This window comes from Nomascus leucogenys, chromosome 3 (genome assembly GCF_006542625.1).
Source record: "Nomascus leucogenys isolate Asia chromosome 3, Asia_NLE_v1, whole genome shotgun sequence".
Lineage (NCBI taxonomy): Eukaryota > Metazoa > Chordata > Mammalia > Primates > Hylobatidae > Nomascus > Nomascus leucogenys.
In genome coordinates, this window is record NC_044383.1 from 71,868,833 (window position 1) to 72,130,116 (window position 261,284).

General features: G+C 39.3%; 3 protein-coding genes and 1 long non-coding RNA gene across 10 annotated transcripts in view; 1 reads left to right on the top strand and 3 right to left on the bottom strand.

Moving 5' to 3' along the window:
- Nucleotides 1-31,015: 31,015 nt before the first annotated feature.
- LOC105739586 lies at nucleotides 31,016-48,853 on the bottom strand. Its single transcript, XR_004027827.1, has 4 exons — nucleotides 48,728-48,853; nucleotides 48,303-48,422; nucleotides 47,212-47,313; nucleotides 31,016-33,352 (listed from the first exon to the last, which is right to left on the bottom strand). It is a non-coding gene; the product is annotated as an uncharacterized LOC105739586 (long non-coding RNA).
- A 52,799-nt stretch (nucleotides 48,854-101,652) lies between these two features.
- NT5E (5'-nucleotidase ecto) lies at nucleotides 101,653-144,363 on the top strand. The gene is made up of 9 exons (XM_003258300.4): nucleotides 101,653-102,109; nucleotides 118,306-118,528; nucleotides 122,469-122,657; nucleotides 136,518-136,715; nucleotides 137,723-137,877; nucleotides 139,853-139,958; nucleotides 140,866-141,015; nucleotides 142,338-142,538; nucleotides 144,177-144,363. The coding sequence occupies exons 1-9, from the start codon at nucleotides 101,771-101,773 to the stop codon at nucleotides 144,338-144,340; spliced, it is 1,725 nt and encodes a 574-aa protein (XP_003258348.1). The 5' UTR covers nucleotides 101,653-101,770; the 3' UTR covers nucleotides 144,341-144,363.
- Nucleotides 144,364-155,162: 10,799 nt separating this feature from the next.
- SNX14 (sorting nexin 14) lies at nucleotides 155,163-242,651 on the bottom strand. 4 transcript variants are annotated; one of them, XM_030809444.1, is made up of 29 exons: nucleotides 242,458-242,634; nucleotides 227,239-227,359; nucleotides 225,307-225,383; nucleotides 225,146-225,224; nucleotides 220,557-220,600; nucleotides 218,348-218,435; nucleotides 211,001-211,085; nucleotides 202,928-203,084; nucleotides 201,509-201,584; nucleotides 200,714-200,758; nucleotides 200,525-200,605; nucleotides 200,320-200,434; nucleotides 196,798-196,953; nucleotides 196,375-196,499; nucleotides 195,185-195,243; nucleotides 192,042-192,068; nucleotides 189,318-189,450; nucleotides 185,961-186,162; nucleotides 182,572-182,655; nucleotides 180,536-180,636; nucleotides 178,320-178,431; nucleotides 170,496-170,536; nucleotides 170,244-170,363; nucleotides 164,651-164,774; nucleotides 164,210-164,374; nucleotides 163,939-164,034; nucleotides 157,642-157,733; nucleotides 156,904-156,960; nucleotides 155,163-155,676 (listed from the first exon to the last, which is right to left on the bottom strand). In XM_030809444.1, exons 2-29 carry the CDS (start codon nucleotides 227,341-227,343, stop codon nucleotides 155,638-155,640), a joined length of 2,685 nt encoding a protein of 894 aa, XP_030665304.1. In that variant the 5' UTR covers nucleotides 227,344-227,359; nucleotides 242,458-242,634; the 3' UTR covers nucleotides 155,163-155,637. The 4 variants fall into 4 exon arrangements, with proteins under 4 accessions (XP_030665304.1, XP_030665303.1, XP_030665305.1 ...); XM_030809443.1 differs by having other exon boundaries at nucleotides 155,467-155,676; nucleotides 225,307-225,380; nucleotides 242,074-242,651; XM_030809445.1 differs by having other exon boundaries at nucleotides 155,467-155,676; nucleotides 200,324-200,434; nucleotides 242,074-242,651.
- A 14,090-nt stretch (nucleotides 242,652-256,741) lies between these two features.
- Nucleotides 256,742-261,284, bottom strand: part of SYNCRIP (synaptotagmin binding cytoplasmic RNA interacting protein) — a 35,404-nt gene continuing 30,861 nt past the window's right edge. For 3 of the 4 annotated variants that reach the window (XM_003258302.4, XM_003258303.3, XM_004087614.2), the window contains one exon: nucleotides 256,744-261,284. This exon is cut by the window's right edge and continues 21 nt beyond it. In XM_003258302.4, coding sequence (XP_003258350.1) covers nucleotides 261,264-261,284 — 21 coding nt within the window. In that variant the 3' untranslated portion in view covers nucleotides 256,744-261,263. The other variant, XM_030809448.1, reaches the window with a different exon arrangement.

Sequence of the window (261,284 nt, forward strand, 5' to 3'; positions counted from 1 at the left end):
GGGCACATAGCAAAACCCTGTCTCTACAAAAAAAATTTTTTAATTAATACGGTGTGGTGGTACATGTCTATAGTCTCAGCTACTCAGGAGGCTAAGATGGGAGGATTGCTTGAGTCCAGAAGGTCAAGGCTGCAGTGAGCTATGGCCATGTCACTGCACTCCAGCCTGTCTCAAAAAAAGAGAAACACTGTCCCCCCAACAAAATTATTATAAATCATTTCACAGACAGTTAATTCTTGTTATATTCAGTAGTTTTATTCTGTAAAGTCTCACAAACACTGAATGAGTAAATACTGAACCATTGCTCCTAGGGGAAATACAAGTTTAGATTCCTGAGAGCGACTGGTCACAACATTTTCATTAACTGGTCAATCCATGCCCTTCTTTTATTTATATTTCTGTTTAAAGACACCTTATTTAATATATATATATAGTTGATCCACGAACACTGAACTCACAGCCAACAGTGCTATAGCTCATGCCTGAATGAAGCTTATCTAACATGTGTACATTTCCATAAGGCACATCACAGCCTTCCTGCACTTAGAAACTCTAGACAGCACTTTGGCACTGTACTTGCAGGCCATCTTAAACAGCCAAGTCACCAAGAAAAAGCACAAAATATGGAAAACATGGTACTAAATAGACCTCAAAAAAGACATTTTTATAGCATAAGAACTGAAATAAGAAGGCAGAGTGTCAGCTTGTTTGACCTCAGTGGAAACATGAACATCAGATGACTCAGATGTTTCACATATGGAGGCACATGTTCATGAATGACAGCCAATGCACCACGAATATTGATTTGAGGGTTAAATAAATTTTAGTGAGTAGGCAGATTTTGCAAATTTCAAATCCATGAGTAGTAAGGATCAACTACAGCTGGAGCAAAGAGTAGGTGCTAGTGTGCACAACTGCTTTAGGCTATAAAGCCAGACAGGCCAGCAAACAAGTTATCAAGGGCCTGTGTGTCAAGCTCTTGAGCACACCCTCCCTCAGGGTGCTTGTTTGGAAGGAGCAGCTTGGAGGCAAGGACAGTGAAGTGAGTCACTAACTTCAATGATTCAATTCCCTGGTATGAGGAACATGGACGCTGCTGGTGACCAGTAGGGGGACATTATTTTGAGTTTACCTAATTAATACCATTCAAACATACTCTGATTTCATCAAAATGCTAGGGGAGAAAACCAAAAGAAGGGTCAATATCCCTTTATATGTGGCCATTACATAACTAGCACATTCTGCATTTATGAAGAAAATACTGTGTCCAGCAGCACAAGCAGAAGACGCAACTGCCCATGTGGGCCACAGTACTGAACAGCTTTAACAGTGAAGGCAGTAGTAAAGCTGGCAGCTGCCCAGGGTGGACCACTCAGGAAGCCTGCCAGAGGACCAGAGATGGTGTGTGGCCCCACAGATTCTTTGGGTAGGACTTCAGGGGTTTCTGATATTCCTGTGATTGTTACCCTGTCCTGATTGTCCTCCCCAGACTCAAACCTGGGGAAGGAAAGGATACCCTGTAAAGCATCACAAATCAGTTAGCAACTTCTGCAGGACTTTTTAGGGGTTGCCATTTAGCACTTCACATCTCAGTAAATACATTTTAAGGCTTTTTAATTCCTGGAAAAAGTTATTTTTTTCCTGGAAAACAACTGTTTTCTACAAGGTTCATTATGCTTTAATTATAAGCTTAAAAAAAATGCCAGCTAAAGCTGTATCATTTTTGGAAATTGCTTTCCATTTTCAAATCTTAGGTATGTAATCTTAACAACTCTAGATTTCAAATTATTTATCTGTAACCTAAAAAGGTTGTTGTAGGTGCTATCTTAAGTCTCTTTGTTTCTGGAATTCTAGAATTTCTACTCTTTGAAGCTTAGAACTTTTGACAAAGTCCACATCACATTTGAAACAACCATTCAAATCCTGAGTCTATAATTTTCATTGACAGATGAGAATGGATTCTCATATGAAGCCTTATAGAATTTAGATTGACCTTTGTAATGGCTGGAAGCTATTGAAAAATGTATTGCTGGACTTTGGAAGAGATAGATATAGAAAATCGCCAAACTGGCTGAGAGAAATTTGTATTAATAGGTAGGAAGTGATGACAGCCTAGGGAAAAAATGGAAAAGAGGGATGGAAAGCCCTTCCCAAAGCATCCACTCAAATGAAATAGGCTCTGACTGCAGAAAATTCAGAACTCCTGGCTGATTTGATTCAGCATGTTAACATCGGAGCCCACCCCTTCTCACTGCAGGACATATTCCCTGAGGATGGAGCAGAGGGAGTGGCCAAGCCTGGACTCTGTCTTTGGCTAAACTGGAAGACAGACAAGAAGGGCTGGTTTAAGTGCTACTCATTTAGTTGAGAACATAGTAACTAGAGATGGTAGGAAAGAGGCCAATCGAAATAATCTTTGCTTAGATTCATGAATGAATAACCTAATCTGTTTTTTATCAACACAAAGCAAAAGCTAGACATGGTAGTTAAAGAATTGTACACAAGAGTTCAAAACGTAGTTGGGAGGTTCTTGAGCTACCTGCTGTCTTGAAAGAAAATGACCAAGAAATTGGCCTTTTGGACAGATCACACAGCAGCATCACTGACACAGCCACACCCCAGTGAAGGGGCTCGAGGTGGCCTTCCTCTGTAGAGTGGAGCAAAGATGGGTATATCAGGCCCCTGTCCTACTGCTGGAACACACTTGGCAGATAAAGTTATGCAAGTAAAAGCAGCAATTACAAACATTATGGGAAAAAAAAATAACAGCTAATGCCTGAAAGTCTATGGAACATAGAATAGAAACCATAGCCTGCTTCAGATAATATGTGTCGTATATTATCGCAGCTGAATTTTCAAAAGGATTTTAATGTGTATTTTATAAGTGAGAACCTAGAATCAGCCTTACAAAAATTCCAGTTAGACAACTACATCCCTGAGACCATCTCATTTTGAAGGGGCAAGGAAGGGTTTGAATTAATGAAATAAACCATATAGTAATGCAATTTTATTCTTTTTTGACATAGACTTAACAAAAAAATTAATTTCATAGGCAGTTTTCAGTAAAGGTTTATAATAAGTCCCTGAATTTTTTTAATTTTGAATTGACACATAATTATACATATTTGTGGGGTACATGTGATATTTAAATACATGTATATAATGTGTAATGATCAAATCAGGATAATTGGCATATCTATCACCTCAGATGTTTTTTGTGTCGGGAACATTCAAAATCCTCTCTTCTTGCAATTTTGAAATGTATAATAAATTATTGTAATTAATTCACCCTATGATACTATCAAATACTAGAACTTATTTCTTTTATCTAACTATAGTTTTATACACATTAACCAACCCTTTCCTGTAGAAATCCCTGAAATATAAAAATTACTGGAATAAGCACATATATATACCTTTTTGTTATGAAGATATTTCATAGATATCAACAGATTCTTTCAAAGGCGCTCAGAATGCAAAAGGGTAACAATCTTTCATGATAGTGGCAGTGAACCATCATCTCCAAAAAATATTAATAATAAAATATTAATAAAATATTGTAAATAATAAAATATTAATAAGGGGAGTCAGTGTTTTCAAGAATTGAGATAACCAGAGAGAGATGATCCTGTGAATGTGAGAAAACAGTGTTTGGTGGCTCATTTGTAGCATTTTATCAACTAGTTATCCAGTGTTGAACTACCCAGAGTGGGATCTCAGCTAATCCAGAGAGGTCTACTGACAGCAGAGATTTGGGTAAGGACCACATTAGGGACCCAGTTCATGAAGATAAGATCTGTACAAATTAAGGTGCTGATAAGTAGAATCTCGAGATCCCCATTGTAGAAAAGAATGAAAGCCCTGACAGTGATTTAAACCAGCTGAATTTTCAAAAGGATTCTAATGTGCACTTTATAAGTGAGAATCTGGATTCAGCCTTACAAAAAAATCCAGTTAGACAACCACACCCCTCAGGCCATCTCACTTTGAAGGGGAAGGAAGGATTTGAATTAAAGGAATGAATCATATAGTGATGCGTCATTGCTCCGCTCTACAGAGGAGAGGCCACCTCAAGCCCCCACACTGGGGTGTGGCTGTGTCTGTGATGCTGCCATGTGATCTGTCCAAAAGGCCAATTTCTTGGTCATTTTCTTTCAAGATATCAGGTACCTCAAGAAGATTGGCTTTTTTCTGCAGCCACATGGACGTAAATGAAAACATCTTTTCTTGTCAGGAAGACAGGCACCTTATAGGTAATCAATAAGTGATGAGATGATGGTGGTGGTGGTGTCATTTATTTAAAGAAGGATAAAAGTGGATGGCTCAATTATTTTCACCTATTACAAGTCCTCCTCACCCCATCCAAATCTTATTCACATCAAATACTTTCTTCACAAGGACCTCTCACAGAATAATAGAATTAAATATCATCAACACTGAAAGGAATGTTAGACGTTATTGACTCCAATGCCCTTGTTTTAACAGATGTGGAAAGAGTTAAAATGAACCTTCTCAGAGTTAAAGGCAGGGCTGGACTTCCACATAACTTTCCTTCCTCTGCATTCTTCTAAATCTGTGGTCTTTACAGTTCACTAGGAAATTGCTCACATTCTGCTTTGTGACACCTTTTCTAACAAGCAGGTGTTTAGGTCTTCTGCTTTCATGTCATCCTGTGTGGTTAAGTCTTATTCTCAACATCTAGGTTAGGTTTTCTAACAGCTTTGTTCAGAGCATCAAATAACTTTGTACTAACCTGATTTAATTCCCAGCTCCTGAGGGACACCACCAAGCTTATGAAGCATTTGATTTTTATCAAGAATGTTTATTCAGAATTCCAGATCCTCAGATATATTCCTATCAGTATGAGTCACTAAACTACTTTGCAATTATGTGTAATGTAAATGTAAATTTGGATGCATCGTATTTGATTTTAATAAGACTAAACATCTAATAAGACCAAACATTTTTTAAATCTTTATGACACTATTAGTAGTTGCTAAAATTACAAATTTTGTTCATACATGGGGGTTGCTTTCCACCTCACTTCTGTAGCACACAAAATTCTTCCCTTTATTCAAGCAAGGCTAGGATGTGTCTCAACTGGAAGGGAATTATAACACATGTCAATGCTAACACTTTTTTGTTTTTCTGTGATGGAGTCTCACTCTGTTCACCCAGGCTGGAGTGCAGTGGCACTATCTCGACCCACTGCAACTCCCCCCTCCCAGGTTCAAGCAATTCTCCTGCCTCAGCCTCCCAAGTAGCTGGGATTACAGGCATGAGCCACCATGCCCGGCTAATTTTTTTGTATTTTTAGTAGAGACAGGGTTTCACCATGTTGGTCAGGCTGATCTTGAACTCCTAACCTCAAATGATCTGCCTGCCTTGGCCTCCCAAAGAGCTGAAATTTCAGACCTGAGCCACCACACCCAACCCCAAATGCTAACACTTTTTAAAGACTTTGTTTATTGCTTTTTTCCCCCATTATGAATGCAATTGCTGCCTTCTAACAACATGGATTGCTGGGCCAGACACCTAGTGAGTACTCTGGCTCTAAAAAGGACCAAAGTCTCCATGTTCCCAGACACCAACAGTCCTCTTTGCCTGATACCTTCACTTTTTGACTGAAAGCTCATTATTTTCATTCATTCATTCAGTCCGTTTTTCAACAAATAATTACTTTGCAGAATGCTCATTTTAGAGTTAAAAGTAGCATCAGCAGGTAAAAATGACACAAAATTTTACCTCTATAGAAATAAGAACTTCCCAGAATTCAAAGGTATCAAAAAAATCAAATGGTCATATTCAGACACAATCAAATAGAGGATTATTCTGCAAACCACCAATCTGACCCTTCAAAAAGATCAGTGTCAGCCAGGTGCGGTGGCTCAGGCCTGCAATCCCAGCACTTTGGAAGCCAAGGCAGGCGGATCACAAGGTCAGGAGATCGAGATCATCCCGGCTAACATGGTGAAACCCCGTCTCTACTAAAAATACAAAAAATTAGCCGGCTGTGGTGGGGGGGCTCCTGTAGTCCCAGCTACTTCGGAGGCTGAGGCAGGAGAATGACGTGAACCCGGGAGGTGGAGCTTGCAGTGAGCTGAGATGGCGCCACTGCACTCCAGCCTGGGCAAGAGTGCGAGACTCTGTCTCAAAAAACAAACAAACAAACAAAAAAGATCAATGTCAGCAAAGAAAAAAGCAGAGAAAATGTTCTATAGTAAAGGAAACTACAATAGCTAGATTAACTACAGACTAGATTAAAGGAACTACAGCACAAAATATTTTACTGAATCCTGGCTTTTTAAAAAAATGCTATAAAGGGCATTATTGAGACAATTACAGAAATTTGAACGTAGACTTACAGTTCACATTAGATAACAGAAATATATCAATGTTATATTTTCTAAGATTGATAATGAGTAATTGGGTCACCCAAGGTCTCTGGTGGGAGATAGGATTAGAACACAGCAGTTTGTCTCCAGAGCCATCTTAATAGTTTCCAGTCACAAAAGGTGTTTAAACAAAGACTAGCATCACCTGCTAATGATTGTAAGGTAAGATTCAAACAACGAATAGGATGGAAGTGAAGGGATAAGCTCTTCAAAAATGTTAATATTGTAAAAGACACTCCCCCACCTCAAAAAAAAAAAAAAAAAAAAAAAAACCACGGGAAACAGTTCTACCTTAAGGAAAAATAAGAAGGCTGGGCATGGTGGCTCATGCCTGTAATCCCAGCACTTTGGGAGGCCGAAGTGGGTGGATCACCTGAGGTCAGAAGTTCAAAACCAGCCTGGCCAACATGATGAAATCCCGTCTCTACCAAAAATACAAAAATTAGCCAGGCATGGTGGTAGACCCTGTAATCCCAGCTACTAGGGAGGCTGAGGCAGGAGAACTGCTTGAACCTGGGAGGTGGAGGTTGCAGTGAGCCAAGATCACACTATTGCACTCCAGCCTGGGAAATAAAAGTGAAACTCTGTCTCAAAAAAAAAAAAAAAAAAAGGAAAGGAAGGAAAAGAAAAATAAGAAACAAGACAAACACTCAAGCAGTGAATCAAATGATCTTTATGGCCCTGTAACAGGGACCCCACTAGAGGAAAGTGATCACACAGCCTTCTGGGTTGGCTAGGACATACTCCCACGTACCTCAATTCAAATATTTGCATCAAAATCACAAGGTAAAAGAGTTGCTCTAGCAGTCAAGAAAAAGTACTGACACTTGAAATAACTCCCTTAAGATATATGTTACTTTCTTTGACCAAAACGACTAATGGGTCCTTCATTTTATTCCAAATTCTTCTGATTAGATAAGAGCTACACAGACAACACCAGGCACAAGTCTCAAGACAAAGGCATTTCCCACCCCACCTTTGGGCACCCCTCTTTGCTGTTCTAAGTACTCCTAAGTAAAGTTTATGGGAGACCATTGATTTGGACTGAGCTCCTGCCTTACGCCTCAACAGATCAACCCAAAATGGAGTCACTCATGCTAAAGTTCCCAGCCACCATACTGAAACTAAGTTGCTTATCTGGCCTTCAAAAAATCAGGAGAAAGATAATAGCCAAATCTTCAAACAGTCCAGTTTTAGCCAACATGATAAGGAAGTCCCCTCTGCTTTAACTCTTACAAGAACAGTAACCTGAAAGAACTTGTAAACCAATCCTCTTTCTATTATGCTGATTCTTTGCTGCTACTCAAGCTAACTGATGAAATTCAATTGTTCTGCCATCCGATGGCATGCTCATCTGTTCTTTAGATGAGATGCTGCCCGATTCATGAATCAGTAATAAAGGCCAACTAGATCTTTAAACTAAATGTGTTAAAATTTTGTTTCTTAACAGTACTAAGCTGCAGTTCTCAGCAAACATTAATTATGCTGCCTCTGAGAGCCAGACACTGTTCCAGGCTCTGAGGAAGCACAGGTAAGAGTATTGGTGTGAGCTTTCATATCCTTGAGACCAGCTTTTTTCATTTATCTTCAAAGAAATAGAAATCTATTTTATTTATTTTTTTCCTTATTTTCTTTCTTTCAACTTTTATTTTAGAATAAGGCCAGCTTTTGAGCACATGAAATATTTTTCTAGGCCAGGTGTGGTGGCTCAAGCCTGTAATCCCAGCATTTTGGGAGGCTGAGGCTGGTGGATCACCTGAGATCAGGAGTTCAAGACCAGCCTGGACATCATGGTGAAATCCCATCTCTACTAAAAATACAAAAATTAGCCAGGTGTGGTGGTGGGCGCCTGTAATCCCAGCTACTCAGGAGGCTGAGGCAGGAGAATCACTTGAACCTTGGAGGCAGAGGTTGCAGTGAGCCAAGATTGCGCCATTGCACACCAGCCTGGGCAAGAAGAGTAAATTCTGTCTCAAAAAAAAAAAAAAAAAAAAAAAAGACTTTTCTAGAGTCTACCATTTTTAAGAATTAAGTTTACTAAAACTACAAATTCAAAAAGTTTTTTCTTAAGCTTTCAAATTAAAACCCTATTATTCTATTTATAATTTGGTAAATTTTAATTTTCACAAAAAGAAACTTTGATCTACATTTGGTCCCATTTGTAAACACAATTGATTAACTCCCTTTAATATTTTAAACTGAATTTACAAAAGAAATATATTCAAATTTCTGCGTTCTTCAAATGTCTACCAAGCAAATGCTTCTCAAGTATTCAATTTTAGTAAAGTCTAATAAAATTAAATGTATGAATGTAGTTAATCTTATGTTCTTTTAAACATTGCCATGCTATTTGTAAACAGTAAAATTCTGAATGAAAAATTATAAATCCAGCCAGGCACAGAAAGGCAAACATCACATATTCTCACTCGTCTGTGAGGGATAAAAATTAAAACAATTGAACTCATGGAAATAGAGAATAGAAAGATGGTTACCAGAGGCTGGGAAGGGTATTGGGGGAGAGGGGGAGTAGGGAGGAGGGATGGTTAATGGGTACAAAATAATGTCAGAAGGAATAAATAAGACTTATTATTTGCTAGCACAACACGGTGACTATAGTAAAAAATAATTTAATTGTTCATTTAAAAATAACTAAAAGAGTACAATTCAATTGTTAGAAATACAAAGGATAAATGCTTGAGGTGATGACTACCCCATTTACCCTGATGTGATTATTATGCACTGCATGCCTATCTCAAAACATCTTAAGTAACTAATAAATATATACACCTATGATGTACCCAAAAAGTTAAAATAAAACATTTTTCTAGAAAAATTATAAATCCAAAACCAACTAATGTTTAAAATTTGGATTAGAAAGTTAATCGGATAGATACACTTGTATACTAAATTATTGTAAACATTAACACATTTTAAATACCAAACATACACAGATTTTTATTTTTCTTTCTTAGTTTTTAAAGGTGGGGTATAATTCTGTTGCCCAGGCTGGAGTGCAATGGTGCAATCATAGCTCAGTGCAGCCTCAGACTCCTGGGCTCAAGCAATCCTCCTGCCTCAGCCTCTCATGTAGCTAGGACTCCACGCCCAGCTAATTTTTTTAAATTTTTTGTAGAGATGAAGGGGTTCTCACTATGTTGCCCAGGTTGGTCTTGAACTCTTGACCTCAAGCAATCCTCTCACCTTGGCCTCCCAAAGTGCTGCAATTACATGCGTGAGCCACCACCGCCTGGCCCAGATTTTTCTACTAATTTTTCTGTAGCCAGACGGACAGACTGAGACCCTTTTGCAACTCTTTAACAAGGGGAATTTTATGCTGGTATCTGACAACTCCCCATCCAGATTGCTCATCTACTTGATTCAATATTCATAATAATACGTTTCCCATCTATCAGGCTGTCTTAGGTTTGGAAAAGTTATCTGATGGATTCTGCAAATCTGTGCTGGAGGACCACAACACTGAAATCATGCCGATAACAGAAGGACCTACTCCCTGCATGCTCCAAAGGTCCCTAATTACTTGCTTTTCCACACCCAGAGCCCAGGCCCTCCATTCACTAGCACCCCTGCCTTTTGCTTCCAAGCTGTCCTGTCCACATACAAATGGGAATGGTCCTCTCATAATCTCATAATGTTGACATTGCCAAAAAAGTGTTAATACGTGGTCACTCTCAAGGGTTTGAGCATTGTCTTGGTCAGTTCAGAATGCTATAACAAATATACCATAGACAGCTGGGCCTAGTGGCTCACACCTCTGGTCCCAGCTACTCAGGAGGCTGTGGCAGAGGATGGCTTGAGCCTGGGAATTTGAGTCCAGTATGAGCAACATAGTGAGACCCTATCTCTTAAAAATTTTACTATCTATAGTGTGTAGTGTGTTTAACACTGCATTGCATGTAACACTTCACACTACAGATATATAATTTTTATGAGATGGAGTCTCACTCTGTTGCCCAGGCTGGAGTGAAGTGGCATTATCATGGCTCACCACAACCTCTGCCTCCCGGGTTCAAGTGATTCTCTTGCCTCAGCCTCCCAACTAGCTGGGATTACAGGCATGCGCCACCACACCTGGCTAATTTTGTATTTTTAGTAGAGATGGGGTTTCACCATGTTGCCTAGGCTGGTCTCAAACTCCTAACCTCAGGTGATCCACCCACCTTGGCCTCCCAAAGTGCTGGGATTATGGGCATAAGCCATCCCACCCAGCCTAGATATATAATTTTTAAGAGACACGGTCTCACTATGTGTATGTGTATAAGTGTATATAGGTATACACACGTACCATAGATTGGGTGGTTTAGACAACAATTATTTCTAACAATTCTAGAGACTGGGAAGTCCCGACTGAGGTGCTCGCAGATCCCATGTCTGCTGAGGGTCCACTTCCGAGTGTGGCAATGACAACCTTCTCCTAGTATCCTCACTTAAGGGATAACAGAGAGAGAGGGGAAGAAAGCTTTTATCTGTTTCTGGTAACGGTGCTAATCCCATTTGTGAGGACCTCACCTTTATGACCTAATCACCTCCCAAAGGCCCTACTACCTCTAAATACCATCATGCTGGAGATTAGCCTTTAAAAAATGAATTTTGGGGGACACAAACTTTCAGTCCGTAGCTAGTATCTTAACTGATTACTCCTAAATAGACATGGCAAACTGACAGTCCATGAGACAACTTAAGTTGAAGACATATTTATTGGCCCAAGTAATGTTGATCTAATGCTTTAAAATTAGGATATTTTGCAGAGAATCAGGACATCTCACATCTCTTGAAAACTTAGACCATTGAAATCTGTAAACCACTATTTCTGCATGGCAAAAACCGGATAGAAGTGAGCAGCAATTTTCTTCTTGGAAAGACACTGCCCTCCTCTATTTATCTAGGCCCATCACCTGCTTCACTCCAACTCTCCTCTCTATTTACACTGCCCTACTGGAACAGGGTTTGAGTTTTTCCATGTTTCTTAATGAAGGCAAGGTCAATAGTAGAAATTTCAGACATCATAGATATTTTTGATAAAGTTCTCAAAGCTGTTAATAATCACACCATCACTGTCTATTAATGCTTATGGGTGAGATCAGCCTGCATCATAGTTTCAAAAGCCATGCAGTTCTGACCATCACTTTAAGAATGACACATATTCATGCCTGTAATCCCAGCACTTTGGGAGGATGAGGTGGGCGGATCACAAGGTCAGGAGTTTGAGACCATCTGGCTAACACAATGAAACCCCATCTCTACTAAAAACAGAAAAAAAAAATTAGCTGGGCATGGTGGAGGGCACCTGTAGTCCCAGCTACTCGGGAGGCTGAGGCAGGAGGATGGCATGAACCCAGGAGGCGGAGCTTGCAGTGAGCCTAGATAGAGCTGCTGCACTCCAGCCTGGGCGACAGAGCAAGACTCTGTCTCGAAAAAAAAAAAAAAAGAACGACACATATCATTACTCAAAATATTATATTGACTGCAAATATTCTTTGAAGCAGAAGATTAAAGATGAACGAACCAGAGCCAAACAGGAACAGCTCCAGTCTCCAGCTCCCAGTGCAAGCAACACAGAAAATGGGTGATTTCTGAATTTCCCACTGAGGTACCGGGTTCATCTCACTGGGGCTTGTCGGAGAGTGGGTGCAGGACAGTGGGTGCAGCCCACCGAGCATAAGCTGAAGCAGGGTGAAGCATCACCTCACCTGGGAAGCGCAAGGGGTCAGGGAATTCCCTTTTCTAGCCAAGGGAAGCTGTGACAGACGGTACCTGGAAAATCGGGTCACTCCCACCCTAATACTGCGCTTTTCCAATGGTCTTAGCAAACGGCACACCAGGAGATTATATCCCACGCCTAGCTCGGAGGGTCCCACGCCCACGGAGCCTCGCTCATTGCTAGCACAGCAGTCTGAGATAGAACTGCAAGGTGGCAGCGAGGCTGGGGAATGGGTGCCTGCCATTGCTGAGGCTTGAGTAGGCAAACAAAGCAGCCGGGAAGCTCAAACTGGATGGAGCCCACCACAGCTCAAGGAGGCCTGCCTGCCACTGTAGACTCCATCTCTGGGGTCTGGGGGCAGGGCATAGCCAAACAAAAGGCAGCAGAAACCTCTGCAGACTTAAATGTCCCTGTCTGACAGCTTTGAAGAGAGTAATGGTTCTCCAAGCACGGAGTTTGAGAACTGAGAATAGACAGACTGCCTCCTCAAGTGGGTCCCTTACCCCCAAGTAGCCTAACTGGGAAGCACCCCCAGTAGAGGCAGACAGACACCTCATATAGCTAGGTACCCCTCTGAGACGAAGATTCCAGAGGAACGATCAGGCAGCAACATTTGCTGTTCAGGAATATTCGCTATTCTGCAGCCTCTGCTGCTGATACCTAGGCAAACAGGGTCTGGAATGGACCTCCAGCAAACTCCAACAGACCTGCAGCTGAGGGTACTGACTGTTAGAAGGAAAACCAACAAACAGAAAGGACATCCACACCAAAACCCCATCTGTACATCACCATCATCAAAGACCAAAGGAAGATAAAACCACAAAGATGGGGAAAAAACAGAGCAGAAAAGCTGAAAATTCTAAAAATCAGAGCGCCTCTCCCCCTCCAAAGGAATGCAGCTCCTCACCAGCAATGGAACAAAGCTGGACAGAGAATGACTTTGATGAGTTGAAAGAAGAAGGCTTCAGATGATCAGACTTCTCCAAGCTAAAGGAGAAAGTTCAAACCCATCGCAAAGGAGCTAAAAACCTTGAAAAAAGATTAGAAGAATGGCTAACTAGAATAATCAGTGTAGAGAAGTTCTTAAAGGACCTGATGAAGCTGAAAACCATGGCACAAGAACTACATGATAAATGCACAAGCTTCAGTAGCCAATTCGATCAATTAGAAGAAAGGGTATCAGTGATTGAAGATCAAATTAATGAAATGAAATGAGAAGAGAAGTTTAGAGAAAAAGAGTAAAAAGAAACAAATAAAGCCTCCAAGAAATATGGGACTGTGTGAAAAGACCAAATCTACATCTGATTGGCATACCTGAAAGTGACGGGGAGAATAGAACCAAGTTGGAAAACACTCTTCAGGAGATTATCCAGGAGAACTTCCCCAAACTAGCAAGGCAGGCCAGCATTCAAATTCAGGAAATACAGAGAACACCACAAAGATACTCCTCGAGAAGAGCAACTCCACGACACATAATTGTCAGATTCACCAAAGTTGAAATGAAGGAAAAAATGTTAAGGGCAGCCAGAGAGAAAGGTCAGGTTACCCACAAAGGGAAGCCCATCAGACTAACAGCTGATCTCTCGGCAAAACTCTACAAGCCAGAAGAGTAGGGGCCAATATTCAACATTCTTAAAGAAAATAATTTTCTTTTGTTTTTTTCTTTTTTTTTTTTTTTTTATTATACTTTAGGGTTTTAGGGTACATGTGCACAATGTGCAGGTTTGTTACATATGTATCCATGTGCCATGTTGATTTCCTGCACCCATTAACTCGTCATTTAGCATTAGGTGTATCTCCTAATGCTGTCCCTCCCCCCTCCCCCCACCCCACAACAGTCCCTGGAGTGTGATGTTCCCCTTCCTGTGTCCATGAGTTCTCATTGTTCAATTCCCACCTATGAGTGAGAACATGCGGTGTTTGGTTTTTTGTCCTTGCGATAGTTTACTGAGAATGATGTTTTCCAGTTTCATCCATGTCCCTACAAAGGACACGAACTCATCATTTTTTATGGCTGCATAGTATTCCATGGTGTATATGTGCCACATTTTCTTAATCCAGTCTATCGTTGTTGGACATTTGGGTTGGTTCCAACTCTTTGCTATTGTGAATAGTGCCGCAATAAACATACGTGTGCCTGTGTCTTTATAGCAGCATGATTTATAGTCCTTTGGGTATATACCCAGTAATGGGATGGCTGGGTCAAATGGTATTTCTAGTTCGAGATCCCTGAGGAATCACCACACTGACTTCCACAATGGTTGAACTAGTTTACAGTCCCACCAACAGTGTAAAAGTGTTCCTATTTCTCCACATCCTCTCCAGCACCTGTTGTTTCCTGATTTTTTAATGATGGCCATTCTAACTGGTGTGAGATGGTATCTCACTGTGGTTTTGATTTGCATTTCTCTGATGGCCAGTGATGATGAGCATTTCTTCATGTGTTTTCTGGCTGCATAAATGTCTTCTTTTGAGAAGTGTCTGTTCATGTCCTCTGCCCACTTTTTGATGGGGTTGTTTGTTTTTTTCTTGTAAATTTGTTTGAGTTCATTGTAGATTCTGGATATTAGCCCTTTGTCAGATGAGTAGGTTGCAAAAATTTTCTCCCATTCTGTAGGTTGCCTGTTCATTCTGATGATAGTTTCTTTTGCTGTGCAGAAGCTCTTTAGTTTAATGAGATCCCATTTGTCGATTTTGGCTTTTGTTGCCATTGCTTTTGGTGTTTTAGACATGAAGTCCTTGCCCACGCCTATGTCCTGAATGGTATTGCCTAGGTTTTCTTGTAGGATTTTAATGGTTTTAGGTCTAACATATAAGTCTTTAATCCATCTTGAATTAATTTTTGTATAAGGTGTAAGGAAGGGATCCAGTTGCAGCTTTCTACATATGGCTAGCCAGTTTTCCCAGCACCATTTATTAAATAGGGAATCCTTTCCCCATTTCTTGTTTTTGTCAGGTTTGTCAAAGATCAGATAGTTGTAGCTATGCGGCATGATTTCTGAGGGCTCTGTTCTGTTCCATTGATCTATGTCTCTGTTGTGGTACCAGTACCATGCTGTTTTGGTTACCGTAGCCTTGTAGTATAGTTTAAAGTCAGGTAGCGTGATGCCTCCAGCTTTGTTCTTTTGGCTTAGGATTGACTTGGCGATGCGGGCTCTTTTTTGGTTCCATATGAACTTTAAAGTAGTTTTTTCCAATTCTGTGAAGAAAGTCATTGGTAGCTTGATGGGGATGGCATTGAATCTATAAATTACCTTGGGCAGTATGGCCATTTTCACGATATTGATTCTTCCAACCCATGAGCATGGAATGTTCTTCCATTTGTTTGTAGCCTCTTTTATTTCATTGAGCAGTGGTTTGTAGTTCTCCTTGAAGAGGTCCTTCACATCCCTTGTAAGTTGGATTCCTAGGTATTTTATTCTCTTTGAAGCAATTGTGAATGGGAGTTCACTCATGATTTGGCTCTCTGTTTGTCTGTTATTGGTGTACAAGAACGCTTGTGATTTTTGTACATTAATTTTGTATCCTGAGACTTCGCTGAAGTTGCTAATCAGCTTAAGGAGATTTTGGGCTGAGACAATGGGGTTTTCTAGATATACAATCATGTCATCTGCAAACAGGGACAATTTGACTTCCTCTTTTCCTAATTGAATACCTTTTATTTCCTTCTCCTGCCTGATTGCTCTGGCCAGAACTTCCAGCACTATGTTGAACAGGAGCGGTGAGAGAGGGCATCCCTGTCTTGTGCCAGTTTTCAGAGGGAATGCTTCCAGTTTTTGCCCATTCAGTATGATATTGGCTGTGGGTTTGTCATAAATAGCTCTTATTATTTTGAGATACGTCCCATCAATACCTAATTTATTGAGAGTTTTTAGCATGAAGGGTTGTTGAATTTTGTCAAAGGCCTTTTCTGCATCTATTGAGATAATCATGTGGTTTTTGTCTTTGGTTCTGTTTATATGCTGGATTACATTTATTGATTTGCGTATGTTGAACCAGCCTTGCATCCCAGGGATGAAGCCCACTTGATCATGGTGGATAAGCTTTTTGATGTGCTGCTGGATTCGGTTTGCCAGTATTTTATTGAGGATTTTTGCATCAATGTTCATCAAGGATATTGGTCTGAAATTCTCTTTTTTGGTTATGTCTCTGCCAGGTTTTGGCATCAGGAAGATGCTGGCTTCATAAAATGTGTTAGGGAGGATTCCCTCTTTTCCTATCGATTGGAATAGTTTCAGAAGGAATGGTACCAGTTCCTCCTTGTACCTCTGGTAGAATTCAGCTGTGAATCCATCAGGTCCTGGACTCTTTTTGGTTGGTAAGCTATTGATTATTGCCACAATTTCAGAACCTGTTATTGGTCTATTCAGAGATTCAACTTCTTCCTGGTTTAGTCTTGGGAGGGTGTATTTGTCGAGGAATTTATCCATTTCTTCTAGATTTTCTAGTTTATTTGCATAGAGGTGTTTGTAGTATTCTCTGATGGTAGATTGTATTTCTGTGGGATCGGTGGTGATATCCCCTTTTTCGTTTTTTATTGCATCTATTTGATTCTTCTCTCTTTTCTTCTTTATTAGTCTTGCTAGCGGTCCATCAATTTTGTTGATCTTTTCAAAAAACCAGCTCCTGGATTCATTAATTTTTTGAAGGGTTTTTTTTTGTGTCTCTATTTCCTTCAGTTCTGCTCTGATTTTAGTTATTTCTAGCCTTCTGCTAGCTTTTGAATGTGTTTGCTCTTGCTTTTCTAGTTCTTTTAATTGTGATGTTAGGGTGTCAGCTTTGGATCTTTCCTGCTTTCTCTTGTGGGCATTTAGTGCTATAAATTTCCCTCTACACACGGCTTTGAATGTGTCCCAGAGATTCTGGTATGTTGTGTCTTTGTTCTCGTTGGTTTCAAAGAACATCTTTATTTCTGCCTTCATTTCATTATGTACCCAATAGCCATTCAGGAGCAGGTTGTTCAGTTTCCATGTAGTAGAGCGGTTTTGAGTGAGTTTCTTAATCCTGAGTTCTAGTTTGATTGCACTGTGGTCTGAGAGACAGTTTGTTATAATTTCTGTTCTTTTACATTTGCTGAGGAGAGCTTTACTTCCAACTATGTGGTCAATTTTGGAATAGGTGTGGTGTGGTGCTGAAAAAAATGTATATTCTGTTGACTTGGGGTGGAGAGTTCTGTAGATGTCTATTAGGTCCACTTTATGTAGAGCTGAGTTCAATTCCTGGATATCCTTGTTAACTTTCTGTCTCGTTGATCTGTCTAATGCTGACAGTGGGGTGTTAAAATCTCCCATTATTATTGTGTGGGAGTTTAAGTCCCTTTGTATGTCACTCAGGACTTGCTTTATGAATCTGGGTGCTCCTGTGTTGGGTGCATATATATTTAGGATAGTTAGCTCTTCTTGTTGAATTGATCCCTTTACCATTATGTAATGGCCTTCTTTGTCTCTTTTGATCTTTGTTGGTTTAAAGTCTATTTTATCAGAGACTAGGATTGCAACCCCTGCCTTTTTTTGTTTTCCAGTTGCTTGATAGATCTTCCTCCATCCCTTTATTTTGAGTCTATGTGTGTCTCTGCACGTGAGATGGGTTTCCTGAATACAGCACACTGATGGGTCCTGACTCCTTATCCAGTTTGCCAGTCTGTGTCTTTTGATTGGAGCATTTAGCCCATTTACATTTAACGTTAATATTGTTATGTGTGAATCTGATCCTGTCATTATGATGTTAGTTGGTTATTTTGCTCGTTAGTTGCTATAGTTTCTTCCTAGTCTCGATGGTCTTTACAATTTGGCATGTTTTTGTAGTGGCTGGTACCGGTTGTTCCTTTCCATGTTTAGTGCTTCCTTCAGGAGCTCTTTTAGGGCAGGCCTGGTGGTGACAAAATCACTCAGCGTTTGCTTGTCTGTAAAGTGTTTTATTTCTCCTTCACTTATGAAGCTTAATTTGGCGGGATAGGAGATTCTGGGTTGAAAATTCTTTTCTTTAAGAATGTTGAATATCGGCCCCCACTCTCTTCTGGCTTGTAGAGTTTCTGCTGAGAGATCAGCTGTTAGTCTGATGGGCTTCCCTTTGTGGGTAACCCGACCTTTCTCTCTGGCTGCCCTTAACATTTTTTCTTTCATTTCAACTTTGGTGAATCTGACAATAATGTGTCTTGGAGTTGCCCTTCTCGAGGAGTATCTTTGTGGCGTTCTCTGTATTTCCTGAATCTGAATGCTGGCCTGCCTTGCTAGATTGGGGTAGTTCTCCTGGATAATATCTTGCAGAGTGTTTTCCAACTTGGTTCCATTCTCCCCATCATTTTCAGGTACACCAATCAGACGTAGGTTTGGTCTTTTCACATAGTCCCAAATTTCTTGGAGGCTTTGTTCATTTCTTTCTATCCTTTTTTCTCTAAACTTCCCTTCTCTCTTCATTTCATTCATTTCATCTTCCATCAGCGATACCCTTTCTTCCAGTTGATCGCATCTGCTACTGAGGCTTCTGCAATCTTCGCGTAGTTCTCGAAACTTGGCTTTCAGCTCCATCGGCTCCTTGAAGCCCTTCTCTCCATTGGTTATTCTAGTTATCCATTCTTCTAATTTTTTTTCAAAGTTTTTAACTTCTTTGCTGTTGTTTTGAATTTCCTCTCGTAGCTCAGAGTAGTTTGATCGTCTGATGCCTTCTTCTCTCAACTCATCAAAGTCATCCTCCATCCAGCTTTGTTCCGTTGCTGGTGAGGAACTGCGTTCCTTTGGAGGAGGAGAGGTGCTCTGTTTTTTAGAGTTTCCAGTTTTTTTGGTCTGTTTTTTCCCCATCTTTGTGGTTTTATCTACTTTTTGTCTTTGATGATGGTGATGTACAGATGGGTTTTTGGTGTGGATGTCCTTTCTGTTTGTTAGTTTTCCTTCTACCAGACAGGCCCCTCAGCTGCAGGTCTGTTGGAGTTTACTAGAGGTGCACTCCAGACCCTGTTTGGCTGGGTGTCAGCAGCGGTGGCTGCAGAACAGCGGATTTTCGTGAGACCACAAATTCAGCTGTCTGATAGTTCCTCTGAAAGTTTTGTCTCAGAGAAGTACCGGGTTGAATGAGGTGTCAGTCTGTCCCTACTGGGGGGGTGCCTCCCAGTTAGGCTGCTCAGGGGTGAGGGACCCACTTTAGGAGGCAGTCTGACCGTTCTCAGATCTCCAGCTGCATGCTGGGAGAACCACTACTCTCTTCAAAGCTGTCAGTCAGACAGGGACATTTAAGTCTGTGGAAGTTCTTGCAGAGTTTTTGTTTGTCTGTGCCCTGCCCCCAGAGGTGGAGCCTACAGAGGCAGGCAGGCCTCCTTGAGCTGTGGTGGGCTCCACCCAGTTCGAGCTTCCTGGCTGCTTTGTTTACCTAAACAAGCCTGGGCAATGGCGGGCGCCCCTCCCCCAGCCTCGCTGCCGCCTCGCAGCTTGATCTCAGACTGCTGTGCTAGCAATTAGCAAGACTCTGTGGGCATAGGACCCTCCGAGCCAGGTGCGGGACACAATCTCCTAGTGTGCCGTTTTCCAGGCCCGTTGGAAAAGCGCAGTATTAGGATGGGACTGACCCGATATTCCAGGTGCCGTCTGCTTCCCCTTTCTTTGACTAGGAAAGAGAACTCCCTGACCCCTTGCGCTTCCCGAGTGAGGCAATGCCTCGCCCTGCTTCGGCTCACGCACAGTGCGCTTCACCGACTGTCCTGCACCCACTGTTAGGCACTACCTAGTGAGATGAAACCAGTACCTCAAGGAGAAATGCAGAAATCACCCGTCTTCTGTGTCGCTGGGGCTGGGAGCTGGAGACCGGAGCTGTTCCTATTCGGCCATCTTGGCTCCACCCCAAAGAAAATAATTTTCAATCCAGAATTTCATATCCAGCCAAACTAAGCTTCATAAGTGAAGGAGAAATAAAATCATTTACAGACAAGCCAATGCTGAGAGATTTTGTCACCACCAGGTCTGCCCTACAAGAACTCCTGAAGGAAGCACTAAACATGGAAAGGAACAACCAATACCAGCCCCTGCAAAAATATGCCAAATTGTAAAGACCATCAAGGCTAGGAAGAAACTGCATCAACTAACGACCAAAATAACCAACTAACATCATAATGACAGGATCAACTTCACACATAACAATATTAACTTTAAATGTAAATGGGCTAAATGCTCCAAATAAAAGACACAGACTGGCAAATTGGATAAAGAGTCAAGACCCTTCTGTGTGCTGTATTCAGGAGACACATCTCACGTGCAGAGACACACATAGACTCAAAATAAAGGGATAGAGGAAGATCTACCAAGCAAACGGAAAACAAAAAAAAGGCAGGGGTTGCAATCCTAGTCTCTGATAAAACAGACTTTAAACCAACAAAGATCAAAAGAGACAAAGAAGGCCATTACATAATGGGAAAGGGATCAATTCAACAAGAAGAGCTAACTATCCTAAATATATATGCACCCAATACAGGACCACCCAGATTCATAAAGCAAGTCCTTAGAGACTTACAAAGAGACTTAGACTCCCACACAATAATAATGGGAAACTTTAACACCCCACTGTCAACGTTAGACAAGTCAACGAGACAGAAAGTTAAAAAGGATATCCAGGAATTGAACTCAGCTCTGCACCAAGTGGACCTAATAGACATCTACAGAACTCACCAACCCAAATCAACAGAATATACATTCTTCCCCACACCGCATCACACTTATTCCAAAATTGACCACATAGTTGGAAGTAAGCACTCCTCAGCAAATGTAAAAGAACAGAAATTATAACAAACTGTCTCTCAGACCACAGTGCAATAAAACTAGAACTCAGGTTTAAGAAACTCACTCAAAACTGCTCCAGTTTTTATATCCAGATATAATATCCAGAATCTACAAAGAACTCACACTTCTCAAAAGAAGACATTTATGCAGCCAACAGACACATGAAAAAATGCTCATCGTCACTGGCCACCAGAGAAATGCAAATCAAAACCACAGTGAGATACCATCTCACACCAGTTAGAATGGCGATCATTAAAAAGTCAGGAAACAACAGGTGCTGGAGAGGATGTGGAGAAATAGGAACACTTTTACACTGTTGGTGGGACTGTAAACTAGTTCAACCATTGTGGCGATTCCTCAAGGATCTAGAACTAGAAATACCATTTGACCCAGCCATCCCATTTCTGGGTATATACCCAAAGGATTATAAATCATGCTGCTATAAAGACACATGCACACGTATGTTTATCGCGGCACTATTCACAATAGCAAGGACTTGGAACCAACCCAAATGTCCATCAATGATAGACTGGATTAGGAAAATGTGGCACATATACACCATGGAATACTATGCAGCCATAATAAAGGATGAGTTCATGTCCTTTGTAGGGACATGGATGAAGCTGGAAACCATCATTCTCGGCAAACTATTGCAAGGACAGAAAACCAAACACCGCATGTTCTCACTCATAGATGGGAATTGAACAATGAGAACACTTGGACACAGGAAGGGGAACATCACACACTGGGGCCTGTCATGGGGTGGGGTGAGGGGGGAGGGATAGCATTAGGAGACACACGTAATGTAAATGATGAGTTAACGGGTGCAGCACACCAACATGGCACATTTATACATATGTAACAAACCTGAAATTGTGCACATGTACCCTAGAACTTAAAGTATAAAAAAAAAAAAGAAAACCACAGGAACAGAAAACCAAACACAGCATGTTCTCACTCATAAGTGGGAGCTGAACAATGATAATTTATGGACACAGGGAAGGGAACAACACACACCAGGGCCTGTCGGGGGGTTGGGAGTAAGGGGAGGGAGAACATTAGGACAAACACATAATGCATGTGGGGCTTAAAACCTAGATGATGGGTTGATAGGTGCAGCAAACCACCATGGCACATCTATACCTATGTAACAAACCTGCATGTTCTGCATGTGTATCCCAAAACTTAAAAAAAAAAAAAAAAAAAAGAAGTGTGTTTGGAAAAAAAAAAAAATAAATAGTTAAAAAAAAAAAAAAAAAAAAAAAAAGAATGAAACTTGGGTATCGTCTAATCCAATCTCTTCTTTTTATCAATGTTTGAATCAAGGCCCAGAAAGACAAAGTAACTTGACTGAAGTAACTTATTTTTGTACTTCTTGTATTTTACTGGGTTCATTCATTTATTCTTAGATTGCTTCAAACAATTCAAGATAACTGGTACTTGAGAAATTAAAATATGTTGAAAAAATGATTTTTTGCCTGAATTTAGAATAAAAGAAAAGGAAGAGGAAACTCATCAAAGGTAGACACTCATTAGACCTCTAGTTCTGGCCTACCTAAAAATATTTTTATGTAAGTGAGAACTGACATCAAAGAAAAAAAATTAAAAGAGCAACATTACCATTATTTTGGGCATGACCTTGAAATATCAGTAAATGAATTCTCTACATTTAAGCCTCCAAGCTCCAATTTACATACTCAGTCAACAGACATGTTTAAAGGTAAGATTTTATTTTAATTGGTTCAATCTCAGTGACAAACTTGTAGCCTAAAAGCATCCTAGCCTGATTTTCACATAATCTAGCCATTAACTTAATTCACTGGCTTTAAACTTATGCCATAGTCCTCATGTGATTGATGTTTATAAATTTACACTAGTTGGCCAGGCGCAGTGGTTCACACCCGTAATCCCAGTACTTTGGGAAGCCAAGACGGGCAGATTGCTTGAGTCCAGGAGTTCGAGACCATCCTTGGCAATATGGCAAAACCCTGTCTCCACAAAAATTAGCCAGGTGTGGTGGCTAGCACCTTTAGTCCCAGCTACTCAGGAGGCTGAGGTGGGAGGATTGCCTGAGCCCAGGAGGTCAAGGCTGCAGTGAGCCATGACCACACTACTGCACTCCAGCCTCAGCGATAGAGCATGAACCTGTCTCAAAACAAACAAACAAACAAAATTGCACTAGTTTACTGATCAGTTTGCCAGTTAGTTATTTGCATGCCAAACTCTCTTTCTTCCTGCTACTTGACCCTCAGTTCTACCGCCTCTCCGTTCTGGGTTTCAACCTTTCTCTCTCTCTTGGAATGTAGACATCAACTCAACTCATCTACCCAGGAAATTCCTTGCTATGGGCCACCAGTTGTAGTGACCTCATTTTTGAAAGAATGTAAAGAAAGGAGGTTTCAGAGACATGAACGAATATACACTAAAGATATATTATGTGCCAGACAGGAGGCCATGCACTTCCACGTATTATCTCAAACTCTCAGTAGATAATTAAAGAAATGAAAAACATATCCTTGTAGGATGGGGCATTAAGCTTAGCGCTATGCAATGTAGAAAAGAAAATAGTGTCTCATTTCAAGGCAGAAGAAATGTATGACTCCCAAGGTGATAAAATCCATAACACTATCTGAAATACTTGGCTTTTAACCACAAGCAGCCTTGCAGCTTCTCTTGTATTGCTACTCTGTGCTTGTCATAATGTATACCTTTTCATCTTGCTTCTGCCTGTGGCTTATCTCCAGACTACCTTATAAGTCTTTGAGGGCTGGAATTGAGCTCTGCTCTCATCCTCCCCTTCCATAGCACTGGATAGATGCAGTTCTCTGTTAAGGGTTGAATAGCTGCCCAATTGATGCTTATTGAGAGAAACTGCAGTCAAAGAAGGTAAAAGGGCATTTTAGTAGAGAAGGTGGGAATAGAAGTCCTGAAGGTTCACTCCAATTACCTCAGCAAAATTGCTTAATTGGAGCAATGGGTATTTAACAACCTAATTAGACAACTCAAGTATATCCCAGGAGATGGTTGCAGCATCTTTCCTTGCTACAAAGCTAAAATAAATTTTTATGACTCCATGTAAAACGTGTTTGTCAACTCGGGTTGCTTTTGTGCAACTCTAAATCTAAATTTCTTTTTTTTTTATTATTATACTTTAGGTTTTAGGGTACATGTGCACAATGTGCAGGTTTGTTACATATGTATCCATGTGCCATGTTGATTTCCTGCACCCATTAACTCGTCATTTAGCATTAGGTATATCTCCTAATGCTGTCCCTACCCCTCCCCCCACCCCACAACAGTCCCCGGAGTGTGATGTTCCCCTTCCTGTGTCCATGAGTTCTCATTGTTCAATTCCCACCTATGAGTGAGAACATGCGGTGTTTGGTTTTTTGTCCTTGCGATAGTTTACTGAGAATGATGTTTTCCAGTTTTATCCATGTCCTTACAAAGGACACGAACTCATCATTTTTTATGGCTGCATAGTATTCCATGGTGTATATGTGCCACATTTTCTTAATCCAGTCTATTGTTGTTGGACATTTGGGTTGGTTCCAACTCTTTGCTATTGTGAATAGTGCCGCAATAAACATACGTGTGCATGTGTCTTTATAGCAGCATGATTTATAGTCCTTTGGGTATATACCCAGTAATGGGATGGCTGGGTCAAATGGTATTTCTAGTTCGAGATCCCTGAGGAATCGCCACACTGACTTCCACAATGGTTGAACTAGTTTACAGTCCCACCAACAGTGTAGAAGTGTTCCTATTTCTCCACATCCTCTCCAGCACCTGTTGTTTCCTGATTTTTTAATGATGGCCATTCTACCTGGTGTGAGATGGTATCTCACTGTGGTTTTGATTTGCATTTCTCTGATGGCCAGTGATGATGAGCATTTCTTCATGTGTTTTTTGGCTGCATAAATGTCTTCTTTTGAGAAGTGTCTGTTCATGTCCTTCACCCACTTTTTGATGGGGTTGTTTGTTTTTTTCTTGCAAATTTGTTTGAGTTCATTGTAGATTCTGGATATTAGCCCTTTGTCAGAAAAGTAGGTTGCAAAAATTTTCTCCCATTCTGTAGGTTGCCTGTTCACTCTGATGGTAGTTGCTTTTGCTGTGCAGAAGCTCTTTAGTTTAATTAGATCCCATTTGTCAATTTTGGCTTTTGTTGCCATTGCTTTTGGTGTTTTAGACATGAAGTCCTTGCCCACGCCTATGTCCTGAATGGTATTGCCTAGGTTTTCTTGTAGGATTTTAATGGTTTTAGGTCTAACATATAAGTCTTTAATCCATCTTGAATTAATTTTTGTATAAGATGTAAGGAAGGGATCCAGTTGCAGCTGTCTACATATGGCTAGCCAGTTTTCCCAGCACCATTTATTAAATAGGGAATCCTTTCCCCATTTCTTGTTTTTGTCAGGTTTGTCAAAGATCAGATAGTTGTAGATATGCAGCATCATTTCTGAGGGCTCTGTTCTGTTCCATTGATCTATGTCTCTGTTGTGGTACCAGTACCATGCTGTTTTGGTTACTGTAGCCTTGTAGTATAGTTTAAAGTCAGGTAGCGTGATGCCTCCAGCTTTGTTCTTTTGGCTTAGGATTGACTTGGCGATGCGGGCTCTTTTTTGGTTCCATATGAACTTTAAAGTAGTTTTTTCCAATTCTGTGAAGAAAGTCATTGGTAGCTTGATGGGGATGGCATTGAATCTATAAATTACCTTGGGCAGTATGGCCATTTTCACGATATTGATTCTTCCAACCCATGAGCATGGAATGTTCTTCCATTTGTTTGTATCCTCTTTTATTTCATTGAGCAGTGGTTTGTAGTTCTCCTTGAAGAGGTCCTTCACATCCCTTGTAAGTTGGATTCCTAGGTATTTTATTCTCTTTGAAGCAACTGTGAATGGGAGTTCACTCATGATTTGGCTCTCTGTTTGACTGTGATTGGTGTACAAGAATGCTTGTGATTTTTGTACATTGATTTTGTATCCTGAGACTTTGCTGAAGTTGCTAATCAGCTTAAGGAGATTTTGGGCTGACACAATGGGGTTTTCTAGATATACAATCATGTCATCTGCAAACAGGGACACTTTGACTTCCTCTTTTCCTAATTGAATACCCTTTATTTCCTTCTCCTGCCTGATTGCTCTGGCCAGAACTTCCAGCGCTATGTTGAATAGGAGCGGTGAGAGAGGGCATCCCTGTCTTGTGCCAGTTTTCAGAGGGAATGCTTCCAGTTTTTGCCCATTCAGTATGATATTGGCTGTGGGTTTGTCGTATATAGCTCTTATTATTTTGAGATACGTCCCATCAATACCTAATTTATTGAGAGTTTTTAGCATGAAGGGTTGTTGAATTTTGTCAAAGGCCTTTTCTGCATCTATTGAGATAATCATGTGGTTTTTGTCTTTGGTTCTGTTTATATGCTGGATTACATTTATTGATTTGTGTATGTTGAATCAGCCTTGCATCCCAGGGATGAAGCCCACTTGATTATGGTGGATAAGCTTTTTGATGTGCTGCTGGATTCGGTTTGCCAGTATTTTATTGAGGATTTTTGCATCAATGTTCATCAAGGATATTGGTCTGAAATTCTCTTTTTTGGTTGTGTCTCTGCCAGGTTTTGGTATCAGGACGATGCTGGCTTCATAAAATGTGTTAGGGAGGATTCCCTCTTTTCCTATCGATTGGAATAGTTTCAGAAGGAATGGTACCAGTTCCTCCTTGTACCTCTGGTAGAATTCAGCTGTGAATCCATCAGGTCCTGGACTCTTTTTGGTTGGTAAGCTATTGATTATTGCCACAATTTCAGAACCTGTTATTGGTCTATTCGGAGATTCAACTTCTTCCTGATTTAGTCTTGGAAGGGTGTATTTGTTGAGGAATTTATCCATTTCTTCTAGATTTTCTAGTTTATTTGCATAGAGGTGTTTGTAGTATTCTCTGATGGTAGATTGTATTTCTGTGGGATCCGTGGTGATATCCCCTGTTTCATTTTTTATTGCATCTATTTGATTCTTCTGTCTTTTCTTCTTTATTAGTCTTGCTAGCGGTCTATCAATTTTGTTGATCTTTTCAAAAAACCAGCTCCTGGATTCATTAATTTTTTGAAGGGTTTTTTGTGTCTCTATTTCCTTCAGTTCTGCTCTGATTTTAGTTATTTCTAGCCTTCTGCTAGCTTTTGAATGTGTTTGCTCTTGCTTTTCTAGTTCTTTTAATTGTGATGTTAGGGTGTCAATTTTGGATCTTTCCTGCTTTCTCTTGTGGGCATTTAGTGCTATAAATTTCCCTCTACACACTGCTTGGAACGTGTCCCAGAGATTCTGGTATGTTGTGTCTTTGTTCTCATTGGTTTCAAAGAACATCTAAATCTAAATTTCAACTAATCAACTCTACCAGTGCCTTATCTAGGCCCGTTGACCCTGCTGTTTAATTTTTAAAAAGGCTTTTGGAACCACGTAAGAATGTTCATAGACTTGTTAATGTTTTTATTATATGAGCTAGATCTGGACTAATCCCTCTTCCCTCATTCTTTCACATTTCCTCGTGGGCACCTAGCTTCAAGCTAGAATGGGCTTCCACTCTTTGATTTCAGGTTTGAGAGCTAGAAACTGTAAGATTTGAATTACATGTAATTCTCCTAAGTACCACAATTAAATCTAATTATAAAAATATGTTGATAACACCATGTCATAAACATTACATAGTTATTTTATAGTTGTAAAGATTTAAAAACAAAAACTCTAAATGGGGGCTTAGATTTACTGACATTGAGTTTTATTCGTTTATCTCAGCCCTTGACATTTGGACTATTTCTTCTCCTAGGAGTTGTATGTAGGAACATACAACAAGAAGTAGGACTGTGATAAATTAGAACTGAATTTTTTCTATATGCATTTTCTTCTGATTACAATAGCAAAATACTCATTTGTTCATTGATTCACTCAACAAATATTTTTTGAGCACCTACTGTGTGAACCATTCTGATAGTAGTAGGATGCTATGGTGAACAACTGACACATCTCTGATCTTATGGAGCCTGGAGGCAGTTTTGTTTGAATTGAAATCACAAGAAGAGAGATAATTGGGGAATGGTTATATAGAAAGGACAAGAAGGAAATTTCAGGTAAACTAAACAGTATAAACAAAGGTCCCATGGCACTTCTTTCAAGAAGGCAGCTGATTAGGTGCGAGAATCTCCACTCCCATGGAAATACATACATTTTTCCACATTAAGGCACAGATGCGCTCAAAAAAAAAAAGGACATCTCTACATGCCAAACATTAACAGGGTCTCAAAATTACAAAGATAAGCAGCTTTCGAAACCACCTGGATCTTGAGAGAAATTGGACCAGACATATATTTTAAGGGCTGGTGTGTTCATACCTTTGTGAAAAAGGAAGTGACTCCTCAGGCCCCAAATACATCCAAGAGTAGAAAAGGGGAATCCTGCTCAGCACTAATTGCCCAAAAATGTGCTGAAAACCTTATGAACATTACCTGGAAATTTTCTCCAGCAGGCCAAGAGTTATAGGAAATAGTAAGCTGATTTCCTGGGGCTCTCAGAAGCAGAGATTCCAACAGCTGTCCTACCACACACTGAGAAGTTTGAATCTTGAACCCGCATCATGCACCATTGCAAAATCAACCACCTTTTTATTGCCCATGCACTATGGGAATCAGGAGCTGAGAGCCTAGTATAAACAATGGTTTGGAATCAGTGAACTCAGTAGGACTTGGGCAAGGGCAATGGTGAACCTCTGTCATGAAGAGGCCTCCACAATCTCTGGGACATGGACAAGACTCTCTCTAAAGGTAACTCCTCCTGAAGATAAGCTTGTAGGCCTAAACTATGAAACACATGAAGAAATACAAAACAAAAAGGGAAATTTGGACAAAGAATTTGTGTCTGGGAAACCAAAAATATAAGTATTGTTAAATAGATTTTTAAATGAATATTTTAACTGTACAAAAAGAAAAGAAAATGTAGAATCTAATTCTTTATAAGATACAAAATAAATAAGAACAGATTGATTTCAAAATGAACCAAGTGGAAACTTCCAGAAGTGAAACATGTAGCCAAAATAGATAGAACAATAAACAGGTTAAACAATAGACTCAGATAAAAAAATAATTCATGAATGGGAATATGGATCTGAGGAAATCACTCAGAACACAGCTCAGATCAGTAAAGAAGCAGAAAATACGAAAGAGAAGTTAGATGCATGGCAGCTGGAATGAAAGGCTCTGACATGTTTAGTAGGTGCCCTAGAAGAAAAAACTGAAGAGAATTGGGAAGATGGAACTTTGAGGTAATAGTAGAGAATTTTTCAGATTTGAAGAAAGCTATGATATGTCATATGAAAATACACAAAATTGGCCAGGCATGGTGACTCATGCCTGTTAATCCTAGCATTTTGGGAGGCCGAGGTGGGTGGATCACAAGGTCAGGAGTTCAAGACTAGCCTGGCTAAGATGGTGAAACCCCGCCTCTACTAAAAATACAAAAATTATCTGGGAGCGGTGGCAGGCATCTGTAATCCCAGCTACTCAGGAGTCTGAGGCAGGAGAATTGCTTGAACCTGGGCGGCAGAGGTTGCAGTGAATCGAGATCATGCCACTGCACCCCAGGCTGGGCAATAGAGTGAGATCCCATCTCAAAAACAGAAGAAAAGAAAATACGAAAAATTAAACGACATAGTAACAGAGTAACAAAGGCTTGCCTATACACCTCATTATGAAACTAAAACTACAGAACCATCCAGAATAAACAGGAAGCCTTGGACGCTATCAGTGAGGAAAGGCAGGTTACCTAAAGAGGAGCAACAATAAGACTGACAGAATGCTTCTCATCATCAAAAGTATATGCCAGAGACAACAGGTGAGTATCTTAAAGGAAGGAGGAAAAATAATTGACAGTCTAGAATTCTATATCTAGCTTAATTATACTCCAAGAAGTTAGGGGAAAAAGGCATTTTAGGACATACAAAGACAATGACATAACTGTCCAGAGACCCTCACTGAACAAAACCTACTGAAGGACATACTTCCATGAAAAGGAAATGAGTAAGGCACAGGCAACAAAAAACAAAAATAGGCAAATGAGACTCAAACTCAAAAGCTTTTGCACAGCAAATGATCAATAGGATGAACAGACAACCTGCTGAATGGGATAAAATATTTGCAAACTATCTATTTGACAGGGGACTAATATTCAGAGTATTCAAGGAACTCAACTCAATAACAATAATAATAATAATAATCCTATTAAAAAGTGAGCAAAGAACACAAATAGACATTTTTCAAGAGAAAACTTACAAACGGCCAACAGGTATATAAAAAAAATGTTCAATATCACTAATCAGAGAAATGAAAATTAAAACCACAATGAGGTATCATCTTACTCCAGTCAGAATGTCAATTACTAAAGAGTCAAATAGTAACAGATTTTGGTGACAATGTAAAGAAAAAGGAACTCTTATGCACTGTTTATGGGAATGTAACCCTTATGGAAAACAGAATGGAGATTTCTCAAAAAACGCCAATCACGAAGCTATTATGGCTATATTACAATGGAACACAATAGACTTCAAAGCAAAAACTATCATTAGAGATAAGCAGGGACATTTCTTAATGATAAGAGAGAATGAAAAAATGGGAATAACAAAAGAGAAATAAAAAAAGAAAGTATAAAAATTATGAATGTTATTAATCTAATAATAGCTTCAAAATACATAAAACAAAATACAAAAACAAAAACAGATAAAACTAAAGGAAAAATTAGACATGTCCACAATCAAAAGTAGAGATTTTAACATTTTTCACTCAGTAGCTGATAGACCATCTAGAAAAACCATCAATACAGATATAAAATATTTGAAAAAAATTATCAAGCAACTTGGCCTAATTGACATTTGTAGAAAACTATACCCAGTAGCTTCAGAATTCCTTTCATGAACACACAGAACATTCACCAACTATACTATATGCTAGGCTATAAAGTATATATATAAATTTCAAAAGATTAAAATCTTTCAGAGTATATTCTCTGAAAACCATGAAATTAAATTAGAAACCAACAACACCAGATACAAAAGCACCAGACATTAGTAAATCAAATAATACAGTTTCACTAAATGCATTATAATACACTTTTAAAAATTTGTTATAATAATTCATGAGTCAAAGGAGAAATCACAAGAGAAAATATAAAATATTACAAACCAAATAATAATGTAAATAGAACATATCATAATTTGTGAGATGCTATTAAAATAGTCCTTAAAACACTACTTAAAAGTAAAAAAAAAATAAACTACTGATGCATACAACAGCATGAATGAATACCACAGACATTATCCTTTGTGAAAAAGTCAGACACTACTAGTGAGTACATTCTGTATGTTCTCAGTTATATGAAATTCTAGAACAGGCAAAACTAGCCTAAGATGAAAAACAAAAGCAGAGCAATGACTGCCTCAGAAATAAAGAGACATTAACTAGGAAAAGACACATGGATCTTGCTAGGGAGATGAAACGCTCTATGTTGTGATACAGTCATTGGTTACACAGGTGTATCCATATGTCAAAAGTGTACAGCTAAGATTTGTGCATTTCAATTATGTAAATGTTATCTTAAAAACTGTAAAAAAAAGGATGAGAATATTCAAGTGGGGGATGGGAAGGAGGTGAGGCATAAATGAAACAAGAACAGCAGAGTGTCGATAGTTGTTGAAGCTAGGTAATGGTACTTCAGGGTTTATTACATAATTCTGCCATTCCTTCTGCTTTAAGGATACATGTCTTTAGTTGCAAAAGGAGAAACTGCTCTAATATCTCAAATATTGTACTACCACTAGATTATGAGCACTTTGAGAACATAAACTTTTTTTTTTGAGGCAGGATCTCACACTGTTGCCCAGGCTATAGTACCATAGTGTGATCACCTCATTGCAGCCTCAGCCTCCCACACTAAAACAATCCTCCCACCTCAACCTCTCAAATAGCTGGGCCTACAGGTGTGTGCCACCATGCCCTGCCAATTCTTAAGAAATTATTATTTGTAGAGACAAGGTCTTGCAATATTGCCCAGGCTAGTCTCGAATCCCTGGGCTCAAGCTATCCTCCAGCCTTGGCCTCCTAAAATGCTGGGGCTATAGGCATGAGCCACCACAACCAGCCCTGAACCATCTTACCCATGTTTTGTGCTTAGTACCAAGAACACTAAAGGACTGTGCAACCAACTAATGACCCTTTAGTGGTAGGAATATACCTGTACCTGCCCCAATTTCAGATATGAAGCACCTAGGTTCCAAAGCATTTTTTTGTCTTTAACGCCTTTCTGGTGACTCCAAAATTATACATTGAAGTAATTAATTAGACTCTCCCCTTGCTCAAAACACCATTTAAATTTAAACTGTCCTATTGTATGCTCAACTTGCATGCTGAAAGCATTTTAGGTTAGTAGTTAGAAGATTGGGATCCTTGTTCTGACTGTGCCACTACAGAGCTGTGAGAACTTCAGCAAGTTCTTTCATCTCTGTGGTCTGAATGGAAAATGAGGGAGTGAGACTAAATGATTTCCCAGATCCCTTTCAGCTCTCAGTCTGGATGCCTCTATGTAGGGCGCTTTTTATTTCACTGTCTGTGATGGACTCCTGTTCCTGTTCCTGAAGAGCTTTAGAATAATTCTGTCCTGAAGAACAGAGCTCCTTTTAGTCCAAATGCAAATAATGAACATGAGCATGAGCATAAATGAGCAGCTGCTGTCTATTCACCCCACTGGACTGTGGCAAAGTGCTAAGAAGGCAAGGACATTCTGGTGTGATTACAGAATAAGACACTGAAGATTTCACAATGAAAAATAATTAGTGTAACAGTTATGTATTGAGGTGTGGCAAAACACCCCAAAAGTTAGCATCTTTAAACAACAACCATTTTATTTGCTTACAATTCTATGAGTTGGCATTTGGTTTAGATTTAGCTAGAAGGTTCTTCTGGTCTTGCCTAGAGTCACTCACAAATTGCAGTCGTCTAAAAGCTCACCTAGGCAGCGTGGTCTAAGACAGCCTAACTTGCATATCTGTATGTTGGTATTGCCTGTCATGTCGTCTGTGTGTCTTCAACAGGCTAATCGAAGCTCCCTCATTTGACAACAGCATACCCACAGGGTTAGACTCCTTGAGCATAGCCTTGAATGTTGAAGGCTGCATTTCATTTCTCTGCATTCTATTGGTCAAGCAAGTTACAAGCCCAGCCCAGATTCAAGGGGGAGGAGAAACAGTCTCCATCAATCGACAGGAGAAGTTGGCAGAGTCACACTGTAAGGAGAAGTGAGTTAGGGGACAGGAGGGATTTTGCAAACATCTTTGTGAGCAATCGGCCACACTCAATTACAGCATGAAGAAGTTGCCCAGTAAACACTTGTCCAAAGGATACATGTCCTTAGTTGCAAAGGCTTCGGGGGTTATTTCCTTTCCTAGAAGAGAGGAACAATGACACAGATCAAATGTCTTACTAATGGAAAATCAATTGAGTCACCATTGAGTAGAAATTCTGGTATACACCAGGGAGGGTGTGGGCAGGGGGCAGGCTTTGGTTTTGGTTTGCAGTAGCTTTTTCATTCTCCCTTGCTCCATGGATATAAAACATAATGACATGGAATGTCGACCCCATAATAACATCTTTAAAATAACAGTTACGTTTCTATAAGAGAAATACTAGAGGTGAGATTGTTACTTTCTTATCTTCATAAGTAAACAAAAAAATCTGTCAAATCAATTCAATAAATATGTATATAATGTCTATTTGGTGCCAGGAACATAGTCCCTGAAAATAAAAATTACACTGAAAAAAGGTGTGTACCTCTTTCCCCGTGTCTGGCCCAGCCCAACCCAGGAGCCTTCATTAGACTGTTGACATGCAGAATATTTCTTACCATTCTTACTGTTGCATCCTCAAGAATTACAACCACCAGCATTGGCTGCTTCAGCTACTCCATTTTTCAGATGAAAAGTTGTGAGCAAGACTTAAGCAGCAACTTGCTTTGAATGGTTGTGGCACATTTGCACATACTGTTTCTTCTGAGCAAAATGACTTTGTCCTCTTTTCCGCCTGATTTGCTCTTCCAATGCATTCTTCAAGTCTTAGTCCAGTGCTTCCTCTCTGAAACTACACCCTAACCCAGCCTGCTAGTTGGTCATCTATTTTCCAGGCTCTTTGTAACCCTGGGCATATCTCCATATACAACCATCACACCTGCTATTACTATTGGTTGATGTGTCCATCTCTCCCAGGACTTTGAGCTCCTTCAACTGAGAACAGATACAGCTTCGTATTTATCTCTATAACTCTAGATAAATTCTCCATAAATGTTTGATAAATGATTTAAGGAATGACTGGAAGAAAAAGCAAATGAATAACAAGCCAAAGAGCAGCAGACAGCTTATGCTAACACTTTGAAACTTACAGTGCAAATTGAACTCTGCCTCTCCTCTCAACGACTGAATCTATTCCACTTTGTTTCCGCCTCCCTCACTTTCTTATTCTAACAGATCTGAAGCAAATTTTAAAATCTATAATTAACTTTTTTTATATTACCCTCCAGGGATCATAGATCAATGACTTTCTAGAAAAAGAAAGATCCCCATTCTTACCTTTGCATAATCTCTTTTTTAAAAAAACAAGAGATTACATTTCATGTTCAAATGCCTAAATTATCTCTTCTTAGGCCACACAGCAATATTATCTCCCATTTTGACAATTGCCATTGGGTTTACTTCAATTGAAACGAAACATACTTTCATTGTAATTCTGCAAGCACACTGATGAAGGTGTTTTCAATCAAGTACTAAAACTTATCTAGGGACAGTTATGCTTAGCTAAACCTTTGGAATGTGCTAAGTCATGGTTAAGTTGTGCTAAGGGAAAGAATGCTGGGGAACTTATGCCAGTCTCTCAAGATGGCAGCCACAAGGCAGGCATTAGAGCCATAGAACTGAGGTAACTGACCCTGAGTTCAGTTATCACTAGTAAATGGGTCAAAACAGTCAAAACAACCAAAAAATTGATAAATTTCCATGGAGCAAAGGGGAACAACAATCCCACTACAAATTTCCAATGATCAGATTTTCTTTCAAATAATAATATGGTAGCATGAAGAGGTAATGCCTTTGACAATCTAACAAAGAAAGTCCCTGAACTCCTTGGGGGATACCTTATTGCACTCTTCTTTATGTCATCATCATCAAACATGACAGCTACACTCACTCATACAACATTCAATGCCTGATAAATATTTGTATTTCATATAGGAGCATGTGTGTCAGAAATTATTTGGAACCTAAGTCCAATAGACACAGCTCATTAAATTATAAAATGTGGAGCAAAGTGTGTTGGATGCTTTAAGAGCTTACATATACATGCAGAAATGAAAAGCAATGAAGAAGACAGAAAACCATATGGAACCAAATAAAAGGAAACAGTAAAGTTTCAAAGTGGTGCTTACTAGGTGTAATCTTTCTGAGGTTCCTCTGAGCAACTACCAGTTTCATTCAATTTGATCTTCCCTGGTACAGTAATAAATAATGCCAGGAGTTCCTTACAAGGGTGGTTCTCAAACCTCACTAATTATCTCAACTAACTAAGGTTTTTATTTTGACATGGTCTTACTCTGTTGCCCAGGTTGGAGTACAGTGGTGTGATCATAGCTCACTGCAGCCTCCAACCCCTGGGCTCAAGTGACCCTCCCATCTCAGTCTCCCAAATCACTGGGACTATTGGTGTGAACTACCATACCCGGGTCTTAAAATATTTTTTAAATGTAAAGATTTCCAGCCCCATTTCAGACCCACTAAATGAGAGTCTCCTAAGGATGGGCCAGGAATCTGTATTTTTAAATATCTCCACGTAATTCTAGTGATCAGCCACTCAGCTAATACCAGTGATTTTTAAAAAGAAAAAAAATTGTAAGATATACTGCTAGGGGCTGAATTGTGTTCCCCTAAAATTCACATGTTGAAATTCTAACCTCCAATACCTTAGAATGTGACTGTTTGGAGACAGGGTTCTAAAGAGCTAATTAAGTTAAAATGAGGCGATTAAAGTGGGCCCTAATCCAATATGACTGGTGACCTTATAAGCAGAGAAAATTAGGACACAGAGCGATACAGTGGGAAGGTTGTATGAAAACAGGGAGAAGGTAGCCATCTGCAAGCCAAGAAGAAACGCCTCAGAAGAAACCAACTCTGTCGGAATCTTGATAATGGGCTTCCAACCTCCAGAACTCAGAAAGTAAAATTCTGTTGTTTAAGCCATTCAGTCTGCAGTACTTGGTTATGGCAGTCCTGGCAGACTAATACATGTACCTCCATGGTTAATGATATGGTTTTGTTCTGTGTCCCTACCCAAATCTCATCATGAATTGTAATCCCCATAATCCCCACATGTCAATGGCGGGACCACGTGGAGGTGATTGGATCATAGGGGAGGTTTCTCCCATGCTGTTCTCCTGATAGTAAGTGAATTATCACGAGATCTGATGGTTTTATAAGCATCTGGCATTTTCCCTGCTTGCACTCACTCCATCCTGATGCCCTGTGAAGAAGGTGCCTGTTTCTCCTTTGCCTTCCGCCATAATCGTAAGTTTCCTGAGGCCTGTCCAGCAATGCAGAACTGTGAGTCAATCAAACCTCTTTCTTTTACAGATTACCCAGTCTATGGTATTTCTTCATAGCAATGTGAGAACAGACTAATACAGTTAACTGGCACATCTGAAAAGCAAGGAAACATTGTGAAGATAAAGAGACATTATCTTATATCCCAAAGGGAAAATAGTCCCTAAATGAATGGGTGATTGTTACATTTTACTTCTAACGTCAATGGGGAGAAAAGTTGCTGAAGGAGAAGGGAAAGAGAGAAAAGAGTCTGAAAGTGAAAGGAAGTAACAAGTTGCTGGCAAAATGAGAGAAAGGAGCAACATTCAGGAAAATGGAAACCACAGCCCTTAAGGAATGAACTATAATACAATGACATTCTGAGGAAACAGCCTCCCCAGGAAAACAATGAAAAGTAATGCCCAGGAGCACGTTCAGAAGTCCTGGGAAATTTTGTCTGAGTCTTTCCTTGCCAGAGGGAAAAGTTTTCTTTCTTTCACTTATTTCATCAACAACCATTTATAGGCTGCCTCCTACATCTTAGACACTAGGCTACAGCCTGGCTGGGCAAAGATGATCAACACAGGAGCTGTGCTATCTAAGAATGTCAGTCTAGAAAAAGGAGTTCTCTTTAAAAGCCTCTCTAAAGGTCCAATCCCAAGACACACTTAAACCTCCTTTAGAGATCTTAGGTTCTTCAATTCTTTATCTCTTTATACAGCCCCCAGGTTCCCAGGCAGGAAATCCACAGCCAATTCCTGTTCCTAAGCACCCAGGAGGCGGGTGTGTTTCCAATTACTATGCTCTCTTCGGGCTATAATTAGGAAAAGTACCTCTCTGATATTTTGACTCCAGCACAGGGCCAGGCACATAGTAAGTACTCAATAAATATTTTTGGAATTAATTAATGCCTTAATCAAATCTATCAATCCCAGAAGCCCTCCTGGTGAGTCTGGTACACCTTCCCCTTCCCTGCTCCCTAGATCTTTCCCAGAATCAGCTTTGCGTTTTTGGAATCTCCCAGAAGAAGCTTCCTAAGGTAGTGTTGAGGAAATATAATTAAAAGCAAAATCCCCTCCCAGCCCAGAAAACCTCTCCACAAACATAATCGAGAAAGAAAACAATTTTAGTATTGAATAAACATTAAACCAGAATGTAACGCGTATCACAAACAATTCACTGGAGAGATTGCAATGGTGAAAAGAAATCTTTCATAGAGCAAAGTGGATATAATCCATTACACTCATGTTTTCAAGAAAAAATCCCGAAGTTTATTGTATCATTATAACTAGAGGTAGGGGTTTGCTATTTCAAGTCAGGGGAGAGTTGAAATTAGGCCCATTTTCTCCCAGGAAACTGAGAGATGAGGCCTTATCTTTTTGCTGATTACATTTCAAGAAGATGAGGAAACATGAGGAAGTGTGTCAACCAATGTTGCCACAAGTCCATGAGGAAATATTCTTGAGTTGTGTCAACCAAAGAATCATGAGGTTTCCACATTTGGACAGAACTTTATTTCTTATAAAAGGTTGGCCCGGCACAGTGGCTCACGCTTGTAATCCCAGCACTTTGGGAGGCCGAGGCAGGCGGATCACGAGGTCAGGAGATCGAGACCACAGTGAAACCCCGTCTCTACTAAAAATACAAAAAAATTAGCTGGGCGTAGTGGCGGGCGCCTGTAGTTCCAGCTACTCGGAGAGGCTGAGGCAGGAGAATGGCGTGAACCCGGGTGGCGGAGCTTGCAGTGAGCTGAGATTGCGCCACTGCACTCCAGCCTGGGTGACAGAGTGAGACTCCGTCTCAAAAAATAAAAAAAATTAAAAAAAAAAAAAAATAAATAAATAATAAAAGGTTGCAGCCTCCAGGGTAACAATCCACAGCCTGGGAAGCATAACCTCCAGTAGAAGCAGAGAGGAAATGGTGACACAGGAATTTAGGCCAAATGGGTTGGCTAAGCATACCTATTCATCAGATTGTAGGAGGAGCAATAAATATTCATGAAAGAGGGCATGCATGCATGCATGCATAGTAAACTAACATGCATGTCCCATACATCCCAGGTTCAGTTTATGGTGGACACTTAACATTTAAATGCATTAAAATTAGGCTATACACATTATAAGGTGAAATGGAGGACACAGAAGCATCTAGTTCATAGACTCCATAAACTGGCCAAAACCAGTTCATGGTTAGTGGTCTCTTATCAGGAAAAAATGCTGGTTGATTGTTGGGTCAAAACTGCAAAAATGGAGGGGAGTCCACTGAGTCTTTTGAAATGGCTGGTTTCTGTTAAATCCTTAGGAAAGAAGGTTTAACGTCAGCTACTGAGGGAGAAAGTATAATGAAGCATATCCAACCTCCCCCATAATTGGCCAAAACTCAGTTTTTAAGGCTTCTCTGGGGTCTCCTTGGCTAAGAGGGGGTGGATTCAGTCAGTTGGAGGGTTTAGGATTTTATTTGTATTTCTCAGGTGTAAAACTCACAAGATGTTTATTTAGCACTTGACCTTAATAGTGGCAAGGCAATCCAGTCCTCCTGGAACACCATACTCATCAGCATCTCTTTGAGACTGGCCTACCCTCTGAACAGGAATGCACAGAAGCTGCCCACTGGGACTGCAGGTGCTCTGTTAGCCAGGTCTCCTGGCCATGACACTGTGCTCTAAGGCCAACTCTTGGGACAGAAAGGTGAAACCTCTTTCTGTAAACCTATTTGGTAAACCCTTTGACCTTGAACATTAAGCATCAAGACACTCAAAGCACAGACTTTGAAATTACACAGACCTCTGCTAAAATCCAGACTACTTCATCTGTGTTGTCTGATCTTGAGCTAATTGGTTGGTTAATTTCTCCAAGACTCAATGTCCTTGTCTATAATAGGGAGATAATATCTTCCACAGAGAGCACAGCTGAAGAGTTGTTAAGTGCTCTTATTACTATAATTGAAGCGAGAAAGTAAAGCAGTTTGGTGCATACACTCTGAACCCAAATGCCTGGCTTTCATCCCAGATCCACTTTTGGCAAAATCACTTTTCCTGTTCCTTAGCTTCCTCTAAGTAAAGTTGTTTAAAAGAATTGCTAGCCCACATAAGAATTTAATAAATGTTGGCTATTATTTTATTTTTTTCGCCTTCATCTCCATTTTGCCAATGGAGATCGGAGAATTGTTTCAAGTCTCTTTCATTTTTTAAACTAAGTAGAATCCTTTGAATTGCAAGGTCCGTAGGCAAATTATTATCCAGATTAAATTCATTTAAAAGCAAAGGGAAATAATTTGAAAACCTAAAGAAGCATGAAATTCCAAATTGCAGTGGAGAGAAGGCCTCTGGTTATTATCCCTGTTTAATACTTATTGTCTTCCCTCTTTATCTTTTTCTTTTCTTGGCAGTTTCTGAATTAAAAGAGAAAGGTTTAGCCTTTCGTGTCTATTTAATACTTATTTAACAATTTACATGGCTTTTAAGAACCAACTACATCCTCAGCAGGAGAGTTACTCTAATTGCTCTCCAAATGTGTAACAGTCATCATTGTTTTCTGTTACTAGGCTAATATCAGATCTGGGGGCAAAGTTCAGTTAAATAAATCACCCTAATCAAATCAACTCTAACAACTGATAAACTAGCATATTAGGTAGAGTATTTTTAAAGATCTACATTGATTGATCAAATGCAAACTATTTATCTTTGTTTAAGCTAAATATAAATCAAAGTTCTAAAGCCCTTTATAGTGTCTACTGAGACAGAAATGAACTGTCTTTCCATCTCAAAATAATGCAGCATCCTAGACTTAATCATGATTAAAATTGTCTCCAGATTTGATGTGGGTAAATAGTAAGTCAGATCACGGCAAAAGGGTGCAGCAGATGAATAATGAATATCATTTTTGTCACTATAGTCCAACAGAAGACTGTTTAATCTTTCACTTTTCAGCCAGCTATGTTTACATTCACTTTCCAGGATTGGCCCCATATAGATTTGGATCCTATATCTGCCATTTACTAGCTATGTCAATTTGAGCCAACCAATTAAGCTCTCTGGCCTCAGATTTCTATTCTACAAACTATGGATGATGATACCTTTCTCAGATGGTTATTATTTGGGGGATTAAATATGATAGTGTGTGTAAACTGTGTTCCCAATCATTGTGCCCACTTTAGTCCTATATAACCTGTATGACTCATAGCCCCACTTCAGCAAACATTGTTTCCCTTCCCTCTACCTCCCCCTCCAGATAAAGGCTCTATTTGTCAGCCCCAGACCACAGATCCAATGCTATCTCCCCAACTCTGTAGAAAAGTAATTTAATTCCAACTCACTCTTCGGATCCTCACTTTATCCTACTTCCTCCTGTCAATCTAAAAGGAAGAAGCTAAGGCAAAATTAATACAGAGAGTTTAAAATCAGTAGAATTTCTATACACCAACAACATCCAAGCTGAGAGCCAAATCAAGAATACAATCACATTCACAATAGCCACAAAAAGAATAAAATACCTAGGAATACAGCTAACCAGGGAGATGAAAGATCTCTACAAGAATTACAAAACACTTCTCAAAGAAATCAGAGAGGTCACAAACAAATGAAAAAACATGCCATGCTCATGAATAGAAAGAATCAACATTGTTAAAATGGCCAGACTACCCAAAGCAATTTATAGATTCAATGTGATTCCTATCAAACTACCAATGACATTCTTCACAGAATTAGCAAAAGCAATATTTTTTGGGACAGGCTCTCACTGTGTCACCTAGGCTGAAGTACAGTGGTGCAATTGGCTCACTACAGCCTCGACCTCCCAAGCACAATCGATCCTCCCACCTCAGCCTCCTGAATAGCTTAGACTACAAGCACACACCACTATGCCCAGCTAATTTTTGTATTTTTTTGTAGAGATGGGGTTTTACCATGTTGCCCAGTCTGGTCTCGAACTCCTGGGTTCAAGTGATCCACCCACCTCAGCCTCCCAAAGTGTTAGGATTAAGGGCATGAGCCACCATACTCAGCCAGAAAAAGCAATTTTAAAATTTGTATGGAACCAAAAAAGGGCCCAAATAGCCAAAGCAATCTTCAGCAAAAAGAACAAAGTTGGAAGCATCACGTTATCCAACTTCAAACTATACTACAAGACTATAATCAAAACAGCATGGTACTGGTACAAAAACAGACACATAGACCAATGGAACAGAATAGAGACTGCAAAAATAATGCTACACACCTACAACCATCTTATCTTCAACAGTCAACAAAAACAAGCAATGGGGAAAGCAGTCCCTATTCAATAAATGGTGCTGGGATAACTGGGTAGTCATATGCAGAAGATTAAAACTGGACCCCCTTCCTTACATGAGATACAAATATCAACTCAAGATGGATTAAAGACTTATATGTAAAACCCAAAACTATCAAAACCCTAGAAGATAACCTAGGCAATATCATTCTGGACATAGGCCCTGGCAAAGATTTCATAACAAAGATACAAAAAGCAATTCCAACAGAAACAAAAATTGAAAAATGAGGCCTAACTAAAGAGCTTCTACACAGCAAAAGAAACTATCAATGGAGTAAACAGACAACCTACAGAGTGGAAGAAAATATTTGCAAACTATGCATTTGACAAAGGTCTAATATCCGGAATACATAAGGAATATAAATGAATTTACAAGCAGAAAACAACCCCATTAAAAAGTGGGCAAAGAATATGAACGGTTTTCAAAGAAAGACATATATGCAGCCATGAAAAAGATGCTCAAAATAACTAAATATTGGAGAATGCAAATCAAAACTACAATGAGATACCATCTCACACTAGTCAGAATGGCTATTTTTAAAAAGTAAAAAAATAACAGGTACTGGCAATGTTGTAGAGAAGAGGGAATTCTTATACACTGCTGGTGGGAATGTAAATTGGTTCAGCCATTGTGGAAAGCAGTGTGGCAATTTCTCAAAGAACTTAAAACAGAAGTACCATTCAACTCAGCAATTCCATTACTGAGTATATACCCAAAGGAATATAAATAATTCTACCATAAAGATACATGCATGCAAATGTTCATCACAGCAATATTCACAATAGCAAAGATGTGAAATCAACCTAAGTGCCTATCAATGGCAGATTAGATAAAGAAAATGTGGTACAAATAAACTATGGAATACTATACAGCCATAAATAGGGACAAGATCATGTCCTTTAGAGCAACATGAATAGAGCTGCAAGCTGTTATCCTAAGCAAACTAATGCAGGAACAGAAAGCCAAATACCACATGTTTTCACTTATAAGTGGGATCTAAACATTGAGAACATGGACACAAAGAAGAGCACAACAGACACTGAGGCCTACCTGAGGGTGGAGGGTGAAGGGTGAGAGGAGGGAGAAGATTAAAAAACCACTTATCAGGTACTATGCTTATCACCTGAGTGATGAAATACTCTGTACACCAAACCCCTGTGACACACAATTTACCCATATAACAAACCCGCACATGTACCCCTAAACAGAAATAAAAGTTAAAAAAAAAAGAAAGAAAGAAAAGGAAAGGAAAGGGAAAAAAAAATGTAGAGAGTTTATCTGGGCCAAGCTTGAGGACTGCAATCCAGGAGCACAGTTTCAAATTGCCCTGAGTATACACTCTGATTAGCAGCAGTTACAAGTGGATTTTTAAAGGGAAAGAAGGGGCAGTTCCAGAGTTGTTTACCAAGGATTCACATTATAATGACGTTATTGACTGGCTACGCATTGTTAAGCTGTAGAGTGTCGGTTATAGTGTCCTGGGTGGCATTATTAGGTTAATTTGTAGTTACTTGTGGCAATAACAAGCAGTTTCAAAAGCTGAAAACATAGCTCAAAAAAAGAGGAGAGTAGGACGTGATTGCTGTTTTATTTTAGTGCCTCTCTGGGCCTGATAATTTCAATGAACTCACATAATTTTCTTATTCCATTGTCCTGTTTTTTCCAAACTGAACCTATCTCCCCTTTCTTTGAATCCCTCTATAGCTGTCATTTTTGTACGATTCATAATACAGGCCATGTTCTGCTAGTGGTCCATTTTTCCTAGTCTCTTCTGTCTCTATTACTAGATCTTTGAGAGTTTCACTGGTCTAGCATGGTGCCTTAGTCACAGTTTGTCTGCCTCTGAGTTCCTCTGAAAGCAAACCCCAAGGCAACCCTGGGTTAGGTAGTTTATTGGGAACATGATCCCAGGAAGTGCAAGTGGGGAGATCAAGGCAAAGAAGGGAGGAATGCCAATAGTGTGTGCATCAGTGAGTCGATGGCCACTGTGGGCAGATGAGGACCCTATGGGAAGCATCCTTCAGAACTGTTCCACCAAGGGATACAGAAGCTGCAGTATTTATTCACAAACTCTCATACCTCATTGATTAAGTGTTGCCCCTGGAGCATCCATTTCCACCATGCCCTGCGCATGGCTGAGGGAGCTCTTTTTGTTGCAGGGAGAGAAACAGAGAGCCGTGCGCAGGTAAGAGGGGAATCTACCAGTGCACCCTAGAGCTCTCTGCTGTAGCTGCAGGGGAACTCAGGGTTGGTTATCCATGCCATCTACTGTAGAGTTCAATAAAAATCTAGTTAGCATTGAATGATTGGAAAAAATAAATATTTCAGAAACACTGCTTATTTCTCAACACAAAGTCACATATCTGGAAGAGTTACACCTATTTCTTTTTGTACCACTATTCTATTTAACCCGTTTACTACATAGTGTTTAAGGACCAATTCTGGAATGTTCTAGAGTACAGATCATGGCTATTTTGCTCCCTGGTTCTGTTTGGGAGACTGTCGAAGTCCCTGGGTATTGCTGTAAAAGACAAAAGGCAACGTAGCAAATAGCTATCAAGAAGCTTTCTCAAACATTTCTCAAATATTCTTTACAAAACATGCAGTGACTTGTCCAGGTTTAAATAGTAAGTCAGTCCTCAGGCTGGAAAAACAACTTGGAATTTGTCAAGTTTTCCAAAAGCCCAATCAAGAAAGGCAGGTAATTAAACACTCACACAGCCCACATCCGGGACCCTCCACCTAACTAACCATTCCATCTGTGCTTCTATCGTGTTTTCTTTACTCCTACAAATACCATGACTTTATGTTTCCACAGAGCTGTTATTCCAGGAGAACCACGGGTAGTACAAACAACTCTGTGATTCTAAATAACTTCTCTTTGTCCCTCACTGCTTTTCCCAAACACTGTGGGTGGTAAAAGTAAAGGCCCATAATTTTAATGCCAACATGTAATATTTTTAATCAGGCTACAGAATTCACACAGGAATTTCTTGGGGGAATGGCGACATTTGAATCTTACATTTTTCCACATTAATAATGATAAGATTAGCCTAAAATCAACTAATAAAAAAGGTAAGAGCAGTAATAGAAGCCAGAATTGCTTATTAATTCTTATCAATTCCAGTCATGTTGTTTTGCAATGTCTTTAACACCTTAAATTAGAGCAAACTTTCCCAGATCAGGCTCAGAGTCTTCAATGAAGCATTAAAATTTGGCCAGAGCTTAGTGCAGAGCCCTACTGAGAAAGAGGCCTTAATAAACAGGAACAACTCTGGGAAGATTGTGTATATTCTCAAGACTGACAACTAAACCAAAAATGACAATCTCCATGAGCAACTGTTCCAGGACAAAATAAAGGTCTGAAAAGTTTCCTTGGGATTAAAATTTTTCATTGTTCCTGTCTGAAATGTTTCTTTCAAAAAAAAAAAAAAAAACCTGGATTAGGGCACTAAGCTTTATTTAGGTAAACTGTGATCTCCTACGAATTTTATTCACAAATATAAAACTGCCTGAGTAGCGCCAAATATTCTCAGTACCCAAGTTTTACAACTACCTTCCAAGAACAGAATTTTCAAAGCCACATGAAAACCAGGAAGCTCAGGCCTTTTTGTTGTGTACATTTTTAAGAAGCAGAAGAGAGAGGGAGGAGGACCTGAGAGCACAAAGAGAGAAAAACAAAAACAAAGTTTAGTACCAGATGCAGACTCAGCAAGGCCTGAGCGCTATCCAAGTGGGAGTTTTGAGTGATCCTCGGCAACTGTGAGGACCTTTGAAAGGTTTAAAAATATAAATTGTGGCCACTAAAAAGAAATACATTCACAGCTGCTTCAGGAAGAAAATAGTATATATTGCACTGAATAGAGTCAGACCCTTACACACAGCAGACTTTCACCTTGTGGGTCCTTTTCCATTTCCTCGGGGGCAAACAGGAAGTCATTTCTGTCCTTGCTCTCAAAGTGGTTGCAGCCTAGCTGGGGACTGAACTGAAACATACAGGAAAAGAAAGTGAACCTCTCCAAACAATCCCAGCCTGGAGGACTGCCAGACTAGACACACCTAGAGGGAAGGGGCCGAGTCAGTTGCTCACCCAGACTTTCCAGTGTCTGAGGGAGCCTGGCTCCCCTTAATTGCCAGTTAACAGAGAACCATTTCCCTACCAATGAGGACCCTAGTGTGCATGTCATGAGAATTTTCTTTTGACAGTGCAGTGTAAGTGCTAAATAAGCAACTACTTTTATTCATTCTTATTACTAATTGTATTTGCTTCCTTCGTTAGCAGTATCTTCCTAGAGGAAGAACTTCCTGGAGGTTAGGAAAATGCCCTGTGACTCCCACCTGGAACTGAAATCCACTTTCCTACTGTTGTAAATAGAACTTAGGAGATACTGAATACTAATTAAATGTTATTATTTGCCATCAGACTACAACTATAACAGATAACGTTCTTTGAGACACTGAAACCAGAATTCGTGACAAGGTCAATGTTACAGCTGGTTGGCAGACAAACAGGAAACATTTGGAGCCACGTCCTTGATTATTAGTGTCTACCAATGGTTAATAGGAACCAGATTGGTGAAATAGGCAACATGTGCTCAAAGTCACCCAGAGGAGGGGACAACACAGAGGCTGAAACCCAGGCCCCACCCTGCCCCAGGACAAAACCCTGCTTCTGTGACTACAACCACAGCCTTAGTTTTCTTTACATGAAAAAGCCTCTAGGGGCCAAGGCCATGATCCATGGGGCTGTGCTGCTTACAGGAGGAAACTTTCTCTAGTTCGTCTGTCCTGAGAAGGCACAGAAAATTAGGTGAACCTGGCTCAAGCCTCCCAATTGCACCATCTTGAATGAGCCTTGTATCCTCTCTGTGAAAGATGTAACATCCTCAAGATACCTTCATTTGCTCTAGCTTCTGTACAGGGGTTCCACTGTAGGCCAATCCAGAAGCAAGATCTATCCCTCTTATTTTCCACAAGAAGAAAGCCAGTCTCATGAGCACATCATGATCATGGTTGTTGGGTTGAAGATGAGTGACCTTGGGGGTGAGGGTACTTCCCACAGGACAACCCAGGGCCCAGCTCTCCTGTTTTTCTTGCAGAGCCAGCCCCATACCTGGGCCTTGGTCTCCAAAAGCCCTAGCCCAGCCATCGCCCTGTCCACTGCACACAGCAACCTTGGGAAGGCCTGTCCAGCCCTGTCCTCCTCGGCCTGCTTCTCTCCCGTGGGCCAGCCCTTGTCCTTTCCAGTCCTTTCCAGAATTCTAGTGAATAAGATGTCTCCACAAAATGAATAATTCAGTAAGCACCTGGCGCACAGCTGGCACTTACTAAATATTGGTGGAATATGCAAGGGAGGGAATGAATACATGAACAATTGGAGCCTCGTCATGTGTATTACCTAAGAAAGCTGAATTCCAGGTTGAGGTGGAATCGAGTGTTTCTGCAGCCTGTTTCAAAATGGACAAGTCAGCACAAGGCGTCTGGCTCCTCAGCAAACTTCCTAATCATAGGAAATAAAAGGTTATATGGCACAGAGGTTACCTACAGGCTGGAATGTTTTCTAAACAAAAGAATAAAACACCATGCCTGTGAAGGAAAAGCAAACTAGAGCCAGGAGCCAGGGAAGGGTCCTTGGTAAAGAAGACTAAAGCGTCATGCCTTTGACAAGGAAAGAGATGGCCAGCAGACCAGATGCCTGTCACTGAAGCAAGTCCCCTTCCTGCTTCACTAGACCCCCATGGTCAGCCTTGTAACAAGGCACAGAGACGTGGCTTTAGCTGTGAATCATCACATTCAAGGAATGTACATCTCCAACTCCAAAAAGAGCCTGCCTCCCTGACTTCACTGAACAGCAAGTCTCAGCCTGGGCAGGAACAAGCTATTCTCACACCTCCAATTGCAGCCCCTAAAACATCATCTCTAACTCTTGGCCCAAAGAGAAATGGTAAAAATATCCACTTCACACCGTAAAACTGTTTGCCAGAAAGAATAGAGTTTTACCCACCCTTCATTATGTTTTCAAATGTTACTCTTTCCCTCTCTGCTGGGTATGAGTGAATCACATCCTCAGGAAATACGACTGGGTATGTAAATTAGCACTCTGGAATGTCTTAAGACATGAAGTTAGTTCAGCTGACTCCCTGGTTTTATGTGGCTTTGAAATGAACATTTAAAGCCTTTAAACAGGTATGACCTGTTACTAATTCAAGGTGGGTAATGTTGGTGCTCAGGTGTTTGTCCAGATAAAAGACAAATCAGCTTAATGTAAAGCCCTTACTCCACGGTTTTGACACACATGCTGTTGCCTAAATAAATGAATCTTGCAGACCACTTCTAAGGCTGGTGAATGAAGTCAAAGCAGGTGGGGACCCAGCTTTAGGAAATAGCATGGCTTATGTTACTCTTAAACAACTTTTGTTTTAAAAGAAAGATAATAGGGACCTAACAAAGAAAGGCTGTGTGTCCTTAGAGCACCTTTTATCAATGTACCAGGAAAAAGAGGTTAAGAACTCTGAATCTGGAGGTTGTCAGGCCTCTGAGCCCAAGCTAAGCCATCATATCCCCTGTGACCTGACGTGTACATCCAGATGGCCTGAAGCAACTGAAGATCTACAAAAGAAGTGAAAATAGCCTTAACTGATGACATTCCACCATCCTGATTTGTTTCTGCCCCACCCTAACTGATCAATATACTTTTTAATCTCCCCCACCCTTAAGAAAGTTCTTTGTAATTCTCCCCACGCTTGAGAATGTACTTTGTGAGATCCACCCCCTGCCCACAAAACAGTGCTCCTAACTCCACCGCCTGTCCCAAAACATGTAAGAACTAATGATAATCCCACCACCCTTGGCTGACTCTCTTTTCGGACTCAGACCGCCTGCACCCAAGTGAAATAAACAGTCTTGTTGCTCACACAAAACCTGTTTGGTGGTCTCTTCACACAGACGTGCATGACAGAGGTAACTTTAAGAGAAGGAACAATATAATCCTTGTATGTTCAAGCTATTTGCTCCTGTGTTCCAGCCTTGATGGAAGAATCGGGCATCACTGTGGGGGCAGTGAGTCAAGCTGGCTGGCAGTGCTTCAGGAAATCGGGTGTGAGGCCTGTCTATGCTATGCAAATAAATAATACTCCCAGACAGAGGCAGGATTTTTATTCAAACTTCCGGAATTTGTATGAATCTTAGACTTAAAAATGATGGGCAATGAAGCTGAGTCGCAGTATAATTTGAGTGGATCCTATAAACTCAGTTACTTCACTCTGTCTTTTGTTTGTATCAGCCCAGAGAGATCTTACTGCAAACCTAGCTGAAGGGCTCTCAGAAACCAGAACACAGGAGCTCGTTTGTGCTTCCAAGTTGATGGAAGGGAATCACAGGTGTCAGTCCTGATTGGACACAGAGAAAACTCACACCAAGTTACAGAGAGGAAATTTCATTTGTTTCTCTAAGATAAAACAATACATCCCTCCAGACGCTAATTTATAAAATGTCATTGTACTCAATGTTTTTTCAGTCCAGTTCAAGCTTGTGGCTATGAATTCAAAATAAACAGAGCTGATCTGGGGAGCCACAAAGCTTTGCAGAGAAAAACAAACATCAGTTATTGTTAAGGGAAAAACCACACACATCTTTGCCTCAAATCAGAAGAAAGGTGAGGCTAAAAGCCAAGTGGTTTAACATTTGAAAACTTCCTTTTTCTAAGGGTGCGTTTGTCTTAATAAGTTAATGCTTAATATGCCTGGGCAAAGTCTAGGATGGACAGCTGCCCCAACTCTAACCAGACAATGTCTCCTCTGTGGCCCAACCCTGATACTGAGTTGGGGAAATCTGAGAGCTGGGGAAGCCCTGCGCTGTGCAGACAACCTCCAAAATCCCTCCTGCTTTCTGGCCTTTCTCCACCTGAACTGCCCACTCCAACACAACTTTATCGACTTGTTCTCTTCAGCAAGAAATTCCTTCACAGAGAAACCACCAGCCCGTTCAGCCCCTTTGTAGGAAATATGAAAATGCACCTCACAGCACCACTGACCCAGGGTGACTCTGAGAGGCAGGGAACACCCTGTAGTGAGCCAGGTAGGGTTCCTCTCTCCTCAGAGGGTTACAGGCTACACACACATGACCCATGCCCCGTCCTCATTCTTGCCCTACTCTAGATCAAAACCCAGCCTAGGAACCACCTTCAGCATGTCCCATGTCATCTGGAGCATCATCACTTCCAAAGAGCCCGGTGACAACTTCCTAATCTCATCCTGGCTAGAATGCTGATAAAAATGTGCTAAGGGGAAAACCCAAGCCCGGACCCTTCTTGCTCAGACCGTTTTTTCTATGTTATTCCTTTATAATTCTAAAACAATACCTGTTTATTGTGCCTAGCCTACCTCTTTTTAATTTGGGATCAAAATTAAATAGAAGCTTTGGGCTTTTTTGTGTAATAGATCATACTTATTTTCCCATGACATTAAAAACTTTTTTGAAACATAATGACAGCATAATATTCCCTTGCATAGAAATACCTTGAGTCCCCCTGACCCTGACTGTGATATGTTCATTTATTCATTACCCATTATTGCCTGTGATTTGGGGTTTTAGCCATTGTAGGAAAAGGCAAGGAGTGATTAAACCCTTCTTAAGTTATCCTATTCTGTTTCTGTCTGGGGCCCTGACTGACACAGCAAAAATGTGCAAATGCAAATGCCCTTTAATTATAGCAGGACTGTGTGATACACCTACAAGCAGAGCAAGCCCCAGGTTTCACAGACCATTTTGCTTTTCTCCAGTCCTTTGAGTCCTAGAAAAACAAGTTAGAGAATGCGTCAGCCCATGATACACGCTGTGTGGATGGGACAAATGATGTGCTCTACAAACACATGGGAAGGACAGGGGCAACTGATGGATTCCACAGGAGATGGACCCCCTGAGGCCACATCCCTGAGGGTAGGAACCATTTCAGTGGCATGAGACAGCCCCCACCTGGATCAGAGAGCCTCACTGCCCATATTAAACAAGATAAGACACAGCCTGCGACTTGCAGACTGTTCTGGCAACACAACAACTTCTACCAAAGGTAGGTATATGAGATCCAGCACTTCATTTATTCATTTGACAAATGTTTGTGGAATATTTGTTAATTTACTATCCTCTATGTGCCAGATCATGTTCTAAGTGATGATCTCATTTTCCAGCATGCCTTTCGTCTTGGTGGTACTAAAAGCAAGTGTCTCTCTCTCACACACAGACACACACATCATCATCATCATCATCATCATCATCATCATCTTTGGTTCCCACCTTGAAAACCACATCTTTCATCTTCCACTACTCAGGACTCTTCCTCCTCATGAGTTTTCTGTAAAATACCCAATATCCCACTCTGGCAAACTCCTAACTTTCATCTGTCTCATTTCCTTACTCCCATAGGACCTTCCCTTCCACCCCATAGAGACATGGGGACTTCAATCCTCCATTTATTTCCATTCATCTTTTCCCCCCTGGATCTCCTCCATTCCTTGCTACTGCCCCAGTTTCCTAATTAGTCTCCCTGTTTTCAGTGTCTCTGAAATTCAAATCATTCTCCACCCTGCCATTGGAGGGTGTATCTAAAATTACCTCTGCTCATACTGCTCCCCAAAACCTTAGCGAAGCATAACCATCTTGAACTCGCTCCCCTTCTTCAAACTTGACATGATCCCTGAGGCCTCAGCAACTGTGGCTCCTGTGTTCTCCTGTCCATGGTGTTCTTTTCTCTCCCTGCCATGGTGACCTCCCATTTGACCATACAATTCCAGTCTGTCATCACCTCATCCTGGTGGGTGAGGCTGAGGAAGAACTTAGAAGAAATGTTTATAGAGGGAGGATTTCATGTTTCTCTTGCAAGTTGAGCCCTCTCCTACAGATAACCTACATTGGCTAATGCTGCTCTTGTGGGCACGGAGTCTTCCAGAAATAACCATGATAGGTGTGAGGTTTTGCCTCTAGCCAGCACAGGTTGACATGGCATGTTCCCAGGGCAGAAGACAAGTGACCCAGTTGGCTCTGCTGCATCGCTACAACCAGCACCCTGGTTCTCAAGCCCACTGTCATTTGCTACATACTAGGGCAACTCCTCTCTACCTGAAAATGCTTCATGGATTTGTTTGCTTGTTTATTGTATGCTTTCCCCACTAGAGCAGGGTCTATCATTTATTTATTTATAGCACTTAGAACACTTTCAGAAACATAGTGGTTCAATGAATGTTGCCTAAATGAAGGCAGAAGGAAAGTCTCCTAACTCTTCATACAATCACTAAGTCATCTGTGCTCCAGGCTGGAGAGGCCAGGGAAATTTGGATTAGATACTCAAGCTCAAATCAGACCACATCATTTTGCTTCTCAGAAGTTTCAAATGCTCTAGGGCTTCTAACTGGCAATGGTGGAAATGCTATAAAATGCAAACCTCTTAACAGGGCAGGGGAAGGTCCTTGCTCTGGCCCCTGCTTGCCATGCTGGTGTCATCTTTCACCACTTCTGGACTCACATTTTATCCTCCAGAGCACTGAAGAGCTGTTGCTTCTCCCACATATCCTGTGTCCCCCATTCCCTGATACTGCTCACTCAGTCCCCTTCCCACCCTTCCCTGTTCTTTTCATCTCTCTCAGATCCACTTATTCTTTGAGGATTCACTCAACTCATATCTCTTATACCAATTATCCCCTCTCATCCCTAGTCCCCAACAAGTTTGGGAACTTGCTCCGGGTCTTGGGAGAGGCTTTAGGGAACTTACGAGGCAGGCTTTTTTTGTTTTTATTTTTGTTTTGTTTTGTTTTTGTTTTTGTTTTTGTTTTGAGACAGAGTTTTGCTCTTGTTGCCCAGGCTGGAGTGCATAATCATGGCTCACTGCAACCTCCGTTGAGGCAGGTTTTAAGGGGAGAGATGCAGGTATGAGAATGCCTCAGCATCTGTGGCTACACTGAGGGAACGAGGGTTTTATTTTTTCCTTAGAAAAAATAATTTTCAGGAGAATATTCTTCTGATAACTGTCATCATTGAACTTAATAAACTGACTTTACAAGGTTTTTTCCTTGCAAATGATTATAACAAAAGCAAAAAAAAAAAAACCGTCTCCTTCCCTACCCTTCCATATTCCAAGTAGATTCATGTTGCCACCATCTCAATCACTATACAAGACAGTTCCATTATCACCAAAATGCCCTCATACTATCTTTTTATAGTCACACCCTTTCCCAACCTTTTTCCCTTAACAATCATGAATCTATTCTCCATCACCATGGTTTTCTCTTTTCTTTTCTCATCTTTTTTTGAGACAGGGTCTCCTTCTGTCACCCAGGCTGTCATGCAGTGGTACAATCACGGCTCACTACAACCTCGACCTCTCTCAGGCTCAGGTGATCCTCCCATCTCAGCCTCCCCAGTAAATGAGAATACAGGCACATGCCACCAGGCCTGGCTAATTTTTTTGTGTTTTTTAGTAGAAATGGGGTTTCACCATGTTCCCCAGGCTGGTCTCAAACTCCTGAGCTCAAGCAATCTGCCTGCCTTGGCCTCCCAAAGTGCTGGGATTACAGGCGTGAGCCACCACGTCCAGCCAGCTTTGTCATTTTGAGAATGTCCTATAAATGGAACCATCTGGTATGTAACTTTTTTTTTTTTTTGAGGTGGAGTCTCGCTGTGTTGCTCAGGCTGGAGTGCAGTGGCACGATCTCCGCTCACTGCAAGCTCCGCCTCCTGGGTTCACGCCATTCTCCTGCCTCAGCCTCCCGAGTAGCTGGGACTACAGGCGCCCACCACTGCACCCGGCTAATTTTTTGTATTTTTAGTAGAGACAGGGTTTCACCGTGGTCTCGATCTCCTGACCTCGTGATCCACCCGCCTTGGCCTCCCAAAGTGTGATATGTAACATTTTTGAGACCAGTACCTTTGACTCAGTGTAATGCCTTTGAGCAGAGCCACCCAAATCATTCATTGCATCAATAGTCTATTCTTTAATATTGCTGGGTAGTTTCCATTGTATAAATGTACTGAAGTTTATCCATTCACCCATTGAAGGACATCTGAGTTGTTTTCAGATTTTAGCAATTATGAGTAGAGCTGCCATTTATATTTGTGTACTTTTCTCTAGAGTAGATAAGCAGGAAAGGAACTGTTGAATTGTAAGTGTATGCTTAACTTTATAAGAAATTGTGAAATCCATTTTCTTCCCACAACATATGAGTTCTTTTTTTTTTTTTTTTTTTTCACTTGCCACCACACCCAGCTAATTTTTGTATTTTTAGTAGAGACGGGGTTTCACCATGTGGACCAGGCTGGTCTTGAACTCCTGACCTCAGGTGATCCACCCACCTTGGCCTCCCGAAGTGCTGGGATTACAAGCATGAGACACTGAGCCCAGCCCCACAGCGTATGAGTACTAATTGTTCCACATTTTTGACGGCACTTGCTATTATCAGTATTTTTAATTTTAGCCATTCTAATAGGTGTATAGTGGTATCTATCGTAGTTTAGTTTGCATTTCCCAAGGGCTAATGAGGCAGGACATCTTTCCATGTGCTTATTTCTATCTTTTTACTCTCTTTGGTGTAGTGCCTATAGATCAATTAGGAGAGAATTGATATCTTTTCTATGTTGAGTCTTCCAATCCATGAGCACAGTATGTCTCTCCACTTTTTTTTTTTTTTTTTTTTTTGAGATAGAGTCTCACTCTGTTGCCTAGGCTAGAGTACAGTGGCATGATCTTGGCTCACTACACCCTCCGCCTCCTGGGTTCAAGTGATTCTCCTGTCTCAGCCTCCCTAGTAGCTGGGCTTACAGGCGCCTGCCACTGCACCTGGCTAATTTTTGTATTTTTAGTAGAGATGGGGTTTCACCATCTTGACCAGACTGGCCTCGAACTCCTGACTTTGTGATCCACCCCCCTTGGCCTCCCAAAGTGCTGGGATTACAGGCGTGAGCCACCGCACCCAGCCTCCACTTTATTTTGTAAAAGAATATGTTTAGTATAATTTTAATTAAATTGTTAATATTTATGACCCAGAATACGGTCTTCCTTGCAGAATATTCTATATGCACTTAAAAATAATCCATATTCTGCTGTTGGATAGAGTGTTTATAAATGTCAATTAGATTCAGTTGATTGATGGTGATATTTAGTTCTATATTCTTGCTGATTCTCTACCTATTGGTTCAATCTATTCCTGAATGAGGAATGTTCATCTCTTCAACTGTAATTTCAGATTTGTCTGTTTCTGCTTCTTTTCTTTACCTCTGTCCATTTTTGTTTCAGGTATTTTGAAGCCCTGCTATTAGGACATACACATTTAGAATTTTTATGTCTTCTAGGTGAATTGATCTTTTTATCTTTATGTAATCAATATGTAATGTCCCTTTTCATCTCTTTCCTCTGAAGTATACTTTGACAATAATAAAATCACTCCAGCTTCCTTTTTATTAGTTTTTGCATGACATATCTTTTCTCATTCTTTAACTTTTAACTATTTTATTACATTTGAAGTAAATTTCTTGCAAACAGCATATGGTTAAGACATGTTTTTTATTCCTTCTAACAATCTCTGTTTATTAATTGGTGTATTAAAATGACTTACATTTAGTAAAATTTTTATATGTTTGGATTTATGTTTACCATTTTATTATTGCTTTCTGTTTGTTTCTTCTGTTTTTCATTTCTCTCATTCTCTTCACCCTTTCCTGCCTTTTTGAAGGGATTATTGGGTATCTCTTGTCATCCTATTCTTTTTACATGTATGTGTTGTTTTAACTTTTTTGGGTTGGAGAGCGGGGGTTGGAAACAGGATCTTGCTCTGTAACCCATGCTGGAGTATGGTGGTGTGATCATGGATCACTGCAGCCTCTAACTCCTGGGCTCAAGTGATCCTCCCACCTCAGCCTCCTGAGTAGCTGGGACTACACGTGCACGCCAACACCTAGCTAATTTATTTTATTTTATTTTTTGTAGAGATGGAGCCTCACTATGTTGCCCAGGCTGATCTCAAACTTCTGGGCTCTAGCGATCCTCCCACCTTGGCTTCCCAAAGTGCTAGGATTACAGGCTTGAGCCACCATGCCTATCCTATTCTAATATATCTATTGTGATTTTAACAGTATATGTTCACATAATTTTTTTAGTGGTTGCTCTAGGGATTACAAAATATTTACTTAACTTTTCACATCTATCTAGAAACAGAAACCTTAACACCATAAAGTCTCACCTTTCCCTCTTTATGTTAGAGTTGTCTTAAATATCACATCTATATGTACTGAAAACTTCATCAATGTTATACTTTTGCTTTCAACCATAAAACATTTTAAAGCACTAGAGAGGAAACGAATAGTCTGTTATATTTACTTGAACATTCCCCATTCTGTCACTCTCTTCATTCTTGAAGTTCCCATTTCTTTCTAGAATTATTTCACTTCTGTCTAAAGATCTCCCTTTAGCTATTCTTTTCTTTTTTTCTTTTAATAACATTGGTACCAACTTTAGCACTTCTTTTAGAGCAGGACTCCTGGGTTAAAATTGGGTCTTCATGTTTCTTTATCCATATTTAATTTAACTTTCATTTCTGAAAGCTATTTTCCCTTATATGAAATTCTGAGGTAACAGTTCTTTTTTTTTCAACACTTGAAAATGTTGTGTTACTTGTCATTAAATCATTGTTCTCCTGTAGATTTTGTATGGTTTCTCTCTGGATGTGTCAAGAATTTTTCTTTGTCTTTAATGTTTCAGAAACTTGAGTATGGTGTGTTGGGCATGCATTTCCTTGATTTTATCCTATTTGGAGTTTGCTCCACTTCTTGAATATGTACATATATGTCTTTCTCAAAATGAATGAAGTTTTCAGCCACTATTTCTTCAAATCTTCTTTTCAGTACCACATTCTTTCTTCTTTCCTTTCAGAAAACTCATGACACAAATATTAGACCTTTTGTTGTTATTCCACAGGACCACGAGATTCTGTTCTTTTTTTACACACTTTTTTTCTCTCTGTTGTTGAGATTGGATGACCTTTCATTGATCTATCAGGTTCACTATTTCTTTCCTATGTTATCTTCATCCTGCTAGTGAGTCTTTCCAGTGAATTTTTAATTTTAGATACTGTGTTTTTCAGTTCTAAACTTTCCATTTGATTATTTTTATATCTTCTATTTCTATTGTAACTTCATTCCAAAAGTGTTCACAATTGCTTCTTTGGCCATTTGTATGATAGTCATTTTAAACTCTTTGTCAAATAAGTCCAGCATTTGTATTGTCTCATCATTAGCATCCATTCTTGCGCAAGTTGAGAATTTCATGGTTCTTTGTATGCCAAGTAATTTTGGATTGTATCCTGGATCTTTTGTAAAAAGCAAAAGATTTATACAATTGAAAGAGAAACAAGAGTATGTATCCTGGATATTTTGAATATTACTTTATAAGACTGTGAATCATGTTTAAATCCCAGAAAAGAATGTTGATATTTGGGTTTTAGCAGGCACTTGCCTGTTTAGGTTCCAGCCCACTTTCTGGGTGCTGTGATTACAACGTCAGTTCAGGTTTCAAAGGCTTTAAGTGCTATTGAGATCAATTTTGTGGAGAATGTTACCGAGGGATCTGTCTGGGCCCTAGGAAGAAGTCTATCTGGTGGCTCAGTTCTCATCATTTTTGGAATGCTAATTAGAAGCAGATCCACCTATAGGCAGGTTGGAGATAAGTACAGACGTTAATAAACAGTTTTATGTGATCCATTTCCTGTGCACTTCCCTCTCCGCTATCTTCCTAATAGTTTCTAGTTCCCTGGGTCTTCTTGTGTTCAGTCCATTAGCCAAAATCCACCCACTTCTGTGGTTGAGCTACATCTGGGGACCAAATGACAAGGGAGAGAGGGGACATTATAAAGTGAGTTGGGGGTTGGAACTGCAGCTCCACCAAATGAAAAATGAAGGCTCCCCTCCCTTAGAGTTTTAATTCATGTAGTTTTCCATGATGAACACTGCCATCCCCATAAGGTTGTGTAGGGCTGGGATAAAAGAGAATGGAGAAAAAGGAGAGGGGGTAAAAAAACTCAGGTAAATCCCTCTCTACTCTTTCTGATCTTTAGAATTCTTTTTTTTTTCTTTTGAGACAGAGTCTTGCTCTGTTGCCCAGGCTGGAGTGCAGTGGCACAATCTTGGCTCACCGCAACCTCCACATCCTGAGTTCAAGCAATTCTCTTGCCTCAGCCTCCCAACTAGCTTGGAATATAGGCATGTGCCACCACCAGACCCAGCTAAGTTTTTGTATTTTTAGTATAGACAGGGTTTTACCATGTTGCCCAGGCTGGTCTTGAACTCCTGGCTTCAAGTGATGCACCCACCTTGACTTCCCAAAATGCTGAGATTACAGGCATGAACCACCGTGCCCAACCAAGAGTTCTCTTTTAAGAGTTCCTCAAGCCAGAACTAAATGTATTTCCTTGGCTTTCTTTCTGTTCCACAGTGGTACTTCTAGATTTTGACCATGTTGAGAGCCAGCTGGAGATCCTGGAGGAAAAATATTGTAAACTAACTGCTAGTTTGGTGTTACTTGAAATTTTTCTATTCTTCCGCATCTGCCTATGACTGCAGGTAGAGGGGCAGTAGCACCATCCTCTGAAGACATGAACCAGCCCCTTGGTAGCAGGTTGACTTTATTTCATCCTTCAACCCTCATAGAGGCAGTCATTCATCCTGACTGCTAACCTTACTTTTGTAAGCTCCAGGAACACAGATCACTAAAAATTCTAGAGGAGCTATTCCCAGAAAACATACAAAGACTGCAGATCCAAATGACTCAAGAGGTGAAATGTAACATATGCTGTCGTGTACTTCTCAGATGCCTTCACCTTAGGTCTGAAATACTCATTCCCCAACAATGCCTCCATGCTAAAAGTGTTGGTAACTAATGGGTCTCAGCTGAGCCCCTCTCTAGGCATTACCCTGGAGAGGCAAGCCAAAGGCTACATTACCCAAAACCACACCGTATCCCGGGAGTCAGCTCACATTCAGCGACTGTTCAAAGCGGAGCATAAAGCTGGGGCAGCATTAATGCAAGGAAGGACAACTCTGAAAGGCCAGGATTCCCTGTGGAGCTGGCTAAGTCTTTTGTTAAACGCCTTCCTTTGTCCAGTCCCACTTCCTTTATTCCTCCACAAGTGTTGATAGGAGGGTACTCGCCAATTAACCTCCTGCACACAAATTGTCCCGAGTTTGCTTCCTGGGGACAACCTTATATACTAGGTCTAAGCATGGTATTTATGACAGGAATGGGTTCAGTAATGGGCAAGTAACTTGATTTAGGTAAATACAGTATGAGGAGGTTTGTTCTGGGATCTTCTGGGAAATTTTCCTGACACTAGAGAAAATCATAGAAGAGATTATCTCTCTTTGAAGTTAAATCTGAACAAGAACTCCTGCAGCTTCCATTGCTGCTGACAAACATATTTTGACCCCCAAAACAACCAGTCTTAGAACAAAGATTATACTATGATTACAGAATGGAGAGATGGAAAAATCCTGAGTTCTTAATGATGCTGAGTTGCAAGATCAATGCACCCTGAAGGCCACCCCATTTTTAGACTTCTCGTTATGTAGACCAATAAATTTCTTTATTATTTGAAGCAAACTAGGGGTCTCTTTTTTGTCCGTTTCTGCTACTTACAGCCAAAACATCTGACTGATACAGGTGTGCATCTCACTGACTCTTCCTTCCTATACTGCTTCTGGAGATTTTTATAAACATTCAAAAAATATTGAGAAATTCATAACCCAGACAAAAAAACTGAACTGTAACTAAGAGAAGGTGGTGGCTTATTGTAATTTTTCTTTTCCTTTCTTCTTCCTTTCTTTATTTTCTTTCTTCTATGGGGCACCAATAATACATTTTCTTAAAAAGGGGACCTAGCTAAACAAATATATTTTATGTACAAAATAATAATTAAGACCACAATGATTTGTGTAACTGTTTGACACAAATTATCTTAAATTATACTTTTAGAATCAAAGTACCATCTAGGCCATGAATTTGATATATAATTGGAACTTCTGAAAGCTCCCTCTGTAATAAACAGGTAAAGTCAGACACCTGGTAATTGCAAAGGGTATTTATATGCCTGTGGAGGAGGAAGAAAGAGATTTTTGCAAAATTACTTCAGAAGGAAAATGCCAGTAAAACAGATATAGTTCAAAAAATGAACTATTTGCAACTTAAAAGATAAACAATCCATTATGAAAAACCAAGAAAATGTTACTCATCCCCACACATGGTATCTTGACTCAAACTCTGAAGGTCGGAATAAACTGATTTTTGTCAGGCCAGAAAGGAAAGAGTGTTCAAGAAGCAAAGTGTTCTGCCCTTTCACAGAGAACAGCACATTGCCATTCCTTCAGATTCAAGAATATGACAATGGAACACTCTTTGTTCTGATTTTAACTGTTCTAAGAGTCTCTTGTATCTGCTGGATTGATTGTGTTCTTTTCTTCCTCAGCACTAGTCATTTCAAAACTGTTTCTTTAGGCATTTACATACAAAATCTAAAGATTCCATCATTGTGGATCATAGACAAATCGCTGGGCTGGATTTAGGACACAGGCTTTAATGTCATGCCCACCAATGAACTGGGTAGCATTGGACAAATCTCTCTCTCTCGCTGAGCCTCCATTTCGTCATCTCCAAAATGATCTCTTCTGGCTCCATGATTATAGATTTCTTGAGAAATGAGAGGAGCTGTCTGAGTGCTGGGTGGCTTGTAGCAATGATGGCCCATTTTTCTGTCTACTCAACCCCCAACATTTCACATTTCAAAGTCTTAGCCCAATTTATAGGCTGGTCAGTCTGTTATGTGGAAGCTGGAGGCTGAGGAGATTTCTTCACAAATACTCAAGACAGAAAAAACAAATCCTCTTCTTCCAAGTCTACAATCAACCTCTTTTATTTTGGTGCCTTGAGAGTTAGCCCACATCATCAGTGCAGAAGAAAAATGAATCAAACACTTCTGTTCCTTTTCTGCTGTGAATTTTAGAAATGATCTCAGAGGTCATTCTGTAGTGATTCCGACTGATTTTGTATAAGTTAAGGTGATGGTGAGTAGGGACTGAATAAACCTGGAGTCCTTCAGAGGCGTATTATAAGTTTGAGTCTTCAAATCTATACAAAATTTGCTCTTTGTTCTCTAAGTCTAACCCCAAATACCTAGCAAGGTCCTCAGGCCACAGCATCAAAGCCAACCCCATGACCCACAGGACCATGGATAGAAAAGCCAGCTCAGAAATGCAATCTAACAAGGAAACAGTGACTGGAATCCATGGAGTGCTTTGCAAGATACCTGGCATGGACACTTCAAAGGTTCCATGAGAAAGAACAGAGGGAGAAGGGAAAGCTGCTTTAGACTAAAGGCTATGAAAGAAATATAGCAGGCAAATGTGATGCATTAACCTTGACTCTAATGACATTCTGAAAACAATTTAGGAAATTTAGTTATTGACTATGTGTTAGGTATTACTGAATTAATGTTCTTTAGATGTGAAATGTCCCTATTCAATTGTGATTACTGAATAGGAAAATTATATGGGAGTGATGTGTCATGATGCCTGCATACTTTCAGATGGCTTACGAAAGGAAGTGTGTGAGTGTGTGAGTGTGTGTGTGTGTGTGTGTGAAGATGCTGATAGCTTTAAATCTAGGAGAGCAGTATATGGGTGTTAATTTTTCTGGGTGTTTTTTTTTCCAATTATTTTTCAAGCATTTAAAAACTTTTTTTAATTTAAAAAATTTAAGAAAGATATACAATTCAGCCAGGCTTGGTCAGACAGCATGTGGGGTTCCAGGATATCTCATGGCTATACGCCCTTAGGATGTTTCTTTTTCCCAGGAGCCACTTTATTTCTAGTTCTCCCAGCAAAAATCATTACTGACATTTGACATTTGTCAGGGCCAACTACAGAGATTTAAATTGAAAAAAAAAAAAAAAGGAAGCGGGGGTGGGGGAGGTACTGCAGTAGGGACATATTTTATTCTCCATTTACAGAGGAGAAAACCAAAGCACACTTAAGTTAGCTAACTTGCTGGAGGCCCCTGCAGGAGCCAGACTGATTGTCAACTCAGATTCCCCTGAGTCCCTTTGACCAGTTCTCTGTAACCTTGTAGCTACTGTATCCTTCACTTCCAACAGGCCTCACAGGCAGAGGACTAACCCCTGGCCTGCTGGAGCCACTTCACCCAGACTCCAAATTCAGAAGAACTAGAAGTGCTAAGGACTTAGGTCCTTCCAGAGGAACCCATAGTAATGACTGCCTCATCAGTCTCAGGAATTCCTGCCATTTCAATGCAGTCCCAGAAAATAAATCCTCCCTTCACTGTTGTCATACTTTCAAAGACCAACTGCTTATTCCCCAAATCAAACCACTTCCCTCCCAAACATCCTGATATCCCACATGCATGCTTGTCATTGCCTCCCATGCCATCTTCCATTGCCGTGGATGAGCAGTGCTTCAAGATAAAATTTCATAATTACAGGTTTATGTTGTATTTGGTCTCCTTCAGAAAAAAGAATTTTGTCTCTAAGTTGTCCCAGTGTCTTTCCTTATGAGGAACATGTATGAGCACAATGCCTAGACTTTGTGAAATCTATTCTGATGGTTCTGGGATTTCTTCTGTTTTCTTCCCGAATCTTGGCTGAATTCCAGAACTAAGATTGGCTAAATAGCCGTACAGTCTGGGTTAATATTGTTATTAACAGGAGGTGAAGATCAAAATATGTGATAACTAGTACAGCATAGAGGGCACCACCTAAGAGTGGGTGGATGCAGGCAGATGGTGCGCCAAAGCAGGATCCTGGAGGACACCCCTCACTATGCTGCATATGAGCCCTTCAGAAGCTGGACTGTGAGGAGGGCTAGGGGATCCCTTGGCATCAGAGGAGCACTCAGGTGGGTCTTGTGGCAACAGTTACTTGCCGTCAGGTACAGAAGTACTTCTATATTTAACAGTCATGATAGCTGTGCCACTGAGGACCACCTGACCATCAGTTCTGATTGTGTTTTAATGATGAAAATAACAGGAAAAATTATTTTGAAGCCATGTAAAAGAGAGAGGATGAGAATGAATGAGTAAATGAATACAAATAGAGGATAAAAGATACTAAACACAGATACATTAGACTCTCTCACACACACACACACACACACTCGGGAAAACAAGTGAAGTGCCACACCTACAGCAACAAGAATTTTGTGGTCAATCTCTATTTGCACTCAGCTTTAAAACTTCAGTTCCCCTTTCAATAAAAGTTTTCCCTTTTAGTGAAAGGGCTGTTTTGGTGCTTTCTGCAGTTGAGGTTCCTGGCCATTCAGCCAAGAGCTGACCTCAGGAAAATGTGAAACATTTTCACATTTGAAAGTGGGGAGGAGCTGGTCAAAGTGGGGAGGAGTGCACTAATGAAAAGCAATAATATTATTCAGGAAAACTTAAAAGGGGAAAAGCAACACTAGGCATGATAAGCACGGAGGAACAAAGGCCTGGGAGAGCAGAACGTTCGCTTCTGAGCTATCTAAAAAAATTTTCCAAGTTCTTGGGCCCTAAAAATGTCCTGGGTCAGCAGAGGTTACACTGACCAACCCTGGCACCTCAGCCCTTGTCAGCAGGTGCCATGAGCACAGCAGCACTGTAGGACCTAAAGGAAAAAGAGGCTTGATTTTGAGAGACGGGTTTAATCATGTTTTCCAATTAGAATTAACAAGGATTTTTCCTTTGTTACTCACTAATGAGTAAATTAAAATCCAGACATAGTGAGAGAATAGGTAAACTAAACAGAGAATGATCTACCTGGCCAAGAGTTGAAAATGTTGCTGCAAATTCTAGGTGGGGACAATGAACCACAGGGTCACCACACAGAATACAAACCTACATAAGCAGAGAGCTCCAAAACTGCACAAGTGAAAAAGTTAACTTTTGTGACTATCTTAGTCCATTCCTGCTACCATTATCAAATACCACAGACTGGGCAAGTTATAAATAATAGAAATTTATTTCTCATGGTTCTGGAGGCTAGGATGTCCATCCAAGATCAAGGCACCAGAAGATTTGGTGCGTGGTGAGGACTCACTCTTTACTTCACATACGGCACCTTCTCTATGCATCCTCACATAGAGGAAGAGGCAAATAAGCTCCCTCAGACCTCTTTTACATGAGCACGAATCCCTTGTGGAGCCCTCCTGACCAAATCACCTCCTAAAGGCCCTACCTCTTGATGCTATTGCATTGGAGATTAGATTTTAACATATGACTTTGGAGGTGGGGAAGGACACAAGGATTCAGATGACAGCAGTGATGCTTCATCGCACCATCTATTCCATGGCTCTAAGATTTATCTCCAACCGAACTTGTCATCAGAAAGGATTTTCCTGATTTTATTATGTTGCCAGTAAAATAAGAAAAATGAAATGACTTACAAAAGATTGTTTGTTCTCTTGATGACCTCAGAGACAGAAAGAATACTAAATGCAATCAAAATAGTTAGAGTGATGGTATTAGTAGACATTAACCTAAACAACCACATCCAACTGTGTCAGTAGTGAGACAACCTGAGCAGAGGACAACGATAGGAAAAACAGCTGTGAACCTAAGACAAAAGCCAGAGGGTTGGAACTTCTGGACTTCTTCTCTTGGGAAAGTGAAGTGAGGTCTGTACATGCAGAAGTAAATCAATTGACAAAGAAGAAGCCATAAAAGCAAGAGTCAAAAGAAGCAAGGACAAGAAGGAAGGCTTTCCAACTTGACTCCAATTTCTAGGATACAGAGGCTGTGCCAAGACTTATGCAGAAAGGCCAAAACTGACTTTTGGAAAAACTCTTTCCAGCTCCTACTGATAATGAAATCATTGGCTAATGTTGCACTGGTTCCTCTACAATATTCACTCTTGTTTCTGGAGGGTCCTTAGGGAAGAACGTAACGGCTCTAATTTGACACTAGTTCCAGGTCCTAATAAGATATTCAACTAAAACATAGTCCTTTACCTCCAATATTTTGATGTAGCAAACAGCTCACAACTTCAGTATACTTTATTTAGATAAGAGGAAACAGTAGGGTCAATTACACATCTGGAATTTTAAAGAGGATGCTTTCTTTGTGATCCAATATGAGAAGTTCAAATGAATTAATACATGCTTGGAAATTTAAGTTTAGATCTTCAATTTGCAGTGAAAATTACTAATACTTGAAAGAATGTTCATAACTATTTATTCTATATATATTATATTGAGAAAATTCTAAATATAATCAAAATCTGTTTTACAAATCTAATATTTCACTTTGGACTAGAAAGACTGTAAAAGAAGGAGGAACGATAAGTCCAGGAGGAATTAGTCCAGGCCTCAGCAACATTTGTTTGTTTTGCTTCAAGAAACATCAGTAAGACTATCTTAGCTTATTATTGTTCAAGTTTCACCTGCCTTGGAAAGTTTTTTCCTCTGACCATCCAAGATAACGGTGATCCAGCATTATGTCTGATACATAATAGATGTCTACTGGATAACTGATGCAATGCTCTGGGGATCCCAAACATAAGCCTGTGGGGGTAATGAAATGGAGAGAGAGGTAGAAGAGAAAAGAGGAAAGGAACAGAAGAAGGGGAGAGAGGAAGAGGAGAGCTATATACAATGGGGCCTGATCCAGGATCTGAAATGTCGTCTCAGGGAGTCCATTTAGTGGCATCTGTGATACAGGAGATCTAATCCAGACCAAAGCAATCCCCTGATTCCAGAAAGGTCTGATCATAAAGCAACCTAAAAAACACCTAGTTGGTAAGAACTTAAAGAAGTTAAGTTAGTCAAAACCTGCTCTCAAAATTTTTCAGATGTTTGTGGAACAGGCATTGCCAATTTCTCACACACATGCCAATTGAGTAGATTGTTTGTGTCAAGTTTCACCAATATGAGGATTCAGTCTCATCCAGGGTATTGGCTGGACCAAGGATCAGCATTTTTTTCTGAGCTAAGTGAGCTACACATTTGCTGAAGGTAGTCCTCATCCTGGAAAATGATGAAATTGCCTGCCTGGGTAACTTGATAGGCCCTACAAGAATGAGCTGCCTTGGTTTATCCACTTCTTGCTTGTTTGGAAATTCTCCTCTGCCAGAGATATTTCCAGAGTTATTATGCACAAAAATGAAACGCAACAGCCAGGAAATCCAGAACACTTACCATGTTTTTAGATGTAAGACAATTTCCTTGAGAAGGATCATTGGTCTGGCATGATGAGAATGTAATATATTTTTATGAATTACTTCTGCAAAGCCCTAATTCCTGAGATGCATACACTAGCTTGACTTGTGCCCAATCCTAACCTTTCAAGCTCCTGTGTGGCTACCAGCTTGCTGGTCTTTCCCTGCCCTCCTTTCCTCTGGTTTCCTGGAGTTGCTGTGCTGCGAGGAAGAAAGAATGCACTGCTTGTTTCTTGCCGTTGATGTTCAGCACAAGGGCTGGCATCACTGCCTGGTGGCTTGAGCTCAATCCAGAGCATCACAGAAAAACATACGGACAAAAACATTGTTATTACCTTGATTTTGCAGTTCAGTGTAGGGGGCGGGGGCGGTGTGACCATGTCTGCCTAGTCTGCAGAGCCAAAATCCTTGGGTCCTAATTCTAAAAGTTAGCAAGCAGTAGAAGGGAGGGTATATGGAAGAAAGGATGACATCAGAATGTGGTTAGGAGCCAGTCCCAGCTGTAATTAGGTCCTCAGAAAAGTGGTGGCAATTTTACACTGTATTCAGTGTCATAACTTTAAAAACCTTCTTTTTGCTAGATTATAATGAAAGATGGATTTCATTTTAAAAATGCAACATTAAGAAATAACATGTGATGTGGAAGACATTCACAATAGAATTAAATGTTATGATTTAAAGTATGAAATTCTCCAGAATTTTAATATACACATGGATCACTAGCAGATCTTGCTAAATATGTAGGTTGTGACTGTAAGTCTGGGGTGGGACCTGAAATTCTACATCTCTAACAAGCTCCCTGGCCAGGTCAGTGCTGGTGGTCTTGGGATCACATTTTCAAGCAAGCCTCTAGACTGCATTGGTTAAGAAAGGGTACATACTTGAAAGAACATGGCCTGCTTTCCAAGCCATTCAGCTGACTTAATGTCAAAAAGGAACATCTTGGGCCAGGTGTGGTGACTCGCGCTTGTAATCTCAATACTTTGGGAGGCTGAGGAGGGTGGATCTCTTGAGCTCGAGAATTCAAGACCCATGTGGGCAACATGACGAAACCCCGGCTCTACCAAATATGTAACAAATTAGCTGGGTGTTGTGGCGCAAGCCTGTAGTCCCAGCTACCTGGGAGGCTGAAGTGGGAGGATCCCTTGAGCCCAGGAAGTGGAGGTTGCAGTGACCCGAAATTGCGCCACTGCACTCCAGCCTGAGAAACAGAGGGAGACTGTCTCAAAAAAAAAAAAAGAAATAAAAAAAGAAATAAAAGAAGAAGAAAAGAAAAAGAAAGGAACATCCTACAGCAAATAGTTTAAATCACATTCTTTGATATCACTGTGATAAAATTGTAAAATAAAAGAACAATTAAGAATGAGAAAGTAAAAAGGATTACCAATAGTGAGGTAATTTAAACTCCTTGTTAATAAGTTTGAAAATCCAGAAAAAAAATTTTTTATAGCTTTTGAGAAAGATACAAATTAAAAAAAAACAAACGAGTAGGCAGACAATCTACAGAAATTTATAACTCTGGAAAATATTTTTCAAGTTACCTAAGACTAAATATCCTCCGAAGTACAAGGATTCATTTTCCAGATGAAGTCTTTCAAATCTTCACGTAATAAATATTTAAATGTTTGTTAAATTTTCCAGAGGAAAAAGGTGGAAAGATTTCCAATTATTTGTATAAAACCATGTAACACTGATTCTAAAACTTAACAGAAAACTATATCCCAGGTTCACTCATAAATATTGATACAAAAATCCTAAATAAAATATTGGAAAATAAAGTCAAACAATATTTTAAAATACCACAATCCCATGATTAAAGACACTTTAGTCTGGGAATGCAAAGTTTGTTCAATATTAGCAAAACATGAAGTTAAAATGTCAAAAAGGAAAAATAGTTAATCACTTCAATAAATGGTTTTCTTAAAAAATCAAACATCAGTTATTTTGAGGGTGAGGGGAGGGGACAGGGTCTCACTCTGTTGTCCACACTGGAATGCAGTGACAGGATCAAAGCTCACTGCAGCCTCCCATCTCAGCTGGGACCTTGTAGTCCCAGCTACTCAGGAGAAGTACTCAAGAGAAGCTGCGTAGCTGGGACTATAAGCAGGCACCACCACAGGCAGTTAATTTTTTTTTTCTTTTTTAGACATAGAGTGTTACTATGTTACCCAGGCTGGTCTCAAACTCCTGAGTTCAAGTACTCCTCCTACCTCGGCCTCCCAAAGCACTAGGATTACACACCTGAGCCACAGTGCCCAGCCAATTCTTTTTTAATTAAAAAAACAGGAATCAAAGGGTACTCACTTATCATAATCAACCTATAACCAGCTGATATTCATCAAAGTTAACAAAAATAGGCAATGGGGAAAGGACGTCTATTCAATCAGTGGTCCTGGGAAAACTGGCTAACCATATGCAGAAAAAGTAGGCCCATACCTATCACCATACACAAAAATTAACTCAAGATGGTTGAAATAATTAAATGTTAGATCTCAAATTATAAAAGTCCTAGAAGAAAACCTAGGAAATGCCCTTCTCAACATCAGTCATGGCAAATAATGTATGACTAAATCCTCAAAAGCAATTACAAGAAAAACAAAAACTGGTGGATGGGAACAAATTAAACCAAAGAGCTTCTGCACAGCAAATGGAACACAAAACAGAGTAAACAGACAACCTACAGAATGGGAGAAAATATTTGTAAACTATGTATCCAGCAAAGGTCTAATATCCATAATCTACAAGAAACTTAAATAAATCAAGAAAAAAACCAAATAACCCCATTAAAAAGTGAGCAAAGGACAGACACTTCTCAAAAAAGACATAAAAGTGGCCAACAAACATATGAAAAAATCCTTAACATTGCTAATCATCAGAGAAATGCAAACCAAAACCACAATAAGATACCATCTCATACTAGTCAGAATGGCTATTATTAAAAATACAAAAAATAACAGACATTGGTGAGGCTGTGAAGAAACAAGAACACTTATACACTGTTGCTGAGAATGTAAATTAGTTCAGCCACTATGGAAAGCACCCTGGGAATTTCTCAAAGAGATAAAACAGTGACCATTTGACCTAGAAATCCCATTCCTGTGTATATACCCAAATTGTTCTACCAAAAGGTCACATATACTTCTATGTTCCTTACAGCACTATTCAAAATAGCAAAAACAGGAAAACAACCTAGGTGCCCACCAACTGTGGATTGGACAAAGAAAGTATTGTGCATATACACTATAGAATACCATGTAACCATAAAAAAGAGTGAAATCATGTTCTTTGCAGCAACGTGAATGCAGCTGGAGGTCATCGTACTAAGCAAATTAATGCAGGAGCAGAAAACCAAATATCATGTGTTCTCACTCATAAGTGGGAGATACATCCAGACATAGAGTTTGGAACAATAAACACCAGGGACTACTATAAGGGAGAGAGAGGGAGAGGGGTGAAAAACTTCCTATTGGAAATTGGGATCACTATCTGAGTGTTGGGATCAGTAGAAGCCCAAGCCTCAGCATCATACAATATACCCTTGTAACAAACCCGCACATGTACCTCTTGAATCTAAAATAAAATGGAAATAAAAATAAATAATAAATGAAATAAAAATATGACCACATAAAGTAATAATTAGATGAACCTATAATGTATAAAGATGTAATTTATATAACAATGGTAACACAAAAATGGGGTGATAGAACAAACATATAGTGGCAAAGTTTTTGTGTATTATTGACATTAAATTGGTATTAATCCAAAGTGCTTGTTATAATTGTTAATTATAATCTCCAGGGCACCCACTAAGAAAATAAGTAAAAAATATAGTGAAATAAAAAAAGAAGGGGAATTAAAATGATACAATTAAAAAAATATGTAACAGAAAAGAAGGCAATAATGAAGGGCTACAGGAGCAAAAAAGGGCATAAGAGAAATATATAACACAAATTGTAAAGTGGCAGATATAAATATTTTCATATCAGTTATGACATTAAATGTAAATGGATTAAAATTCCAATCAAAAGGCAGAGATTGGAAAATAGATTAAAAAACATATTCCAGCCACATGCTGTCTACAAAATATATACTTTTTTTAAGCAAAAATTCTTTATTTTATTTTATTTTTTTATTTTTATTTTTTATTTTTTATTATTATAGTTTAGGTTTTAGGGTACACATGAACAACGTGCAGGTTAGTTACATATGTATACATGTGCCATGTATATCCTAGCACTTTGGGAGGTCAAGTTGGACAGATCACGAGGTCAGGGGATCGAGACCATCCTGGCTAACACGGTGAAACCTCATCTCTACTAAAAATACAAAAAATTAGCCGGGTGTGGTGGTGGGCACCTGTAGTTCCAGCTACTCGGGAGGCTGAGGCAGGAGAATGGCGTGAACCCGGGAGGCGGAGCTTGCAGTGAGGCAAGATTGCACCACTGCACTCCAGCCTGAGCGACAGAGCAAGAGTCTTGCTCAAAAAAAAAAAAAGTCAGGAAACAACAGGTGCTGGAGAGGATGTGAAGAAATAGGAACACTTTTACACTGTTGGTGGGACTGTAAACTAGTTCAACCATTGGGGAAGTCAGTGTGGCGATTCCTCAGGGATCTAGAACTAGAAATACCATTTGATCCAGCCATCCCATTACTGGGTATATACCCAAAGGATTATAAATCATGCTGCTATAAAGATACATGCACACGTATGTTTATTGCGACACTATTCACAATAGCAAAGACTTGGAACCAACCCAAATGTCCAACAACGATAGACTGGATTAAGAAAATGTGGCACATATATACCATGGAATATTATGCAGCCATAAAAAATGATGAGTTCATGTCCTTTGTAGGGACATGGATGAAACTGGAAACCATCATTCTCAGCAAACTGTCGCAAGGACAAAAAGCCAAACACTGCATGTTCTCACTCATAGGTGGGAATTGAACAATGAAAACACGTGGACACAGGGAGGGGAACATCACACACCGGGGACTGTTGTGGGTTGGGGGGAGGGGGGAGAGATAGCATTAGGAGATATACCTAATGCTAAATGACAAGTTAATGGGTGCAGCACACCAACATGGCACATGTACACATATGTAACAAACCTGCACATTGTGCACATGTACCCTAAAACTTAAAGTATAATAATAATAAAATTTAAAAAAAAAGAAAAACAAATTTCAAGAACCAAAGCAAGAAAATAAAAGGATGGTAAAGGGAATACAATGCATAAAGTAACCAAAAGAGAGCTGGAGTTACTATATTAATATCAGACAAAGTAGACTTTAAAAAGAACATTTTATAATGATAAAAGAATAAATTAATCAGAAATAAGAAAAACAATTATAAACATGTATACATATAAGAACAAAATCTAAAAATACACGAAATAAGAACTGACAGAATTGCAAATAAAAATATTCAATTCAATAACAACAATCGGAAACTTCAATACCTCACTTTTAATAATGGACTGAACATGGAGACAGAAGATCAAAAAGAAAATAAAAGGCTTAAACAACACTTTAAGTAAACCCAGCAGACATCTAAATAACACTCCACTCAACAACAGACTATACAGTCTTTCCAAGTGCACATGGAACATTCTTGAGGATAGACAACATGTTGGGCCACAAAACCAGCCTCCATAAATTAAAAAGGATTTACATCATGTAAAGAATGTCCTCCAACTACAATGGAATAAAATTAGAAATTAGCCAATGAACAAAATTTAGGAAATTCACAAATATGTGGAAATTAAGCAACACACTGCAAAAAAAAAAAACAAAAACCAACAAAACCACCCCCCCAATGGATTAAAGAAGAAATCACAAGGGAAATTAGCAAGTACTTTAAGATGAATGAAAATTAAGAAAAAAACCCACCATGACTCATGGGATACATTGAAGGCAGTGTTTAGAGGGAAATTTATTACTCAAAATGCCCATATTTTAAAAAACAGCAAGCTCAATAGCAAAACATAGAAATAACCCTATTTAAAATGGGCAAAGAATTAAAATAGAGATTTCTCAAAAGAAGATATACAGCCAACAGGAATACGAAAAAATGTTCAATATCAGAGAAATACAAACTAAAACCACAAAGATACATCATCTCATACATATTAGAATGGCTATTACCAAACACATGAAAAATAACAAGTGTTGATGAAATTCTAGAAGAAAATATAGGAGTAAATATTTATGTCTTAGGACAAAACAATGGTTTCCTGGATATGACACCATTTTTATAATATTAAAAGGTTTTGTGCTTAAGAGACACTATCAAGAAAGTGAAAAGATAATCCACATAATGAGAGAAAATATTTGCAAATCATGTATCTTATAAGGAGTTTGTATCCAGAATACATAAACAACTCTTACAACTCAACAACAAAAACATAAATAACTCAGTTTTAGAAATACAAAAAGGATTTAGTAGCCATTTCTCCAACTAAGATATACAAATGGCTAATAAGTACATAAAAAGATGCTCAAAATAATTAGCTGTTAGAGAAATGCAAATTATAACCAATGAGACATCACTTCGTAACTACTAGTACTTTGCAAAACAATTTGTCAATTCCTTAAGATGTAGAAACATCAAATTTCTACATAAATCAGTCATTCCACTCCTAGAGAGAATTGAAAACATATGTTCACACAGAAACCTTTCCTAGAATTTCATAACAGCATTATTCATAACAGGCAAGAAGTGAAAATAATCCAAATGTCAATCAATTGATGGATGAATAAATACAATGTTTTATATTCATACAATGGAATATTATGCACCCATAAGAAGGAATGCAGTACTGATACACACTATAACCTGGATGAACCATGAAAATATTATGCTAAGTGAAAGGAGTTAGTCACAAAGAACTGCATATAGTATGAATCTACTTATATTCAATTTCCAGAATGGGGAAATTCATAAAGACAGAAAATAGATTGGTGATTTCCTAGGTCTGGAGAAGACGAGGAGAAATGGAGAGTGACCACTAATGGGGGTTTCTTTAGGGGGTGACAAAAATGTTATAAAATTGACTTGGTGATAGTTGTACATCCTTGTGGATATATTAAAAACAACTGAATTGTACACTTAAAAAAGGTAAATTTTATAGTATTTGAATTACATCTCAATAAAGCTATTATTTAAAAATAGAATTACCGTTGAGTGCTGAGTAACATTTCTGTCTCTTTTGAAGGCCCACGTTCTCAGGCACAATGGTCTGGGACAGGTTGAAGGTTACGGGGCTGAGACAATAAAATCAGGTTAATCTTATATTAGTAATTCCCATGAAAATGGGATTATGTTGCTGACCTATTTTAAAGCTTGTCCTTTAGCTTCTCTCAGCTAAGGGAAATCAAGGGCTCCACAATTTTGTAAAAATACACAGAAGCCTATGGAAGTGCTACAGATGGGTTCATAATTAAAGCAAGGTGATTTATTCAAATCTTTGATTGTACCTTCTGTAATATAGAGATTTAAAAAGTACTTACTCTACTTCATAGGATTGTTGAGATAATTAAATGAGATTTAATAGTTATACAATGCCAGGCACATGGAAAAGATATGATTGATGATGGCTGCCCTTAAAGGTATATGTTAATTCAGGCACACATATGTTTATTGCAGCACTATTCACAATAGCAAAGACTTGGAACCAACCCAAATGTCCATCAGTGATAGACTGGATTAAGAAAATGTGGCACATATACACCATGGAATACTATGCAGCCATAAAAAAGGATGAGTTCATGTCCTTTCCAGGGACATGGATGAAGCTGGAAACCGTCATTCTCAGCAAACTATCACGAGATCAAAAAACCAAACACAGTATGTTCTCGCTCATAAGTAGGAGTTGAACAATGAGAACACATGGACACAGGGAGGGGAACATCACACGCTGGGGCTGGTCGGTGGGCGGGGGACTAGGGGAGGAATAACATTAGAAGAAATACGTAACGTATGTGATGGGTTGATGGGTACAGCAAACCACAAGGGCACGTGTATACCTATGTAACAAAATTGCACGTTCTGCACGTGTAACCCAGAACTTAAAGTATTAAAAAAAAAGATACATGTGAATTATTCTGCAAAGGGAAGGGGGAAACTCAGGCATGGTAATGTCAGTCTTCCTTACATATCAGCTGGGTTCCCTTTAATGGGAGTGAACAGGCTGCTCAGCTCCCCACAAAAATGTTCCTTGCATGCAATTAGTACCTACCACTACTTCCAGTACTTCCCAGTCCATCATTCTATGGACAGGGGCATCTGCGTACCCAGCTCCTGCCCACTGTCGTTCGACGAAGCATCTTTTCCAGGCCTGCCCAATCCATCATTGTATCACCAGAAAGCAATCTCTTTGGAAACTGTTTTGCAAGTTTGGGAGAGTAGATTATTATATTGTCTCTTCTGACACAGAATGAGGAATTATGCCACAGAGGAACCAAGACTCTTGCCCAAGGTCTCAGATAGTGTGCTGTTTCTAATACATGCTTCCTCCCAGTCAAAAGAGATAAAAATGTGTTAAAGTTTGACCCAACAAGATTAGAGAGCCAGACAGATCCAGGCATGCTGAACTAGGCAAAGGATTTTCTCCTCTGTGCATCCTCAACTTTGAAAAGGCTGCTGTGAGAATTAAATAAAACAATGAAAGTAAAGTGTTGACCATAGGGCTTACTTCTCCTCATATTTTCTATAGCTTAAAAAAGTATGTGTTACATGTATAGTTTTTGAAACTGCCTTTGCAAAAATTATAACAGTGAGAAAATTATGACAGTGAAAGAGATCTGATCTAACCAACCCCCATCTTGTCTTTAACCTCCAAACTGCTCTTGGTCATTCTTGGGCTTAGACCAAGCTAATTTTGGTAGACCTTTATAGTTTAGATGATAATAGCTCTTCCCCAAAACTAAACTGCCTTTGTAAAGCTAATGAAAGGCCACCAGGTTAGAGTGTGAGGGGCCTGAATTCTGCTAAGGAGTAGTTATAAACAATTACTAGCCATTATCCCAGAGGTCACAAGACTTGCAACTCCCCCAATTACTCTTGCAGATAGCATCACTATTGTAGACCCTAAGATTGGCCTATTGCGATGTCTTTTCAGGTGTTTGCATTTCTGATGACCTATGTGTCCACTCGGACCCACCAACTCCTGCCAGCTGGTTCTGTGGCCTCACCCAGAAGCCGACTCCCTGGCCCACTAAACTATTCTTGAAAAACCTAGCCTCCAAATTTTCTGGGAGATTGATTTGGGTAACAACTCTGTCTCCCATGTGGTATGGCTGGCCTCATGTCAATTAAACTCTATTGCAATGCCATGGTCTCAGTGAATTTATTTTGTTTTTGCAGTGGGCAGGAAGAACTCACAGGGCAGTTACCTTTTCTTCAAAATGTAGTAGATACAAATATATAGCTATGTTTTTTCCACAAGTGGTTATATTCTTTCAAATTTCTAGTTCTCTGGTGGAAAAAAGGGGGGTGTTACAGAATAAAAGGTAGCTTGCTTAAAATGGGAATTGGACTGTTAATGATTATTAATATAGAAATATGAGAAAAAAAGCTTCATCTTTGAAGCTCTGTACTTCTGATAATTGTTTCCAGAACAAATGGAATCCTCATTTTTCTGCAACAGCTTTAGGGCAGGCTAACCTATAAATTTCTTTAAAAATAACTGTTGAGTCTATTACAAAGAGTTCTAAATTTACTAGGCAGTGCGGCCCACATATCCTCGGGATAGCAAAGCACACTGTGATTCTCTGGCCTCTAACCTCTTCTACAACATACCAGAAAGATGATGTACGGTTTCTGAAATCCCCCTATTTCTATCGGGAAAAAGGCTAGAAATGGCTCTTTGCCAATTATGTGATACATTTAAGAAATATTTTTTTTAAACTTTTATTTTAGGTTCAGGGATACATGTGAAGGTTTGCTATATAGGTAAACTCATGTCATGGGGGTGTGTTATACATGTTATTTCATCACCCAGGTATTAAGCCTAGCACCTGTTAATTCTCTTTCCTGATCATCTCCCTCCTCCCACCTTCCACCCTCAAGTAGACCCTAGTGTATGTTGTTCCCTTCTTTGTGTTCATGGGTTCCTCATTTATCTCCCACTTATAAGTGAGGACATGTGGTATTTGGTTTCCTGTTCCTGCATTAGTTTGCTAAGGATATGGCCTCAAGCTCCATCCACGTTCCCACAAAAGACATGATTGCATTCTTTTTTATGGCTGCATTGTATTCCATGATATATATGTACCACATTTTCTTCATCCAGTCTGTCATTGATGGACATTTAGTTTGATTCCATGTCTTTGCTAGTGGGAATGGTGCTGCAATGAACATTTCCCTACATGAGTCTTTATGATAGAATGATTTATATTCCTCTGGGTATATACCCAGTAATGGAATTGCTGGGTCGAATGGTAGTTCTGCTTTTAGCTCTTTGAGGAATCACCATACTGCTTTCCACAATGTTAAAACTAATTTACACTCCCACCAACAGTGTATAAGTGTTTCATTTTCTCCACAACCTTGCCAGCATCTGTTAGTTTTTTGACTTTTTAATAATGGCCATTCTGACTGGTGTGAGATGGTATCTCATTGTGGTTTTGATTTCCATTTCTCTAATGAACAGTGATATTGAGCTTTTATTCATACATTTGTTGGCTTCTTTTGAAAAGTGTCTGTTCATGTCCCTTGCCCACCTTTTAATAGGGTTGTTTGTTTTTATCTTGTAAATTTGTTTAAGTTCCTTATAAATGCTGGATATTAGATCTTTGTCAGATGCATAGTTTGCAAATATTTTCTCTCATTCTCTAGGTTCCTGTTTACTCTGTTAATATTTTATTTTTCTGTGCAGATGCTCTTAAGTTTAATTAGACCTCATTTGTCAATGTTTACTTTTGTTTCAATTGCTTTTGGTGTCTTTGTCATGAAATCTTTGCCTGTTCCTATGTTCAGGATGGTATTGCCTATGTTGTCTTCTGGGGTTTTTATAGTTTTAGGTTTTACATTTGAATCTTTACTCCATCTTGAGTTGATTTTTATATATTGTGTAAGGAATGGGTCCCACTTCAATCTTCTGCATATGGGTAGCCAGTAATCCCAGCATCATTTATTGAAAAGGGAGTCTTTTCCCCATTGCTTGTTTTTGTCAGTTTTGTTGAATATCAGATGTGTGGCCTTATTTTTGGGCTCTCTATTCTGTTCCATTGATTGATATGCCTGTTTTTGTAATAGTACCATCCTGTTTCAGTTACTGTAACCTTGTAACATAATTTGAAGTTGAGTAACATGATGACTCCAGCTTTGTTATTTTTTGCTTATGGTTGCTTTGTCTATCTGAGCCCTTTTTTTTGGTTCCATATGAATTTTAAAATAGTTTTTTCTAGTTCTGTGAAGAATGTAGTTGGTAGTTTGATAAGAATAGCATTGAATCTGTAAATTGCTTTGGACAGTATTTTAATGATATTGATTCTTCCTATCCATGAGCATGGGATATTCTTCCATTTGTGTGTGTCTTCTCTGAAGAAATGATATCTCTTTTTAACATTTTGAAGCATATCATTGAAAAATTGGCAACATAGAGGTTCCCCTTTACTACACAACTGATTGAAATTGCAGGCCATCTCCTTAAATAGCCAACTCCTTGTTTTGTTCACTACGTTCTTGCTGTTGACATCAAAAAATAACACTTATGTTTTTTAGTCCTTTTTAGAAATTACAAATGCTGTCAATATTTTGAAATTTTATTTCCTTTTTTATTGATATATACATATTTGGGGGGCACATGTCATAGTTTGATACTTGTGTACAGTGTGTAATGATCAAATCAGGGTAACTGGAATATCCATTACCTCAAACATTGTACCTGTGTTTAGAACACTTAAATCTTTTCCTCTGGCTTTTTTGAAATATACAATAAATTATTAACTACAATTTCCCTACTGTACTATAGAATACTATAACTTATAGCTTCTGTTGAGGCATTTGAACCAAAGCAACTCCATTTTAACAGGAGCTGGGTAAAATGAGGCTGAAACTACTGGGATGCATTCCCAGATGGTTAGGGCATTCTAAGTCATAGGATGAGATAGGAGGTCAGCACAAAATGCAGGTCCCAAAGACCTTGCTGATAAAACAGGTTGCAGTAAAGGAGCAAGCCAAAATCCACCAAAATCAAAATGGCAATGAGAGTGACCTCTGGTCGTCCTCACTGCTACACTCCCACCAGCGCCATGACAGTTTACAAATGCTGTGGCAACGTCAGGAAGTTATCCTATATGGACTCAAAAGTGGAGGCATGAATAATCCACCCCTGTTCAGCATATCATCAAAAAATAACCATAAAAATGGGTAACCAGCAGCCCTGGGGGCTGCTCTGTCTATGGAGGAGCCATTTATTTACTCCTTTACTTTCTTAATAAACTTGCTTTCTCTTTGCACTGCGGGCTTGCCCTGAATTCTTTCTTGCACAAGATCCAAGAAGCCTCTCTTGGGGTCTGGATTGGGAACCCTGTCCTGTACCAGTTCTATCTAACTGTATGTTTGTGCCCCTTAATTAAGTTGAAAATGGTTTTTAAGAAAGAAAGAAGAAATAAAATGACAAACACAATTTTGCCTGGAAAGAAACACTTTGTACTCTATGCAAATGGAGCACTTGTGAGATTTGTCACATATCCTGTTTTCTTACTTTCACACACACACAAAAAAAACCCTCCTCAGGTCATTATCATTCATTGCTCCCTATACAGACAAGCCCTGATAAGGAAGACTCCTGGTAACCTGAAGTTTTTCCATAGCCATAGCGTCAATACCCTTATCAGAAGCAGATCTCTGAATTACTGCATTTTGAAAAAATTTTGTCAGAAAATGAGAACATCATAGAGAGTGCTTCTCTACCACTAAGAGAGAAAACCTTAAAAGAGAGAAAAACTATAAGTAGAAGTTATACTTTTTCTAAGAGAAAAAGAAAACTCATTCTTGTTTCACTCTGAAATAAAAATGATCCTTTGGTTGTATTACCTGTCAGTTTTTTATAATTACATGAAAAAATTACTCTTTGATATTTTTTAAACAAGTATAATAATCTACCCCTTGTTTAGCATATCATCAAGAAATAACCATAAAAATAGGCAAATAGCAGCCCTCGGGACTGCTCTGTCTGTGGAATAGCCATTCTTTTATTCCTTTACTTTCCTTAAAAACTTGCTTTCACTTTACAGACTCTCCTTGGATTCTTTCTTGTGTGAAATCCAAGAACCCTCTTTTGGGATCTGGGTCAGGCCTCATTTCCTGTAACAGTGTCATACAAGTAGTTTCACAGCTCTAAAAATCATCTATGCTCCACATGTTCATTCCTTCTTTGCTCCAAACCCCTGGCAACCACTTATCCTTTTACTGTCTCCAAGTTTGCCTTTTCCAAAATGTCATATGTATCATAGAGTAGGTAGCCTTTTCAGATTAGCTTCTTTCACTAGTAATATGCATTTAAGTTTCTTCCATGTCTTTTCGCTTCTTATAGCTCATTTCTTTTTAGCACTAAATAATATTTCAATATACCATTGTCTGGATGGACCACAGTTTATTCATTTACCTAATAAAGGACATCTTGTTTGCTTCCAAGTTTTGGCAATTATGAATAAAACTGCTCTAAACAGTTCATCCACAGGTTTTTGTGTGGACATAGGTTTTTAACATATTTGAGTAAATACCAAGGTGAGCAGTTGCTGGATTCTATGGTAAGGATATGTTTATTTTTGTAAGAAATGCCAAACTGTCCTCCAGAATGGCTATATCATTTTTTATTCCCACCAGTAGTGAATGAGAGTACCTGTTGCTCTACATCCTCACCAGCACTTGGTGTTGTCAGTGTTCTGGATTTTGACCATTCTAAAAGGTGTGTAGTGGTATTGCCAGAGGCGTTTGAACCAGAGCAACTCCATCGTGAATAGGGGCTGTGTAAAATAAGGGTAAGATCCGCTGGGCTGCATTCCCAGACAGTTAGGCATTCTAAGTCACAGTCTGAGATAGGAGGTTGGCACAAGATACAGGTCATAAAAACCTTTCTGATAAAACAGGTGCAGTAAAGAAGCCGGCAAATCCCACCAAAACTAAGATGGCAATGAGAGTGACTTCTCTCACTTCTACACTTCTCACTACTACACTCCCACCAGCACTAGGACAGTTTACAAATGCCATGGCAACATCAGGAAGTTACCCTATATGGTCTAAAAAGGCGAGGCATGAATAATCCACCCCTTGTTCAGCATAAAATCAAGAAATATCCATAAAAATGGGCAACCAGCCGCCCTCCTGGCTGCCCTGCCTATGGAGTAGCCATTCTTTATTCTTTTACTTTCTTAATAAACTTGCTTTCACTTTACTCTGTGGACTCGCCCTGAATTCTTTCTTGTGCGAGATCCAACAACCCTCTCTTGGGGTCTGGATTGGGACTGCTTTCCCTTAACAGTATCTCATTGTTTTAATTTGCATTTCCCTGATGACATGTGATGTGGAGTGTCTTTTCATATGCTTATTTGCAATGTGGATGTCTTCTTTAGTAAGGTATCTGTTAGATCTTTTGCCCATTTTTTATTATTTTATTTTATTATTATTATACTTTAAGTTTTAGGGTACATGTGAACAACGTGCAGGTTAGTTACATATGTGTACATGTGCCATGTTGGTGTGCTGCACCCATTAACTCGTCATTTAGCATTAGGTATATCTCCTAATGCTATCCCTCCCCCCCACACCCCCCACCCCACAACAGTCCCCAATGTGTGATGTTCCCCTCCCTGTGTCCATGTGTTCTCATTGTTCAATTCCCACCTATGAGCAAGAGCATGTGGTGTTTGGTTTTTTGCCCTTGTGATAGTTTGATGAGAATGATGGTTTCCAGCTTCATCCATGTCCCTACAAAGAACATGAACTCATCATTTTTTATGGCTGCATAGTATTCCATGGTATATATGTGCCACATTTTCTTAATCCAGTCTATTGTTGTTGGACATTTGGCTTGGTTCCAAGTCTTTGCTGTTGTGAATAGTGCCGCAGTAAACATACGTGTGCATGTGTCTTTATAGCAGCATGATTTATAATCCTTTGGGTATATACCCAGTAATGGGATGGCTGGGTCGAATGGTATTTCTAGTTCTAGATCCCTGAGGAATCGCCACACTGACTTCCACAATGGTTGAACTAGTTTACAGTCCCACCAACAGTGTAAAAGTTCCTATTTTTTTTGTTCCTATTTCTCCACATCCTCTCCAGCACCTGTTGTTTCCTGACTTTTTAATGATGGCCATTCTAACTGGTGTGAGATGGTATCTCATTGTGGTTTTGATTTGCATTTCTCTGATGGCCAGTGATAATGAGCATTTTTTCATGTGTTTTTTGGCTGCATAAATGTCTTCTTTTGAGAAGTGTCTGTTCATATCCTTTGCTCACTTTTTGATGGAGTTGTTTGTTTTTTTCTTGTAAACTTGTTTGAGTTCATTGTAGATTCTGGATATTAGCCCTTTGTCAGATGAGGACGTTGCAAAAATTTTCTCCCATTCTGTAGGTTGCCTGTTCACTCTGATGGTAGTTTCTTTTGCTGTGCAAAAGCTCTTTAGTTTAATGAGATCCCATTTGTCAATTTTGGCTTTTGTTGCCATTGCTTTTGGTGTTTTAGACATGAAGTCCTTGCCCATGCCTATGTCCTCAATGGTATTGCCTAGGTTTTCTTCTAGGGTTTTTATGGTTTTAGGTCTAACATTTAAGTCTTTAATCCATCTTGAATTAATTTTTGTATAAGGTGTAAGGAAGGGATCCAGTTTCAGCTTTCTACATATGGCTAGCCAGTTTTCCCAGTACCATTTATTAAATAGGGAATCCTTTCCCCATTTCTTGTTTTTGTCAGGTTTGTCAAAGATCAGACAGTTGTAGATATGTGGCATTAGTTCTGAGGGCTCTGTTCTGTTCCATTGATCTATATCTCTGTTTTGGTACCAGTACCATGCTGTTTTGGTTACTGTAGCCTTGTAGTATAGTTTGAAGTCAGGTAGCATGATGCCTCCGGCTTTGTTCTTTTGGCTTAGGATTGATTTGGCAATGCGGCTCTTTTTTGGTTCCATATGAACTTTAAAGTAGTTTTTTCCAATTCTGTGAAGAAAGTCATTGGTAGCTTGATGGGGATGGCATTGAATCTGTAAATTACCTTGGATCTTTTGCCCATTTTTTAATCAGGTTGTTTGTTTTCTTACTGTTGAGTTTCAAGAGTTCTTTGGATATTTGGGGTAATAGTCCTTTATCAGATATGTCATTCAGAAATATTTTCTCCCAGTCTGTTTCTTGTCTACTCACTGTCTTGACAATGTACTTGGAAGAGCAGTAGTTTTAACTTTAATGAAGTCCAGTTTTCCAATCCTTTATTTAACGGTTCATGCCTTTGGCATTGTATCTAAAATGTCATCATTATACTCAAGATCATATTCTCCTATATTATTTTCTAGGAGCTGTATAGTATTATTTTTATAGTTAGGTCTATGATCAATTTTGAGTTAATTGTTGGGAAAGGTATAAAATCTGTAAGATCTGTGTCTAGATTGTTTTTATTTTTTAATTTTTTATTTTGCATGTGGATGTTCTAGCACCATTTGCTGAAAAGACTACCTTTTCTCCATTGTACTGCCTTTGCTCATTTGTCAAGAATCAGTTGACTATACTTATGTTGGTTTATTTCTGGACTCCCTATTTAATTGCATTGATCTATTTGTCTTTTCTCTTTTCAGTACCATGTTGTCTTGACTACTGCAGTTTATAGTAACTCTTGAAGTCAAGTAGTATCAGTTCTCTAACTTTGTTCTCATTCAATATTGCATTGGCTATTCTGGATCTTTTTGCCCCTCCATATAACCTTTAGAATCAGTTTGTTAATCTCCACAAAATAACTTGCTGAGAATTTGGGAGGATTGTGTTGAATTTTGGGAAGAGTGGAGAAGAACTGACATCCGGACAATATTGTCTTCATATCCATGAATATGACATATCTATTTACTTAGTTCTTTGTTGATTTCTTTTTTTTTTTTTTTCATCCTTTTCATCTTTTTTTTTTTTTTTTTTTATTATACTTTAGGGTTGTAGGGTACATGTGCACAATGTGCAGGTTTGTTACATATGTATCCATGTGCCATGTTGATTTCCTGCACCCATTAACTCGTCATTTAGCATTAGGTGTATCTCCTAATGCTGTCCCTCCCCCCTCCCCCAACCCCACAACAGTCCCCGGAGTGTGATGTTCCCCTTCCTGTGTCCATGAGTTCTCATTGTTCAATTCCCACCTATGAGTGAGAACATGCGGTGTTTGGTTTTTTGTCCTTGCGATAGTTTACTGAGAATGATGTTTTCCAGTTTCATCCATGTCCCTACAAAGGACACGAACTCATCATTTTTTATGGCTGCATAGTATTCCATGGTGTATATGTGCCACATTTTCTTAATCCAGTCTATCGTTGTTGGACATTTGGGTTGGTTCCAGCTCTTTGCTATTGTGAATAGTGCCGCAATAAACATACGTGTGCATGTGTCTTTATAGCAGCATGATTTATAGTCCTTTGGGTATATACCCAGTAATGGGATGGCTGGGTCAAATGGTATTTCTAGTTCGAGATCCCTGAGGAATCGCCACACTGACTTCCACAATGGTTGAACTAGTTTACAGTCCCACCAACAGTGTAAAAGTGTTCCTATTTCTCCACATCCTCTCCAGCACCTGTTGTTTCCTGATTTTTTAATGATGGCCATTCTAACTGGTGTGAGATGGTATCTCACTGTGGTTTTGATTTGCATTTCTCTGATGGCCAGTGATGATGAGCATTTCTTCATGTGTTTTCTGGCTGCATAAATGTCTTCTTTTGAGAAGTGTCTGTTCATGTCCTCTGTCCACTTTTTGATGGGGTTGTTTGTTTTTTTCTTGTAAATTTGTTTGAGTTCATTGTAGATTCTGGATATTAGCCCTTTGTCAGATGAGTAGGTTGCAAAAATTTTCTCCCATTCTGTAGGTTGCCTGTTCATTCTGATGATAGTTTCTTTTGCTGTGCAGAAGCTCTTTAGTTTAATGAGATCCCATTTGTCGATTTTGGCTTTTGTTGCCATTGCTTTTGGTGTTTTAGACATGAAGTCCTTGCCCACGCCTATGTCCTGAATGGTATTGCCTAGGTTTTCTTGTAGGATTTTAATGGTTTTAGGTCTAACATATAAGTCTTTAATCCATCTTGAATTAATTTTTGTATAAGGTGTAAGGAAGGGATCCAGTTGCAGCTTTCTACATATGGCTAGCCAGTTTTCCCAGCACCATTTATTAAATAGGGAATCCTTTCCCCATTTCTTGTTTTTGTCAGGTTTGTCAAAGATCAGATAGTTGTAGCTACGCGGCATCATTTCTGAGGGCTCTGTTCTGTTCCATTGATCTATGTCTCTGTTTTGGTACCAGTACCATGCTGTTTTGGTTACTGTAGCCTTGTAGTATAGTTTAAAGTCAGGTAGCGTGATGCCTCCAGCTTTGTTCTTTTGGCTTAGGATTGACTTGGCGATGCGGGCTCTTTTTTGGTTCCATATGAACTTTAAAGTAGTTTTTTCCAATTCTGTGAAGAAAGTCATTGGTAGCTTGATGGGGATGGCATTGAATCTATAAATTACCTTGGGCAGTATGGCCATTTTCACGATATTGATTCTTCCAACCCATGAGCATGGAATGTTCTTCCATTTGTTTGGATCCTCTTTTATTTCATTGAGCAGTGGTTTGTAGTTCACCTTGAAGAGGTCCTTCACATCCCTTGTAAGTTGGATTCCTAGGTATTTTATTCTCTTTGAAGCAATTGTGAATGGGAGTTCACTCATGATTTGGCTCTCTGTTTGTCTGTTATTGGTGTACAAGAATGCTTGTGATTTTTGTACATTAATTTTGTATCCTGAGACTTCGCTGAAGTTGCTAATCAGCTTAAGGAGATTTGGGGCTGAGACAGTGGGATTTTCTAGATATACAATCATGTCATCTGCAAACAGGGACAATTTGACTTCCTCTTTTCCTAATTGAATACCTTTTATTTCCTTCTCCTGCCTGATTGCTCTGGCCAGAACTTCCAGCACTATGTTGAACAGGAGCGGTGAGAGAGGGCATCCCTGTCTTGTGCCAGTTTTCAGAGGGAATGCTTCCAGTTTTTGCCCATTCAGTATGATATTGGCTGTGGGTTTGTCGTATATAGCTCTTATTATTTTGAGATACGTCCCATCAATACCTAATTTATTGAGAGTTTTTAGCATGAAGGGTTGTTGAATTTTGTCAAAGGCCTTTTCTGCATCTATTGAGATAATCATGTGGTTTTTGTCTTTGGTTCTGTTTATATGTTGGATTACATTTATTGATTTGCGTATGTTGAACCAGCCTTGCATCCCAGGGATGAAGCCCACTTGATCATGGTGGATAAGCTTTTTGATGTGCTGCTGGATTCGGTTTGCCAGTATTTTATTGAGGATTTTTGCATCAATGTTCATCAAGGATATTGGTCTGAAATTCTCTTTTTTGGTTATGTCTCTGCCAGGTTTTGATATCAGGACGATGCTGGCTTCATAAAATGTGTTAGGGAGGATTCCCTCTTTTTCTATTGATTGGAATAGTTTCAGAAGGAATGGTACCAGTTCCTCCTTGTACCTCTGGTAGAATTCGGCTGTGAATCCATCAGGTCCTGGACTCTTTTTGGTTGGTAAGCTATTGATTATTGCCACAATTTCAGAACCTGTTATTGGTCTATTCAGAGATTCAATTTCTTCCTGGTTTAGTCTTGGGAGGGTGTATGTGTTGAGGAATTTATCCATTTCTTCTAGATTTTCTAGTTTATTTGCATAGAGGTGTTTGTAGTATTCTCTGATGGTAGATTGTATTTCTGTGGGATCGGTGGTGATATCCCCTTTTTCGTTTTTTATTGCATCTATTTGATTCTTCTCTCTTTTCTTCTTTATTAGTCTTGCTAGCGGTCCATCAATTTTGTTGATCTTTTCAAAAAACCAGCTCCTGGATTCATTAATCTTTTGAAGGGTTTTTTGTGTCTCTATTTCCTTCAGTTCTGCTCTGATTTTAGTTATTTCTAGCCTTCTGCTAGCTTTTGAATGTGTTTGCTCTTGCTTTTCTAGTTCTTTTAATTGTGATGTTAGGGAGTCAATTTTGGATCTTTCCTGCTGTCTCTTGTGGGCATTTAGTGCTATAAATTTCCCTCTACACACTGCTTTGAATGTGTCCCAGAGATTCTGGTATGTTGTGTCTTTGTTCTCGTTGGTTTCAAAGAACATCTTTATTTCTGCCTTCATTTCATTATGTACCCAGTAGTCATTCAGGAGCAGGTTGTTCAGTTTCCATGTAGTAGAGCGGTTTTGAGTGAGTTTCTTAATCCTGAGTTCTAGTTTGATTGCACTGTGGTCTGAGAGACAGTTTGTTATAATTTCTGTTCTTTTACATTTGCTGAGGAGAGCTTTACTTCCAACTATGTGGTCAATTTTGGAATAGGTGTGGTGTGGTGCTGAAAAAAATGTATATTCTGTTGACTTGGGGTGGAGAGTTCTGTAGATGTCTATTAGGTCCACTTTATGTAGAGCTGAGTTCAATTCCTGGATATCCTTGTTAACTTTCTGTCTCGTTGATCTGTCTAATGCTGACAGTGGGGTGTTAAAATCTCCCATTATTATTGTGTGGGAGTTTAAGTCCCTTAGTAGGTCACTCAGGACTTGCTTTATGAATCTGGGTGCTCCTGTGTTGGGTGCATATATATTTAGGATAGTTAGCTCTTCTTGTTGAATTGATCCCTTTACCATTATGTAATGGCCTTCTTTGTCTCTTTTGATCTTTGTTGGTTTAAAGTCTATTTTATCAGAGACTAGGATTGCAACCCCTGCCTTTTTTTGTTTTCCAGTTGCTTGATAGATCTTCCTCCATCCCTTTATTTTGAGTCTATGTGTGTCTCTGCATGTGAGATGGGTTTCCTGAATACAGCACACTGATGGGTCCTGACTCCTTATCCAGTTTGCCAGTCTGTGTCTTTTGAATGGAGCATTTAGCCCATTTACATTTAACGTTAATATTGTTATGTGTGAATCTGATCCTGTCATTATGATGTTAGTTGGTTATTTTGCTCGTTAGTTGCTATAGTTTCTTCCTAGTCTCGATGGTCTTTACAATTTGGCATGTTTTTGCAGTGGCTGGTACCGGTTGTTCCTTTCCATGTTTAGTGCTTCCTTCAGGAGCTCTTTTAGGGCAGGCCTGGTGGTGACAAAATCACTCAGCGTTTGCTTGTCTGTAAAGTGTTTTATTTCTCCTTCACTTATGAAGCTTAGTTTGGCGGGATAGGAGATTCTGGGTTGAAAATTCTTTTCTTTAAGAATGTTGAATATCGGCCCCCATTCTCTTCTGGCTTGTAGAGTTTCTGCTGAGAGATCAGCTGTTAGTCTGATGGGCTTCCCTTTGTGGGTAACCCGACCTTTCTCTCTGGCTGCCCTTAACATTTTTTCTTTCATTTCAACTTTGGTGAATCTGACAATTATGTGTCTTGGAGTTGCCCTTCTCGAGGAGTATCTTTGTGGCGTTCTCTGTATTTCCTGAATCTGAATGCTGGCCTGCCTTGCTAGATTGGGGAAGTTCTCCTGGATAATATCTTGCAGAGTGTTTTCCAACTTGGTTCCATTCTCCCCATCATTTTCAGGTACACCAATCAGACGTAGGTTTGGTCTTTTCACATAGTCCCAAATTTCTTGGAGGCTTTGTTCATTTCTTTTTATCCTTTTTTCTCTAAACTTCCCTTCTCTTTTCATTTCATTCATTTCATCTTCCATCAGCGATACCCTTTCTTCCAGTTGATCGCATCTGCTACTGAGGCTTCTGCAATCTTCGCGTAGTTCTCGAAACTTGGCTTTCAGCTCCATCGGCTCCTTGAAGCCCTTCTCTCCATTGGTTATTCTAGTTATCCATTCTTCTAATTTTTTTTCAAAGTTTTTAACTTCTTTGCTGTTGTTTTGAATTTCCTCTCGTAGCTCAGAGTAGTTTGATCGTCTGAAGCCTTCTTCTCTCAGCTCATCAAAGTCATCCTCCATCCAGCTTTGTTCCGTTGCTGGTGAGGAACTGCGTTCCTTTGGAGGAGGAGAGGTGCTCTGTTTTTTAGAGTTTCCAGTTTTTTTGGTCTGTTTTTTCCCCATCTTTGTGGTTTTATCTACTTTTGGTCTTTGATGATGGTGATGTACAGATGGGTTTTTGGTGTGGATGTCCTTTCTGTTTGTTAGTTTTCCTTCTACCAGACAGGACCCTCAGCTGCAGGTCTGTTGGAGTTTACTAGAGGTGCACTCCAGACCCTGTTTGGCTGGGTGTCAGCAGCGGTGGCTGCAGAACAGCAGATTTTCGTGAGACCACAAATTCAGCTGTCTGATAGTTCCTCTGAAAGTTTTGTCTCAGAGAAGTACCGGGTTGAATGAGGTGTCAGTCTGTCCCTACTGGGGGGGTGCCTCCCAGTTAGGCTGCTCAGGGGTGAGGGACCCACTTTAGGAGGCAGTCTGACTGTTCTCAGATCTCCAGCTGCGTGCTGGGAGAACCACTACTCTCTTCAAAGCTGTCAGGCAGACAGGGACATTTAAGTCTGTGGAAGTTCTTGCAGAGTTTTTGTTTGTCTGTGCCCTGCCCCCAGAGGTGGAGCCTACAGAGGCAGGGAGGCCTCCTTGAGCTGTGGTGGGCTCCACCCAGTTCGAGCTTCCTGGCTGCTTTGTTTACCTAAGCAAGCCTGGGCAATGGCGGGCGCCCCTCCCCCAGCCTTGCTGCCGCCTCGCAGCTTGATCTCAGACTGCTGTGCTAGCAATTAGCGAGACTCCGTGGGCATAGGACCCTCCGAGCCAGGTGCGGGACACAATCTCCTAGTGTGCCGTTTTCCAGGCCCGTTGGAAAAGCGCAGTTAGGGTGGGACTGACCCGATATTCCAGGTGCCGTCTGCTTCCCCTTTCTTTGACTAGGAAAGGGAACTCCCTGACCCCTTGCGCTTCCCGAGTGAGTCAATGCCTCGCCCTGCTTCGGCTTGCGCACAGTGCGCTTCACCGACTGTCCTGCACCCACTGTTAGGCACTCCCTAGTGAGATGAAACCGGTACCTCAAGCAGAAATGCAGAAATCACCCGTCTTCTGTGTCGCTGGGGCTGGGAGCTGGAGACCGGAGCTGTTCCTATTCGGCCATCTTGGCTCCATCCCCGTTGATTTCTTTTATCAGGGTTTTCTAGCTTTCTCATATACATCTGGTATACATTTTTTTAGATTTATACCTAAGTATTTTAGGGTGGGCCAATGTAAATGGTACTGCTTTTCATTTCAAATTCCACTTGTTCATTGCTGGTATATAAAAAAGTGATTGATATTTCGTGTATTAATTTTATATCCCATCCTACAACCCTGCTATAATTGCTTGCTAATACAAGGAGTGTTTATGTCAATTCTTTTGGATGTTACACATAGACAATCACTGAATAAAGACAGTTTTATTTCTCCCTTCACAATCGTTATACATTTTATTTCCTGTTCTTTTCTTACTGCATGAGCTAGGACTTCCGGTGCCTACATTCTTGTTTGTGACAATGTTGAAAACAATGGTGAAAGGAAATATCTTTGCCTTGTTTCTGATCTTAGTGGGAAAGCTTCAAGTTTCTCACAAGTAAGTATGATGTTAACTGTAGGTTATTTTATAGATTTTTTTTTTCTGGAGATGGAGTTTTGCTGTTGTTGCCCAGGCTGGAGTGCAATGGCATGATCTCAACTCACTGCAACCTCCACCTCCCAGGTTCAAGCGATTCTCCTGCCTCAGCCTCCCGAGTATCTGGGATTATAGGCATGTGCCACCATGCCCAGCTAATTTTTGTATTTTTAATAGAGACGGGGTTTCACCACGTTGGTCAGGCTGGTCTTGAAATCCTGACCTCAAGTGATACCCCCGCCTCTGCCTCCCAAATGCTGGGATTACATATAGATGGTTTTAACAAGTTGAGGAAGTTTGGCAAATACTTTTTCTGTATCTATTGTTATGATCATAGAATTGTTATTCCTTTTGTACACAGTCTCTGAAAATAAGGATAAAGGAAAAATTAATATAAATGAAATTCAAATTTGTATTCTTTAGCTTGGACTACATTAATTGATTTTTGAATAAATGTTGAACCAGCCTTGAAATACCTGGCTAAATCTCACTTAGTCATACAGTATGTTTCTTTTTACACATTTACTTAATTTGCTAATATTTTATTGATCCTTTTATCTAATCAATGCCAGAGGGTACAGTTTATATCAGAAAGGAAATGATTATAAATCCATGGTTCAATTTTAATGTCATCTAGACAGAACTTTTGATAGACTTCTGAAGTTTTCTGGGTATTTTATAGATTTCTCTTTTCTAGGAAATAAACATTATCAAAACCTCTCAGCAAGCTGGAAATAGAAGAGAACTTCCTTAATTTGACAAAGGTGTTATAGGACCACTACATTCGACTGCTTATTGCACAGTGACAGACCAATATACCAAAATAGCAGGAGTTGCAGCAAAGAGTTTAATTATCATAAAACAGCCAAATAAGGAGACAGGAGGAAACATCAAATCCACATCTCCAGAAGATTGGGAGATGGGACTTTTAAGGGACCTGGACAGGTGACAGGCTAAAATGTAGTGATTGCTAATTGGTCAAGAAGTGAGAGGTGAAGTCATAGGGCAGGTAGATTAAGAGACTGCATTCCTGTCCTGAGTCAGTTACACTCTGGGTCTTCAGACCAGCTGGCATCAGCCATTCTGCTGGAATTCGGGATCTCAAAAAACACCTTAAGCAATTATTGAGTTAAAATGTCCAGTATCGGCCAAGCATGGTGGCTCAGGCCTGTAATCCCAACACTTTGGGAAGCCAAGGCAGGCAGATCACCTAAGGTCAGGAGTTCGAGACCAGCCTGGCTGACATGGTGAAACTCTGTCTCTACTAAAAATACTAAAAGTAGCCAGGCGTGGTGGCACACACATGTAATCCCAGCTACTTGGAAGGCTGAGGCAGGAGAATTGCTTGAACTAGGGAGGCAGAGATTGCAGTGAGCAGAGATTGCACCACTGCACTCCAGCCTGGGTGACAGAGTGAGACTCCATCTCAAAAAAAAAAAAAAAGTCCAGTTCCAGAGATTCTATCTATAGGAACATCGTGGGAGCAGGTGGTCTACATGACTCTCAAGTTAGTTAGCAGCTGCAGCGAAGTGGATCAAATTGTGCCAGTGCACCATGGTCAATACCTAACTATAATTCTGCCTAAAGCCTGGCTTCACTGGCTCACAGTCCTGCAGGCTATACAGGAAGCATGACATCAGCATCTGCTTAGCTTCTGGTGAGGCCTCAAGGAGTTTTTACTCAAGGCAGAAGGCAAAGTGGGAACTGACGCATCACATGGTGAGATCAGCAGCAGGTTAGGATTCCATACACTTTTAAACAACCAAATCCATGTGAACTCATAGAGTGAAAATGCACTCATTATTGCAAGGACAGTACCAAGCCATTTATGAGGGATCTGCCCCCATGAGCCAATCACATCCCACCAGGCCTCACCTCCAACAACACTGGGGATTACATTTCAACATGAGATTTGTAAGGAACACATACCCAAACCATGTTAATGTGAAAATAGTGAATGGTTTTCACCTAAGTTTGAGAATAACATAAATATATCTATTATTATAATTTCTTTTTTATCTTTTTTTGAGACAGAGTCTCGCTCTGTCACCCAGGCTGGAGTGCAATGGCGCAATCTTGACTCACTGCAACCTCCACCTCCCAGGTTCAAGTGATTATCCTGCCTCAGCCTCCTAAGTAGCTGGGAATACAGGGGCACGCCACCACTCCTGACCTTGTGATCTATCCACCTCGGCCTCCCAAAGTGCTGGAATTACAGGCGTGAGCCACTGCACCCAGCCCTATCTTTTTTTTTTTTTTTTTTTGAGATGGAGTTTCATTCTTGTTGCCCAGGCTGGAGTGCAATGTTGCAGTCTCAGCTCACTGCAACCTCCGCCTCCCAGGTTCAAGTGATTCTCCTGCTTCAGCCTCCCAAATAGCTGGGATTACAGGTGCCTGCCACCACACCCAGCTAATTTTTTTTTATTTTTAGTAGAGACAGGGTTTCACCACGTTGGCCAGGCTGGTCTAGAACTCCTGACCTCAGATGATCTGCCTACTTCAGCCTCCCAAAGTGCTGGGATTACAGGCGTGAGCCATTGCACCCAGCCCTATTATAATTTCTAGCCAACACTGTATTGGAGATCTTCTGTTGATGAAATATTTGCATATCCCAGGTCACCAAGACACTAAACTAAAAAGCACTAAACATTGAAATAAAATATTGGTTAACTATGTGGAAAATACTGACCTAGCCAAAGATGAAGTCATTGATATTTGGATAAAAATTTGACTACAACTGAAATTTAACTAAAAAATTGTGATATTCTTTGAAAGAAATCTGCCTGTCTTGGCCTTGTAAAGTGAGGTGTCAAAACTTCAATTCCATTCACAACAATATAGTTTGTGACTTGGGATTGTCAGCATTTGTGGCCATCCAAAAAAAAAAAAGATCAAAATTCATCAGATAGCCAACATGACACATATTGCTTTGTCAAAGACCACCTTATAGTTTAATTCTCTTATTTAAGCTAAGCAACTACTGCTTTCATAATAATGTCTTTCAAAAATAAAATTTTGCTTACTTAGGCAAAATTTTAAATGTTTTTGTTTTTTTAACTTACTAATAAAGAATGTATATATTACTATATCACAAATTTTAAAAATATTTTGATAACTTTATTTCACTATACCTAGCTTTCCTTGTAATTCAACTTATTTCATTTTATGCATTTAAGAATATTATTCTAAAAAGGGCCCATAGGCTTCACTGGATTGTAAAAAGAGCCATTGCACAGAAAACCTAAGTACCTCTGAGCTCAAAAGGATGAGTTATTGTAGAAAACAGTACGGCCTGGCCACTCACAGTTTTTCTGAAAAGGAAGTTGGAATAGCAGTGAATCTTTGAAAGTGACAGCAATGTGCCCTTCAAGTGTTGGAATTATCATGAGCAATCTCATGAGATTGCTTACAATCTGAGTTTCTCATCATAGCAACTGGAAGACCGCTTGCTTCTTGTTTTATAACAGATGACTTCATCATATTAGCAGTGATTTAGGTCGGGAAGCTGCCTACATTCTTGTTTGTGACCCTGATGGGAGGTAACCTCAAATATCAAATTAGTCATTTATCGAAGGATCCTGGTTCCCGTTAGTGGAAAATAATATTACTATAGTAGTAAGCACTAAGGTGTGTCATGGGGTCACATTGCTCTTGAGCTATTTCTTTCTTTTTTTTTATCTTTTTGAAATGGAGTCTCACTCTGTTGCCCAGGTTGGAGTGCAGTGGCACGATCTCAGCTCACTGCAACCTCTGCCTCCGGGGTTCAACCAACACCCTTACCTCAGCCTCCCAAATAGCTGGGATTACAGGCGCCCAGCACCATCCCCTGCTAGTTTTTGTATTTTTGCTAGAGATGGGATTTCACCATATTGGTCAGGCTGGTCTCAAACTCCTGACCTTAGGTGATCCACCCGCCTCAGCCTCTCAAAGTGCTGCGATTACGGGCGTAAGCCACCGTGCCCAGCCACTGTTGGGCTATTTCAATGGAAGAGCTAAACCTTTTTTCTTATAAAGGAAGTAGTTTATATTGATATTTACAATCTAGTTGGAGTAGGTCCATGCTCCTACTAAAATTCTTAACTTCCTTTGAACTGGGTATCTTTTACTAATCCTCTTCCTGAAGAAAATAATACAGTTGTTTATGCTTTTCCCATAATTTAAGTTAAAAATAATACAATATCCATGGAAATATCAATTCTTAATATAGTTGAAAACTTTTCCTTTAATTCCTCTTGGTTTTAGAAGATAGCTAATTCGGTGGGATCTAACAGAGTGATGTAATTTAATCCTTTGGACTCAGGATCCAGCAATATGGAACTACACAACAGAGTAGCAGAAGGGGATTGGAAAGCAATAATGATATTTTAAAAGTCGTCTACCCAGGGACAGAGAGGATCTGCCCCAGGAAACTCACAGGTCCTCCTGCCTATGGAAAAGAAGCATCCCACATGGAGGAGAGAGACTCAGACTCCATGTTGCTTCTGGGAAGCTGGTGGGAGGGAGGAAGTCCACTGCGTGAAGGGACCAAGGTCTAATGGGGAAGGGGAGAAAGATCCTGCTTGTACTTCTGCTGTGAGAAGCTGACTAGTAGATTGTGACAGAGAAGCCGCACATTGAACCTCTGTTGTCCCAGAGTGCTGGAGAAAGAGGCATGTCTGAGCTTAGATGTCAGAGTCAGCGACTGTGCAAGAGGCCAGTTTCCTCATTCCCTGTGCATCCTACGTGCAGCCTCTGAAAACATATATTCTGTGCCCTGGATTGACTCAAATCTAAACCACTCTATTATTTGTGGCTTATGAAAGAGGCCAATATACATTGATGGTCCTCCTATGGCCACAAAGAGACCACAGCAAAGTTGCAAGAAAGGATTCTGAGCTTTTGTAGCCTTCTCAGAAGTCCCCAGACCAAGAACTACTCCTTGGGCGTAACAGGTGGCAGACAGCAGGAGGTAAACCTTTTGAGAGGACAGACAGCCTTTATGTGAAACACAGTAGCAAATATAAAAAGAAAAAAAAATTCTGCCCACTTGTGGAACTTTGAGCAATTAATTTAACATGTTGAAGCTCCATTTTATTACCCATAAAAGGAGAATGATATTGCAGCATTATCACAATAGTCAAGCTTTGGAATCCACCTAACTGTCCATCAGTGGATGAATGGATAAAGAAAAAATGCGGAGAGTAGAATGGTGGTTACCAGGGGCTGCCTGAAGGGTTACTGGAGAGGCTAGTCAAAGAATATAAAATTTCAGCTAGATAGGAAGAATAGATTCAAGAGATCTACTGTATAATTTGGTGGCTATAGTTAATAACAATGTATTGTATACTTGAAAATCACTATGTGAGTAGATTTTAAGAGTTCTCACCACAGAAAAAGTAGGGGTGGGGAGCAGATAATATTATTTACCCTTCATGCTTTTGTGAAGACTTAACAATGTAACCTAAGTATTGGAATTCAATTGTACTGAAAACCTGCCTGCCACTTACTTGGACATCAATCATCTTAAGCAAATTATTCAGCCAGGATAAATATCACATTGTTTTCTTACCAATAAGATGAAATATTAATAGTAGTTTAACAGTATAATCCAAATGTGCCAGGATGCCTATGACAAGGTCCCTCTGATTTCTTTTGTTTTTTTGAGACAGAGTTTCGCTCTTGTTGCCCAGGCTGGAGTGCAATGGCGCAATCTCGGCTCACTGCAACCTCTGCCTCCAAGGGTTCAAGAGATTCTCCTGCCTCAGCCTCCCGAGCAGCTAGGATTCCAAGCGCCCACCACTACACCCGGCTAATTTTGTGTATTTTTAGTAGACACGGGGTTTTACCATACTGGCCAGGCTGGTTTCAAACTCCTGACTTCAGGTCATCCACCCACCTCGGCCTCCCAAAGTGCTGAGATTACAGGCGTAAGCCACTGCGCTTGGCCGGTCCCTGTTTTCACCCTGCATTCATCTAAAAGCAGGTCTCAGATTTTTAATTCAGCCCACCTAAATAACTCTATCTCAGCAAATTTAAAGAAAAATTGATATTTTATTAAAGACTTTGTGATAAGATATAAAATAGGTTCTCATCACAAAAGAAACTTAACCATACATAGCTCCAGCGGTGTGCTGGTAAATGTTCAACAACTGACTCTTAAAGAAAACTGCATGCATTTATATACACACATATTTATTATAAATTTTTCTGATATAAAAGATTGTTACACACAATTTACTATTTATAAATTTTACTATTAGTTCCTACAGACTGCTTTCATTGATTTTTGCAGAACTTTTGTAACCATAGCCAACCTATGGTTCCGACTGAACTGTGATTTGACAAATGGAGTTATATACCCACTTATTTTCTAATAAATCAATAATGTATTGTTATTGGATCTAATATGTAATCGATTATTAAAGTATTTGTCACCCTATTATATAATGAGTGTAGCATAGGCTATACTCATTAAATTAAAACCTAGTTTTAGCACTAGATACGTTGTTCATCAATGATGTGAGTGAGATTTTTCCTGAGTCAGATAATAATTTTCTAATATGTACTGAAATAATATTTTCTCAATTTGAGGGGCTATTCCCAATGTAATGGATATTAGCACCACACACTTTTAAGTTTATTCTGCATTATTTTGACATTTTTTTCATTACTTTCTTAAGTCTAATCAACTGATGAAATGATAAATAAAGCCCTGATCTGCACGTAAATTTTTGCCTATATATTTTTCTTTCCTCACGGACTTGGGAAATTTTCTATGATCCTCATGGCTTTGCAGCTACTTAGTATATGCACCCTCACCTTGTGTGCAGCATTATCAGCTCCAGGACGCCGAAATCCTTCTTGGTTCTTTCATACTATCACCCACTGTGTCTAAAGTAGATTTTAGGTTAGTGTTACTTGAATTGCAAGTACTACTACCACTGAAGCAGCAACTCTGCTTCCATCGCTTGGAGAGAAGACCAAAAACACACATTAAACACCTGGAGAAAAAAAGTAAAACCACATTAAAGTGAGATTGTGGGAACTGACCAGAAATTTAGAAAAGAGAAAAACTCACTGCTGTCTGAAGGAGTCAAAGGAATTTCCATGAAATTGAAATTAAAGGAACAAGAAATTAAAGGAACCCTGGGCCTTGGCCTGAGGACAGACTGGAAATGGTGGTTTGGAGAGAAGAAATGAGGACAAAGGGAATGTGTGAGGAACAGTAGAAGGTAAAGTTGGCTGGATAAAATGAGACTTCGAAATGCCAGTTTGTGAAGCTTGAACTTGGTGCAATAAACAATCAAAGGCCATTTTAGATCTATATGAAAACAAATGGCATGGAAATGATATTGAAGCAGAAATCTGGTAGCATCCCCAGGAAAGGAATTACAGAAACTATTGCAGTGGCTTACATTTAAAAGACAAGAAACAACAAATGATCAGTTCCCCAGTGATCAGTGATAGGTCATGTTGATACCATGTACCCACAGATACCAGGCAATGAGAAAGGCACATACTCTCTGTAGCATTCTTCCTAAACATCCACAGCTTCAGTCCAATCATGAGAAAACATCAGACAAACCCAAACCGAGGGATAGTATACAGAAACCAGTACTGTTCAAAAGTGTCAAGGTTTTTGGAGACAACTGACTGAGAAACTGTCACAGATTAGAGGAGGCTAAGAACACATGAAAACTAACTGCAATATGGTATCCTGGATTGGAGCCTGGAATAGAAAAAATACATTAGTGGAACAGTTGGTGAAATTAAAATAAAATCAGTAATACAGTTAATAGTTTTGTATCACATTTTTTTAATTTATTTTTTATTATTATTATACTTTAAGTTTTAGGGTACATGTGCACAATGTGCAGGTTTGTTACATATGTATCCATGTGCCATGTTGGTGTGCTGCACCCATTAACTCATCATTTAGCATTAGGTATATCTCCTAATGCTGTCCCCCCCCACCCCCACCCCACAAGAGTCCCCGGAGTGTGATGTTCCCCTTCCTGTGTCCATGTGTTCTCATTGTTCAATTCCCACCTATGAGTGAGAACATGCGGTGTTTGGTTTTTTGTCCTTGCGATAGTTTACTGAGAATGATGGTTTCCAGTTTCATCCATGTCCCTACAAAGGACATGAACTCATCATTTTTTATGGCTGCATAGTATTCCATGGTGTATATGTGCCACATTTTCTTAATCCAGTCTATCGTTGTTGGACATTTGGGTTGGTTCCAAGTCTTTGCTATTGTGAATAGTGCCGCAATAAACATACGTGTGCATGTGTCTTTATAGCAGCATGATTTATAGTCCTTTGGGTATATACCCAGTAATGGGATGGCTGGGTCAAATGGTATTTCTAGTTCTAGATCCCTGAGAAATCGCCACACTGACTTCCACAATGGTTGAACTAGTTTACAGTCCCACCAACAGTGTAAAAGTGTTCCTATTTCTCCCAAGAAACCAGGAAGAAGTTGAATCTCTGAATAGACCAATAACAGGCTCTGAAATTGTGGCAATAATCAATAGCTTACCAATCAAAAAGATCCCAGGACCTGATGGATTCACAGCCGAATTCTATCAGAGGTATAAGGAGGAACTGGTACCATTCCTTCTGAAACTATTCCAATCAATAGAAAAAGAGGGAATCCTCCCTAACACATTTTATGAGGCCAGCATCATCCTGATACCAAAGCCTGGCAGAGACACAACCAAAAAAGAGAATTTCAGACCAATATCCTTGATGAACATTGATGCAAAAATCCTCAATAAAATACTGGCCAACCGAATCCAGCAGCACATCAAAAAGCTTATCCACCATGATCAAGTGGGCTTCATCCCTGGGATGCAAGGCTGGTTCAACATATGCAAATCAATAAATGTAATCCAGCATATAAACAGAACCAAAGACAAAAACCACATGATTATCTCAATAGATGCAGAAAAGGCCTTTGACAAAATCCAACAACCCTTCATGCTAAAAACTCTCAATAAATTAGGTATCAATGGGACGTATCTCAAAATAATAAGAGCTATCTATGACAAACTCACAGCCAATATCATACTGAATGGGCAAAAACTGGAAGCATTTCCTTTGAAAACTGGCACAAGGCAGGGATGCCCTCTCTCACCACTCCTATTCAACATAGTGTTGGAAGTTCTGGCCAGGGCAATCAGGCAGGAGAAGGAAATAAAGGGTATTCAATTAGGAAAAGAGGAAGTCAAACTGTCCCTGTTTGCAGATCACAGATTGTATATCTAGAAAACTCCATTGTCTCAGCCCAAAATCTCCTCAAGCTGATAAGCAACTTCAGCAAAGTCTCAGGATACAAAATCAATGTACAAAAATCACAAGCATTCCTGTACACCAATAACAGACAAACAGAGAGCCAAATCATGAGTGAACTCCCATTCACAATTGCTGCAAAGAATAAAATAGCTAGGAATCCAACTGACAAGGGACATGAAAGACCTCTTCAAGGAGAACTACAAACCACTGCTCAATGAAATAAAAGAGGATACAAACAAATGGAAGAACATTCCATGCTCATGGGTTGGAAGAATCAATATCGTGAAAATGGCCATACTGCCCAAGGTAATTTATGGATTCAATGCCATCCCCATCAAGCTACCAATGACTTTCTTCACAGAATTGGAAAAAACTACTTTAAAGTTTATATGGAACCAAAAAAGAGCCCGCATCACCAAGTCAATCCTAAGCCAAAAGAACAAAGCTGAAGGCATCACGCTACCTGACTTCAAACTGTACTACAAGGTTACAGTAACCAAAACAGCATGGTACTGGTACCAAAACAGAGACATAGATCAATGCAACAGAACAGAGCCCTCAGAAATAATGCCACATATCTACAACTATCTGATCTTTGACAAACCTGACAAAAACAAGCAATGGGGAAAGGATTCCCTATTTAATAAATGGTGCTGGGAAAACTGGCTAGCCATATGTAGAAAGCTGAAACTTGATCCCTTCCTTACACCTTATATAAAAATTAATTCAAGATGGATTAAAGATTTACATGTTAGACCTAAAACCATAAAAACCCTAGAAGAAAACCTAGGCAATACCATTGAGGACATAGGCATGGGCAAGGACTTCATGTCTAAAACATCAAAAGCAATGGCAACAAAAGCCAAAATTGACAAATGGGATCTAATTAAACTAAAGAGCTTCTGCACAGCAAAAGAAACTACCATCAGAGTGAACAGGCAACCTACAAAATGGGAGAAAATTTTCACAACCTACTCATCTGACAAAGGGCTAATATCCAGAATCTACAATGAACTCAAACAAATTTACAAGAAAAAAGCAAACAACGCCATCAAAAAGTGGGCGAAAGACATGAACAGACACTTCTCAAAAGAAGACATTTATGCAGCCAAAAAACACATGAAAAAAATGCTCATTATCACTGGCCATCAGAGAAATGCAAATCAAAACCACAATGAGATACCATCTTACACCAGTTAGAATGGCAATCATTAAAAAGTCAGGAAACAACAGGTGCTGGAGAGGCTGTATCACTGTTAAGTTTTTAGTTTCATTGGTTATATAAGCTGTTAACATAGGGCAATATGGGTGATGGGTATGTGGGAACTCCCTTTATTACCTTTGCAATTTTCTGTAAGTCTAAAATCATTTTTTAAGTTAAAACAGTAAAACTACCAGTTCTTTTACCTGCTTCTAGCAGGTGCTCAAAGAGGGGCAGAGCAAAACCTTGCAAAGCATGACATTAGAGGGTGTCCCAGAAGCAAGGGTCTTCTGTAGCCCCAGGCACTGCTGCTCCCAAACTGCATGGCCTTTCTTGGCAAATGATTTACAATCTCCCAACCTCAGGCCAATGTCTTAAAAACGGGGACAGAACGTCTTTTCAACAAATGGTACTAAGAAAACTGGATATCCACATGCAAAAGAATAAATTTGGACTCATACCATATATGAAAATTAACTCAAAATGGATTAAAGGTCTAACAGGTTAACTTATAAAACTCTTAGGAGAAAACATAGAGGAAAATCTTCCTAACATTGTATTTGGCTATGACTTCACTATGACACCGAAAGCACACGCGACAAAATAAAAATAAAATAAGACCAGAAAAGCAACGAAGGGCAGCATCCCTTCCCGTCCTGATAGCTGTCGGATTTTACCCCAATCGTGTTTTTGCTCCCAGAAGCTGTCCACGCGTCGCCACTGTTTTATCACTAAGGTTTTAATTGTGAATAAACGAGGAACTGGATTCGAATGATTTCTTAGTTTCTGAGATTTTTTTGTCTAAGCATCGTACACTTCGTGCGTTCTCAACCCAATAGAAAGCGTCACATCTCAGTGAGCTTCGGCTCTGCACAGCCCGAAACTGCAAGGAGCTCCTCTGCCCGGCCTCTCTTTACTCCTCCTCTCTGCCCCTCAGCTCGCTCATCTTTCTTCCCGCCCCCTCTCTTTTCCCTCTTTGGTTATTTGAAGTGATGAGCTAGCGCAACCACAAACCCAACACAAACCATACATTCCTCTTGTAGAAAAACCCGTGCCTCGAATGAGGCGAGACTCAGCGAGGACCCATGCGTGGGGCGGACCCCTCCAATTCCTTCCTCGCGCCCCCGAGCGAGCAGCGCACCAGCAGCCGGACTGCCTGCGCCCAAGCTCCCTGGTCCGGCCGGGATGCGGCCGGTACCCTCTCCCCGCCGGGAACAACCTCTCCACTCTTCCTGCAGGGAGCTGGTGCCAGCCGACAGCCGCGCCAGGGCCGCTCCGGGTGCCAGGGTCGGATCGGGTGACGTCGCGAACTTGCGCCTGGCCGCCAAGCCGGCCTCCGGTCTGAAGAAGGACACGCCCCGGCATTGACCCGGGCCCCGCCCCTCCAGCCAGGGCACCGAGCCCCGGCCCTAGCTGCTCGCCCCTAGTCGCCGGCACTCGCCCGTCTCGCCCGCTTTCGCACCCAGTTCACGCGCCACAGCTATGTGTCCCCGAGCCGCGCGGGCGCCCGCGACGCTACTCCTCGCCCTGGGCGCGGTGCTGTGGCCTGCGGCCGGCGCCTGGGAGCTCACAATTCTGCACACCAACGACGTGCACAGCCGGCTGGAGCAGACCAGCGAGGACTCCAGCAAGTGCGTCAACGCCAGCCGCTGCATGGGTGGCGTGGCTCGGCTCTTCACCAAGGTGCAGCAGATCCGCCGCGCCGAGCCCAACGTGCTGCTGCTGGACGCCGGCGACCAGTACCAGGGCACTATCTGGTTCACCGTGTACAAGGGCGCCGAGGTGGCGCACTTCATGAACGCCCTGCGCTACGATGCCATGGTAAGACCCGAGCCCGCGCCCGGGGTAGTAGTCCCGGACTGAGAGAGGAGCCGGGCTGGAGAAGCAGCGGATGGCAGAGTGTGGCAAGCCTAAGACCAGGGCGCGGAGAGATGTGGGGATAAAGTGAGACTCCGGCCAGTGTGCCAGCTGGATGGCATAGAAGTCCGTTGGACAATTCGTCTTAAACGGACGTTATTGCGCCCCCACTATGAGATGGGAGTATTTAGAGGAGCAGGACCCAGTCCTGCCTGCGAGGGGCTTCAGGTGGGGTGCGTAGAAGCACTGACAGTTATCCAGCGCTAGGGACTGAATCAGATCCCTCACGCAGCTCTCATTTTACTGCTAGATCTTTCAAAGAATGCTTTATCTCAATCTAGATCTTTCGAGAAATGCTTTATCTCAATCTTATTGAAAGGGAAACAGCGTCAAAGACGCTGAATAAATTAACAGGCACCATCCCCCCCAAAAAGGGAAACGTGATAACTATGGACACCAGATCCCTTTGACCCCGGAGCTTGAGCGTAATTAAGCTCACAGCTTTGGGGTAGATTCTCTGTTAAATTACCTTCTATGTGACCTTGAGCAAGTTATTTACTCTTTCTTGCCTCAGTTCTATCCTCTATAAAAATAAGGATCATAATTGTACATAGTGCACGTAGTGTGGTCTCTATATTATTACCAGACACATAGTGTGGTGTCTATAAATGTTGTTATTACCAGACACTATAATATAGGGTTAAGAAAAGGAAAGAAAGAAGGAAAGAAAAAAAGAAAGAGAAAGAAAGAAAGAAAGAAGAAAGAAAGAAAGAAGAAAGAAACTTCAGAGAGAGCCAAAATGTGGAAACACTTGGGTTTCAAAGTATTTCAATAAAGGAGGTTTGGCAGCAGAGATTTAGGAAGAGTCCAACTTAAGAGATAATGGGCTCTTAAAACATGTGCAAAAGTTTAGTTCAAAGTCCCAAATGTTCTGTTAAACGTAATGCCTTTTCTATTGCACTAAATTCTAGAAAGGGAGCAGAGGTGGTTGCATAGTAATAAATAAGTACAACCAAGATGTATATATGGTGGTTAAAAAAAAAAAAATCAAACCACCACCCAAATTTAACCCTGTGTAAAAGCCTTGAGTAAAGGGATTCAGCAAGACTGTGGAGAAACTTGGGAGAAGAAAACTTAAGAGCTTTGGAAGAGGAAGAACAGAGAAATCTCCAGAGAAAGGTCCAGAGAAATCTGTGAAGTCCACAAGTGTGGAAGGGAAAGGGAAGTGTGATCAGGCTGGGATACAGAAGGCTAACGGTACACTTTATATGAGAAGAGCTTAGAAGTCAGGAGAGCACAATGCTGAGGGGTTTGTTTGGTTTTATTTTCCCCTCTGGAAACTTGGAGAAAGGAGGACAGGAAAAGATGGTAAGAGGGCACCATTGTTTGGTTTTGAAGGTCCCTCCCCCACCCCCACAACAAGAAAGCTCATTTTAATGAGATGAGAGAAGGAGAGAAAGCTCCCTCCGTTCTGATGCTTTTGAGCTTATCAGGGACACTCAGCAGCAGAAATTCCAGCTGATCCTTCAGCCTTCAGAGTTCATGAGGTGGGGCTCACCCACATCTGGATTTGAAGAAGACTCGTGGGTTTCAAGAACTCTGTGGTCTCTTAAGCATTGGTATTCCACAGCTACACTTCCCTGATACTTTGCACTCAGTAATGACAAAACAAATATTTGTAGAATTGAGTTGTTCCTATCCTGTGTCTCCACTTCCTCCCAGAAGGGTAGAATAAACTTACATGTGTTTGTTTTATTTTGCATATAAACCACGACTTCGTAAACTTTACTTTTTGTGACACTGTTTTCTCCACAATTGTGTGAACCCTTTTTAGTGGAAAAATAAGAATGAAGAATTCCTGGTTTTCCCTAATAATATTTCCCTCTTGTAAGTCTAGTTGAGCTCCTGGTGTTAATCATGGTATCAAATGTTTATGACAGGATATCTAGGTGAGGCCTGAGTAAACTGCTGTAAGTTACAGCCTATCCCTTCTGTGTTTGTTCAGAATCCTTTTTGTTGGATGAAATTACTTTCTTTCAAATTTTGCTCAAGAAAATTGAATTGGGTTCTGAGGAAAAATAGGCTACTTACATAATGTTGGCAGGGGGTAAAGATTGGGAGCAGATCAAATGGCAAGGTTAGATGGCTGTGTCCTCAGGACTCACTCTGTGCAGTTTGGGGGTTTGTCAAACATTATTTGGCCTGCATAAAATCCCAGTTCTGTAGTGCTAAAGCATGTGCTAAAGCTCTGCTGTACTCCTGTATTGCAAAGATGTTTCATTGTCAATTGTTTATATTATACTAACCCTCAGAGAATTTATTGCTGTTGTGGTATAAATGTTCCTCCACCATAACCACTCACCACATATTGATTCCTAGGACACTGGGGATCCAAATCAGGGTGGAAAACGGTTGTGGAAGGGCATCTCCAGTTTCCTTGAGACTGGACCTAGTTGAAAGGAGCCACATAAAAGGACCGAAGCATATGGAGGACAAAGAGGAATTTCCTAGAATCCAGCTAAAACACAGGAGTCCCCTCGAGCAGGAACTTCCAAGGAGGTGCACACTTTCTAGACCTACTGGAGTAATCCTGATTGCTGTAGAGGACCCAGGGCAATCCTGGAGACCCCCTGGACCCACTACTAGGCAGAAAACTGGGAAGAGGATGGCAAAATTCACCAGTTAGTGTAGCTGTCTCAGTGGAAGGACTGTTGTCCCCTGAGGCATGAGGAAGATAGCGTGGAAGCACTGACAGTATGCCCTTGGCCTGGTTACTTTCTCTGAGCTTCATGTTCCTTAGCTGTAAAATAGGAGTGATAACCCCCATCTTGCAGAGGTTTTGTGAGGAATACATGAGATAACCCCTGCTGGTGCTCACTGAAAGTTAGTTTCATGTGCCCTGGGTGGGGAGGAGGGGAATTGTGAGGAAGGGAAGGTTTGGGTTGTGCATCAGATTATCTGATTCTCACAGCCTGGCACAGTCTACCACCTGCCTTCCCTCTACCATCTTACCTAAGTACCATTGCCTAAACTATTTTTGTTATAGTTACTCATTGAGCAGACTTATGAAATCTCCCCACAGCACAAAACTGAAGGTATCCACCTCCAGAGGTGAGATTCTCACCATCAAGACAGGCTGTGGGGAAGGTAGCTTTGAGCAGGTCTCTAGGGTCCCCTAGAAGGGTGCCTTTTCTCCGCTTGGCTGCTGCTTCTGAGGCCCTGGCTGCTGAGCCCACTTCCTGCCCATAAGACGGCAGCCTTAGCCCTAGCCAATTGCTCCTAAATGGGGGAGGCAGCAGCCAGGGTGGGAACCATGGCGCTTGCCTTTAACTCATCCAGGGGACAGGTCAGTCAGATAGAATGGTCCTTTGTTCGCCACCCTCCACCTCCCACATAGAAAACATTCTAATGTGTCCATCAATGGACTGCATATAGTTTTGTTTCTACATGCACTTTCAAAACCTTGATGTGCTTATATTTTATAATTGCATACCTAGTCCTGTTATTTAGCCCTTTCTGTTTCTTACTTTTGTCCTGAACTTGTTTTTATGATTTGTCCATGTTGCCCTAGATGCGCTTATACCTATACATCACTGTGAATTGTGCTCTGTGTATTTTATCCATCTCCACTTATTTTACCCATCTGCTCCCTGGCTGATGGGTTTGGAGATGGCATCTAACACCCTGCCTCCACAAATAATGCTGCTCCAGATATCTTCCTGGATGGTCTCACCAGAGGATTTCTACCCAGGAGCAGAATTGCTGGCCACAGGGCATACTTTGAGTACTACAAGATTGGTTTCCTCAATGACTGACACCCTCCATCCTCTTCCACCTACTCCCATCCCCAAACAGGACGTGTAAATTTCTATATTTTACCTATATGTCATGGCAGTATCCAGCTTTATTGTAGGTGTAAAATACACATTGCTGCTTTATCATGTACTTTTCTAATAACTAGTGAGTTTCGACATTTTTTGATATGTTTGTTAACTTTTTAAGTTTCCTCTTCCCTAATTGCTTATTCATATTCTTTGGTATTTTTTAAATTGGGTTAGCTTTATATTTTTTGACTTTCAGGAGTTATAGGTTTTGATCTGTGATCAATTTCAGACATTGCAAATATACTATGATGATATTAGGTCTATTAATTTTGTCCATGGTATCTTTCATTGAACAGAAATTCTTCATTTGTTGTAATTGAATTAATCTTTTTTTCCTTGTGGCTTGTGCTTTTGAAAGTTTGCCTAATAGTTTGCTAATTTAAAGCTTATCACCTTTAACACTCCTCACTGGAAATTCAGAGATCACTACAGTTCTCTCTGCCTTTTAAGAGATAAATCTACCATCTGTGGCTATGCAATTCACTTCTCAGCATCACCAGTTCCTCATCTATAACACAGACATTTGAACCAGCTTACCTCTGAGGTCCCATACATATCTGAACAACTGGAGCCCTACAGTGAAATGTTTTGATTCAGTGAAGGGACAGGAGGATGGGGCAAATGTGTAGAGGCAGGAATCTACACAATGGACCAGGTTGGACCAGAGTGAGGTGGCAGGAATCATGGCAGAAGAGGTTGTGTAAACTCTAAAGGCCACCTAAGAAGTTTGAGCTATGTGGCCATGGGCAGCCATGTGGTTTCTGCGTAGAAGACCACTGTGGTATAATAAAAAATAAATATTTGGTCCTTGTCCACAGTACCTGTCACAGAGTTCCTAAAACCCTAGAAATTTCCTAAGTAATAGAAATGTCCTTTGTGATTCATAATAAACCCCATGATAATACCTGGGTTTATGCTCCTGCAGACTTAGGGTGAGGTCCCTAGATAGCTTCAAGATAGAGCCAGTCACCAGCAAGTCCAAGAGATTAGGGGATCAAAGAGTTGGAACTTTCAGTACCACCCACCAAAGTCCAGGAAAGGAGGGTGGGACTGGAGATTCAGCTCTACAAAAACTCTTGAAAAAGATGTGAGGAGCTTTTTAGTTGCTGAGCATTTGGAGGTTCCTGGAGGGTGCACACCCAGGTAGGGCATGAAAGCTCCGCATTGCCCCCATACCTTGGCCTATCCATTCTTCACTTGTCTGTTCATCTATATCCTTTGTAATAGCCTTTATAGTAAACTAATGAGTGAGTTCTGTAAGCTGTCCTAGCAAGTTAATTGAAGCCGAGGAAGAAGTAATGGAAACCCCCGATTTATAGCTATTCAGCCAGAAGCACAACCTCAGGCTCGTGATCAGCCTGAAGTCAGAGCAGTATTGTAGGATTGAGCCCTTAACCGATGGGATCTGACAGTGTCTTGAGATAGTATCAGAATTGAATTCAATTATAGGACACTCAGTTTGTGTTTTCTGGAGAATTGCTTGGTGTCTGGGGGAAATCCCACACACATCTGGTCACAGAAGTGTTCTGTGTTAAGTATGACAGTAGAGAGAAAAAGCAGTTTGTTTGTGTGTGTGTGTGTGTGTGTGTGTGTGCGTGCTTTTGTATGCTTATGAGATGATCTATGGCTGGGGACCCTTAGATAGCTTCGGGAAGGGGGCTGGTCGCCAGAAAGACTAATTTACGACTAGAGGGTTAGAACTTTCAGCCCTACCTCCCCCACTTCTAGAGAGGGGAGATGGGCTACAGATTGAGTTCGGTCTCCAACAGCCAATGAATTAATCAATCATGCCTTCACAATAAACCTTCATGAAGACCCCTAAACAACCAGATTCAGAGAGCTTCCAAGTTGGTGAACATATTGAGATGCTGGGAAGGTGGTGTACGTAGAGTGGGCATGGAAGCTCCGCCCATCTGCTCCCATGCCTTGCCCTGTGCATCTCTTCACTTGCCTGTTCCCTAGTCGTATGCTTTATAATAAGCCAGTAATGGTGAGTAAAGTGCTTTCCAAGTTCTGTGAATCGTTCTAGCCAATTATCAATCCTAAGGATAGGGTCATGGGAACCTCCAATTTATAACTAGTTGGTTGGGAATACAGGTGGCCCAGGACTCTCTCTCTCTTCAGACTGGTGTCTAAAGTGGGGGCAGTCTTGTGCATTTGAGCCTTCTCACTTGTGGGATCTGATGCTAAGTCCAGGTAGAGAATGTCAGAATTCATTTGAATTGTTGGCACCAAGTTGGTGTCCACACAGACTTGGGGAATTGGTTGATGTGAGGAAAAACCCTTCCAGCTACGTAGGGAAATCACGGTTTTGGAAGATGAGCAGAAAAGGGTGGGAGGGAGAAGACAGAGAAAAGAGGGTGAGGAAAGAGGCCAGGCAGCAGTCCAAGTGTGAGATGATAATGCCTGAACTCTGGTAATTGAGGAGTCCAAGTCCATGGGAACCAGTTGCAAAAGGCATTCTGTCTGGTAGGTATAGGGCTAAGGGAGTAAACGTGGGGGTGAGACTGGGATCAAGTCCCCTTCCTACCACTTAGAATCTATGGACTGGGAGCAGGTTATTTAATCTCATGAAACCTCCATTTCCACATGTGTGAGGTGTGTGATTGTTGTCTCCACCCCTAGGGTGCTGTGGGGTTTAGAAGAGATAGTAGTACACATAATGTGCTTAGCACAGGGCCAGCCCACAGTACGTGCTGGCTGTACTCACCTTCTCTTGGCAGGGGTGGCTCAGGAGAGGGTGTAATCAAAAGATGATTACGAGGGTTCAAGCACCAGGCAATGGTAGAGTCAGCAGGTTTTAATACTTCTACACAGGGGCTGGATTCTTCCACTTCAGCTTACCGCTGACAGCTGAGGCCTGCTACCTCAAGCCCTGAAATGCAATCTGAAGACTTTTCCTGGACTTACTGGGCACCATTGGACTGTACAGGGCTGTGGCAGACAGGAGCAGTGGAAAGAGATTTGGATGGGACGTCAGAACACCCAGATTTTACTTCTTGGCTCTTCCACTTATTAGCTCTGTGAGTTTGGCAGTGGTTTCCTTATCTATAAAATGGAGGAATTGGAGAGGGTGGTCTATGTCATGTTAGTTCTCAGCACCTCAGCTCCTCCCCACCCCTCTCTCTTGCTTCTAATCTGCCTACATCACTTGGTTTGTCTCTGGACAAGTCTAAGTTTGCATGACAGCTCTCTAATTTCTCCTTCACAGTTATTTATTTATTTTTTTGGCAGCTATTTCCTTGTGGAGAGATAGCATAGGTCTTTCAGGTGCTTCCATTTGGCCTAAGAAGAGAGACAAGTGCTTACAAGGACTCTTATGCTAAAGGAAACTGTCAGAATTACTTTATCTTCAATCATGAAGCCTTTCTTGGGGAAAGAAAAATTAGCAATACTAGTTTGGGAAGCTTGAAAGAGAGATCCTGATCCTGTTTGCAATGACACTTTTAAAAAGGCAACAACAACCAAAAAAGTAATTATTCCTAAAGCTCAGGTGTCAGAAGTTGTGAATGTCTAGGGGGTTGTGGATCCCTAACCTCAGAGACAGGAACAGCACCACTCCCACCCTGGGGCTGTGGCCTCAGGCCTCTGCTTCCTCTTTTCCAGTCTAAATTCCAGAGCAGAGAAGTACTGCATGACCAGCTTCAGGCAGGGGAGAGAGGAAGCAAAGGTAGTTTCTCAGCTCATCTTGTCCTTGTACTATTAATAGCATCTGTTGTTTTCTTAACTGAAAATTGGAGAGAACCAAACAAATCAACATCATATTGGCAGCTTTCTGCACATCACTCACAAATACATCTGAATGCTCTGTACTCTCCAGTGTTTATTTTCCTCAGCCACATAACTGGAATTTGAACATTCTTTTGACACTTCTTTTCCCTCACTTGAATAATTAGTTCTATATATAATCCAAATATTAGCTGGAGCCCTCTAGCCCCTCAGAGATATAGTTGAACCTTCCTGAATCTCAATTAGTTGGGCAGTTAATTCTGAATGTTGATGTGCCTATTTTGCATGTATGGAGAGTTTGCACATACCCCCTCCCCATACAAGTAGAATGCTGTCTATTTGGTACTTGCTCATTCATGCATTCTTTCAACAACCAAACCCAGGTGCAGCTGGGTTGAGTCCCAGGGTGTTTCCTGCCATTCAGTGGGATGCCACATTCACCTGCTGTGGCCAACATTCCCTGGCCCAGGACTGCAGGGATGGAAGCCAACTCAACATCAGAAGTGGGCAACAATGCCAGAAACTTATCAACCAAAACAAATGTAATTTGTAATCCTCCCTGGATGATGTTGAGTGATTGGCAACGGAGCCCCGTCGTATAATAAATCAGGCTGTCTCTCTTTAAAAAAGAGAGAGAGAGAGTCTCCCAATGTTGCCTAAGCTGGTCCCAAACTCCTGGGCTCAAGCAATCATCCCTTCTTGCCTCCCAAAATGCTGGGATTACAGGCATGAGCCACCATGCCCAGCCTAGGCTGTCTCTTTAGCTCTTCAATTATAGGGCTTCCTGCAACCTCAGCCCTTAACGAATGAGCTAGTGTGTAAGTGACTAGCTAAATAAATGTGCTGCAAACCTCTGACAAATGGCTTTTTGACATTATTAAAACTTATTTATGTGGATTAAAAAAATTCTTTTCTTCTGTATCATGCATCCTACACTGCTTTTAAAGAAACTCTGCTTTCCTTTGTTTTACTGTCTAACATTTCTTTGTTTCCCTTCTGATATGTTTCAGCCTCTTGTCATCACTCAGAACATTTTTACTGCCTCATCCCTCTAGTTTCCATTCCCTAGCCTAGCCCAGCCCAGTATTTTTGACACCCAAATACCTGGAATTTTGCCTGATGTTTAAAGCCAAAATCAAATGAAAATGTGAAGAACCAAAGGAGATTTTATTCTTCTGTGACTCAAAATCCTGTTGTTATTGTTAAATGAACCCTGTGGGATACAGTCTGGTATTTTTAACACCTTCTGGGGGTATTTGTCAATATTTACATTTGATGTGGATAGCTTATAAAAGTCCAGTGGCTTTGGGTAAACCCTGTTCACTAAGAATAAGACCCAGAAGGTCATATGAATCAACAATCGAAGAATGAAGATATTCTGAATCCAAGTTTCTGAATCCAAGTTTCTTGTTTTGATTATTAAAAATACCTTGCAATTAGTTAGGCATGAGAGAAAGCTTGTGTATAAAGTTTGGCTTGTAATTCACATGAATTCTCTATACAGGCCAAAAACTACCTTCCCTTTGGGAATATACGATGACCTTATTTGGAAATTACTTCAGGTAATTATGAAGTAATAATATCTCTATTCATATACTAAAAAGAATTCAAAATAACATTCAATTATCATCTCTTGGAAACTAAATTAAACGGGTACTCACCAAAGTTGAAATGCAAACAAATGCATGATATCATTATGTGACCCTCCCCTAGCCCTTACCCTGTGCATGGCAGATACTAAGAAAAACTTGTCCCTAAGAAGAGAGAAGTCAGTTGATTTAGTCAGCCTTTCCCACTGTGTTTGGACTGAGCCTCAGAATCCTCCTTATCCCCATACTGCAAGGAGTAACTGTCAATCAACTAGAGATGGCACTCAAGATAAAATTATTTTCCATCCTGTACTAATATAATAATAAGCATGGAATCTATTTATTGGTTTTTTCACAACAGTAAAATATATCTTTAGCAAGTAACAAATGGTAGAGGTAATACTTTTAAATAAAGAGGGAAGAATCCTTCTGACTTTTCTCTTTATCACATTTTACCCACACGCAATGTGGATGGAATCTGCAACTGAATTTAGCAGTCACACTGAAACTCTGCTGCGTAACCACACTGTCCTGAGGCCATGTGCCAACTTCTATGTTTTTTTCCCAAAGCTCTTCCAAGGAAGAGCTGCCACTTCTCCATTTACTCTTTTCACCTGTAAATGAATGCTCCCGTTGGTATTGAGTAAATGGGTGAATGAAAGAAATCATGAGAACACTCCTGGGATGAGAGCAAGAGGAATGAAAACACGTGGTGTGAGAGCAGGTCAGAGATGGTGGCTAACACAGGAACCAGGATGGAGGCCTCAGACTTGACCCTGGCCTGCAGGACGTTGGTCTGCATTGTCTGCAGGAGGAGACACAGAGGTCAGTGGACATCCAGCCATCTTCCATGAAGGCCTCTTACTATTCTGGAACATTTTATTTTTATAGAGAAATCTCCCACTTCCTGATCTCCCCAGTTAGAATTGATTGATCAAAGCAGTTCCTCTCCCTGTTATTAAATAATTAAATAATATGCATTAATTGATCCCTATAACCATTTAAAATGTATCTAACACAGGAGAAATATTTGGTAAATATTTAATGAATGAATGAACAAATAAATAATTGGGGGGAGGCAGAAAGAGACAGAGTTAAATCCTGAGGCTGGAGTTTTTGGTCCTTCAGCCCCTTGTCCAGTTGCCCCTGGCAGCCCCATCCATGTGACCTTGAATTCTGTACAAGTCTCATCATTTTCTATGTGTGTTGTAATGGAAAAAAAGTTTACAAAACACAGTCTTTCTGGCCTGGGGTACCAAAATAGTAAAGACTTCTGTTTTGAAAGCCTCTGACAAATGAACACAACAGCCACGGTGATAACTTTAGCAGGAAATTGAGCCACAAAAAGCAAGCAAGCCACAAAGCCCTGAAGGCTGGAAAAGCCTCACAGGCCAAGAGGCAGTTAGGTTGCACCTGAGACAGAGGCTGCTTTCTTAACTGGGAAATGAGTGTCTCCAGATATATAAAGCTGTGAGATCACCATGGCCCAGCTCTGACGAGACCCTGGTACAGCATCATTGGTTAGTTTGCCTCAACCTGCAGCATAATTTTTATTCCAAGAGCTAACAGTCAGTTAGGCTTTTTCCAAAGGTTGAGATGACACCCCAACTCCCACCCCCATTTCGGTCCTGCCTAGCTTGAAACCAGGCAAAATGAGTTAAGACACTGAGAGATGGCAGGGGACAGGTGGGGTAGAGGCCTAGCACCCCTCTCTCTTCTGTTTCAAGAGTCACTTTGTGGAGTTGTCTAGAGAGTTTGGGGTTAACTGCTCCTTCTGCCCCCAATCTCCCCTTAGCTCCCCACTCCTCCCTATCCTGCCAGGCCAACCACCAGCAGAGAAGGGCGCTTAGCTCCAGTGACACTGTGAGCGAGACACTTGTGAGGATGCATATGGTTCCTGTTGGAAATGCACAGAGGAGCAGTGAAACACCAGAAGCCCCATCCTCTCCCCTGCCCGTGCCCTCATGCCCAGCCAGCTGAATATTCCTGTGGCTTCCACTCCTGCACTGTCCCCTCAGTGTCACCTCCCCACCACATTCCCACTGCCCCACTTGCCGTGTCATCTCTCCCCTGCGGGAGAGGTGTCTTCTTGCCAGTCTCTTCACCACCAGGCTCGTGCAGCTCCCATCCATTCACTGCAGGCTGCCAGACTGAGCTTTCCAAGCACCCCCAGACTGCCTGCAGCCCTACTTTCTCTTCAAGGCTTCCCACTTCCCTCAAAATGAAAGCCCTGATTCCTTGGACACCATGCAGACCCTCCCTGATCTCCCAGCAATGCTCTTAGCAGCATCATTTTTTTTTCTGCCAGATTTTCAGGTGCCCTCAGTTCCAGGAGCACCAAATCACCCGGATGACATGAGCTGCTTATGACACAGTTCAAGGTGTGACATCTTTGAGGTCTCTCCATAACACCTCTACTGCAGACGTCTGTCTCTGGTGTATCAGCTGTACCTTGCACACATGTCTCTAACCATCTGTCCATTGTGGCTGTCTGTTCATACATCAGATTGACCCTATGTTCTCTGTGACACCAGGTGAGCTCTGGCACCAGTGCCCAGCAGATGATTACTGAATGATTAATAAAGCTACTCACTCATCCTGCTAGTTTTAAATGGGCTCCATTTTGGTATGATTTGGTGTGTGAACCATTAAAACTTTTCAGAAGTCAGGATTTGAAACAAAATTGGTAAAAAGTAGTTAAGCAATGTCTTCGTTGTAAAGTGAGAAAACAAGTTGCTTGGAAACAGGTGAAAAGCTTAGCCAACAGCTTCACAATTCACAGCCTGGCACTCCAGTAGCCCTCTCTGGACAATTGCCCAGGTTTTCTTGTTTTCATTTCTGTGTTTTAATTTACGAGTTACCTTTATATTTCTACTAATACCTTACTGGCACTTGTTTGTGAATGAAACAATTTTTTGAGAGTTTGTTAATTGTTCTGTGTGAGTGTGGAAAGTTTCTTTCATATAAGATCATCAATTCTTTTTTTAAAAATAGTGTTTTAGGCTTTCTCCTACATAAAGAAAGTGGTGGGGGTGAGGAGCTGGGGGTGGGCCAGATGCTCACATTATATTTCTATGATTTTGCTGTTGGAGATACTGAAGATCATTTTGCTGGGCTTTGCTCTCTTAAATTACAGAAAAGTGCATTTGGTGAAGTTTAGTGTTTTTAGTAAACATATACAAGATGTCATAGGGCTAGAATTAGTGAAGGAATAGGGTTCGTGAATGAATGAGCTCAATCTTAGTAATGAAATGTTTGGAAAGCAACAGAACAAGAGAGAAAGAGCATCAGAACATGATTTAGGTACCCCATACATTTATACAAATAAAAAAAGATATGATTTAGGGTCATGGAAATCACATACCTAAACTGATGGTTAAACAATAAGTGGCAAGTAACAGTTTAGCTACAAAAAATGTACAGGAACACATAAGGAAAGTTACATGGGAACGTTCAGAGAGGACCAAAAAAGGTCAATAAGATTATCTGCTCTGTTACGATCCCCTGTATTTCACTGCTCTATGTTCTTTTCTTGGGCGTCTTTTCCTGAGATGTTTTCATGTTATTAATCAAAAATAACAGAAATGAATAAACTAGATCAATGTATTTACAAGATTTTTTGAGTGCCTGAAGTATGCCTCGGTGTGGTGGGAACTTGGTGTACTGAGGTGAGTAGCATGATCCTGAAGAGCTTAGGAATCACTGAGTTCTCGTAAGTGCAATAGAAGAAAAACTGGTAGAAGGAAGTCAGATGAAAATACAAGTTTCTAAAGAAAATAAGTATTTACAAAGGAATTTGTCTGCATTAATTTCTGTGGAAAAGTTAGCTATGTACAGAAGAAAGAAACTTGTTAGTAATTCTTTCATTCATTTATTCATTCAACAGTGAATCCCTGCCGTGGTAGTACTAACTACTTGCACTGTGGTAGTGCAAGGGATACATTTGCTGTGCAAGTAGTTAGGAATTTTTTTTTTTTTTTTTTTTTTTTTTTTTTTTTTTTAGTGCTTTGTGTGGGCTAGGCTTTATACAAACGTACAGCCAAATACAGAGGTTAAGAACTTTGGAATCAAACCGAAGTGGTTCTAGTCCCAGCTCCCACTTACAAATTGTGTGATCTTCAACAATTTGTTTAACTTCTCTAGATCTCAGATTTTCTCATCAGTAAAATGAGCGCAGTAAGAGTACCACTCTCACAGCATGAAATCAGATTTTCTGTACTCTATGCAAACTCACTTTCCATGACGCTGGCATGTGGCAAGTGCTGACTCAATGCTGACTCGTTTCCTTAACTGCTTTTATTTTATTCATTCACTGCCCTTCCAGAGGAAACTGCGGTTCTGAGATGCGCCCTGGGTCACTGCTGAGGAGCGGGAGGAGCCTGGGAGAGAGCTACCCCTGCCTTGTTTCGTCACACTTTATGTGGTGGGTGTCAGGAATGAGGCTGGAGGGGAAGGCAAAACCAGATCCCTAAGAGCCCCATGGACCCTGCTTAGGGTGTTTACTTCTATCATAAAGGCTGTGCCTCTGTAGAGACCTAAGGTGGAGAGTGCCAAGGTCAGGTTTGCATTTGAGAAAAATTTTTCTGGCAGCAATATAAAGAATGGTTTAGCGAAAGAAACGAGAATAGCTGGAAACCCAGTTAGGAGGCTGTGGTAGTCCAGGAGCACACCAAGGCAGCAACAATAGGTGGATGGAAACTGGAGCATTTAAGGGAGAGGGATGCCAGAGGAAGTGATGGTGAGGGAGAGGGGAGAGGGCGGGACTCCAACGCACCAGGGTTTCTGGCTTTATTGACTGGCATCTTGGGCCAAGACTGTGAGTCACAGGGAAGGTGCTTTGAGCCTGGTAAGCTTGGGGCACTTTTGAGACATTGGGAGGAAATGACGCATGGCAGTTGACATACAGATCTAGACGTCAGGAGAAAAGTCAGGGCTAGAGATTTTCAGTTTACAGTTGAAGGTATGAGTAGGAATGAGATCATTTACTCAGTCCATCCCACCACACTGAGCACCATGAATCAGGGGCTCCTCTCCCCATGGGGCAAGAGAGGTGAAAAGACAGTCAAAGTCACTACTTTCAGGAGGAATAGGCTCAAGTCAGGATGGGGAGGTGGAGAAGGCATCAAACAAATCAATGAAAACTATAACTTCAGTTATTGCCAAGTGCTAGGAATATAATGTTGCTGTTAAACTGCAAGGTGGCTAACAAGTTGGATAGTCTTTCTTGAAGAACTGTAGAAACATTCATTAAAAACAAAATAAGTTTATAGTTAAGCAAGAAAGTTATTGTACTATAACAAGGGAGACTTATTTCACCATAGGAAAAAAAATCATAACATTCTAAGAATAGAAGGAAAAAATAACAATTACCCAAGCCTGCAAGAACCTGTAAGACCAGATCAGCTTTTAAGAGGAAAGTTAATTAGATAACAGGAAGAGGTAAAAATGAGTAGATCATGAGAGACGGGGGAAAAGGCAAATTTAGAAATTCTGAATTTAATAGGGGAGACAAATATGTAGGAATGTAAACACATTGTGCTGCTTTCTCTGCATAAACACATTCACATGAGGATGTATACACAACCCTTGGAGGCACAGGTACTCAGTGAATGCCTGCGTGCCAAGGAGGGGGACAGCACTGAGCAGGAGAGGTGGCAGGGCCTGGTGGCCCAGGAGCACTTATATAGTCAGGAGACTGATATAAAAGAAAGACCCTGCTAACATGCCATTACAGAGTGTGGAATGAGCAAGGAAGGAAGAGGGTGAGGCTGTAAGAGAGTGCACAGGGCCCTCATTTAAATGGACGGGTCACCAGCCAGCACTTCATGCCTGTTCCTAGATGACCCGCAAAGTGAAACGAAACTGGATGTGGTATTTAGAAAGTCTGAGATTTGCTGGTTTAAGTACTAAGTTAGCAAACCAGCCTTGGCAGCCAGAGCAGGTAGGCAGGGGGCCAGAGGAGATGGGTGTATCCAGGAGGCCAATGGAGGAAGGAGAGGAAGGTTTTCCGGGAAGCCAGCTGACATGTCATGCTTTGTCAGTGGGGCCTCTGCATGGATTCCCCCCACTCCCCCCCAACCCCCAACTCACTACGGGGAGCTGCACAATGACAGACAATGGGTAGTTTTGTACCCAGCAGCCACTCCTCAACCAGTGAGGAATGGGAGAGAGATAAGAAGGTGGGAAACAAGGATTGCTTGTCACCATCCCTGCTCCCCCTGAAGCCCTGAGCTGGGAGCAGGTTCAGAACCTGCTGAAGGTCACATAATCATTTCACCATGGAGTTCTTCCCCAGATGTGAAACTGCTGGGACTGGAGCAAAGGGTGCCCAGAGCTGACTGGAGAAGGAAGCCAGAGCCACACTGGAACACATGGAGACGCTAGCTCCTGCCTGCTATTGAGGATCTTCATCTTCCCAGAAGAATTAGAGGACCACAGGAGTGCTTGGGAAGAAGCAATTGTGGGAACCTAGGTGAATGATGACCGAGGAGATGAAATGAGGAAGGAGGTCTTTGGTCTCTGCCAACCATACATTTCAGGTTGCCTTTTGCTAAAGTCCTGCTGATGTTAATCATTCTCTCCAGCAGATCGTGGCTTGAATCATGGGGTCTGAAATGTGGGTTTATGAGAGAAAAACAACAGGGAAAAATTGGGCAGAGGCTGGTAAATGTGAACATTCGAACCTGCCCCCGATCTGAGATGGTGGGACAGTGGATCCTGGCCAGCTCTCCAGGTGTTGTGTATGCACATTGGCAAACCACCTTTATTAGGTGGTGTGACACCTGGGTAGCAATTCTCAACCAATATGATGATCTGAATGTTCCTGGGCCTGACCCAGGTGAGGAGGACACAAAATCATGGAATATATCTCATAGAGCTTAGTCAGTTTTGGGAAATACTGGACTAATGTTATGTTTTTAAAGTACGTAATTCTTTTTCTCTTTTCTGTTTTATCTAGGCACTGGGAAATCATGAATTTGATAATGGTGTAGAAGGACTAATCGAGCCACTCCTCAAAGAGGCCAAATTTCCAATTCTGAGTGCAAACATTAAAGCAAAGGGGCCACTAGCCTCTCAAATATCAGGACTTTATTTGCCATATAAAGTTCTTCCTGTTGGTGATGAAGTTGTGGGAATCGTTGGATACACTTCCAAAGAAACCCCTTTTCTCTCAAATCCAGGTATTTTCTACTTTTATAGCACTCAATGCTTGAAAATAGATGCCCTAAATCACAGCTTGGCATTATATTTATGGCCTGTAGATAAAAGTAGGAACAACTGGGTAAATAGTGCACTAGAATAACACTGATAAAAGCAATCTGGTAAATTCGATGCTGTTGTTCCAAGATACTTCTTAGAGAGATGTCCTCCTCTGCTCAGTGAACTTCTTTGTTGACAAAAACAGTATCTTTGTCTAATTCAGTGCTTTCAAATTGGGAAGAGGAGACAATTTATAGCCAGTGCTAAACAGTACAGATTCATTTACTAGAGAATGAGCGCCTCAAAACTCACTGCCCTTCTCCTGTGGAGCCATGAGCAAAGAGCCAGGGTTTTACCTCAGTTTACCTTATCGCTCCTTTTCTAGGATGATTATTACATGTCCACCTAACTCACCTTTCTCGCTTTTCATTATTCATCTCGTTTTAATGACATTCTTGTATCTGACTTTCTGGGAAATATATATAGTGGTCTTATGATATATATGGACATATATAAGTGTATGTATATACATTTATAGACATATATACACATATGTACATATAATTTATATAATCTTAAGACATACACATACATAATTGACACATACACATACATACATATAAGACACACACACATATATAATCTTAAGATCCTTCAAGAAACTATTTTGAGGCACTTTATAAGAACACTTTTTGAAATACTTTGGCAATGAGAACAAAAATGACATTTTCTTTAAAGTATCCAAATTAAATGTGTTTCCATATTTGAAGAAAAAAAGGGAAACTAGTAGCTAGGGTTATCTAGAAACATGAGTTTTCATTAAGAACTAACTGATAAAGGACATATAACTGGCAATTCAAAAATATATATTTATTGTTGTTGTTATTATAAAATAAATAAGTCCAGGCCATTGGAAACAACAACAGAAAAGTCAGCTGTGTTTGCTGAGAGCAGCGAGCGGGTCCTGCAGCTGGCATAGAGGCAGAGATGGAGGCAGGGTGGAGCGGCTGGGGCTGGAGTGGTCAGTGAGAAGAGTGAGAGGACTTGTTAAAGAACCCCCCAACCCCACCCTGGGGTCAGGTTTACTTGCTGAAGAACCTCCTTGGTCCCCTTGAGAGCTGTGTAAAACATCCCTGGGGCACAGGACATTCCAGAAGTGAGGTCAGAGTCACATGCTAGGATGCAGGCTCCATGGGGGCAGCAACCTCTGCTGTCTCACTATTGCCCAGTGGACTATGCACAGTGCCTGGCATATGATAAGTCCTCAGGAAGCATTGCTGTGATGAATACATGAGAGCAGGAAGGTATAGGGGCCACAGTCACAGAACAGCAAATAGTTCCATTTCCTGGAGCATGGGTTCTGACTAGGAGAAGCTAGAAAGTTGGGTCAGGGCTAGATTGTAGGGCTAGATTTGGAGGAAAGCATTGTCCCTTCTTTAAAAGGCACCCATAAGGAGGTAGGAGGTGCAGGTCTTGGTGGAAAGGCACAGCAGCTCCAGAAATCAAACTGCCCCAGCTGGGACTCTGAACACCCCTTTACCAGGCTGTAACAGAGAGGGGATCCAAAGTGACATTGCTGTTTCCAGCAGCTGCTGGAAGAGAGGGCTGCATTTTGCAGGGCCCAATGTGGGGGGAAGGGATGGGGTGGAATAGAATGTTTCCAGGAGCACTGCTTCTTCCAAGACTACAGGCCCAGCAGCCTGGTGTGGGTTCTTCCTACAGTTCTTTGACCCTAATCAAGCCCAGTTCTCCCAGTCCTAGTGGCCTGGGCACCCACAGGGGTATAACTTGTATTTCTAGCACATTTAATCTAATTTATTTTAGCTAGATCATGAAATACCTGTAATACAACTCTCCTCATGACATCTTGAAATATAACCCGTGCTTTGTATATATGGGATGCCTGGTCCTGTGAGGTTCTGATATAATAGAGGAATACATTCCTTTGTCCTCCGAGGCATTTCTCTGATTTTTTTTTTCCTTCTTGGCAGCCATACTTTAAGCAAAAGATGGTAGCATACTCTCGACATTCAGTCATTCTCCTGGGTACCTGTCTGTGTGCCAGGCACTGTTTTAGGCACCAGGGATACTGACCAAAAAAAAAAAAGTTGCCCACTGGAGCTTACATATTCAGTGGGGGAATCAATAAATGAGCAAATGGTTTGTTGGGTCAGAAGGTGGTAAGGCCGTGGAGAAGAATTAAGCAGGAGGGGAATGGCAAGTGCAGCATGGGGGAAGGTGCACCTTGTTGTTTCAAAGAGATGCTCAAGGAAAGGCTCACATAGAAGGCAACATAGCACTGAGGGTCAACGGGGAGCCCTGGGCTTCTTGGGGCAACCAACAGGAATCAGATTGTCCTTGATGTTCTCATGATAGACAACGGTGGCAAAACTACAACTCTTGATTTTTCAACATTGCCTATGAGTTACTGACAACCTTACCAGTCCAACACATCTGTGAGCTGCTAATTATTAGGTTGTCATTCTGGGGCGTCCCTGGCTGTGATGTCAGCCATGAATTATCTTCCATGATAATTTGCACTTATGGAGTTGGCTAATGTTAAGGATTCAGGAGTTCCCCTGCTGAAGCACACAGACATTCCTAAACATCACAGTGGAACAAGGGATGCATTTCTAATAAGTCTTGTTACTCTTTGGATTAGTACTTTTCAAACTGGAGTTTGCAGACTCCTGCATTTTGAAAGCTTTTAATGAGATGTCATTCTCCCACTCTCCTCTCCTTGTTTAGTGTTAGTTCTTAGAAATCAGCATAAGAGAGTCTGGACCTACTGGAGGACTCCCTAGTCACAGAGTACCAGACATGACTTCAGGGCAGCATGTCTGTATTTGCAGTTCATCTTCATGCCAGTGATAGCCATAAAACCTCAAAGCTTGCTCAAGTGTGGCTACAGAGCCAGCTGGAAGAACCAGTTGCCTTGCCGCACACAGAGCACCTGGGTTGCACAGTGAGAGCCATGCTTGACTATTGATAACAAAAGGCTATCGTTTGTTACCACTATGTGCAGTAATAAGCACCCAGAGAAGAACGTACACAATCCCAGTGCCAGCAACATTTAGATGAGGCCCCCATGATTAACACAGAGATCAATAATGCTCTAATGCTGGCATTATTTATTTATTTATATATATTTTTGAGGCAGAGTCTTGCTCTTGTTGCCCAGGCTGGAGTGCAGTGGTATGGTCTCGGTTCATTGCAGCCTCCATCTGGCAGGTTCAAGACATTCTCTTGCCTCAGCCTCTCAAGTACCTGGCATTTGCTTCCACGCCTGACTAATTTTTGTATTTTTAGTAGAGACAGGGTTTTGCCATTTTGCCTGGGCTGGTCTCAAACTCCTGGCATCAAGGGATCTGCCTGCTGCAGCCTCCCAAAGTACTGAGATTACAAGCGTGAGCCACTGTGCCTGGCCTGCTGGCGTTAAAGAGAACAAGACAAAGTTATCAACTGCCGTGTTAAAATAGGCATTCAAGGAATACTTCCTGACAGCTTGAAGTTTGAACACTGATTATCCCAAGTTTCCAACCAACATCTTGGAGTTGCTAATACTGTTTTGTATATCATGCTTAAGTGCTTAGGCATTTTCTGCATTGGTATTGTAGAAGTTGAGATGTACAAATATATAAAACAATATCTGAAGCCTCCCCACAGTTTGCAACCAAGTTCAAGCAAAACAATATCCACAACCTTAAACTAATACAACATAAAGTGAATGTAACGAGGATATTGCTTTGAATTTTTATTTACTTCTTAGGGGTTTTGTATTTAATGAATAAATATGTTTTGGTTTTACTGACTCTTGAGCTTTACTAAATTAAGGTGTTTAACCTCTGCATGTTAATATGTATAATAAGTAATATAATAAAAATTGTTATAAATATCCATTTTATTTGTTTTGTTCCTTAGGGACAAATTTAGTGTTTGAAGATGAAATCACTGCATTACAACCTGAAGTAGATAAGTTAAAAACTCTAAATGTGAACAAAATTATTGCACTGGGACATTCGGGTTTTGAAATGGATAAACTCATCGCTCAGAAAGTGAGAGGTGTGGACGTCGTGGTGGGAGGACACTCCAACACATTTCTTTACACAGGTAATTGTTTCAAAAGGATTGCACAGGCCAGGATGTCCAGATAAGTACTTTGTCTCTTTTGCCTTTGTAACTTATCATTCTTTTTACTATTTAATATGTAATGTATATTATATGATCTATAATATATTATATATGTAATATACATTAAATGGGAACATGTGTAAATCTTACAAACATTACTAAGAATTTATTGGTTTCATGATAAGTCAATTCCATATATTTATGTATGTGATAAATATATGACATAAAATATGTATAAAACATATATATACCATACATATGTAAAACAAAAAGACTATTGAGCCCCAACCAAGTCATTTATGATAGATTCTTATCAAAAAGCACCATGTCATATAAAAACTTTAAGCATAAACAAAATAATGTAAATAAGGGCCTTTATAACTCAAGATGGATTTGATTTGTAGGTTGCACAGGTGGCAGAAGCTGGAACTCTGAGTGTGAGTCCTAACTCTGCTGCAGACTAGGAATATAAGTATCCTGGAAGCCACATGACCCTGGGTCCTCAGGAGAGCATGCACTCTTCCTACCCACTACCTGACTACCCCCACCACTCTCTTTTTTTCTCTCTCAGATTGGTGTTAAGTAGTTTTCATTAGAATAACTCTTTTATGATTTTTCCACTTTAAACCTATAATGTCCCAAAACTTTTGAATCTGGTTCCACCTTTCCCACTTCCCCCACCTTGCACTGCATAGATCTTTGAAGTATGCCCAAGGAAAGGAAGAAGAGACTGGTAAACAGTTCTTCTGTCTATCAGCATTCGCAAGGAAGGTTTTGGCGTGGGAACAGCCCTCCCCTTGAAGAGGCTCCTGCTTCTACCATCCTTATGTGGACTGTCAAAGACCATGCTATTTTGATAAAAGCAAAACTCAAAATACCCCAAACAATAAGAAGGAAATACCCAAAAACATTAAAAGGGATTATCACTAAGAAAATAATTTTTATTTTCTTTCTAGTATTTTGGAGTATTTTCAAATAATGAATGCATGTTACTTTTGCAATCAGAAAGCAAGATATAAATTAGAAAAAGGAAAGAAACACAATATTGGGTCAAAAGTCCCCATTCCTAATTCACTTGAATGAGCAGGTCACTTAGCATCTCTGAATCTGCTAGCTTAGCTTCAAAATAGGGGATGATCATGCTCAAAGTTCCACGTTACTGTGAAAATTATATGAGATGTACAAATATGTGAGAGCAGTTTATAAACTATAAATAGCTATATTCTGGTATGCAGTGTCATAGAGGTTGCCTGCTTATAAAAATATGTCAGTCAAAATCATAACTCACCAACTAAAGTTGGCCCTCACTTAAGAAAATACCAGTATGAATGTGTGCTAATTAAATTCCTTCACAGATATTTTACTTCTTGGTAAACACAGGCTAAGGAATAATTTCAAACCGAGTTAAACTGAGAGGTTGTGAAATCAGTTTATGGGTTATGACCAGTAGTAGGGCTTTTTTTTTTTTTTTGACAGATAAGACTAAAATAGATTAGGCACTTACGTTACTCTTAAGAATGATAAATATTGTTCCATGGGAAAAGATGTATATAAGATGTCGAGAACAGCCCCAGGCACATAGCAGACAATCCATAAATGTGATGAGGATGACAAATAGCACTGGACATTATTAGCATGGATAACTTACAATCAAACAGCTTCAACAACTCCATGAGGGTTAAATGAACTAAGAGTGCCAAGACTAGGAAATAACTGGATCAGGTCATTGGGAAGCACTGGGTAGGGGTGAAGACTCAATGAAGTCCTTCTGACTCTACCACTAATGGTGGGGTCCTTTCAATGCCTGATTACCCTCATCTGTGGAATGAAGGTGGTAACAAGAGTACCTATTGCAAAGGGTCACTGTGACTTAATATGTGTAATGAATGTATGGGTAAATGGCCTTAGCACAGGGCCTAGTATGTTAGCTGTTCTTATTTTAGTTATGTGCTGGCTCACTGGATAAGACCTGTGAAAACCCAAACCTTAGCTTTTCTCTGAGGCAGTGTCAGCACTGTTGGACACACAGTAGGAGCTAGATATGTCTCCTCCCCCTTCTTCCTTTAGAATAATGGTTTCAAAATGTTTAAACTGTGACCCGTAGTAAGAACATTTTAGACAGGGAGCCAAAACACACAAACATATATGTGTGTGTGCATTCACATACAAATGCGCAAAAGCACACACACATACAAGTGAAAGAAAACTTTCACAAAGCACATGGAATGCACCCCGACTTTTCTGTTTTACTGTTTTATTCATTTAATGCCAGTTACCACTCATTAAATTGATTTTCTTGTACTATAGCTAATCCATGTTTCTAAAAACTCAGCTTTAAATGGGACATGACCAAAATAATGCATGAACACTCAAAGGAGTTTCATCCCTTCATTCAGATGTGAACATTCCTGTGTTCCTCTTGACTTTTCTTTACACCATCTTAATCAATGCTGTCTTACAGCAACAATTAGTCATTCATAGCCTGTGGTGTGTGTCCATCAATGAGTGTGCCCTGATAGACCTGAAAAGATTGGGAGACCATGCCCAGCTTCCCATTATTTCTGTAGCCTGTCCTTTGTTCCCATAACAGTACAGTCATGCCTTAGTATCTGTGGGGGATTGGTTCTAGGACTTCCCGTGGATACCAAAATCCGTGGTTGCTCAAGTCCCTTATATAAATGGTGTAGCATTTGCATAGGACCTGTGCACATCCTCACATATACTTTAAGTCATCTCTAGATTACTTATAATACTTGATACAATGTAAATGATATGTAAATAGTTGTTATACTGTATTGTTTAGGGAGCAAAGACAAGAAAAAATATCTTTATATGTTCAGTACAGATAAAACCATCCTTTTTTTAGAAAATATTTTTTGTTCATGGTTGGCTGAATCTAACAATGCAAAACCCACAGATAGAGACAGCCAACTGTATGAGCCTTTGCTAAGTAGATAAATTTAGTTAATGATGAAAGACTGGATGAAAGAAAGATTTGAGGATAAAAATTAGAGTTTGCTTATCTGTAAATCTTGAAGTAAATAATTACAGTCTCTGAGAAAACTGAGATAACTAAGACTCAGTCATTTCATGATTGCTTCACGTTTCATGATTGCTTACCAAGATTAAACTTGTTCTGATGAAAATCTTCACTTTTCATGATTGCTTACCAAGATTAAACTTGTTCTGATGAAAATCTTCACTTTTCATACTCACCGTTTTGATGAGCGAACTTAACAATTAACGGTGTCTGGGCACAGCAGCTCATGCCTATAATCCCAGAATTTTGGGAGGCTGAGGCAGAAGAATTGCTTGAGCCCAGGAGTTCGAGACCAGCCTGGGCAAGATAGGGAGATCCCATATCTACAAAAAAATTTTTAAAAATTAGCCAAGTATAGGGGCATATGCCTGTAGTCCCACCTACTCAGGAGGCCGAGGTGGGAGAATTGCTTGAATCGGGGAGGTTGAGGATGCAATGAGCTATGATCGCTCCACTGAACTGCAGTATGAGTGACAGAGTGAAACCCTGTCTCAACAACAGCAACAACAACAAAAACATTGAAGATAATTCCAGGACACAATAGGGATGAGGCATATTTGCCTGTTTAAATAAACTTTCCTGGCCTTAAGAAAACAACTCTGCTGAATAATTTTATGGAGTTAGAATGACATTAAAATAATGAATCTGATAAATATGATTAGTTAATAAAAATACAGTTAAAATAATACATCCCTTGGAATTTTAAATCTTACTGAGAACCATTTCTGCACACACAGTATCCAATATACAAACACACATGGAAGAAAACCTTTCCAAAGCTCATGGATTGCACCCTCATATTTTCTGTTCTGTTATTTGATTTTTTAAATGCTGGTTACCACCCATTACATTAATTTTATTGTATTGTAGCTTGCTCATATTTTTTTAAAACTCAGCTTCAAATAAGGCATGACTAAAACAGTGCATGAATGGATCCCTTCCAAATGTTGGAAGTTATTCCAGTTTCTTTCCTTTCCAAGTACCGTGCATATGCAGTTAACCCTAGCATTGGCTGACCAGTCTAACATCAGAGTGAAGAGGATGGAACTTCCCTCTACGAGGCTTACGAAATGATAAAGTTACAAAGATAAGAGCTAAAATGCAAATGCTTTCTCTAAAGCAGTTAAATCCTAGAGTCACGAACTGGTCCATGTTGCTTCCTTTAGAGAAAAAAGTAGTAAAATGAGCACAGGTTGAAACCTGCAGCAGGTACACCAGGGGACTCTATTCTCTGTGCTGTCCTTGAAGGGACTCCAAAGATGCTGTTTCTCTGTTTGCCTCCCAATATTTTAACTGAGTTTTGGATTCCGCAAATCAATCTGGCTAGCTGTGGCCTTGGCTGAATATAAGCACCAGTTTCTATAGCCGCAAGTTAAAGGGATTCGAATTGTTAATTCTGTTATCCCTCCCATTCTAACATCCTGTTATCTAGAAAGTCATCCATACACAGAGCCTGAAAGCTTACTTTTCAGGATTTGGGGAAATAAAAAAAAATTTGGTAGAATGCCTCATACTTTCGTTAGGCTACTGATATGAACTTAATTATTCCTCTAACTCCTTTGAGGCTCAGACCATCTGTCCCCCGTCTTATCACTCTCATCTAATCACCTCCAAGCAATGTGCCACGTCACTGAGAATTTAGCACCCAATTTCTTGTCTTCTTCTCCACTCCAGCTCCTGCCTTCACCTGGCAGAGTGTCCATGTGGGTAGTTGATCCAATACCCAAAGTTCAGAGTCCTTTGATCTCCTCAACCCGGTGACTGACACCTCCACTCCATTTCAGCAACTTCACTTCTGGGGCCACAGGCTGAGGCTTGATTATCTCCAGAATTTCTCCATGTCCAAAACTGAAATGGGATAGTTCCCTTGACCCCTTCGTGAGACTCATGAAGGGGCTGTCTTGTTTACTCATCTTGCAGCTCTCAACTCCTCACGGGAGGGAGAGCACATAGGTGAGTGGGTGCAGAGGGTGGCACAAGTGCTTCTGGGTGCTGGCAGGAGTAGAACTCTGTGCAGCCCTGTGGCAGCATCTAGGTGAGTATCTGTGACCCCTGGAGCCCCAGAGGGCATGTGTTACAGTGTGCTCTTTTAGCTTTGCTCTCTGTGGACAGCTTAAGTGTTTAACAGCTCAATGTGACAGCCCTCTGTATCCTGAACTCTTGTTCAGCATCCAGGAAGAATCAGCTTGCATGAACAAATTGAAGATGGTGAATGTGGAGAATTTTATTGCTGATGAAAATGGCTCCCAGTGGGACGGGGAGCTGGAAAGGGGAGGGAGTGGGAAGGTAGTCTCCCCCTGGAGTTAGGCCATCCCTGGCTGAACTCTTCTCCGAGGTCCTACCGTCAAGCCATCCCTCTGAAGTCAAGCTGCTTTTCACCAATGTCAAACTGCTTCTTCTCTTCTCTCCTTCTCTGCCACTCCACTGCCAGTGGATCCTGGGGTTTTTATGGGGACAGGATGGGGAGCAGGGCCGGCCAGGGTGATTTTGGAAAAGGCAACATTCAGGCAGCAAAACGGGGACATAAAGTTCTCACTTTGGGCCATGGGTCCAGGCTTGAGGGTGGAGCCATTGCCAGGGACCCCACCCTTTTCTACCTAGTATTTCCCTGCCTCCACTCCCCAACTCTCTTATCACAGGCCTCCTATCCATAAATCTTTCTCACTCCCTTATTTTTTTAGAGCTCACCTTCAGCCTTATGAAACCTCAAGTCTTTTGAATTCCTCTTTCCCTCCCAGTCCAGCAGGCTTCACTTCTCTCCTTGCTAGCCTGGAAGTGTCTGTTACACCCTTGACTGTGTCGAGGCTGACACATGGAAGGCAGGTGTCCAGTATTGTTAAATGAATGTTAACAAGTGCAACTTCTTTAAAAAGTAAGATTTCTTTATTTGATTGATCAGTTTTTTTTAATTAAGTATCTAATTTCCATTGCTTCTGGATTTAGGCACACATATTGAATATAAAATTCAAAACTTTTCATGTATCTAAAGAAATAATTTTAATGACCACAGAATTTTGCTCTTAAAACAAATGGAGCTTGCAATGTAATTATAACTAAAACAGACTACAAGCACCTGCTGCGTTTTCTTCATGCTGCCATCAGGCTGGTGCATAGTCTGATGGGATGGCTGCATCCCTGCTGTAATAAGAATAAGTAAAGAGGGTGGGAGACTGTTGTTGGTGTTTACAATCATTATTCATCTCTCCATTAATTTTCATCCTTGCAGTTGAGATAATCTTGCCTTTTAGAACAAGAAAACAATCTTATTACTTACAACATTCACAAGACAGGGAAACACTCCTCAACAAAGAACCATTTCCTTTGGGCATTTGATAAGAACTGCTGACATCTGTGTTTATTAAGTGATGTGGGAGAATCAACCAAGGGGCAGAGGTGTGGGTGGTAGCTTCAAAGATAATTTCCTGACTGAGTGTGGTTGGGCATGTTGGCAATCCCAGTGTTTGCAATTCCAGTGCTTTGGGAGGCTCAGGCAGGAGCATCACTTGAGCCCAGGAGTTTGAGGCTGCAGTGAGCTATGATTACACCACTGCACTCCAGCCTGTGTGACAGACAGAGACCTTGTCTCAAAAAAAAAAAAAAAAAAAAAAAGGACTTTGCTTTCCTGGTCTTTTTGAATGTGGTAAGCGCAAGGACTTATTTGTACTGGTGGTCACCCACTTGGGTCCTTTCAGTAAACTTCTGGCCATGGCCCAGCCTGAGCACTTGCTTTCTTTATAGAGCAAAGCCAGAGCCTTCTGGTTTGTAATTTTTGCAGCCACATAACACTGATCCATTTTAGCTGTCTCATGAAACTGCTTTCCAAGATGAAGTGAGACTATCCAAAACCAAAATCTAAAAAGAATGACTACAGAACAAATGGCAGTCCAAGGTCATTTGGCAGGGTTGAATTATAAGGAAAGGTGATGGCCAGCCACTGTGAAGTCTTAAGCCCACTCATAGATACGAATCTCTTACCAGGACTGAAGTTTGTGTTTCCTTAACTTTTCTGCTTGATGGTCTTCTGCAAAGGATCTCATTTCTCCAGCTTTCACTGAGAAGTGGCATGGGGTTTTGGAAAGTGCTTTAAACTTGAAGAACTGGTTTCCTCTCAGGCTTAGCCACCACTAGCTGTCTGACTTTGGACAAGTTACTCAACCACTCTGAGCATCAGCTTTCTTTTTTTAAAATGGTGACAGTGAGAGGGCTACCTTAGAGAGTTGTGGAGATTAAGTGAGATAATATATGAACAGAATATATAAATATGTCTATATTAGACATATTTGATCTGCTAAATATATATATTATATATATATATATAGAGAGAGAGAATATTAGAGAACTGACATATTTATCTTAGCCCTACTATGTTCTAGGGCCCAGTTCTGCTCATGTATTATCTCTCTCTATATATATAGTATTGAGAGAGAGAAAGAGAGAGAGAGCTAGAGAAATAGAAACCAGTAGGATATATCCTATCTGAAGAACTCTAATACAGGTATTTCACTGAACAAAATGGTTTCTCCTTAAAATGTATTCCAACACCAATTTCCCCTCCTTGCTTCTCATACATATTAATTCACAGAAATTATATTGGTCATAAGGCGGTAGGACTATGAATAATTTTTTTCTTCTGCATTTGCCAAATATTCTGTAATGCTAGTTTTATTTTTATAACAAATTTTTAAAGTCCCTCTAAACCCTATAAAATTAACCACTAATCCTAAACTTGAACTGTAATACATATTTTTGTTAAATAAAAAAAATAAGATATCCTAAATTTGAGAATCTAAGCTACATTCACAAAATGACTAAATGTATCTTCTTACTTTTAAACGATAAGAAACCAGGAATGCAGTGGTTTAACCCAAGCAGCCTAGGTATTCTTCACTCATTTCTCTTGTCCTCAGTATATGTTTCCCCCAGGCCAAGAAACATTTATGGCTAGGAATTCATGACTGCTCATCTGTAAGACACTCTCCAAGTACTCTGTCATGATTTGGAACCAGAGCTTTGGCCGTCCATTCCAGATGACTTCCAGGTTCTAAGCTTTATCTGAAGTACTCCACACTGCATTGCGCACTAGCATGATGAGAAGGAATGACTCAAGGGAACCGGTCATTCAAACCACTCACCAACTACACACAGCCTTTCACACAGCAGTAGATGACCACTGTAGGAAGACCTCTGGCCAAATGCGTATATATAAGGAGTATATCAATGTATGGTCACAGTTACCTCCTTTTTAATCTCAAGAAATAAAGTTGTTACTTCTGAAAAGAACACCAGTAATGGAACTACACGGGCATGCCAAGATGAAAATTAATCTCTCTCTCTCTCCACCCCATTCTTTTGGCCACTGCATTTTAATAGGCCATAGGGATAGAACCAGAAGGTAGCTGTGTTTTGATGATTTTTGTTTTCTTATTTTTAAACATTGCTGTATAGAAGCCTGTTCTATAATGTAAGAAGTGAATAGGAATCCTAATATCTGGAATGATGCTGAGCCATGGAGATGGCCAGATTCCATGTGAAGAGAAGAGGCTGGCAGAAAGCTAAGTATTTGCTCGCTTTCCCTACTCTGTATTCATGGAGCAGCCATTCCAAAAGGTGATGCACCAGACCATGGGCCTGGTCCTGCTAGGCGGTGGAGATCCAAAACACTGGGCACTCACTGGAGCTCTGTGAAGATCTGTTGAATGAGTGACTAAATGTGTGGTGAACTGTTCCCTACCTACAGGGTTCCCTGCTTTGCCCAGCCTGTCAGGCTTGGGTACAAGCAGATAACCTGGATTGCATTTCATGAGGGCTTTGTGCCCACTCTGGATACTACCAGAAGATGCATAATCTCTTTTAGACTTCCTGGGTCATCACTGAAAGGCCAGAGGCAAGAATTTGAGCAGTAAATTGAAGCATGTGCAGAGTGACATAGTCTGGGCATAGATAACAGTATCTGACCCCTCAAATTCCCTAAAGTTGACATGACAGCTTGTGCATTATGGTTTGGTACAGATGACTGAAGAGACAGTGGTTGCTCCTCTGGTTGCTGGACACCTCTTGAATGGGCTGTGATGACTGGAGAGCGTGCTCTGTCCTGGTCACCTGAAGGTGCTCCTAGACTAGCAGAAGCAGAGACAGCAGCCGGGCCTGACTGGACAGCTGGAGGGACTGGGTGCAGGGGACTTCTAGGCCAGAAGTTTCTGTGCTGTGCTCTGAGGGGCTCTGGTGGCAGGAACCTAGTCCTGGGTTCCAGCTCTACCGGTGTACAGCCTGAGGAACTCAGCTTTCCTGCTTTATTGGCTTGCCTTGCCACAAAGGATTTTTTGTGTGTTAAAGATACTAATAGCTTAAAAAAAAAAAACTATTGATTTAAACCACTAATCAAATCTTTGGTTTTACAAATTTAGAAAATAAAATTAGGCCCCAGGGACTAAATGTCTCTCCCATGGTCCAGAAACCAGACTGAAACTGAGCTAGTAGCAAAACCCATTCTTCTGTATCCCAACTCCCAGTTCAGGTTCCTCTTCACTAGCTCCCACCCAGCTGCATAGTTGAGGACATTGAATTGAGGGGACCTGGGGTAGAGGGCTGGCACTCAGGCATCGCTGGCTTCTACAAGATTCCACCACAGGGAAAGCATCATAATCAGGTATGATCCATAGAAAGGTGTTTGCTAAACTCCTTAAGTTGTCATTCAACAAACATTTATCTAGCACCTACCACATGCTAGGCAAATCTTAGAGACATAGCTGCCCCTGCCCTCAGGGAACTAAATGTCTTGAAAGAGATACTGGCCCTGATCGGATTTTTAAAAAATATATAATTATGCAAATAAATCATATTATATATAATTACAAAGCATGGTATGAAAGGAAAAGCACAAGATGCTGTGAGAGCGCATGAAAGGAGGACTTGGCCAAGTCTAGAGAATCATCAGTGAGCGTTTCCCTGATGGACTAACATTAGGGCGAAGATCAGAAAGATGTCCAGGAGTTACCATGGTCAATAATCACTGTTAATCTTTATTAAGCATTTCCCTTGAGTCGAGTCAGGCTTCACTTGCTGCATTAACTTCTTTAATCCCCACAATAACTCTGTAAGGTAGGTGATTTTACTTTTTTTCCACTTTACAGATGAATAAAGAAGAAGTAAAAAGATGTAACTAATTCACATGTAGCCCTCTGGCTTCAGAAGCACTTTACTCCATAAGGTTCCTGGGCACGTGCGTGTGGTCTAGGAATGAGAAGATGCTAAGAATGCTGAAGGGCAGACTGAATGTTCTAGATGAAGCTGGCATGATAAGAAAGGGCCACATCATGTAGGTCTTATAGGTTAGGATATTCATGTTAAAACTGTTAATGTTTTTGAAATATCTAAAAACAGGAAGTGCATGATCATATTTATGTTTTAGAAAGATCACTCAGGCTGCTGTGTGGAGACTGGAATAGAAAGAAGCATAGAAGAGACCTACAGAGACTAGGAAGCTGTCACAGTAACCTAGGCACAAGACAGTAGTGGTCAAGACTAGCTTGCTTGAGGAAGTGTAGAGAAGTAGACAGATAAAAGGAGCATCCAGGGAGTGTGCACTTCTAAGTAATTTAAAAGAAAGAGTCAAGTCCCTTAGAAGCAATCATTTGAAATAACCTAATTACCAATCCTTTTTATCCAGTCCTCTTATGTGGTCCCAATTCAGGAATTCTTAAGCCAGTTCTTGTGTTAAAATCATAGCATGGACTGCCTTACAACATTTTATACTTCAGTCCATTGAAAACCACATCAGGCCAGGTGGGTGGCTCATGCCTATAAACCCAGCACTTTTGGAGGCCAAGGTGAGAGGACTGCTTGAGCCCAGGAACTGGAGACCACTGAACTCTAGCCTGGGCAACAGAATGAGGCCCTGTTGAAAGAAAGAAAGAAAAAAGAGGCAGGAAGGAGGGAAAAAAGGAAAAGAGGGAGGGAGGGAAGGTGGAAGAAAGAAAAAAAATAAAGAGAGAGAGAAAGAGAAAGAAAAGGCTGCTCCCTGGCACTTCTGTCTATTACCATGTGACACGAGAAGGGCAATTGTCCAGACCCACACTTAGGTTCACCGCATTCCTTGGCTCCCAGGACATAGTCCTTCAAGCACCCACTCCATGCTGGGAAATGCAGACTTTATAAACTCCAGATGTCAGTCCACAACTCCACGGCCCCGTTGGGTTTGGTTCCTGAATGAATTCTTGGCTAGATGACTGGAACAGAGTTCTGGTGAACATCTTCTTTCCTGCCAAGATGACAAGTCAGGTTTCTAAAGACAGATGTGTAGCTCTTTGTGGAAAAAATATTCTGGGCACGAACATCTTCAGCTGAACAGCATGGAATGGTGGGAAAATGTGAAGCCCTGGACTGGTTTCTGTGTCAGTGGTTTCCTGGGACTGCCGAGTTGAAGGGGAGCAGAAAGGGCTCAGCTGTGGAGGAGGCAGAGATTAGCCAAACTAGACCAGCTATCGCCCCCACTGCATGGTTAGCATCTTCCTTATTGTTCCTGATTAAGCCCATTTAATATGCCAACGATAAGAGGATCATGGAGGTCTTTCCAAATGAATGAATGTTTTCTGGAGCTGAGATTGCTGGCTCCTATTTGCATAGTGCATGCTGAGGCATCTGACCGGATTACTGGATTCCTAACTTTTACATTCTTTTTAAGCTCAGATATTTCTACGGAAGGCAGAAAGATAAAGGCCAAAAAAAGATCAGGCTTGCCTAGCTCTTCGGTTTCCAGGAAACTGACAGACTCCTGATATCTGCAACTAGTGCTTTCTCTCCCTGGGAGGGGCGTTCTCCGCCACCTTGTGGACATTTGGGGAATTGCACCGCCCAAGCATCTGTAATCAGAGGAACTGACAGAGGCTGCCATAACCACCTGGTCCCCTGAAGTAAAAACCAGGCACCAGGCTTGCCCGGAGGAGGACCAGCACATAGCAGAATGAGGCTGAGTAGGATGTTAACCTTCCATGCTGGTCTTCCATTCATCACGTTGTCTGCCACTGTCACAGACAACATCTGCATCCACTACAGATGGAGATGGAACAAAGGCTTTCTCTGGATCTCAAGTTGGGTGCTTCTGTAAAAGTAAAGTTCCAAGACCTTTTTCTTTTTTTTCCCCAATGAGAGCAAGAAAATTGGACATTAATATTGGCAACAACTATTTCCTGCTTGTGAAGCGTCGGTATTTGCAGTGCTTCTGCCCTGTGGTTATTGAGCTGAAAGGGGGGCTGCTCTTGGCATAGGAGCATGGCAGGATTGGGTTCTTCATAACATGTTACCCAGCTTGTCTTATGTGAAAAGAGAAGCCCAGAAAGAGCTTGGGACACAAACATGCAAATCCTGGGTTTGCATTTGATTTGTTAAGTGGCCTTTCACAACCAGCTTGCAGACTTTAGGGAAAAAAAATACACGGTAGGCTTGTGGGTAGTGGAGAAAACATAAGCTCCAGTACCTCACAGCCTGGGTTTTCAGTCTGCCTCCTCCCAACCCTCATCACATACCAGATGTGTGACCGTGGGTACTCTGTCTATGACAATCAATTTTCTTGTCCACAGAGTACAGATAATAGAGGACCTGCCCCATGGGAAGCTTGGAGGACTAAATGAGATTAAGCCCAGGGCCTGGCTCATGGCTGATTCTCGTAACAGGTCCATGTGTGTAACCAACATGTGCTGAAGTTCTCTGGACCCTCTGTAAATATTTAATAGGAACGACTAGCCATGGGTATGATGAGGGAGATGATAGAAACAGTAATGGGGTCAAATGAATCTGTCCCATAGTCTCTAATTTGAAACAGCTGAACTGTGCCATTGTCTCCTGGGAGGTAAGATATAAGCCACAGAGTGCCTGAAGCAGGTCCACAGTTAAGGAACTTAAATGTGCTAAGTGATTAAAGGCTAGGGTGCCTGCTCCCTGTATGGCGACACTCTCCACCCTCCTGCATACTCTCCACTACTCCAGGCAGTGGTGGGCCTCCTAGCCTCTGGGTGATGAGCAGCTCCCACACCTCCCCTTTGAGACAGAGGCCTGCAGAACCTGACCAGTGTGAGGGCTGGCTGGGGTCAGGAGTGTGCATGCTTGTTGGCCCTCAGGGTGAATGTGGCTCTTCTAAAAGACACCTGAAGGGATGCAAAATTTAGCAGCAAACCCCAAGAACAGCTCTTTGTCATCTCTGCATCTTCTACTAAAGATTTTAAGCTCTGAAGTACATGTCTGGAGTTCCTAGAGATTGCTATTCCCTTATAAGGGAAAAAATACACTCTTATTGTATATTTATTGAGCACCTACGATGTGCCAGGCCCCCAGCTAGGGAGTTTAGATATTTAATCCTCTCAACTGCCCTGTAAAATAGGGATTGTTTAAAATGGATTTCATTTAAAATGGATTTCACCCACTTTATAGGCAAGGAAACTGAACTACAGTATGGTAAAGTGGCTTGGCTAATCCACCTGGCTAGTAAGAATGGAGCCACAGTGAGCCTGGAGGATACTCTTCGCGGCGTTCCATCTTTGTGTGCCCCACAGCACAAGCACAATGCCGGGCTCTTAGGAAGAGCTTGGTAAATGACTGCTGAGTTGAGAATGGTAGGATTCATGTACCAAAAGGGCATTCGGAAATGGGCAAATGCCCAGAGAGGGCTCTGAAAGACTAACTATGTAGAGCAACAGATGGCAAATCATCAATTTAGAACTCTGTCATCCAGCCAGTGGCCTGCTGGCCTACAGCCAGCCATGTATGTACAAGGGCTGACTTGATCAGCTGTGGCTCTTTTATTTCAGGCAATCCACCTTCCAAAGAGGTGCCTGCTGGGAAGTACCCATTCATAGTCACTTCTGATGATGGGCGGAAGGTTCCTGTAGTCCAGGCCTATGCTTTTGGCAAATACTTAGGCTATCTGAAGATCGAGTTTGATGAAAGAGGAAACGTCATCTCTTCCCATGGAAATCCCATTCTTCTAAACAGCAGCATTCCTGAAGGTAAGTGAAGTTCAGGGGAATGTTCCACCAATCTAAAATTTAGATGGCTGGATATTTTCCTCCTTCCCATTTTTTTCCTTTAATGTTTCAGGAAAAGACTATAATACTGTTGAAGAATTTAGCTTCTTCCTTGAGTTTGCTCTCTTCATGGATAGATTTAAAACACACCCAAATGCCAAAAGCCCCACTTGCTTCTTCAAGTCTTCTCAGCATCGGATTCCATACATCAGTGCTTCCTCCGCCTTTTAAAATCTTGATCCTGACATGCAAAAGACACTCTCAGCTTGTGTTTACAGGAGAGATAACTGAACTAAAGGGGTTCAAATTGGGCAGAGCAGGGCTCAAGTCCTGGCCCCCCAACTAGAGGCAGTGTGCCTTGGGCAAGTTGCCCAATCTCATGAGCCTCAGTTTCTTTATCAAATGAGGGAGTACCTTATTTTTATGTCTGAGTCTCAGAGTAAAAATACATTTTTATATCATTGATTTTCATATGTATACAGAACACAACCCTGTGCTTGTCTCTCACCTTCCCTTTTCTGTTGACTATGATCACGTCAGGAAGGTGAGGTGCACAGCACCCAGGAGAGCCTGTAGTCACAACACAGGCCTCTCAGTAGCCAGATGGGTAAGGGGCCCAGGACCACGCTGACAGCAATAGCCCAGCTGCACCTCAGCAGGCCTTTTATAACTGCCCCTGGGCCTTTCAGAGCTCCTGCTGCCACCGCTAATGCTGTCCCAGGTGGGCCAATGGGTAGCTCATACAGATGTGATGAGTTGGTAGATGTTCATAATATTCTTAAATTAAGATGCATTCCAGGTCTTATTACCAGGAAACAAAATAGAAGTTCCTAAGGAAATTTCATGGTCAAAACCAAAATGCACACAAATATGGTAAAGAAATATGTTCTCACAGCAAGTAAGATAGATGATGTTTCATTCCTTTTCCAGAATTTAGCCCAGTGTGAGATTTGCTTTAATTGTAGGCTAACTTCTTTTCTTTCTTTTAGATCCAAGCATAAAAGCAGACATTAACAAATGGAGGATAAAATTGGATAATTATTCTACCCAGGAACTGGGGAAAACAATTGTCTATCTGGATGGCTCCTCTCAATCGTGCCGCTTTAGAGAATGCAACATGGGCAATCTGATTTGTGATGCAATGGTAAGTCATCAGCAGGAGTGGATATATGCTAGGGAGGAAGGAAATGAAGAGGGAAGAGTAAGGAAGGATGTGAGAAGGGATAGACTGATAGCTACAGAATGAGGGATTTCAAAACATTTTTAGCCAGGGTGGTGGCATGTCCCTATAGTCCCAGCTACTCAGGAGGCTTAGGTGGGAGGATGGCTTGAGCCCAGGAGGCTGCAGTGAGCTATAATTGCACCATTGCACTCCAGCCTGGGCAACAGAGCGAGACTCTAAAATTAAATAAATATGAAAAATAAATAAAACACTAGTGCCTAAACAAAAGCCTGATGTAGCTTCATACTCAGAACCTTCTTAAGGTGCTGGAAGGAGATCAGGTAACCACCAACATATTGCTTTACAAGAACTAAAACCTTTATTTTAAAGTGTTCTTAGATGTCTGAATTTTGGATGTTGCTTTCCTTTTGTAAGATGATGCAAATGCACAAACTCTGCTACCCTGGAGATATCAACATAATAGATAAAAGCATATCTGCTTGGATCCAACTTGGCCAGACTGTTTTTCCCTCATCTGTTCACTTGACTCCACAGAACCTTGGCCTTGTGTGACAGGTACCTCTTTCACAGGCACAGAAAGACAACACACAGTTTTAATGGTAATAACAAGTCCTATGGCTGAGCAAGATCAGCTATGAAGAACAAGACCATCTACTTGTCTCCAGGCAGAATGGCCATGGTAGCTCTCTGGGGGCCTTACTGAGCCAAGGTCTCCTGTGTCGGACTACCACTTCCATGGGCTTACAGCCTGCACCCAGGGAAGTCATTTCTGTCAGTGCTTGGCATGCATTGCCCAGTGCCCAGGATACAACTGCACTCAATAAATGTTTGCCATGTTAAATGACAACAATCATGCTCATGCCAAGACCAGACTCATGGTGTCTCCTCGGCATCATGCGGTCAGTGCCAGAGAAGTAGTTAAGGAGAAGCTGGTATATAAATGTTAAGAGAAGTCTGGAGGGAAACAACCCAGGCTCTTGACAGTGTTACCCACTCTGTTAAAGCGGCTAGAACAAAGGAGAGCTTTTGCTTTTTATTTTATTTATTTATTTTTTGAGACGGAGTCTTGCTCTGTTGTCCATGCTGTAGTGCAGTGCCATGATCTCAGCTCACTGCAAACTCCGTCCCTCGGGTTCAAGCGATTCTCCTGCTTCAGCCTCCCAAGTAGCTGGGATTAGAGGTGTCCACTACCATGCCCAGCTAATTTTTGTATTTTTAGTAGAGATGGGGTTTCACCATGTTGGCTAGGCCGGTCTCGAACTCCTGACCTTAGGTGATCCACCTGCCACAGCCTCCCAAAATGCTGGGATTTACAGGTGTGAGCCACCATGCCTGGCCTTTTTTTTTTTGCTTTTTTTCTCCTAAATGAGAATATATTCATTTTATTTCATATAACTAAATATATATTTTGTAAAATAAAAGAATGGATGTGATTCTCCCAGTTTCAAAAGGCGGTCTCTGTCTTTCCAAAACTGCCAACTTGGGAATCAGCTGGAGACACAGACATGGAGGCCAGGTTCTCTTTGGCATGAGGTCTGGTGTTGAGCAGGCTCTAGGGCCAAGCCCTCAGAATCAGGAAGAAGGCATAGCTTGCCCTGGAGAAGCCTGTGCAGGAGTGGCTCTGCAGGCCACCTTGCATGGGAGGCCCAGTCCCGACACCAGGGCTACAATCGAGAGACCATTTTGCTAAGGCCACCTGGCCTGACAGTATGGGATTTTTAGGAGGGGGAACTAAGAGTTTGACATGGACTGGTAACAGTATATTTTTACTTCTGGGAGCATAAAATTAGTTCTAATTATAGTTGAGAGATCCCTGGGAACACAGCAGCAGGTGAAAAGTACCTTTATTTCCTCACTAGAGCTAACCAGATTCCTGAAGCTGATCCTAAGGAAGAAGAACCAGAGTAACTAGTGTAAATCTGTGCTACTGTTGCAGATTAACAACAACCTCAGACATGCGGATGAAATTTTCTGGAACCATGTATCTATGTGCATTTTAAATGGAGGTGGTATCCGGTCGCCCATTGATGAGCGCAACAATGGTATGCTCCCAGGCCCAGCTCCTCAGTGTGTCATGTTCTCTCTCTGATCTCCTTTTCTGCTGTGGTTCTTGCCCTGAACACACCCACGTGCAGCCTCAGTTCATCTCTGCTGCCAGCCATGTACCAGAATGTCAGTCCTTTAACTTAGGGTTAGCCATTATTAAGGTCTAAAATCTAGCCCGAAGGACACACACAAGCTTGTGTGTTCTTATATGTATTCACACACAGAAGCTGCAGGTAAGGTTAGTGGAACTCAAACTTGGTCTGAATTTCTGACTTACAAAGCTATACTAGTTGTTTCTGATTTATGCAAAATAACAACAGTCGCCACCTTGGCATCTGAAAAAGAGACAAAATCACCAATCTTCTGTCCTGCAAAAGACATACCACTGGATGAAAATGTTACCTTAGTATATTTACAGATATCCAAGATTATATCATATGGCAAAACAAATCAACTACACAAATACTCAAGACACTCTTGTAGCCCTCCCTGATTTACTGTGAAAACCAATCAGTATCAGTCAGTATAAGGCCCCAAACGCATCCCATTGTCAGACAACAGGGACAGGTTGCAGGGACACATTGTCTGGAGGAACGGAACAATGCAAAACAAACTACTGGAGATCCAGCCCCAAGCTAGCAGATCTAAGACTGAGCATGGTGAACTGAGGCACAGCCATTTGTGAGCTCCCGCCATCTTGCCCAGTGATGGAGTGCAGGGCCAGAGGCCTCCTAAACTCATTCCCTCCCTCAGTGTCAGGAACCACTTAGACATAGCTGATGATGCTCTATAAGCCTCCCCATGTCCCCCTCATTTCTTTCCGCAGCACTGAGGGAAACTGGTCATGGTGTAAGCATTTTCTCAAGTTATTTTCCCTCTTGCCTCATCTGTGACTACCCTCAGGCACAATTACCTGGGAGAACCTGGCTGCTGTATTGCCCTTTGGAGGCACATTTGACCTGGTCCAGTTAAAAGGTTCCACCTTGAAGAAGGCCTTTGAGCACAGCGTGCACCGCTATGGCCAGTCCACTGGAGAGTTCCTGCAGGTGGGCGGTAAGTCACCCATCCTGTAGGGCTGGCCCATCTAAAGTGACGTGGCATTTCCTGCTGGTTGGCTCAGCTTCCCCTTCACCAAAATTCTTGTGGTCAAGTTGGTTTGGATTTTTCCCCACCCAACACCAATACCTTATCCTTTAATGGCTGTGGACTCTCAGAGCTACTGAGATTAGGTTGGGGTCAAAGCCCCAAAGCCCTGGCAATAAGCAGTATCTGCCAAGTCTGATTTGGACATCAGGTGGGCCCTCTAAGCAAGTCAGCTGCTTTGAGGTCTAGTTTCTAATAAAATCTTAGTTATTTAAGCATTCAATATATATATGTTTTAAGTCCTCTCCTCTGTTCTACTCATCGTTGCCCGGAACCATGCCAAGATTTACAGGAATGCTGTCCAATCTGTATTAACCAGGATGATTCCTGGAAGGAACAGCCTACTGCACAGACACACCTGATTCTAGACACACCTGGTTCTAATCCCATGTGACCTGGGGCAAGTTCTCAACCCCTCTGGGCACAGGGAGAAAACCTTTCCTGTTTATCTCATGGGCTGCAGTGAAAGTTGAATGGAAATAAATGCTTCCTAAATTGCCAAGGGCTTCTGAAACACTTTTGTTAATAATTCCACAGTCCAGTGAATTAATCCTTTAAAAGCAATCTTATTTTACCTGGAAACCATAATCTGGCCTCATTTTTTTAACCTTAGGTTGTGGTCCCGCTTGATTGATAGAATTGCTTTGCTGAGTTCTCCTCTGCAGAACACATTGCTGTTGAGATTGAAGGGCTACAGAAGGCAGTGGGGCCCTATCCTACTGCCTATGGGGCAACCCAAACATCCTCCATTTTCCCAGAAGGGAGTTGAGGGAAAAGCAGTTTTTTGATGCTCTAGCAAAGCACTGCATAGCTCTATGCCTTGTGAAAGTCACCCAATCCCAAATGACCGCCATTTAATGGTCTTCAAAATTGTAAAATGCTCTGTGCCTCTGATCTGTTTCTCACTTTCTAAGGCCATTGAATCAATTTAGTAAGCCAATTCAGCATTTTAAGGGAAAAACAGAAAAAGATGTGGTTTCTCCATGTAGAGTCACCCTTTGCCCATTCTGGTCCAGAGCTGGTTTTCCTTCCAGTGGTTCTCGTATGTCCTGGAAGGACTCAAGAATAAAGGGTGGCTGCAATGTCACAATTCTCTTGATAAAATTTCACTCAGGTTTAAACCAAAGGAAAAACCACAGCCCCATGCCCCAATTCTAGAGTTTGGCCAAAATTCCTTAGGAAACAGAAATCTCCCTTTGGATCTGGTGAAAACAGACTCATTTCTTTTCTAGGAATCCATGTGGTATATGATCTTTCCCGAAAACCTGGAGACAGAGTAGTCAAATTAGATGTTCTTTGCACCAAGTGTCGAGTGCCCAGTTATGACCCTCTCAAAATGGACGAGGTATATAAGGTGATCCTCCCAAACTTCCTGGCCAATGGTGGAGATGGGTTCCAGATGATAAAAGATGAATTATTAAGACATGACTCTGGTAAGCATGACTGTCTCTTCCTTTCTCTAAAGAACAACAAAATTGGGCCAAGAAAGGGAGCTTCTAGTGGTGCCAGGAGGGCAAAGTGACTCCCTGTATTGCTGACTCCCTCCTGCTTTGCTTGTTGGAAAGCAGCAGCACAGCACAGCAGAGGATTATGTACCCTGTAACTCCCCGAGCACACACATGCCTTCATCCAACCCCAGAGAGAAAACATTTGTAAATCAAAAATGTTTTAAAATCCTTTTAACTACATCTAAGCAGCTATTTGAATTGTGAAATGTAAATGAGTTTTGCATTTACAGAAAAATCACACCTCTGGAATTTTAGGATATGGAAAACCATCACATTAAATCATTTAAATTTTCTTTCTTGAAGAAGCTTTCTGTGTGAATCAGTCAGGTAGAAGTGGAAGGGGTAAGCACTGCCCTTTCAGTACAGTGGGTTGGTGGTACAAATCATAGGAATAACCATACTTGATGTCAGTTGGTATTTCTGGCAGCATTGAGGGACATTATATGCCAGCTTCACTTTTAGAAATTCTGTTGAGAGTCACATTATGTGCATACAGACCACTGACATAGAACACACTTCCCCTTCCTCTTCCTAGGGCAGAGACCAGCATGCTTGCAAGACACACAAGCAGCTTCTTGGCATCTCTGGGAAGTTGCACCAGGATCTTCCTCAGTCTTATCATGCTGGACCTGTCATTTTAGCTACTTATTCCAAGGAGGGTGGAGGGCAGGACCAGACCAAAGGAGGCAGCCCTTCCTGGGAGGAAAGGTGCTGGCTTCTTCTGTTCCTTCCGTGACAGAAGATGGAAGGGCAGGCATAAAAGCCCCATGAGACAAAGAGGCTGATGGCCATCAGCTGTCCACCACTCAAGCCTAGACTGAAGGATTTTAGAGAGAGGAGCTCATGCAGAAGGCTAAGGAAGCCCTGGACCTAAGGGTTCTCAACACTGGTTATACATTAGAATCACTTCAGGAGCATTTTAAACTAAATACCAATGGCTCGGCCACAGCTCTTAAGAGATTCTAAGTTAATTGGATTGGGGCTAAACTCTTTTTCTGTGATTCTAGTGTACACCCAGAGGTGAAAACCACTGAAAAGAGAAGGGTTCTTAAGTACTGGAGTGATATTTTTAAAATAAAATTCTGTTAGGTTCCCACGGGTTTGTTGTAGCTATAGGCAATTAGCATTTATCCTCTCCTCTCTTTGGTAAAGGAAATCCCCCTAAGTCCCATCATCAATTATGTGAAAATAATTATAGGGCAGGCAAGCAAAAGGAAGCCAGTTTTATCTCTCAACTAATTGCTCTTGACCCAGTTCCCTAATGCCCTTGTTCTGGAGTGGTTCAAAGGCTATGATGTCAATGACCTCTTTCTAGAGTCATCTCAGAGCTGAGGCAACTCTACTTCCCCCAATTACCCAATATTGAACAACACACACATTTTACATCTGGAGCATGAAAAAGCAATCAAATTCTTTGTACTTATGATCACTAGCATTCTTGTCTTCTGTGACACTTTACCCCTGCTTATGAAATAGCTTCCCTTTTATAATTACAAAGGACTACCTTACTGTTGATTGATAATTACCTTTTCTGTAGTTAAAAGAATGTATATGTTTTTCTAGGTGACCAAGATATCAACGTGGTTTCTACATATATCTCAAAAATGAAAGTAATTTATCCAGCAGTTGAAGGTCGGATCAAGTTTTCCACAGGAAGTCACTGCCATGGAAGCTTTTCATTAATATTTCTTTCATTTTGGGCAGTGATCTTTGTTTTATACCAATAGCCAAAAATTCTCCTTGCGTTTAATGTGTGAAACTGCATTTTTTCGAGTGAGATTCAAATCTGCCTTTTAGGACCTGGCTTTGTGACAGCAAAAACCATCTTTACAGGCTCCTAGAATCTGAAGGTTAGAGCATTATAAAATGAAGAGACTGACATGATTACTCAGGGTCAGCAAGCTAGTGAGTTAGAAAAAAATTAACATAGGGCCCTATAAGGAGAAAGCCAACTATAGTTTACGTGTCCAAATTTTAATAAAATTTTACTAACAATTTTAAACCATATTTTTCTTCTTCATATCCATTTCTAATCCATCAAACAGCTTATGTTTACATAAAATTTTATCATTCACAAGGAAGTTTTAAGCACATTGTCTCATTTGATATCCACAACTTACTTTTGGTAGGAAAGAGAGATGTTTTTCCCACCTGTCAGATGAAAAAAAACTGAAGCTCAGAAAGAGTTGACTTGACCATACAGCTAACGCTGACAGATCCAAGACCTAGACCTAGGTCTTCTGAACTCAAGTCCAGCATTCTCAACTATATCAAGTTACTGTTCAGAATGATATTTAATATTTCCTCTCTTCATAATTATCAATAGCCCCAAGCTCATGGATGACAAATCTCTGCTTTATTTCTTGTCTCTATTTTTTCACTTTATAGCTCCTGTTATAATAGCAAGTTTAATGGTATAAACACAGGATACCATCCTCTCTTGCAATACCCATGTGCCTTTGATGAGTCAGGTAGCAAGCTGTAGTAGATAATGAGAAAGGCCAGAGGCTGCAAAAGACAGTCAAAGGACAGGAGAGAAAGGAAAGGGAAGAACAGGACACCAGGACTGTTTTATACTATAGAAAAGCAAGAGCTAAAGAGCATTTACACATGTTAAACAGATATTTGTTAAGCATAGTGCCCAACACATGGCATTAGCTGTTATTTTATGAGATTTCATCAGCTCTTCCTCTGTCCTCTTTCTTCTCCTAATATGAAGGTATCATGAGAAGAGAACCTTCTAAGATAAGCTGTAATTCTAAACCTGCACTTTTCCCTCTCCAGCAAGATGCCAGCACTGCATTCATTCTACTCATACCACACATCTAGTTATGGAACGTCCAGAGTTCTTGAAGAAAATAAATGACTTTAGGAAGAGGTATTCATTTTTTAAGTTGCTCTGCCTCCAAATCTGAACAGTCACTGTAAATCATTCTTTTTTTTTTTTTTTTTTTTTTTTTGAGACAGAGTCTCACTCTGTTGCCCAGGCTGGAGTGCAGTGGCGCGATCTCGGCTCACTGCAAGCTCTGCCTCCCGGGTTCACGCCATTCTCCTGCCTCAGCCTCCCGAGTAGCTGGGACTACAGGTGCCCGCCAACACGCCCGGCTAATTTTTTGTATTTTTAGTAGAGACGGGTTTTCACCGTGTTAGCCAGGATGGTCTTGATCTCCTGACCTCGTGATCCGCCCGCCTCAGCCTCCCAAAGTGCTGGGATTACAGGCTTGAGCCACCGTGCCTGGCCTGTAAATCATTCTTAAGTCCAGATATGAGAACTTCTGCTGGAAAGTGGGACCCTCTGAGTGGGTGGTCAGAAAATACCCATGCTGATGAAATGACTTAGGCCCAAAGAACAAATACTTAAGGTGGGAGTGGAACCATATGAGCCTGCTCAGCTCTGCGTAAGTAATTCAAGAAACGGGAGGCTTCACCTTAAAAATAGTGTGCAAATGGCAGCTAGAGGTTTTGATAGGAAGTATGTTTGTTTCTTAGTGTTTACAAATATTAAGTACTCTTGATACAAAATATACTTTTAAACTTCATAACCTTTTTATAAAAGTTGTTGCAGCAAAATAATAGCCTCAGTTCTATGCATATATGGATTAGCTATAAAAAATGTCAATAAGATTGTACAAGGAAAATTAGAGAAAGGTACATTTAGGGTTTATTTTTTACACTTGGCCAGTAAAATAGGGTAAATCTTATTAGAATCTTTTAAAGAACTTTTTTTAAGTTTCCTAAACGTGTGTGTGTATTGTGCAGTGGTATAAGAAATGACTTTGAACCACTTTGCAATTGTAGATTCCCAACAATAAAATTGAAGATAAGCTCTTTGGTCTTTGATAGTTATTTCTTCTCTCACTCAAACACCTGCAACTAAAGACAATATGACTGAAGGAAAACTCTGACAGATTTTCACTGGTATCATTTCTCCTGATCATAAGCCACTTACCATCTGATGACACTCCATCCCCCCTCACACCCCTAAAATGAGAAGAAAAATGCATCCAATTTTTAAGTAGGAGAGAAAAGTGAGTGGTATTTTAAGAAAGACTATGAAATTTGGTGGCTTTGATATACAGAATCTGCTATAAAAATGGTTTTGAGGCCAGTACTGATTCCTACAAATAAAAACTTCCAAGTTAATGTTGAGGATTTTAATTTACCTGTACTGACTGTGTGCCTAAGATCTTCCTCAAGTATACTAATAACACAATGAGTTGGTTTTGTTATACCTCCATCAGTCAGACACGTTAAAACCATGTTAGCTGTCTTTGTTTGGGCTATTAGTCCATTCTCATGCTGCTAATAAGGACATACCCGAGACTGGGTAATTTATAAAGAAAAAGAGGCTTAATGGACTTACAGTTCCACATGGCTGGGGATGCCTCACAATCATGGCAGAAGGCGGAGAAGGAGCAAAGGCACATCTTACATGGAGGCAGGCAACAGGGTGTGTGAAGGGTAACTGCCCTTTATGAAACCATCTCATGAGACGTATTCACTATCATGAGAACAGCATGGGGAAGACCTGCCCCCATGATTCAATTACCTCACACCAGGTCCCTCCCATGACACATGAGGATTATGGGAGCTACAATTCAAGATGAAATTTGGGTGGGAACACAGCCAAACCATATCATTCTGCCCCGGCCCCTCCCACATATCATGTCCTCACATTTCAAAACCAACCATGCCTTCCCAACAGTACCCCAAAGTCTTAACTCATTCCAGCATTAACTCAAAAGCCCACATTCCAAAGTCTCATCTGAGACAAGGCAAATCCCTTCCACCTATGAGCCTGTAAAATCAAAAGCAAGCTAGTTACTTCCTAGATACAACTAGAGTACAGCCATTGGGTAAATACAGCCATTCCAAATGGGAGAAGTTGGCCAAAACAAAGGGGCTACAGGCCCCATGCAAGTCCAAAATCCAGCAGGGCAGTCAAATCTTAAAGCTACAAAATGACCTTCTTTGACTCCACATCTCACATCCAAGTCATGCTGATGCAAGAGGTGGGTTCCCACGGTCTTGAGCAGCTACGTCCCTGTGGCTTTTCAGGGTATAGCTGCCCCCACCCCGCCCCCGGCCTCCTGGTTGCTTTCATGAGCTGGCATTGACTGCCTGTGGCTTTTCCAGGCACATGGTACAAGCTGTTGGTGAATCTACCATTCTCACAGCCCCCTTCTCACAGCTCTTCTAATGGCTCCATTAGGCAGTGCCCCAGTGGGCCCTCTTCTCACAGCTCCATTAGGCAGTGTCCCAGTGGGAACTCTGTGTGTGGTGTCCAACCCCACATTTCCATTCAGCACTGCCCTAGCAGAGGCTCTCCATGAGGGCCCTGCCACCATGGTAAACTTCTGCCTGGACATCCAGGCATTTCCATATATCCTCTGAAATCTAGAAGGAGGTTCCCAAATCTCGATTCTTGATTTCTGTGCACCTGCAGGCTCAACACCACATGGAAGCTGCCAAGGCTTGGGGTTTGCACCCTCTGAATGCATGGCCCGAGCTGCATCTTGGCCCCCTTTAGCCACGGTTGGAGCTAAAGCAGCTGGGATGCAGGGCACCAAGTCCCTAGGCTGGACACAGCAGGGGGTGCCTGGACCTGGCCCAGGGAGCTATTTTTCCCTTCTAGGCCTCTGGGCCTGTGATGGTAGGGGCTGCCATGAAGGTCTCTGACACGCCCTGGAGACATTTTCCCCATTGTCTTGATGATCAGCATTTGGCTCCTCCTTACCTATGTGCATTTCGGCAGCAGGCCTGAATTTCTCCCCCCGAAAAATGGGTTTTTCTTTTCTATTGCATCATCAGGCTACAAATCTTCCAATTTTTTTTTTTTTTTGTATATGTGCTGCTGAAGTGAGCACAAATCTTCCAAACTTTTATGTTCTGCTTCTTCTTGAATGCTTTACCATCTAGAAGTTTCTTTTGCCAGATAACCTAAATCATCTCTCTCAAGTCCAAAGTTCCACAGATCTTTAGGGCAGGGGCAAAATGCCACCAGTCTCTTTGCTAAAGCATAGCTAGAATCACCTTTGCTCCAGTTCCCAGTAAGTTCCTCATCTCCATCTGAGACCTCCTCGGCCTGGACTTTTTGGTCATAACCATTCAACAAGTCTCTAGAAAGCTCCAAACTTTCCCACATCTTCCTGTCTTCTTCTGAGCCCTCCAGACTGTTCCAACCTCTGCCTGTTACCCAGTTCCAAAGTCACTTCCACATTTTCAGATATCTTAATAGCAATAACCCACTCTACTGGTACCAATTTACTGTATCAGTCCATTCTCACGGTGCTAATAAAGACATACCCAAGACTGGGTAATTTATAAAGAAAAAGAGGCTTAATGGACTCACAGTTCCACATGGCTGAGAAGGCCTCACTGTCATGGCAGGAGGTGAAGGAGGGGCAAAGGCATATGTTACATAACAGCAGACAAGAGAGTATATGTAGGGGAACTGCCCTTTATTTAACTGTCAGGTCTCGTGAGACTTTCACTATCACAAGAACAACATGGGAAAAACCCACCCCCATGATTCAATTACCTCCCACTGGGTCCCTCCCAAGACACATGGGGATTATGGGAGCTACAATTCAAGGTAAGATGTGGGTAGGGATAGAGCCAAACGGTATCAGGCTGCTATAGCAAAATACAATAGAATGGGTAGCTTATAAACAACAGAAATTTTATTTCTCACAGTTGTGGAGGCTGGAGAATCCAAAAGCAAGGCACTAGCAGATTTGGTGGCTGGTGAGGGCCTGCCTCCTGATTCATAGATGGCACCAACTGACTGCATCATCAGAAGATGAAAGAGGCCAGGCGACTTTGGGGCCTCATTTATAGGAAGCACTAATCCCATTCAGCACCCTCATGACTCAATTACCTCCCAAAGGCCCAAACTCCAACATCATCACATTGATGATCAGATTTCAACATACAGAGTTTGGGGAAAAATAAACATTCAGACCATAGCAGTAGCTGCCTTCAGCAGTGTGAGACAAGAGTAGGCTGGGTTTCTTAGAGGAAAGTTTAGGCTGCTAATAGGTGTCCTTCAGAAGAAGTTGCTACCTCTGTGAGGATGTAGTCCCATGGATGTTTGGTTTGGCAAGAAGCCATAACTGCTTGCCAAGATTAGGTAAAGGTTCCTGTATTCGTTTCCTGGGGCCACCACAACAAAGTACCACAAACTGGTTGGCTGAAATGACAGAAATGTATAATCTAACAGTTCTGGAGGCTAGAAGTCTGTGGTCAAGCTGGCAGTGTTGGTTTCTTCTGAGGGCAGTGGGAGAGAATCTGTTCCATGCCTCTTTCCTAGCACCAGGTAGCCTCTAGCCTAAGGCATCCTTGGCTTATATATGGTATTCTCTCCATGTCTTTACATCCTCTTCTTTTTTTACATGATTATATTTGTGTCCAAATTTCCCTTTTATAAGGCCATCAATAATACTGGATTAGTGCCCGCTCTATAATGACTTCATCTTAATTGTCTGCAAAAACCTCTTTACAGACAAGGTCACATTCATAGTTACTGGGGGGTTAGGATGGAAGTTCCCCCACACAAGACTTCAAGATCTTTTTGGAGGACACAATTCAACTGATTACCAGTCCTCAGTACAACTCCATAACCAGCTGCAGCAGCCCTGGGGCAACCTACAGCTCTGTGTCCTATATACTTTGTAAATGAGAGGTTATAATTCCTGGTGTTGTTTTTTTTGTTTTTTGCTGATAAAATCGAAGACATTTTAAGCTCCTTTACCTCCTATACAGCAAAAGGAACCAGTTTTGTTATCCAATGCAATCAAAGAAGGAGCTTTGGAGTTTTATAATAAATTGGGAGGATCTCAAATTTCTAGTGAGTAGTGCTTCTGAGGCCTCTAAGAACCTAAGTTAAATACTTCATGAAAGACATTGTTAACAAATAAGCTAGCTAGAATCTAAAAATAATTAACTCTAATCCATGACAAGGATGGCTGGCATATTAGTTACAATAGTGAAAATTATATTAGGCTCATTATTCATTAGGATACTTGGTTGGAAAAAAATATATTCTGTAAACAGAGACATTATCAGAAGGGTATTAGCTTGCTCCCCAAATCAAGCAACTTGGAAAGCTATCCTAGAAAATGGACAGCAAGGTAAGTGAGGCATGGCTAAAATTCCACCACAAGAACAGTCTTAGTACACAGCCCTGGTGCTGCAGGTCCCAGACTAAGGCTGGAGAGCTGCTGGGTTCACCACAGCTAAAACCCAGGACATTAGACTATTCTTGTGCCTTGGTTTGTTGCCTACATAGAGACGGGAACATCTAAATTGCTGAGCCTGGTTCAAGTCCAAATTTATAAAGATAGAAGGCTGACTGAGGAATGAACTCCAACCTTTTGGTTTCTGATACAGTTTGGATATGTGTCCCCACCCAAATCTCATGTTGAATTATAATCCTGAGCATTGGAGGTGGGGCCTAGTAGGAGGTGACTAGATTATGGAGGTAGATTTCTCATAAATGGTTTAGTACCATCCCCTTGGTACTATTCTAGTGACAGTTAAGTTCTCATGAAAACTGGTCATTTCAAAGTGTGTGGCAACTCCCTGCTCTCTCTCTCTTGCTCCTGCTCTGGCCATGTGATGTGTCTGCTCCCCCTTTGCCTTCCGTCATGATTGTAAGTTTCTTGAGACCTCCCCAGAAGCAAAGCAGATGCCACCACCATACTTCCTGTACCGTCTGCATAACCGTGAGCCAACTAAACCCCTTTTCTTTATCAATTACCCAGAAATGGCCCCTATGAAAATGAATATGAATTCATGTACAAAAACATGCAAAAAAATGTTAAAAACAAAAAAAAATTACCTTCTAAGTGTTTCTTAAAAACTACACTTTAACCTTCCCCCTCCAATAATATATATTCACTTGTGAGTATCCAGATTTTCATGAAAGTCAAAAATGTCAGAGAAGTAAACAAAATAACCTTTTCTTTTGGTAAGACAAATCATTAAATAATCTGTAAGCATGTGAGTAATGAAATCAGCCCCTAAAATATTTCTAAGTATTATTTTATAGCAATAAATAAATACAGCTAATCGAATTTTTAACTGAGCTTGATGTTCTTAATTGGATGTTGATTCTTTGTTCAGCTCTAAACTCCACAGATGAAGTAAGGAAGGCTATACATTTGAAGGATAAACATATGTTTTATTTTACTGGTAAAATCACAATGCACAGACTTTATATTATTAGCATTAACACAAACAGTGCTCCTGAAAATTTCAATAACTCATCACATTGTGAAACTGTGATTATGTGATCACAAATTTTGTGTCACACTAAGAAATACAAATAGCATCATTCCTGCTCATTTACAACACAGATGTATCATTAATCTGCTTAAGTCTTCTTCACCTAGCCTTGCCTTATTCCTCAATGAAAATCTATCTCTGAGGCCAGGCAGGGTGGCTCATGCTTATAATCCCAGCACTTTGGGAGGCTGAGATGGGCAGATCACAAGGTCAGGAGTTCGAGACCAGCCTGACCAACATGGTGAAACCCCTTCTCTACTAAAAATACAAAAATTACCCACGGGTGGTAGTGGGCGCCTATAGTCCCAGCTACTCAGAGGGCTGAGGCAGGAGAATCGCTTGAACCCGGGAGGCGGAGGTTGCAGTGAGCCGAGATCACGCCACTGCACTCCAGCCTGGGCAACAGAGTGAGACTATCTCAAAAAAAAAAAAAAAAAAAAAGAAAAAGAAAAATCTATCTCTAGGTAAAACTATCTCTTTGTGAAAAATATCCCATCTACTACCGGAAAATAAAAGTGATAATGAACAAACTAGTAATGTAACTTCAGTAACTGCTGTTCTCTAGAACTACAGCACTGATAATGCAGGCTGCTGGTCCCTTGATTATCTGATCACTGCTTAAAATTCTACCCATCCCCATCCTATTCAGGAAAGCCCACAACATGCAAATGAGTGAGAGTAGCATTAACTTTTTGATGCTTTTGTAATAATACCTAGCCTGAAACACAAACATATTGTACAGCTGTACAAAAGTATTTTTTTACTATATTTTATAAGCTTTTTTTCTATTTTTAAATTTATTTTTCTTTAATTAATTTCTTTAGAGAGAGGGTCTCACTCTGTTGGCCAAGGTAGAGTGCAATGGCACAATCACTGCTCATTGAAGCCTCGACCTCCCAGGCTCAAGTAATCCTCTCAGCTCAGCCTCATGAGTAGCTGGGACTACAGTGATGTGCCACCATGTCTGGCTAATTTTCCTCTTTTTTTTTGCAGAGAAAGGGTGTCACTATGTTTCCCAGGCTGGTCTCAAACTCCTGGGCTCAAGGGATCCTCCCACCTCAGCCTCACACCTGCGAATCCACCAACTTGGGAGGCTGAGGCAGGAGGATCCCTTGAGCCCAGGAGTTTGAGGCTGCAGTGAGCTGCAATCACGCCTCTGCACTCCAGCCTCGATAACAAAGTGAGACCCCGTCTCATAAAAGTTTAAAAAACAAAAAACTAAGACACATACACACTAGCGTAAGCCTACAAAGGGAAAGGATCATCAACATCACTGTCTTCCACCTCCACATCTTATGCCACTGAAGGTATTCAGGGGCAGTAACATGCATGGGGCTGTCCTCTCTTAAGATAACAATGTTTTCTTCTGGAATTCCTCCTGAAAAACCTACCTCAAGCTGTTTTATAGTCAACTCTTTTTTTATAAGTAGAAGGAGTACACCCTAAAGTAATGCTAAAAAGTACAGTAAATATATAAGCCAGTAACATAGTGGTTTATTATCAATTTTATGTGACTAGAAATACGGTAGGTTTAGTTTGCACTAGCATCACCACAAATGTTGTTCTATGACATTAAGCTGGCTACATCACCAAGCGACAAGAATTTTTCAGCTCCATTACAATCTTAGGGGGCCACTGTCATATATGCAATCCATCATTGACTAAAACATCATTATGAGGCACATGACTATGCTGTTTTTTCCTATAAATACATACCTATAAAATTTCATGTAAAATTAGGCACAGTAAGAGATTAACAAAATAGAACGATTACAATGACATACTACAACAAAAATTTATGTGAGTGTGGTCTTACACTGTACTCACCTATTTTCAGACCTTGGTTGACCTTGGGTAACTGAAACCTTGGAAAGCAAAACTGCAGGGGAAGGGAAAGCATCAGGAAGAATAAAGGAGTACTATTGTACAGTGGACTAAGAAGACATATTCATTTGTTTCTTCATTCAGTCAGTCATTTTTTATTCTCATGTTGATTGTATCTGAAATTATAACTGGTACATATGTCATTATACAGTCTGCTAAGAACAACAGTGGGCAAATTAGACTTCTGTTTATACTTCTATTGTAAAAATATAACATTTTTTAGGAAGTCAATAAATGGTAATTTAAATGCTTTCAATCATTTCACAGGATCTTCTAATATGCAACTATTACCCGCAGCAAACTAACGCAGGAAGAGAAAACCAAATACTGCATGTTCTCACAAGTGGGAGCTGAACAAGGAAAACACATGGACACATGGCAGGGAAAACACACACTGGGGCCTGTGGCGGGGGGCTAGGAGGTGGCAGGGGGAGGGAGAGCATCAGGAAGAATAGTTAATGGATGCTGGGCTTAATACCTAGGTGATGGGTTGATCTGTGCTGCAAACCACCATGGCACACGTTTACCTATGTAACAAACCCACACATCCTGCACATGTACCCTGGAACTTAAAAGTTGAAGAAAAAAACACTTAATACTTTTAACACAATCTTACAATGTTCTTTATAAATTTCAAAGTGTTTTCACATATATTTCAGTGCATTGTATCTCCCCTAACCAGAAAAACTGACAGCTCTGTTTATGTAAACACATTTAAAAATGTGTTCTTCATGAAGCTCATACACTAGAGGACACACACGAAAATGAATAGAAAGGAATGTGCAAAGTAAATTTTTGAAATAAACCAGGAAGGATACTTTTTAAAGGGATCCAGAGAGTGACTACATCTGAAAACAAGTTCCTTTCATGGTGCAACAATGATAAGAACATGCAGACTAGAGATATTAAGTTCAAATTCTAATTTTATCACTCTTTCAAGCTCCCATATCCTCACCTATAAAATAGAAGAAATGCCACCTCAGAGTTGCTGTGATGATGTATATAAAATGCCTGGCAAATTAAATAGGGATTGCATTTTAGTTCCTTTCCCCTTTCATAGTGTGATTTATTAATTTTACATGTACAGACTCATTTGTTTCTTCATTCAGTCTTTTATACATAACATCTTCTTTAAATGGAGCTCACCTATTGTTATGGATTGAACTATATCCTAAAATTCATATGCTGAAACCATAAATCCCAAAAATCCACTTGCCTCAATTGTTTATATGAGCTTTGGGAATATACTGATAGTTACAGACAATTCAGTGAAACTTAGAGGCAACCACACAATCAAGAGTATCTATAAGTATTCAGTTTTCAAACCGAACAGGGCTACAACCTGTCAGACACCCAGGAAGAGTAAGGAGAAATCCCTTATTATTAAAAACTCATATAGGATGTTTTATTTATAGATACACAGTTAACTATGTACAAAATAAAAAAAAGAAAACCAATCTACTAAAATATATTAACTCTAAATAAGAAAATCAGATCTTATTCCTGTTTCTCCATACTAGGCATAATTATTTTCAAAGCTATACAATACGAAGTTTATCAGTCTTATCTGTTTGCCCCAACATCATTATGAATTTTCTCTTTTAAAAATGGCAATAACAAGTGACGTATGTTCTAATAAAATTTGGATCACAGCTAGCAAATGAAAGGCTATGAGACTCAATCACTTTTAATCATTATTAAGTTTGTGTTAGTCTTTATTAAAAACAAAAATAATTAAAATTTCAGACAGCAATGTACATAATATATATAAGAATATACCCAAAAAAGTAAATTTCTACCACCCTAGCACAGCAGAAATTTCAATGGGTTATTCTATACCAAATCCAAGTGTTTACATCCAAGATGTCACAGAGGTAACTTCCTTTTGTACCTAAAGTAAAAATAAATCCATTTAATAGAAGACAAGATGACACAGGTTCATTTGTAAATTGCCTAACAGCTCTAGTGTATTAAAATTCTAACCTAAGACATACATATATTGTAAGCCAAAATAAATTGGCTGGCATATGGAGCAAGTAATATCTAGACACGAGAAAAAAGGCAACATTTAATGACAGACCTTATGAAGTTTCAAACAGAGCTAAAGGTTTCCTGTTGTTGATTCCCATGAAAATTAAACATATAAAGTCTGTAACTGCCACTCTGTTTTAATATGCACTTAATATCACAATAACGTGAAAGTTTTTTTTTTTTTTTTTGAGATGGAGTCTCACTCTGTCACCGAGGCTGGAGTCTTAATGGCACGATCTCGGCTCACTGCAACCTCCGCCTCCCAGGTTCAAGCGATTCTCCTGTGTCAGCCTCCCGAATAGGTGGGATTACAGGCACCTGCCACCACGCCCAACTAATTTTTTGTATTTTTAGTAGAGATGGGGTTTCACCATGTTAGCTAGGATAGTCTTGATCCCCTGACCTTGTGATCCCCCCACCTCGGCCTCCCAGAATGCTGGGATTACAGACGTGAGCCACCGTGCCAAGCCAACTTGGAAGTTTATAATAGGTAAATAGCCCAAATCTGGTTTCCTCTACTCTACAAAAGTCACACTTCATTGCAATACCACAGCACTGAACAATAGTTGTTTCATCCAATCAAAAGGATTAGTCAAAAAATAAGACAGAAAATAATGATTTAAACCTTTGCTCAAAACTCAAAATCCTCAAGATTCAACACAATAATAACATGACCATGCTCTAATTTTAGTTCATTTTGTGCTTGGGTTTATATAAAACTTGCTTCAAAAATACTCTAGTTTCTGACTTACACAGCATACAGTGGTGCAGATGATAACACTGAGCTTGGCCTATTCTAGTGGTAGGACTTACACTCACTTCTTCCCCTGGAAAGACTATATAGGGTCCCTAGCTACTTGTAATTAAAAAGGGATGAAGTCAAAGCAGAAGCTATTCAATAGCTGTCCCCCAGAATTGTTTGGGCATGTTTAATAAAGAAAATACAAAAGGCAATTTGCTGAGGTTAATTTTTTAAAGAACCACAGAGAACACAGACAAGGGTTTTCTTACATTTATGTCCCTAATTAAAATAAATGTCAGCATATCATTAAGAAAATAATGAATAAAATTACTGCTTTTCAGTTACCTTATTGAGCTCTGGAAACAGTTCCTGTATCACAATGTCCAATAAAACATAAGTCAGCTAAAGCACCAAAAAAAAAATAATAATAATAAATGTTAAGGCACTAAACACAAAAACCATAAAAAAGATAAAGACAAAATTAAAGATGGTGGTTACCTCTAAGTGGGAAGGCAAGGAATGGGACTAATAATATAAAACAAGCACAAAAGTAGCCTCAGTAGTATCAATAATGTTCTATTCTCAAAATAGGTAATAAGTACACATGTGTTTGCAGGAGGACACTTCATTATGCCTCATTAATTCATTTTTATGTTAAATATTTTAATTTTTAGAAAAACAACACAAAATCACAACTGTACTGAGATCTCAACAGAATATATAAAGCTTATATATAGTTTACATAAACCATGAACATAAAAATGTTAACTGGTTATTCTATATCACTTGAATAATGGAATTATCCATTTTTAATTTTTTACTGTATTTCATGAATTTTCTATTCCAAATTTTCTACAATTACTGTATATTAATTTTAAATCAAAATAATTCATCTTATTAAGAAAAAACTGAAACAAAAAGAGTAACTCAAATAAAACTTTTTTTCTATCTGAATGTTTAAAATTACATTGCCTTGGTTTAGTATAGTGTCATTTATACAACTAATGAGTTACCAGACACCTTACTACTATGTCATTCACCAAACCTAGCCAACATGAGTTTGCCAGCTTTAATGAGCTTTACCTGCTTGTTGAGTACTGGCTGCTGTAAGCCATCAAACAGAAGTCTGATGCTTTCATACTTGGTTTCTTCACCAATACACTTGACTAACAGATCTAAACAAAAAGGCCAAATGTGAAATAATTTTATATTATAAAGTGACTCACCATTAACTGGATCATAAAGCAAAATCACCACCCTGTTTCCCAGATATTAGGCAAAAACTGCAAATCAGTACTCCCCAAACCAGTGTTTCTATAAGAGGCTCCTGGACAAGAGGTTTCTATGGTCAAGTTGACAAATGCAGTATCATGTATCCCACTTTTGGAGATGCACAATGCATAAGGCATAATGCAAACTCTGAGAAATGCTGCAGTAAAAAAAAAAAAAAATCTGCTCGTTGGAAAATAATACTTATTGTATTACCCCACTAAGGGAAAACAAAACAAATTAAACCCTAAAATGATGTTTGCACATCTGTACATACATGTATAGAAATGCACGGAAAAATCTAAGGATCAACACTCAATGTAGGATAAGCCGACTTCTACACAGTGGGCAGAAGATAGCTTCTACTTTTTATTCTATATATTTTCATAGTGCTCTTAATATCAGAAAAAAAAGTTTAATTTTTAAGGCAGACTTTTCTCAGTGAATAAGAACACCTAATTTCTGGACTTTTGCATAAGTTACTATTAACCATCTTACAAACCAATCATTTTGGGAAATATAACAAATATTTAAACACTTATTTAGGGTCCAACAAGTTCAGATTTGTGTCTGGCTGCATAGATGTCATGTACCACTGATATCAATCCTGTTACCAAGAAAAGTCAATCCTTATTAAGATCTCCACTGAATGTTTTCCCCAAGCAGAAAAAAGTTATTCTTATATAAACGAGATACTCAAATATTTATCCCTTTTCCCCTATCATAACTAAACTCCTAGTGTTAGTCATAAAAAATTCTAATGCTAGGAGACAAGGCCAAATTTAATTTACAATAGGCACAGTACATCCTTGGTATTTTCAAGATATGTGGCCCAATACAAATCTTTGTTAATCCTCAAACTCACCAATACTACAGGGAATTCCCCAATTAATACGCATGAAACTAATGAACAAATATACGTTAATTCTTTCAGATCCTTCAGGTGTCACTAAGTAAGAAATGAGGAGCAGAGGATAACAGAAAGGAATGGTAAGCTTATTCAAAAGCTAAGTTACTCTCCCAAACGGGAGTCTTAAAGTGAATGTGGTTTGAATTTGTGCTTCAGCAAATCTCTGGCTCTCCATGTTGTTTCTGAGTATCAAAGCTGAGACTGTTGAAAGTATGAATGCTAAGGGTCATTATATCAGAAAACAGCTAAAAAAAAATTATTTCATCATTTGCCTACAGAAAATTTACTCAAAAACAGCTTATGTTCACTTTTATATTCAGAGCAGATATTTAAGTTAATTACTTTCACAAGGAACAGCAGAATCATTCTAAGGCTAGTTCCTCAGTATTAAGAATTCTCTAAGGTTCTGTCCTAAGACCTCTTCTCTTTTTAAAATAGACTTTATTTTTTAAAGTAGTTTTGTGTTCACAATGAAACTGAGCAGAAGGAAGAGATTTCGCATATGTTCCCTGTTTCGTCTCCCCCACTATCAACATCCCCAACAAGAGTGTACATTTGTTACAACTGATGAACACACATTGGTACATCATTATTACCCAGAGTCCATAATTTACATTGGAGTTCGTTCTTGGTGTTGTACATTCTGTGGGTTTGGACAAATAGATAATGATATGTAACCATCATTATAGAGTAGTTTCATTGCCCCAAAAAATCCTCTGTGCTTTGTCTATTCATCCCTCCCTCCCCTCCAATCCACTGTCTTCTTAGTTTTGCCTTTTCCAAAACATCAGATAGTTGAAATTATACAGCATGCAATCTTTTCAGATTGACTTCTTTCTCTTAGTAAGATGAATTTCAGGCTCCTCCATGACTTTTTATGATGTGACAGCTCATTTCTTTATAGCACTGAATAATATCCCATTGTCTAGAAGTATGAGTTTAGTTATCCATTCACCTAAATAATGAACACCTTGGTTGTTTCCAAGTTTTGGCAATTCTGAAGTTGCTATAAACATTCATGTGCAGGTTTCTGGGTGGGCATGTTTTCAACTGCAACAAACAAATATCAACAAACGTAATTGCCAGATCTCATGGTAAGAGTGTGCTTAGTTTTGTAAGAAACTGCTCACCTGTCTTCCAAAGTGGCTGTACCATTTTGCATGCCCACCAGCAATGAATGAGAATTCCACATGTTCACCAGCAAATGGTGGTGGCAGTGTTCTGGATCTGGGCCATTCTAACAGGTGTGTGGTGGTATCTCACTGTTTTAAATGTGCATTTCCTTGATGACATATGATGTAGAACATCTTTTCATATGTTTATGTGTAATCTTCTTTGGTGACATGTCAAGATATTTGGCCAATTTTAAAATCAGGTTGTTTGTGTTCTTATTGTTAAATTTCAGGATTTCTTTGTACATTTTTGTTAACAGTCCTTTATCTGATATGTCTTTTGCAAATATTTTCTCCCGGTCTGTGGCTTCTCTTTTCATTCTTTATAGTGTCTTTCACAAAGCAAAATTTTTAATTTTAATGAAGTAAAGATTATCAATTATTTCTTCCATGGTTCATGCCTTTGGTGTTGCAACTAAGAAGTCATCGCCAAACAGAAGGTCATCTACATTTTCTCCCATGTTATCCTCTAAGTTTTACTGTTTTGCTTTTTACAGTTAGGTCTAAAATGGATTTCTTTTTGGTTTTTGAGACAGAGTTACGCTGTCACCCAGGCTGGAGTGCAATGGCGCTATCTCAGCGCACTACAACTTCTGCCTCCCAAGTTCAAGCAATTCTCCTGCCTCAGCTTCCCGAATGGCTAGGATTACAGGTGCCTGCCACCATGCCTGTCTAATTTTTGTAGTTTTAGTAGAGATGGGGCTTCACCATCTTGGGCCAGGCTGGTCTGGAATTCCTGACCTCAGGTGATCCGCACACCACAGCCTCCCAAAGTGCTGGGATTACAGGTGTGAGCCACCATGCCCAGTCTATAATTGATTTTGAGTTTAGTTTTTGTGAAGGGTGTAAGGTCTGTGTTTAGATTTTTTTCCTTTTTTTTGGCAGGTGGATGTCCAGTTGTTCCAGCAGCATCTGTTGAAAAGACTATCCTTTCTTCATTGAATTGCCTTTGCAGCTTTGTTAAAGATGAGTTAACATTATTTATGTGGGTCTATATCTGGGCTCTCTATTCAGTTCCATCCATCCATTTGTCTGTTCTTTTGCTAATATCACACTTTCTTGATTACTGTAGCTTTACAGTATGCCTTGAAGAAAAGTAGTGTCAATCCTGTGACTTTGTTGTTCTCAATCAATATTGAGTTGGCTATTCTGGGTCTTTTTGCCTCTCCATATAAACTTTAAAATGTTTGTCAGTACCCACAGAACAACTTACTGGGATTTGGATTGGGACTGCGTTGAATCTAGATGAAGTTCAGAAGAACGGACATCTTGAAAACAGAGTATTCCTATCCACAAACATAAAATCTCTCTCCATTTATTTAGTTCTTTGATTTCTTTAAAGTTTTACAGTTTTTCTCATATAAATCTTGTGCATGTTTTGTTAGATTACTACCCAAGTATTTCACTTTTGGGGGTGACAATGCAAACGGTATTTTTGTTAATTTCAAATACCACTTGCTCATTGATGATATACAGGAAAAGTAATTGAATTTTGTGTATTAACCTTATATCCTACAACCCTGCTAAAATTGCTTATTATTTCCAGGAGTGTTTTTGTCAATTTTTGGATATTCTACATAGACAATCATATCATCTGTGAACAAAGACAGTTTTATTTCTTTCTTCCCAATCAGTATGCTCTTTATTTCCTTTTCTTGTCTCACTGCACTAACTAGGACTTCCAGTACAATGTTGAAAGCAGTAGTGAGAGCATGCCTTGTTCCTCATCTTAGTGGGATAGCTTTTAAGTTTTTCATCGAGTGTGATGTTAGCTATAGGTGTTTTTGCAGATATTCTTTATCAAGCTGAGGATGTTCCCCTCTCTTCCTAGTTTGCTGAGATCATAAGTGGGTGTTAGATTTTGTCAAATGCTTTTTCTGCATCTACTGTTATGATCATGATTTTTCTTTAGCCTGCTGATGTGATGGACTACCTTAATTGACTTTTGAATGAATGCTGAACCAACCTTGAATACCTGGGATAAATCCCACTTGGTGTATAATTCTAACATCCCTGCCATATCTGACTCTGGTTCTGATACTTGCTCTTTCCTGTCAAACTGTTTTTTCTTGCCTTTAATATGTCTTGTAATTTTTTTCTTGATAGCTGGACATGACGCACAAGTTAAGAGGAACTGCTGCAAACAGGCCTTTAGTAACGTGGCGATAAAATATGGAGGGAGAGGAAGGGTTCTATAGTCCTAAGAGGGGGTCTCAATACATCTTTTAGTGAGCTTGTACCACTGAACTGTGAACTTCACACATGTTTCTCAGGCCCCTCTGACCCCCTTGCATAGGACAAGATGGCTAGAGTGGATTGGAGTTGGGTATTTCCCTTCTTCCATGTGGAAGGCCAGGGCTGGCTAGAGTTGGTTCTTTCCCTTCCATCCGGTCAGTCAGGCTCTGGTTAGTTTCTCCTGAGGGTAGGGACTTGTCAAGAACAGAATGCCCTAACTGATGTATTTCAGAATGGTTCCCTTCTGGCCCCCCTGCCGAAGCACATGGGGATTTTTCTCCAATATTCACTGTGGGATCTTGGTCAAGGCCCTGGAAGTAAAACAAAAAAAGTGTGGATGGGCTGGGCACGGTGGCTCACGCTTGTAACCCCAGCACTTTTGAAGGCCGAGATGGGTGGATCACCTGAGGTCAGGAGTTCGAGACCAGCCTGACCAACAAGGTGAAACCTCATCTCTACTAAAAATACAAAAATTAGCCAGGCGTGGTGGTGCAGGACTGTAGTCCCAGCTACTCGGGAGGCTGAGACAGGAGGCTTGCTTGAACCCAGGAAGCGGAGGTTGCAGTGAGCCAAGATCGTGCCACTTCACTCCAGCCTTGGCGACACAGCGGGACTCTACCTCAAAAAAAAAAAAAAAAATGTGGATGGGTAACCCCATGACTTGGTTCCCCTGGAGTTTTAATCTCTTAAAAAGAGATTTAAACGGCTGTAGCAATTTGTCAGTTATAGTTCAGGCTTCCCTAGCTCAGCACTGGCTTCTCCAGGGGTTTTGAGTTCATGGGTTTCTGCTGCACCTAGCTATGATTCTCTCTAATCTGGGGGACAGTGGCTTGCCATATGACCTCACTCTCTGGTGAATCTAAGAGTTGTTTAGTTTTTTTTAGTTCATTCAGCTTTTTGCTTGTTACTAGGATGGAGTGATGATGGCCAGGTTCTTATGTGCCAGACCAGAAACTGGAAATCACCCTTTTCTCTTCCTACTCCATACTTTCTCCCTATGCTTTAGTATCTACTCACACATGGCTCCCATATCTCTGCTAATCTATCCTATACCACCTTTTCTACAACTTTTGAACCTCGATGTCCACGTGTTTAACAGACACTTCCTCCTGAGTAATTTATAGGCACTTCTCATTCAAAATGTTCTAAACTAAGAATCATCTGCTTTGACCCTTTGACATTTCTTCCTTGTTATTTCCCATCACAGTAAGAGGTTACTGCCATTCATTTCCTTAGTGGCCCAAACCTACCAACTTTACAGAAGAGGTGACCATCGTCCTCCTTTGTGAATCTCTGTAACTTGAAAATGCCTCTATTATCACACGTATGTTTTGTCTGTATGCCTGCCTTCCTGCTAGACTGACCTACTCAAGTACATTTTTTATATCCCTTGCATTTTGCATAGTGCCTGGAATATGGAAGATGCTCCATAAATTTGGAATGAATGAATTCTGATTTTTTATCATACACACTAGTGAGCTATTCTTATGGTGTCATGGACACAGGCCTTCAATTGTCCCACATGTCACTGTGACCAGTCTGACTATAAGTTATTTTTGAATGAATCTGGCTATTATGTGAGTAGAAACAGCCTTGCCTTGAAGTCCTAATATCTTAGTCTTAGCGCTAACATCTAAAAGAATTATTTAACTAGTGTGTTAATTTTAACTGATCTTTGCAACTATTTGTAAAATGAAAACTCACAGTAAAAATTAGCTTCAATAATTACTATACATTGTGACCTCAACAGACTGCTAATCTATATGAAATTAAGTTACTTCTTAAATATTACACCTGGAATGTAATTCATCATTTCTTCAAAAGTCTGTTTTGCTCCTTTTTGCTTATCTTGGAGAGAGCGAGGTTCAGTGTTTTCACAGAATATAGCATCTAAAAAAGAGTAAAAAGAAATATTTCTGGAATTTTCATCTATTTATACACAAAGGATTTCCTCATAGTAGAAATACTAATAAACCAAAGCAAAACAAGATTTCTTCCTCTTTTAGATTCAATTAAAATCATAGAGTACACAAAATATGAAACAAACACATTAGAAAATACAAACCTCTGAGAAGTGTTATGAGTGAGACCAAACGGTGCTCCTGAAATAGCTGTTCTAGTTTACACTGAAGATAGTAATCAGTATACATTTCCAGGGTGTTTTTAAAGAGGATTCGAGTTCCCATTAAGAGATGATGAAGCCAGTCAGGAACCTGGAAAACTACCCGTCCTGAGAAAGGATCAAATGGGATATCTCATTGTTCCAGATAAATTGGTATTTTTGAAATTTGCCAATGTAGAAAACACAAATGACCATGGTCAATATTTTATTTGTAAACACTAGCAACTTTAATATGATCAAGGCCAATTGTATTGAATTATTATAAAAGGTATCTTCAATTAAAAAAACAGTTACGATGGGGCAATACTCAAGATCATTATTTGCATCACAGAAGAAGTAAGATGAATGAAAAACAAGTCTTAAAATAAACCACTTAGATCTTACCTACATACATCAGGTAATCATAGACTCCTTCTACAGTCATCACCTCCATAAAATAATTCTGATTTTGCTTTCTCTCTGTATTTTCAGCACGGTTTGCATTATTTTTAAACAGATCATTGAAAAGCTAAAATAAAAGTTGGAATAATAAAGAGCTATATAGTTTATTTCATCTGCTGACGATAATCAATAGGGATGAAGTGACACACAGCAAAGGCATTTAAACTTTTTCCAATCAAAACAGAATATTAGATAGGTTAATATATACTTCTAAAATTCCCCATTTATGCCCCAAATTGCAATAAAAAATACATGTTCCCCAAAAATATTACATAAAAACTAAAATATTCATTTTAGTTACAGTAGATAACTCATTATCCATAAAAGACCCCTCCTTTGTTTTTATATACCACAAAAGCAAAGTAACATAAAAAGATGTACAAATATATTATTGATAGCTAACTTTGAAACTAACATGATTTAGGCCAGGCGCAGTGGCTCACGCCTGTCATCTCAGCACTTTAGAAGACGGAGGCAGGCAGATCACCTGAGGTCGCAAGTTTGAGATCGGCCTGGCCAACATGGTGAAACCCCATCTCTACTAAAAATACAAAAAAGTTAGCCAGGTGTAGTGATGCATGCCTGTAGTCCCAGCTACTCGGGAGGCTGAGGCAGGAGAATAGTTTGAACCTGGGAGGCAGAGGTAACAGTGAGCCAAAATTGTGCCACTGCACTCCAGCCTGGGTGACAGAGCAAGACCGCCAAAAAAAAACAAAAAAAAACACAAAAAAAAACACTAACATGATTTAAAGATTATAAATCACTATAAGTAGAGGTAAAAATCCAGCTTTAGGTGAAATTTATTTGGACAATATTCAAAGCCCACAAAGGCCTAATCAATGTGGGGGGGAGTGGGGGAGACTAAAACAAGATATTAAGAATTAATGGCTGCAGTGAGCCAGAGATTGCACCACTGCACTCCAGCCTGGGTGACAGAGTGAGACTCTGAAAAGGGAGAAAGAGGGGAGGGGAGGAGAGAGGGAAGAGAAGGAGACTGTGGAGGAAAGTGTATTCAATTTTACCTGAAGATGAATTTTTTAAAAGCCTCCTAGAAAAGTATCCTGAGAACAAAGACCATATATTCTATTGGCTCCTATGTCAGATATTATTAACGCAGAGGCATAAACTTAAAACATTTTTCCCCAACCCAAAAAATAGGAAAAGGGCTCTTCCTTCTGATATACTATTCCCTCTACTCTTTTAAATTTTCAGTTTAATTTTTTTCTTTCACCAAAAAACAGTGATATTATATAGTAAGTCTGGAAAACAGGGGAAAAACAACTCAATTTTGTTTTCCCTCTGTATTTTCAGCATGGTTTGCATTATTTTTAAACAGAAATATAAAATAAAAGTTGGAATAATAAAGAGATATATATTTTATTACATCTGTTGACAATAATCACTTAGGCTAAATAAAGTGACACAGAGCAAAGGGGCATTTAAACTTTTATATTAAAACTCAACCACCTAATAGCATTACTATTAAACTTTTGTATATTAACTTGTAGTCTCTATGTACATAGCCACAAATCAATGAGGTTCAAAAAATATCACATCCTACTTTTTCATTTAGCACCGTATCAAATATCTTTATGTTGCTTTATAGTATTCATAAGCACAATTTCATCTGCTGCAAAACATTCCTTGAATAGATGCTCCTTAAAATAATCATTCCTACAATTTTAGAATTTCATGTTGTTTCCAATTTTTCACTTATGTAAATAATATTTTAATAAACACCTTTACATGTTATAAGCTCTTCTCTTATTTTTCTCCCTGACAAATTCCTAGCATTCAGGTCAGGAGGTCAAAGAGCATAAACACCTGATTTATTTTGTTACACAGTATCAATTTATTTCCCAAAAGGTTGGGCCCATTTATTAGTCACCAGGAAAGTAAATATCCAGTTTGACCAAACTTTCATAAATTATTTTGCAAACATATTCCCTATGTACTAAAATTCACACATCAGTATATTTCTTCTTTCCCTATGTTTAGCCTGGTTAATCCTCTGAAATCATACCCATTAGGTCTTTCATATTTCATCATTCACAAAAGTATGCATACATAGTGAAGGCCACCAAGAAAAGAATTTCATAAGAATCTCTCACATCTTTTCAAGCAGTTTGGAATATCAATCTCAATAATCCTGAGGGAGAAGACAAATATTACTAAGACTGATGAACTACACTATGTCTGTTTCTTAGGAGACAGAGCTATTACTGAGGAGGGCTGAAGACTTACTCTGAGAGACACTTAAGATGCCTGAGCAGAGGAGAGGAGTTAGGGCCCATATCTCAATTTCTCCTCTTGAACATTTTAACATTTTTATTTTATAATGATGTTTAATGGAATTTTCGTGTTCAATAAAGATAAACGTAAGGATCAAGGAAAGCAAAATGTGCATTAATATTGACAAACCACAAACAAAATAACGTAAGCCAAGTTTTCAGCCACTATATTCTTCAGAGCACTAGACAGGCTATCTTCTCCTGCTCTTCCTGACCTGTGTGTGCATTTACTATTCAAGAATCTTAAGTACCAACCAGGGTTTTATAATGCAATAAATCTGTTTTGCCGGAAAACATCTGCAGCTAATAGTAAACCATTATTTAAAATGATAGTAGACCTGGGGGGAATATCAAACAAATTCTAAAAATAAAATACACAGTAACAATTTTTTTTAAGTTTAGATATGTTTATGCAGAAGACCAGACAACACTGAAGAGGCAGAGCTGGAAGACAGGATCAGAAAAAGTAAACATATACCACCAAAAAGTAGCGAAAATGAAGACAGAAAATATGGAGGAAGGCTTAAGAGATACGGAAAACAGAATGATAACTAAATCTGTATTCCAGAAGGAGGTAAGAGAGGGAATAGAGAGAAGGCAATATCCAAAGAACAATAGCTGAGAATTTTTCAAAACTGGTAAACTGAAGTAGACTGTTAAAGTAGCAGCCCCCAGTGATCATGCTTCTCTACAGCCACACTCTTGTACTGTTCCCTCCCACATCAACTCTGGGCTTGGCTACATGACTTGCTTTGGGACAAATGTTAAGCAAAATGTTCAACACAGTCCTGGAAAGTTGTGTGTTGGGGTAAGCCCTCTTAAGAATGCTGGTACCATGAGAGCCCAGAATTGCTTGCTGAAGACACATGGCCCAGCCAAGAGGAAACATACACAGTCAGACAAGTGAATGAGGCCACCTTTGGCCATATTCCAATTCAAGAAGCTCTAAGACTGCAGCCCTAGAGACCGTAAGTACAATATGGCTAAGCCAAGTCCAAATTGCTGACCCACAGAATCATAAGCAAATAAGAGAGTCATTTTAAACCATTCACTTTTGGAGTGGTTTGTAACATAACAATGTTTAAGTGATTTGTACCTAAAAGTAGGGTGTTGCCATAACATAAACATAAAATACATGGTATTAGCTTTGGAAGCTAGGGGTAGGTGGAGGCTGGAAAAATGGCAGGAGTCTGCAGTAAAACTTGGAAAAAATGACAAGCTCTTAGTCAAGTCAGAAAGCATGAGGTAGCTGTTCTTGGAAATGGAAAACTTACATCACATGGAATGTATTCTTTGACCACAGTGTAATTAAATTAGGATCAATAACAACAATAAAGGAACAATCTGAAAATTCAAGAATGTTTGTAAACTTAAAAAAAAAATTATAAATAACCCATAGGTCAAAGAGGGAATCATAATAAAAAATTCTGAACAGAATAACAAAAATACCACATACTGAAATTTACAAGCCAGTGTTAAAACAGATTTAAAGAAAAATGTGTAGATTTTAATGCTTATATTAGAAAAGAAAGGCTAAGTTAAGCATTAGTTCCACCACAAGAAGTTAAAACTATAATACAAACAAAAGCCCAAAGAAATACAAAGAATTTTTCAAAATAACAGAAATAAAGGTAATTTTAAAAGTCTGACAGAAAAGCTCAACAAAGCCAAAAGATAAAATAGACAGAATCTTTTCAAGATTGATCAAATTAAAAAAAAAAAAAAGAAAAAGAGAAGACGTAAACAATGTCGAGAATAAAGAGACATAGCTACAGATGTCAGGAACAATGAAAAGACAAAATTTTGGGGACTTCAGACCTATACCTTACAAATTTAGATAAAGTACAAAATTTGTCAAAAAATATAACCTATTGAAACTGAATCATGAAGTAATAAACCTGAAGAATTTTATAATTGTTAAAGAAATTAAATTGGTTATAAAAAATCTTCCTACAAACAAAACTGGAGGCCTAGATGACTTTACCAACTCTATCAAATATTTATAAAAAGTCTACCAAAAATAAAAAATGCTAATAAAACTTTGATACCAAAACCTAACAAGGACAGAATGAGAAAGAAAAATTATAGGCTATTTCTACCCATGAACATGAATGTAAACTTCCTTAATCTTTTTTTTTTTTTTTTGAGACAGAGTCTTGCTCTGTCCCCCAGGCTGAAGTGCAGTGGCGCGATCTTGGCTCACTGCAACCTCCACCTCCCGGGTTCGAGACTCTCCTGCCTCAGCCTCCCGAGTAGCTAGGATTACAGGCACCCACCACCACGCCTGGCTAATTTTTGTATTTTCAGTAGAGGCAGGGTTTCACCGTGGTGGCCAGGCTGGTCTTGAACTCCTGACCTCAAGTGATCCATCCACCTTCGCCTCCCAAAGTGCTGGGATTACAGGTGTGAGCCACAGTGCCCGGCAACTTCCTTAATCTTATAAAGGTTATCTGTTAATACAAAAATAGCTACACTATACTATTCGATGGTGAAATAATTAAAGTTTCCTTTGTATATAGCAGTCCTAGTAAGGAATAAAACAAAACTGCAATCATTTACGACAATTGTGTCAATATAAAAGAATTATCAGATATTACTAAAACTAATGTTAAGTCTAGCAAGATTACTAAATAAAAATATTTCTATCTATATATACAATAAAGTTATAAAATGAAAATATTAATAATATTAAAGATACTATTCAGAGTATTAACAAAAATAAAGATTAGAGGTCCTCTGAGCTCCCATAGCTCCCCATGCTGGGCACTACACCTTGGCACTAAACAGCTTCTTGAGGACAAGGAATGTATCTTTATATTCCCAGTGCCTAGCACTCAATCATAGGCTGTAATAAAATGTTTGTTTAATGAATGGATAAAATACTTTATAAGCCATGAAAATTAGGTAATGCCATCCAGTAAACATCAACACAGTATAGCAATTAATTTCTTATTATTGAAAGTTGGTGACATATAACCTAAGAAAACCACTTTTAAAAATCCCCAAATTCGGAAGTGGCATAAGTTTGCAAATATAGTATCCAGAGAAACATTTACCACATTAAAGCAAAGAACCAAGTAATTACACACAATACCCTCTGTATACTGTTCAACTGATTTCCACATAAAGGAAATGTATAGCTCAATCCACTTCTTTAACAAAATATTCATTCTCCCGATAATGAAAAAGTCATCTCAAGTAGGCCAACTTAAAACTTAATAGTTCTTTAATGCAATGTGCAGTACCTTCTTATTGTTTTCTGAAGTAGGGCTGAGAATGGTCAGTTCTGGTCTACTTGGTTTAGGCTTTGGAGATTCACAAGAATTAATGAAATTCATGATAAAAGGTTCCAAATGCTGACCTTTCTGTGGTGATAGATTATTGTAAGAAAATAAAAAATAAAGGTAATTTTTAGGACATAATCAAGCAAAATTTATCAATATTTAAATATGTTTATGACTATCATGTTATAGAACACACATAAATCAGTTATTCACCTCTTTCATTAGTTTTCCAGGAACAGATTTTATAATTTTCCCTGCAATTAAAAGTAAAACATTATTTTAGGAAGGCATAAAACTCTTCATAATTGCTCACATAAATACTTAACCAGGTAATTTTAAATACTAAATAGCCAAGTTAAAACTGTAAAAAGTACTTATGATTGACCATTTCACATTCCATGGAAATTTTCAATAAATATGGTATTCTGAAATATTTATAGATATAATATTTGGGATTTACTTTAAAAAAATCCAGTGAGGTAAGTGGTGGGAGAAGGGATGGAACAAGCCAAGGGTTGATAACAAAGTTGAGTAAGAAGTTTATTACATAATTTTGTCTACTTTTGTGAAAATTTCCATAAGAAATATTTTCAAAGGATTTTCAGTAACAGTTAATATATAATGGTATCTAAAGATATGCAAAGGCCAGTCAAAAAAAAGTTTTAAGAATTGCCTCAATATTTAAAACTATTTCAGTAGTTTATATTCTGAATTTTAGATTAAGAATTTCTATTCTAAATCCTATGTTTGCTAAAATTACTTCTTGATCTCCAGTTTCCCTTATTGTAAAACATCAAACATCTTGAGATTTTCTCCTGCATTTAGAAATGACTTAAAAATCAATCGAAATTGATAAGTACAACTTAAACTGCTTTCTGAACAAATCAGAAAAAAGTAGATTTATGGCAATAGAAGGGGACATTAATAATAAAGAATAAAAATACTGTTTTGTGACAGGCAAACCACCCAACCTTCCCACTTGGCTATTTCTGGTATTGCTGGTTCTCATAACACTCCCTCCTTAGAATGTTCCCAAGTTCCTTAAATTATATGGTTTCATCCTATGCTTTTCTGTCTTCTATGTGTTCTTACTGAGCCAAATTATTTGCTCAATCTGATTTCAAATAGAATTCAAATCTCTAATCCCTGCCTGTCTCCTGGACTCTCTTGCTTTATAAAACTTCAACTGGATTCTATAAACTCAGTAAGTTTAAAACTGCTCTTAATGTATCCCCTATTCCAACAAGTAACAGCATTCATCCAGTTATTTAAATAGAAAGTTGGATCATCCTTGATCATTTCTTCTTCAATCAAACCTAGTCAGTAACCAGGAGTACCCAATCTCCTAAACACCATATATAACCAAATATTTTGTCCTCACTTTTTTCCCCCAATAAAAAGATACACACACACTAAATATTTTGACTCAAATAAATGTATTGATTTGGGTCGGGGGGTGGGTATAGACAGAAGCCAAATGTCCACTCGCATTATTTAACTCACTGATTTAGTTCCACATACATTACTTCAGATTACATCATATAAAATATATTTAGAGGCTAGGCAGGGTGGCTCCATGCCTGTAAGCCCAGCAATTTGGGAACCTAAGGTGGGAGGATCAATTGAGGAGAGGAGTTCAAGACCAGCTTGGGCAACATAGCAAGATCCCATCTCTACAGATATTTAAAAATTAGCCAGGTGTGCTGGTGTGTACCTGTAGTCTTAGCTACTTTGGGAGGCTGAGGCAGGAAGGATCACTTGAGCCCAGGATTTGAGGCTGCAGTGAACTATGATTGTGCCACTGCACTCCAGCCTGGGCAACAGTGTGAGACTCTGTCTCTAAAAACCATAATGAATACAAATGAATAAAAAATAAAATATATTTAGAAACATTGCTTTTATACCGTAGTAGTTAGTAGTAGTAGTAGTAGTAGTAGTAGTAGTAGTAGTAGTAGTAGTAGAAGGGATGTAGTCTCACTCTGTCGCCCAGGCTGGAGCGTAGTGGCATGATCTCGGCTCCCTCCACTTGCCAGTTTCAAGCAATTCTCCTGCCTAGGCCACCCAAGTAGCTGGGATTATAGGTGCATGCCACCACACCCAGCTAATTTTTGTATTTTTAGTAGAGACAAGGATTCACCATGTTGGCCAGCCTGGTCTTGAACTCCTGACCTCAAGTGATCCAACCACCTCGGCCTCCTAAAATACTGGGATTACAGGTGTGAGCCACTGCACCTAGCCAATGCTGTATTATTTTTTAACTTTTTTTTTTTTTTTTAGATGGAGTTTTGCTCTGTTGCCCAGGCTGGAGTGCAGTGGTGCGATCTCGGCTCACTGTAACCTCCACTTCCCAGGTTCAAGCAATTCTCCTGCCTCAGCCTCTTGAGTAGCTGGGACTACAGGCACCCACCACCATGCCTAGCTAATTTTTGTGTTTTTAGTAGAGACAGGGTTTCACCATGTTGCTCACGCTGGTCTTGAACGTCTAAGTTCAAGTGATCCATCTGCCTCAGCCTCCCAAAGTGCTGGGACTACAGGTGTGAGCCACCACGCCCGACGATTTTTTAACAATTTTATTCAAATTCCTCCAGCTTATATTAGTTTGGTCTGTTTTGATGTTTATGTAAAAAGAATCAGGCTGTATACATTCTTTCATTTTTGTTTCTTTCATTCAACATTTTTAAAAGTTCATCCACATTGTTGCTAGTAGCCTCATGATATGGTTATTCAATGTTATGACTTTACCACAGTTTATCTGTCCATTCAATTGTGATGAACATTTGTGCTGTTTCTAGTTTGGACTATACAAAGAATTCTACTATGAACGTTCTTAAACATGGATAGATTCTCCAAAGTATATATCTGAGAGAGGAACTGCTGGGTCCTTCAGTTTTTATACCAAACAATTTTTCCAAGTAGTTTTTCAATTTATAGTCCTACTAACAGTGTGTAAGAGTTCCTGTTGCTTTACATCTGCACCAATACTTAGCACTTAGTATAATCAGACTTTTAAAAACTTTGGTGAATGTGGTGTTTCCCAAATATGATTCTAATTTGAGTTTCCCTATTAATGAAATTAGGCACCTTTCCATGTATTTATTGACCATCTGATTTCCTCTTTTGTGAAGCGTTTTTATTTTGTTTTTAGAGAAAGGGTCTCACTCTGTCACTCAGGCTGGAGTGCAGTGGTGTGCTCATAGCTCACTGTACCCTCGAACTTTCTGGGCTCAAGTGATCCTCCCGCCTCAGCTTCTGGAACAGCCAGGACTACACATGCACACCACCATACCCAGCTAATTCTTTGTTGTTGTTTTTTTTTTTTTGTAGAGACAGAGTCTCACTTACGTTGCCCAGGCTGGTGAAATTATTTTTCTTCTGTCCATTTTTCTACTGTATTGTCTTCTAACTAAATTTGCAATATTTGCAAATATTTTCTCCCATTGTACAGATTAAATAGTTGCAAAACATACAGGTAAAATATCCATAAATATTTCCTCCCATTCTACAGGTTGTCTCTTGACTCTGCTGCTTGTTTCCTTTGCTGTGTAGAAGCCTTTTATTAGGTTGGTGCAAAAGTGAGATTTTTGCTGTTTAAAAGAAAAAAAAAAAGGCAAAAGCTGCAATTACTTTTGCACCAACCTAATAGTTTAATCTAGCCCCATTTGTCTATTTTTGTTTTGTTGCCTATGCTTTTGAAGTCTTAGCCATAAGATCTTTGACTAGACTAAAGTCGAGAAGCATCCTCCTCTCATTTTCTTCTAGTAGTTTTATAATTTGGGGTCTTACATTTAAGTCTTTAATCCACTATGAGTTTGATTTTTTTATTATGTGATTGACAGTGGTCTAGTTTCACTCTTCTGCATATGGATATCCAGTTTTCCCAGCACTATTTATTGAAAAGGGTATCCATTCCCCCATGTAGGTTCTTGACACCTCTGTCAAATTTAGTTGACTGTGAATACATGGATTTATCTCTGCAATCTTCTAATACCTTTACAGGTTTCTATATAGGACTCTAGTCTACTTAAATGTGGCTACTTCGTAAGAGTTCAAATGTATACCCAATGTCCCAGTAGCATTTCTTGAAAAGCTGACACCTTCCCCATTCTGCAGAGCCATGCTCACAAATCAAGTGTCCACAGATGTACAGATTGGTTTGGGGATCTCTGTTCTGTTCCAGGGGTCTACTGATTAATTTAGTGTTATAAGTCAAGACATATGATAGAGCTCTCCAACCTTGTTCTTATTCTAAAATGTGTTACCTACTTGGTCCTATGCATGTTTATATAAATTACAGATTCAGCTTCAAGGTATACACACATACACAACCTGTTTGATTTGGATTGGGACTGTATTATAGCTAGAAATCAACTTGGGGATAAATTTACATCTTTACAATATTGTGGTTTCTAAACAATGAATACGATTTCTATTTTCTTGGGTCTTCTTTAATATCTCTCAATAAAAGTTTACAATTTTCTCTATAATGGTAATGCACACACATACTCTACTAGGTTTATTCCCAGACACTGATTCTAAGTACTTAGTATCATCCTTTAAACTGCTGCCAGAGTTGGATTTCTGAAACCTAAATCTGATTAGGTTTCATTGTTTAAAATCTATCAGTGTCTCTTTCCCCCTGCTTAGATGATCAAGTCCAAATTCTTTATCATGACACATTTGGCCATAACTTATCTTTCTAGTCTCACTCTCTTGCATGTACTCTACCTTCAAGATACTCCAAACATTACCAGCTGATTCCCTCTTTCATGCCTCTTGTACATGCCAGTCCCTCCAACTGGAATGATCTCCTTATCTATCTCCTGCCGATTTCTATTAATCTTTCAATATTAGACAAATGATACCTTCCTAAGAAAGGCTTCCCTGTTTCCCTAAGAAGAACCAGCCATCCCTTTCTTTCAGTTGGATCTTCAAAGATGGGTAATATGGAAGAGCATTTAAAGTAGAAGAAAAGAGTATAAACAAACGCACTGGAGCAAAAGAATATAGGGGATTCGATTTTGCTAAAGTATGAAAGGAAGTAGTAAGAAATAATACTGGTAAGATATATTGGTATCAAAGCACACAGTGGTTTTCAGAGGGTTCCATGTTAAACAATAAAGATTTCCTAAGTTAACAAAGACAGAAAAACCAAAGGATTTTAGATATGGTCAAACGTGTACTTTAGGAAGATTAATGTGGCTGTGTTACATAAGATAAACTGATAGACAGCAGGAGGATGGGAATCCAGGAGATTAGATAGGAAACTTAGTACAGTTCAAATAAGAGGCAATGGAAACTGAACTAAGGAAAGAGTAAAGGGAATGAAGAGGAAGACACGAGTTAGACATCAAACAGGAAAAACTTACAGAATCTGGGAACTAAAAAGATGTGTAAGGCAGGGCATGGTGACTCACACCTGTAATCCCAGCACTTTGGGAGGCTGAGGCAGATGGATCACTTAAACTTAGAAGTTCAAGACCAGCGTGAGCAACATGGTGAATCCCCATCTCTACTAAAAATACAAAAATTATCTGGGTGTGGTGGTGCACACCTGTAGTTCTCAGGAGGCTGAGGTGGGAGGAACGCCTGAGCCCAGGAGGCAGAAGTTGCAGTGAGCTGAGATCACGCCACTGCACTCCAGCCTGGGTGACAGAGAGAGACTCCATCTCCGAAAAAAAAAGATGTGTAGTGAGAGCATGGGAGAGAAAATCCAAGAGGTAATGGTAAAATTTCAAGCATGACTGAAATGACTGTAGTATCATTAATAGAATTACACGTTGGTTCTGAAAAGATGACAGATCAGATGGTGACGTCCAACTGGATATTAGAAAGATACAACTAAAGGTCAGACTACATTTAGGCAGGCAGATCATGAGGTCAAGAGATCGAGACCATCCTGGCCAACATGGTGAAACCCGTCTCTACTAAAAATACAAAAACTAGCTGGGCTAGGTGGTGTGTGCCTGTAGTCCCAGCTACTAGGGAGGCTGAGGCAGAAGAATTGCTTGAACCCGGGAGGCAGAGGTTGCAGTGAGCCAAGATGGCGCCACTGCACTCCAGCCTGGGTGACAGCGACAGAGCAAGACTCCGTCTCAAAAAAAAAAAAAAAAAAAAGAAAGAAAGAAAGAAAAAAAGAGACATTTACATATAGGCAAAAATTAAAATAATAGGTTCTGTGGAGACTGGCAAGAGGAAAATTAAGGACAGAGCTTGGAAAACACCTATATTTATGTGTATAGAGATAAGGGAGGATTGTGTGGGATGGAAATGCAGTGATAGGACTGAAACAGTTAAGAGAATAATACGCAATAATGAATGCAAAAGGCAAAGAATTTCTAAAGGAAAGAATGCTGCAGAGGAGGTCAAGAAGACTGAGGAGTGAGAAGATGTCTCTGTTAACAATGAGATCACTGGCCAGGCATGGTGCTCACTCACGCCCGTAATCTCAGCACTCTGGGAGGCCAAGACAGATGGATCACCTGAGGTCAGGAGTTCAAAACCAGCCTGGCCAGTGTGGTGAAACCCCATCTCTACTAAAACTACAAAAAATTAGCTGAGTGTCGTGGTGGGCACCTGTAATCCCAGCTACTTGGGGGGCTGAAGCAGGAGAATTGCTTGAACCTGAGAGGTGGAGGCTGCAGTGAGCCAAAATCACACCACTGCCGTCCAACCTGGGTGACAGAGCAAGACTCCATCACAGAAAAAAAAAAAAAAAAAAAATCCAATCACTGATAACCAGCAGGTGGAATAGTAATTAAGGAACAGTTTTTAAAACAGAATGGAGGCATGCCAGGGGTTTATGGGATGATTCTTTGGAAAATTTCAGACTACCATTTATTTAATTGAATCCTTTGTTATATTTCTATTTTTATACATGTACTTATAATGTATGTATTATATTAGTGGTTAGAGAAGATGATCTATCTGGATTTCTGCTGAACTTGTTGCTATTCAGACAAACTATAATAAATAATTCATCCAAAAGTGATAGCTGAAATTAAGTGCTCAAGTATTACAACACAAAAACACTTTCTGAAACATGATCTTCAGGAAATACTAACTTCAATCTCTAACAGTAAAAATATAATAATGTCTTCAGTATCCCAGCAGACTGTGCTTTGACTATAGATTCTATATCTGTCATAATAAAAATTAGTATTTTTAAAAATAGAGCAAATATAAGCTTTCTGACACATCTTCATTTTCTTTACAATAGTACTAGTAGAAATAAGGCAATCTACTAACTGCAAAATGGTTTTACTAATTGTAAAGTTACTTTGAAATTAAAGATCAAGAAACTAAATTATTTTTCTAAGTTACTAATGAAAAATTCAAAACAAATTAACGATATTCAAAGCAGAAATATTTCCACAATCTCATGTGTACATTCCATGCCACAGTTTTATAGCCAACAATTAAACTTTAAATAAAATTCATGTACAGAAGTACCATGAAATGAAATTTGCTCAGAATGACATATTAATTCAAGTTAATTAAAAGCTGGTTTATACAAAGTTTACTTACCGAAATTACTACTACAAGTGAACCAAAAATTAGGTTTTAAGGAATATTTATAATGCTTTATAATACAAAATAAGGACGGGCACGATATAACTTAAAGATGTGGAAAAATGCAACTGTCTTAAACTAAGTTAAATGTTAACAGATCTAGTCTTTTTGAGATATTTAATGAGAAATTTCAAATACCACAGCTATTCATATACTGTATGATGAAAACACTGATTCACATATACTAAAAATACCATCTCTACTTTTCTTATATTTAAATTTAAGAAAATAAATTTACAAATACATTGACTAATGTAATTTTCTGTGATGACAAATGGCTAGAAGTGACTGCTTAAATAATCAGAACTCAAAATGGACTGATTAAGGTCAGCATCTGACAATTTATCTCTAAATGCAGAAATAAGGACCCTCGGAATTTACCATAGGCTATACTATATATTTTTCTAAATTAATCTGAAAATGCTGATTCTTTTCAGCTTATTATAATGATTCTTTAAATTGACTTACCAAGATTTACATCTGGTAGTATCTTATCAAGAAATTGTGTTTCTCCACCATTAGGGGAAAGAAAGTCTGCCAGAAGTTGACTATTACTCAGTTCTGGATGCTGCAGAAGTTTCTTGAATTAACAAAAAAAGGGAAAACACAGTTTAGAAATCTAGAGGAGTAATCAAAACTGTATTTTAATTTTTTTAAATTTTAAATCCCTAAAAGCTACTTTATATTTAAAATAATAAAATAATTGCATTTTTAGAGGGAAGCGTATAGGATAGTAGGTAAGACCTTGGCCTTTATAGTCAGATATGAATGGGTTCGAATTCTGGCTCTTCCACATGCTGGCTAAGTGACACTAGAAAAGTTCCTAAATTGCCCAAGAGTCAGTTTCCTAACTTATAAAATGAGAATAATGACACTACCTACTTTATAGTATTGTTATATAAAGCATTTAGCACAGTATCTGACACACAGTAAAACTAAACATTAGGTACTATTATTTCCCAGTTTCTCAACTATAGAAAAATATGAGAGCATGATACAGCTGTCCTGATAAATTTTTAAAAGTCGGCATAAAGGGTTTTGCAGAAAACTAGATGTGGAAATGTGAAATAACTTGAAAAATCTGTTGTCTGTTCTTCCTGCAACACTATTTTCTAATAAGATAACATGGGCTGGGCGCGGTGGCTCATGCCTGTAATCCCAGCACTTTGGGAAGCTGATACAGGCGGATCACCTGAGGTCAGGAGTTCAAGACCAGCCTAGCCAACATGGTGAAACTCCGTCTGTACTAAAAATACAAAAACTAGCCAGGAGTGGCGGTGGGTGCCTGTAATCTCAGCTAGTTGGGAGACCGAGGCTGGAGAATGGGCTGAACTCGGGAGGTGGAGGTTGCAGTGAGCCGAGATCGTGCCGTTGCACTCCAGCCTGGATGACAAGAGCAAAACTCTATCTCAAAAAAAAAAACAAAAAACAAAAAAAAGACTTTTAAAAGCCAAAATTAACCCAGTCTTACCTAATAGTTTCCTAACTATGAAACAGTTATAAAACTTTATAAGCAGAAATCTACATTAAAAAAACCAGTACAGCTATCTCTAATTTAAATCCATATTACGAGAAAATATTTCTTCCAGAGTAAAGTACTCTAGTTTGTAGAAATAATTAGCTGGTTCAAATAATGAGTTAATAGTATCAACAAAAACATTGCTTTGTGTTTTATCCAAACTTCCTTGCAGTAGTTATTATTTAATATTTCAATTTTTACATCACCAAAAATTTATATAGAAGATACATATATAGACATATATATACACACACACACACACACACACACGCACACACACACACACACATATATATATATATTCAACTTGGAGTTGAAAGCATTCAACAGTTCAGAGACAGGAAATAAAGTGTAAATACTCCTTTACACTGCTGGGTATTTTTAATTTAAAAGTCTTTCTTTTTGGCTAGGAAGCATCCAAATTTAACTGAATCAAAAATTTTTTAAAAATATAAAATTCCATGCCCAAATAAAGTATTTTTTTTAATAAATTAAAAGTATTCTCCCTTGTAAACACTTGATAAAGAAAGATGTTTATTAATCTCGGAGAGCCTGATATCTCAAGTAACTTTTATGATGACTGTACCATGTATTTAAATAATATACTCATACATTTTAACATAATGTAATGTGTATACACTGAGAAAAATGGAATTCAACTCCACATCGCAAATAGTAGAGTTGATCCCAGGAAATTGGACAAATATCTATGAACCCAAAAGAAAAGGGACTGAGGAATAACATAGGAGAGAAGACTCCAAAGTTCATAAAAAGCTAAACACAAAAATCAAACAGAAAACAGAACGAACAGTAACAAATATTCTAAGAATACTACCCAGTATTCTTCAAATGCATCTAATCTTTTACACCAAAAGTTTCTTTTTTTTAATGTCCTATACGAAGTTTTAACTAGCCTAAAACTAAGTTAAGATTTTGCTTCCCCTAAGAAAATATCTTGCATTTCATTCAGTTTGGAGAGGGGGGGAAGTAATATACTTTTGACAAAAATTCATTCTAAAATTCACAAGGAAAAATGTTTTTTAAATTAAAATCCACATGAAAAGGTATTTATAAACCAAAGAACATGTATGTACAAGAGAAAAAGAGACAAATTAGAGAATGCTATGATTAGCAACATTTGGAATTAATACAGTTGATGCTATACCTGTAGATATTCTTGGAACTCTTCCCTCTTTGACTTTAAGAATTCATAATTTTTGGGGCCAATGATCCTCTTAGAAGGAAGCTGGGCATCAGGAAATGTACCTGAAATTAGTATATATTATAGTTATTACTGTGTTCTGCTACTATTTTTAAAACCTTAAATTAGATTTTAAAATTTACTATGGCACATTCAGATTAGCAATACTGCCTTGTACAGATGTGACATTATTCTTTGAAAATCTTCACAAAACCAGAGAGCTTCAAGTCAGAAGTCCAGACCAAAGAACTTGAGTCTACTGATAAACAAAATATTACTCTTGTAACAATCACTGTTTGACATAGATTTTTTAGCTTTCTATTCTAGTAAAACAGCTTCAAAAAATTATTATGAGATTTTTTTTTAAATTGGTGAGATTCTATTAGAGAAAACCTTACTAAAGAAATAACTAATTTCTCACAGGGAAAAAAAATAGCATTTTGTCAATGCTACATAAATGGCTTAAAATCACAATGTAGGCTGGGTGCAGTGGTTCACACCTGTAATCCTAGCACTTTGGGAGGCCACGGCAAGCAGATCACTTGAGGTCAGAAGTTCAAGACCAATGTGATAAAACGCCATCTCCACTAAAAATACAAAAAAATTAGCCAGGCGTGGTGGCAAATGCCTGTAATCCCAGCTACTTAGGAGGCTGAGGCAGGGGAATCGCTGGAACCTGGGAGGCGGAGGTTGCTGTGAGTTGACAGCGCACTACTGCACTCCAGCCTGGGTGACAGAGCGAGACTCATCTCAAAAAAAAAAAAAAAAAAAAAAAAGGCCACCAACATAGTGAAACCCTATCTCTACTAAAAACACAAAATTAGCTGCGTGTGGTGGCACATGCCTGTAATCCCAGCTACTCGGGAGTCTGAGGCAGGAGAATCACTTGAACCCAGGAGGCAGAGGTTGTGGTGAGCCAAGATCGTGCCATTGCACTCCAGCCTGAGTAACAAGAGGGAAACAAGGAAATGAAGGAAGGAAGGAAATGAAGGAAGGAAACAAGGAAATAAGGAAACGAAGGAAGGAAGGAAGGAAATAACGAAACGAAGGAAGGAAGGAAACAAGGAAACGAAGGAAGAAAGGAAGGAAACAAGGAAACGAAGGAAGGAAGGAAGGAAACAAGGAAAGGAAGGAAGGAAACAAGGGAAGGAAACAAGGGAAGGAAGGAAGGAAGGAAGGAAGGAAGGAAGGAAGGAAGGAAGGAAAGAAGCAAGCAAACAAGCAAGCAAGCATGAATGGGCTTTCTCAGATAGGGCTGGCTTTAGAAACTTTAGCATCAAAAAAGAAAAGTATGGAGATAAACTGTCTTCTCTCAGCCTTAAACAAAAAAAGTAGTTTTCAGAGAAAGAACAAGGATGGTACTGCACCAGATTGGTAGAGAGAAAGATAAAACCATTTGAACACAAGTACAAACTCAAAATCTAGGCAAAAATATGGAGTGGGACCTTGTATTCTTTATCTTCCCATAATAATCATCCTTATCACAGGCTTTGCTCTTATAACAGGGAAAGGAACGTTCCATACCCTTCTCAATAAAAACCAACCTGAATTTGGATCGGGGACACTCTACAGAGCTTTTCTAAAATAAAAAGATTTAGAACACACAAATAAAATTCACCAAGCTAAATACAAAAAAAAAAAAAGCTGGAAAATCTTTATAACTATATCCCTGATATTAATCAAAATAAATACATTGATGAGACAGGAAGAACAAAAAAGAGTAGAGAACCCTTTCTAAAATATAGTTTTAAAATAGCTATTTTTAAATTTTGATTTTATTAAAAAAAGCATAAACGTACATTGCAAGAACTTTAAATATACAGATAAATAAAAATAAGAAGATAAACAATACATTTCCGTTATCAATAAAAGTGTACACAAGCATCAGTGTTGTATTTCTTGTATTTCAATTACTTAAAATAAAAAAATTAATCTGGTGTCATAGCTTTAAAGAATGCTAAAGCTGAAATGTAATGTTTTATCCAAAAAGAATAACATACCATGAAATTCTGTTAGTTTTGATTCAAGTACATAGAATTCAAGATATCTTCTATAGACAGACCAATGTTCAGGCTCGTGTCCAACTGTAAATTGAGTACACACACACACTGAGTAACAAATAATTTCAAAACCCTAAAAGAATGCCATATTTAAAACATTAAGAATACAAAGCTGGCTGGACACGGTGGCTCACGCCTATAATCCCAGCACTTTGGGAGGCCAAGGTAGATGGATCATTTGAAGTCAGGAGTTCGAGGCCAGTCTGGCCAACATGGTGAAACCCTGCTTCTACTAAAAATACAAAAATTAGCCAGGTGTGGTGGCAGGCGTCTGTAGTCCCAGCTACTCAGGAGGCTGAGACAGGAGAATCGCTTGAACTCAAGAGGCAGAGGTTGCAGCGAGCCGAGATTGTGCCATTGCACTCCAGCCTGGGCAACACAGCGAGACTCTGTCTCAAAAAAAAAAAAAAAAAAAGAATAGAAAGCTGGACATTATTCCACAGTCATAATTTGTTATTTTTGGCATAACATTATTAACACATTTTATCCCATATTTTAGTTACCTAGAAGTGACTGATAAATGTCATCTATTTATGAAGTTATCTCAAATATACTTTTTCTATAACAGAATCAGAGCTGAGAGAAACTTTAAAATATCATGCAATTATGATTATTTTAAAAATATCACCAAAATGATGTATTTCATAAGAGTTTTTTTATTGATTTGGGGTTTCTCAAATATTTACCATATTGTCCAAATTTAATATAGTATAGAGCAGTACTATCCAATAGAACTTTCTGCAGTTACGAAGATGCTCCATGGATCTGCATTAATATAGTAGCTACTAGCCACATGTTGCCGCTGAGTACTTGTGAGGCAGCTAATGCAACTAAAGAACTGAAATTTTAATACAATTTAATTTTATTTTAATTACCACATGCAGCTAGTGGCTACTAAATTGGGCAGCACACGGTAATGGTTTAAAGAGTAAGTCTGGAATCAGACTGCCTATTCTAATCCCAGTTAACCCTGCCCCCGTTTACTATGTGGCCTTGAACAAATAACACCACTGTACCTTACATTGCTTAGATGTAGAATAACGATAATTGTGTCTATCACATAAAATAATCCACATAAAGCACTTCTGTACAGTGCATAGAACAGAGTAAATACCTCATAAATGTTAACTGTTATTGTTAACATCTACCATCAGTCTACCACAGATTTGAGAATGCAGTAGATCGAGTGAACCAATACCACAATCATCCAAAACAACACTTCCTTCTATTTAGAAAAAACCAACCTGATCACAACATATAAAGCAAATCGTAGTTTTCTTCTTCAACATTGGTCTTAAAAGATCCATAGTATATTTAGGCTAGGTTTTTAATGCTGAAATTGTTATTTTGTTACCCGTACAAAATCAATATACTAAATGATATACTTTTTTCTCCCTCATAGATCATGGTTTCTAAGAGCACATTACATTGACAGTAGAAGTCTGCAGCACTGTTGACAAAAATTATCTTTAAAATACAAGCTTTTGGCCCAGCACAGTGGCTCACGCCTGTAATCCCAGTACTTTGGGAGGCCAAGGCAGGAAGACCGCTTTGAGCCCAGGAGTTTGAGACCAGCCTCAGCAACATAGTGAGACCCTTTCTCTACAAAAAAATTTTAAAATTAGCTGGGCGTGGTGACATGCACCTATAGTCCCAGCTACTCAGGAGGCTGAGGTGAGAGGGTCGCTTGAACCCGGGAAGTTGAGGCTGTAGTGAGCCACGGTCATGCCACTGCACACCAGCTTGGGAAACAAAGACCCTCTCTCAAAAAGAAAAAAAATTAAATTAAAAAATAAAATAAAAGTTTTAAGATTTTTTGGTTTGTATTTTTTAATTACTGAGCCATGAATTATTATAATTTATGTTAAATGATTAACCTTTTAAGATAAAGCATAAAAATTAAAAATAGTTGTCCTAAAGCAAAAACAAAAGTATATTCCAAACACAACTAAGTTTGAAATGGAAATTTGACTCTATTATTGACAATGGTTTAGCTGTCCACCTGTCAGAATGTGAAAGAACAGCAACTACTAAGACTGAACAGCAACTCCAGCAAAATCAGGCAGTATGGTCTAAGACCTGGACAGAAAAAGATGCTGCCTGATATTTAGTTATGACAGGAAAAATTATAACTAGCTACTCTGGGCATTCTTCCCTCCCAATTCCTATGTCTCATGTTCTTGAAACAGGATCAACTTCTGAGGAAAACCAGAAAACCTAATACTTTTTGAAAAATAAGTAAGAATAATTAGCACTGATCTTCACACTACTACTTAGTTATCCTCTCAAAACCACTTTCTAACATTGCCACTTTTTTTCCTTCTTTCCTCATAATTCCCTCTTCCTGAGCTCAACTTTATTTTCTGCTCATCATTCTCAAAATGTGGTGCTTTTCGTTACACTCACTGCCCCACTTCTTGGAAAAAGTGCAAAGTGGTGACTATTTTATTTTTTAATTCGATTTCTTTTTACCAAGTTACAAGTAGGACTTTAAAGTGGTGACTGTTTATCCTGCTACAGATGCTGTTAACTCTGGTCTCTATTACAGTCTATATCTGAAATAACCTAAAGAAAAAATATGGCAAAACATGAAGAAAACTTGTAAAGTTTTAACCATATTTTCATCAGTTCTTTTTTTTTTGGAGGCAGGGTGTCACTCTTTCTCCCAGGCTGGAGTGGAGTCACACAATCTCGACTCACTGCAACCTCCACCTCCCAGACTGAAGCGATCTTCATGCCTCAGCCTCCAGAGTAGCCGGGACTACAGGCACGCACCACCAGGCAGGGCTAATTTTTGTATTTTTAGTAGATAAAGGGTTTTGCCACGTGGGCCAGGCAGGTCTCAAACTCCTGACCTCAGGTAATCCACCTGCCTTGGCCTCCCAAAGTACTGCGATTACAGGCGTGAGCCACCATGCCTGGCTATATTTTCCTCAATTCTAATTAGCCCACAAAATGGGTGAGAGAAAACACTGTCTTAATTAAACTAGAATAATACCTGATATAGTGCTATATGGATTAATGATAAGTAAGTGCAATGGCTAATGACAGCAACAAAACCATTAAAAGAACATTACATTGAATGCCTGATGGACTGTCAGGTGTCTAGCAGGCATCACTCAATAAGTGTTAATCAAGTTAATTAGTTAACTGCTATGAAGATAACCTAGGACATCCTAAGATTTCTTTCAATTTTCTGTTCTGGACACTTCTCTTTTGGATATGCAGCCATATTTGTTAGTTAGAAGTGGCAAAATGTTTATCATACCTGATAACAACAGACTCATTCATGGGCATCTTTTAAGAAAGGTGTTCAGAAAGCTTCCTACCTGCTCTTCTATCATTTCTTTCAACGTCAATACAAAACACAGGAATTCTTTCTTTTTTCTCCTTCCTTTCAGAGGAGGGATCCTCAAAAAAGTCTACATATGGAATGCTAATTTTCCATGCAGCAAGGTTTCGGGGAGTATTAGGTGTGCTCACAGCCTCCACTGGAGAATCATCTTCCATTACAACAATACCTTCTTCAATCTGGAAAAAAATTACCAGGATGAATTTAATATTCCCAATACCTTTAGAACTATAGCATATGAAATACAAATATAAAGTAATATGCCCATATCAATTGATAATTTTTAAGACCCTGAAAGCTAGGTGATATTAAATTTTCTACTGAAAAAGTAAAGGTAAAAAGTTAAAAACTAACAAGTTACTAGCATCAACTCCAAATTTTCTTACATCATCTGTATATGAAAATATAATAGGCTGGGGACAGCACCTATAATCCCAACACTTTCAGAGGCTGAAGTGGGAGGATTGCTTGGGCCCAGGAGTTTGAGACTAGCCTGGGAAACACAGAGCAAGTAGGCACTGCTGCCAAATGATCACAACAAAGGTTCTGAAAGATAATGTCAGGCTGGGCACGATGGCTCTCACCTGTAATCCCAGCACTTTGGGAGGCCAAGGTGGGTGGATCACCTGGGTCAGGAGTTCGAGATAATGTCTCCTAAGTCTCCAATGAGACATCCTAAATGTCCAACTTAGGATCACAAACCAATTTAGGATCACCCGGCAGTGAAACTGGAAACTTCTCTTTTCCCTCAACTTCCTAAACAAGACAAAGAGGATTCCCCAAGGTCCCACAGCTTAGAACTAGCACAGTGTCTTCTAAATCCTAAATGGCATCATCTTAGTCTGCGTTAGCACCTTACTGTCCCTGAGTTTTCCCTTGATAGTATTAGACATTAGTTTGCCTGCTTCTCCAACTTTCTGTTACGACTATCTTTAATCCCAATCAAGAATTTCCTTCTTGGTGGGGTGGCAGGGGATAGCAATAGGAGATATACCTAATGCTAAATGATGAGTTAATGGGTGCAGCACACCAACATGGCACATGTATACATATGTAATAAACCTGCACCTTGTGCACATGTACCCTAAAACTTAACGTATAATAATAATAAAAGAATTTCCTTCTTCCTTGGGTCACTACAAAACAAAGCAAACTCTCTCAGCTTTTTAAAGATAGCCTCCTATTCCTGAGGCTAAAGTACAGCTTGTGTATCAAGCAATTGGGAAGGCAAAAAATAAAAAATACATCTTCCTCCACAAAAAATTATGTTTTAAAAGTTCATAATAACACAGTTAAGTACTTTTGTTATAATATCGAATAGACAGAAAAGATAGCAAACTATATATATAAAATGTAGTCTACAGGGGTGAAAAGGAAAAGGTTTTTGTTTTTTTTTTTTTAAAGAAAATCACCAAACTATTAATAGAAGTGGTTACTGGGTGGTAGATTATGCATGTATGTGGCATTTAAATTTTTTCCACTGTTCTATATTATTAAAAAACTGAGAATATGCTTAAAATTAGAAAATATAAACATTATTTTGAAAAAGACTTTCTCTGATCTACTTTCTTCTATCCACAATTTTTGTTTTTTTTTTGAGACGGGCTTTTATTCTGCTACCCAGGCTGGAGTACAGTGACACAAACACGGCTCACTGCAGCCTTGACCTCCTGAGCTCAAGTGATCCTCCCAAGTAGCTACAACTGCAGTTGCGCACCATCACACCCAGCTAATTTTTTAATTTTTATAAAGACAGGGTCTCACCACGTTGCCCAGGCTGGTCTTGAACTCCTTGGTGCAAGCAATCCTCCTGCCTCAGCTTCCCAAAGTACTGAGATTACAAATGTGAGCCACCACACCCAGCATAAAAATACTACCCACACCAAGGCCGGGTGCAGTGGTTCACACCTGTAGTCTCAACACTTTGGGACTACAGGTGGGTGGATCACGAGGTCAGCAGTTCAGACCAGCCTGGCCAACATGGTGAAACCCCATCTTTACCAAAAAAAATACAAAAATTAGCTGGGCATGGTGGCGGGCACCTGTAATCCCAGCTACTCAGGAGGCTGAGGCAGGAGCCTGGGAGGCAGAGGTTGCAGTGAGCTAAGATCGTGCCACTGCACTCCAGCCTGGGTGACAGAGCAAGACTCTGTCTCAAAAAAAAAAAAAAAATACTACTCACACTTATAGGGAAAAAAGTAAAGGCATTAAAAAACTGGTTTATTTGAATTAATAAAAAAAGGCTTAAATAAGATTTTATTCCATTTAAATTATTATGAAGAATCAGTGACCCTTACATCAAGGCAATGGGACAAAGGTCAAAAGGAAGGGGTAAAGAAAAGGGTTTACTCCTGTCTCCCCACCTTTCCTCCCTCTTGGTCATCATCAATCCAATCAGTACTAAACACCCCTTTTATATCCAAGTTAGTGAATTTCTTAAAGCCGAGGTCTACATCTTAATCATCTTTTCATCCCCAGTGCCCAGGGTCATTAAAAGGCAAAATGAGAATCCAAGATCTCTATTCAATAAAAATAAAAAGTACAAATGAGACAATACTTGCCTTTATGGGACTATGTGATAGGAAAGACAATCATAAACACATAACTTGAAATACATTATGGTATAAGCTTTAACATATGATATAATAGGGACACAAAAGGAGGAAATGTTCAGTTCAACTTGGGGATTTGGGTAAAGGTTTATGGGGAACAGTTGCATTTTGAAGGATGCATATGAATTTTCTAGGTCAATACACAAACGAAGGGCATTTCAAGCAAGACAAAGATACAGAGAAATAAAATAGGATGGTAAGTAAAATGTGCATATAAGTCAACTGGAAATCTTGTTAAAATGCAAACTGATTCAGTAAGTCTAGGATAGTGCCTGAGATTCTGTATTTATACAAGCTCCCAGGTAATGCCAATGCTGCTTGTCAACAGACCGTAGTTTAAGTAAGCAAGGAGTTAGAGCATCTATTAGCAACTGTATACCTGGAGCACATAGTGGGAAAAAGGTAACATCAGAATTTGAAGCTTAACCAAAAGACGGTAAACTGTTTGACTATTAGAAGTATCTCAGCTTAGCAGGAACCATTCTGCCTTAATAAGCAATAACACAGTTCTCAGGAATTTTAAAAATTAGATTCACGTCATGAAACTATCACAACTGATGAAAGAATGAGAAATACAAAGGAAGTCTGAAGTAAGAAGATAAAGGTAAAGTATTAAACAGAATACAGATTCTCTAAAAAAAGGAAAATAATGAGTATATCTAATTTTTATGTTATAGTAAGTCTGAAGTTATAAATAAGTCAAATTGATACATTTTACTTACAAAATCATCTTCACCTTCAGCTACACCATAATTAGGCAACATAGCTCCCTCCATTGTGGTACTTTTGAATACTCCTTTAATTTTGCTACCTATTCTGCTGATTCCAAATGATTCTCCCCTTTTCTGTGTGTTCCTGAATATTAAACAAAAATGTATCAAGTACATAGAAAATTATTGCAGCAGTCTAGTTTATTGAAAACCATTATTAAAAAAAAGAAAAACAGTTTTGAAAATGATAAACTAAAGATATAGCTAACATAACTTTTGGAGTTTTCATACACGGATTAAGTATCAACATCTCAGAAGTCAAAAATGACACAGTATTTAAAAAGTTTAAATTTGGTGGATGAATAAATAGGACAATATTTATTTATAAACACTCAAAGTTTACCTAGTATTAACTTCAAAATATTAACAGGATTAAAATTTTTAAAAGATGAGAGCCCCCTAGTGGAATATAGTTCTTATTGCAGTATTTTGAAATAAAAAAATGCGTAAGATCTGTTCAAAACCAAAAACATCCCTTTAGAGTAACTGGACTAAAATTATGCAACAGAAAAGAACATTAAACTATTACTTTCTCAGTACTTCATTTTCAGATGGAACTTTAAGAAAAAGAATAGTGCCAAAGGGAAAGGTTAGCAATGAGCATAGGGATAAAAGCAAATGTAGCCCGAGGAAGCGGTCTGCTCTGCCATAAATATTAAATGTTGGTTTTGCCATTTTTTTAAGCTGAATTTCTGAAAGCAGAAATAGCTGAAAAGCAACAAAACAAATAAGCTACAAGTAGCAAAAATGTCCGTTAGCCTACTACCCAATGTTTCAGCAATTAAAACCGTAACTTTTATCCAATTTAAAAGTCATGCTCGAGGCCAGGCACAGTGGCTCACACTTGTAATCCCAGCACTTTGGGAGGCGAAGGCAGGCAGATCACCTGAGGTCAGGAGTTCAAGACCAGCCTGGCCAACATGGCGAAACTGCATCTGTACTACAAATACAAAAATTAGCCGGGCGAGGTGGCAGGCACCTATAATCCCAGCTACTAGGAAGGCTGATGCAGGGGAATCACTTGGACCCTAAAGGCAGAGGTTGCAGTGAGCCAAGATCACGCCACTGCACTCCAGCCTGGGTGACAGAGTGAGGCTCCATCTCGAAAAAATATATAAAATAAAATAAAGTCATGTTCACTAGGTAATACTGCTCTTACAACAGATATCCAAATAAAAATGACTATTTTAAAATCTGAGAAAGTTTGTTTTGAATGCTCAAGTGTATAGCTATTACTCCTAATAAGCTATTATTTATGAGGAAAATTAAGTTATCTACTGAAATAATACAATTACAGAAAGAAAATTAATCAAGTTTCAAATACACCAATAGGTAGTAATGTGTATTTTACACACACCCAAGAAGTAAATCAAACTTCTGGAAAAACACTAATAATAAGTAGTAAGCAGTAAAAGCGGTACTTAAACTAGATTATTTCATCTAAACAAACATACAATTAGGTTTTTTTTTAATCCAGAATTGTAGACACAATTGTCCTTGATTAAAAAAAAAAATTCCCAAGATATAAAAATGTTGGCTGGGTGCAGTGGCTCACGCCTGTAATCCTAGCACTTTGGGAGGCCGAGGCGGGTGGATCACCTGAGGTCAGGAGTTCGAGATCAGCCTGACCAACATGGAGAAACCCTGTCTCTACTAAAAATACAAAATTAGGGCCGGGCGCGGTGGCTCACGCTTGTAATCCCAGCACTTTGGGAGGCCGAGGCGGGAGGATTACGAGGTCAGGAGATCGAGACCACAGTGAAACCCCGTCTCTACTAAAAAATACAAAAAATTAGTCGGGTGCGGTGGTGGGCGCCTGTAGTCCCAGCTACTCAGAGAGGCTGAGGCAGGAGGATGGCGTGAACCCGGGAGGCGGAGCTTGCAGTGAGCCGAGATTGCGCCACTGCACTCCAGCCCGGGTGACAGAGCGAGACTCCGTCTCAAAAAAAAAAAAAAAAAAAAAAAAAAAAAAAAAAAAATTAGCCGGGCGTGGAGGCGCATGCCTGTAATCCCAGTTACTCGGGAGGCTGAGGCAGGAGAATCGCTTGAACCCGGGAGGCAGAGGTTGCGGTAAGCCAAGATCGCGCCATTGCACTCCAGCCTGGGCGACAAGAGTGAAAACTCCGTCTCAAAAAACAAACAAACAAACAAACAAAAAACACTAAAAATGTTAACAAAATATTTTTAAAATCTCTAGACTCTAGATAGTTTATTCTAGTCTCTACAACATGGATATTACAAAACAATGGGGGTTGTTGAAATATGAAATTTAAAAACTCTCACTTGTGATTATGCCCAGAAATACAGAAACATTATACTTCTTACTTAAAAAAAAAGTTCTTTAAACATAATTCTAAAATTAATTTAGCAAAATCAACAAGAACAAAAATGAGTCAACAGCCTTAAAAAACAAGATACTGACAAATTAAATAAAGAAAATATCTTTAAAATATCAGGACGTTTTTATTTTATGATGACATATCATGTTATTTCAAAAAGGAGATATCTAGAATAAAAGTAGGCATTCATTTTAAAAGATTATCCTAAATAACTAGGATATAATGGCAGTCAATACCACAGTGTTCCATTTTTTTCCTTTTTATTTGTATTAGGTTGTTCACAATGTACTTTCTAAAAACATTTAATACTGAAAAGAATCACATGCTCAAGACTTACCGAAAATCATCCAAACTTAGGCTACCTCTGCAATAACAGGTATGTGAAATTATATAAGGAGAGGAAAGAAAGAAAGCCCAGATATTACATAAATTTCATTTTAGAACACAAAACAAAATTTAAAAGCTTCAGAAGTTACACAGGTGTATAACATTCATTTTTGCAAAGGGAAGAAATCCTCATGAATAAGGTGATAAAGGTAAGATAAATGCACATAGCTGTCTTTTGTGTTTGGATGAAGTCTACATTACTAAAAACGGTTCTTAAAAATTAAATATGTTTTCTCTTGGGTGACATGGAAAAAAATTAAATATATCAGGAAATAACTGACTTTTTTCTACATAATTAAAAAAGGTTCTTAGAAATTAAATATTCAGAAATAATTCTGTCTTTTCTTTGTCCTTAGGCATACCATTTCTTTCATACAGTGGAAAGTATGCAGAGACTGAGCCAACAAAAACCTGGCACAAAAAAACAAACCCGTATTTTCCAACATTAAATTTGTGTTCATGTTAGACAGAATCATTTATGCTTCACATGTTTTTAGCTTGAGTAAAAAAATATGTTTTAAGCTAAGAAGCACACTTAACAAAAGATCTCTAAATATTAAAAAACAAAAGTTGTACTTTAAGTGTACAATGAAACAAAGAACATGATAAATAATATGCATTAGAATTTTATTTTGAAAATATAAAATGTAGACATAAAATATATAAATACATATTTTATGTAATTTAAGTCATGTAATAGCAAATTAACAAAGCTATTCTAAATTTCTAATGAAAGAATGTTAAGAAACTCTTTTAACTTATTATATATATAGGTAAATAAATGATTAAGTATCACAGAAGCAGAGTCCTGACAAGACTGATAGTTAACTATTAAAATCAGATCACCATAAAGAAAAACATACTTTAAAAAGTCATAATCAGTATCCAGAATGAAAAGAACCCATATAACCTGTCTTTTTTATATTTTAAAGCCAACAAAATTAGTACCTTAATATGCTGAAAATAATCAAGTGTTCTAAAAGTAGCCAAGAAGGCTTTTCATCTCTGAAGTTACGACCTTGACTTAGATTTAACCACAAAGCAAGTATTTACTTTTATTTATTTTATTTTATTTTATTATTTTATTTTATTTTAATTGAGGCAGAGTCTTAGTTGCCCAGGCTGGAGTGCAGTGGTGCCATCTCAGCTCACTGTAACCTCTGCCTTCTGGGTTCAAGTGATTCTCCTGCCTCAGCCTCCCAAGTAGCTGGGATCACAGGTGTGTTCCACTACACTCGACTAATTTTTGCATTTTTAGCAGAGACGGGGTTTCACCATGTTGGCCAGGCCAACTCCTGACCTGAGGTGATCTGCCTGCCTCGGCCTCCCAAATTGTTGGGATTACAGGCATGAGCTACCACGCCCGGCCATCTACCAAAGCAGGCTTTTAAGGTCACAGAACCACTTCCCCTTAAATGGTCCTAGAAAAGGGCATGTCATTAGCTCCATGTCCTGGTATGAAACTCCAAACATCTTATGTCTATAAACAAGGATAAATTCTACCTGCTTCTCAAGTATGCCAGTACATTTGAGGAAACTCCTTGGAAAAGAATTCAAATGCAAGAAAAGGCATGTGGCCTGGGCAAAGAATGCTATTTTAAATAGCATGAATATGATTTCTGTTAAATAAAGTCTAAGTTTCACGGCTGTAACATATAAATTCTTAGGAAAAAGTTCAAAAGCGGTATTTTTGCAAATAATCCTAAAGGTATTTCTACCTTTCAGAAAACTTACTACATGTATACTACCTTCTACTGAGGCATTAAATCAGAATTAATATTCAACATTCAAAAAAACATCTATTCCCATAACACTTGGTTATGTCAAGAAATACAATATGTTCTCCTCGTGGCTAAGGTTTTCGCATTTTTCCTTGTACTATCTAAAACACTGCCCCATTTCTTGACTTACCTACTTTTCTCTTTGTAGTACATATCCAATTTATTTGTATGTTTATTAGATACTTGCTCAAATTGGAAGGTGTCGAGATGTTTGTGTCAATTTTGTACACGTATAAGGTAAATGAAATGATTAGAAATGAAAATGAAAGGTAAATGAAATGATTCATTTACCTTATATATAATAAGTTAAAAGAGTTTCTTAACTTTTTTTTTTTTTTTTTTTTTTTTGAGACAGTTTGGCTCTGTCACCCAGGCTGGAGTGCAGTAGCACGATCTCGGCTCATTGCAACCTCCACCTCCTGGGCTCGAACAATTCTTCTGCTTCACCTCCCAAGTAGCTGGAATTACAGGCATGTGCCACCATGCCTGGCTAATTTTTGTACTTTTAGTAGAGATGGGGTTTCACCACGTTGGCCAGGCTGGCCTCAAACTCCTGACCTCAAGTGATCCACCCGTCTTGGCCTCACGAAGCGCTGGGATTACAGGCGTGAGCCACCGTGCCTGGCCATTAACATTCTTTCATTGAAAATTCAGAATATTGTTGATTTGCTATTAAGTGACTAAAAACATATATTTATTCATATATTTTACGTCTACATTTTATTATTGGAAGGTGTTGAGAGCAAATCTATAAATCTATTCTGTAGATTTATAGAACTGATGTCTGTATCAATCATGTACATGTAACCTTGCAAACACAAATCAGAACATTAATTATCCAGTTTATAAATGGATAAAGCTTTTCTCTTCTATTACCTTTATTTAGGTCATTTAACTGTACACTTAGATTTCCAGAGCCAAAAAAAAGAAAGAAAGAAACATCCCTCCACTTTTGTACCCAATAAGCACTCTTAAAAAAAAGTTTTCTCTAAAACGTTTAATTCTGAGTTATCTGTGGATGCCACTTATGCATTCAGTCCCTAGTCTCCAATAAAGCCAGTAATCAAAACTAATATATATTATGAGATTAACAAGCCCATATTACGTATCTCGTTAAATTTTTCTAAAAGAATTTCAGGCATTTTCAGATCACCATATAGAATACAGTTCTACAATTCACTAGTAAAATGCCTTGTCCACTCATATAACAACGGAACCACATACTCATTCAGAAAAATAGCTAATAAAGACAATGAGGCTATCGGGGGAATGACTGGCATCAGCAAGTTCAAAAACAAAACATACAACCTACCTGTTCAATTTTGAATTGCGTGTTGGTGATTCTGCACCTCTTAAAAGTTGTCTGAAATACTTTAAAATAACAAATAATAATTATCATTTATTACACTTACAATTAACATTAAAACACGTTACCTTAGTTTACTACTTTCCAGTTTTGGAAAAAAAAAAGCTATCTCAATGAAGTGAATACAGACATGGTCAACTAGGGTGAAGATGAAAATATTGCAAATGCAGATGATTTCCACAGGTTTGTAAATAATGTGTATACAATGAGATTTCTGCATCACTGCAGTACTACAAAGCCACTCAGGCATATGGCAAACCAGGCAGACCTATTTGGTCCCAATCTATCTACTTACATAAATATAAACAGGTTTTGGTACTGATAATTGTTTTTGCAATTATTTTATTTATTCATTTATTTATTTATTTTGAGACAGTCTCGCTGTGTCACCCAGGCTGGAGTGCAATGGTGCAATCTCGGCTCACTGCAAGCTCCGCCTCCCGGGCTGATGCCATTCTCCTGCCTCAGCCTCCCGAGTAGCTGGGACTACAGGCGCCCGCCACCACACCCAGCTAGTTTTTTGTATTTTTAGTAGAGAGGGGCTTTCAATGTGTTAGCCGGGACAGTCTTGATCTCCTGACCTTGTGATCCGCCCGCCTCGGCCTCCCAAACTGCTGTGAGTACAGGCCTGAGCCACCGTGCCCGGCCTTTGCAATTATTTTTTAATCTTCACTTAATTACATAGCAAAAAAGAATATTCACTTTCTTAATCTTGGTTTTTTTGTTCTGTTTTCTACTGAGATGGAGTCTTGCTCTATCACCCAGGCTTGAGTGCAGTGGTGTGATCTCAGCTCACTGCAACCTTGGCCTTCTGGGTTCAAGCTATTCTCCTGCCTCAGCCTCCTGAGTAACTGAGATTACAGGCATGTGGCCACCATGCCCAGCTAATTTCTTCTATTTCTACTAGAGATGGAGTTTCACCATGTTGGCCAGGTTGGTCTTGAACGCCTGAACTCAAGTGATTCACCCATCTCAGCCTTCCAAAATGCTGGGATTATAGGCATGAGCAACTGTGCCCAGCAATCTTGTTTTATTTTTCTAATTATTTTGTTATTTGAATCACTCATCTAATGATATCAAAGCTACTATTAAATTATGTATAAAAATCCTCAAACAAGGTTAATATTTTGACTTACCTCATCACTATGGCAGAACATAGGAGTAAATACATTCTCCAAAAGGGAAAGAACATGTTCATATGCTTCAAAAAGACATCTCATAGTTTGAAGTTTCACAACATCTATGTATGGGCCTTCAGCAACTATTAAAAAAATTCTATTGTAGAAATTATTTATAAATAGCATAAATACATACAGTTCTAAAACGTTTTACTGAAACTCCACTGAAACGCACTAGATTGAGAAATTAGACCAACCAAGCTCTAGTTCTGGCAAATACATAAAGTATAAGTAAGTTTTTTCTTTAAAGCTTTCATCTCATTAGTAAAATAGAATAACAGCTGCCCATGTACTGCAGATGGCCACTGCAATAATAAACAGAAAATAAATGGGAAAACTGTAAGAGTGCTAAATAAGTCATTCTTATCGTCTTTGACTTACTTCTTTGAATCTCTTCTACAATGAAGGGATCAAATCTAATTTTGTCAATACTTTCATCCAAACAGTATGTTTTATAAATCTTCTGCAACTCTTCATGAAGAGATAGCATTTCATCATTTGATAATTCTGGTCGTAAAATTCTATCATTAAATTCCTCTAACAAATGAGGGAAAGAATAAGAAAAAATAATTTTAATATAAAACTATTCATAAAAACTTCATAGTCCCATTCTAACTGTAGCCAATACTAAGAGCAGCAATTAGAAGCAATCTAATTCATCTAAGTTTTTTAAAAATATTTGAGAATAAGATAACTACTCAATAAAAGAGAAATGCAATCAACCAATTTTTATACATTAATAGAAAATATGTAAATACATAAATAGCAATACAAATTTGCTAAAATTCAAAACACTAAACACACTTCTAATAGTTTCCTTAAAGAATACTGTATTAATTTATTATACCAAAAGTCTTTTATTATTTTGAAATCTGATTTACTAAATAAAAATAAAAATGAAGACTTTTCTTAGTTCCAATCAATGTTTTTAAACAATATTTCTCTCTATCATGAATGCTGCAAACTAGTGGCAGAATGGAGTTTGAACAAATGAATGTTTATTCCAAAATAAAAGATGGCAGTATTAGGATAGCCAAAATACCACTTGCTTTTTCTTTTTATTTCAAGATGTGTTAATATGGAGTTTACCTTTTACTTCTTAATCATTCAAACTGAAACATAAAGGGGAAAAAAAGGGAGTTAAAAAAAAAAAAGCTGGAATACAGGATATAAGATTTGTGAGGCAATAGAATATAATTGCCATTCCTGTATGAGTTAACATGCATACAACTGGAGTTGTTAAAGAAGAGAAAATGGGGCAGGATATTTGAAAAGACAGCCAGGAATTTTCAAAATTGATTAAAGGTCAGGTGTGGTGGCTCATGCCTGTAATCCCAGCACTTTGGGAGGCTGAGGCAGGAGGATCGCTTGAGCCCAGGAGTTCAAGACCAGCCTAGGCAACATAGTGAGACTCAGTCTCTACAAAGAAATTAGCCAGGCATGGTGGTGTTCACCTGTAGTCCCAGCTACTTCGGAGGCTGAGGCAAGAGGATGATTGAGCTCAGGAAGTTGAGGTTGTATTTCGTGAGCCATGATCATGCCATCTTTCCAGACACACAAAAGCTAAGAAAATTTATCTCCAGCATATTTGTATTGTAAGAACTGTGAAAATGATTTCTTTCAGCAGAAAGAAACAATATTAGAAACCTGGTTCTGCAGAAAGAAATGAAGAGCACCGGGACAGTAAATATGCCAATAATTGTAAGAACCTTTAAAAATGAATGTGTGTGTGCATTCCACACATGTGTAGAAGCCTGATGACTAGTGAAGAAATAATGTACTGTGGGTTTATAGCCTATGCAGAATTAAAATACCTAACAACAGGAGCACAATAGGCAGGAGAGGATGCTCTGGGTATGCGGAGGTTCTTACATTGCTCCCGAAGCAGTAAAATATTTTTAAATTAGGGCTATGATAAATGAAAAAAAAAAATCTCTGATCAATCAAAAAAATAACAACACACTCATAAAAATGGGAAAGATAAAATACTAAAAAATACTCAACCTCAAGAAAGGCAGCAAAGGAGAAAAAGAAAGGCAAAGAATACATAGGACAAATATAAAACAAACACCAAGATGTAAGGCCTAACAATAAACACATAATAAATATATCAAGTATAAATGTACTACAGATACCAATTAAAAAGCAAAGATTACTAAATTAGTTTTTTTTAAAGTGAGAGCAACTGTGTGCTGCTTACTAGAAATACATTAAACATTTCAATCAGATAGAAGAAGATATACAAATGAATACTCAAATATAAAGAAAGATGATGTGGCTATACTAACATCAGACAAAGTAGACTTCAAGACTGAAAATTACCAAAGATAAAAGAGGAGCATTTTATAATGATAAAAGGATAAATTCATTAAGAAGATATAACAATCTTAAATGTGTCTGCACCTAGTAATAAAGTTTAAAAGATATATGTATTCATACAATGGAATACCACTCAGCAAAGAACAAACTACATATTTATTTATTTATTTATTTTTGAGACAGAGTCTTACTCTGTCACCCAGGCTGGAGTGCAGTGGCACAATCTCGGCTCACTGCAACATCCACCTCTCAAGTTCAAACAATTCTCCCGCCTCAGCCTCCTGAGTAGCTGCGATTACAGGCATGAGCCAACACGCCCAGCTAATTTTTGTATTTTTGTCAAGACAGGGTTTCACTATGTTGCCCAGGTTGGTCTTGAACTCCTGACCTCAAGTGATCCACCTGCCTCAGCCTCCCGAAGTGCTGGGATTACAGGCATGAGACATCGCGCCTTGCCCAAACTACTTATTTAGACGAAAACATAGATGAACTTTAAAAAAGCATTATCCTGAGTGAAGGAAGCTAGGCACAAAGGAGTACACATTATGTGATTCAATTTATATAAAAAAAATTATACAGGCAAAACTAATCTGTGCTGAGAGAAATGAGACCAGCGATTACTTTGGCAGGAATAGGGGAAGGAATGGATCTCTTGGGAAGGATCCTAAGGGAATTTTCTGGGCTGATGGAAATAAATGTTCTAGATCTTGATAAAGATGCAGGTTACAAGGATGTACACATGTGCAAAACTGATCAAACTATACATTTAAATTCTATGTGTTTCACTATATAAATTATACCTCATTTTTTAAAGTTATATTTTAAAAAGAAATTAAATGCATTAAAAATATTTTCATAGTCTATAAAGTTTCTTGTAAATCCAATAATCTATAATGCTAGAGAGCTTATAATCAAAATGAGGCATTCTTATATTTGATAATTTAATCAAAACAATCCTTTAGAAAAACTGTGAAAAGTGATATTGACATGGGCTACAGTTTGGGTCTTTAAAATATTTTCATTATACTGTACTTTTAGTAGTTTTTTTTTTTCTGCTACCAGGATTTGAATGAAGTTAGTGACAGATTATTTCCCAATCTGGAAAGGAGTGGGCACTTGAGAGAAACTCATAGATGCTCTTAGAAAATCGAGAATATGGCCAGGCGCGGTGGCTCATGCCTGTAACCCCAGCACTTTGGGAGGCCGAGGCGGGTGGATCACCTGAGGTCGGCAATTCAAGACCAGCCTGACCAACATGGAGAAACCCCGTCTCTACTAAAAATACAAAAGTAGCTGGGGTGGTGGCGCATGCCTGTAATCCCAGCTACTCGGGAGACTGAGACAGGAGAATCGCTTGGATCCGGGGGGCGGAGGTTGCGGTGAGCTGAGATCACACCATTGCACTCCAGCCTGGGCAATGAGAGTGAAACTCCGTCTCAAACAAACAAACAAAAAAACAAAATCGAGTATATGAAATTTAGTACAATGATAGATGGGTACCACAACATCAGATCTGATTTAAAATATTCAAATACATTAAAAGGTTTAAAAATTACTTCCGTAAAATACACAGGTAAGCCTCACCCACAGTCAAACAAAACTGCAACACGTGCACCGCTCCTTCTTGTTTCAGAAAGTTCATAAAACGAAATAAAAGATCTTGTTGCTCTCTGATTTGCTTCAATTCTAACTTCAGCACCTTGATATAAGAGAAAGATTAAGTTTAAGCTATATAAATGAGTTCTAAAATTGTTTATATCAAAAAGGTGTTATTGCTGAAAATTCTTACAGATGGCTTTTTATTTCTAGGTTCTGCAAATTTCTGCAAGAATGGAACCAAAGGAGAAGCCGGTTCAGTTGCTTTTTCAGGCTTTGAAAGAAAGAGAATTATTAACTCAGTAAAATTCCCACTTTATTTGACATACAAAATTAAAATTCAATGCAATCTGAAGTGTTTTCTAATATATTCAATACTCACTGGACTGTCATCTATGAAGATGATAAGCAAATGATTCACAGTATCCTAGTGGAAAATAATAAACATAAGTCAAAATAATTCCACTACTGTATTCTCCCCAGAATTCTTGTAACTTGTATCATATTATGCAAGTTTCTAGAAAAATGAAAAAATAAATGGAGCAGTGGCAAAAAATCTGCACATATGTATTACAGCAGGAGTTTTTTTACATCTTCAAAAGAGGTTCTTAACTTTTGTGAAAATGGGCAAATAAAAGCTATTCTGATTTTGGCATTTAAAATATTTCTAAATCATTCTTGTTTCTTCAAAATCTTACTGGATCAAAGGTAGAAGCATCCGAAGTGTCTATCAATGGATGAACAGATAAGCAAAACATGTTATACACATACAATGAAATATTACTCAGCCTTGAAAAGGAAGGAAATTCTGACACATGCTACAACATGGATGAACCTTAAAGACACTATGCTAAGTGAAATAAGCCAGTCACAAAAAGACTAATACTTATGATTCCACTTATATGTGGTACCCAGAGTAGTCAAATTCATGGAGACAGAAAGCAGAATGGTGGTTGCCAGGAGGGCTGGAGGGAGGAAGGAATGAGGAGTTATTGTTAACAGATGTAGAGTTTCAGTTTTATAAGATGAAGAGTTCTGGAGATGGGGAATGGGGATGGTTGCACAACAATATGAATGTTTTCAATATCACTGACTATATACATAAAAATGTTTAAGATACTAAATTTTATATTAAGTGTAAGTTGTAACAATTTAAAAAAAAAATTTTAAGTCTTACTGGATCAGCTAGGAAATCCAACGAAGGAAGGAACACAGAGCCAGACAGAATCTCTCTTATAAGTAAGGTCAGAGATCTGGAAAAAGAAATAATAATAATTGTTTATATTTAGTGATTTATATTAGTCTTAACTTTCAAGTGCATATGAATTACCTAAGGATCTTGTTAAAATGGAGACTATAATTCAGTAGGTCTTGGTTAGGCCCTAAAATTCTGCATTTCTAACAAACTCTCAACCAATGTTCATGCTACTGGTTTGCAGACCACATGTTGAATAGCAAAGAGTTAGAGTTCTTACTTGGCTAAAATAGAATATTATTTAAGAGAAAAAAAAAGTATTCCCTTAACAGGAGGAACTTGGGGGACATTAGGAAATACTCTCTATCGGCTGGGCAGGGTGGCTCACGCCTGTAATCCCAGAACTTTGGGTGGCCGAGGCAGGGGGATCACGAGGTCAGGAGTTCGAGACCAGCCTGGCCAACATGATGAAACCCCATCTCTACTAAAAATACAAAAATTAGCTGGTCATGATGGTGCACGCCTGTAATCCCAGCTAATGGGGAGGCTGATGCAGGAGAATCGCTTGAATCTGGGAGGCAGAGGTTGCAGTGAGCCGAGATCACGCCACTGAACTCCAGCCTGGGCGACAGAGCAAGACTCCGTCTCAAAAAAAATTAAAAAAAAAAAAAAAAAAAAATACCTTCTATCTAAGAATACTTAAATGTTTAATATATATTTAAATTAATGTTTAATATAGTTACCTTATAATCATATTTACTATTATAAACTAGTCTAGTACAAAAATCATGTAATTCAAAATATTAAAATATTTTTAAGAATCACATAAAAATTTTAAACAAAAAGTAGTATTTAAAGTACATCACTTTAAATATCACTAAAAATAAGCCATGGTTACTTCTCTAAGGGTTATTAGGGTAAGAGTAACAAGGTAACTTATGGAATAATCTAAACATGCTCCAGCCAGAAAAAGGGAGAACAGACTAGATGACCTCCAATTCTTTTTCCCAGCTGGATACCTTGAAACATAAACTCATCTATATAGTTTGTTCAAATGTTTCTGCCTATTATAGTTATCATATGCATGTCTTTAAAGGGAACACCAATGAAATAAAATATAATGGTATAAAAAAATTAATTTTATTCATATTTGTATTTTATGTCCAAGATCAGTTTTAAAGAAAAATTCTAAGCTACACAACACACCACAAATAGCACTTAAATGGGCATTTTAAGACTATAATTAATAAATTATATATTAATAATTTAATAAATTTTTTCAAATGAAAAGCTATTCACAGGCTAACCTCAAATTTTAGTGTACACCTATCATAACCAAAAATCACAATATACATATGGCATGTTATGCAAATACTATTATATTGTCTAGTCTTTTTATACCTGCAGTCTGTTGCTTTAGGAGGCAAAATATAAGGAAAAAGCAGTTCAGTAAGTTTCCTTAAATAGTGTAATTCATCTCTTCGACTTCTCAAAGCAACATGAAGCTCTGGACCATATTCTTCTAAAGCAGCTTGCTGTAAAAACTCTGTATTTTTTACTATAGAGATTAAAGATAAATATTGAAACAAGTTAAGTGACATTAAATAATTTCGGTCATTTCCACTAACAAATAGAAGAGTATGGGCTGGGCGTGGTGGCTCATGCCTGTAATCCCAGCACTTTGGGAGGCCGAGGCAGGCAAATCGCTTGAGGCCAGGAGTTCGAGACCAGCCTGGCCAACATGGCGCAATCCCGTCTCTACAAAAAATATAAAATTAGCCAGGCATGGGGGCACACGACTGTAGTCCCAGCTACTCAAGAGGCTGAGGCAGGAGAATTGCTTTAACCCAGGAGGCGGAGGTTGCAAGGCTGCAGTGAATGGAGATGTTTCCCAAAAAAATATGTAACCAAGTCATTCCTTTCCTAGCCTCTTTTCAATGTGTATTCTTTATTAGAAGCCTGCTTATTTTGCGATAAATTGATAAATGGACCCTTTGCAAACAAGAATTTAAACTTACATCTCTACAAGTTATATAAAATAATAGCAAATGATTAAGTGGAAAAAATTAGAGAAAATAACTTTTACAACTTCTAGCACACATAAGGCTTTTGTTGCCAAATCCTTTATCTTCTTTCTCCTCTCCAAAAGCAAAAACTATCCTACTCAAAATTATTATTATTATCATTATTATTTTGAGACAAGGTCTCGCTTTGTCACCCAGGCTGGAGGTATGCACTGGTGTGATCTTGGCTCACTGTAGCCCTGACCTCCTTGGCTCAAGTGATCCTCCCACTTGAGCCTCCAGAGTAGCTGGGCCCACAGGCGGGTACTCCTGTGCCCGGCTAATTTTTGTATTTTTTGTGGAGATGGGGTTTTTTCATGTTGCCCAGGCTGGTCTCAAACTTCTGAACTGAAGCAATCTGCTCACTTCGGCCTCCCAAACTGCTGGGATTACAGGCCTCAAAATTCTTTATTTTTTTTTGAGGCAGAGTTTTGCTGTAATCCCCCAGGCTGGAGTGCAATGGCATGATCTCGGTTCACTGCAACCTCCACCTCCCAGGTTCAAGCAATTCTGCCTCAGCCTCCCGAGTAGCTAGGATTACAGGCACCCGCCACCACATTTAGCTAATTTTTACATTTTTTGTAGAGACGGGGTTTCACCATGTTGGCCAGGCTGGTCTGAAACTCCCGACTTCATGTGATCCACCCACCTTGGCCTCCCAAAGTGCTGGGATTACAGGCATAAGCCACCACGCCTGGCCTCAAAATTCTTTAATTGCATCTGCTTTCACATCCAAGTAATCTTTTAAAGCACTTTCACTATCAAAATATGTCCTCAGCCCTCAGACAAAATGGACTCCCCCTAGCTAACTGAGAAACTGAAATTTAAAATAGATCCAGGCTACCATAGCTGGTGAGGAAGCAGTTATATACTCTGTGTTCTCAGAAAGATGCTATGAAACTTTTCCATACAACCTCCCTTTCTACAATCAAGCAAAACCAGTTCCTGCTTTTGGGAGCCAAGATGAACTGTGGCTGGAAATTCCGTCCAGCTAGAAGCCATTTCAAAGAAACATCTGTCAGATTTCTGGTTTGGGGCCTGGAAACCAACCAATCAGGGCTCACTTGAACCAACCAATGTAAGCTCACCTGTCCCAGCCAATCAGGATTCAGCTGTATCAACCAATCAGAACTCAGCTGCATTGACCAATCAGATTTTAATCCTTCATCTGCATAAACAGGCCTGATTGAGAACCTGGGAAGGAACTTTTGCTATAAAACCAGAACTCTCTCTTTGTTCTCTGGAATGCAGCTTTGTTTCACACTGAAGGCTATGTTTTCCTGGTTTGCAAACTGTTCCCTGAAACAAAGTCTCTTTACTCTCAAATTCCTTTTCAGAGAACTTGTGTTCACAATAGAATCTGGCTTCATTGGTTAAGTTCTGGATCTTCTGCCCCGTGCAGAGGACATAGGAAATATAAAACTATTTAAAATAGAAACCCATGAAAGGATAGATTTCTTAATAAATACTGATGACAAAAGTTACGTTAGCAAAGTTTTTTTTTTTAGACCTGGCAATAACTAGTATTTTCAAATGTAAAATTAATAGTATTGTCTCCTTTTTATAGACCTCAAAAGACTAAGTGGAAAGGCAAGTGATGCTTTTCCCTTTCTGCACTCTGTGCAGAGTTTTCAAATCATGGAGTCTGTGTTGGGAATCTTAACTCTAATTCAACAGCATTCATTTTAGAACTATTTCCTTCTGTTTTTATTGAAACAGAATGCATGCATATTCATACACAGAAAAAGGCATTATATGCATTGCAACAGTGTGAGTATTGAGATGGAGCAGCAATCCCTCTTAGGGGCCTGCCAGGACCCGCAGCATGAAAATAAAGAAAAAACTTGAGTCCCAGGGGATATTGCAGGCACCTAAGCTAGCCCTACAACCAGCAATTAGGAAAGTGAGTGAATAACCTGCTAAACAAGAAAATAATAACATAAACAATGGCCACCCAAGTAAGCCAGAGTCACAAGATGTTTGGTTCCCTACAGAAACTAAAGGTAAAATTGTAACATATGTCCTTGAATTATTTTTCAGAAACCTGGACCCCCACTAGATAGAAAATGCCAACCACTGCCATGTAGACCTCAGACAAAGGGGAATTGAGGACTGAACTCTAACCACCGTTCTTTGTTCTAAATTTCTTCCTGAGGGGCCTGGAGAGAGTTACACCCACAGGCCAAGCCTTAACATTCCTTTCTGCTAACCCCAGGTTTTTAGACAACGCCTTGCTTTCTTAACCAATGCAAACCAAAGACTCTCTGAATCCTCCTGTCACTTGTAAGCCCTCACTTCAAGATATCCCCGCTTTCTGAGTCAACCCATGTATAACCCTTCAGGTACTGACTTACGATTTTACATGTAACTTTTGCTTTCTTGAAATTTACCCCAAGTCTAAAAACTCTTGCTTGTATGCCACTGGGGAATTCAGGTCGTAAGGATTAGCTGCCTGTTCTCCTTGTTAGCAATAAATGCCTCATGTTCCCTTGCTGAAAATCCCAGTGTCAGTGCTTGCTTTTTTTCTGCACACTGGGCAAGCTGACCCGAGTTCCGTTTGGCAACAGTACTAAGAAGGTAAATCAAGGCTATCTGCATTTGTGGGTCTAAAGCGGGATTAGCAAAGGACATAGTTTTTATAAAAAACGCATTTTAAATTATTTGCCAAGCTTTTTTTCATTAGAATTTGGGGCATGGGTCTTTTAGAAATTTGTATCATGAGCATAAAAGTCAGAAATCTCTGCACAGTATCTTAGCACAGTAAGCTGTGCTAAGTCCCAGCTCTGCTTCTTTATTGATAAGATTTTGAACAAATGAAACAATCTCTTTGAGCCTTAGAATCTGTATCAGGCCAGGTGCCCGTGGCTCACGCCTGTAATCCCAGCACTTTAGGAGGCTGAGGCGGGCGGACCATGAGGTCAGGAGATCGAGACCATCCTGGCTAACACGGTGAAACCCTGTCTCTACTAGAAATACAAAGAAAATTAGCCGGGCGTGATGGCAGGCGCCTGTAGTCCCAGCTACTCGAGAGGCTGAGGCAGGAGAACGGTGTGAACCCGGGAGGCGGAGCTTGCAGTGAGCCGAAATCGCGCCACTGCACTCCAGCCTGGGCAACAGAGCAAGGCTCCGTCTCAAAAAAAAAAAAGAATCTGCATCAGTGTATCAGTAAACAGTTATTAACACTGAAAAGTGATAATAACTTTTAAAAGTAATATAGATAAGTAATTACAATATTTGGTGTGATTAAGCATTCACACATAATATATAAATTAAATCACCAGATTGGAATCTACTCAGCACCTGTCAGACATAAGGGATTTTTATAATCCTAGGTGATAAGAAATTAAAGGAATCAAGCAAAATATTTTAAAGTGGAGGAAAACACCTTAACTGGGAATATAAGCATAACAGAGTGCTGGAATACAGAGCATGGATTAATCTCCACTGATCACCAGTACATTTAATGCCTAATCAGTTGGCAGTTTTCAGACCACAAAAGGAAAGGTCCACAAAATCCATGATAAAGAGATATCTTCAGGTTGAAAGTCTGGAGTAAGGTCCCACACAATCATTATCCAATTTAAGTTTATATATATATATATATGTATAAAATATATATATATATAAAATATATACATATAAAATATATATATGTACACAGCTATACATATGTATATAAATGTTGAATATACATATATTCATATATTTCATATACACATATATGTGTATATATACACACACATATATATATATTCAACAATTCTAAGAGCCATGGAAGTACTTACATAGACAACTTCTATATAATGCCTATTCTCAAGAAGAAGATTAAGCAGAGAATGCCAAGACAGTAAAGACAACTACGGATGAAGAAATGAAACTTTACTTCCTGAATTATGCTCACATGTAGAGCCAAAGAATTTAGAAAACAAATTTATACAATAAAAGAAATGAAAAATCAAAAACTTGAAAACCTTTTTTTATAAGTCTATCTAATTTACTATCATAATATTTAGAACACTGGGATCTTGGGATAAAATAAGAGCCCTCCTAATTCTGAGTCTTTACTTCTATATGGACTTCATTAATTATGATGATTACAATGTTATTAATGAATGCAATCTAGCATTTTAGGGTGACTTTATAATTGAGGATGATTTTTTACATGAATAGTAGCAAATTAGCAACCCCTCTCACAAAAATTCAATGATAAATTTCAGTCAAATTAGTTTATATATGTATCACTCTCCTTTTTTCTTTCTTCTTTTTTTCAGACAGGGTCTTGCTCTGTTGCCCAGGCTGGAGTGCAATTGGATGATCATAGCTCACTGCAGTCTCAAACTCCTGGGCTCTAGAAATCCTCCTGTTTTTCAGCCTCCCAAGTAGCTAGGACTTACAGGCACATGCCACCACACTTGGCTAATTTTTTTATTTTTTTGTAGAGACAGAGTCTCACCATGTTGCCCAGGCTTGTCTCAAACTCCTGGGCTCAAGTGATCCTCCAGCTTCAGCCTTCCGAAGTGCTGGGATTACCAATGTGATATATATATAACGTCACTCTCATAGAGACAAAGTAATTTGGGGATTTTACTAAACTCATCAATTCTACTAAAAGTTAAAAGATGATTCCATTTACTCATAGTCTGAGAGGCTTCTTGTCTTTGTCTTTAGAACAAAATTAAAACTGTATTAAAAATACTTCCCCCACACAAAAACCTACAAATCCTTATAACAGCATTATTTATAATTGCCAAAAATTGGACCAAGATGTCCCTCAATTGGTGAATGGATAAACAAAGTGCGGTATATCCGTACAATGGAATGTAACTGAGTCGTAAAAAGAAATGGGTTATCAAGCCATGAAAAGACAGAGGTTAAATGTATATTGCTAAGTGAAAGAAATCCATCTGAAACATACTGTATGATACTGACTATATAACATTCTGGAAACGTCAAAACTGTAAAGACAGTAAAAAGATCAGTGGTTGCCAGGGATTCTCAGAGGAAAGAAGGATGAACAGAAAAAGCACAGGGGATTTTTAAGGCAGTGAAACTATTCAGTATGCTACTGTAATGATGAATACATGATTACACATTTGTCAAAATCCATAGAATGCACAATGTAAAGCGTAAAACCTAATGAGGCCAGGCACAGTGGCTCATGCCTGTAACCTCAGCATTTTGGGAGGTCAAGGCGGGTGGATCAGCTGAGGTCAGGAATTCGAGACCAGCCTGGTCAACATGGTGAAACCTCGTCTCTACTAAAAATACAAAATAGCCAAGCGTGGTGGTGCATGCCTGTAATCCCAGCTACTTGGGAGGCTGAGGCAGGAGACTCACTTGAACCCGGGAAGTGGAGGTTGCAATGAGCTGAGATTGTGCCATTGGTCTCCAGAGTGGGCAACTAGAGCAAAACTCCATCTCAAAAAAAAAAAAAAAAACACCAAAAATCTAAACTACAGACTTTAGTTAATAATGATGTATCAATATTGGTACACTGATTGTAACAAATGTATCAAGTAACGTAAGATGCTAATACTAGGAAAAGGTGAGAGTATATGAGAACTCACTGTACTTTCTGCTCAATAATTCTTCTGTAAATGTAAAATTGCTCTAAAACATAAAATCTACTGATTTAAAGAAAAATACTTTTCCTATACGTTCTTCTGACAGTAAAGCAGCCTTTACAACACAACAATTAAGTTATGTGTACTTGGCCAGGCACAGTGGCTCACACCTGTAATTTCAGCACTTTGGGAGGCCGAGGCAGGCGGATTGCTTGTGCCCAAGATGTTGAGAACAGCCTGAGCAACATAGTGAGATCTCATCTCTGAAAGAAAAAAAAAATTTTTTTAATTTAAAAAGAAAAAGAAAGTTATGAGTACTCAAACTCTTTCACATTCATCTTTTTTTTTTTTTTTTTTTTTTGAGATGGAGTCTTGCTCTACCACCCAGGCTGGAGTGCAGTGGCACGATTTCTGCCCACCACAACCTCCGCCTCCTAGGTTCAAGTCATTCTCTGGCCTCAGCCTCCTGAGTAGCACCACCACACCTGGCTAATTTTTGTATTTTTAGTAGACATGGGTTTCACCATGTTGGCCAGGCTGGTCTCGAACTCCTGACCTCAAGTGAGCTGCCCACCTCAGCCTCCCAAAGTGCTGGGATTACAGTCATGAGCCACCATGCCCAACCCCATCCTTTTTTCAAACTATGTTGAAAGTAAAATTATTTTTACTTGTTATAAGATGAACACAGAGTAATTTTTAAATATATAATTTAAAATAATTCTCATATCTGAGGAACTATTCATATCAAAGGGCAAATAAACTAATAATTTCATTTAACTTCAAATCTTCCTACAGCATAATTTCCCAAAATGTTTTTTGATTAAAATAATTGGTACTATTTGGGGGGAAAAAATGGTTCCATGCTCAAATGAATTTGGGACATGCTAGGTTAAAGTTAAAGCTATTTCACTGCTGTAGGACTACCCAAAGCTTTTGGTGTACTCCTACCTATGGGAATTTCTACAAGGGGAATACAATAAACAAAAAATATGACCGTGAAACCTCTTCTGGTCATACGATCATGTATGTAGAGAGGTATTCTGCAGAACATACTTCAGAAACCACTGACAAAAAAGAATACCAAATGCAAATACAAGGAAAATCTCAGTTCCATGAACTAAGTACAGTGCATAGAAGTAGTTTTGTTAAAAAGAAACATTTTAGAGCTTGATCTTAGAGCATGAAAAGTCTCAAATGAGGATTCCACTCATTCACTCAGAAAAGATCCTGCAGGATGTGGTAAGAAGGAAAGGAGGAAAGGAAAGAAGGGAAAACATTTAATGAACAATATGCTATGTGCAAAATCATGACAGTAAAAAGGACAGAACATACATGAGAAGCAGCAAGCAGGTCATCCTGGCCAAAGCATAATATAGTGAAAGACAAGACTAGATCTAATATCTGACTAGATAGAAAAGGATTTAAATATACAGTTTAATGCTATGACAGTCACTAATTTTTTTTTTTTTAGTAGAAAGACAACATGAGACTTGTCATATCATAAAAGTAACCTTGTAGCAATATAAAGGATGGGCTAGAATAGGTCAAAACCATTGAAACCATTAAGGAGAAAAGGTGAAGAGAAATGAAAGATACTTCAGAGAAATAGATTATCATTCAAAACTGATTAAGAGGGTCAGCAGTAAAGTTAACTTTTAATTTTTAAAGGTTCTGAAGTTTTCACACATTATTAACAAACTACTGAAAGAGATTTCAGTTTAAGAGAATACTCTCGCATCAACTGTGAATATGTAAGTTAATTAATCAGTACTCATATTTAGATATTTCGGGTGAAAACTGGTGTATAAAAACAAAATTACTCAAACTGTAGTAGAAAACTGTATTACCTTTCTGTCTGGCTTTAACTATCACTTCTATATGCTTCATTGCTGCTTTTAATAGTTTCTTGGTTATAATAGATGGAATATCCACCTAGAAAAATTCAACATTAGAACTTTTAAAATAATTATCACTAAGTTACAACGGCAGATACACTACAATTATGATATTGGAATACATCTTAAAAATTAGAATTATTCAGAATCTTTCAAAAATAACACTTTATATTCCTGCATCATACTAACTGTAACATTAGGTAATTTTTTTACCCACAGTACTGAAAACTAATCTTAATATGTATACCTTAAATACTAAATCTTTCCCACAAAATAGTATCTTTATTCCTAGCTTCTTTACGTGTTCTTTGTATTAAATGCATTCAAGGAAAACTCCAGTAACTTATTATCCCTTTGATGCTGTAAATTTGTGATTAGTAAGAAATTAGTTGAAAATGAACTGCTTCATTCAGCTTATGAGATAAATCCTGGTTTGTTTTTTGGGTTTTTGTTGTTTTTTGAGACAGGGTCTCACGGCAGCTGCCCAGGCTGGAGAGCAGTGGCACCATCTCACTGCAGTCTCAGTCTCCCGGGCTCAGGTGATTCTCCCACCTCAGCCTCCCAGGTAGCTGGGAATACAGGCGCATGCCACCACGCCCAGCTAATTTTTTGTAGTTTTAGTAGAGACGGGGTTTCGCCATGTTGCCCAGGCTGGTCTCCAACACCTGGACTCAAGTAATCCACCCACCTCAGCCTCCCAACAGCCTCCCAAAGTGCTGGGATTAAAGGCATTAGCCACCATGCCCAGCATGAATCCTGGTTTCAAGATATATGGAAACACCCTATTTTAGAATAAGTTTCATCATTCCCCACCAAGATTTTTCAGCCTAAAGGCTAGAAGCTGCGGTGATCATGGTAGGTTAGTGAGGGAGGGCTGAGGGCTTATATGCACGCACAGAAAACAGGAAAAAAAAAAAAACTAAAAATAAATTATAAATAAATCAACAAAAAACATATTTATTAGACTTCACCACCATAAAACTTAATACATTATATATTCCTTTATCAAAGGCATGAGAAAATTCCATCACAACAGTGTTAATTTTTCAATTCTTTTTAAATTCCGCATTAAGGAACAAAATCCCAGGGTGATAAATCTAGTAAGTATGATGGATCATAAACCCCCAAATTTTAATGATTTGCTGATAAAACCCAGATCAAACACGTTCAGTAAGAGGGGATATTTTTGCTAGTATTATACCTCATTGAAAATAACATCACTCTTCATTTGCCCTTGGCCACTTGGTACTCGCTTACAAATTACTCTCATATTTATCAAATAAACAAGATGTTATAGTTTTCAAACATTTTGTAAAATCTTGTCTTCTGAGAATACTCAGTAAGATTTTTATTTGTAAGTTCCACTTTAGGGAATTCAGGTCAGAATTAAAATGGTAAAATAATGGGTTTGTCACTAAACTTTGATTTTTAAAAAATTGTAGACCCTAAATGATTCTTTGTTTTCATTATTCCCAAACTTCCAATTTACATTATGCAGGCAACAGAATCATGAACAGAACATTGTAGAAGGAATAAGATGACCAAGGCCTAATCTTTTGCCCATTAACATTTGCTAACACTTTGACAAAGTTAATACCTTTCTATAAAACGAATATAATAATGACCCATTTATCTTCCAGGATAGTGATACAGATAAAATAGGAGCCATAGTGTAATTCAGAAAATCAAAGAAAATATTTTGCGAATCATTTATCTGATAAAGGACATGTATCCATATAAATAACTTTTACAACTCAGTAATAAAAAAAAAAACCCAGTTAAAATGCAGGTAAGGAATTTGAATGGACATTTCTTCAAAGAAGGCAGACAAATGGCAAATAAGCATCAAAGTTCTCAACATTATTGGCATCAGGGATATGCAATTCAAAGCCACCATGGAATATCATGTCACATATACTAGGATGGTTAGAATAAAAGAGTGAGATTATAAATAGTTCTGGCAAGGATGTGGAGAAATTGAGATCCTCATATACTGCTGATGGGAATGTAAATGGTGGAGCCACTTTGGAAAATAGTCTGGCAGTTACTCAAAGTGTTAGACATAGAGTTACCATTTGATCCAGCAATTGTACTCCTATGTATATACCCAAGATAAATGAAAATATATATCCGACAAAAAAAAAACTTGCATACACATGCTAACAGGTACATGACAGACAAAAGGTAGAAATAATACAAATATCCATCAACTGATGAATGGATAAACAAAATGTAGTACATTCACACAGTGGAATATTAGCCATAAAGAGAATGAAATATTGATACATGCTACAACGTAACATGGATGAACCTTGAGAACATTATGCTGAGTAAAAGAAACCAGTCACAAAAGGCCACATATTGTATGATTCTATGTATATGAAATGTTCAGAATAGACATCCAAATCCATAGATATACAAAGTAGATTTGTGGTTGGCTATGGATGAAAGGATAGAAGAGGTGATGCTTATGGCTAGGGGGTACAAGGTCTCTTTCTGGGTGATGAAAATGTTCTAAAATTGACTATGGGGATGGTTGTACAACTGAATATGCTAAAAACCATCAAATCATATACTTCAAATGGGTGAATTACATGGTATGTAAATTGTATCTCAACAAAACTATTAACAAAATACATACATATATATCTATAAAACACTCCAAGTATGAGGTGCTATTAATTTAGAATCCACTAAGCTAGTCCAAAGCCTAACATAGGCCTGGCACAGTGGCTCACACCTGTAATCCCAGCACTTTGGGAGACCGGGGCGGGTGAATCACTTGAAGTCAGCAGTTCGAGACCAGGCTGGCCAACATAGTGAAACTCTGTCTCTACTAAAAATACAAAAATTAGCCAGGCATGGTGGCGGGCACCTGTAATCCTAGCTACTCCAGAGGCTGAGGCAGGAGAATCGCTTGAATCTGGGAGATGGAGATTGCAGTGAGCCGAGATGGCGCCACTGCACTCCAGCCTGGGTGATACAGGTAGACTCCATTAAAAAAAAAAAAAAAAAATGCTGGACACGGTGGCTCACATCTGTAATCCCAGCACTTTGGGAAGCTGAAGCAGGTGAATCATTTGAGGTCAGGAGTTCGAGACCAGCCTGGCCAACATGGTGAAACCCTGTCTCTACTAAAAATACAAAAAAAAATAGTGAGGCAGTAGTGGCACATGCCTGTAAGCCTGTAATCCCAGCTACTCGGGAGGCTGAGGTAGGAGAATCGCTTGTGCCTGGAAGGCAGAGGTTGCAGTGAGCTGAGATCACACCACTGCACTCCAGTCTGGGTGATAAAGTGAAACCCTGTCTCAAAAAAAAAAAAAAAAAAAGAAAAGGTTAACATAGAAGAATTGTTCAATTAACTAACGTTTATTAGCTAATTGTAATATGGCAATCAAAATTAATTTTGATAAATCAATTTTTACTTATTCCAAAGTATAATTTAAATGGTTTGTCATCAACCAATTGATATTTCTTACTCTTTCATTCCACTTAAATATTATGAGTCAATTACCCTAGACTGTCTGTTAAACAATGTGATGACTGTTTATCAACGATTTTCAAAAGTGATAAAAGCTACATGCAATAGAAAAAGACAAATATAAAGAAGTGCATGGAAAAAAAAATCAGCATCAGCCCACCACCACACTAAGAGTTAACAGTGAGAAGGAGGTGTATGTCCTTAATATATGTATTAACAAGCTTTAATATATGAACTTTGTTTTCAGAGTGGAAAAATACCACATATATTAGTTTCCAGCCTGTTCACTTGACTGTTTCTTTTTTCTTTTTTTTTTTTTTTTTCCTTTTTCTTTCCAACTTTTATGTTAGGTTCAGGAAGTACATGTGCAGGCTCATTACATGAGTAAATTGCATGTCATGGGGGTTTGGTGTACAAATTATTTTGTCACCCAAGTAATGAGCACAGTACCCACAAGTAGTTTTTTTGATCCTCATCCTCCTCCCACTCTCCACCCTCAAGTAGGTCACCACGTCTATTGCTTATGTCCACGTGTATCCAACGTTTAGCTCCTACTTATAAATGAGGACATGAAATATTTGATTTTATGTTCCTGTGTTAATTCACTTAGGACCAGCTACATCCATGTTGCTGCAAAGAACATGATTTCATTCTTTTTTATGGCTGCGTGGTATTCCATGGAGTATATGTACATTTTCTTTATCCAGTCCACTACTGCTGGGTATCTAGGTTGATTCCATGTCTACAATTTATATTCCTTTGAATTTTGTTCTAAGTTCTTTTAGAAATCTCCAAACTGCTTTCCACAGTGGCTGAACTCATTTGCATTCCCACCAGCAGCATATAAGCATCCCCTTTACTTGACTATTTAAGATAAATATTTTCCCTTGAAAATAAGTATTATTCTACAAAATGATTGTTCATGGCCGTGTAGAATTCTATAATTAGGATGTATTATATTTACTCAACTAACAATCTTAGTAGACATCAGTTTTTCTTTTCAGTTTTACTTTTTATAAATTATACTGCAATAAATCTTTGAACATACATTTTTTTTCTGTTTTTTTTTTTTTTTTTTTTTTTTTTGAGACAGAGTCTCGCTCTGTTGCCCAAGCACTTGAAGTGCAGTGGCGCAATCTCGGCTCACTGCACCCTCCACCGCCCAGGTTCAAGCAATTCTCCTGCCTCAGCCTCTCAAGTAGCTGGGATTACAGGTGCGCACGATTACACCAGGCTAATTTCTTTGTATTTTTAGTAGAGATGAGGTTTCACCATGTTGGCCAGGCTGATCTCGAACTCCCGACCTCCAGTGATCTGCCCGTCTCAGCCACCTCGGATTACAGGCATGAGCCATGGCACACGGCCTGGAGTATAGATTTTTTTAAGTCTTAATAAAGATTACCAAACTGCCCTCAAATGTGAGAATTATACCAATTTGAATTTGAACTTGTTTTCCATACATCATCATTACTAGATATTAACACTCTTTTTTACCTTTCCCAGTCTGATAAGTAAAAGAATAATATCTCATTAAAAACATATTTATTTGCTGTGAGACAACATACTTTCAAGTGTTCACTGGCCATTTTGTATCTTTTTTTGTGAACTACTGTACGTTTTTTGCATATCTTTTCTCTAGCAGTTGACTATATTGTTCATTTCTCAAATAGGTATAGAGTAATTTAACAAGATTAATCTTTATTTTATTACTAGTGGCAGAGATATTATATATTAACACATTCTCAATATGTTCAATATGTCAATACTGAACTGACAAAGCAGTAGAAAAGTGTGTGTGTCTACAGACAATATACTACAAATATATATAGCAATGATCCAAATATGCATAAAATACAGCTTGAGAAAAATATTTGTTTTTTTGTTTTTTTAAGATAGAGTTTCGCTCTTGTTGCCCAGGCTGGAATGCAATGGCACGATCTCAGCTCACTACAACCTCCACCTCCCAGGTTAAAGCAATTCTCCTGCCTCGGCCTCCTAAGTAGCTGGTATTACAGATGCTCGCCCCCATGCCTGGCTAATTTTTTGTATTTTTAGTAGAGATGGAGTTTCACCATGTTGGCCAGGCTGGTCTTGAACTCCAGACCTTGAGTGGTCCGCCCACCTAGGCCTCCCAAAGTGCTGGGATTACAGGCGTGAGCCACCGTGCCTGGCTAAGAAAAATATTTTTTAAAGTAGATCATAATCATTGCCATTTACCCAATAAATCCATCTAACTGGAACATGACTTTTTTCTTTTTTTATTATTATTATACTTTAAGTTCTAGGGTACATGTGCACAAAGTGCAGGTGTGTTACATACGTATACATGTGCCATGTTGGTGTGCTGCACCTGTTAACTCGTCATTTACATTAGGTTTATCTCCTAATGCTATTCCTTCCCCCTGCCCCAACCCCATGACAGGCCCCAGTGTGTGATGTTCCCCACCCTGTGTCCAAATGTTCTCATTCTTCAATTCCCACCTATGAGTGAGAACATGCAGTGTTTGGTTATCTGTCCTTGCAATAGTTTGCTGAGAATGATGGTTTCCAGCTTCATCCATGTCCCTACAAATGACATGAACTCATCCTTTTTTATGGCTGCATACTATTCCATGGTGTATATGTGCCACATTTTCGTAATCCAGTCTATCATTGATGGACATTTGGGTTGGTTCCAAGTCTTTACTATTGTGAATAGTGCCGCAATAAACATACGTGTGCATTTGTCTTTATAGCAGCATGATTTATAATCCTTTGGGTATATGCCCAGTAATGGGATGGCTGGGTCAAATGGTATTTCTAGTTCTAAATCCTTGAGGAATCGCCAAACTGTCTTGCACAATGGTTGAACTAGTTTACAGTCCCACCAACAGCGTAAAAGTGTTTCTATTTCTCCACATCCTCTCCAGCACCTGTTGTTGCCTGACTTTTTAATGATTGCCATTCTAACTGGTGTGAGATGGTACCTCATTGTGGTTTTGATTTGCATTTCTCTGATGGCCAGAACATGAATTTTTTCTATAGCTGTCTTTTCATTTCTAATTTCTACAAACCAAGATAACTTTCAAGCATTAAAATGAAAGAAAGCAAAACTCATCAATGGATCAAAAATTATTCACTAATTTTTTAACCTAAAAAAATGAAGACAAAACAAATACACATGGTATAGGAGAAAGTAAAAATAAGGTTTAAGGCCGGGCATGGTGGCTCACACCTGTAATCCTAGCACTTTGGGAGGCCGAGGTGGGTGGATCACAATGTCAGGAGATCGAGACCATCCTGGCTAACACAGTGAAACCCTGTCTCTACTAAAAATACAAAAAATTAGCCGGGCATGGTGGCACGCTCCTGTATTCCCAGCTACTCGAGAGGCTGAGGCAGGAGAATCACTTGAACCTGGGAGGCGGAGGTTGCAGTGAGCCAAGATCATGCCACTGCACTCCAGCCTGGGCGACAGAGCAAAACTCTGTCAAAAAAAAAAAAAAATGTTTAAAATAATCTCCTAAAAGATACACTTAGAAAGAGTAAGACCTAATATTTGATAGAACAGGGTGCGTATAGTCAAAAATTTAACTGTACATTTAAAAGTAACTAAAAGAGTATAATTGGATTGTTTGCAACACAAGTGATAAATGCTTGAGGGATAGATACCCCATTTTCCATGATGTGATTATTACTTACTACATGCCTGTATCAAAGTATCTCATGTACCCCACAAATATGTACACTTGCCATGTACTCACAAAAAAATTGTTTTAAATCTCTTTCATTAAATAATAAAGCCCGAAATTCCCAAATTTCTCATTAAAAATATATACCTTGTGAATCCTTCTTATTAAGACAGATGCAAAAAACCGTAATGTTATTCTCAGTTCATCAACAAAGGATTCATCATCTGTCACATCCCTTCAATAAGGAGAAAAACAAATATTCAGAAGTTCAGAGAAATACAGTTTCACCTTCTACAAACCAAGGGAAAATTTTCCTTTTTTCTGTTTGCTTAAGCTACTTTTCTTTTTTCATTTACAAATAATACATTTCATTGCAGAACAAAAGAAATGTACAAAAAATAAAACAAACATCTACCATAATTCTAGCATCAAGACATAATCACTATTAACTAAATTGTAACATATTTCCTTGCAGACATACATGACTACATAGTCTTATTTTTACAATACTGAGATCATGTTCTAAGCAACATCAAAGAAAATTCAAAGAAATAAAACAATGAATAATTTTGGAGGAGCAATAGAATTAATACAAAATTTTTAAATAGTTTAAAATACTTATAAAATAAATTCTAAAAGTTAAAACAAAAAAAGGTGTGCTCTATTTGAAAAAGAAATTAAATGAACTGAAACTCAGACATTTTGTAAAACAGAAATTCTGACAACCTTCAACTGAGGAGTTACTTTCATTTTCCTGATGTTTGGAGGGCCCTAGAATTAGAACACTTCCCTAATCAAAGGCAAGAAAAGAAAGAATGATGATATCTTGAACTCGAAGACAGTGTTGTTAACTTTCTTGGCAGAATAGGAAAGATAATTGTATCAACCATGCTTCCCGCTGTTAACCCTGAAGAAGGGGATATTACAGCATCAATAGCTACAACTGAGAAGAAAATATACTTTCACACTTAGAAATACAACTAGATTTTACGTCGAAAGTGTCGCAATGCAGAGATGGGAGAAAGTAAGGGAGTCTTCACAAAAGGATTCATTTTACAAAAGGCCTCACCATCAGCTTTAATTAAATGGCAAATGCCAGATATTTAAGGCAGAATCAAATGTAAATTTACATAGCTCTCCAGGAAAATATGGCATAGAAACGATATTAAATTTGTCTTAAACATTCTGGGTGAATTCAACTAGTAGCATTTTTTTTCTTTTAATTAGAAAATTCGGCCAGGCATGGTGGCTCACACCTATAATCCCAACACTTTGGGAGGCCGAGGTGGGTGCATCACTTGAAGTCAGGAGTTTGAGACCAGCCTGACCAACATGGGGAAACCCCATCTCTACTAAAAATACAAAAATTAGCCGAGCATAGTGGCGCAGGCCTGTAACCCCAGCTTCTTGGGAGGCTGAGGTGGGAGGACTGCTTGAACCTGGGAGGTGGAGGTTGCAGTGAGCTGAGGTCGTGCTACTGCACTCCAGCCTAGGCAACAGAGCAAGACTCCATCTCAAAGAAAAAAAAAAAAAAAAGAAAGAAAAGAAAATTCAAAATATACTGAATCAATATAAAATCAGGGTAGATGTCATTAAACATCATATGTATATGCCATGGAGGCACAAGTGTTCCAATATATATTAAACACATGATGCTTATTTAAGAAAATATGTATTTATTAAATGATATAAGTTGTATCTCTCTAATTTCAAAATAGAGTTCTGTCAAATCTAAAGTATTTTCTGTATCTTCAAAAGCACAAGGCCCTTGTATATACATGGCATACACCAAAAACAAAGGTGCTTGGGGAAAAAAAACCATTAATTCTCCAGGAAAAGTACTGAAGCTATCTTTCAATTTAATGAAATATGTGAATGCAGATTCCCCTCCAAAAGGTACAATTATTTCAAATGTGAAAACTGTATACAAAATTATTAAATCAGTAAATTTAGGAGTGATAAGGAATTCCACAAGTTACTTTTCTTTCAAAACACGGCCTAAGTTTTCTTCCTCTTTACTATCACCAAATTATTAACTGACTGATGCCTACATCAGCGGTTCTTAACTAGGGCCAATTATGCCTTCCAGGTCATATCTGGCAACCTCTGAAGACATTTTTATTGGTCACAACTGGTGGTAGAGATGTCTGCTACTAGTATCTAATGGGAGAGGCCAGGGGTGCTAATTATCGTGTAATGCAGAGTACTGACCCCACAAGAAATAATTATTTTGGCTAAAAGGTCAACAATGACAAAGTTGAGAAATCCTGGTCTACATGAAAAACATGTCATTAGCATGCTTAACTTAATAGTATTCACTGTATCAAAGAAAAAAGATCGTATAAAAGGAACATACCTGTACCACGGATAAACAAAGTTTTCCAACACTAATTCAAGAACCTGCATAAACAATTATTTTTTAAAGAAAAATAAAATTAATTAGTTTTTGGAAAATAAATGGTACTATTTGGTAACATGTAACATTACCACGAAACAATTTTATTATCACAAATAGTGACAGTAGGCTGGGAGCAGTGGCTCACACCTGTAATCCCAGCACTTTGGGAGGTCAAGGGAGGTGGATGGCAGGTGGATACCTCCTGGGTAACATGATGAAATCCTGTATCTACAAAAAATACAACAATAAGCTGGGTGTAGTCATGTGTACCTGTAGTCCCAGCTATTTGGGGGGCTGAGGCAGGAGTATCGCTTGAGCCTGAGAGGCAGAGGTTACAGTGAGCCAAGATGTTGCCACTGCACAGCAGCCTGGGCGACAGAGTGAGACTCTGTCTCAAAAAAACAAAAAACAAATAACGACAGTAATATAATACTTTCACATGACAAAATGTATATTTCAACCTTATGTGAATGAGGATCAAAGAAAACATATGAGAAAACACTTGGAAAATCATAAAAATTCCACAAATAGGAAAAGTTATTACTAGAATGACATGCACATATTTCTAAATATTCCCATAATCAAACAAAAAGTTAAATGAATTGTTCCTGACTCTGAAACTTAACTGAACCAAAACCGTGCTATGGAAAGAAACAGAGCAAGTTAGTCCCTTCCATTCCTAACTTTATAAGTCAGTATTTTCAGAATACAGTGAAGAAACAAGCAGCTAAGATTTATGTAAGGGGTCAAAATTAGGTATTAGTGGTTACCTTTGAAGGGAGTATAGTGGCTGGAGGGGAACACAAAGGGGAGTTCTGGGATGCTGGTAATGTTTTGTTTCCTGATCTGAATGCTGGTTACACAGATATGTTCGCTTTGAGAAATTTTACCTGTACACTCAAATCAGTACATAAGTTATATAAGTGAAAAAGTAACAAAACAAAATAAAACAAACCCTGGGTGTTAAATCTTCCATTTCCTGGATTTGGGTATAGCAGTATGTCATAATTTTTACAAGGAGTTGCAACATTGGGCAGTAACTTACAAATGCAGTAGGGAGGGAACAAAACGACATATCTAATCTAATGCTTCCAAAATCAGATCATATATTTTCTCTGGCAGCAATAATAAAGTTTGTGAATTCTCTAGTTTAAATATTAAGGGAACAATAATTTAGACGTTTTAGTACAAAAAGTAAGCATTGTTTATATGTGTTGGGAAATGAAAACACATATAAACAGGGATAACAATGAATAGGATAGAGAGAAGAGACTAGAACGAGTTATCGTTAAACATTTATTCTTCCTTTATTTCCCACATCCAGCCAATCACCAAGTCCTACTGATTTTATATCCTAAGTAGTGCTTTTCTTTTCTTTTTTTTTTTTTTTTTTTTTGAGGCGGAGTTTCGCTCTTGTTGCCTGGGCTGGAGTGCAATGGCGCAATCTTGGCTCACCTCAACCTCCGCCTCCCGGCTTCAAGCAATTCTGCCTCAGCCTCCCCAGTAGCTGGGATTATAGGTATGTGCCACCACAACCGGCTAATTTTGCATTTTTACTAGAGATGGGGTTTCTCCATGTTGGTCAGGCTGGTCTCGAACTCCCGACCTCAGGTGATCCGCCCACCTCGGCCTCCCAAAGTGCTGGGATTACAGGCGTGAGCCAACACACCTAGCGGGTACCCATTTTCTTACCCCTTATATTGCAGCAATGGCCTCTCAACTCCCTGCTTCCAAGCTCACTCCCCTCCATCCTAAATAGAGTTGCCAAAGTAACCTAAAACATACATTTGACCACATCATCCTCTTGCATGAAATCCTCAATATATCAAACCTGAATATATGAAAATAAGAAAGGTATAAATTGCACTGATTTTGAAGGGCACCTGCTGGCATGCAGCAGCTGCATCACTTCCTTTTCACTCCCAGTGTACCCTATGAGTCACATCTGAAAATTCAAGAAAATCACTGACTTCCAGAATCAATTAATGTAAGCTCCATCAGCATAGCCCTTAAAGTCATTTGATAGTCTCATTTCTAAAGGGCCATATAAAATCCTGATTAAGAACTTAACCAGACCTGAGTTTTTTATTGAGTTCTGTAATCAACCAAATATGAAACTTGAGAAAATTACTAAAATTCTAAATTCCATTTACCTTTGGTAAAATTATCAATAATAGTACCCACTTCATAGGTTATATGTAGATTACATGAAATAACGAATGAGCTTAGCACAATGCCTAATATACAGTAAGTAAATCATTAAATATTAGCTACTAGAATATTGTTTCTTCATTGCCCACATCCTCCCTCACATTTTACTCTCCAGTTTGCTGAACATCCCACCTTGTTTCAAGCCTCTCTTTCCTTTTGAAAGCTCTACTCAAATCCTGAAATACCCTTTCCCACACTATTAGTCTGGCAAACCTTTAGTTCTCCGATCTGATTGCCCTCTCAATAGTTATGAACTTCTCCTCTATACTAATTCTATATACCTTAATTTTTTTTCCATTATTGCCTGCATTAAATTATATTGTGATGACCTGTTTATATGCCTGCCTCCACTTCTAGACTAAAGTTCCTGGTAGAAAGGGACCATATCTTCTCTTTTAATCACTAGGGCCTAGCCCAGTTCCTACCTGTAAGATATCAAAATATGTTTTTAAATGTGAGAGCTAATAGTTACTGAGCACCAGTATGTGCCAGGTACTGGACCAAGGGTTTTATACAAGTCCTTTCATTTTTATGAATGAATGACATGTCAAAGACACAAATAATACTCTTGTTAGAAGTTTTCTTCAACAGACCTCAACTTGGCACTCTCCAACAGAAATATAATGTAAGTCACCCATTAATTTTAAATTTTCTAGTAGCTACATTTTTTACAAAGTAAAAAGAAACAGGTGAAATTAATTTTATATTTTATTTAACCCAACACATCCAAAATATTATCATTTCAACATGTAATCAATACAAAAAATGAGATACTTGGCCAGGCGCAGTGGCTGACTCCTATACTACCAACACTTTGGGAGGTCAAGGCAGGTGGATCACAAGGTCAGGAGTTCGAGACCAGCCTGACCAATATGGTGAAACCCTGTCTCTACTAAAAATACAAAAATTAGCTGGGCATGGTGGTGTGCGCTTGTAGTCCCAGCTACTTGGGAGGCTGAGGCAAAAGAATCGTTTGAACCCGGGAGGCGGAGGTTGCAGTGAGCCAAGATTATGCCCTTGCACTCCAGCCTGGGTGACAGAGCGAGACTCCATCTCAAAAAAAAAAAAAAAAAGAAACTTTACATTCCTTTTTTCTAAGTCTTTTCTTAAGAAATCTTCAAAATCCACTATATATTTTATACACAGAACACATGTCAACTTGGACTAGCACACTTCAAGTGTTTATTAATAGCCACATGTGGCTAGGAGCTACCATATTAGACAGAAGTCTTAAATCAGGGTATCTTGAAGATGAAAAAGGCCTTAGAGGCCCGGCACAGTGGCTCACATCTGTAAACCCAGCACTTTGGGAGGCCGACGTAGGTGGATCACGAGGTCAGGAGATCAAGACTACATTCTGGCTAACACGTGAAACCCCATCTCTACTAAAAAGACAAAAGAAAAAAAATTAGCCAGGTGTGGTGGTGCACGCCTGCAGTCCCAGCTACTTGGGAGGCTGAGGCAGGAGAATCGCTTGAACCTGGGAGGCAGAGGTTGCAGTGAGGTGAGATCGTGCCACCGCACTCCGGCCTGGGTGATGGAGCAAGACTCCATCTCAAAAAAAAAAAAAAGGCCTTAGAGAAGCAAAGAAAAAAATGCGAAATTTTAATGGGCTTTTATGCAGGATACAAAATGGGATAAAGAACAATTAAGCGGGATTCAGATGCTATTCTTCAACTAATTAGCATCCAATTTAATTCAATACACTTTGACCAGCTACCAACAATATACGTGACCTGATACTTGGTGCTAGGAACAAATGAGACCCCATTCCTTGCCTTCAAGGACTTGAGTGTTTTGTCAAATCCACTGAGAAGACAAGTCTTTAAAACAACTAACACATGTTACCAAAAAGATACATATAAAATCTGACTATAACAAAGATAAGAGAACATGTTTTCCATTCCTGTATTATGCAGAAATACTGAAAAATATCCCATTCCCTACTCTACCCTTCAGTTAGTGTCAAAACTGGGGTCATAATTCAGTAAGATATATATCAATTTGCTCCTTGCAGTCCAGGGTTCCTTTTGGAATTACAAAATGATATTTCTGCTGCGCTATCATAAAGATGACTGTTTTCATCTTTATGACTATTTCGGGTAAACCAGTGCTTTCCTTAGCTGAAAATGTCTAAATTAAACACGAGATTCGAAAACATTTCTAGCTTACCACTCAAGTTGTTTAGTCTACAATAATCAACTGCCTAACTCAGAACTGATTTAAGTGACATGTATTAAGATGCTCCATAATTAAATTTTTTGATAAAAAATTCTGGAAAATTTTTTCACAGGCATTTAACATTTTCCGTTAATAATATTAATTAAATCAGTTACCTCTGAGAGAGATGCATCAACCTTGGAAGAAATTTTCAGGTCTAGCCATGGCTGGTAGTTTTCAAGTAGCAAAGAAGGCCTAAAGAAAAATTATACAACTAAATCACTTGAAATCCAAATGTAATTAGAAGGATCAACAAATAAAAAAATATTTAACTTACCTATGTCGTTTACATTTCACTTTACCACAAACAGCACAGCTATGACCTTGAGGAAATAATTCCTGAAGTCCTAACTGCTAAAAAAGGAAAATGAGAGGTGGTGGGGAGATCCGTCTTTACATATCATCTTTATTTAAAAGAATCAACTTTTCAGAAGTTTTTAAAATCAATGTACAAATTCAAAGAACATTTTTTGCCTACTTTAACAGTGAAACCTTTCTTTGTAATACATAATACTGGCTAAACAAAACCATCAGAGAAAAAAATACCAGATGAAATACCTTATAATACCTAAGCCAAATTTCCAAGCTTAAAGTTAAAATCAATTGTTATGATCACTTAAAAAAATTCAGTCTATATTTGAAAGTGATAACTTGGCCAGGTACAGTGGCTCACACCTATAATCCTAGCACTCTGGGAGACCGAGGTGGGTGGATGGCTTGAGCCCAGGAGTTTGAGGCCAGCCTGGGAAACATGGTAAAACCCTGTCTCTACAAAAAAAATACAAAAATTAGACAGGTGTGGTGGCACATGCCTGTAGTCCCAGCTACCCAGGAGGCTGAGGTGGGAGGATCACCTGAGCTCATGAGTTTGAGGCTGCAGTAAGCCGTGATCCTGCCACTGCACTCTAGCCTGTGCAACTCTAGCCTGTCTCAAAAAAAGGAAGGAAAAAGAAAGTGATACTCTACTGCAAAGGCATAATAAGAAAAAACTATTTTCTCTTTCTCCGAAATCTTGAATTCAATGACAAAGGTATGAGGTAACTACTACGGTTCCTGATCAAATATGGGGCACCACTTTCAGTTGTGTTTCCTCTGAGTAGAAATGCCAACAAACCCGAGACAAGATACTACATCAACTTAAAGAATTATTAAGACTTAAAGATATCCCACTAGGCCAGGCGTAGTGGCTCACGCCTGTAATCCTAACACTTTGGGAGGCCGAGGCAAGTGGATCACCTGAGGTCAGGAGTTCGAGACCAGCCTGGCCAATACGGCGAAATTCCGTCTCTACTAAAAATACAAAAATTAGCTGGGCTTGGTGGCATGTGCCTGTAATCCCAGTTACATGGAAGGCTGAGGCAAAAGAATCACTTGAACCTGGGAGGTGGAGGTTGCAGTGAACCAAAATGGCGCCACCGCACTCCAGCCTGGGTGACAGGGCAAGACTCCATGCCAAAAAAAAAAAAAAAAGGAAAAGGAAAAGATACCCCACTAAACCCTTAATCTACAGACCAGAACCTTGCTTTACAGAGATAGATTCACCACATTACCACCCTTCATTAAATTTCAGAAATAAATTACTTTGGTTATACAAACTGTCTAATTATATCTCTGTTTCTATGAAGCACACAAACATTTAAGAATTTAATAGGATTAGATCATTTAACCCAGAATTTCCTGAGTCTGTGCCTCAGAATCAGCTGGAAAGCTTCTAACAAGTACTGATTACAAGGCTCTAACCCAGAACTATTCAATCAAAATCTGGTAGTACACCCCAGGAATCTGTATTTTTTAATTCCCCAGGAGATTTACTGTACAATCAGCTTTGGGAACCTCTGATTTAATTTATTGTCCTCATGGTTAATAGAGGACACCCTGAAATTGTGGATTCCAACTTTCTGAAACTTTTGTACCACATTTTCTGTTCATAGCTCCTCTAAGAGAATTGTATACCTTAAAAGCATACACATATACAAATCTTATTTTGAAAATTTTCTAATAGACTTCCATTATTAAATAATATTAGATGGATTTTTTTTTTAAAAATCACTGCTTTTAGCACAGTACCTAAAAAGAAAAAAAAAAAAAAAAGAAGAAAGAAAACAAATTTTGTAAATTAAAAAAATACCCTGCTTTAGCAGGCTTTCAAATAATAAACAGCTTAGGCTCATACACATTGATTCTTAACAATAAGAACACATAATTTTACCTTGGGTTTGTATTTTATTGTGAAGAATATATTTGGTAAGAGAGAATCAGGTCCTAGTGAGCAGTAGAATGTGACAACTCCAGCAACAAATGACCAGAAGATCATTAAAATATGAATATACCTTAAAAATAAATGAAAATAATTATTAGAACCAAAGAAAATGCCTAATTCTAAATTACTGCTTCACTGATTTAACAAGCATTCATTAAGCACCTACAATATCAGATTGAAGCAATTTTTCCAATTATGATTAATTTTGTGATGTATTAAATACAAGAATCATAAGATGTATGCTATCAAATATATATTTCATTTAAAGGATAAGGAAGCATAAATGATCAATATTTCATAATTGGTACCTATGTTTAACTAGTCTATACTACATTCTTCCAGAATACCTTCTGATGATATTGTAGTATTCATATCCCACCAAAATTCTGATTATTTTTCACTACATCAAAAAAATTTTACTAAGTACCTATTTTGTTATAGACAGAGGTAGGTCCTGGGAATATAGTGAGGAACTGCACTGCATAGTCTCTACCTGCATGGAAAACACTGTCTAGTAGTGGTGATACATAAGTAAAAATAAGCACAATACTATGTGTTCACACATATGATATTACGACAGAAAGTCTGTGTGATATGGGAATACCACAGGCTGATTAACCTACATTTGAAAAGAACAGAAAAGTTTTTACAGAGAAAGCAATGTCTACAGAAAAACTTAAAGGGTAAGTAGGAACAAATAAACAGAAGAGGATGGGACAGAGGTATGGGAGACTGGAGAAGAGGCAGGGGAATTCAAACTTGAGAGAAACACATGGGCTTAGGTCTGTGTGAGCACACTTCCAAGGAAGAAGGCCTTAAGATGAATCTAAAAGCAAAAGCAGAAGTCAAATAATATAGTGTCATATAATACGCAATGTGTGTCTTAATACAGGTAGTCCTCACATTGCACAGTTCTGATATGCAAAAATTTCAGATACCATGATTGTGCTAAATAACACCAGTCCCCCACAACCCAGTTCAAATGCCAATGACCACAGTATTATTTATTAACTGTGAGTAACTGTATAAAGCACAAACTCTGCTAACTCATCAGTCCACAAATCACTATATAAATAACAGATGTGCATCATGATCAGGGACCAATCACATCAGTTCTGTCAGTGACTGGTCACTCACGGCACATTGTTGTTCTTCAGTGCATGCATAGACAGGAAACCATGGAGCTGTGTTACCTCCTTGTCTCCCAATAATAAATCTGCAATACATTTTACAAACATGGCCTTTGGCCCACAAATATTAAAGAGAAACAAAGAAATGAACAGTGATGATGCAAGAAGTAAAATTCAAATCAAATGTGAATGAAGTTACAGAAGAAATAGCTGACTGTGGAAATGATGACAATGCTGCTGTTCAACAGATTCTATGCAGCCAGAGAAAGGTAGTGAACTTAGTGACATCAATGAGATGAGTGGTTATGGCACAATGATGAAAATGTCCCAGAAGAAGTTGACACCAGCAAAGGAACTTTTGGAGATTGCACAACATTGGATAAAACACTGAAAGTTGATCCAAACTTAGGAGTATGGTAATTCACCTATGCATGAAAAAGATATTCGCTCCATATCCCATGTTATCGGATGAGAAGAGGGCAAACACTGTTTAAGTTACTCTTAATATATTTTTACAAAGAAATAAAACACTTTAATTCTCAGTGTTTCTAATGTTTAAAATTACAGTGTACTACTCACTTTACTATTTTTTTCATTTCCCTATACTATTATAACTGACAATGAGAGTTTTCAATGTCTTGACAAAATTTTTTAAAACTCAATCATAATTTTCCCATTGACTGAAACCATTTTGCACAGTTTCTGCTTGCACAATCGTTTTTACAGACCCTCACTACCAGACAAAGCAGGGACTGCCTGTATTGTCTTACAAGAAAATGCACTGTAGGGATCTAATAATTTGTAGACTCAGTAGAGACTACCATCCCTTCTGCAAAGTGTTCTTTCTTTACACTCTATTCATGAAGTTCAAATGGGAATAAGAGCTTTTATCTCCTTAAGATTCTATCTTCCTCACTCAAGACTGGATTAAGAATAGACAAAATGACAACAACAACAAAATATGCCAATCATAGTATCTTCTTCCCTACCTACAGCTGACTGGTTCAGGGAAGGACGCCATCTGAGACAACCTAGTGAGTAACAGGCATTTGAAACACAGTAAATTGCATGAACTGACAGAGTAAACTGCATGAACTGACAGAGTAAACTGCATGAACTGGGGTCCAACCAGTCTCGTTCATCTCATGATAGTAGTAATATGAAGCTGTAATAAAACTGACAGCCATATGCTTTGTCACTTAAAGGAGAGAGGAGTGAGAAGAGAATGATAGCAGAATTCAGAGAGGAGGAGAAAAAGGAAGGGGAAGAAAGTATTGGCAGTATTCCAAATCCTGCTTCCATGTGTTTCTGGGGCCCACCTACACTCCAGTTATTTCTGCACTTACAAAACCTTCCAAGGCTTGCCCTTTGTTAAACCTAGTGTGAGCTGAGTTTCTGTTATCTACCATCAAGAGTCCTGAGTAATACCTATGAGACAATGAAGAGATTTAAGAAGATTTTAAAGAATTTTCAAGAATTTTCAGAAGGGTATCATTAGATTAAATAATAGGAAGACCATTCTGGATGAAATATGGAGAATGGCCTAGACTGGACACACACAGGCTAGTTAGAAAACTGTTGCAGTAATCTACGAGTCAGTGATGGCCTAAACTAGGGAAGAGACTTAGAGATCTTAAAAAGTGAATTATTTTGTGAGACACTGGGAGGAAAAATTAAGAGGATTAAGTAGTTGATTAGATGTGAGCAGAAGGAGCCAGGTACAGTAGCTCATACCTGTAATCCTAACACTCTGGGAGGCCAAGGCAGGCAGATCACTTGAGGTCAGGAGTTTGAGACCAGCCTGGCCAACATGGTGAAACCCCACCTCTACTAAAAATAAAAATAAAAATTAGCTGGGCATGGTGGCGCATGCCTCTAATCCCAGCTACTAGGGAAGGTGAGGCAGCAGAATCACTTGAACCTGGGAGGTGGAGGCTGCAGTAAGCCGAGATTGCGCCACTGCACTCCGGCTGCGTGACGGAGCGAGACTCCGTCTAAATAAATAAAGCAAGCAGAAGAGAAAAATAAAAAATCAGTTCTCTTTGGACGTGTTAAGTTTCAGGTATTTTAAAACATGCTACACAGAAATGTTCCACAAGCACCTAAATATTGGGTAGTCTCAATCTCTGGAGAGAATATGGGCTAAGGATAAAGTTTTAGAAATTATCAACATAAATATCCCTGAAGCCATAGGAATAAATGAATGACCCAGGGAGAATCTACAGAGTTAAAAAAGAAATGAGCATAAGATATTTAAGAACTAGGCAGAGGAAAAGAAATCTATAAAGGATCAAGTAATTAGAAGAGTTGAAAAGAAAACCAAGGGTCAAGTCATAAAAGCTGGCAAGGTCAAAAACAAACAAACAAACAGAAAAAAAAAAAAAAACTCTACAGAAATGAAGTGGACAATATGACCAAATGTTTGTAAAATAAAAATTGAGAGGTGTCCTTTAGTTTTCACAATAAAAGAGGCACTGATTAACTAGGAAAAAACAATTTTAGAATGGCAAAGGGCTACAACGGATTGAGGAGTGAGATGGAGATGAGGAAGCGGGATTGGTAAATGTAGATAATTCTCTTTCTAAATAAAAGGAGAGCTAACACAGTAACTGGAGGGGGACAGTAAGTTAAGGTTTTTGGTTAAAAACCTGATCACATTTAAATGGTGATATAGGAGAAAAGGAGGCAAGAGGGAAAGAAGTAGAAAAAAAGAAATAATTGGGTAAATACTATCTTACAGAAGGTAGGAGTTGTTAGGATTCAGCATCTAAATGGAAGAAACAGTTATAAATGAGAGAAATGTCTCTTTCCCAACACCACACAGGATGCATAGAAGGATGAATATGCAGTTACATTTGTAGATTTGGTAACAAGAATTAAAAGCCATATAATGGCTTTTATATAAAACAGGAGATCCTGAGAGTAAATGACAAAGGTAGCATGACAGAGAGTAAATAACAGAGGTTCTAGAAGACTGAGGAAATTCTGACACAGTTGCCACGGAGAAGGGAAGAGGGGGGTATCCTGGGGAACTGCTGGACATTACTGAGGCTGAAGACAACGAACTTGCGGTTGTGGGATCTTTTCCAGCAGCATTCAGTTTTCAGAATATGAACCTAAAAAAAGCAAACAGCGTCACTGATCCCAGATTTGGATTCTGACAGGCGAGTAGAATGGAAGGGATGGAGTTAAGTATACTGGAAATAGACTGCATGAAGTGACTGATGGACCAAGCTATCTATCTATCTAAGCTAGACTGGCTCTAAACTGCATCAGAAAGTAACTAACAACAGAAGAGGGACAACATATAGAAAGAAAGTAGAATCAGGAGATTGAAATGTCAAGAAGCAGGGACAATGTGACTGACTAAATGAAAGAAGTTGACACTGGTGAGTAAGTGACATATTTGATTCTTAAGATTTCAGAGGTAGCCGGGGGCAGTGGCTCAAGCCTGTAATCCTAGCACTTTGGAAGGCCGAGGCGGGTGGATCACCTGAGCTCAGGAGTTTGAGACCAGCCTGGCCAACATGGTGAAACCACGTCTCTACTAAAAGTACAAAAAAATTAGCCGGGCATGGTGGTGTGTGCCTGTAATCCCAGCTACTCAGGAGGCTGAGGCAGGAGAATCATTTGAACCCGGGAGGCAGAGGTTGCAGTGAGCCGAGATCACGCCACTATACTCCAGCCTGGGTGACAGAACAGGACTCCGTCTAAAAAAAAAAAAAAAAGATTTCAGAGGTAAAGAGCTGGCATGCCACATACCCATGGATGGCCTGGCCATCATCACCCAAGTGACCAACCCCAAAGAGGACAAGAGCCAGGTGCCGGGCATGGGCAAGAAAAATACCTGTTCACTACAGAGATAACTGAAATGACAGCCAAGCAAAAAGCAAAAAAAGTAAACAAAAGAACCATAAAGAAAGAGAGAGGCAGAACAAGACAGCCAAATAGAAGGCTCTCATCATCCTCCCCACAGGAACACCAAATTTAACAACTATCTAAACAAAAAAACACCTTCATAAGAATCAAAAACCAGGTGACTGATCACAGTACATGATTTTAACTTCATATTGCTGAAGGAGGCACGGAAGAGGGTAGCAAAGGCAATCTTGAAATTGCCAATGCCCCTTCTCCAGCCCCCAGAAGTGACCACACGGCAAAAGAAAGCACACGGCTTGCGAGAGGGACAACACAGCGATTGTGAGAATTTGCACTGAAACTCAGTGCTGCCAACACCAGGAAGAACTTAGTTGATGCCCAGAAAGGGGTCATTTACACATGTCCTGGCCAGAGGGCAACCGCTCATCCCAGTAGTCCAAACCTGAGTTTCAGCAATCCTTGACACCACAGGTTAAAGTGCTCTGAGTTCTTAAATAAACTTGAAAGGTCTTAAGTAAACTTGAAAGGCAGTCTAGGCCACAAGGACTGTAACGCCTAGGCAAGTCCTACTACTGTGCTGGGGCTCAAAGCCAGTGGACTTGGAGGGCATGTGAACTAGTGAGACATCAGCCAAGGCAGCTAAGGGAAGACTTGTGAAACCCCTCTCCAAGTCCCAGGCAGTGCAGCTTGCAGGTCCAAAAAAGACCCTTTCCCTCTGCTTGAGGAGAGGAGAGGGGAAAGTAAAGATAACTCTGTCTTTCAACTTGGATACCATCTCAGGGACAGGAAGAGAGGGAACTGGGCAGAGTAATGAGGCCCTCGTTCCAGGCCCTAGCTCCCAGACAACATTTCTAGACACACCCTGGGCCAGAAGGAAACCCACTGCCTTTAAAGGAAGGACCCATCCTGGCAGGATTCATTGTCTGCTGACTAAAGAGACCTTGGACTCTGAATAAAACAGCAGCAGTAACCAGGTAGTCACACAGTAGGTCTTGGGTAAGACTGAGATATGCCGGCCTCAGGTGTGTCTAGCACATTCACTGCTCTGATGGCTACAAAGAGAGACTTCTTCTGCTTCAAAAAAGCAGAAGAAAGGGTAAAGGGGATGTTGTCTTGCAGCTCAGGTACCAGCTTGGCCAGTGGGGTAGAGGACCAAAAGGGCTTTTGGGGTCCCCAATTCCAGGCCTTGGCTCTTAGAGGCCATTTCTAGAACTACCCTGGGCCAAAGGGGAGTCCACTGCCCTGAAAGGTGAGTTGCAGGCCCTGGCACCATTCACCACAAGCTGACTAAGGAGGCCTTGGGCTTAAGTAAACATTGACAGTAGTAGTTAGATTGATAGAGTCTAGAAGCACTCCCATGGGCTTATGGTGGTAGTTGACATGGGGAGAGACTCTTTTGCCTGGGGAAAAAGAAGAGTGGTAAGGATTTTGTCTTGTGGTATCGGTGCCAGCTCAGCCACAGTAGAATAAAGCACCAGGTAGATTTCTAAGGTTTCCAACTCCTGGTCCTGACTCCTGGATGGCATCTCTGGAACCACCCCATATCCAGGGGAACTTGCCACCCTGAAGGGAAGGACACAAGCCTGGCTGGCTTCACCACCTGCTGATTATAGAGCCCTAACATAGTCAGTAGCCAGATAGTGGTTACAGTGGGCCTTGGATGAGACCCAGTGCCTGTACTGGCTTCAGGTCTGACTCAGCACACTCCTACTCCTGGTGGCCAAAGGGTGATTTGTGTCACCCCTCCCCCAGCTCCAGGCAGCTCAGCACAGAGACAGACTCCATTTGATTGGAGGAAAGTGGGAGAAGAGAAAAGGAGACTCTACCTGGTAATCCAGAGAATTCTTCCAGATCTTATCCAAGACCACCAAGGAGGTACCTCTGTGAGTCTGCAAGAACCACAGCGTTACTAGGCTTGCAGTACCCCTTAATGCAAATACGGCTGCAGTGACCAAAAACGTAGATGATACCCAAATCCCTTCGAATACCAGGAAAGGCTTCCCAAGGACAGGATACAAACAAGCCCAGAATACAAACACTACAATAAATAACTCTTCAATACCCAGACACTGAAAAACATCCACAAGCATCAAGACCATGCAGGGAAACATGGCCCACCAAACAAACTAAATAAAGCACGAGGGACCAATCCTAGAGAAATAAAGATATGTGACCTTTCAGATGGAGAATTCAAAATAGCTGTATTAAGGAAACTCAAAGAAATTCAAGATAACACAGAGTATGAATAAAGAATCCTATCAGATAAATTTAACGAAGAAATTGAAATAATTAAAAGAATCAAGCAGAAATTCTGGAGTTCAGAAACGCAACTGACATATAGAAGAATGCATTAGAGTCTCTTAATAGTAGAAGTGATCAAGTAGTAGAAAGAATTACTAAGCTTGAAGACAGGCTATTTGAAAATATACAGAAAAGATAAAAGAACAAAATAACAAAACACATCTAAAAGATTGAAAAGACAGCCTTGAAAGGGCAAATCTAAGAGTTACTGGCCTTAAAGAGGAGGCAGAGAGACAGATCAGGGTAGAAAGTTTATTCAAAGGGTAATAACAGAGAATATCCCAAACCTAGAGAAAGATATCAATGTTCAAGTACAAGAAGATTAGGAACACCAAACAGATTTAACCTAAGGAAGACTACCTGAAGAAATGTAATAATTAAACTCCCAAAGGTCAAGTATAAAGAAAGGATCCTAAAAGCACCAAGAAAAAAGAAACAAATGACATACAATGGAGCTCCAATGCATCTGGCACCAGATTTTTCAGTGGAAACCTTACAGGTCAGGAGAGACATATGATATAAAGCACATGACATATTTAAAGTGCTAAAGGAAAAAAACTTTCACCCTAGAATACTATATCCAGCAAAAACACCCTTCAAACACGAAGGAGAAATAAGGACTTTCCCAGGCAAACAAAAGCTGAGGGATTTCATGAACACCAGACCTACTCTACAAGAAATGTTAAAGGTAGTTCTTCAGTCTGAAAGAAAAAGGAAAAACCCTATATTCATCAGACATAAAGAACACTGAAAACCAGAACTGAAGGAGATAGAGACACACACACACAAAAAAACCTTCAAAAAAAGCAATGGATCCAGGAACTGGTTTTTTTTTTTTTTTTTTAAAGATTAACAAAATAGACCACTAGCCAGACTAATAAAGAAGAGAGAGAAGAATCAAATAGACACAATAAAAAATGATAAAGGGGATATCACCACTGATCCCACAGAAACACAAACTACTATCAGAGAATACTATAAACACCTCTACTGAAATAAACTAGAAAATCTAGAAGAAATGGATAAATTCCTGGACACCCTCCCAAGACTAAACCAGGAAGAAGTTGAATCCCTGAATAGGCCAATAACAAGTTCTGAAATTGAGGCAGTAATTAATAGCCTACCAAACAAAAAAGCCCAGGACCAGACGGATTCACAGCCAAATTCTACCAAAGTTACAAAGAGGAGCTGGTACCATTCCTTCTGAAACTATTCCAAACAACAGAAAAAGAGGAAATCCTCCCAAACTTATTTTATGAGTCCAGTATCATCCTGACACTGAAACCTGGCAGAGACATGACAAAAAAAAAAATTTCAGGCCAATATCCCTGATGAACATCAATGCGAAAATCCTCAAAAAAATACTGGCAAACTGAATCCAGCACATCCACCATGATCAAGTCGGCTTCATCCCTGGAATGCAAGGCTGGTTCAGCATACACAAATCAATAAACATAATCCATCACATAAACAGAACCAATCACAAAAACCACATGATTATCTCAATAGATGCAGAAAAGGCCTTCAATAAAATTCAACACCTCTTCATGCTAAAAACTCTCAATAAACTAGGTATTCATGGAATCTATCTCAAAATAGTAAGAGTTATTTATGACAAACCCACAGCCATTATCATACTGAATGGGCAAAAACTGGAAGCATTCCCTTTGAAAACCGGCACAACACAAGGATCCCCTCTCTCACCACTCCTATTCAACATAGTATTAGAAGTTCTGGCCAGGGCAATCAGACAAAAGAAAGAAATAAAGTGTATTCAAATAGGAAGAGAGGAAGTCAAATTGTCTCTGTTTGCAGATGACATGACTGTATATTTAGAAAACCCCATCGTCTCAGCCCAAAATCAACTTAAGCTGATAAGCAACTTCAGCAAAGTCTAAGGATACAAAATCAATGTGCAAAAATCACAAGCATTACTATACACCAATAACAGACAAACAGCCAAATCATGAGTCACTCCCATTCACAATTGCTACAAAGAGAATAAAATACCTAGGAATACAATTTACAAGGGACGTGAAGTACCTCTCAAGGAGAACTACAAACCACTGCTCAAGGAAATACGAGAGGACACAAACAAATGCAAAAACATTCCATGCTCATGGATAGGAAGAATCAATATCATGAAAATGGCCATACTGCCCAAAGTAATTTATAGATTCAATCCTATGCCCATCAAGCTACCATTGACTTTCTTAACAGAATTAGAAAAAAAAATACTTTAAATTTCATATGGAAACAAAAAAGAGCCTATATAGCCAGACAATCCTAAGCTAAAAGAACACAGTTGGAGGCATCAAACTGCCTGACTTCAAACTATACTACAAGGCTACAGTAACCAAAACAGCATGGTACTGGTACCAAACCAGATATATAGACCAATGGAACAGAACAGAAGCCTCAGAAATAACACCACACATCTACAACCATCTGATCTTTGACAAACATGACAAAAGCAATGAGGAAAGGATTCCCTATTTAATAAATAGTGTTGGAAAAACTGGCTAGCCATACGCAGAAAACCGAAACCGGACCCCTTCCTTACACCTCATACAAAAATCAAATAAAGATGGATTAAACACTTAAACATAAGACCTAAAACCACAAAAACCCTAGAAGAAAACCTAGGCAATACCATTTAGGACATAGGCATGGGCAAAGACTTCACGACTGAAACACCAAAAGCAATGGCAACAAAGCCAAAATTGACAAATGGGATCTAGTTAAACTAAAGAGCTTCTGCACAGCAAAAGAAACTATCATCAGAGTGAACAGGCAACCTACAAAATGGGAGAAAATTTCTGCAATCTATCCATCTCTGAAAGGGCTAATATCCAGAATCTACAATGAACTCAAATTTACAAGAAAAAAACAAACAACCCCATCAAAAAGTAGGTGAAGGATATAAACAGATACTTCTCAAAAGAAGACATTTATGCAGCCAACAAGCATATGAAAAAAAGCTCATCATCACGGGTCATTAGAGAAATGCAAATCAAAACCGCAATGAGATACCATTTCAAGCCAGTTAGAATGGCAATCATTAAAAAGTCAGGAAACAACAGGTGCTGGAGAGGATATGGAGAAACAGGAACACCTTTACACTGTTGGTGGGAGTGTAAATTAATTCAGCCATTGTGGAAGACAATGTGGTGATTCCTTAAGGATCTAGAACCAGAAATACCATTTGACCCAGCAATCCCATTACTGGGTATATACCCAAAGGATTATAAATCATTCTACTATAAAGACACATGCACACGTTTGTTTATTGCAGCACTATACACAATAGCAGAGACTTGCAACCAACCCAAATGCCCATCAATGATAGACTGGATAAAGAAAATTGGCACATATACACCATGAAATACTAGGCAGCCATAAAAAAGGATGAGTTCATGTCCTTTTCAGGAACACAGATGAAGCTGAAAACCATCATTTTCAGCAAACTAACACAGGAACAGAAAACCAAACACCGCACGTTGTTACTCATAAGTGGGAGTTGAACAATGAGAACACAGACACAGGGGAGGGGAATATCACAAACCAGGGCCTGTTGGGGAGTGGGGGACTGGGGGAGGGATGGCATTAGGAGAAATACCTAATGTAGATGATGGGTTGAGGGTGCAGCAAACCACCATGGCACATGTATACCTATGTAAAAAACCTGCACGTTCTGCACATGTATTCCAGAACTTAAAGTATAATTAAAAAAACAAACAAACAAACAATAACAACAAAAACACTGAAAACCAATAAGCTAAGCATTCAGAAACTTGGGGGGAAAACAATACAAACACATGAAAAGGAAGGAAACAGTCAAGAGCAGAAATCAACGAAATAGACAACGATGACAAATTAACAAAATATAAGCTAGTTCTTTGGAAAAGTTAATAAAACAATCAAACTTCTAACTGGATACTAATGGAGGTTAGTAGGGTACCAATTATTACTCTAAAAATTGATAAAGAGTAAGCATTTATCCTACTTTTCCAATTTGAACTATCTATCAGAATAACTAAATAGACCTAATGGATGGAGTAAAGCAATTCTACAAAAAAGAATCAAACTTAAAAATACAGAAGAAATGAGAGAATTAGAGAATAACCATGTTGTAGCCCATAATTAAGTAACTGATTCAGGAAATAAATAAATGGTAAAACCAAAGAGTAAGTTTGTTGGACACAGTATCGGCGGACATTAACTGAATCCATTAAAAGTGAAGCAACCCCATCGTACATATCCACTGATGTGATGCAATGGAATGTACATGGCATCACTAAAGTCTTCTTGCACCATTCCCTGCCAAGGAAAAAAAAAAAAAAAAAAAAAACTAAATCTAATTGAGCCTATAGATCAAACACTGTGACTACCAAAAATACAAATGTGAGGATTAAAAAACAAGACACTACAAGGAAACCATCAACAAAATCCAGAATGTGAACAAATGATCCAGTTTCCTCAACAAGTCAATGGCAAGGAGAAAAAAATGGTGAGGAAGGATCTTTCAGATCAGCAGTTGACAAATGATGGCCTGTGGACAAAAGTATACCTGTTTTTGTATGCCCCTCATACTAAGAAAGGTTTTACACTTTTAAAGGGTTTTTTAAAAAGAAGAATAAGCAACAGAGACCTAGCATGGTATAGAAAGCCTAAAATATTTAATACCTAACACTTTACAGAAAAAAATGTGTCAACTCTTATTCTAGATTATAAGACATTTAGAAAAGCTTGAGATGTAGCAACCAAACAGGAGTAGAACTTGTTTAGATACCAATTAGAACAATTGCACTATACATTTTTACTCAATAGGGAAAATTTTATTACGGAGTAGTTATTAGATGATATTGACCAATTATTGTTAATTTTGTAATATTATAGTTTTGTATAGAAGTGATTTTTTTTTATTTCTATCTTTTATAGAGACAGGGTCTTGCTCTGTCACCCAAGCTGGAGTGTTGGGGCACAATCATATTTCACTGTAGCCTTGAACTCTTGGCTCCAGGAATCCTCCCACCTCAGCCTCCCGAGTAGCTAGGACCATAGGCCCGCTTTTTTTTTTTCTTTTTTGGTACAGACAGGGTCTTTCTGGCCAGGTGCGTAATTCCAGCATTTTGGGAGGCCGAGGTGGGCAGATCACTTGAGGTGAGGAGTTTGAGACCAGCCTGGCCAACATGGCAAAACCCCATGTTGGGGGTCTCCACTAAAAACACAAAAATTAGCCAGGCATGATGGTGGATGCCTGTAATCCCAGCTACTTGGGAGGCTGAAGCACAAGAATCCCTTGAACCGAGGAAGTGGAGATTGCAATGAGCCAAGATCACGCCACTGCACTCCAGCCTAGGTGACAAAGTGAGACTCCATCTCAAAAAAAAAGAAAGAGAGAGAGAGACAGCGTTTTTCTATGTTGCCCAAGTTCATCTCCAACTCCTGGCCTCAAGTGATCCTCCCACCTCCACCTCCCAGAGAGTTAGAATTACAGGCATGGGCCACCTCACCCACTCTACAAGACATTTCTTAAAAAGATTAGGCAAAAAAAAAAAAAAAAAAATGACAAAATATGGATAGTTGTTAAAGTTGAGTAATGGGTGCTTGCAAGTTTTTTACACTCTCTTATGTATGCTTGGAAATTTTCAATATCAAAAGTTAATTAAAAAGACAAACCTCTGGCAAGACAGATCAAGGATACAAATATATAAAACACAGAATGAAAAAAGAAACCATAGCTATACTGAAATAAAAAATAAGACTATGAACAACTATACATTAATAAATGGAAAACTTATATAAAATAACTTTTTAATAATTTTTTTGAGACAGAGTCTCACTCTGTCATCCCAGTCTGGAATGCAGTAGCATGATCAGAGCTTACTGCAGCCTTGACCTCTTAGGCTCAAGTAAGTGATCCTCCCACCTCAGCCTCCTGGGTAGCTGAGACTACAGGCACACACCACCATGACCAACTACTTGTTTGGAGAGACAGGGTTTCACCATGTTACCCAGGCTGGTCTCAAACTTCTGGGCTCAAGTGATCCTCCCGCCTTGGCCTCCCAAAGTGCTAGAATTACAGGCGTGAGCCACCACACCCTGTCTTAAATAAATTTTTTAAAAGATAAAAATGCTAGCAACTAGTAAGTGAAAAATTAGAGAATTTGAATAGAGCAATTATCATTAAAGAAATTAAAATAGTAATTAGAATCCTGGTTGCCAATAAAAGGCCCCTGGCCCAAATGGTTTTACCAAACTTTCATGAAACAGATACGTACCTTATACAAACTGCTTCGGCGGGGGGTGTGTGGAAATTGCTCATTTAAAGGGCTAGGCCAGGCACAACAGCTCACACCTGTAATCCCAGCACTTTGGGAGGCAGAGGCAAGTGGATCTCCTGAGGTCAGGAGTTTGAGACCAGCCTGGACAATATAGTGAGACCTCGTCTGTACACAAAAAAACTTAAAAAATTAGCTCAGCCTATATATAGTCCCAGCTACTGGGAGGCTGAAGTGTGGAGGACTGCTTGAGCCCAGGAGGTGGAGGTTGCAATGAGCCAAGATCATGCCACTGTCTAGCCTGGGTGATGGACTGAGACTGTCTCAAAAAAATAAATAAGGCCAGGCGCGGTGGCTCACGCCTGTAATCCCGGAACTTTGGGAGGCTGAGGCGGGCGGATCACGAGGTCAGGAGATCGCGACCATCCTGGCTAACACGGTAAAACCCCGTCTCTACTAAAAAAAAAAAAAAAAATACAAAAAATTAGCCAGGCGTGGTGGCGGGCGCCTGTAGCCCCAGCTACTCGGGAGGCTGAGGCAGGAGAATGGCGTGAACCCGGGAGGCGGAGCTTGCAGTGAGCCGAGACCGCACCACTGCACTCCAGCCTGGGGGACAGAGCGAGACTCCGTCTCGAAAAAAAAAAATTCTAGGGATGTTGGGACGGGTACCACTTTGCTTTCTGATTTCTGTCCAACAAATCTTTATGATCGTCTGTTTTATTCAACAATACTGCGGGAAAAGCTACAGCTGCAAGCTGCGGGGGTAGGGGGTGGGGAGATGGAAGAACGCGCTGGAGGTGTGCGGATTCTGCCTAAAATTGCGGTTACGAACTGGACCTTGAACACTCCTCCGTCAGCTGACTTGACAGCCTCTGTAGTCTCAATTTGAGCCGACACATGGATTTCACTTTTGAAAAGCAACGAAGATAAAGGACTCGTTTTGAGAAATGAATGAGAAAAAGCTCAGGAGACGAAGCCTCGGGAAAGGAGGCAATCAACCCCACCCCACCGGCCTGTGCTTCCGGCCCCACGCTCGGCCGTGCTCCTGAGGCCGCTCCTCTGCGGAGCTCGCTCTCCCAACTAGTCCCCAGTCCCGCAGCTACGCGGCCTCCGCACGGTTAAGCAGCACGGGCCGGGCGTCCGCACCTTCGGAGAGATGCCGCCGCCCAGGCTCCGCGCTGCGGCGTTACCTGTTAAGAAGCAGGGAGGCGGCGCTGAGACAGAGCATCAGGAAGCAGAACAGCGGGTACTGGCGGCAGATCTCGCGTCCCACGTCCAGTCGCAGCCGCTGCTTCAGCTTCTGCCCCATCGTCCGCACCCAGGGCACCATCTCCGTAACGGCGAGGCCGAGGCTGCGCTACTGGCTGAGGCAGAGGTCAAGGCGATCGCCCATCCGCACCTCGCGTCCCCGCCCCACCGACTTGGCGGCGCACACAGACGCCTACCGGCAGTTAGTAGCCACAGGCTGCGGTCGCGTCCGGCTGGGCCCAGCCCCACGCCCCCCGCCGCGCGTGCGCGGCCGCCATCCCCAGCCGACCAGAGGAACGGCCGTAGAACGTGCCCGAAGTCGTCACCTAGCGCAAAGCCTCTAGCGTCTCGCCGCTCCGCCCTCTTGGCCAGAGTAGCGCGCAGTCTTCCGCGGAAACTCTGACAACACTGGCGACTGGCCATTTCCGGAAATCAAAGGACAGCCCCAGCACCCGGTAACTGCCTGTATTGCGGAGGAGAGGGAAGAAGGTTGTAGGGAGCCCGGAAGAAACTACAGCACCCCCGTAGCCTCCGGGCGCTGCCTGAGGGGCAACCGGAGCTCGTGGAGCCTGCTGGGAACTGTAGTCTTCGTGACACGAACCCGCAGAGGGATGGAGCGGGTGGTAGCGCTTCCCCGACCCCGCAACGCTCCGCACCTCACCGTACACTCGGCTCCGGGTGGGGGAAGGTCGGAGCTTTGCGTGACGCCTAAGGGAGATGGGGATAAGAGGACTCCTTTGAGTCGGTATTTTAAAAGGGGCGTGTTGGGGGCTGGGGGGGTGGCGAGTAAAACATCCCTAGAATAAAGAATACAACTCACCAAGCCGCCACCCCAACAAAATCTCTTTTGCGCGCTCACGGGCAAGGTAGAGCTCAATTCACGCCGGCTCCAGGAGCCCAATCAAAATCCAAGTGCTTGGAAGAGGCAGGTTGGCAGGTTAGGTAAAATCCCGCTTATAAAGTCTCATGGGGTTTTCCCTTTACTAATTCATCACATTTCTAAATTTTTTTTTCTGTATTGTCCGCTACAATGAGAGATGCAGAAAGACTATTATCGCTAAAATTTACTTAGGCGGTACAGGCAGTAAGCAATTTCATTTGACCTTCATGCATTCACCCCATGGTGTAGGTACAGTACTATAGTTTCAATCATTATGCAGGCAAATTACTGAGACAGAAAGGAACTTAGGATCATAAAACTAACAAAGCCGGGATTTGAACACATTCCAGAGCATACGCCTGTCATCTCTCTTTCCTAGGATCTTATCCTTCAAAGTGGGGAAACAGATGTTTTTTAATGGTGTATGAAGTTTCATATTTTCCCGTATTACAAAAACATGGATCTTTAATGATGCATTATCCTTTATCAGAATGTACCATCCTGTTCCATTATTGCTAACCACTAAAGTCCATTGATATTACCATCCTTGATCATAAACCTATGCACATTTCTAATTATTTAGAATCAACTTTAATACAATTACTGGGTCAAAGGGTAAAAACAAACATTCTTGATACAGTCAAACTGCTTTGTAGAATAGTGGTACCAATTCCACAGTGGTGTATAAAAGTAAGCAATTTCACTGATCCTCACGATTAGGTATTATTGTCTAAACATCACAAATATATTTTTCTGTTTGTGACTAAACCATTTAAAAGGCTACAGTGTAACATCATTGGAAAGCTTACCACTTTTTAAAAATGTTTCTAGGTACATATTTAAACATTTATTAATTTCACTTTGGCAGTTTTTAAGCGTCTTTGAATTATCTGTTTATACTAAAACAGGTGTATGTTGAGTGGATCTACATGTTATCAAGTGCCTCTTATGGACTTCAGTGCTTTACACTTTTGTAAATTACTTTTTAAAAAACTAATCTCATGACAAATAATGTTAAGTTATTAACCTGTCTGGTAAATTATGTTGCCTTTTATTTTGTTTAAAACTTTTGCTTCCTTTTAAAGCCTTATTTTGAAATTACTCTTTTCACCAAGAGCCAGTATATTTTAAAGACAAAATGTTTTGAGTTCTGTTCAAATCAGACATCACTACAACATCCAATTAAAAACTTCTTTCCCATCTGATTTCTTAGAGGCAATTAGAATAAGTTAACTAGACAATAGATAATTTAAATTTCCAAATGGCTTTTATGATTAGAAAAGGAAAAAAATGTAATAAACTTCAGCCATAAGGAAATTCTTTATGGCAGAGAATTTCCACACCTAAAGCAAGAAACATAATTCAATTTCTGCCACTACGGACCTCATCTAAGGAAATAACCTTTATTTCATTAAATGTCTTTAGCCTATGGTCTAGAGTCCACCTTTACACGCACAGAGCTCGAAATTTTTTCCCCAACCCTGTTAAGTTCTGAACTTGCGAGAGGTTATATGGAATGTCCACAATCAACTCGGTTCTGAAACTAGCTCTATCTCCTACTTAGCAACATGTTAGCAAGATTAACTTGATCTATCTCACTCCTACCTCAACTCTAAAACAGCTATCTTCATAAAACTGAGGGGGGCGGTGCTAAAATGGGTGGAAAGTTGGAAAGTGCCTGTTAAATATCTCTGTACAATGCTTAATACAAAAATTTTTTTTCAAATTTTATGGCTTTATGAACATGACAATAATGAGCTAAACCAATTAGCTTTTATTTGGATTACAACAACCTAAAATGAAAATGACATATTAAATACCTGATTTCTAGGAAAACTGAGGTCCAGAAAGGCTGACTGCCTGCGCTGAAGTTCTACATCTGCACTGTCCAATACAATAGTCAGTAGCCGCATATGGCCATTGAGCACTTGAAATGTGGCTTGTTGTGATGTGTAAAGTACCTATCACATTTCAAAGACTTACCATGAAAACTGCATTAAACGTAAATTAAAATTAGTTTTAAGGCAATTACATATTAAATGTTTTGGAAGTAATTGCCTAAAAGTATTTTTACTTTAAGGTAGCTAGAAACCTTAAAATTACATATGTAGCTTGCATATTTCTACTACACAGTACTGTTATAGACTCTGCTAGCTGTGGAGAGCCAGTACAATTAAATGTGTAAATTTTTTATAAATGCTACAAAGGTCACATATGTGCTAGGTGTACATTGACAAACTATAAAAAGTTAAAAATTTGATAATGCATTTAAAGGGCTCATAGACATTAAACTGCAATCCAGTAATATGTCCATTATTTTTATGAATATATTTATTGAATAGCAAGTAAGTGTAAGGCACTGTGCTAGATGTGGTGGCAGATACAATTAATTTAGATGCATTTTTTTCTGACCTCCAAAGGCTTACAATCTAGTGAAGCAAACAAGTCACATAAAATGTTATAAAGGGCAGCAGTTTTATACATAAAGACTGTATAATCTTTTTTTTTAATGACAATTAATGGCAAAAGGGAAATTTTTAGCTATAAGGACCTGGAAAGGCCTGTGGGAAATAATGTGAGCAAAGAATAGGACTTATCTCTGCTTTCACTTATAATTTTCAGAAGTTATGAAGTACTAGGCAAAGTTCCCAAAATGCTTCTACTTAATTTGACCTGATTTCTCCCCACCACACCAGCAAAATGCTTTTTATGTTGGTACAATAAGTTTGCAAGGTAATGATGAATACCTGAATTGCAGAAATTAGGCCTAAACTCTGATGACCCTGAATGTAAACCACATTTTAACGTGTTGAGGGTCATTATTTGTATGGCACAGGTATATCGGGAAGAGCATGGATATACTACCCCTGGGAGCCATTTCAGTCTCTCCCTTACAGATGCCTCCTATCACATGACAGGCACTTTCAAAGCCCTGTTTTTCCCTTGTCTCAAATGATCATGGTTTATATTTCACCTTTTGTGGCATCCCTAATGTTATTTTTACAGCCTTAATTTTACATTTCATAACACCCTTTTCTCCCCCACAACCTATCCCTACATATCAACCTCTTGATAAAACACCTGTTGAAGAGGCCCCTGAACTTTCTTCAAAAAATGTTCCTTTCCTTGGTTTTCAAAACAGGAACTTATTACAATGGAAAATATGTAATTCAAGGAAGAGGAACATTAAGTAATTTTTACGAGTGGAGGTTCTGAGATGTTCAAAATGCAGTTATTATTTTCACATTTAACCCTCTTTTATTTTTATGGCCATGAGGTAAAACCTCCATTGGGAAGATACAAAGAACTAACAATGTTATAGAGCCAGTGGCTCAACTACAGATACTCCCTGGGTAAAAGCCATGTTTTGATCATAAAATTCTGGATGATCTCATTGTCTTAGTACCAAAAAATTAATCATTTCATATTTGTAGTCGTTTTTCTAATTTATGATGAAATAGCCATCCTCTTAAGCCTCACTTTTGGAGAAGCAGAAAGCTAGTTATAATTTGAGAAAATGTAAATTCATAACTGCTTGGAAACTGAAAATATACTCACCTGTTGATGAATATTAACGATTAGAAAAAGCAACTTATAATCCAACATCACCATTCTCTTGTAGGCCAATGCTTTTGTTTACTTTTCAAATTACCCCTTAAATAAGTAAAACACTCCATCGTATTTCTGAACTACAGACAGTGGTTTCCTCTCATTAAAAAAATGTTAACTATATCCCTTCAAATGTTTAAATACACGTTTCAACTGACTTCACTAACTTCATAAAATACTTTGGAAAAACTTTGCAATCCTTCTTACCTCTCACAAGCTATTTCCCAAAACGTAAAAATTAAAGCTCTTCACTGTTGTCCTAAAAACAACCAGGCAACCAGGCTTGGTTCAGAACTGTGAAAATCACTAATATTGGTACTTCAGCTCTTATTCTACTAGTAAGGGTTGCTACCAAATAATTAAAATCAATTTTTACCTTCACTAAAAATAAACTTTTCCTCTTTTGGCAAGCTGATTCCAGAAAATAAACTCAACATAATATATCTAAGTATAAATCTTGAATAATAATTTTGAAAATTTTCATTGTAAAATTTCCCTTATATATTCAAAGACAGTTACTATTTGAATTTTTCTTTAACTCATATGAACACAAGATTCTAAAACAGTCTGAATTTTTAGCATTATGGCCTATAGTCAATTTTGTGAAACAATTCAAGATATAGCCTTAAGTACTCAAGACAATTAAGAACTCTGCTGTCCCCAGATGTTCAGAGAATAGTTCTATCATTTCTATTTTTAGTTAAAAACAAAAAAAAAATGCTTATATATAGTTAAAAACATCAGCTTTCAGTTATTTCTTGTGGCTAAAAAGAAAGCTTTAAGAATGCTCACAGAAACACTGATGGCAGAACTAGAGCAATTTTTGTGGGGCATTTAAGTAGCTTCAGAGTTAAGACGCCTATGACAAATATCCCTATCTAGATAGTCCCTTGCAAGTACTGAGTTTTCAAATGTTAACATAATTAAATTGGCTTAAATCTATTTACTCTTCAGCCTCTGCCAAGTTCCATCGTGTTTTCTACTATGTAAAGCAACATATGAAACTATTACTTACCATGGTGGAGGAAAGATTGTAATTACCAGGTACGCACTGCCAAAAAAAATTGTTAAGGGTAGCAGTAATAATTTAAATGATTCTGAAGGTTCCTGCTATTGCAAAGCATAGAAATATCAGATTTTCAAATGACATCAGATGTTTTAAAACTGTGGCTTTCAGCCTAGGCAACATGTTGAAACCTCTCTACATGAAAAAAATCAACAAAAATTAGGGGCCAAGCACAGTGGTGCATGCCTGTAATCCCAGCATTTTGGGAGGCTGAGACGGGCAGATCACTTGAGGTCAGGAGTTCCAGACCAGCCTGGGCAACATGGTGAGACCTCATCTTTCCTAAAAATACAAAAATTAGCCAGGCATGGTGGCGCGTGCCTATATTCCCAGCTACTCGAGAGGCTGAGGCAGGAGAATCACTTGAACTCGGGAGGCAGAGGTTGCAGTGAGCTGAGATCATGCCACTGCACTTCAGCCTGGGCAACAGAGCAAGACTCTGCCTCAAAAAAAAAACAAAACAAAAAAATTAGCTGGATATGGTGGCACACACCTGTGGTCCCAGGCTGAGGTGGGAGGATCTCTTGAGCCCCAGAGGTCAAGGCTGCAGAGAGCCGAGATGGTGCCACTTCAATCCAGCCTGGGCAACAGAGCAAGACCTGTCTCAAAAAAAAAAATAAAGTATACTTTTGATCCTGAAGTTATCTTTAAGCAGAGGCTGATAAATTTTTTCTATCACAAACCTATACCACAATAAAGGCTGGGCACAGTGGCACATGCCTGTAATCACAGCACTTTGGAAGGATGAGGCGAGCGGATCACTTGAGGTCAGGAGTTTGAGACCAGCCTGGCCAACATGGCAAAACTCTGTCTCTAATAAAAAATACAAAAATTAGCTGGGTGTAGTGGCACGTGCCTGTAATCCCAGCTACTCATGAGGATGAGGCTGAAGAATCGCTTGAACCCGGGAGGTAGAGGTTGCAGTCAGCCTAGATTGCACCATTGCACTCCAGTCTGGGTGACAGAGCCAGACTCCATCTCACAAAAACAAAATCAAGAAAAGAAGAAAAATCAGCTAATAGCCTTATTTGCCCCAGAAGGCAAAGCCAAGACTTTTAATGTTCTCCAAACTGTACTTGTTCCTCAGGGATACGATGTTGGTAGTTCTAATGTGCCTACAGTAAGATGATTTTAACCTATTTTGGTTGAAGAAAATGTGGCACAATTCAAGACATCAGAAGCTGTGAGATGAGCCAAAGAAACACAAGGCAGGCAGTTTCTTTAGAGAGTATTAATGGAAAATTACACTAGAAGGATGAACTGGGGCCAAACTATAAAACTTTAAATTACATATGTGGTTTGCATTTCATTTCTATTTGACAATACTGTCGTCGACTCTGGAGCTAGATGTAGAGAACCAGTAAAATTAAATGTGCCACTTATAAGTATTAACTTATAAATAAGTTAGTAGTTTAACTTATTTATAAGGAGTTATGCCAGATCTGAACTTCCTAAAGGACTGGTAGGACTTGGACAGAGAGGACATTTCAGGCCTCTTGAAGTAAATGATCAAATGTGACTGGATATGAAGTGAGAAATTAATGAGACAGTTGCTGATGAAGAGCACTTGAATGTGTTCAGCAGACAGCTGAAATGCAGAACTGCACATAACAGAGATCAAACAAGCCCTGACACTAAAGCAGGAGTCCACACAGATATGGTATGGGGCTGTAATGTAGATGTGATCAAGGAAACAAGTATACAGGGAAAAGGGAAAATAAGAACAGGTAAGGATGGAAGATGAGATAACCTGGCAAAGTGCCAATTTTCAAGAAGGTTAAGTAAATGTAGTAAATACCCTAGGGGTTAAATCTTTAAAATATATAATTTTCATATGGGGACACTGGTATCCTGTGAACAACTCTTAAAAAGAGAGGGGAGGCTGGGCGTGGTGGTTCATGCCTGTAATCACAGCACTTTAGGAGGCCGGGGAGGGCAGGTGATCACCTGAGGCGGGAGTTGAGACCAACCTGGCCAATATGGTGAAACCTAGTTTCTATTTAAAATACGAAAAATTAGCCAGGCATGGTGGCTGTAATCCCAGCTACTTGGGAGACTAAGGTGGGAAAATCACCTGAAACCGGGAGGCGGAGGTTGCAGTGAGCCGAGATAGCGCCACTGCACTCCAGCCTGAGTGCAACAGAGACTGTACTTAAAAGAGGTATCATTCCAAAACCACCAAGCTCACTAGAAAAGGTGCAATAAAATGCTTTACTGATAATTAAATATGTGGGCTTTCAGCCTAAAGACAGTTTACTTGGGGAGAGTCACTGGTAATCAGAACACTGATGCTATTTTAGACTATATGGTGGCCCTGTAATTGTTAAGAGAACAATTATTAACATAAATAAAATCTAGGAGGTTGGTTTAGCAGTTAGACTGTTTTGTATTTCCTCATCAGGTTCATTCATCTATTAGCATTGAGAATTCTGACTAGAATTTCAAAACTAAGAAACTTAGAATAAATGAACACCTATTCTAAAACAGAGTTACTCCCACGAAAGTAGATTCATATATTAGCTAACATCTATGTGATTCAGGTTAACTCCCAATTCATGCATTAACATGGTAATTTAGGGAAATTTGGGAATAACTTGGAATAATGCTTTGTGGACTAATGAGAGCTTGATAGTTTTCCTCCCCAGAATGTAAGAAAATATATGCTTCAGTGTTAGCTTCCTCAACTTTCAAGAGTCGTATTTACCCTATCTTTCCCTCAAAGAGCTATCACAAAAATAATGTACCAAATGTTCATACATGTAAGGCATTACAGGGCGAATTAAGTCTACTTTTTAATGTTATCATTTATTCTTTTGTTAAAATAAATCTCCACATAAAAGCGTGAATGAAATAACGTCAAAAGTCCTCTAGGCAGAATTTTCCAAAAAGAAAAAAAAAGACACGATCCTATAAATCCTGTATTCATAGGATATAATTGAGAGCTGGAAAAATATCTTTTTACAAGGAAACTGAGGCTCAGAGGTTAAATGTTTGTACGTAGCTGCTTCCATTAAATGGCCCAATGACTAACAGATTTTCAGTGTCTCATCCAGAACTCCTGAAAAAACTACCTAAGTCGTTGAAATGAGAAAACTACATTAATGCACAGACAGCATTTTACTTCACCAACCTATACCCTTGTAAGTATATGTGGAAAATAAATATACAAGCCAGATCAGGCTTGTTAGAATGGGAAAGCCATATAAATAAAAGAAAATTAGGAGCATTTTATGTCCATAAATTTTAACTAAAAGATCTAGGTCTACTAAAGATTTCCCTCTTTAGTTTCCTATTAATGTGTGTATATATCTATGAATGTATGTACATTTGTATGTGTGACTGGCCAGATACTGTTACCACTGAAAAATTAGCCAAATTAGGCTAGGCACAGTGGTTCACACCTGTAATCCCAGCACTTTGGAAGGCCGAGGCAGGCGGATGGCCTGAGGTCAGGAGTTCAAGACCAGCCTGGCCAACATGGTGAAACCCCGTCTCTACTAAAAATACAAAAATTAGCTGAGCGGTAGTCCAGCTACTTGGGAGGCTGAGGCAGGAGACTCACTTGAATCCAGAAGGAAGAGGCTGCAACGAGCCGAGATCTCACCATTGCACTCCAGTCTGTCGACAGAGCAAGACTCCGTCTCAAAAAAAAAAAAAAAATTAGCCAAGATTGTTGGTACCAGAAACCTTTCAAGTCAGTTTCTTCCTTGGTATCAGCCAATATTTAATATCACAAAACCTAATTAAGAACTGTTTTGATACGTTGAAGCCAAAGTGACTCAAGAAGTTTGACTTGCCTTTATGTAGAAAATTAGATTCCCTAATCACCAGAGTTGACAGAAGTATAGAATATATTCCAGAAGTAAATTAACGTGGATTTTCATCAAATCCCAGAACATCAAACCTGGAAAGTAGGTTTGAGATCCCTGCCACAATAAGGTATGAAGTTTCATTACCTGCCAAAAATTTTGCCTTGCTGAAGATAACAAGACAGAAAGGAAAACTGTTAAATAGAATGGGGAAAAAGAAATTCTCAATGGTTTAGTTTTAAATGTTCAGAAACTAAATGTGAAAACATTTTCTGAACCTATTTCCAAAAAGGCCTTTCAGGCCAGGTACAGTGGCTCACACCTGTAACCCCAACACAATGGGAGGCAAGGCGGGAGGATCGCTTGAGCCCAGTTTGAGACCAGCCTCAGCAACATAGGGAGACCTCATCTCTCTGAAAAATAAAAAAATTGGCCGGGCACGGTGGCTCACACCTATAAACCCAGCACTTTGGGAGGCAGAGGTGGGCGGATCACCTGAGGTCAGGAGTTCAAGACCAGCCTGGCCAACATGTTGAAACCCCATGTCTACTAAAAATACAAAAATTAGCTGGGCGTGGTTGGCGGGCGCCTGTAATCCCAGCTCCTCAGGAGGATGAGTTGGGAGAACCACCTGAACCCAGGAGGCAGAGGTTGCAGTGAGCCGAGATCATGCCATTGCACTCCAGCCTGGGCAACAAGAGCGAAACTCTGTCTCAAAAGAAAGAAAAATTAGCCTGGCATGGTGGCACACATCCATGGTCCCAGCTATTAGGATGAAGTGGGAGGATTGCTTGAGCCGGGGAGGTGAAGGCTGCAGTGAGCCATGATTGCACCACTGCACTCCAGCCTGGGCAACAGAGACCCTGTCTCAAAAACAACAAAACAAAAAAGGTCTTCCAAAATAATATGCTTTTCTCAATTAAGAATGTCACTAAATTTGCATCCTTAGTCACAAAATGTCCTCTATGTACCTGTTCTCTTTCCAAGTAAGACTTGCTTTTCCAAGACAATATATTTTAAATGAGCAGTGATATGGAAGTGATAATACAGATTAAGATTTCTCCTAATTCAGGAGGTGGCACCATGCTACTGTGTTTTACTACCAGTTCTATTTTAAAACTAGCACCTTTTATACTAAATTGCACAATTTAGATACAAAAGATAAATTCATATTCCTTCATACAAAAGATGAAGAAATGAGGCTCATATTAATTTTGCTACAAACGGCAGGAGCAACTTTCCATGAGAGGGATGAGTGAGAAGGAAAAAACAAGACCTCCTAGTTTGTAGGAGTGAAAGGGCTGAGACTTGACAGTGGTAAAATTGCTTTTAGGGTCTACCTCCCTCTCAAAGTGAGTAACCTGAGAGCAGTCAGAACTCCTGCAATTGAAAACTCTTCTGACACTGGAGAGGGTACCCTACTTGCCTCACTACTCCCACGAAAGCTAAAAATAAAGGCTATTAGTCCTCATTTTCTCACACACACACAACATGCAGTAAGCCATCTCAGTAGACAAGTCAACACCACTTTTCCTAATATCCTTCTTTGATAGATATGAAGAATCACCAAACGTCTGAGGAAATCAGAAGCACAAAGAGAAAACTGATGTGAACTAATATTTCAATGCATCATATAAGAAACTGGTAACTTAAAATTTCTAGCATTCAAGAGTAATAAGACTGTGCATATATAAAATAAACTGCTGTGATGGACAAGGATGGGCAAGTACATTATATATGTTGTTTTTCCTCTCTGCAGTCTAGAGGCAAGTATAAAGTAATCAGTTGTAAAGTATTATAATCTTGACAGTAAGAAAGGAAGGATACCCAACAGGAAGTGGAAAATGAAGGAAAACTACTCAGTGTACTATTTCCTTATGAGAATCAGAGATTCTAAAACTCATTTAAGTAGAGACTTAAGTGTATTCAAGTAATAAACATGACCAAGAGACCAGGCACAGTGGCTCATGCCTGTAATCCCAGCACTGTGGGAGGCTGAGGCAGGACTGCTTGAGCCCAGGAGTTTGAGGCTGCAGTAAGCTATGACAGTGCTACAGATTTCCAGCCTGGATAACAGAGTTAAGACTTTTTTTTTTTTTTTTTTTTTTTTTGAGACGGAGTCTCACTCTGTTGCCCAGGCTGGAGTGCAGTGGCGCCATCTCGACTCACTACAACCTCCACCTCCCGGGGTTCAAGCGATTCTCCTGACTCTCCGGACTTTTTTTTTATTATTATTTTTTAGTAGAGAGAGGGTTTCACTATGTTGGCCAGACGCCAGGCTGGTCTCGAACTCCTGACCTCAGGTGATCTGTTCCCTGGGCCTCCCAAAGTGCTGGGATTACAGGCATGAGCCACCATGCCCAGCCAACCATATCTCTTAAAAAAATAAAATAAACTTTAAGAGAGAACTAAAGAGAGGAGATATCTGGGAGTGGACTCCATGGAAAGGTCCTTCTAGATTTTAAAAAATCAAGTTAAAACATCAACTAAGCATAAATACCACTTTTACTCACACTACTGATATTAGGAGGTATATATAGTGTAGTGAAATAATACCTTAAATTCAGAGCCTCACTATTCAGATTATTGAATTTCAGCTACCAATCAATTGGTAGGTAAATATAAGGCTATTCATATGTATGTAACCATTTCTCTAAGTTATTTTAAGATAGATTAAGCAATATACACTACCCTCAGAAATAGCTGCTTTCGACACCTCATTTTTAGTTATCTAGGCTTCATGCTTTTTCTCATTATCATTATTCCCTCACCTTCAAATTGCTATGCAAAAGAACCTTATAAAAACTTTAGACTCAAAACCAACCAGACCCTCATTAGCAAAACAGTTCCATCTTGAAGTAGCCCCTCCTCGCCTCATAAAGAACTTATAGACAGGGGGCTTATAAATTGATAGTCTTGTTCAACAGCACAGATTAAACTACACATCAGCATAAAGGAAAACTGATGCACTGGATTCTGTTAAGTTCACTGCTAAAGATGACTTATGAGCACCCTTTTCCTCTTAATTTCAAATAAGGAAAACAGTCACTTACACATAGGGTTATTTTAACATAAAAAAATCTGTAAATCACAAGGCCAACTGTTCCCTCAACTTAAGACAATTTTAAAATTTTTTAAAATGTCACGTTGATAATTTAAATGTGGATCTTCATCTTAATTTACTTCAATCATTAGCACTTTGTGATCATTTTTAAAAGCTTTCCATGCCGTAAATTAAGTGGTTCGAAATATTTGATTCCCTTTGTCAAGTTCTCATGTCACAAGCCTAATTTGGCAAATAAACTAAACTTCCACCCAACTGAACATTTTAAATATTTTTAAATGCCTGCCTACTCAGATTTCCCTGCCCTTCAAGGAGCTTCCATTCTAAAAGGAGGTAAAATAAATCAAAGAAATTTACCATAAAATGTACTAGTAATTTAAACAGACTAATCGACAGACAGTAAGCAAAAAGGGGAAAAAATAATACTAACTACAGTATCTGCTTGCTGTGCCCCTTTGTTGATCCCCTCCCAAATGCTAAATAAATCTCCAGGAAACCAGAGATCAACTAGGATTTGTTACATGACAATTTTACAATAAAGGCTGTTCGTCTTTTAATTCCATGTTTAACTGTACCTGAAGTTAGGCAGGAAACCAAAAGGGAATGGAACCTGTCTTTAGTACTGTTGAAGAACTCCTAAGAACTTAATTTCTGCAAATTTATGTGAATTTTTACTATTTCAAGGAAAAAAGCAAAAGAGGTAGAGGTATGAACGAAATTTGCCAAAACTACTCTGTATTACATATACACGTGGCTCCAGAGTGGAAATGAAAAGTGTATTCTGCCATTTTTTAAGATGACCTTTAACATTATTTCTGGTTTTCCTCTAAGTATATTCCAAACATTAAATAAAACTGAGAAATACAATTTGTACATATGCTTTTCTAATTTTTCATGACGTGTTAAACTTAAAGCAACTGGAGGCCTAATTCCTGAGTCTTCCAATTAAAGCAACCAATTAACATAAATATTTTAAGATATTATCTTAAAAATGCTGTCATAAGGGTTTTAGTACACAGATGCACCTAGCTTTAGCAAATTTGTGTTTAAATGATGCAGTACTCATGTAACACAAATTCCATGTTATTCAAATTTCAACTTAAAGTTAACACCATTAATGAGCTGTAACATGTATGTTGGAACTCTTCTTGTATATCATGGTGTTTCTATAGTTACGAGACCTAATTTTACCATATGGAACCTACAAAACTCTTTAACAAATTTATTATTGTCAGTAAGCCCTGGTCTTATTCTTTAATCTGTGGTAACAACTTGTCCACACCAAGTACTTTGCCCTTCTGCCCTGAAAACTCAAAAACTGCACATCAAAAATGATATAAAATGCCAACTCCCTTAGGTTTCCTAAAATTCTCTCCAAACAAGTTGAGTTTGTCACAACAATCTCCTTTTCAAAATACAGCTGAAAGCCTAAAAAAAGGCAAGAAATGACAATTCATAAACATTACAGATAACCTTTATAACTCCTTTCTAGATTAGAACTTGTTGTAAGCCACTTTATAGACAAAGTAGAAAAATCAGTCAATTAAGTTTACAGTATATTATCCTAAAATAACCTTATTTTGATCCCACTGTGTTAGAAACCCATTATAGGAAGCTATAACACTTGGAGACACTAATTTCCAAAATGGTTTATTAGGCCTTCTCCCACACTCAAAGTCAAACTTCCAGGACTGTTCTGAAATGATGAAAACTTTTTTTCGATAATCAATATAAATGTTGTTAATCCAAACTAGAAACTAAACCCTGCACTAAGTGACCTAAAAAGAGTCTTGTCCTGATGAAAGTGGCCAAAACTGCTCCTCCCGCAACCAAGAAATCCTAGGGGTATAAGCTGAAACCTACAAATGTATTGACAAGTCCCCGATTCTTTCCAAATTATCACTAACTTTATCAAATCCAATGGCAAGTATGTGACAACAGAATGTTTCCATCAAAAATTAAGACCAGCCTAATACATTTATTCTATTCATCTTCCAGTAATGTGATTGCAACTGAGGATATCTTGGGGAATTTTTCACCATTGGCTAGTTACTTCGAACGTATGGATAATCAAAGGGCGACAGACCTCTAAAGATTCCAAGTGTCTACTTAAAAGCTGTTAAGTGAAAAGTGATGAAATGGAGGACACCCACAATAATTCTTGGACTCCTGGAGATCCTAAGACATGCTACAAAAATAGGTCTTTATTCTTAGGAAAATATAGTCAGAGCTAGCTTCCTTATGCTATACATAAAATCTTAACATCAGAGGCAGTACAGATAGTACAGATAGTTTTTGAACTGATCTCCAAACAAGCACAAACCCACTACGTTGAAAAGAACAGGTAATTTGAGGTTTTTGGCAAAAGACAGTACTTCACACATCTAATCCAAATCAAAGGGCCTGCAGACAGTTTTCAGTGAGATGAAAGGAATGAAATAAATATAAATTCTACGGATAAATAAAAGACAATTTAAATAAGCTAACAGAACTAATTTTTTTAAATAAAAATACTAGTCAGGTACAAGCTTTTGTTTCTCAATGCCAGACTTCTAAATATTTACCAGACTACTGTTAATATTAAAAACCTAATCTTTGACCCAGAGAGTTAGTAATAATACTGGTTTGCATCTGCAAAATTTTCAAACTGAATGCTTCTGGTCCTGAAAAATATTTTAGGTGTATTACTGAAGGCAGACTGTGGTGCTAACAGAAGTCTTAAATACTTTTAAAAAGTGACAGACCCCAAAAGTCCATCTACTAATTTGCTAGTTTAAAAATGCCTGTGAGCACTGCTTCATAATTAGCATCTTAAGAAAAGTAGTGGCATGCCCTATTGAGTGGTATGATCACTGAGCAATTAATACACCTTAAAACAATATCCCCACAAGTCTGTTTCTTTTGTGTATTTGTCACTTAAGTTCTTTAGTCATTAATTTTACACCCACCAGTGAATTCCTATGGCCAGATGAAAATTTTGTGGTATACATAATTAGAGAGAAAATGATCATGGTGGGTATTCCTCTAAGTTTTACGAGCTTGAGAAGTTTTAGCACCCTCTCCTAAATGCATGAAGCCCTTCTATTTAATTTCTCCCCTTAAAATAGAGACTACGTAAAATACTCTGTAATCATAAGGGATCTTTTGCTATGTTTCTGACAACTTTTGGCTTCGCAGTCAAAAAAGCTGTTCTGAATGTGTCAATTTCTGCCTATCTAGCTTGATGTTCATTCTATTCTTTAAAAACTTTTATATACAATAACTCAGATCACCCCATCAATCCATTTCTATGTTGTTCCTATTTTATCATGAGGAAACTTTACATTTTAAGTCAGATTCACAGTAACTGGTTTCTTAAGCTAAAACTGCAATCATGAGTGTACAACAGTTTTGTGTGTGCACAATTTTCCCTTCATTTTTAACATCTGATTCAGTGGTAATGGCTAAAAACCTTCCACAAAAAGCATGCTTGGGAGAATATATCTAACAAAATTTTCTCACAAAGCAACTTTCTGAAAACTGATAACCTAAATTTATGATCACTTTTGATTGCCAAGTAGTCTGCAGAAACAAAATCTTGCGTCTGTTTTGGTTAGATAACTTTTCTTTTTAACATCAGAATGCTTTAAGAATACATTTTTTACCCCAAGGAAGGGACTTGACTCGGATTTAAGACCCTTTCCTTGACAATATACAAAATTTCTTTTAACTTATCACTGTCCATTCTTTGAAGCTGTCAAAGCCAAGAACCCATAAACAAATCACAAATAGCAATAACCTACATTAGTTAACATTCCCCCTTTAACATGTTGACATTTTTACTAAAGGATTAGTTATTTTTGCATTTCCATTTCTCATATCCCATGACATTCCATATAAATTGCATTATTGCTTTATAGGCCACACAACATTCAAAAGTATGTTTATATGCATTGCCTGTTTTGCCTTGATCTGATAAGACTTTGATACTGATTTTACTACAGAAATTTAAGTTTGAAAATACCACAGTTAGTATTTCTTCTCAGAACGTTAATTGTTCACATCACTAATCACTACATGCATATTTAGCTCTGATTATATTGCTCAAAAACTGCACCCATTATCAGAACAGTGCAAATGATATTTAATTTTAAAAGTAATTATAATGGCTTGAATTCAAAGTCATTCAAATGAACACTGTCAAGTAATTTCACTTGATGTGTATATATTTCATCACCACTGTTTACATTACCCTTCTTTAAGTATAACCATCAATTCTTCACAATTTCTTTTTATCAGTTTCCCTCCCAAGTCCCCAAACTAAGAATGCCAAATAGTCTTGAAAACCCAGAGCTCCATATTTTAATGTTTTCTTAAGAACACATTTGTGAACTCACAAAAGTGTTCCTCTTTCAACTTTGACAATGCAGTTCTTTAAGTAAACAAACCTGTCCTAAAATCCCAACAAGTAATTCTGAGAACTTAAACACCTTGACAGTGTCCCTTAAAAATGCTATGACAGTAAAGTGCCAATAGGCATGGCAATGACCTCTTAGATGGGATCATTTAACTCCTCGGAACTGGGAAATGCCAGCACCAAGGATTACACTGAGATTCAATTTTACTGAAGGCTACATTTAGTTTACCCACTTTCCACAACCTATTATGTTAGAATGAAATGTAAATGTTTTGTGTAGCCCTCAAACTTACACTAAGTTTTGAGAGAGATGTACTTTAAAAAAGCACGGGGTAATATATAAAATCAGTGGCAGAAAGTTTCATTAAGCACCAGGAACTAATTTTTGTCACCCCATACTCATTTTGTAGATAAGTTTCAATAACCGGCAAGGCACATTTACATATATTCCAATGAATACTTATTGACAAATTTTAAATTACACTCTATGTCCCAGCTATCCCAGTAACTGACATACAACATACTAAAATGATTTATTTAGATAACAAAAAACCAATTAATGTGAAACATACAGGCTATTGGCAACCACTATTCTAAAATTATGTAAGTACAAATAAACATACTGAAATGTGTGCAATTCTAAGTTTTTAAACCAGAAGATTTCTACACTAACACACATTTATATTAATGACACATAAAAAAAATAAAAACTTTATTACAAAAATAAGTTACACTCGCCTCCAGCTTACAGTATAAAACAATTTTATTTGCAGGAATGCAAAATGATTGTTTGCCATGAGCATTTTGAACATATGACATGTCTAATTTTCTTGTTAAATTTGCATTTACTGGGGAACTGGTGTGTATAAAACCTTAATTAAGTATAAGCTCTGATCTTCATCGTGGTGCCTATTGGGTATGTGATATAACTGCAGTATCCCTTTGGGGAAGGGGAGAGGGGATTTCTTTACACCAAGTCCTAATGAAACTATAATTTTCACTTTTTACTTTAAGCTATCAACTTAGGACTTGGCAAAAAAATTTTTGAGGGTGGTTCAATAGAGGATGCTTCACCACTGGACACTCACTGTCATCAAGGTGCTTTAGAAAATTAAAAACATAGCACAAATGATTGTACTCTACTCTACAAGTTATCATGACCTGCATAAGAAATGGAAAGCTGATTCACATGTTTATAGTGATCAGCAGTAAGAAATGCACTAATGAAACATACCTTTTACCTAAAAAGCTAAACTACAGCCATATACTAATTTCTATGATTTATGAAAAAAACTTCAAAATATCCAAATGTCAGGCTTCGCTGTACAACTGTCAGTTTTAGTCTGACTTTTTATAAAGGGACACTGCAGTATTTAGTACAAGTTCGGATGCACTTTTTTGAACATCTGATGTCTTACAAAAGTAACATCTTGCTAAACTATTATACATCCAAATAACTACAATATCTGAAGAAGCAAGGCTGCTTTTTCAGCCACAAAATACGACAAAAGCAAGGCCTGTTATGATGGTCATGAGGAAGTCTTACAAGCCTCTGAAACTAAAGGCAACTAAGAATGTTACATTTGGTATATTAAAATCTTACCCTCATATCATATTTAACAAGCCTTGCTTTTATCTACAAAGATTTTCTATGTACAGTACAGACAGGGTATAGTTCAATCCTCTGCTACTGAGGTAGTTAACCAACCCTTTTAAAAAGGTTCTGAAAAGAACCACTATCTGGAATGCCTGACTAACCAGCTCTGATGATTACACCTGAAACTGCATATCTGAACACAATTCAAAAGTGATTACTATAAAAAAGATATAGACAATCATGATTAACCTTGGTGAGCAGAAATAAAATTTAAGGATACCATCAGTGGCATTCATCTATACCACTGCAATAAAATTTAAATGCACAAATTCAAGAGAATATTTCAAAATACCACTGTTGGGATCCTTAATTTAAAAAAGGGGAAAAATCTACTTAGAGCAGATTTTTAAAAGAACTTTATTCTTTATTAAGATACCATGCTAGGAGTTATGAAGGATTTCTGTTGGAACACATTTTGAAAATAGAGTAGCTTTAGTTTAATAACTTGCACTGCAGAGAAAATTGTTAAAGAAATTCATATCAAAGTCCAAGTATTAGTTCAATGTCCCGTATTTGATTCCATGATCTTCATAGGAAGGTCTTCTGCAATAGAATATGCTCCTATACAGCCGAGATATTTAAGGTTGCTTGATTTCCTTACCATTACTCCACTGCAAGCTTCTGGTGTAATCCCACATAGCAAGTCAGTCTTCATTGTAACAGGTCAGGACC

What these genes read in the sequence shown, in the direction of transcription:
- NT5E (XM_003258300.4), top strand. Translation starts at nt 101,771, where the DNA reads ATGTGTCCCCGAGCCGCGCGGGCGCCCGCGACGCTACTCCTCGCCCTG. An exon ending in AAACAGCAGCATTCCTGAAG is followed by an intron (nt 136,716 to 137,722) that starts GTAAGTGAAGTT and finishes TCTTTCTTTTAG; the next exon opens with ATCCAAGCATAAAAGCAGAC. An exon ending in ATTATTAAGACATGACTCTG is followed by an intron (nt 142,539 to 144,176) that starts GTAAGCATGACT and finishes ATGTTTTTCTAG; the next exon opens with GTGACCAAGATATCAACGTG.
- SNX14 (XM_003258297.3), bottom strand. Translation starts at nt 242,213, where the DNA reads ATGGTGCCCTGGGTGCGGACGATGGGGCAGAAGCTGAAGCAGCGGCTG. An exon ending in TTGATGCATCTCTCTCAGAG is followed by an intron (nt 220,601 to 225,145) that starts GTAACTGATTTA and finishes TTGTTTATGCAG; the next exon opens with GTTCTTGAATTAGTGTTGGA. An exon ending in TGATTACCTGATGTATGTAG is followed by an intron (nt 164,375 to 164,650) that starts GTAAGATCTAAG and finishes ATCCTTTCTCAG; the next exon opens with GACGGGTAGTTTTCCAGGTT.